This window comes from Argopecten irradians, chromosome 2 (genome assembly GCF_041381155.1).
Source record: "Argopecten irradians isolate NY chromosome 2, Ai_NY, whole genome shotgun sequence".
NCBI classification, from domain to species: Eukaryota; Metazoa; Mollusca; class Bivalvia; order Pectinida; family Pectinidae; genus Argopecten; species Argopecten irradians.
Window position 1 is genome coordinate 46107666 of NC_091135.1, and position 274048 is coordinate 46381713.

A 274048-nucleotide genomic window follows, 5' to 3' on the forward strand; every position below is an offset into this window, starting at 1 on the left:
GTACATCTGTCTTTGATTTGAGTTCTAAACAAAAAAGTGGTACCTATTGGGAAGTTGTGACTTGGGCGGAGGGTGAAATACGGAAGAAATAGCTACACATGGAAAAAAGAAAGATATACAGTACCATATGGATTCAAAGTTGCTCCAAAATCAATGAGACTAAATAACCAAAAAGAAGCCATGTAAACCCCAAATATGCAATGACCAGATCAATGATAAAGCACCCTTCCACTTCCAGTTATCTGTAGCTATTTCTTCTATATTTCAACCCCCCACTCAAGTTACAACTTCCCAACCTCATGATTCTTCTGTCTTTAGGCCCCCCCACCCCCCCCCCCCAACAACACACACATACCTGATTGATTGTCTTGTTATTTCAGGTTCCTATTCAGGTATTATTCCTAAAAACCAAAAAGGGTATATACACACTGTGTACTCTCAAAGGAGGGGAACCACTTCATTCAAAAATGGAATTTACAATTTCATCTTAATTTTGAAATTTTCAATTTAATTATTAATTACTGGACTATTAAAACAGTATAGAACCCCTCGGCTACAGACAAAGTACTGTGGTACACATTTCTCTTAATTAATTACTTTTCTTCAACTCAATCATCTTTTTCTCCAGAGCACAAAAAAGAACAGGAAACAACAGAAAAGGAAAGTAACATACATGTAGGCCTATATGTTTTCTGGAAATATATATGATGTGTTAATTCTCACAGCATAGGCCTACATGAATGTGAAGAATTAAATATTATCAATGTTTGAGAGAATTTCCTAGTTGTAATTCTATAGCAGCTACATGGAATGTACGTTCACATATATACATTGTACGATACATATACATCATAAAAGTTTCTTTCCTTCCAGCTGGACATTCATGTCATCTCTCTCCAGAACTCAAATATTGTTTACAAAAAAAAAACCAACCAGAGACATAGATAATTTAATTAAATCTCTGCAAAAAACTACACGAATAATTGAACACATATATTGTACTTGTAAAATATCTATGTATGAGCTAATTTATTTTCACATCTTTGACAGCTACATGCATGGACGTTCTATGGAACGTTTTCGTGTGGTTTTAAATGGGAAATTATGTTACGATTATTTGTATTTAACCTTCATGATTCGGTTGATGTAAAATACGACGAATGCTATGCTGCAATAATTGCCCCTTGCCGGGGCCCCATCTCTGCATCGGCCGAATATTTGTGTCGATTTCCATGTACAAGATGCTTTTATCGAAAAATGATTACAAAGCATTGTCATTAATGTAAGAATACTTCATTTGCATCAAATGTATCATCTCAAAACAACAATTTGCATACCGCATTAGTGGTTTATCACACGAAACGAAACCGACACGACTGAGAAACACATGTCCATGTTGACATTTCCACGCAGCCTCGTTTTCAAAGAGTTTGGAGAATTTATATTTAGAACTGTGCTAAATTTACACGGGGCTTCCCCAAAATTTCAATGGTCAAAACTGGACACCGTAAGCAGAACTTGACCATCATTATGGTATACAATGACTTTTGGAAGGCCAAAGAACGCATTTAGACTGGTTTCCTTTGCCCGACTATTCACTTTAATAAAGCAGGTATCTTCGTGTAATTATGAAAGAAAATCCACACAGAAATAAAAGTTTCGGATTTTTTGTCGAGGAGTTTCAGCAACGAATACATGTAAGCTTTAATCAGATAATATTTTCCTGTAGTATGTATCTTTGATACATTGTGAATTGCAAAGTTTGTGACCGTAGAAATTTTACGTAACAATTTAAGAAATCCTTTCATTCATTCATGTCATGTCTTATTCCTCCAAAATTTGAAGAGTTACCATGATAGTTTTAAAGAGTATGATTTGAAACAGGGAAAACAACACGATACTTTAGGTATATTAGGTAGAACATTGGTACAGTGCAGATCAATTCTAACATAATAAGTGATAAACTATAAATTATGACAATTAAAAACACCCACACAAAAAGGAAAAAATTCAGAGTGGGTAGGAAGCATTGAGTTCATACTCTTACAAGTTTATCGTTAGTTCGTTAAGCTTTTTTCTTTTTCAGAATAAAATGCCGCATTCTTTTGCAAATGACGCAAAGCATCCGGTCATCGTCAATAAAAATATCTTTCAAATGTGGCAGGTGGACTGCCGGAGGAGCATTGAGTGAGATCTGAACTTTTCCCATGAGGATATTAGGATAAAATAGAGGGGTTATCTAGTTACTGGGTATTTCATTGACTATCTTCGTTGAAAATATAAAAAATAAACGTACACGGTGAGATTGCAATGGCGCGACTTACGACAGTCTAGCAAAAGACATGTGCCACTGCTTCGTATAACATTAAAGCATATGCACTTGGTCACACGTGTGTTTCGCATTTTGGTGAAATGCTCCATTAGTCTTAGGCAAACTTTTTTAAATACAAACGTTCTAAACTTTCATGATATGGGTTACATTTTTGATAATAAATTCCATATCGGATCGGGGGGCGAAGGGACGCATATCTCACTGGTGGTTTTTTTAAAAACCTCTCAAACTCTTCAACAGACAGTGAGGCGTTCACGTCTTTCACATCCACCACTGGTAGGTGTACTTCGCCAAAGTAGGAAATCACTTAATGTGATGTATCCCTATAAATTGCATCCTCACTGGATAAAAATCCCATCTAGCTCAAGAATTGGTGACATGAACGGACTTGCAAATACCTATTTTGTGTATTTTGTACCAAACGTCAGACTAAAAGCAAAAAAACCATTTTCGCTTATTAAAACAGATAGGTACCAAATATACATGGATAAGAAGACGTAGTATGAAAGAGCCTCTATCGCTATAATGCGCTATATCTGCTCTGCAATAATGCAGGAAAAGAACCGAAGGTTTACGAAAGTTCAAGCAATTAACCGTATGGATGTTAACCCAAGCCAATGTACTTAAGATACAAATATCTGATTCTGGTGCGCCTTGGAAAATCATGAAAAAGCTTAAGCAACACAAATGGTGAACTGTTTCAAGAGGCGGTTCCATTCAGTTTCAGATAGTCGGAGAACCAGAGTTCACCATCCTTAAAAAAGGCTATACCCTGGCATAACTACTGTCTTGTACAAGCGCTTATGCAAAGCGCGGTCAATGATGGATTAATTCCAATACCCACATAAATTAACAGTTTAACAAAGCCAAAACCATTGACTAACGAAGCTTGTTAACTGTCTCATTGCACGTCTGGACAACCTGGTTTGAATTTTATTTTAGAAATATGACCGACATGCTTGGTATTTATAGATTCTGAGGACTGTTATCATTTGTGCCGAGTTTTTCCAGCCTGGGTTTTGCTTTCGAAAGTATGAACTTTTGCCGTTAAAGAAAATTTTGTTTTTATTTTCTTTTTTTTTTTTTTTTGCTTTCGAAATATTTGAACTATTTTTTTGACTTTCGTTTAAATGTTCTCGCAACTTTTTTTAGAAAACAATCCAGTAATGACTTAGAATGCATTGTAACTAAATCTCCATTTACCCAACTGTACATTTGTAACAGAGTATCCATAAGACAGTCCAAAACCACGTTTACATAAAAGACAGATGTGGGTATATCATCAGCTTGCGCTTGGACAAGGGGGGAACCATGTTACATTTATATCTTGTATGATAAGAGAGTACTGAGATGGAACATAAATCTTTAAGTAGGTCATCTAATGATAATTTGTGTACAGCCACGGAGAAGATAATACATAGCTTTCCCTGGCGTTTATTTGTACCTTGGTGTAAATCTTGAACCAATTTGATATCACCAAACCTCTGGTTGGTGCATATACAAGCACTATAAATAACATGTTCGATATATAGAGAAAAACACCATAATATTGATATTACTTTGATTTTTAAAACCTAAGTTTTTGAAGTTTGTAATATAAAAAAGACCAATTGTGCCTAAAACACAATCAAACGCTTTTAGAAAAAAAATTAAAATAGAAGCAGCACACAGCATCGATGAAAACCAATGTAAAAAAAAAAAAAAAGTTTCGCTGCTCGTTATTTTCTTTTGCAAATGTAATAGATATTCATTAAAACCAGAAAAATGACCGTATATTGTACTACTGACTACCTACTGTTGCTTTAGTGATAACCAGCCATTATCTGTTTGAGGATTAGGAATAAAAAAAAACACATATGTATTCATATAACACTTTTCAATTTGTGATTTACAAAAGTATCTTTATGTGTACAAAAATTCAGAACCAAGGGCAAAAATTTAAAATAGACTTATGAATTTTTTTTTATTATTTTGTATAATTATTTTATTTTTTTTATTTTTCAAAAAAAAAAAAAACTTATCAAAATAATGGTAAAAACGTAGAAAAGGTAGGAAGCAGAGAAATGGCAAAAAGGACGAAACCTGTTAGGCGTTAGTGGTGCACGATTTTTTAATTTTTTAATTGGGCGAAGAAAGAGCCCTAACTTAAACATTTCAAGAAACACCTAACAGGTCGAAATCTGCCCCGTTGGTAAGTATCAGGAGGGTACAAATTCTACTTACTCTAACGGATAATGCTTGTGGTGTTATTTATTATTTATGAAGCTTGGCAGCATGGTATTGGACTGGTTGGGTGTACTTGTTATCGTTGGGCTTTAATCAAAATGGGGGTAATCATAAAGGTATCTGATCCAGCCTAGTTTTGTCACACGTGGGGTCGGAGGGGGGGGTAAAACATCTACATAAACCGCTTTATAAAAAAAAATTCCACCTGCATGTGAATTTTACAACTCAATAAATCTTGGAGAGACTATACTCGAATGACTGGCTCCTAAGTATAGGTTAACTTCCATATCATGCTGATTTCGTTTTAGCATTCGGCCTGATCGCAATTTAAATCAAAAATGAACACGGACTGGTGGATCCAGAGAGTAAAAATGTTTATTCTCTAAAATACTGACCCGATCCCCGAGCATGTGGTTAAATGAGCAGGGGTCTACTTAAAAAAAATACGCCTCGGTATAACGACTCGACGCTCCGTTAAAGTTCATTTCATTTGCTTTCTCATGTTACTTTTTCTTTCATCATTTCTATTACTACCTAGCAACGAACAGCGAAACAAACCCCCGAATGATGATTTACAACAACAAGAAAAGAAGCGACCGTTTAAAAAAAAAAAAAAACCAAAGACCCAAAAGAACATATGACAAAACGAACCCGCCGACTAGGGGCAAAAGAAGGGAGACATTTTTTTTCTATTTCGTTTAGTTCAAAGGTCCTATAATCTTGATCATCGTTCCTACTGAAATATGGGATGGGCGAGGTCTTTTTCTATATAAAGACACTATGCATATTTTGAAGATTCTAAATTTAGCAGAGGAAGGATCGTCGGTCGCGGGGGGGGGGGGTCCCCCCGACCTACAGTCTATCCATGTCCTTACGCCGCACGCCACAAATACAGATTGGAGGTCCTTTAAGGTGCTCGATTCCAATAACGGATTTAAGGTACCTTTTGCAGAAATTTTTTCCGTTTCAACATTCAAACCCAGAGGAATCTAACCAGGCTGAACGTAACCTCTGAATACATGTTAAAGAGTTTCGTCCAGAGTAAACTTAAGCAATTGTCATCCTCTACACGTATGTTGTCTCGGTGGTTGCTATGTATTGATTGCCGCGATGGCATTTCTTCTATAGCTGTCCCGAAATTGCGGATACGTTCTCAGAAGTTCCAGTAGTAATCCACTTGTAAGAAAATCGCATCATCTTACTACAATGATGATCCATACGTTCCGGAAGAGGAATGCGTAGCTCACATAACAAAGGTCTGTGGTTTGAGACATCGAGGAATCCGTGTTCTAGTACAGCGCAATCACAAACAAGATCAACCTTAGACGAGTTGATGATGAGATGATCTATAAGGGACGACGATCCATCATCCGACTGGACATACGAGAATAATGGGCCTCTACATACATCAGAGAGGTTGACAAAGCGCAAAGCTGATGCCGGTCCATGAGTCTCTGGAGCAACTGGCCACGATGATTTACATAATTAGGTACGCGTGGGCCACTCAACCGAGCATTAAAATCTCCCATAAGGATTACGGATCCATTAAGAGAAAAGTTTGTACATATATCATCGAGTTTCGCAATGTAATCCGTGAAGATATCTGCACCGTACCGAGATGTAGGAAGGTAAACTTGGATAAAATACCAAATATCAGTCCCTGTAACAAGTTTAACAATGGCGATCCTGTCATCGTCTGAATCAACAACGGATATCATATCACTGAATTTTCTGTGCCACATTATAGCAACACCACCTTTACGACAGCGTTGATCCGCAAGCGTATGGAGAGAAAAGTCTGAAATGACGACTGCCTCGTAATCTTTGTGAATGCTATAGAACAGATGCCTGTTCTCCTCATAGAGCCAGTGCTCAGATATTCCACAGATATCGATGTGCTCCCTGTTCAAAGCCTCGTGTAGATGAGATGCAGCCGACATAATACCGGTTACATTCCATGACATAAACCGGATGTTCATCGACATGGCTAAAATGAGGCACAACAGGTAAACTATGTAAATAACCTTATACATTATCATTATTGTCAGATCGCGAGTTGTCATTGTAACCATAGAACTGATTATTTGAAATCCACTTGCGACACCGAATGCCTTTTGGCCAGAACCCAGACTCCTTTATCTTTGACATGTCGGCCGATATTACGTTGACACGAGCAGACACGGTAAATTTTCGTTTGCTTTTGAGCAGCCGAAAAAAAATACTAAGGTGTTATAAAATCATTTTTACATATATCATCATAGGAAATATTAGAATGGGCTTTCAAGATTTTAGTATGCGTCTCTTATTTTACACCTTGGTGTCCAAGGAATCCTCAAAAGCCCAAACTGGAAGGAACACCAGCCAAATTTATTTCTTATTGTACAAAACTACAGTATATTGACCTTAGATATATATTCCCACTCTATCCTCGAGACCGAGCCATTTAGTACTTTCAGTACTTTGCTTTAAGATTATATATATGCATCTTCTGGTCCACCATTGTTACATAGAATTTAATTTTTAAGTTGCTTCTGCAGTATTGATTTTTATTATTGAAGCCTTTGGGAATCTTTTAAACTAGTTAATATTTAGACATAACGGAAGGAGTATTAGTTATTTATGGGTATATGTCTAATTATCATAGCTAGTTCACTATAAATAGGAAGATGTCTCTCAAATTGTTGTTTTGATAATCGTCCCTTTACACATAGTCAATGTAAATTGAGAGTCAGAGACTCCCGTAATTGCTGGTTGTGTGTGAGAGATGTGCGAGAGTGTTGGGTGTATACGTTGTTATTTCTTAGTTACTGTCAACATGTTTTTTATCTTGACATTATTTAGCAAATATAGCGTAATTTTGACTTAGGATGGTATTTTATGTATGGTGTCCTCGCACTTTATTGCTATGCGGATTACGTCCTATATTTTGGAAGGCCTCATGCAGTATGTTCGTAGTGTGTCTCTTATTAATAATAAAAGTGTACTTGCCCTAGTGCTATTTCACTAAATCATTTCGCTGAGGAAAAACAAACAATCGACTCTGTTTTATATGGATTAGAATATATATAAAATATACCAATAATCAATGATGAACCATCATAAAGAATACTACTAATTCATTAAAAGAAATATTATTAATCAGCAATCATTTCGACAAAATTGTTTTAAAATGTCATTTTGTTTAATTGCTTCACTATGTATTCACTGTGGTTTTATCGCTTAAAGTCCATTAATATGACGCATCACCCTGAGCGTCAAACAGGTAAAAGCGCTATGTACATGTTAACTACGATTTCAAAATGAGTTATTGTGCTTCCTGAATTAAAGGTTTTATCAAAAAGCATGTTTGTACGAGGATAATAGCATAAACACAATTGATAGCCTACATCATCGCTCGGGTTCTACTTCTATTGTTTCCTTCAGAAGAGAATTTGTCATTATAAATCACTATATTCCTTTATAGCCGTATAAGGTCTTTGAAAATGTCTGTGATTTCAATGGCATTGTCGTGACATTTCATAAATGATACCTTTCTAATATCTCAAAAGTGATCATACGGTACACAAAACTGGAATCCGAGTCTCCTCGAAACCCGAGCTTTAAAAATATATTATGTGCCTGCCGCCGTAATATATTCTTGTCACATACTTCCTTTGTTAATCTTTGTTTTTTTTCAATTCCCACTGCTTAGGGATGTATTTCATGTATTTAGGGTACAATATGATATTTATCGAGGCAATGAAAGTGCAAAATAACCATAGGGTCATCACACGAGGGCTATTTTTGGATACGTGTATTCGTGGGAGGTCAGTCGAATCATGTAGGCGAATATTACGTATATAGAACGACCAAATTATCATTTACTACACTAATGTAATTTATATTCTATTTACGAATACATCACAATAGAATTTCTATTTGAGAATATAAATGTAGTCGAAAGAAAAATGTTCACAATTACAGAAAAAAAACCTGGCTATTTCAAAGCCATACACCAGCAAAGCCCTTGATAGATTACACTCTTTATTATTCAAATTTTTATAACGAACGTGTTTTTTCCCTCCAACATTGCCGTAAGGATATTTCATGTCAGCTCCAGAGATAAATTATAATCATTATCAGGAATAGTTATCACTTCTTAGAATATAACGACACATAAGGTTGTTTATTATGCTAAGCGTTCTATTAATATCTCGGGTCATTTATAAGGATGTCTTACTTTTCATGTAGAGCGTTATTATTAGAATTGCACCTGCAACCCTCATTACATGATAGTAAAAGGCGACTTAATTTAGATCTTATGTTATCTTGCCCTTCAACAAAGTTTCTTCTTTCCAAGGTCTCGCTTGACACCGTCTTGTTTTAGACATTATAGAAGGAAGTCTCTGGAATTCGTCCTCATGCTCAGACTAACCATACTCTGTAAAACCGATAGATGTTGCTCCTGCATAGCAATCAACATTAAAGGCATGGGACGATTGGTTTGCCTGTTATTAGTATATGACCGGGTGGTGTGTGCATGTTCTTTGTCAACACGCTTCACGCACGCACTTCACAATGTATATACTTTGGAAGACATCTGTATACAAACAACTATATGTGCTTAATGATAAATGTGTTTTTAGAGGCTGTAGTATGCTCGTTTAGTAACTCTTGCTCATTTTATATCATATTACTTACTTAAGTGATGCGCTTAAACAACAATTAATATTGTATCACACCTGGCCAGATTATACTGACTAACGGGCAAACTAGTCGTCCCTCTGCTTTAACTATAAATTCAGTAGAAAATTTAAAATTAAGAAGAGGCCCATGGGCCTAAACGGGTCAACTGGTATTTGATACCAATTAGTTATGTAATTTACTAGACAATTGATGTCTTTTGTTCACGAAATATGAACAAACACCTAATTGGTCTACATACAAAGTCTCATTAAGCTTGGTGCATATTTACTCACATTACCGTGTTCACATGGTTCAATAACTTTATTGCAAATGGCATAATAACTCCGTAAATATATATAAAAAAAAAGAAGTCTGATCAAGATTATTTTCAAATTTGTTCGAGATATTTCCAAATGTAAGTCTATATGCAAAGTTTCATTAAGCTCTGATCATAATTACTCATGTTCACAAAAATTCAATAATTGTAATCGAAAAGGGCAATAACTCCGTAAGTTACAATTGAATCAAAACTGATTTTCAAACTCGTCAGAGATCATTCATAAAACTACGTATAAAACTACTACACGAAGCTGAGTGCATATTTATTCAAGTTATCATGCTCACAAGATTCAATAATTACGATTGCAATGGGTTACAACTTCGTAAGTTACGATCTAATCACGTCGCTTATTTTCTCAAGTTATCAAGCTCACAAGGTCGATAATAATTATTACTGCCAAGGGCAATAACGCCGTAACTTTTACTTTCATGCCGATTTTCGAACCTATCCAAGATCTTTCCATGTGTTAGTTCTAAATACAAAGTTTTGTTAACCTCGGGCCATTTTTACTAAAGTTTATCACGTTCACAAGATCCCATAGTAAATTATTAGTGCAAAGAGCAAATACTCAGTATATTACCGTCGAATTAAGCTGATTTTCAGACTCGTCCGAGATCTTTTGAATGTTGTATGGCTCAGCTCATTTTTACGAAAGTTATCGCGTTCACAAGGTCCAATAGTAATAATTAGTGCAAAGGGCAATAAAACTTTAAATTACCATTGAATCATGCTGATTTTCGAACATGTACGAGATCTTTCAATATTAGTCTACTACCAAAGTTTCAGTGAGTTCCGTTCATATTTACTAAAGTTATCGCGTTCACACGGTCCAATTGTTATTGTTAGTGCAAAGGGCAATAACTCCGTTATTTACCTTTGAATCAAGCCGATTTTCGTCCTCTTTCGAGATCTTTAGAATTTTAGTCTACATATAAATTTTCAATAAAGCTCGGTTAATCCAGTTATCGTATTTACAAGGAAATGTTAACAGACGATGCACGACGCCGGACAAAAAAACTATCGCAATAGATCACCATGGCCTATGGTCAGGTGACCTAATAAAAACTATGATATTATCTACCCAGCGTCTTAAAGTGTCTAAAAAGGAGTTATTGTCAATGAAAACGTTGGAGTGAAGAAAGTCGTTTCAACAGAATAAAAAAATATTATAATTAAGTCTAAAATAGAATCCTCATGTCCTACATTTATAATTACTACCTCCAATATGCCAGAAGCGTTTTATGTTTAAGTGTCCTTTTCATTTACTACAGAATAAATCTGTTGACCTTAAAAAGATATATTACTATGCATGGAATCCTGAATAAAAAAAATCAGAACCTGTGGTTGAGTTTTTGAACGTCCTATTTATAGCTAGGTTCATTTAAGGACGGCCCCTCGTGTATGTGATGTGTTATGTGGGAATGTAGGTATGTATTAGGAGGCTGCTTTTCGTCTCTGCTACAGTGAAATGTTGTCCTTATAGTGTTACTCAGTAAAGCAATTGAGTTTTCATAGCATACATTGATTGTATTTATGAAAAAAAAACCTTTTGAATAATAAGTACATGTACATTGTAGTGAAAATAAAAGACGACTAGTTTCAATAAAGAGCTGAACATCGCATGGGCGTTATTTAAAATGATAAAAAAATCATGATGATTGATGACAAACAGGAGGCAATAGAAATCTGTCCTTTTAGAGAGCATAGAAGCACACAGACTAAAATTCTGAGAAATGAACAAAACAAAAAACAGGTTACACTATTCTACATAACCCAATTGCAGATGAAAATGCAAAATGCTGGCGTACTGCCAAGAAACGAATCCGATAAAAAGGATTACGAATGATTACAACAAAAGACACGAATTTCTAAGAGTAGGATATCATATACAAAAGCATTAGTCCGTGCATAATTAGAATTACACAATAAAGATCCATGGATAAGCGTGAAAATATCTGCCGCTGTTAGGATTGCTCGACTTCTTAAGTGCTTTATTGAGATCGTTTATTGAATGTAAATAATATTTCTTTTATGTCCTTTTATATTTTTTGCAGGAATCAGTTTGTTTGGTTTGATTAATTAACGTCCTTTTAATAGCCAATGTCATGTATTATAGGACGGCCTCTCAGGTATGCGGAGTTTGGCGTGTGTAGTGCGAGGTGAGAGTTTTGGGAAACTGGTATGTTCGTGTTGTGTCTTCTTGTATAGTGAAACTATAGTGAAACGTATATGGTACTATATCATATAAATTTCGTATTGTGTTCTCTTATGATAGCGAGTATATTTAAAGTGTTATCTCATAGAACCGTGCCAAAGACACTGAACAGCACACACCGCTTGGTGACAATGTACTGATTAAAACGTATTTCTAAATGAATAATAGAAACTCCTTTTTAGAAATACAGATAGATCGTGTGAACAGGATACGAAAAGGTATCCTTTGGATGGAGATACTTAAAATTGCACCATGAATTTCATTATGATCATCTTTTTAGCGCCAGAATCTAAAACGAATGAATTTAAAACATTTTGCCGATATCTAAAAGTGTGAAGAAAGTTAAAAAAAAATAAAGCATATGATTCTTAAAAATTACAAGTAAAAATAACATAATGATAAAAAAGAAATATATTTAAGATAAGTGTGTATCGTTTGTTAGATTGTCTTTTAACGGTTTTGAAAAACAACTTTTTTATACACAATTGGTGATTTAGACTACAGTGTACACGGGCAAATCATTAAATTTAAATGCCCCTTTTATAACGTTTCGTATCAAACATCTCCAAACACAGAGAAGAATATCGGAATAATATTTTATATTAATAATAATTTATGTAAAAAAATCTGTAAAAAATATCACTAGTTAATAGCCTATTTTTGAACTCTTTAATTTTTAAAGTACAGTCACAGTGACGTATTCTGAACAAACATCGTTTTGGCAATATGCATAATAGTGTCATAATACTAGCTTATTATCAAATTTAATTTGTTTATTTTTTTAACAAATTGTTATTCGTAAAAAATGCGGATTTTTCATGGCTATTATTTCCTTTTCCAAACTTGCTCAGTCATTTTTCAATAATATTTGTTAGGTTCAAAAATCCATTGATTATAAATACAATCACACTCCTTCAGAATTTCTGCTTTTGGGGCTCTTTGAATACTCCCACAGTAGCACAAGCGTCAAAATAACACTTAAGAATTTTCATCTCTTTCATTAAGGATTCCATCTCTTTTATTAAATTTTTTCTTCTTCTCGATATTGAAAAGCGTATATTTACAAGGCAGGGTGACAATTACAACTCATTGTTATACAGTGTCCGGAACATATCTAACTGTCTAGTGTATTTGACATTTTTAGATTACTATTGTTCATATAACATAAGTGAAGGACTATTAACTGTCAGTAATTATATGTATGTATTATACTCCGGGATTTAACCATTTCATCGGTAGAAAGACTTTCATTTACACGTCTACGGGTATGAAAGAAATATAGAAAGACCATTATATTCAACAGCTCCACATTTCAAATTACAACACAACACAATCATACGTCAAGCTGGATAGTCTCTGTTGATCAATGTGATTTTCAATGGGGTTGGTTTAGTCAACTGAACACAGGAACTTTAACATTTATATATTATTGTGCTTTATGATATCGATTTATTTGAATCATATTTGTTCCAGAAACAAAAGAGACATCTTGCCTTGGTATTCCGTATGTTCTATTACCAAGTTTACTTATCAAAGTAAGCTATATTTAATGAGCATTGTGTGATTCTAACTCATATATCTAATTACAGCCTACCGTAATCTTCAGTGACCTGGTAATCCATTGGAGTAACAAAAACCATTGTAAAATATTTATACTAATCGAATTCTATCAGTGAGAGTAGGTTAAAAAAACAATCGGCTAAATAACACATAACTTCACGTATACTTGATATTGTTGTAAAACCCTCGGCAAGCCTCTACTGGAACAGGTCCCAAATTTAGTCGCCTGTTTGAATATATTACAGTTACAATAACTCACTTATCCTCTGACTAGTCTTTCAGAGGAGCGAGCGCAAAACTCGATTCCAAACGTTTTAAAAAACCAGTATTCATATCGTACATGATACCATGTATTGACATAGTTAATTGAAAATCTGGAAAAGTACACGAACTTAACACAGGGTCTGATACAATATAGCCAATTGTTAGGTATATCCGTAGGTTTATAGAGTAATCTCAGATGTTAGGAATGCGTGTCTCTGTCATAAGATATATGTAAATCCTTGCGCGAATAAATTCACATTATCATTATTTACAATACGATCTTCTTACACCATTATAAAATTATTATTGTAGGTCTAAATGGTCATTCATTGAATAGAATTTTGTTTGCATGAACTTTCGGGATAATCATTATCATTAATTACCTGTTGGTGCAATCGTCGGTGACTAATAATATCTGCCTGTCTGTTGGTTTTCAGACGATAACTTGGGAATGGATTGATGGATTTTCATGAAACTTTATACAATGGTAGGACGTTTGTGTCGAAATGTCAACTACAAACTATTACTAAATTATTTTATGATCATCGTTCGTTTTGTAATAGACATGTGCATCAGATAATATGTTCATTTTGTAAAGAAACTGCATATCTTATATGAAACTGAAGTGTCTTTGATTCGTTCCTTATGGTGTTATAATGCCATGATAGAAGATAAAAATGATGATCGAGGTCAGTTTTCTATTTTACCGGGGCAAAGACAAAAACAGATCAAGACAACAGGAAATGGTCTGAAAACCAGTCAACAAAGCACGCAGAGATCGCCTCTAAGGTCCTCGACAAAGTTTAGGTAACCTGCGAGGGGCGCCTGGGGATCAACACATTTTAAGGGATAGGAAGGATAAGAAAGGAAAGAGAAATTGTGCAAGGAGAAATCCGACGAGAAAATGAGAAACTGGGTCACATGACCAGACATGACCAGGTTTTTCTGAAATATGTAGATATTCTTAAATTTGAAAGAATGGAAAGGTCACCAGGAAATGACAAACGATCACCAAGCACGTTTGTGGAAAAAGAAAGCGGAAAAGGTTTAACCATATAGGTATGAGGAGTGCAATGTATAGCGCATATATGTTTGTACTTAATGCAAAATAAATCAATGAAAATGTGTTATACAAGTATATGTATATATATGTATAAAAATACAAAACATAACTACTAATTCATATCTTATTTTACTGCTAAAACTAACATGTAAATTTGGCACATGATATATCAGATCAGCAAATATGCCGTTACAGATCAATATCATTTGACGCATATATCACGGCTTAATATGGAGCTAATATTATTGACAGCATGATGAGTGGAACCTTTACAAAGCCATTGTTATTTTCCCCACCTGTCTTGATTAATCAAGCATGTTGTACGTAAGCAGATTGTTGGTTTAGGATATACGTCAGTTGGAGGTGACAGCATGCTGGTGTAGGTCTGTCTGCCTGTCTGACACATTTAATTATTTACGTAAATCACAAAATGAAGCTCATCTACGCGTTATTCACAAACACGTGAAGTGGCAATGACGTCAAGTAACAATGCGTTTCTCTAGCAGGAACGTGGTCTTGTTCAGAGGTGTGGCAAAGGTACAATATCTATAGGGAATATCCTCTACACCGGGAGGCAACGATAATCGATACGTCGTTATCATCTGTCAAATAATCAACAATATCATCTATTATGAAATGGTACAAAGTCATTTTATCTGCATATATATAAAGGTTACACAACGAATGGTTGTCGGATATGCACACACTGCCTTCCAAAAGCTGTGACACACATGCATTTACAAATATACAGAAATATGTAATCTTTTTGTAATACAGGCATCATTATAAATTTTTTAAACTTATTTATCCTCAATTACTAACTAATTGTTTTTCGAGAGTTTCCTCGGAGATAAATTGTAAGCAAATTTTAACATATGTAACAGAACTTTCGGATCTCAGTGTATCTAAGTTATTTATTCTAGTCATTGTGTAAGTTACAAAAGATACAGGCTTTTATAAAATAGCTAACGAGATTGAAGTAAATTCTAAATCCAATAACCTAGTAAAAATCAGTATCCAAAGTCTACACTAAGAAAAGTGTGATACAACCTAAACTTACAACTAAACACCACACAATGAACATACATTTGCGACTAGTTCATCATTGACGAAAAATTTAGCAAATCTTTTGCCGGTAATAACGACAAACCTAAATCATTTATTCACAAGCTCACCTTCGTTGTACATATATAGATTTCTTGTTCCGCAAATCTCTGACCAATACATTTACGTGGGCCGAATCCGAACGGCAGGTGAGCAAATGGGTTCATGTCTGTCCTGGTATCTCCGCGAATCCAACGTTCGGGGATAAACTGGTCCTGTTGATAGAAGTAATCCTCATCGCGACATACGACGCCGTTACAAAGGACAAGCAAAGTCTGTAAACGTGAATAAGGCGTGTTATCTACCCTAATTTTATATACATTTAAATGAACTATTGTCTTCAGTAGATAATACGCTTGGTCCTTCGTATCAAATGATTTTCCGTTCTTAGTAAGGAAACCAGTAGTTTGGTGCGGTTAAATATTCGATGACATTCCTACACTCAGTGTTGCATAACCTACAGGCCCGGTCCCACTAAATAGCGGATTGATTACGGATCAATTTAGTTTACAAATTTTGGCCGTTCGTTGTCATCCGCAACAAAATTGGCTAAAAATAACAAATTTTCAAGTATAAATTACGGAAATGTAAATATCATTCTGTGAATTTATTACGAACAAATGCGGATATTTCACGAATAAAAACGAATACGATAACTTGTTTGTTTGTTCGATTAATTAACGTCCTATTAACAACTATGGTCATGCAAGGACGGCCTCTAATGCATGCAGTGCAATGCGTGTATGCTGTGAGAGGTGCGTGTCCTGGGCGACTGCGGTATACTCATGCTGTGTCTTCTGGTATAGTGGAACTGTTGCCCTTTTTATAGTGCTATATCACTGAAGCATGCCGCCGAAGACACCAAGCAACACACCACACACGGTCACATTACACGAATACGATAACGGATGCTCTCCCGTGAAGGGTACAATCGGTAAGATTATCCAACAATTTGTTTGTTTGATTAATTAACGTCCTATTAACAGCTATGGTCAAGTAAGGACGGCCTCCCATGCATGCGGTGGGTTGCTTGTATGTTGTGCGAGGTGCTTGTTTTAGGAGACTGGTATATTCGTGTTGTGTCTTCTTGTATTTCATTTCAACAAATTTTATTGCAAAAAAATATGCAAATGGATTTGGCAACAGGCAAAGCCTATATTAGCCATATCCAATATATCCATCTCTTCTTGTATAGTGGAACTGTTGCCCTTTTTATAGCGCTATATCAGTGAAGCATGCCGCTGAAGACATCTAGCAGCACACCCCACCCGGTCACATTATTCTGACAACGGGCGAACAAGCAAGTCGTCCAACTCCCTGTATGCTGAGCGCCAAGTAGGAGCAGAAACTACCACTTTATAGACTTTTTTGTGTCTCGGCCAGGGGACAGAAGCCAGAGCCTTCCTCACAGGGGCAAACGCTCAACTCAAGGCCAAAAGTGAGGCGGTGCCAAGGGAAGCATTAGGAAGGATAAAGTCAGTTAGGAAGGAGAGAAAAGATAAGATCCTAAATTTTGTCGCCTTTTACGATCATGCAATATGGGCAGCAGGTACAATTCTAACGCCCTACCTGCAGGGCATGCGGATACGTAACAAACAATTACGAATATATAATGCATATATTGAGGAAACAGATCGGATGTATTGCGAGTGTTACGGAAATATTACGAATCTATTAATAATGCATTGCGCAGATGTAGCGGAAAGAACGGTTGTATTGCGCATGTTCGGCATCTGAATTACGGTAGAAAAAGAAGCGCGCACGGGTCTTTCGATATCGCTTTTCACAACAACACGACTGCAACAAAGATAAACAAGCTGCAACTTTCATCCTACATCCTCCAGATACAAAAAGGTCCAGTTTGCTTCAAATTCATATCAAAGCAAAAAACTTTTTCTTTTCTGTCTTTGAATTAATTTCATGACTTGAACAATTTGATTGATATGTTGTTGAATACCATTGTTATGCTGCATTGGTATTATTGCCGAGGACCCTTTATTACACCTGTACTTCTCGACGGACGGGAAATAATAGATAAATATGTCGATTTTTGCCATTTTATACAGTAGTTTTGGTTTACGCAACACGTTTATTATACACTCGCAAATTATTCTCAAATCAAATGCAAAACAGACGCAAATACAATTAAACGCTGCAGATTACTTTTGTTCTCAATATATTACGAATAAAAGCGGATTTTCTCAACGTAGCGATAGATACGCTATAGTTATTCGTTTGGAACGGAAACACACGCCCATCAAATAAATCAACAGCAACTGTGCTTAAAAAATCATATATATTCATTGGTATTCTATTTGATGTCTAGCATTTTATTGCAGTCCAATTGCATATACACTATAACGAATCTTCATTCAGCTAACTAAGGTAATCTGTTTGGTTTCTTAATAAGCATATTTCCAGGATGGCAGACAAAATGGCCAACAGAATGGCACTTGTTTCATTGATATCGAATAAAACTTTTGCATTTACCAATTGATAATTCTAAAATATGATACGTACTTCCCGTGGCAAATGTATTTGACAAATTGGTTCTTTTCTTTTCTGACTACCTTTTCCAAATTGAGCGACTGATTGTCTACCTTGTGATATACTGCCAGAAATGATGAACATTGCAAGGAAAGTGTGGCAGTTTCGTTTCACATAATTAGGATACTTGTAGTGTTATTTTCTTTTGACATGAAGTGTTCTTTGACGCTTAAGGGCGATGAACAAACCATTGGCTAGCTGATTGTTTTAGATGAATATTTATTCTTCACTTCGGGTTTCACGATGGCTGAAAAAATGGTTATTTTTCAGGTGAATGATTTTCCGCAATCAAAATTTTGTGCAGTTCAAAAATCCTTGGAACGGAAAAACACGCCAATGCGGATAATTACGGACGTATAGTATGCGGATGTTAGTGGACAGATACAAGTACGATTTACGAATATTGCGTATGTTCAGCGAATATCAGCCAATTTTTTGCGCGCAATGCATTCGCATATCTTCCTAAACGCCAGTGAGACCGGGCCTTAAAATCACGGCTTTACCTTTAGTGTCTTTTTCTCGTGTTTTAAGAGAAAGGAAAAAATGAAGAAAAAAAGTGAAAAATTATGTTATTTAAGTTGTTAGAATTTAAGATTTGCTGCACGTTTTAGAAATTATTGAGAATATATTTTTATATATAATCATTCATACATGTACATTGTGCACATATAATTAACATGCCGTCCTAAAATGACACTGGCCGTTACATGAATTCTGTCATCACTTGCTCCAAGACTTTGTATTTATCCATATTTGACAAAGACGTGTTTGATTTATATCTTCTATAAGTATAGATCGCACAGCCTCATGAGCATTTGTTCGGTTTCTTGGCAAACACGTTTGCTCATTCAACGACGTATTATAGATTTGTGTTGAAACTTAGACTTGTAATTTATCTTTAATTTATCATGAATTCTTTAAGACTAAATTATGTAACCCAGGAAACGTCATTAACATTTAATATGCATATTTTTTATAATAACCTACTGATTTCGGCACCGTGTAACCCTTCAGAATAATGTCTCGATCCAGTATTCGTGCTGTCCCGCCACAGATAGGAAACACCAACCTTAAAAATACAATAGCATATGAGTCACAACCATATTTTAACACACTACACCTATTTGAACTTGTCATAAATCTTAGTCATGTCGCAAAACAAAAAGGAGGAGTGTCATAATGGGCTCTCTGGTGGCAATGACCGATAAGCATTATTTTTTGTTCCCAGATACGTGAGGGTTAGTGCATCATTAAGGTCAAGTCGCAGTTATCCATTAGAGGGGGGGGGGGGTATCATGAATTGAATTATTATACATTGATATGTTGAAAATTGGAAAATATTACTTATTGTCAAAATATAGGTCACAGTGACTTATTTTTTAAAATGCCAATTATACAATGATAAAGTTCATCTTGTGCCATAACATACCAGAGAAAAATGTCATATAATATATTATATTGCATTGAGCAATACATTTGCATAATATAAACTTAGACATATTATGGATTGGATGGAATTGGGGAGAAGGAGCAGGGTTGAGGGTTGTTTTGTTTTTTAATCTTTTAAACGCCAATAAAATAAATGTTATGCTATGATCTGATATAAGATAAACTGGCTCAAAAAAACCAAATGTTACTATTTTATGGATCATATTTGAGAGAATGTAATTATGTATAATAAAATTCAGATTTGAAACATTTATAAAATTATTATTGCATTTCAAAAATTTATAGCAAAGGTTTCGAGCTAGTTTATGACACTCTGAACACAATCAAAAACATTTATTGGTGAAGTTTACCCCCCCTCCCAAATCCCATCCCATTTTTGCCTATGTTTATAATATGCAAAAATATTGCTCAGTGTATATATAATATGATATATGACATTTTTCTCCGGGTAGATGTAAACAAAAAATAATACTAAGGCCACTATAGCGCCAACATTGACACTCCAAATGAGCCACAAAGATCACAGAATACAGGTTTTAAACAGCTCGGTTATGTCCCAGAGCAAACTTTGTAAACTTTTACCTCACAAAGTTCACAGAATATGGGTTAAACAGCTTTTTATCTTACGTATTGCGTTGAAAGCTAGGTCAGGGCAGAGATTATAAAAGATTTGCACAGTCATGATGCATGTATAATTTATCATCCAAATACGATCTAGACATTAAAGCTGAGGTTACTATACACTCAAACGGGTTAATTACAAAGACTTTTGATAAATTTATCAAAATCATCAAGCTTTCATGAATTACGCTGTGAAATAAAATCAAATGGACAGACAAACCTATATGACGCCTTTTAAACGTTATCTTGAAGACAACCATTAGCACTGTAAAATAGTTTTTTCTTTCTCTCCTTCTGTATGTTTAAATAGAAACAAATCCGCAGGAATCATTAACACTTACTTATAAGACTGTAAAAATGCTATATGAAATTGTAGACCACTATTTGGCTTCAAGATCTGAACGTATGTACTCATTTAACTGCACTGTAGATGTTAACATAATGATTTTAGGCAGTACTGCCAAAAGTCATTTCCAGCTCTTATTTGTATTGATTGGAAGTAGTGTAGATCTAATTTTCAGAATGTTGGTAACCTTTCTTGGTGAATAACATATCAAAAGCTCTTTTTGACTTGTGATCATGAAAAACACGGTATTTTAACATTACTAGTCTTAAAAGTTATATTTGTGTTAAAATTGCAATTAGGTATCGCTATATCGACGTCGTTCCAATAGTATACTGTAACTCAATATACCTTTGGGTGATCAAACTACACACTTTATAAATATCTACGTAAAGTAAAGTGTTTTGCTTGGAATTCTTTACGGGACTGAATACCAGAGTTCAAGGCTGTGGTTTGTGAGATTACAAAATTGCATTTCTTTGCGATAACATTAATTTCCCTTGGCAAATTAAACTGGAATATCTTTATTATGTTAAGTATATTTCAACCTGCAATGAATTCGATACATCCACTTCTGCGATATTCACATTAATATTTAAAGGAACGAATAGAAACACTAACCTTAAAGACTCTTTGAGGCAGGCTTTAAGGTACGATAACATTTCGATTATTTCCTCGCTTATTTCTCCGTTCTCTGGTATTATGTCCACCAATTCCTCGTAAAGTTTTTGTTGTTTGTCCTGGTGCTTGGCCAGGAAGTAAAAAAGGAAGGTCATTGCATTCGCTGTCTGTATAAAGTAAAATTAACATTTAATTTCTTTCTTTCTAATTTTGATTTTATCTTGGTAGCTTCCTATCAAGATGATTTTACCTGACATTGAATTGATATGATGGTTTAATCAATACATTTACTTTCTATCCATCCTCTGAAAACATAAAATATCATTCGACAATTAAATAAGTAATTATATTTTCAATGAATAAAATGTATCAACAATGTATGGGAAATAAACATCCCTTTTAAAATATTTCTATTTAAAGAGAGACTAGATCCGAACAAAACATATGATTGTCTCTAGGTGCATTCCCATGTATGTTTTCATTTGGTCCAAATATTTTTCGTTTGATTTTCAATTATGTTTGTCGAACAAAATGAAACCTTTTCAGGTCTAAGTCAAAGCCGTTCAAGCTTGTCGTATTACTTTCTGTAAATCATTAGGGCGATTTTATTTCGTATTAGTCATTGTATGTATGTACATGTGTAGTTTCCTCCGTATATTTTTTGGAGAAATCGTACAATTATGTCACATACATTTCCGTTCGGATGTTTTAACATTCTTATCAATTCGATTTTAAAGGTGATCGGGTTTACGTGTTTTTCTCAAACGTGCGCCCGGGGAACGAACTCAAATGAGTAAAGGAGACAAATGCTTGTGTTGATTGTTTTGGGAAACTGGTGCATTCGCATGCTTTGTTATATAACATAAAAAAAACATTTCTAAATAAAACGTACGGAATCTATACCGGCGACGAACACGTCAACCAATATCCTCTTGACCATGTCGGGAGTAACACCAGGTGTGGATAATAAATCAAACAACAAACTATCCTCCATATCTTTCGTTAACTTAAGCTTCTGTTCATCATCATTGGGTTGACCACAGTCGTTTCGTTCCATATCAGCACAAGAGTTGTGTGTGGTTTGTAGCAAGGCATTAGAAGAATGCCTAATGTCTTGTTCATTACTTCGTACTTTGGTAAGAGCATCCTCAATGTAGGCTTCACAAACGCTGTGAAATATATTCATATATCAGTCGCTTTCCAAACAGAAGGGTCGACTTTTATAATGCAAACTGGCTAACATTAGTACCAGTATACATAATATACATAATAACACATGTAGTCAGCTAGTATACAAGTGTCACCTTGAAATTATTTACATGGTATTGTTAGTAATATCAATAATGCGGTAGAAACATTTACGTTCAAAATTGAATATAGCCGATACTGCTGGTGTTCTCCATCTTCGGGATAGCATGATTACTTATTTACAGCCTTATGTATTCCATATCTACATCCAATTAAGCAACCGAAAAGCTGAAGTTATCAACGCAAAGTACATTAAACGTTGAAACCTACATTGTGTCTTTTGAGTTATGATTGGTCAGCATGCAAGGCCATCATTGCCTTTGATTGTGATGTCAAAATAGAAGAGTCATCTCACTAAAAGAAACAATGCACATAAACTACATAAATAAGAAAACTATCAGGGAACTGTAACACATGACATGGCGGTCATGGACAACACCATTTACTCCCCCCGATGGCGGAAGATATTCGACAATATTCCGTCTTTGTTTATTACAGGGTAAGCTCCCTTGCTGGTAGGTATCTATTGTGACGTTACGCTCGAAAACACATGACGTCACAATCAATACCAACCCGCAGGTGGAGATAACTCTGTAATATGCAAATGCAGAATTGAAAAATGACTGGAATAAAATTTATATAGCCCCCGTCTCTTAACTAATATTCGTTAGTTACGTAGTGTTCCGGCATCTAATTTGAAATAAATATTTGCGCTTACGAGTTCAAAATAAAATTTGTGCCAAAATATGTACTTTCACAGTTCATTCTCTCCAAATATTCACTCAGTCTTTTTACTGACTAACCGGTTTTTTGTAGAGTACTTTTCACTTCCAATTCGTTTAACAATAGTGTTTTAAAAATATGGTTGAGCCACATAATATTTATTCTAACGAGATTGTGGGAAACGGTAACATAGTAAACACTGCTTAACAGGGACAATATAAAGACAATTGTATCATTATACATATACTGGAACACCTCTCTACATCGAGAGATAAAAAATAAGATTATTATCTTTTTTGATATTTGGAAAAAAATTATCATAATAAATATCACATACTGCGATATATAATCGGCAGCCCGCTCAAACCTTCGGTACATTGGAGTCCGGAATACTGTAAAAAGAGGAAGACGATAGGTAGATTCTCCAAACAATTCCAGGTAGGTTTTGGTATGTATCATCAGGTCTGTAGTCTGGTCAGTTTCCGATATACAACCCAGGCGAGTGTTGAAACACAGCATCCCGACTCCTTCAAAAATGATAATACGTCAGTATCGGGTATAGCCTTTAAGATATTTTAACCAAAAACAACATTATCGCTAGCCTAAAGAAAGCAGAAAGTTTTCATGTGGTATTTGGTTATGAAGCCTCGCAACTAAGGCATTATAATAATATACGAGCTCCTCCAATAGCATTATAGCCCATATACAGTTCTGTCATCTGGACTCTCCTGAGCGTTTAGCATAAAAGAAATAGGCAACTGGTTTTCCCTTGTCAGTATTATGTAACAGCGTAGGTTGTACTCTTCGAGACCATCCTTAAATCATCAATTATGAATTACCTATCACATCCTCAGCCTTAGACTATTGACTACTGTAGTGTGTGGAATATTGGTTGGTTTATTTTGCCCAATGCCCGGTCAATATCAAAGTTATTAAAGACGGCCTTCCGTGTATGAGATGCATGCGTGGGCCTTTTTGGAGACTGGTGTTGCCGCAGTTGTTTCTTTGTTAAAGTTGTACACTTTTCTATTTTCTGGTGTAAGATCACTGCTAAAAGCACTAAGTATACCTTATCCTGCCACATACTTCAAACGGATAAATCAGATCTTTATTGTTGGTGTTAACAGGAGCAGAATCTTTATCTTTATAGACTGCCATGTCCTATATCCTTTCACATAGGAGCACAAGCTCAGAGTTCTTGACAAGTTATGTCGATCTAATAATATAATATGACCAATAATATAAAACCGTCAAAACTTAGTATAGCTGAGGTCTACTTAAGATCTAATTTCTTAAACACTCGTGGCATTGCTCAGTTTACAAACGATAGCTGGGTTTTAAATGGTATATATCAACCAAGACATGGGCCTTAATGGTCATCTGAGTTCAGATACAGAATGAAACAAAGACATTTAAACACTATATATTAGCCCATCATTCCCTTGAAGTCAGTCAGTGATTTTATAAATTCGACTTTATAATCTATGAAGAGTATTTGGTTCCATCAGACCTGCAAATTCCAAGAGTTTTTGAAATTTTAGTCATTTTGACCCTGTTTAGCCCCGCCCCTCTTGTTCCTGGGGGTCAGCGCGAACTGATATGAATATGTAAAAATGCGGTATCTCAGATTAATAATTTTAACCGAGTTTGACTCATTTCCTATGAACATTGAGCAAATAATGCCCATTTATGAATATAAATGTGTTTTTCCTATGTAAACTTGACCCCCTCCCAAGGGGGAAACTTGAGACCCCAGGGTCATATAATTGACATTTTATAAAGGACATTATGACCTTTCACTCTATGAATATATATTTGACCTTTTTGGCCCCGTCCCTATGGCACCTGGGGGTCAGTCATCTAAATTTGTTAATAATTAGATTCAATGGTCATCTCATATGGATAATTCTGACAACATTTGACTCATTTCCTATTACAAATGACAAAATAAAGCTCAAAAATGTGTTTTTTGCTATAGAAACTATAATAAAGGGGTAAACGCGAAACCTCAGGGTCATGAAACTCACAGTATTTGTAAAGGACCTTATTATACATCAGAAGGTTTACGCCAAATATCATGGAAATTGCTTAAGCGGTTTTGGAAAAGAAGTCGAAATTGTTTACGGACATATGACGGACGACGGACAAAAGGCGAGTAGAATAGGTAACTGGAGACTTCGTCTCAGGTAACCTGAAAATGCACAGTAATTCCAGATAATTTTTAAACCATTAAAATACTTCTAAATACTCCTGAATTCATTTTCAGGAAAGTAAAAGATTGATTCAATATAGGATCTGGCTATGAAATTTAATAAATCTATCGGATTAACTTCGTCTTAACCATTTCTTAAATATGAGCAAAGATAAAAAAATAGACTCGGTGTGAGCCCTGCAGGTAGGGCGTTAGAATTGTACCTGCTGCCCCTATTGCATGATCGTAAAAGGCGACTAAATTTAGGATCCTATCTTTTCTTTTCTTCCTAACTGACTTTATCTTTCCTAATGCCTTCCTTGGCACCGCCTCACTTTTGAGGCGGTTCTGGCGGTTCTGTCCCCTAGCCGAGACACACCAAAGTCTATAAAAGTGGTAGTTTCTGCTCCTGCTTAGCGCTCAGCAAACGGGGAGTGGGACGACTGGTTCGCCCGTTGTCAGTATAATGTGACCGGGTGGGGTGTGTTGCTTGGTGTCTTCGGCGGCATGCTTCAGTGACATAGCACTATAAAAAGGGCAATAGTTCCACTATACAAGAAGACATAACATGAATTTACCGCAGTCTCCCAAAACACGCACCTCGCACAACATACACGCAACACACCGCATATATGGGAGGCCGTCCTTACATGACCATAGCTGTTAATAGGACGTTAATTAATCAAACAAACAAACCAATTTTACGAACAGATAGTAGTCCTGGTAGGGTCAGGGCATACGGATACGTGAAAAAGGTGGAGGTTGGTTAGTGGGGTTTCATCGAATTAGTAGTTATAACGTCTGTGTTCCTGTATAACGAACTATGTTTAAAGTAAGTGATTTTGTTGCTCCTCCCCAGAAATTCGTTATAACCATGTTAACTATAGTAACCTATGCCTTTATATGTCATATTCTCAAAAGAAACCCTTGACGATTTTAAAATTGACCACAGTTTTCTGAATGCATAAAGATTTTATGCAAATACGTTCTTCTGAATTTATTTTCAGACAATTAAAACACCTATGTTATGTCGAGTCAGGAAAAGAAAACATCATAAATTAGTCCGAAAAAATCAATGTGACATATTAATGCACGCACATGCATTAAACACGTGCTACTTTTTAGACAGGTCATCAGAATTTACTTATCGACACGTTTTTTGTTTTAAATATTCCCAAAATTTATGCTGCTAATATGTCAAAAGCACGCAAAAACGTATTAAGGGCGGTACCAGCAATTCGATAAATATTTAATTTTATTACGAAAGAAAACATCGTGCAAGTGTACTGGCTAATATTACATTTGTAACATATTTACAGATATTGCACAAATTATACAAATTATAAAAATAGATTAAGCCATATGTGTTTAAGTTCATTTTTCATTTGATATCGGGCATTTATAATACTGTTGGACCCATGTAAAGTCATAGTGAAATTGTATTATCTAATTTCTAACACAAAAAAAAAAAAAATGCTTTCGTGTATCATAGTCTGAATTATGGATTTCACTAGACGAAGGATTGACAAGCTGGCCCTGCAGGTAGGGCGTTAGAATTGTACCTGCTGCCCCTATTGCATGATCGTAAAAGGCGACTAAATTTAGGATCTTATCTTTTCTCTTCTTCCTAACCGACTTTATCTTTCCTAATGCCTCCCTTGGCACCGCCTCACTTTTGGCCTTGAGTTGAGCGTTCGCCCCTGTGAGGAAGGTTCTGGGTTCTGTCCCCTGGCCGAGACACACCAAAGTCTATAAAAGTGGTAGTTTCTGCTCCTGCTTAGCGCTCAGCATACAGGGAGTGGGACGACTGGTTCGCCCGTTGTCAGTATAATGTGACCGGGTGGGGTGTGTTGCTTGGTGTCTTCGGCGGCATGCTTCAGTGATATAGCACTATAAAAAGGGCAACAGTTCCACTATACAAGAAGACACAACACGAACATACCGCAGTCTCCCAGTACACTCACCTCGCACAACATACACGCAACACACCGCATACATGGGAGGCCGTCCTTGCATGACCATAGCTGTTAATAGGACGTTAATAAATCAAACAAACAAACAAACAAAAGATTGACAAGCCGGTTTAGCAAAACTTCGGAATTCTTCAGATGGTTTTTCTTGGTTGATCAAATTAACATTCTAAGTCTAGGAGCATTACTATGTAGAAATCAAGGGTAAAATGTAAGTCAATGGTCTGATTCTAGCCTGTGACGCCTACATATGCCTAGTACGAAGTTTATGTATCTCATGTGGGAGATATAGTCAAAACAAGCTGTTTTTAATTGAGTTAAAATGTCAAAATATAGATCACCGTGACCTGGTTTTGATACGTTACACACCATTACATTTAGATATACATTTAAATGTTTATGTTTTGAATTTCGTAATCAATTATAAAACGAAATGGTAAAGGAGCAATATATAATCTGCGGAAGGGTGACATGAAGAAAACCTATAAAATAAACCCCAAATAACCTCATCCCGTAAAAATGGGGGGCTCAAATTATCAAGCACATTTCACACATCATTGAAGGGAATGATAAATGACTGTGAGAGGCGTATCACTCGAACAAAGAAAACCTAACAATATCTGGGACTTATTGTGGAATAACACGTCTTAAGATATTGGGATGTTTTGAATATAGATACGACACATACTACAAATCAAAGCAATACAATTTTAACAAGAGATCCCAGAGGAATCTTGGCGCCCACTAAAGAATGATTTATTTCTGACAATTGAAAGAGGGATATTTTCTTTGTTTTTCATACGTCGATTAAAGATTGTGGACTGTCGGCCATCTTGTTGACCGATCGGCCCTGAAAATACATTTAGCAACTCTATGATCTATATGGAGCCTATACATATCACATTTGAGAATGAGCCCTTCTGTACTTTCTGAGATATAGACGTAACAACCTTCAACTATCAAAATCCAAGATGGCAGCCGGTCTGTGCTGCTGAAAATGCAATATGCACAACAACGGCCATAGGGACACCCACATACGAAATATGAGACAATTCTTTCAATACTTTCTGATTAATAGCGGTAGCAAACTTAATTTATCAAAATCCAAGATGATGGCCGGTCGGCCATCTTGTTGACCAATTGGTCCAAAAATGCAATAAGCATCACTTAAGACCCTATGGTAACCTACATATGAAATTTGAGACAAATCTTTTCATTTCTTACTAAAAATGGCGGTTCCGAACTTCAAGTATCAAAATCTAAGATGGTGGCCGGTCGGCCATCTTGTTGACCGCTTGATCCCGAAAAGTGATATGCACTAGGAAAACCTACATATGGATTCGAGACAGATCCTTTCAGTACTTTCTGAGAAATAGCGGTAACAAACTTCAACTATCAAAATTCAAGATGGTGGCCGGTCGGCCATATTGTCGACTGATCGGTTCCAAAATGCAATATGCACAACTACGGCCCTAGGGAAAGCTACATATGAATTTTGAGAAATATCCTTTCAGCACCTTCTGAGAATTAAAATTAACAAGAATTGTGAACGGAGCATCACGGATGAAAGGGGTAAAATAGCCCAACATCTTATGTAGCCGGCTAAAACTAAAATACATATCCCTTACCTTCAGCTGTATATTCCATTAACTGATCAGGTAAATTGTCTAGTCGATCCCTGTGTTCAAATTTTGCGACAAAATCATCGGCGATGTGGCTTATACGATTGGCATATTTAGTCATTGCTTTTGGTCTCATCATGGCCTTCTGAGTAGGGCTCCGCAGCGCATACCATTCCTCGCCCTTCCTTAGGGTAGCAAACGAAAATAGGGACTCATAATTAACTTAAATAATCACATTAATCTACGAAAATTCTCATTTCAATCTAAGGATATTTTCCGAGTCTGTCAAAATCAATTTTGATTATAATATATTAGTTATAATTAAAAAAAAATCTGGGTTTTAGGTAATAGTTTTGTTTGTTTGTTTGATTAATTAACGTCCTATTAACAGCTATGGTCATGATAGACAATGAAAGTTAAATACTATCAATATAACGATTCAAAATGAAGTAAACATATTATTAAACTCTAATTATTTTACTTTAATCAACTAAAATAAGAGAAGAATTCAGAATATAATACCTCTTTAATGTTATTTAAAGAGTAGTTATGTGCTTTTCATGGAATTAGTAGTGATATCGACAGTACAAGAGACATGTGCTGTGGATGACATGTTTTACATCATAAAACGGAAAGTTAAGAAAAAGTGTTCTAATTCCATTGATATTTCATTTTAACACAATGATACATACGGAAAAAAGACTTTTGCTGAGACAAAAAGGCAGAAAGTCAATTCATAAAGTTCAATTTATAATTAATCAGAGATTCCGGTTTCAATATTAAAAGAAGGCTCTTCCTCTTTATCTTTTAATCACTGCTATAAACGCGACATTTGCAAGATGTAATGTGTATCTCCTAATTATAATTATCAATTGATCAGGTGGATAGCATGCCTAATCCACATACAATGTAACAAGGCCCGCTTTTGCTCTTTTTCGCCGATCATAGGTCTCTGCGATAAGAGTGGCACCTCGATATGGAAATCTGGATTCCGCTCGGAACACAGAGGCAATGTCGTTAGGATCATATACACAGACAAGCCAATCCTTCCCTGCTCTGACTCTCACCAGAGGACCGTACTTCTTATGGTAACTTTCAAAGAGTTCCGAGAGTTTCCTAATGTCGTAATTTGCTGCAAACAATAATGCGTTGAGTCAATGTACATGATATAAACATCGCCTTTGTTTTCCTTGATTTTCTAAAGATAACAACAGTGATAGTAATTAAAGGGACATGAACCTAAATAAACCTTGTAAATTTGAGTAAAAAACATATTTAAGACGTGTCAGATACCTTACTAAGTAATATATATCAGTTATTGTGCGAATGTGTCAAATAAAATAATGATAATGGAAATTCCATCTTTCTGTATTTTGAATTGGCCCGGTCGAATTTTGTAACGATTGTATAGTAGTGTTGAACTTTAGAGACCTCCCACAATGCACTGTACAATTTAAATATTGTGGGTCAAAAGCGTGGGTGAAGCGAACACAAACGAATTCCGAAAGAAAACAGTTTACGTCAAGAGTCAGTCACATGCGCGATTGGGAAAGTAGGTAAATATAAATGGATCACTGAAATACAAGAGACGGGAGCAACTCCCCACTTTATACTTGCGTGATTTTCATATGTGTAATAAGTCAGGAACCTCCCTTCGCGGTGGCCTGTCGAATGAAAAGTCTCGTTTGACTTTTGACTTATCATTCTTACTCTAAATACAAATTGTTTTATAACAAATATGGCTTAACTTCTTTTGTCAACCATCGTAAATTAGAAAATAATCTTATAATGGGGAAAACTAATATTCCTTGTCATGTCAGCAAGTTTGTTGTTTATTATAAACTCGCTTTCGGCCAGCTTTCGTTTTGTGTTCCAAAAATAGAATATGAAGTCTATTTTTATCATTTTTGAGGTAGGTATTCCCCACGTTTTCCTGTCGTTTTAGATAACCAATCATTGTAATAAAATATTCAATAAACATCTGAAAACCATATCTAGGCATACAGAACAAATTATTTAAGGTTCATGTCCCTTTAATATTATCATATTAGGTGATGCGTGCAAGAGTGTTCTGGTAAGAATCCTGATTGTAAGTGTATTTATATACTAAACGCTAAAATAATTTTTACAACACAATTATCATTTAGTAACGATATTGGCCCGTAATTAGATACAATGTGCTTATCACCACCGTTGAATATAGGCATAACATTTGCAAGTTTAAACTTTACGGAAAGGAACGAGTTTGAAGGGACATGTTAAATATAATAGAAAAAGGTAGGGTAATCTCGTTTATTAATATCATTATACTACGAATCATACCGCAGTCTCCTAAGTCACACCTTTTGATACCATTTGTAATATTTACTATGGTCGATACAATACTTACTGAACGGCTTTAACTCAAAGATAAGTCCAATGAATGGCAGGGCCGATATTCCAGATGGACCAGGGATACTTTGAAATGGCTTTACAGTAGCTCTATCATTGACGTCACAAAGAGTTCGTACTGAGCCCGATGATCGTAGTATGAGCTTGCGGAACAGTCTAAAATTCAAGAAACTATAATGTACACATTTTATGATAAAGTTTATTTCCTTATTATTAATACTTTAATTCTGCAAAACTAACAAAAAACGCAATAATGCACTACAATTAGCGAAAATGAGTCGAGATCACTAAGTATATAAGTACTAATGAACACAGTAAGCACAGAGCATAAAACTAAGAGCGCTATTATATCTATTAACATTTTACAAAAAGAATTCCATAGAAGTGTCGCCTATACAGCAGTTTGAAAATAACAAAAATAGTTATTTACAGTTGAAAATATTGTTAATAACTAAGTGAAGATATCAAGCCCCGTAACCCTTGCAAATAATTATAGAATTTGACCAGTATCAACCCCATCTGAGATATTATTGATATAAAACAATACACACAATTTGGTTGAAATCGCATAATAAATACAAAAGTTATTGAGCAATAAGCAGAAAATTGTTTATTTTGATAATTTTAAAGTCCCGTAACTCTTGCAAATATTGACAAATTTGTCCAGTATCAAACCCGTCCTAGATCTCTTTATTCTCAAGCAATAAATCAAATTTGGTTGAAATCGAACAATAAATACTAATGTTACCGAGCGGAAACCATGGATACATCTGTTTTGAAGATTTTTTTTAGTCCCGTAACACTCGCAAATATTAACGGATTGTGACCAGTATTGAACCTATCCGAGATTTCTTCAATATTAAGCAATACAACCAATTTAGTTGAAATCAGACAATAAATACAGTGTACTAAATTTATCAAGCGAAAATCATGGATTTCTCTGTTTTGACGAATTAAAAGTCCCGTAACTCTTGTAAATATTGACGGATTTTAACTCGTGTCGAACTCAACTGAAATCTTATTGATATAAAACAATATACCAAGTTTGGTTGAAATCGGACAAAAGTTATCCAACGGAAACTATTTTCCGGACGCCGATGACGCCGACGTAGTGATACCTATGCGTTGCAGGCGACAAAACGGACCTCAATTCATAGTCATTAAATAAACTACAAAACCGATATGTCATTATGCCATAGGAAGAACAATTAATTGTTTACCGTAGTTGGTTCTGCATCGTGCAATATGATTGCAAATCATTTATGCTTGGTAAAAAGGATATTCATACTTGAATCTTCCAGCACATTCCGTCAGTGTTTAAAACAGTCAGATGTTACTAAATATTGAAATCCATATCTGAAATGGAAGACATCCAAAATTAAACCATACATATAAGATACGCCATCGTGGATCACAATATATTAACTACAGTGAGATAGCACTATAGAAACGGGTTCCTCTATTTCGTACAACACAAACATATATCTCCCAAATTACGCCCCACACTTCACATCCAACACACCGCATACACAGGTGGCCGTACTAACATGTCACTCACCGACTGTTATTAGGACATTAGTGGTAGAGTAACAAAAGGAACAAGGGCCTTAACGTTCATCTGACTAACTTGCAACATACGAAGCATGATGGTACTGAAAATAACAGATTCTTATGGAGAAATTATGAGCAATTAGCCCGAATCATTTTAAAGTCACACAATACGTAACTAGCAATAAAAATTCAAGTTAGATTAGATAACCATAGTGTTATTATTTGTAGATGTAGTTGAAATTGAGTTACATCAAAGAATATCTATAATGATTTTTAAATAACTGTTACAGCAGTTGTTGACACTTGTATAACATGCCTTCATTTTAGACTTGTCGCCATAGAAGTCACAATTATTGCAGAACGGAAGTCTGAAAGTTCATAACCCGTTCTCGGAAGAGCTCGGCAACGACGTTACAATGTCGGCTAACCTTGGTTTGCCTAAAAAATGGGACCCACTTAGCGATGTTCAATGTTTATTTGATTTCTTATCAGAATCATTATCACTCATCTCGACTTGGATTTAGTCCTGTCTCTGCATGATTTACAACAGAACTTGTTTTCAACATTCTTCTAAATCATGAAAACAAATCAGACAGATACGCATATTGAGACTGAGAGTTAATCTGAAGAAAGACATCAGCTTGTATTTAAGAGCTATCGGTAAAACAACACTAGCTCAGAACAATCCAAGTTTGTTCTATAAACACGAGTTCAGATTTGTGATGGTATTGCAATGCACATACATATTTTCAAATCTTGTAAAAGAATCGACATAGTTATAACTAGCATGGCCTATTGTGATTTTCTTGTTTAGTTTATCGTCTCCTTTAGCAAACACTTTACATTTAAAAATTCCCGATAACTGATATATTTCATAGAGCTATATGTGACGAAAAAGTAATAGTTTTATTAAATTAACGTCAAATTCACAGCCAGGGTCATATAAGGAGAGCTCCGATGCACGCGGTCTGATGCGTGTATGAGGTGCAGATGTGTGTTTTGGGAGACGGTATATTCGTGTTGTTTCTTCTTGTATAGTGGGACTCTTGCCCTTTTAATATTGCTTTATAGATAATGTGACCGGGTGGGGTGTGTTGCTTTGTGTCTTCGGCGGCATGCTTCAGTGATATAGCACTATAAAAAAGGCAACAGTTCCACTATACAGGAAGACACTACATGAATATACCGCAGTCTCCCAAAACACGCACCTCTCACAACATACACGCAACACACAGCATACATGGGAGGCCGTCGTTACATGACCATAGCTGTTAATAGGAAGTTAATTAATCAATCAAACAAACCAACAAATTTTGGCTTGGTTTTTGAGGTACCCATTAGAGGCGATACGGCATTTCGACCAGACAGGGAAATGTCTACCTAGCATATTTTTCGTAAATTTCCCAATTCATCAAGCCATAACTTCGACAATACTTGGCCAATTTTGTTCATTAAGCACGCACTGGAAAGATAAATTATTTCTCTTTAGGGTAAGATATGCGTCAATGGTGTATAGAACCAATTTATTAAAATAATCACGGTTTTAAAAATAGGTCCTTTTTTCTCGACCGCCGAGTTCATACCCTTGATACTATAATAAATATATATGTATACTGTTGGTTAAAAATTTTCGTGCCAGGTCCCTGTGGGTAATGACACCGGAACTAGGTGTCCCCTGAAACGAGAGTGAGGAAATCAGGATTAGAACAGAGGTAAAATTGTCGCTTTTATCTGAATTTTGAAATGTTTTTAGATATTGACGTTTAGTACGCGTGTTTCCTGATATATCAGCCACACAATGATATATAAATGCATTTCGAGAAGTGTCGCCAAAAAAAAACAAAAATTGAGAGAAGTTAACATGCCATCACACCATGGGAGGTACCGACGTAAATCGTTTGTGTTAGAACAGATGCTGAAAAATATCTTTCCGTCGCCCATAAATACATAATTTAGTACTTTATTACTCTATTATGATATATAAGGGTATATTCTAAAGAACAATAATTCTCAACTACATCTATTTAAATTATGAGAGCAACGTAAAATATTTGTGGTGTACGGTTCGTAGCTGATATTTTGATTGACGGGTGTATGGCTCACAAACGAGGTGTTCGGTTTATAGTGACGTCGATATCGGTAATTATCAAAAAGATGCTAAATGAGGTGGAAAATTGTAAAAATAATGTTTGTTTGATAATTATACATATATTTTTCAGCAGATCATATATCACGAGCGAATTTGGAACAAATTTCCCAACAATATGTACATTTATATATAGATACCTCGCCATTTGGATAGCAAAAAATAGGAACTTGACAATTTTTAGTTTAAACTAATTTTATTGTCAATTCAAAAGACAAAGGGATTAGGCAGGAGTTATTACAACTTTAAAAAGCCTTCTCGTAACATACAATGGCGAAACAGGAGACAATAGACATAGAAAATATTAATAACATTAAATACATAATTGCTGGACGTGTTTGAAAATACTCTGGTTTATATGATCAGCAAATAGCTCCCTACACGTAGTTTAACACTTTCAAATTTATATCAACATTCAAGTTACTTAAAGATGCTGCACCGCCGACAGAGCGTAAAAGTCCTTATCATTTGAACACTAATTGGTGTTTAATCATGTATATATATATCTAATTAAAACAACAACAAAAAATGATATAAAAACTATTTGTTTTACTTTTTGGGCATGCGCAATGCAATTAATTATTTTTGATAGTTTTATCTTGAAATAAAATTAGATGCCCAAACTTTTCAATGGTGGTATTTGTGTAAAGTAAGTAACTTTTGTAAATGAAGAAAAAGACTAATTCGTCTGCTCTTGGTATTTATTGTCAGAGGTGGAGCATCTTTAAGTTTTAAAATAAAATAATTCTGACATTCACATACTTATAAAATTGGAAGAAACACGAGGAAGGCTCCAGGGTCTGTCCCCTGGCCGAGACGCCCCGGTCTATAAAAGTGGTATTTGCTGCTTAGCGCTCAGCATAAATGAGTGTTTGACGATTGTCAATATATTGTGACCGTTTGGGTTGTACTTTGTTCGTTTTCGTTTTCCGCGGTATGTCTCAGTGAAATAGCACTTTAAAATGGTAAGAGTTCCACTAATACGTGAAAATATAACATAGATATACCGCAGCCTCCCAACGTCTGCGAGACGATATAACAGATATACCACAGTCTCCAAACGTCACATAAAGCAACATGTTGCACACATTGGAGGCTGTCATTTAAGGACCCTGACTGGGTATAGGATATTAATCTAATAAAAAATAAATACCCTTTACTATGAAATACACGAGTTGTCTTGTTTGTACATAACGATGTAAAGAGTGTAAGAAATGTGGTGTCCGAAGTGCTCTCCCTGTCTGAATTCCCTTCAGTGGATGTGTCGCCTGCATGGCATCACAAACAAGGTCATTTGTTGAACAAACTTGGTTGCCCTTCATCCATATATGGTTTTAACCCATTCAAGATTGAAGGAGGAGTTAGATTTTAAAGCCAAATTTCAGCAAAGCTCCCATTTTGGACCCCTGACGTTTTATCCCCATGGGTCTTACCTCGTCCTTTATAAAATATGTTCCCCCTTCTGAGCCCCGCCCCTCTGTCCCCTAGGGTCTGGCCTAACTCGTTTATATTGAAATATGATTGTCCTTCCCCTGTGATGTTTCACATAAAATATGGATGCATTAATCCACTCAAGGGTTAAGGAGGAGTAGGATTTTAAAGCTAAAACAAGTACATATACTCATTGTAATGGACACTAATACATCATCCCCAAATGACACTCTTCCTCCCCCTCCCTATCTCCACCTGCAACAAATTAAGAATGCAATTGCACAGTGGATGAACATTTTGAAAGAAATTTTGAGGTACTTTTACATTCAATGAATTGCAGAAGTAAATTTGAAAACCCAGCAAAAATCTTTCAAAATTTCTATCATACTGATAAGCATCCCTTTATAACACTTTATACTAAATTTCAATGAAATCAGAGACCGAAATATAAAAAGAGGAAGTTGGCCAGCGGCCATCTTGGAATACCAAAATCTTTACCAAAATGTTTGCATGTTGTTTGCTATCCCTTTAAACCACTACAGACTAATTTTTGTTGAGATCAGAGACCGAAAACTGAAAACAGGACGTAGGCTCGCGGCGATCTTGAAATACTGAAATCTTTATAAAAATATTTGCATGTTGATCACAATCCCTTAAAACCTCTATAGACCAATTTTCATTTGAGATCGGGGACCGAAACCTGAAAACAGGAAGTGGGCCAGCGGCCATCTTGGAATACCAAAATCATTATGAAAATGTTTGCATGTTATTCGCCATCCCTTAAAACCCCTATAGAATAATTTTCAAACGGCCATCTTGGAATACTAAAATCTAAAGTAGGATTTTAAAGCTTAAACTAATAAAATTTACACTTTTGGGGCCCTGCCCCTCTGACCCTAGGGGTGGTACCTATATCATTTATATCAAATATTATTGTACTTCTCAAATGATGTTTCAAACCAAATATGGATGAAATCCATCCAAGGATGAAGGAGGAGTAGGATTTTAAAGCTTGAATTAAGAAAATATGCCCTTTTTGGACTCTGCCCCTAGGGGTCGGACCTATCTCATTTATATAAAAAATAATTGTCCTTCCCTGATGATGTTGAACACTAAATATGGATGAAATCCATCCAAGGATGAAGGAGGAGTAGGATTTTAAAGCTAAAATTAAGAAAATTTGCCCTTTTGGGACCTCGCCCCTCTCACCCTAGGGGTCGTAGGAGGTTCATTTAAAAAAATGATTGTTTTTCGCCAATGATGTTTCATACCAGATATGGATGAAATCTATCCAAGGATAAAAGAGGAATAGGATTTTAAAGCTAAAATTAAGAAAATTTACCCTTTTGGGGCCTCAGCCCCTAGGGGTCAGACCAGGCTCATTTATATAAAATGTGATTGTCCTTACGTAATAATGTTTCACACCAAAAATGGATGAAATCCATCCAAGGATGAAGGAGAAGTAGGATTTTAAAGCCAAAATTAAGAAAATTTGCCCTTTTGGGGCCCCAACACTCAGTCCCCTAGACAGACCAGGCTCATTTATATAAAATATGATTGTCTTTACCCAAATAATTTCACAACAAAAATGGATGAAATCCATCCAAGGATGAAGGAGTATGATTTTGAAGCCAAAATTAAGAAAATTTGCCCTTTTGGGGCCCCACCCCTTAGTCCCTAGGGGTTGGACCAGGATTATTTTTGTAAAATATGATTTTCCTTCCCTAATGATGTTTCACACCAAATATGGATGAAATCAACCCAATGATGAAGGAGTAGGATTTTAAAGCTTAAAATAAGAAAATATGCCCTTTTGGGTCCCCGCCCCTCTGCCACTATGGGTCGGACCAAGCTAATTTATATAAAATATGATTGTCCTTCCACAATGATATTTCACACCAAATATGGATGAAATCAATCCAAGGATGAAGGAGAAGTAGGATTTTAAAGCTTAAATTAAGAAAATTTGCCCTTTTGGGGCCTCACCCCTCAGCCCCTAGGGGTCGCACCAGGCTCATTTATATAAAATATGATTGTCCTTCCCTAATGATGTTTCACACCAAATATGGATGAAATCAACCAAAGGATGAAGGAGGAGTAGGATTTTAAAGCTTAAAATAAGAAAATTTGCCCTTTTGGGGCCCCACCCCTCAGCTGTTTTGACGATTTTAACGATTTTTTTTTGTTTGTTTGATTTATTTACGTCCTATTAACAGCTATGGTCATGTAAGGACGGCCTCCCATGTATGCGTTGTGTTGCGTGTATGTTATGCGAGGTGAGTGTACTGGGAGACTGCGGTATGTTCGTGTTGTGTCTTCTTGTATAGTGGAACTGTTGCCCTTTTTACAGTGCTATATCACTGAAGTTTAAAGTCTCGTAACTCTTGCAAATATTGACGGATTTTGACTATTATTGAACTCATCCGAGATTTCATTGATATAAAGCATTATTATATGACTGATTCTTTTGCTGTCTTTTGATTGGCCGATACGCTTCTCAGAAGTATTCATCAACTGAGATATCAACCCCGAAATCGGCGGCGAAAATCACGCGAGGTTACTGGATTCAGTTCAGATACCTTTCGCGAGTCCAGTAACCTGTGTCAAAAATAGATCGAGGAAAACTCCCTTGAGATGTGACGTCATAATCACTTTTGACGTCGAGTCGTACCCAAACATATGTTGCGGAAAGCAGCAAGTTTACTGCGATCAACGGTGATCAACAGAAATGAACTGCAAACTTCAATTTATGGAAAACGTTCAAGAATGCCAGACGGGCTGCAGTTGATACAATATTCCGGGAATCCGGTTCTACCAGTCTACCAGTCTACATCGTTAGCAAGAAGCAAGAAACGCTAGCAAGAAACATTTGGATATTTACCATTGATACTACATGTTACTTCTTTTGTAAACAGAAAGTTTGCAAATACCATCCTGTTTTTGTAGTTAATTCTTTTTGAAGAGCCGGGTAAATATATGTAAGTGTAATATGATAGAACAGTTATCGACCTATTTTCAGGTAGATACGGTGAGTTATCAACCCGAGTAAGTGATATATCCCGAGGCCCGGTCCGGCCGGCCTCGGGATATATCACTTACTCGGGTTGATAACTCACCGTATCCACCTGAAAATAGGTCGATAATTGTACAACATGCCATATTTGGTTGAAATCGGACAATAAATAATTAAATTATCGAGCGGAAACCATGGACTTATCTGTTTTGACGATTTTAAAGTACCGTAACTATTGCAAATATTGACGGATTTTAACCATTATCGAACTCATCCGAGATCTCATTGATATAAAGCAATAAACCAAATTTGGTTGAAATCGGACAATAAATAATTAAGTTATCGTACGGAAACCGTTTCCCAGGCGCCGACACCGACGCCGACATAGTGATACCTAAGCGTCACCCTTGCGTTGCAGGCGACACAAAAATGTGTTTCAAGATGACGTCTATGGTAATAATATTGAATTTACAACCGATCCTAAAACATCTACGCAAAGTGATATCTGATCATTATAGGCAATTCAATGCCATTGTTTGAACTTTATAGAAGTGTATGAAATGTGAAAACGTTTACAGACAGCGAACGGTTAAAAGAAACATACGTTCCATAAGTGTTTCATATACATGTGTACCTTCATGTATAGCGAGCTTTAGTTAATTCAGCCTACAGCTACAAGCGGTACGGAACATTTAGAGATCGATAACCTTATCAAATCCTTGACCACATTTACCCTCCAGGATAAAGTTTTTAACGTCTTGTTCGAGCTGATATAAAACAGGCACTCAAAGAACTATTTCAAAATGTACATGCATTTGTAAAGTTTCAGTATAGCGAAATTTATTGTTTTCAGTCTGTGAAAGCATATTGTATCCAACTTCTAATAATACTTATCTTTCTATGTGTTTTCGATTAAGACCCCATCCTGATTCCAATCCGACCGAACAGTCGGGGCTAAAAATAGGACGCATTTCCATACAATGCAATGTTAAAGTATAAAAGATGAATGTTCCAAAAGTTTTGTTTGGTTTACTTTGTTTACGTCATATTAACAGTTCCACAAGAGTTTAAGATCTTTTCATGTAATGCAAAAGGTGTTTAGTATAAGAAATGCACATATTTTCCTTACATGTATCAAACCTCTATAAAGGTCAGATAATTCTATATCAACACGTGCAAAAGAGCACGTAAAACCCCTCAGTGTAGCGAACCTATTGAACTGGCCACCAGACCTAAATATTCCACAGACTGGTGGCCAGTCTACTTCCCTGTAGTAAGTACACTTTACGTACGATGTTATGACTCACTGACTCGAGAGTATAGTATACACGTGCTCTTCAGACACACGTTTTCATTTTCTCTTACATAAATGGATTAGAAATCGGTCATGCATATGGTGCGTAACAGTCTATTTCTTACCTTTTGATCGGGAATCAGTAGAAGATTCTACTGTAGGCGGTAATGGCTGGTTAAGACTGGCTAGGAATTTGGTGGCGTGTTCGCATAGATCTGTATCCCCATATGCTATCTCACGTGACCAAGCCTAGCCGGAGCCTATATTTATGTCTAGTATTTCTACTTCTCGGCCGCTGTTGGGCTTGATATTGGTTTATTTCATATGAAATTGTTGAAATTAGCATTAAATCTAACCATTTTGCATTAAAGATGCTCCACCGCCGACAGAGCATAAATAATATTCATCATTTGAACAATAATTGGTGTTTAATAACGTATATATATATGTCTAATTAACACCAAAAAATAACAGAATAATTTATTTGATGCATGCGAAATCAGTAAGTAAGTAACTTTTGTAACTGACAAAAGTACTAATTCGTCTGCTCGTTATGTCAGCGGTAGAGCATCTTTAATGTATCACTTTAAATTCCATTAACCTTTTACAGTTATTTAAGATGTTCGTCACACTTCATACACTTTCACATATAAACAAATTCCAAACACCTACGCAATTGATGATCCGATCACTGATAGACATGGTTTAAAAAAGGCGTTTATTTACGCTGACACGCTTTATTTAATTTACATTAGTTCCGTGTTCGTATGAATGTTATTTAGAATAAACTAGACATGATAATATCACATCTACGTCAATACAACATTACTTCTAGCCATACATTGATTTTCAATCAGCATTTATGGAATATTTCGTTTTTACAATCTCCGGCTATCTAAATCTTCGTTTTATCCATATTACTGGCATTTACAGACGTTTGAGATTATGTTTCAAACCTGCAAGGAATTAGCTTTGTTTAGTGAAATATTGTAATTCTTCCATGTATCTTATTCTATAAATGCGGTTTTAGTTAAAAGTGATGTTAAAACAAAGAATTTACTTTTTATTAGACAATACTCAACTTATATATGAGTAAATAAATCTGATGACTTGAATAAGCAAATGGTTTCTACAAAGTTCTTCAGAACATATTTAAAACACTGTATCAGTCTTTATAACATACCATGTTTATGAAAGAGTGTTAAGAACACTTGCCAAATTTTATGTATTGTCACATTAATTGGATAGTTTTCTTGGACACTTTACTATTTGGATTTTTCATAAATTAGAGAAAAGTGTCTACATACAAAACCTACCCAGAATTATAATTGAAATTATTCTTTACGATGAATGTGCTTATTAAATGTACATTAAGTTTATATACTATCTTATCTTTTCTCTTCTTCCTAATTGACTTTATCTTTCCTAATGCCTACCTTGGCACCGCCTCACTTTTGGCCTTGAGTTGAGTGTTCGCCCCTGTGAGGAAGGCTCTGGGTTCTGTCCCCTGGCCGAGACACACCAAAGTCTATAAAAGTGGTAGTTTCTGCTCCTGCTTAGCGTTCAGCACACAGGGAGTGGGACGACTGGTTCGCCCGTTGTCAGTATAATGTGACCGGGTGGGGTGTGTTGCTTTGTGTCTTCGGCGGCATGCTTCAGTGATATAGCACTATAAAAAGGGCAACAGTTCCACTATACACGAAGACACAACAGGAACATACCGCAGTCTCCCAGTACACTCACCTCGCACAACATACACGCAACACTTTGCATACATGGGAGGCCGTCCTTACATGACCATAGCTGTTAATAGGACGTTTATAAATCAAACAAACAAACAAACTATAGTAACAAACAGCGTATATGCAAGAGATGACATGCTGAAGACATTGTAACTGCTGCCCCTGTTGCACGCAAAGGCGACAAAATTTATGATCATGTTTTTTCTTCTCTTTCTTACCTCCTTTATTTTTTCTAACGTCTACCTTGACACCGCTTCACATTTGGCCATCTGTTGAGCGGTCAACCCTGTCAGGTAGGCTCTAGGTTTATATTATATTTGCGCAAAACTCAAAAACTTCAACTAATGAAATATTGAGCATATCCAGTTCTATACCTTATATACAATATATACATTATATGTCCCTTGTTTTAACCTGCTTATAGTAATGTCTTCAATAACAGCTAGGGTAACACTTAATGTCACAGTTCTTCCAATACGTGTTTATGAGGGTCTTGAATCTGTTCACCGACTCGGCATTTACAATTTCCGAAGGTAGGGAGTTCCATTTCTGTGACCAGTCGTCCAATTTATTGATGTCTCTTTGTATTGTTTCCGAATCGTCGATGTTGTAAATAAAAACAGGTCCGAGCACACTACCTTGGGGTACTCCGCTTATAACCGGGATCCCAGATGATGTTGTTCCGTTTAAAACAACCCGTCGTTTTCTATCTGATAGAAACGCCTTTATCCACGTGGCCATTTTACCATTAATTCCCAGAGCTTTAATTTTTGACAGCAGACGTATGTGTGGAACGGTGTCAAATGCTTTTTGAAAGTCTAAATATACAATGTCCACATTGTTGCCTTCATCTAGTTCCCTTGTGATGTCATCTAGAACTTCAAGTAGTTGCAATGATGTAGATTTTTTTTGATCGAAAACCAAAATGTTCCTCACATAGAAGTTTATTATTTTCCAAAAAGTCCATAATATGATTTCGGCAAATTGATTCCAAAGTTTTTACAACAATACTGGTTAAACTCACGGGTCTGTAATTTTGGGCTTACTGTTTGTTTCCTTTTTTGTCTAAGATTGGTGTTACGTTTGCTTCTTTCCATACCTTTGGTAATACGCTTTCTCTGAGAGATTTATTAAACATAATTGCCAGTGGTTCACTGATTACGGATCGTAGCTCATAAAGTATCTTAGGATGAAGCTTGTCAGGTCCAGGGGATTTAGCGACATTTAATTCTCCGAGTTTCTTTTCGCCCTGGTCTATTGTTATCTCCAGGTTACCGAGTTCAATGTTTGTTCTTGCTTCGAGCTCTGGCATATTGTTGTTGCCCTCTATTGTAAATACACTGCTAAAGAACTGATTAAGTAATGTTGTTTTCTCTTCGTCTGTTGTCACAATATCGTCGTTTTCATCTTCTAGATTTGGAATTACTGATTTGTTTTTTGTTTTACTTTGGATGCATTTCCAAAAACTTTTAGGATTGTCCTTAAATTCGGTTACTATTTTATTTTCATATTCCTCGACTGAGCTTCTTTGCTGTTTTGATGCTTCGTTTCTGGCAAGTCTATATGTTTCGTAGTTTTCTGGTGTTTTATTGTGTTTATATTGATACCAAGTTTTTTCGTTTGATTTTTAAAGCATTGGTGGTTGTCTTTTTCATCCAAGGTTTCCTCACCCTCCGATCCGACGGTCGTACTTTGCACACTGGTATATGTTGATCAATTATCTTGAAGAGTTAATCGACAAAGTAATCCCAAGCATCGCATGTGTTCAAACCTTAAAGTTCATGCTTCCATCGAATTGAGCTTAGTTCTTCGTTCATGGTATCGTAATTTCCTCTATAGTAGCAATATCTTATTAAATCGGTTTTCAGTGTTGATGTTACTGTAAAAACATTAAGTCTAAATACTATCACTGCGTGATCACTTTTACCTGGAGGAGTTCCAAAATTGAGATCTTGTTCTTCATTTGTAAATAACAAATCTACAGTAGATGGATTCTGTCCATGTCTGTGTCGAGTAGCCTCAAGAATATGTTGAAATAAAAAGTTTTCTTTAATGCACTCTAAAAAATCGTAAGCTAAAGAACCAATTGTTTCGGTTGTACTTTCCAGTTCCCAGTTGATATTGAAATATCCAAGATTAAGTAAATGACTGGAATAGTCCATAAGAGAATTGATAAAAAGGATTAGTTTTCCCTGAGGCTATTTGGACTCCTATAAATACAACCGACAACTAGGGTGTCATTGCCTTCAATTTAATATTGCACCAGATCATTTCCGAAAAATCCAATTCCATAATTTCTTCATTCACTTCGGCTTTAGGTTGTTAATCGATGTACAAGACCACACCTCGTCCTTGCTCCAAATCGTTAGTAAACAAATCATATCCAGGAATTTCAACCTCAATTTTATCAATATCTCCAGCGTTGTTTTTTGGCAAAATTTCGGTTAGGGCTATGATTGACAGTGCTTCCTGTTGAATTATCAGTTGAAGCTCGTTCCTTTTATTCATGAGGCTATAAACATTACTATATATTACTTTAATGTCACTGTTCGTGTCCGACCTAACTGTCGTATAGACACCGTGCTCGTTAAAACTGGATTCCTACTTGGACAGTTCTTCGTCACTAGAATCATCAACCACAATGTCGTCTGTTAATGGTTGAATAACAGAAAAATTGATGCTTTCCACTAATGTCGACTCATCGTAGTAGTTGTAACGTCCGTGTGACAGCGACGTTATGTTCAAAATAGGCTGCGAACCTAGGCGGTGAATGGTGCTTATGTTGTTTTGTGTGTTTGTGGCAGGAGCAAGATTTCCCACTGCAGCAGGCCCAAGTGCTAAGCTTGAGCAATCTCCTCGCTTCGCAAAAGGGTCAGGGGTAAGTAGTGGTGTCACTTTCCCCTCGCTCACTGTGCGTATTTGACGACCGAGTTGAGATGTTTTATCAGCCTGTTTCACCTTTACCCATTTCCTGTCGTGACCCATGACTTTCACAATCTGACCAGCGCGAATCTTCCCATTCTCTCCCGCATCAATACGTTGTTTCCGTTCATCACGTAATTTCCTGTTGTTATTCCGTTGCTCAGGTGTTAGGTCTCGAGTGATAACAACCCTACGTAGACATTCGTTACGGATGGTTTTTATATCCATGATTTTGTCAAGTAGAACTTTCCTGATTCTGTTTTCAAACACAAGTTTAACTGGTCTTGCTTTTTCCTTGGTGTACGTTCCTATCCTAGTAATTTGTTAAACATTAAATTCCGTTATCTCTAGTTCTCTATCTATACAACAAAGAAGATGTAAGTCCTCTTTCCTTCTTGCTTCCCCGGTTGAAGCCTTTGATTCCGGCAAATAAAACACCATTAAATTGAGCTCTCTTCGCCTTTGATCATTTGCTTCTTTTAACCGTTCATTGACTATTGCTCCAATATCTATCCTTAGGTTGTCAATCACTTCTCCTTTAAATCCCTCTACAGTTGTTTTTACTTTTTTCTTGAATATCAATTTCTAGTTGTTCGAGTTTGTTTTCCACCTTCGACAATCATGGCGCTAAGCAGGAACAGAAACTATTACAAAACACAGTGTAGAATGACTGGTTCGACCGTTTACAGTTGGTAGGCCTTCCTTACATGACCATGGCGCTAAACAGGAACAGAAAGTATTACAATTCATTATCTAATTTGATTTGTTTTGCATGTACTTCTCTGTCACTATATCTTCAGATAACTAAATCATTAGCAATAATATGTTTATTATATCATTAATAAACAAATTGGTTATGCGCAATCCATGCATGTGCCATTAAATCTTAACCGAATCAATCATTTTCTACATGCACACTTTCATATGATTTGTTTGTCTGTTTAATTACGTCCCATTAACAGCAAGGGTCATGTAAGGATGGCCATCTGTGCAGTTAGTAGCGTGTATGAAGAGCGCGGTGTGTGTTTTGGGAGAAGGCGGTATATTCGTGTTGTTCAGTTTCTTCTTGCATAGTATCACTGAAGCATGTTGCCAAAGACACCAAGCATTACATTATACTGACAACGGACGTTTGTTTGTTTGTTTAATTAACGTCCTATTAACTGTCAGGGTCATTCATGTAAGGATTGCTCTCATGTATGCGGTATAGCGTGTATGTTGTGCGAGGTGCGTGGGAGACAGTGATACATTCATGTTGTCTTTTGGTATAGTGGAACTGTTGTCCTTTTTATAGTGCTATATCACTGAAGCATGCCGCCGAAGACACCAAGAGTCATACCCACCCGTTTAGATTACACTGACAACGGGCAAACCAGTCGTTCTAATTCCTGTATGCTGAGCGTTAAGCAGAAACTACCACTTTAATAGACTTTGGTGCGCCTCGGCCACGGTTCAGAGCCTACCTCACAGTGGCGAGTGCTCAACAGAAGGCCAAGAGTGAGGCGGTGTCGGCCCTGCAGGTAGGGCGTTAGAATTGTACCTGCTGCCCCTATTGCATGATCGTAAAAGGCGACTAAATTTAGGATCTTATCTTTTCTCTTCTTCCTAACTGACTTTATCTTTCCTAATGCCTCCCTTGGCACCGCCTCACTTTTGGCCTTGAGTTGAGCGTTCGCCCTAGTGAGGAAGGCTCTGGGTTCTGTCCCCTGGCCGAGACACACCAAAGTCTGTAAAAGTGGTAGTTTCTGCTCCTGCTTAGCGTTCAGCATACAGGGAGTGGGACGACTGGTTCGCCCGTTGTCAGTATAATGTGACCGGGTGGGGTGTGTTGCTTGGTGTCTTCGGCGGCATGCTTCAGTGATATAGCACTATAAAAAGGGCAACAGTTCCACTATACAAGAAGACACAACACGAACATACCGCAGTCTCCCAGTACACTCACCTCGCACAACATACACGCAACACACCGCATACATGGGAGGCCGTCCTTACATGACCTTAGCTGTTAATAGGACGTTAATAAATCAAACAAACAAACAAACAAAAGAGGCGGTGTCAAGGGAGACGTTAGGAAGAAAAATGAGAAATATCATATCCTGAATTTAGTAGCTTTTTACGAACATGTTATAGGGGCAGCAGGTAAAATTACCTACCTGCTGGATCATATGAGGTATACATGTATAGAACCGATAAGTTGATTTTCGAGTGTTTGCAAAGTTAAACATAGAATCTTAATGAATGTTTCCCGTATATTTTATATTCGTGAAATTTAGCAAGTGAAGCGAAAAAAGGTTTCCGATATGAGTAACATCAATTGTAAAAACAAATGTAATATTGCATTTCAGTTATCTATGTATGTTTTCATATGACGTCACGATGGATTTCCTGCCTGGCACAGCCAATGGAATTAGTTAAAGATCAACACTAGTGACGGATGCAAATTGAGATAAAAATTGCCACAAACATTTAAGATGAAAATAACACATGCTTCAGATATTTATAAAAGGCTCACGCCAATGTACAATAGTTTGTGAAACAGGATGTTTAATGGCTGTTTTCCCTATAAAATAAATTGAACAACATGCAAAATAGCTTTTATACGATATCCTGTCTAGCATGCACTTTCAGATTTAGGTACATTACACACAAGGATGGCTATCTTTATATGGAATCGTAAATAAAAAAAACACCCTTACATGAGTGACATGACCCACTTAGGATGTCATAGTAAATGACCCTACTAGGACGTTAGCCCATTAAACCAAATCAAACCACCTCACTGTGAGGAATGTCCTATGTATCCGGGGATTAGCAACAACATGTAATACTATCAATGACATTTTCCTGCTCCTGCTTAGCTTTTAGCATAAAGCGAATAAGCTAATTAAATTGCTTTTTGTCATATCGTGGCACAGTGGGATGACTTTGGTGGTATGGATCACCGATAGAGCCCTTGAAGGTATATGACCTTAGCTGGTGTTAGAACGTCAAGTGCAAACAACTATTGAAAATGGCAGGATTATAAGGCATGAAACAAAGAAATGAATAGAATGTTATCTCCGCTCCGCATACATTACAAAAACGAATGGTCAAAAGATGAATTAGGAAATCCACAGAAATGTCAACATGAAGGTAAAAACAACTTTGAAAAAGGACAGGTAATCTTTAAACACAGAAGTCAATGCTTGCATTGCAATCTACAAATAAAACTGACTTCCATAATTTCTGTAATTTGCATTTTAAACTCGTAATCCAAAAACGATAGGCGCGGACAACCATTAGGCACTATAAGCTCATCTCATATTATCATGATGTGCTAAGCCTGCGATAACAAAACTTTAATCGGTAATATACATGTATTAGTACTATAACCTATCAATCGGATCATTTGACTATGTTATCTTGTTACATTCACCACCAGCTTAGCGCATTACATGGGTGATAACTGTGTATCAATTGTTAAAGGAAACAAGAAACCTGCTATACACATTACATATCGTATAAGGCGACTAAATTTGTGATCGCATCTTTCTTCTTCCTAACTTGCTTTTCTCGTCTTCCTAATGTCTCTCTTGGCACCGCCTCATTTTTGGCCTTCAGTTGAACACTCGCCAGTGTGAGGTAGGCTCTCTGTCCCCTGGCCGAAAGAGATAGTTTGTGCTGCTGCTTAGCGCTCAGCATACAGGAAGCAATACGACTGGTTTGCCCGTTTTCCGTATGATGTGACCGGTTGGGGTGTGTTGCTTGGTGTCTTCTATAACACTATAACAAGAGACTCAAGGACCTTAAAGATGCTCCACCGCCGATAGAGCATAAATGATATTCATCATTTGAACAATACTTGATGTTTATTTGTGTATATATATGCCTAATTAACACAAAAAATAACATAAAATAATTGATTTCGCCTTTAGTGCATGCGCAATCATTACTTCATTCTATATAGGATATAGTGCTACGGAATTTTTTCGGGATGCAATTAATTATTTTTCATATTTTTAACTTGAAGTAAAATTAGAAGCTTAAACTTTTCAATGGTGTATAGTAAGTAACTTTTGTAACTGAAGAAAAATACTAAATCGTCTGTTCCTGTTTTTGATAGTAAACAAATACCATTTGTCAGCGGTGGAGCATCTTTAACAGTTATCTGATTTCCTTGGCAATAGCCATATTGGAAATTAATTAGATATGGTGCCATGGTAGCCATCTTCGATTTGGGATCAACCAGAGATGTAACAACAAATTGCCAAAATCACATCAGGATCATTCCAGCTAAATCACACCAGTAGAACATGAGAAGTTCAAAATTTGTTTTCAAGAGGGCAGTTGTGGCGGCCATCTTGAATTTCTTATCAACCCTTAAAAAACTTTGTCAAAACAATGCCAGGATAATTTCATGCAAGTTGCAGCCAAATGGCACCGGTAGAATATGAGAAGAAGTTCAAAAAAATTTCAAGATGGAGACCGTGGCGGTCATCTTGGAATTTGGATCGACCCGAAAAATAGCAGCACTTGGTTTAGACCAAGTCAGGATCATGTCATGCAAGTTTCAGCAAAATCGCCCCTATGAGGAAGGCTCTGGGTTCTGTCCCCTGGCCGAGACACACCAAAGTCTGTAAAAGTGGTAGTTTCTGCTCCTGCTTAGCGCTCAGCAAAAAGGGAGTAAGACGACTGATTCTCCTGTTGTCAGTATAATGTGACCAGGTGGGGTGTGTTGCTTGGTGTCTTCGGCGGCATGCTTCAGTGATATAGCACTATAAAAAGGGCAAATGTTCCACTATACAAGAAGACACAACATGAATATACCGCAGTCTCCCAAAACACGCACCTCGCACAACATACAGGCCGTCCTTACATGACCATAGCTGTTAATAGGACGTTAATTAATCAAACAAACAAAGCCCTGGTAGAACTGTTCAAAATGTGAAAAGTTAACTCACGGCGGACGACGACGGAAGAAATCTGACCCCCAGGGTCAAACGACCTAAAAGAAATTTGCTTGTTTGTTTGTTTTTACGGCCCATCGACAACCAATGTCATTTATGGCCAAACAACAAATAAAGCAGCAGTTTCAAGGACAGAAGACAAGTAATGATTGTATCTAAATATTAGGATAAGACAGGCAAGTAAGAACTAAAAAACACATTATGAATTATGATTTTATTAAAAGATTGCATTGGATGACATAGTTTTGTCTAAAACACATGAGAAAACATGCGTAATGTTGATGAAACGATAAAATGTGAAGATGATAAGATGGCAATACGTTCATATTTTGTTAAAAATGTGAGATAAATGAAAATACGATTATTTCTCACGACATGGAATAAAATGTACATGCTGGAGACATCGTAATACTTTCTCATATGAGTTTAAATTCAATACAGTGCACTGAAATATGCTCCTCTGTGAAATAAGAATCTAATGCATAGCATGTAGATGTTATGCATGTAGGAGGATTCTCCCCTCTCAACAGATAAGAATGTATAAAATGTGTGTGTCAAGTTCGGTGCCGAGAGAGAACAACTTCCTCTTTGCGGTCATCCCGACTTGACAGTTTAGGGTTAAGTGTAAGCCAAAGGGAATGGAGTTCCACTATACAAGAAGACAAAACACGGACATACTGCAGTCTGCCGAATCAGTGCACTACATACATACTACACACCACATACATGAGAGGCTGTCCTTACATGACTCTGGCTTTTAATAGTTCGTTAATTAATCAATCAAACAAACAAACTAACGTCCGATTAAGGACGGCTCACCTTGTATGTGTATGAAGTATGGGTGTATTTTGCAGAGACTGTGGTATATTCGTGTAGTGTTTTCTTGTATAGTGGAACATTTTTATAGTGCAATATAGTATAAATGAAGCATACCGCCGAACCTACCAAACAACACATCCAACTTGGTCACATTATGATGCAGATTATACTGAAAATGGGCAAACCAGTCGTACCTCTTCCTTAACTCTGAGCGCGTAGCAGGAGCAGAATGGTTCGGTCCAGAAACATAACCAACAGCCTTCCTCACAAGGACGACATCCCGTAATAAAATGCAGAGGTCACTTTTGGCCAAAAAGTATCTAAATAGAGATCCTCTTTACCGGACTCAAAAACAATAAAAAAGATATGTTAAATAGAATAATGTACATGAAAGTGACGTTACTTATACCTTTAAATTATTTCAGATCTATAATTATAAAGGAGTGCCGGAGCCTCACAATGCTTATCTAATATGTTTTTAAAAAGTATTCATGCCTAAACGTTTTCGGGAAGCATAATTTTACAATTCTTAAGGCAAAAAAAGTTCTTACGAATGTCCAATCTGGAATGCTGTTGAAATACTTTCAATTGAAGTCTCCTAAACCCCTGTCTGTGTGATTGATTTTCCGTATTTAAATAGTCCGTTGCACAGTAATCATATACTAGTATATTATTATTTTAAACATCTCGACCATATCTCCTTTTTGTGTCGCCTGCAGATAGGGCGTTAGAATTGTACCTGCTGCCCCAATTGCATGATCGTAAAAAGCGACTAAATTTAGTATCTTATATTTTCTCTTCTTCCTAACCACAGGTTTACGACGCGCAAAAAATACTCAAAATACTGAAAGGTTATTTACTTACCCCTGTATCCCATTTCCAGAAAATGGGGTAATTAATTTTAGATTGCTCTGAACACCACAAAAATCATCCGATCTGGATATGTTTTAGTTTACTTTGAAGACAATTCCATACTGGTCACTATGGTATATGCTATAATGGGATTATGGGCGAAGTTCATATCAAAAGTTGAATTACGAGGATTCGTTTAAAAATCGTTAGTCGAAAAAGTACACGTTACATCCCAAGGTCACTATTCCCTAATGAGCACAGACCGAATAAAATCGCCATCTATTAAACGAATGCATCCCTGAAGTGCAGATGCTCAATATAAACTAACTTACTTATAAATTTTGCACATTGGTATCCCTTAGCGATCCCCACGCTCCGTTTATTGTCATGCAAAACAGATTTTCACCGTTCGATCTCGGCCATTTTTTGTCTGTCGTCTCCGATTTAGTACAAGCTCTCTGATTGACTCCGAGGAGCGAGTGGACTAATCAGCGAGCTTGGATCTGAAGAAAATGTCTCCTTAATATCCGTAGTATACTCAAACAAACCAACGAGGTTTTAGTATGTAGTTAGTGTAATTGTACCTGCTACCCCTATTGCATGATCGTAAAAGGCGACTAAATTTAGGATCTTATCTTTTCTCTTCCTAACTGCCTTTATCCTTCCTAATGCCTCCGTTGGCACCGCCTCACTTTTGGCCTTGAGTTGAGCGTTCGCCCCTGTGAGAAAGGCTCTGGGTTCTGTCCCCTGGCCGAGACACACCATAGTCTATAAAAGTGGTAGTTTCTGCTCCTGCTTGGCGCTCAGCATACAGGGAATGGGGCGACTGGTTCGCCCGTTGTCAGTATAATGTGACCGGGTGGGGTGTGTTGCTTGCTGTCTTCGGCGGCATGCATCAGTGATATAGCATTATAAAAAGGGCATCGGTTCCACTATACAAGAAGACACAACACGAACATACCACAGTCTCCCAAAACACGCACCTCGCAATTCACACACGCTACACTTTGCATACATAGGAGGCCGTTCGCACATGACCCTGGCTTTTAATAGGACGTTAAAATAATAAAACAAACATGAACTACTTTAATCAGGTTTAACAGACTGAGTGATAGGTTATAGCACAATGTAATACAATGAAATACACCAATGACCGTCTGACTGAGAGGCATATAATGCTCCCCATACTTTATAATTTTATTCGCTTCCTGAGGTGTAGCTAGTTTGTAAGAACATATTGTAGATCTGTCCTAGAATTGGTCTATTAACATAAAGCCTTGAAACAGTGACAAGGTATTAAAGTACTCTTTCGAGTTCGAAAAGTGGGACATTTTCCTGATAGTTCAATTCGAACTTAGAATGTGAATGTGTGTTATTTTCAGGGTACTTGGGTTTTTTTCCACCTGTTACCTTGCACGCCCTTGTACGAACGTGGATGTTAATAGGATATTTAATTGAATCAAATCAAACTTCTGGCCCCTTAAACGTTATATCAATACAACATTATACCCCGGTATACTGAACAATGATTTACAGCTCATGTGATTATGAGAAACCTGCTTTAACATAGTAGCCAAACTAATGCCATTAACAACAGACAGTAATACATAAACCATGACTATATTGTTCGTAATAGAAATTGGTTTTTTCAGTGGTTTTCATTACACCATACAGAATTAATGTTGTATTTGTGATAATTGCTAAAGACACTAAAGAACATACCCCATCCAGGTATATACCGACAGTTAAGGAATGGTTGGATTGTTAGTTAAATATATCAACGTCCAATTAAAAGGATCATTTATAAAAACGCCTCCCATTCATGCGTTTCTGCCCTGTTTGTAGGGTAGGGTGGTCAAGAGCTCAACAGAAGGCAAAAGTTAGGCGGTGTCAAGGGAGACGTTAGGAAGAACAGAGTTACCGTTGATTAGTCTCACCATTCGGTGATTGTGACGATCAACGAAAAAATTGACTACTCGACGTTAAATCGTAATTAATCCACGTCACGTCGTCTTGATATCTCGTAACCTCCATATTCTAACGCCCTCTCTCTGCATGGTAGGACAATGAACAAACCATTCGCCCCACTGCATTTGAATAGAAAGTTCAGCAGGAGTTGAAACAACCATATATATGGACAATTGTACATCTTGGTCAGTGCACGAACAAAATCTATCCTCCTCGCAATACACGGGCTCAATTCTACGTCAAATGTGTGTCAATGTTAATTAAGAGAGACTTCAGGAAAAAGTCAATTAAAATATCCCTGATTAAGTCGCTTTTTCCGATCACGCAATGCTGCATGGGAACCATTTTTAACCAACCTTCATGAAAGCGGTCGTTATACAAACAAAGAAACCTTTCCTATGTTTGCCAAAATTGCAATTTTCTTTTTTTTCTCTGATATTAAATAATCTTAGATTCATGAAAATGTCTTTAATACACAAGTTGATTCTCAGTTGAATGTTACGTAAAATTGGCTTTTAATGATTATTAGAATGTACATGACACGAATTTTTATTACAGTCAACGTAATCTCTTTGTTTTCTCCGTTTGAATAATACTAATAAATCTGCCTTCAATTAAAAATTGATGAGATTGCGCTACATTGTTGATAGACGTCTGGATTAGCTTTTTCACAATAATACTATTAATTTCATGTATGCCTGCGTATCAAATGACATTCTTCTCTGAAATGCATCAATTTCACATTTTCAAAAAAATAATAATAATCTAAGACCATACCTTGATTTCTCGAAACAAAAAACACCGACTTCAGTCCATACTTGTAAAATTTTAACAAAGAAAACGACTTAGGTTTTTTTTCGAGAAATCGGAACCAAGCACACGCTAGTGTTTCAGCCTCGTTTTGTCCTCCTAGCATCAATCATCGGCAAGAATGCTCTAGAACTTAGCGGGGAAGTCTGTCACTTTGGTAACACTATATACATGCATCTTTTATGAGAAAAAGAAATCCGAAAAAAAATCTCTTCTACCTATGGTGCCTTTACCAACGGATCAGAATGTCCTGCTCTCGAAGACTCAGAAGTATAACTTCCCTACTGTTTAGATTGGTAAACCATTATTTGGCCTTATTAAAAAAACACTATCTACATGTAAATGTTGCCTTTAAGTAGAACTGCTATATCCTTATACTGGTTTGTTCATATATTGTCACAACCCTCATACATCCTACGAGGGAAGATCCTTCTATATGCCATGCATGTGACTCTTCTCTCACAGAGCACATTCTATTAAACTGCAGATTTCAAATTCATCATATATAAATGCTTCTACATCTCTGACATGTTTACTAATGTTTCATGTCGTGAAACTGTTATTTTTAGGTATCTAAAATAGATTTATAATCTTAGTTTCATGTGATGTAATTAGTTTTAATCGCTATTTGAAATGTCTCCCATTTTACCATTTTATCCACTTTTTCATTATTGTTGTGTTTTAACTTGGGAACACTTTATTATTCAGAACTTTTTAAACGAATTACTTTTTAACGTGGTGCATGTTTTAAAATGTGTACAAATGCCCATGTTCGTTTGGCCCTAAATGACCCTGGCTGTCGATTGGCCGTTAAATAAAGACAAACAAACAACAACCCCACTTTTATTATAGTTCCGATTATCCATTTTATAAATGCATGCTATTCACATCTTATGTGCAGTCATATGCCTGAACTATAAGACTATGTTTAAATATATATATATATATATAAATAAACTACCTTTTAACCCAGGAAGTTTGTCCAATAAATAAGCACGTACTTACTAAAATAAACTCACATGTGACGCACTGATGATGTGAATAAAACCGAGTAATAATAAAACTAAAATGACAAAGTGAACCAATTAGAATACTCCATATTAAGACAATGTAAAGCCTGAAACGGACGAGAAAAACCCAAATTATGACATTATCGTGGGTATACATTCATACGAGCAGTTTGACATGTAACGAAACAATGAATAACAGTGCAGTTAAACTTAATGTGATAAAACACAACATTGATTTATTACAAAATTTATTAAAATTATGTACACTTTGTTTTAAAACTAGTTAATATAATACTTTGTTTTCGAGACTATCAATATTGTACCGTATAATCAAATGATACTGTTAAACACAAATTAGCGTGGGCTTTATGTATTAATCATACACCTTTACTAACTTCAGTCTCTATATTTCATATGCCCACTGAGGATAGGATTGGAGAGTGTAAGTAAAATAGGTTATTAGAAGGTTGATACGGGCTATACTTGTTATCGTGTTTTCATGCAGTTTTATCATTTAAAATAGATTTGTTAAAATAATAAGAAATTTTACACGGCGATATTCCACGGAAAGATATGTTGACACTTTCTTATTCGAAAGTTATTAATTATTCATTGTCCAAAGTTATGGCGACAACTTCAAAAAGCTGATGTTTGCTCCTTAAAAATAGGATGATGAACTTTATATGCAAATTTTTGTGAAGCATATTTTCTTGACCAAGCAAAAGGGATATGACCCCTTTCGGGACAACCTTGAGATTAGTACATGGTGACATCATCGCTGCATGTATAATCCTATCGCCGAAATTTCTTACGACTCGCTTTATACCTTGTACCTACTTTGGATTTGATACGAACGTCATTGCCTATCAAAAGGATTTCCTTGGTCGGCAAGAGGTCAAGTTCACGCACCTGATTCCAATGATCTGTTCGTACCTTAGCTTTATTTGTTTATTTAATTATTTTTTGTTATTTACAGATCACTTCAATAAGTGTTCAGACTAATCATCAATGAGATAACAGTAGTGTTAGTAACCGGTGGTGTAAGTAACATATTGATAATAATACAAAAAAATACAAAACACTGTTGACTGATTTCTCAATATGTAAAATGGGGAAAACTTTATTTTCCAAACTAAAAGTATTTCGATCAGCTTAGTTTTGACCTGGAGATCTGGCCGATATATTTACCAGGGATTACGAAATAGCGTTAACATACATAACACTCGATATTCTCGATAATGGTCAACGGCTGGGCAATATCTGGGACATTTTCATAACCACGTAAACAATGAAAGTGATCGACATTTACAGGTAATATTTGAAATGTGTTTCTCCAACACGTGTCTGACCTAGCTGATATTTGGTGGCCGCATAGGTAGGGTTATAGTCATCAATATATTAATAATCAAAATATTGTCGAGATATTTTATCAAATCATTTTTTATTTACTGCCATTTAATGTAGCGTAAAATATTCTATACCACTTTACACTGATTATAATATACACATGTTATACACTTCTTTACTCTATACTAATAAATCAAGTTTACTTTAACATTGGATAGGAAGCTATTTAGATTCCAAATGGATAATTCAAATGCACATGTAGTATGGTAAATCTAAAAAAATATAACCATTCAAGTATCCAGATTTTCATCTAATAAAAACAGTAAATACTGTAAAATGTATTACAGATTTTTGTAGATTGCATCATCGATTTGTCGGGCACCTTTTAATAGAGATGCAACAGAAGCGGAAGTCATATTAACATGACCATTATTGATAATCCCACATTTATAGATAGTGAATACTAATTTCACAATACATATTTAATCGCACAATCACGATTAGTCTATCATCTCGCCCCGGACATCCTTCTAGTCATCGTAGTATCGTGGTTATAACATATTCAGTCATTTCATTCATGCTAGTAAGTTGTTCATATATGGGCGTGATTCACATATATGTATACCAAACGAAACACCCACTGGCAACTATAGGCTACGTGTAGTTATATGCATAGACATAAAGTGACACTGCACGAGCTGTGTTTAACTGGCTATTAAAACGAGAAACCTTAGATATGTGAAATATATATATACTTGCTACTTAATAATGATACATAATAATGTAGTTATAAACATTTTCAGCGACTTTAAGCTTCTAAAATTACTGAAAATATTAAAGAATATTATGAGATGTGATAAATTATAAACGCTTTTAAAACATATTCATTTGTTTTAAATTAATTTTATCACAAAGAATATACATAATTAGAATACCAAAAGTCAAGACATACATAAACTCCTATAATAACCTCCGTATTCTATTCGTTACGCTTTGTGTGGTTGGTCTAGCGTAACTTCTTTAGTTCGTGTCACAGTTTATACGCTGTGCGCTTATTTCTACCGTCGAATCACAATTCGAGTTCCCACACGTCAGAACACCATCATATATATACCATGATTGAGAATTTATATGACCATTCTCTACACTACCTGTGCACTGCCACAGATTATCGTCATGTACCGGTGTCGATCGTCAAGGTAGGTACCTCGCACAGTAATTAAAGGCGTCAAATACAAAAAAACGACAAGAAGTTAAACATTTTTATACCATTCTGTGCTTTCTGCATTGCCGCTGCAACCAAACAATTAACGTTTGGTATTATTTAGTTTGTTTTAAATTATTTAGTTTGTTTTAAATAAGGAAACTTAACCAAAGGTTTTAAACATTCATATTTTTTCTTATTAATCTTAACTTTAACAACTTACATAGTAAATATAATAAATATTAGGACTGTTTATCTATCAAATAATTCTGCACCGTTTTAACATTTTTATTTTATGTATTTACGCAAAATGATAGTGACGTTTAAATATATTAAAACGCGTGTGCAATGAGTTATATAATCAGATACCAACAATAGTTACATGAGTGTCAGAGACGATGTAGACCATTTTATCGACTCCTTTTAACCTATTGGTGTTGCACAGTTCTAAACAATACGTATTTAACAAAGTGTGATTTTTCAATAAAACTACTGTTATTTATCGTCTTATTACATGCAAAACTGTTCTCGTGTATGACTATCAATTAGGTTCCGCTGAAGTAGATAATAGTGCCATAATACGGGTTTTTTTTCGTCCGATTATGTCTGTTCAGTGCCTTAATATGAGCATTCCATTACAACCTGGTTTGGTTCACATTATAAATACATCACATGTGAGAGGATTTTTTTTTTTTTTTTGGTTACGTGCTTATTTACTGGGCATACTCTTCCGGGGCTAAAAGTCTATTTATCCAAAAGAACGCATTCAGCTTAGTTTAGGAATATGATTGGACATAATAGTGTGAATTGAATATATTTACACAATTGAATAACCTGAATTAAAATGGTTCAATAAAGAGAATACAATGCATGAAAAGACCAATATAATGATACAGTTTTAAGCAATATTTAATAAATACTTTGTAATAAAAAAATCGACAACTTTACATTCACCTTGGAAAGTCTGAGCCATTTTGCAAAGTACTTCATCGTAGGCTTTTAATACATTTTTGGGTGTTTTTTTTACCTACCAACGATGTTACCAAATATGTAACTGGTATTTGGATTTTTACCACACCAACAAAACATTCTGTAACATTCTTCTCAATGGTACTGATGCTGGAATCACATTCTTGATCCATTCGAGGACAGGATTTTTTACCAAATCTTGGCTGAAGAAATTATCTGACTTGAACTGGACGGATTTGGTACCGTAAATATGAAATTATTTCGTTTCTCCTTCTGTCTTTACAGTGAAATATTCTATATTCAGCAAACATTGACAACCTTCTCACGGTACCGAACAACGTCTGCTGTACATCCTAATATAAGTAAATGTCCATTTCGTTACCCTGCTGCTGCAATGCAGGGTGAACAAGCTACTTCGTCGTTTGAGAAAGGGACTCTGAAGTCGTTTGAAGAGATGCCTGGTCCACATGGAATATATAATGTCCCATATTTAGGAACTGCGTTACAAATGTATCCATTCAGTAAGTATTGAGAGTCAACCATTTGATAACAAATTGAGAGTCAACCATTTGATAACATTGAGAGTCAACCATTTGATATCATATTGAGAGTCAACCATTTGATAACATATTGGATTAGACAGATCGGAAAATTAATCTTTTACCAATGACCTGCATTTATGTTTGAAATGATATATAAGAGTACCAAATCGTCTTTGTGTAGTAAGTGAAGTTTTAATAATTATTATTTGGAAGCTCAATGTTTGATGACTTAAAATATATTGCTAACAATATATCATGCCAATATTTGGTATAAACTAAAAAGGTAATATTTATTTGCAGCCCAGTACCACCCAACACGCTTCGACGAATTAGTCAGAGAATGGCGTAAACAACTTGGCTCAATTTACAGAGTTCGTCTGCCACGGGATTGGAATGTGTTTGTGAATGATCCAAAGGACGTTGAGAAAACGTTCAGGTCGGACAATAGGTATCCATTCCGTCGGACATTACCATTGTTCGACACCTATAACAGCATCAGGAATCGAGAACCTACAATAGGGGAACGGTAAGTCGTATGTTAATTTGTAAATTAGGCTCATATTCCGATACACAGCTAGGGTCGTTTCAGCACGCCCTCTCTTGCGTTCGATTTTCTCATGTGCAGTTTCTTTAAGAGTTTGTGGTTTATTTAGGCTCTGCAAATAAGGTGTACAAGCTGCCCTTCTTGCATAAAAAGCGTCTTTACTATTAAGGATATGATCGTTGTCTTCTTCCTAACGTCTGCCTTGACACCGCCTCATTTGGCCTGTGAGGTAGGCTCTGAGCTTCTCCCCTGGACAAAACACCACAGTTTATAAGAGTGGTACTTTCTGCTTCTGCTTAGCGTTCAACATTACGGGTGTATGGCGACTGGTTCGCCCCAGTTGTCAGTATAATGTAACCGGGTCGTGGCTTGTTGATTGGTGCCTCCGGCGGCATGCTTCAGTGATATAGCACTATAAAAAGGCAAGTGATACACTATGCAAGAAGACACAACACCAATATACCACAGTCACCCAAAACACCCACCTCGCACTTCACACACGCAAGGCACCACATACACTAGAATCGTCTTTAAATGACCATGGCTGTAAAAAGGGCGTTAATATATATAATGAAATTGTGGTATATTTGTGTTTTGTTTCTTATAACTTCTCTATGAATTAGCTCACTGAAGCTTAGACACACATCAAAACACACAACACCCGTGTACATTATACTGACAACGAATAAACTAGTCGTCCCACTATTTGTATTACTTAAATTATATGTCTAGGTTTAAACATGATACCACATCTATCTAATGTAGCAGCGCTGAGAAGCGTGTCTTGTATTGATGTAATAAGTCAGTTTAATAAAGACACAATATACGGTTTATTTTGTTGCAATGAAACATTAGTTTGATATGTATAATAAAACAATCGCTTCCAAAAAAAATAAAAAAAAATTTCGACTTTTAACTTATATCCAATTTGAGATCAGGTGCCCTTATTTATAACATATTAATTTCATTTGAATAGTAAGAATATTATATTTGATGCAAAGTGGATCTTTTTAAAGTGCTATATCACTGAAGCAGGCCGCCGAACAAGCAGTAAACCCCAACCGGTCACAATTGATATTAAATAGTACAGTTGATATTAACCGGTACGGACTTGATTTTCAGTAATGGCGAAAATTGGTGGGAAATGAGGAGTCCAGCACAAAAGGGTATCTGTCAGCATCAAACACTGTCTAAGCTGATACCAAAGTTAAGTGGAGTAGCGGATGATTTAGTGAGCAACTGTAGGGTATCGGGCCAACTTAAAAATCTACCATATCCTTTCTTCGAATACGCATCCGAAGGTAAGATTAATCAGTAGGAATTTTAGATGTCTCCTAACTACATTTAAAATGGTCTTGTTCTTGTTTTTCTTTATAATTATCTTCATTTCAATGATAATCCTAATTTATTTCTTGATTCTTAACAAAATTTAACCCATGGTTTTCAGCCGATTAAATTATTTATCTTTTAGGAGCAGGACTCTTGTGCTTCAACACAAGACTTGGTATTATAGCAGCTTCCGGGTCACCGTCTAGTCGAGAGTTCATGGAATTCGTTGATAATTACTTCGATTACTTTGGAAAGCAACTTTTGGCCCCAATTCATTGGTTCAAGTGGTTCAGAACTCCGGGTTATCTCAAATTCGAAAAGGCGTCTGATTTTCTAGTCAGGTGAGTATACTATAATTGCTGTGTTTTCGTTATGAAACATTTATCACATTCCTTTATAGGCTTTTTCATAAAACATTGTAATCGTTATTAACAATGTGGTTTGTTATCAAAGTATTACAGATAAGCATACGAAAATGGCAGAGAAAACTCTAAAGACTACATATGATCCTGATGAGTTCAATCTTCTTCACTTTCTGTTAACATCTCCGAATATGACTCCAGAAAAAATATCATCACTACTCGTCGACTTTTTCCGGGGAGGGATTGATTCCGTAAGTATGTTTTTACTCGTCGACTTTTTCCGGGGAGGGATTGATTCCGTAAGTATGTTTTTACTCGTCGACTTTTTCCGGAGAGGGATTGATTCCGTAAGTATGTTTTTACTCGTCGACTTTTTCCGGGGAGGGATTGATTCCGTAAGTATGTTTTTACTCGTCGACTTTTTCCGGGGAGGGATTGATTCCGTAAGTATGTTTTTTAACTCTAACTCTTCACTCTTCATAAAGTAAAATCAAAATAAAAGGCTGCTTACTTACATTCGCTTTATTTGTTATTTCAATGGTATTTATGTTTCGTGGCAGACCGTTTTTGATGATAGCGGTAATAAATCCAATTACTTGGAGGTCAGTAATTTTATAGTGTTCAGCGTCTTCTGTGTCGCCCTCACATATAATGTCTGAAATTACTTCAAAGATGTTAAACCTCATTGGTGATACCAGAAAAATTAATCAAACATTTGCCGATATACCATGGCCATAATTCATGATACTATAATTTCATTTACTTTTAAGACGGCGAATGCAATAACGTTCCTGCTCTATCACCTGGCTAAATATCCGGATATACAAGAAAAACTTTATCATGAGTTAGCTCCCCGAATTCCGGCAGAGGGTCCTATAAGTCCAAATGGTTTCAAGGATACGCCTTATCTTAAAGCTTGCCTAAAAGAATCCTTCCGGTAATATGTCCTCTTTCATAAAAAACATCTCTATCTTGAATATAATGACAATTAAAACTTAAAACTTGTTTTGTTTCCTTTGGGTTAAATGATATCGTGAGTCATATATCTTCGTCAATTATCACACATTCTTTTCACGAAATGAAGTTATAAATGGTGAAGTCGTCATAATAAGTGAAAAATAAATTTATATATTTATTTATACCTAAAATTATATTGTTGGTTTGTATTTCTGTTTGTTTAACAGATTTGTTTATCCTGTTATCTTGGGTACTCAACGAGTATTGGATGATGATGTAGTTCTCTCTAACTACGAGGTTCCTGCCGGGGTACGTATAACACGAACTATATAGAACTATAAATCTTTCACTTAGGCTGTGAAATAGGTAGCGATATAGAAACCGGATTGTAAATAAATGTTTGTACGGCAGGTAGGGCATTAGAATTACACCTGTTGCTCATATTGCATACGATTCAATTGAAAATTTGAAAATCTTGTCTTTTCTCTTCTGCAATACTTACTTTCTTCTTCATACCGTCTCACTTTTGGTCTTCAGTTGAGCGTTCTCTGAATACATGTGGCGTTATGTAAAATGTTTCATTTGTGACAGGTCTAAAAAAGTAATGTATTTGTAAAAACAGAAATAAAATTCTAAAACTAATCTGTCAAGCGGGTTTGCAGTCGATACATTTTAAGAGCATACGGATTGTTTTTAAAGTCTCTCTTGACTTCAATGTACCATCGTTTTACAGTTCACGTATGTAGCGTTATGTAAATGTTTATAGAAGTGATGTGTATGCAGAATCACTGGTATTAAAGATATGAGCTTGCTTATTGTGAAAAAACTGACAGGATTGTTTTCTATTGCTTTCAGACTACAATAAATTTGTGCATTTCTACTATTTGCAAAGACGAACAATATTTTCCAAGTCCCGAAAAATTCTTGCCTGAGCGATGGCTCCGAGGTAATTCCGAAAGAGAGAAAAGACATCCCTTTGGATTCTTGCCTTTTGGATATGGAACCAGAAATTGTGTAGGCCAGCGATTCGCTGAGCAGGAGATATACATCAGTGTATCTAAAGTAAGTAAATATATTCACAAGCTTTCATACTATAAATTATTTTCTGTTCTACAGATACTGTGTTGGAAATTGATTTAATTATACCTCAAGGTCACAATCCTTGATTCTCCAGGGTTTACTAGCACTGTCTTTATATTCACCTATGGACTATGCCATAGTGCAATTGGGGCATTTCAGAACATACTGAACGATTACAGACCTCAAATACTTCCGTTGAAGATCACATAAAGCGCCGTCCAAGTTCGAATCCATGTATGGTACCGTTATTCGATTCATTTGATGTAAATAAAAGTACTCGAATTACATGGTCTAGGTGTGGGTGGATAGTAGCCCTTGGGACAGTGATAGTAACCACTGTATTATCGACGATAGACCACCTTACTTACTATTGCCAACAAAAGAATGATTCTAAAATCGTTTTGTGTCGTGTCATTCATAAATGTACAGCGTAGGCAAAGGTGAGATGACTCGTTAGTACGTCGTATAATAAAAGTACGTAGACAGGATGGAAACTTTTCACTATTCTCGCGATAGAAAGATAGTTAGTGAGTCCTATTCAGGCAGATATCGACCTTTACATGATCTTGAGGTATACTAACTATAATAACAATAGCCGCTTCGACAGTGTTCTAACAAAAGCTAGCTACATAATATATAGGTGTCTTATTATAGAATTTGTCGTGCGTAGGGGAACAACCGCTGTATATATATATAAATACAGGTATACCTCATTCTTGCATTTTCTCCAGTGATATTAATATATTGAGTGACATATTCTAGTATAGTTAATATATAACTGTAGTCATTGATGAAACAGTCGTTTCTTCAGAACTTCGATTGGAACATTTTTTTAGACATTTGTGTTCAATTTTCAATTAAAAAATAATTAATTTCACGAAAACAAAACATTGGTGCTCCCTTTTCAATTGGACCAGTATACTCTTACTTTTATCGATAAAAGGGTGATTCTTGAAGTCATTCATTAATTAATTAACATCAATTACTATTCGAATATTAGAGATATCTCAAGAAATATGAGTCGTTGCTAATGGTTAATTCAAGTTTTGTTAGAACTCTTTTATTTCTTGAATCTATATTGTAAATCCTAGGTCATTTAAGAACGGCTTATTCTGAAAGAACATTTTACAGTGTGAATATCGGTTTTTAAGATAACTGTTTTCTTCAATCCTCTTTTCGTACCCCCTGCAATAAGGATAGAGATGTTGGATTCAGGTTGTCCGTCTGTCTGTAGATACAAAATTGTCCGGTGAACAGATTTTGATAAAATTTATTACACAGAACTCTGACATAAAGGGGAGTTGATTAAATTATATACGGTTCTTCAATGTCCTCTATTTATGGAGTTATTGTTAAATTTGCGCAGCAGGGGGTAAAAGTAAAATCCAATATCTTGCAACATGATCCTGTAATCTACACTTTCTTTGAATGTTGATTGTGTCATTGTACACTTTTGTCAAATATTAAATAAAAAAGAGGATTGAAGAAAATAGGTATAGATCATTAATTCCCTAAAAAATGTAAAAACACATTAAAAAATGAACTTTTGTTTAGTAAAAATTACTTACATCACCTTTACTTTGTAATATACCGAATAAAATATAATGTCTGGTATAAATGATATTTTAAAATCGATACATTGTTTTTTTTCAGATTGTGACTAATTTTAGGATTACTCTGCCAAAGGGCCTTAATGATGTTCCGTTTGTCTACTCAACGTTCGCAACACCTAAGGAGAGATTCACATTGAATTTGAACCCGAGATGAACGATAGATCTAACAAATATGCTTTATGTAAATCTTCTCAAAGGAGAGATCCTACTCGGCGACTTCAGGTAGTACATAAAACATACATACAACTGCGTGTTCTGCGAGAAGGCCACTCCGAGGTGTTCTATGGTTTCGGTGTCCAAATGTATACGTAACGGTAGTGGTCTCTTCTTCAGTTCTTTGGTTTATAACGCTATGTTCGTTCCAATGCGCAAAGGGTATTTTGTGTAACTTAAGTATGTAACTATAGTATTAACTTAAGTATGTAACTAGTATGTAACTATAGGTACTATAGTGTTTCGTATCTCAACCACGCACACCGTGGTAAGTAGGTCACAGCTGTAGAATTCTCAGTCATGGTATTAAATGTTCCGGGATGTGAAAATGTGACACTTTATTCCAGATAAAACACTTTTGTTTATATACCAACCATCGTGTAATGAGATGCGAGATTGTTTCACGTATATTTGTACATCACATGCGTAGTTATATTTACGTGTAGGGGTATAACTGTAGTGTCCACAAGAATATCCAGCATCACGTCCATAGAGACGGGTCAAAGCAACATGATATCAAGTAGCAAAGTAGCAGTAGTGAGATTTCAACAATATACATTGGGTAAATTAACTTCCATCTTGTGTTAGGTTTCATATGGCAAGAGTTGACGTTGACAAACATCCAACGGTGAAGGTATCTAAATGAACTTGATGATTTAGATGATCGAATTTTTGCAAGAGAAAAAAAATAAAATGAAATCTTCTTTAAAAAGAAGACAACTCTGGGATTTTTTCAATTTTTAATTCGCCACATATTTTCTATTTCACAGTTTTAACGCTTTTCTTTTTCAATTTCATTTCAATCGATCAAAATACAAAAGTAATGTAGACTAGACGATGGGCTACGTTTATCTGTATAGTTTTTGCGTTATGATAACACGAATGCGTCGTTCAAAATTTATTTTAGTTTAGATTAAGTTTTAATATCTATTTATTTGTGATATTATTGTAACATTTCAGTAATATTATTGTGTATGGCCAGAACTATGTTTACATTTACATTGTATATTTATATTATATATAGCTGTTTTGAGTAGTGTTTACAGCATCTCGCGGGCGAGACACATGTGAAATGTTAAAGTATAAAGATGTATTACCAGAGAGAATATATATATATATTAATGTATTGTTGACCATTAACATTGTTGCACATCAAACATTTCTTGTATTTTTTTTGCTATGAAATAAATGTGCATTTCTCGCAAGTACTTGTTGATTTAATTTCTTAAGAACTGAAATCGTAACCGAAATCACATCCCGTGATGTAACTAGAATAAAGAAAGTAACAATGCTGTTGTTATTTATGTTGGAACCCATGTCTAAATTTCGCTTACAAGTAGAACGTACGGCACATTTCAGAAGCAATCATAAAGCTGTTTCCGATTTGTGATCCCAACATTTAAGGATACATGGATCTAAAATATCCTTTCGGACAATACTTCTTCAATCGCCACTCAGGGGTTATGCTAATTTTCAAGGTCGTTCAAATATAGTACTGGAAGTTTCATTGTGGTATTTCACGTGGCTAATTTTACCTGCGGATATTTTCACTACGTCGGTTTACAACCTTTTCGCGGTGTCAAGATTTTCGCGCTGTATGTCTGTAGATTAATTATACGTATGTCAAAATTTAGAACTTGTTGATAAATTCGCGCGTTGATATATTGGCGAAGAATGAATGATATTCCACGCCGCGAATAATCCCACTTTTATAGTATGCTCTATCTGGCCATGCAAACGGCATACAGTTGAGGCAGTTTTGATTTAATCAGTCGATTATAATGGAACACCTTTGCAACCAAAATCATGGATACATAGAATACCTTCGAAATATGATTTTTCTGTAAATACGACTGGTTCGCCCATTGTCAGTATATTGTGACCGGATGAAGTGTGTTGCTTGGTGTCTCTTTGGTAGCATGCTTTAGTAATATAGCACTCTAAAAGAGTAACAGTTCCATTATACAAGAAGACACATGTCGTTGGCCCCTGTAGTTTTGTAAATGAACTTAAATCATAGCGCATTCTTGAGAAATTTGCCTAAATTTGATTGCGCCAAAATAAGCCCATTTCACGACATTGGAATTGTGAAGGATCACCACAAACAATGACGAGAAGTGTTGTTCTGCTTGACATGTTTCTTGGAAAAGTGTTTGAAAAACGAGAATGCCACAGCCATTCGTCTCATTCAGGTGGCTTGATGTTCCGTTTTCAAATCGTTTTGTTCATAGTTATGTATCATATAATAGCAACTGTAAATCGAGTTTTAAGAATTCATCCCAATGTTTGGCAGAAGCATGTTAATAAATAGAACATGAGAAATACCCCACGGAGGAACCCCCATGATCGAGCAGTTTGCCCCCACTACTCCTCATTTCTAAAACTAATTAGAAACATTTTGCCTGGGCGATTGCATTTCTGAAAATTCATAGTATTTAAAGTATCTCCTGAAAATTAATAGTATTTAAAAATATCTCCATTAAATGCAAGGTTCGTAGGATTTCTGACGTTTTTGTTTTCATAATTAGAGCGTATTCTATACCAAAATCCACATACTGATTTGAGCTTAATACTCGTACTAGAAAATATCAACAACAAAAAAAGAAGTAAAAACAACAACACACCTATTTATTGTATGTTTTATTTATTGTTCCAGTATCTTAAAAACATGTGGATCGATCTCAGTTGCAATAACTAAAACATTTTATGAGAAACATAATGATTTTGTATATACCGTATATAAAAGCATTATCCTTCATCAGTATTTGATGACAAAGCCAATACGATATACCAAACTGTAAAACATTAAATGACTTTCAGGCGTTCACATTTATCACATCATTTACTACAATACACTGCTCTAAGTGTCTAGTTCTGGTGTCATAAAACCCTATAAGCACATTTTTAAATGACTAGTACAATTGTAACTTTAGCATTAAATATCATAACCACCACTTTGGAATTACTTATTCTATAGTTAATGACATATGATTACTTTAAAGACACTAGTTCTAATGTTGCTGTAGACATTATACACACCACTTTGAAGTGATTTTGCCAAGAAGCACCAGTTTTGAAATGATTAGTCCTATTTTTGCTGTAGAATTAAACATCATATGCACCACTTATAAATGACTAGTTCAAACTTAACATTATATATACCAATCTTAAGACACTAAGTCACTGTAAAATTAAGCATCATATAAAGCACTTTTAAGAGACAACTATATGTACTATTTGTATTTGCACTGTTGAAATAATGAAAACTCACAGACACCAAATCAGGTCTTATTGCGACATTCGAGATCAAGGGTGAGTTTACCTGATGGTGTGGCGAAAACCCGATACTCCCATGTTAACTTTGTAACATCTCTTGGCAGGGATACAGCGAAATTCTGGATCAACTGTAATTAAAGTTAAGTGTGAGTTTTATACAAGAATACCATTTTTATGTTGCTAAGGTTTGCAGTTAATCAAGGAAAAAACATACCTTACGAAATGTAATCGTAAACGTGATTTAACGCGAGTTAAAAATGACTTCATAATCAAATACATCTTCACAGTTTAATACAATTTTAACATACAAATGTATAAGAATTCATTCCATAGACTTAAATCATTTCTTGTCTTTAGCGGGCTCGATTTTGTAATATTGCCTAGTAAGTCACTATACTTAAAGGCACTCGAAAAAGGAATATTGATTGGTCACGCTATAAATGTATTATAATGAGGTAAAAACGGTATAAAGCTGAAATTGTATTAGCTTCTGATATTTACAGCTAACGTGGTCCGAAGAACCAAGGTGAGCTTATGCGATACCGTGGCGTCCAGCGTCCGTTGTCTGTCGTCCTTCGTCCGTCAACAGTCGACTTCCTCTCCATAACCGTTAGTCGAATTCAACAAAATTTGACTTGTAGTGTCCTTACGAGTTACTGACTGACGATTGTACAAATGATGGGGCTGACACCCCCCCCCTCCAAGGGCCGCAGGGGCGGGGTCAAAAGGGGTCAATTTGGCTATTTCCATATAAACGACTTCTCTGAAAATATGCGTTGGAGAACACTCATAATGCAATGGTAGCATTCTTATAGAGTGGGGATTCAAAATTGTACAAATGATGGGGCTGACTTATAATGCAATGGTAGCATCCTAATAGGATGGGGATTCAAAATTGTACAAATGATAGGGCTGACCTCCGTGGGCCTTAGGGACGGGATCAAAAGTGTTATTTGGCTATTTTAACAAAATTTGGTTATTTCAATATACATGTCAACGACATTTTCTCTGCAACTAAGCATGGGATAACACTATAGGGTAGTGATTCAAAATTGTACAAATGATGGGCTGACCCCCGGGGACCTGAAGGGCAGGGTCGAATGTGGTCAATTTGGCTCTTTCCTTATTAACGTCTTCTTCTCTGCAACTAAGCATGGGAGAGCACTCATAATGCAATTGTAGCATCCTATAGAGTTAGGATTCAAAATTGTACAAATGATGGGGATGACCCCCGGGGGCCTTAGGGACGGGGTAAAAAAGCGCTATTTTGGCTATTTTAGCAAAATCTGCTTGTTACCATATTAACGACTTCTTCTCTGCAACTAAGCATGGGATAAAACTCATAATGCAATGGTAGCATCCTTAAAGTGATGGGGCTGACCCCCAGGGCCTTAGGGATGGGGTCAAAAGGGCTATTATGGCTATTGTAGTAAAATATGGCTGTTACGATATAAAAGACTTCTTCTCTGCAACTAAGCATGGGATACATGTAAAACTCATAATGCAATCATAGCATCCTTATAAGGTGGGGATTCAAAATTGTACAAACGATGGTGCTGACCCACCGAGGTATGAGGTGCCATGCCAAAAGGGGTCAATTAGGCTACTATTTTCATATAAATTACCTCCTCTCTGAAACTATGTATTGGATAGCATATTCGTATGGTATCTATAGCATCATTTTATTTTTGGAATTCAAAATTAAACAAATCGTGGTGTCAATTTTGCTACTTTTCTAATTATAAGAGTCTTTGTGATAATTACTAAAAAAACAGGTGAGCGATACAGGCCCTCTGGGCCTCTTGTTTTCAACGGTATATATATAAAGCACGATCGAATTACGTCAAGCTAACAACACCAACCTTTGTAATACCGATTTGTAATTCTCTCTCAGCAAATCTTTGGCCAAGACAACTTCGTCTGCCGAATCCAAAAGGGAGAAAAGCAAACGAGTTGAGTGACTTATATGTGTCAGACATGAAGTCGTTTGCCCGCAGCCATCTTTCCGGTATGTACTTGTCATTGTCAACGAAAAAACGCTGGTCCTGGATCATTGTCGGACAGGCTACCATAACCAGAGTCTGTTATTAATTAAGAAAGCAAATTATCAATCAGTTTCTAAAACGGATCACCACTTCAATACTTATAAAATAAGCGATCATCGTTTTTCTCTTTGATTTGTTATCTAAAATATTCATGGTTATGTTCAAAAGTATGAATTCAGGTAGAGCGTTAGAATTGTACCTGCTGCCCTATTTCATGATCGTAAAAGGCGACTAAATTTAGGATCTTATCATTTTTCTTCTTCCAAACTGACTTTATCTTTCCTAATGCCTCCCTTGGCACCGTCTCACGTTTGGCCTTGAGTTGAGCATTCGTCCTTTGAGGAAGGCTCTGGGTTCTGTCCCCTGGCCGAGACACACCAAAGTCTATAAAAGTGGTAGTTTCTGCTACTGTTTAGCGCTAAGCATACAGGGAGTGGGACGACTGGTTCGCCCGTTGTCAGTATAATGTGACCGGGTGGGGTGTGTTGCTTGGTGTCTTTGGCGGCATGCTTCATTGATATAGCAAAAACAAAGGGCAACAATTCCATTATACAAGAAGACACAACATGAATAAAACGCAGTCTCCCAAAACACGCACCTCGCACAACATACACGCAACACACTGCATACACAGAAGGCCGTCCTTACATGACCATAGCTGTTAAAGATGCTCCACCGCCGATAGAGCATACATGATATTAATCACTTAAACAATAATTGGTGTTTAATCGTGTATATATATGTCTAATTAACACAAAAAAAAATTATAAAATAATTTATTTTGCCTTTGGTGCATGCGCAATCAGTACTTAATTCCATATAGGGTATAGTGCCACGGAATTTTTTCGGGATGCAATTAATTATTTTTTTGTAACTTTAACTTGAAGTGAAATTAGAAGCTCAAACTGTTCAATGGTGTAAAGTAAGTAACTTTTGTAACTTTGTTTGTTTGTTTGTTTGTTTGATTTTTAACGTCCTATTAACAGCTATGGTCATGTAAGGACGGCTCCCATGTATGCGGTGTGTTGCGTGTATGTTGTGCGAGGTGAGTGTACTGGGAGACTGCGGTATGTTCGTGTTGTGTCTTCTTGTATAGTGGAACTGTTGCCCTTTTTATAGTGCTATATCACTGAAGCATGCGCCGAAGACACCAAGCAACACACCCCACCGGTCACATTATACTGACAACGGGCGAACCAGTCGTCCCACTCCCTGTGTGCTGAACGCTAAGCAGGAGCAGAAACTACCACTTTTATAGACTTTGGTGTGTCTCGGCCAGGGGACAGAACCCAGAGCCTTCCTCACAGGGCGAACGCTCAACTCAAGGCCAAAAGTGAGGCGGTGCCAAGGTAGGCATTAGGAAAGATAAAGTCAATTAGGAAGAAGAGAAAAGATAAGATCCTAAATTTAGTCGCCTTTTACGATCATGCAATAGGGGCAGCAGGCACAATTCTAACGCCCTTTAAGTGAAGAGAAATACTTAATCGTCTGCTCGTGTTTTTGATAGTGAAAAAAAATGTCATTTGTCAGCGGTGGAGCATCTTTAATAGGATGTTAATTAATCAAACAAACAATGAATGACATACAGAAAATTTAATGTAAAGACAAATTTACAGGACTTAAAAAACAATTAATGTTAAACTAATATATTAATAGAATATTGCATGTGTCTGTCAAGTGGACAAGGATATCCAAACCCGAATGAAAGATTTTGGCTACTCAACCCGAGGGTTGACGGTCAAAATCTTTCACGAGATATCCCTGTCCTCCTGACTGGCCCATGCAAGATTCTTTTTCTCCCGCATACTTTAACGAGAAATGGTGAAAATTCAGTCGACATGAACGTCGCTGTCGCCGCATGTACTAATGACATCACTGTCTAGCGCGTGTGGGCTGTCTTTCCCCTACCCTGGTAAAAGAGTTATCTTTTCTCTATCAACAGTGGGATAACCCTGTCAAGTATGGAAGAAAAGTTTGGTATGGGGAAAATGTCCATAATCTTATGATGTGTATGTGCAAAACCGGATAATAATCAAGAAGGCGATTATCAACTCTATCGTTAGATAGGTGTTTAATTGACGTATAGGTAAAATAAGTCATTTCGGTCATGAAGAGCAAGTGAAATGTCAATCCCGCGGTCCGGTTGCCACTTATACATGCGATATTGGTCACGCAAAACCAGTACATATGAATTAGACACACGGATTAGGTAATAGTGACAATGAGGCACATATGTAGGTCATCCAGGTAATTTGTATTACGATAATTAGATACAATAATTGAAGGTATGCCGTTTTGTTTACCGGTGTTGTATTGTTTGAGGTAGGTAAGCATTGGGATTCTTTCAACCATTTGATAGCATTCCAGTATAAAAATAACACGAATATACCGCAGTCTCCCAAAATAAGCATCACTCACTTTCATGACCCTGACCCTGGCTGTTAATATGACGATAATTTAATCAAACAAATAAACTTCCAGTTAAGCACGTGCATAGATTTAATTTCCCTCAGAGGTCATTACGGTCCCTCACATTCACCTCTATCTACGGATCAGACTGCAGTCGGTTGAGCTCGGGCTACTTTTATATTATGTCACGACGATTGTTCAGTACATTGCCTTCACTCTGCGAACATTACTTAATAATGATTGTTTATGAAACGACTGACGTTGTACGGAAATCATGACAATTAGCATGCGAGCAAATCTAAATATTACATCTGCGAAATAATCCATATTGGTTCTATATTGAACGATCGAATTGTTTTATGTCTTTTAATGACAAAGGACACAAAATCAGACTTGCAATACATACAGGGGAGTTTATTATGTATCCGGAATTCGTTTTCCATAGATCTTTAAGTTGCCTTGGACAGGTTACAAAGGTAGAAGCAGGATATATGGACACAAATTATGGAAAAGCACCGGCAGTCAAAACTGATTTCTACTCAAATGAAACATGAATCCCTCGTCTCACCTGGTTTATTGTGTCGGATAGATCACATAGAATAATAATATATAGAATATTAATATTTCTTTTGATGCTTACCTATGTTGGTTTTTTTTGTATTTCTGTCGCCCGTTATACCATTGGCGGAGGATAATAATTGAAGATCTCAAAACATAATTAGAGTCGTTTAGGAATAATGAGATTGATGGAGATCGTTATCTTTCTAGTTATTAAGGGAAATCGATGTATATTCATTTAAATGATATTCTATTTAAATATAATGACATTGGCCATGTCTTAAGCCATAACACTTCTTTTCAAAACAAAACGTAACATAATATTTTCATCCTAACTCATGTTTAGTAAATTCCTTATCACCCCAAAAGGATAATTGATATACATGTATATGATCCTACTAACCTTCTCTGGTATTTTGTAGTGGCCAACGACAATATCCGACTGAGTTGCCGTAATGTAGCCACCGGAAATCGGGAACTGGATCCTACAATATCAAAAACAGACAATGGCGGTAAGGGATAATGTCAAATTACACAAGCTTAAAAGACACCTAAATCAGGAATTAAACCCTTCTCCTCCCAATACCTGGGGACAGTAAATGACCTTAGTTGTTCATATTGCATAATACAAAATCAACCATCTTATACAAATATCAACCTGTATTTAGGTAGGTTATATCACTTTCGAGGGTTGATAATTCACAGTATCCACCTGAAGACAGGTTGATATTAGCTTTTTTACTTTGTATTTACAAGATGTAAACCATTTGACTACACAAATGTACACAAAACACACAGCCATATAATAAAGCAAGTAATCAAAATGACATTGTGTCTGCATTTCTATTACATTGCGACACACAACGAAGATACCCCAACATATATAAACAATCATTACCCATGCACCACATATCGAATTTATCGGAAGCCGCCATATAACAACATCAAAAGAAACTAAACCAGTGATGGGTCTTTGACAGAAAAACATATCATTACATGATACACCTTTACATATATGCGTGTGATATATTATGATGCCACAATACAGATCAATTATATGTTATGGTATTGAATGTGAAAACAGAATTTTCCATATTATCTGGCAATAAAGAAAATAATGATTGTTGCATGCAACACTGTCAAGTTTAAGTTTGCCTAGTCATAGTATACCCGATACCTCAAATAGGGGTAATTTCAAAACATTAATAAAGCACATAGCAAGATGTTAATAATTGTATTCTATAGATGAGTGTCCTCCTTAAATGAACTTTATTGGAAGACTTTTAAAAGCATTTAATGGATTAACCGATTAATATTCAATGGCATCCATGGGGATAAACCCATTGATATTTTAATGTAAAGAACGCTCTCAACCCAGTGTATTTGTGATATTTCTATAGGTTCTATTGTTGTGTAACTCAACTTTCGTCAATAACTAAACACAATTAAAGGCATGGATTTACTAGGTACATATGGTACAGGAAAGCCCGTGTAAACTGGTGGTCAATGGAATTTCTTGTCGAATTTTTTAAATTCAAAAATAGGGCTTAAATGGGCAGTTCCAGAAGAAAAATGGTTCAAGAATTTGATAACAAAGTAAAGATTGCTGTGAATGTAAATTATTTTAAACATATTTATATTGCCACAATTTTATTTTAGTGTAAAATTTATTTGAACTTAGTATCGCAATAATGAATAATGAATTCGTGTAATGACAATACTAAACATGCACAAATGCGGTAAATGCAATTTCTATGTATTTCAGCGCAAACTTTCAGGACTACAAGTAACTTATAAAATAACAGTTTGCTAAAATATTTACGTTTATAGTACAACCTTAAATTGAAAAATATTAATCACCTCAATGACTCTCTTATGCACGCCTTAAGGTAGCGCATTGAGTGGAGAATTTCATTGGTAATGGGCTGCCCGTCCGCCAATCCATGTGCCTTTATCTCTTCGTACAGTTTCTCCTGTTTATCTTGGTGCAGAGCCAATCTATACAGAATCAGGCTCATGGTTTTAGCTGTCTGGAATTTAAGCGTATACTAGTGTTTAATCTTAAATTTTAAGATAAATATATATAGTAGATATAACTTAGTCCCATTATAACCATAACTTATCTAATGCAGGATCCCAAATGAATCATCTTCTGACGTTTGGCGCCATTTTAACCACGCTTCTTCATTTAATGTTAAAAGCATTGTGAAAAAGCAAAGCCCACCATTTGCTTTTTCACATAAAATGGTGAAAAAATAAGAATTCTCGTCTGGAAATGCAAGTTTTTTAAAAGTAAAAGTTACACACCATTTTGACAGCGATTGATTTGGTTTGGCACCATACTGCATACTACCTCCTAGTGTTACAGTAAGTGGGTATTTATATAAATGAAGACATAATATATTGATTTCAAAACCAAATCAATCGCTGTCAAAATGGTGTGTAACTTTTACTTTAAAAACACCAGCATTTCCAGACGAGAATTCTTACTTTTTTACCATTTTATGTATCATCCTATATAGCAATTTTCAGCTCAATCGGACAATATTTACATTTTGACCAATTAGAAGATTGTGGTATAATCCCATGGTTACTGTTATTGAATTGTCAATGAGTGAAATCAATAACATCAACTTAATACGTGATTTGACAACGATTAAAAAATGATCCAAACACTAATGAGTTATAGCAATTTTACAAAACCTGTGTATATTGACATGAACACCACATTAACAAAATATATTGGAAAATAAACTTTTTGTACATCTTCATATCCTCCCTTACATTGCTGTCAAATTTTATTGAAATTGATATAACGTTTAAGAAGGAGGTGACAGACATGTTAATTCTGTATAACCATACACAAACTTCGTTTCATGAGGTATAACAAATTGCTTACCTACCGAGTCTATTCCACTAAGGAAGAGGTCGATGATAAAGGAATTTAGCTGAGCATCTGTCAACTTCCCTCCCGACAAGAGATTGTCCACAAGACATGGGATATAGTGACCAGGAACTTGCTTCCCCTGCGTTTGGTCATGCTGATATCTTAGAATGCACTGGTCTACTTCCGGTTGTAACATTCTGTCAATCGTAGTTAAAATAAAAAGTGTAGGCATAGTATCAAAAACTAAAACAAAACTGAATTGCATAACAACTTTAAGTTAAATATTTGCTATGTGTGTGCATGCTGAGGTCTTTGTACAAAATACTATGATCCTTTTAATACATTTTCCTTTTCCTTACTTCATTTCGAACAGGCTTACACAATTGCACAATACCAGTCACATAACAGTATGCCTGTTCATATTTCAAAGAGTGATGAACGGATCAAAACAGTTTTAATAGCTACCATCGTCTTCTACTTCTCAAGGAAATGAATGCCACCCTTAGATATCAGCTCTTAGAATTACCTTTTAAGGATACTATATGACTTTTCAAATTTCTTGTAATAAGGCGTCCTAAAATATTTGTACCAGTGAAAGGAAGAACGTAGATCGACCTCCAGGGCGTGAAAAATAAACGCCACATGTTCGATGATGTCGTCTGCTTTTTCCCCGCCTTCGAGACATCCTAGGCGAGTGTTAAAGCACAGCATTCCAATGTCTGGAACAGATAATCTTTAGAATAGTACTGATGGTACCAATCTTGTATGGAAAAGCTACTAATTATGATCAACTCTTCTACGTTTCTTTATGTAACTAAATATCCTCTGTGTATTAAGAGCCGCGGTGCTCTCACAAACCAATGGACGATACATCAACGGAATTCGAAATATGATTGATAATTACTAAGAAAATATATGACATATTTTTATAGATTTTTCAGTTAAATATCAACTTGTGTTGTGATGAAAGATAACAATAAATATGATTTGTAGCTTTATACATAGGGTTATCATGTAGCTTCAGAAACGTGTAAACAATTTAGAGCAAAGTGAACCATACTTTCTATAGCGTAGTTGTATAGGGTATGGAGTGTATCATCAATTCTACTCTGCTCCTTTAGTCTGGCCACCATGTCATCTGATACTTGGTTGATACTGGAATCAAACGTCGCCATACTGCTAGGTTTTAGAATCTCGTTTTGGGTTGGTTTTCGGACTGCTTCCCAACTTTTTCCATTGCTGTTTGAAAATATGTTGTATTTTTAAATAAACATGCACACCAACATGGTTGATATTAGGCAAAATAATTTGAAAGCGTGAACTACTATGAATAATACAGCATTGATGATGTAATATTATGTCCTTGTGCATTTTAGTCTAAAGATTTATTTCTAATAAGAATTTTACGACTCGCATTCTTATAAGACTCGCCATGTCTATCTCTGTTCGATTCCTATCGTTTCAAAAGCCATTCTACCCAAAATGATTCATATCATTATAGAGATAATGTTTTTGAGAAATATGTGTCGACAAGCGCAGCTTCACTGTTTCAAGGTCTTTGGATTTAACCGTCCCGCTTATGGTAACATTTTTTATCGGAATAAATCATTAACACATTTGGTTCACACATGTTATACCGCAAAGTCATTAATGTCGGAAGACACATGTGACATAAGGTTCTCAATCTCCCATACTTACACAGTACCAATGCCTTCCTCTATCCCATTCCTCTCGGCATACTTCCGGAGAATCCATACAGGAAACCGGAGTGGATAGCGTGGCTGAGTCTGTTGCAGTGCTTCGCGACAAAGATCGGGATGGAATAAACCAACAATCCAACCACTTCCAACACGGAACTTCAAAATATCCCCATACTGTTCGTGTAGCCTCTTCTGCAACTCATTGATTTCTAAGGCTGGTATGTCAGCTTTGGATGAAAGAGACAAGAAATCAACATCACCTCATTTGCGTTAGATAAATTACATAACAATGGAATAACATGTCTGTTCTCAGAGCTGTGATATTGCAGTCATTCAGAAATAGTTTAGCTGCGCACGTGAATAGATAATTATTTTTATATTAAATACGTATATATACAGGCCTTAATATAGTGTAGTAGGGACGAAGTACACCATTGAGACTTAAGTAATTTATCATTGACACTCGATTGAACTGCCACTGGGCACGGTAGGCTGCTGGAAAACAAATCTTCATTCGTTCTTTAATTATGCAAAAGATTATCATACGGACCCACAAAAAACACTCCACGTGAAATATTTTGGATTACCAGCACAAAATGAAGCCTACCAAACAAAATTAAAAAAAAGATGCCTACCAGATATTGCTGTTACACTTTTGTGTTGTCTTGAAAATATCTTTTGCTATACAATTCAATAATTAACAAAATCCTCTCATACTTACTGAATGGCTTGTAATGAAGAATGGAACCAATGTACGGCAGGGAGTATAAACCGTTTGGGCCTGGAATACTCTCAAAAGGTCTAATGTTCTTTAAAGTTCCAACAGTGTCCGATAAACATCGGATAATACTGAAACTGTCGGTCGCGAGGTTTGGTTTTCGTAAGGTGGTAAGTCTGCAACTAAATTGATTAGTTACATCAGCTCCTAATGAAATTATAAAACGCATTCGAAACAAATCAATGGTCCCGAAGTGAGCGTTTAAAGGCCCCGAAATGATCGTTTAACGATCACGAAGTGAGCGTTTAATGGTCCCAAAGTGAGCGTTCGCCACAGTAATGAACGCTCCTCTTGCCTGTATGCGGAGACAAGTCTATATAATTAGTGATTCTACTCATGTTTAGTGTATAGAATATATGGAGCGTAATGATCAAAGATTTTCCTATTGTAAATAATGCCATCAGATGCTGTGTGCTGTTTACTGTCTTTGGGATCAATTTGCTTTGTATAAGAGCAAGATGATTAGACTAGTACGCGGTGCGTCATTTTTAAATTAACCAATCTGTTAATGAGATATGTAAAACAATCAGCCAATCACTGTTTCAATAAATATATTATTAACATGGAGTTGTAAATGACGCTAGTAGCAAAAGTAATAACTTTGCTTATTCATAGTCTTTCAACATTGTCTTAAATGGCTTAGTTATGTGGTTGGTGCAGATGCGAACATATTTAACTCATCCAGAAAATCTTACTTTCGAGGTGAGAAACTTGGGCATCATCGGTTGCACATTAGGTTATTACTGTAAACGTTTTAGCTGAGCACAATGTTTGAAACTAACTAAAGTATCCAAAACGGTATATAGTTTCCTAAAATGTTTTACTTGACTACATGTTTTTGTTTGACAAAGGAAATGAGTCGTAAAAAGATCTATGTTTTGAAGGTAGGGGTAACATATTAGTCGATCAATAACGGGTAAGGAAAGCGGACTGGAATTCAGGAATCAAAACAAAAATGACAATAAAAAGGTGTCAATGTTAAAAAAAATACTAAAATAACAGTTATCCTTTATTTTAATAGAGGAATGATTTTTCAAGTAAAGATTGAAATCAAGCGTGAACATGTCTTTGTTTGATATTGTCTTCAAATGGTACATGAACTAATCATTGAATGTTTTATTTCTCTATTTTTGTAAGTTTTTCATCGCAAACATGAACTTGTATTATACTCGAAACTAAAAACCAATACATATCATAGAGACAATATAATTATTACTTATAGTTTCTTGTTCTTTGGTATTGTTATAAATTACATCATGCATAAAATACAATGATATGCATGTACCTAACCAATCACTAGTGGTTCTTGGGAAAATATATAAAATCGAGTTTATGAAAAGTGTTTAGCTATATATATGCTATCCTATTTTTTTGAACCCTACGCAAATACTGCTATGGCGTAAGAATAATGTTATTACTTTTTTTTAAACATTGCTGTGATGTCATCTATTGTTATAGCTTGAGGTATAGTCGGAGCAAAGTCTACTATTATCATCTGCTACTGATGAATAGATACCTTTTCCGGTGGAATAGTCCACGATAAAAGGTAACTATTCCACAGTGAAGGTAAATGTAAAGACTGGTGAACATAGCTTAACATGTAGTAAAAAATACATCCTCATTCATTCAATCCACGGAGAGATCGATTGAAGATTAAACACAGTACTTGTCAAACTTGTCGTGATATATTTGTAATCATATTTTCATAATACCGATACACAATTTTTATCACTTCATTCCAAAATAAATTTCAGAATTTCTTTCACATCTACTGTATCCATACTCCAAAAAAAGAATTAATTTTAAAAATAAATCAGGGAGAGAGAAGATTAATATTAAATTCCATCTGACAAATGCTGAATTTTCTGCCAAAATTAAATTACAGATGCTTAGAGATGCTCCACCGCCGACAGAGCATAAATGATTTTCATTATTTGAATAATAAGTGGTGTTTTATCGTGTATATCTATTTCTAATTAAAGTGAATAGTCGGGCAAAGGAAACCAGTCTAAATGCGTTCTTTGGCCTTCCAAAAGTCATTGTATACCATAATGATGGGCAAGTTCTGCTTACGGTGTCCAGTTTTGACCATTGAAATTTTGGGGAAGCCGCGTGTAAATTTAGCACAGTTCTAAATATAAATTCGCCAAACTCTTTGAAAACGAGGCTGCGTGGAAATGTCAACATGGACATGTGTTTCTCAGTCGTGTCGGTTTCGTTTCGTGTGATAAACCACTAATGCGGTATGCAAATTGTTGTTTTGAGATGATACATTTTATGCAAATGAAGTATTCTTAAATTAATGACAATGCTTTGTAATAATTTTTCGATAAAAGCATCTTGTACATGGAAATCGACACAAATATTCGGCCGATGCAGAAATGGGGCCCCGGCAAGGGGCAATTATTGCAGCATCGCATTCGTCGTATTTTACATCAACCGAATCATGAAGGTTAAGTACAAATAATCGTAACATAATTTCCCATTTAAAACCACACGAAAACGTTCCATAGAACGTCCATGCATGTAGCTGTCAAAGATGTGAAAATAAATTAGCTCATACATAGATATTTTACAAGTACAATATATGCGTTCAATTATTCGTGTAGTTTTTTGCAGAGATTTAATTAAATTATCTATGTCTCTGTTTGTTTTTTTTTGTAAACAATATTTGAGTTCTGGAGAGAGATGACATGAATGTCCAGCTGGAAGGAAAGAAACTTTTATGATGTATATGTATCGTACAATGTATATATGTAAACGTGCATTCCATGTAGCTGCTATAGAATTACAACTAGGAAATTCTCTCAAACATTGATAATATTTAATTCTTCACATTCATGTAGGCCTATGCTGTGAGAATTAACACATCATATATATTTCCAGAAAAAACATATAGGCCTACATGTATGTTACTTTCCTTTTCTGTTGTTTCCTGTTCTTTTTTGTGCTCTGGAGAAAAAGATGATTGAGTTGAAGAAAAGTAATTAATTAAGAGAAATGTGTACCACAGTACTTTGTCTGTAGCCGAGGGGTTCTATACTGTTTTAATAGTCCAGTAATTAATAATTAAATTGAAAATTTCAAAATTAAGATGAAATTGTAAATTCCATTTTTGAATGAAGTGGTTCCCCTCCTTTGAGAGTACACAGTGTGTATACCCTTTTTGGTTTTTAGGAATAATACCTGAATAGGAAACCTGAAATAACATGACAATCAATCAGGTATGTGTGTGTTGGGGGTAGGGGTGGGGGTGGGGGTGGGGGCTAAAAGACAGAAGAATCATGAGGTTGGGAAGTTGTAACTTGAGTGGGGGGTTGAAATATAGAAGAAATAGCTACAGATAACTGGAAGTGGAAGGGTGCATGCTTTATCATTGATCTGGTCATTGCATATTTTACCTTCTCTGTGCACTAACTGTAACCTCAATTACAGTAGTGAATCTGACAAAGTGTGTGTATTATGTGAACAAAACCAACACCATATGGATAGTTATGTCAGTGAAAGCAATCAACCCGGCATCGTAAACAGTGCATCTTTCAATGATGACGATTGCAATATTGTTCACAATGATTTTAGCATAACATGTAATTCTAGTCAAGCGTCTTTAAACTATGATGATATTGTTCAAACCGATGATAACATGTTTTGTATAACTAGTGACGTGCCTTTGAATACGGATGCTCTTGTTGATAATATGTCTGACAATGCTAATATGTCAATGCCACTTGGTAATGAATCTGTACATTCTGTTGAAATCCATAATTTTAGTAAGAAATTTGGATTGAAACATCGAGGTTTACATATGTGTAGCTGGAACATTAGACATTTAATTCCCAAATTAGATGAATTAGAATCTTTGTTCGGTGACAAAAGTGACCCAATACATATAATTGGTCTTTGTGAAACATTTTTAAATCCTGAAATCTCTAACGATATTATCAGTATTGATGGTTACACCATTCAGCGAAAAGACCGAACAGATCAAATAGGTGGTGGTATAGTTGTGTACTTATATGATGACTTAAATTATACTAGGAGAATGGACATCGAAGATCCATCTTTAGAAACCATTTGGTTACAAATCAACATCCCTAACTACAAAAATGTTTTATTATGTTATGTATATAGACCACCCAGATCACTTGTATCTTGGATTGAAGCATTTGATAGTCAAATCGAAAAAGCCGCTAACGAAAACCTAGATATAATCTTAATGGGGGACTTCAATATTGATATAACCAATGGCTGTACTAATAACAGATGGAATACCATCACTACATGTTATGGTCTGTCTCAATTAGTTAATAAACCTACAAGAGTAGATCATTCATCCAGTACAATAATAGATCATGTTTATTCTACAAATGAAGACTTAATCAGTGAAGTACAAATACCTTGCATTGCTTTAAGTGACCATTATCCCGTATTTATCACCAAAGCATGTAAAAAACCCATTTTTCAGAGTAAAAACAACTGTCATAAAACAATAACTTACAGATGTTTCAACAGTTTTGACAGAGAAAAATTCTTGCAAGAACTTCATGAAACAACTATCGATGACCTCTTTCTTACTGATGATGTTAATGAAGCTTTACAGATATTTTTTACTGCCTTAATTGGAGTATTAAATAGACATGCCCCAATAAAAACGAAAAGAATAAAAAGGTATAAGCAACCCGAATGGTATAATGAGGATATTAAACAAGCCAGAATAAAACGAGATTACCATCATAAGAAGGGTCATTGGAACTTATTTAAATACTGGAGAAATAAAGCTAAGAATTTGTTAGTAACTTCAAAAAGAAACTTTTTCATCAATGCAGTAGAAAACAATAAGAATACAAGTGTTTTATGGAATCACTTAAAATCATTTCGCTCCAAATCTTCAAATTCGACAATACCGTCAACCCTAAAAGACGGGGATGTTACACTTAACCAAAAACAGGATATAATAGAACATCTCAATAACCACTTTGTCAATATATCCCATGGTGTGGCAAAAACTCTTGGCTTTTAATAAAGAAAAAACGACATGTATGCTCCTTGGCAAACCCAGAGCATTACATACTGCTGGAGTTTTAGAGCTAGAATTAGACAATTACATATTAAACTCAGTCACTACACAAAAAGTGCTAGGGATACACATCGATCACACCCTTGGATGGAATGAACAAGTTCATAAGGTTTACTCTAAATTGGCAACTAGATTAGCCCTCCTCAGAAAATTAAATACCTAATTTGTCAAAAGACGCGAAACTGTTGTATTATCATGCTTATATCTCACCAATTCTTGACTATGCGTCTATTGTCTGGGGAAATTGTACTAAAGAACAGATAAAACAATTAACAAAAATTCAAAAGCAGGCATTGAGAATAATTCTTAATAAACCACCTCTCACACACCTTCTAAGGAAATGTTTAATGAACTCAAAATACTACCCTTTGAGTATAGAATCAAATACCACATGTGTGTGTTAATATACAAATCAATTCACGGAGTGGCCCCTGAATACATATCAACATTATTTACACCAGTCTCATCCAGCTGTTCGTATGGTCTAAGGTCAGCCTCAAAAGATGCTTTTGTGCTCCCAAAACCTCGTACAGAATTAATGAAAAAGTCATTTAGCTACTCTGGAGTGATTAACTGGAATTTATTACCCAGGCAAATTAAAGAATGTGCACCACTTGCAAATTTTAAATACCGATTAAAAAATGCATTTATTGCAAATGTATATTGAAATTGTTTAATTGTTGTAAACAACACAATCGAGATCCTGTCCATGAATAGTATGTGGTGATGAATCTATTTTTACTTTGATTAATTTAACTTGATTTGTAGTCGTAGTTGATATACATATAAATGTAAATGTTTTCGTATGTTATTTTTTTTTTATTAATTACCTTAGTTTAGTTGATTTACTTCTATATATACAAGTATAATTTGTCATACTATTGTCTGTTGTATTGCATGCTTTTGTGTCGACCCCATGGGAGATGAGCCATTGGCTCAATGGGTCATCGACGTTTAAATAAAGTTATTATTATTATTATTATTATTATTTGGGGTTTACATGGCTTTTTTTTTTTTTTTTTGGTTATTTAGTCTCATTGATTTTGGAGCAACTTTGAATCCATATGGTACTGTATATCTTTCTTTTTAGGTCACCTGAGACGAAGTCTCAAGTGACCTATTCTAATCGCCTTTTGTCCGTCGTCGTCCGTCGTCCGTCGTGCGTCGTGCGTCGTCCGTCGTCCGTCGTCCGTCGTATGTCCGTAAACAATTTACATTTTCAACTTCTTCTCCAAAACTGCTGAAGCAATTTTCAATGAAATTTTGCACAAACCTTCTAAGGCATAAGGCCAATCAAAATTGTGAATTATATGGTCCCCTACCCCCCCAAAAAAAAAAGGGGGGGAGCTATGGGAGGGGCTAAAAGGGTAAAATTGACTAAAATTTCAAAAAACTTCTTCTCCACTCACAGAGAGAGATGGAGATTTACACACAAGCGTCTCATAGATAAGAAAAGGTCCTAAGGGGTGGGGCGGCGAGAGAGGAGAGGCGAGGAGGAAAATTGTGTTATTATCTAGAGCGCCCGCGAGGGGTCACATCTCATTCCCCTATATAGATGGGGTTAAGGTTACAAAAGTTTTAAATAGGGAAAACACATTTTTGAGTATTATTTTATCATTTGTAATAGGACACAATGAAGTCAAATATTGTCAGAATTATCCCGTATGAGATGGCCTTTTGAATCCTCCTTAACCAATTTACAGATATAACTGCGCGCCCCAGTGGCCTTAGGGGCGTAGGTCAAAAGTGGTCAAATAGTGGTATAACTTCACAAAATCCTTCTTTCTGCGCGCTCCGGAAAATGGTAGAACACACACACACACACATCTTCCGTAGATGAAAGGTCGTGAGGTCCTTTAACAAAAATCTGTGAAATATAAGACACCTGGGGCCTGTGGTCCGCAGGTTACCGCCCCCTGGGGAGGGGGAAGCAGTTTTACTATAGAATGATATAGGGACACACACACACATTTTTGAAGATATTATTTGATCATTTTGTAACTAGGAAAATGAGACAAATTTTGTCATAATAATCCTTAAGATATGGCCATTGAATCCTATTAAACCAATTTTTCATAACAGACCCCCAGGTGGCCGAGTAGGTGCGGGGTCAGGAAAGTGGTGGGTCACACAGACACACACTCTTAACTAACAAAAATCTTCTTCTGAAATCCTGGAAATGGTAGAATCACATACTCTTCGTAGATGGAAAGGTCTTGAGGTCCTTTACAAAAATTGTGAATTATATGACCCTGGGGTCTCAGGTTTCCCCCTGGGGAGGGGGTTAAGTTTACTATAGTTTATATAGGGAAAACACATTTTTGAGTATTATTTGATCATTTGTAATAGGAAATGAGTCAAATATTGTCAGAATTATCCGTATGAGATGGCCATTGAATCCTATTAACCAATTTTCCATAACTGACCCCCAGTGGCCTTAGGGGCGGGGTCAAAAGGGGTCAAATAGGCTATAACTTCAAAAATCTTCTTCTGAAATCCTGGAAATGGTAGAATCACATACTCTTCGTAGATGGAAAGGTCTTGAGGTCCTTTATAAAAATTGTGAATTATATGACCCTGGGGTCTCAGGTTTCCCCCTGGGGAGGGGGTTAAGTTTACTATAGTTTTATATAGGGAAAACACATTTTTGAGTATTATTTGATCATTTGTAATAGGAAATGAGTCAAATATTGTCAGAATTATCCGTATGAGATGGCCATTGAATCCTATTAACCAATTTTCCATAACTGACCCCCAGGGGCCTTAGGGGTGGGGTCAAAAGGGGTCAAATAGGCTATAACTACAAAAATCTTCTTCTGAAATCCTGGAAATGGTAGAATCACATACTCATAGATGGAAAGGTCTTGAGGTCCTTTACAAAAATTGTGAATTATATGACCCTGGGGTCTCACGTTTCCCCCTGGGGAGGGGTCAAGTTTACTAGGGAAAACACATTTATGAGCATTTTTTTGCTCAATTTTCATAGGAAATGAGTCGAACTTGTTTAGAATTATTAGCCTGAGATAACATTTTAATATCATATCTATATTGGTCCTGGTCAACCCCCTCGGGCAGAGGGGCGGGGCCAAAAGGGGCAAATAGGCTAAAACTTTAAAAATTTTCTTCTTAAATACTGGAAATGGTAGAACCAAATACTCTTCTTAGATGGACAGGTCTTAAGGTGTTTTATGAAAATTGTGAATTATATGACCCATCACGTTTTTCCCCCTGGGGAGGGGGTCAAGTTTACTATAGTTTATATAGGGAAAACACATTTATGAGCATTTTTTGCTCAATTTTCATAGGAAATGAGATCAAACTTGTTTAGAATTATTAGCCTGAGATAACATTTTAAATATTATATCTATATTGGTCCTGGTCAACCCCCTCAGGGCACAGGGGCGGGGCCAAAAGGGGCAAATAGGCTAAAACTTTAAAAATCTTCTTCTTAAATACTGAAATGGTAGAATCAAATACTCGTCATAAAAAAGGCAGGTCTTAAGGTGTTTTATGAAAATTGTGAATTATATGACCCTTGGGTCTCAGTGTTTCCCCCTTGGGAGGGGGGTAAGTTTACTGTAGTTTATAAAGGGAAAAGACATTTTTGAGCATTATTTAGTCATTATAATAGGAAATTAGTCAATTGTAGTCAGAATTATCCCTATGTGATGACCATTGAATCTTATTACCAAATTTTCTATGACTGATCCCAAGGGGCCTTAGGGGCGGGGCCAAAACGGGTCAAATAGGCTAAAACTTCAAAAATCTTCTTCTGAAATTCTGGAACTGGTAGAATCAAATACTCTGCATAGATTGAAAGGTCTTAAAGTCCTTTACAAAAATTGTGAATTTCATGGCCCTGGGGTCCCATGTTTCCCTCTGGGGGGAGGGGGTCAAGTTTACTTTAGTTTATATAGGAAAAACACATTTATGAACATTATTTGCCTATTTTTCATAGGAAATTAGTCAAACTGGGTTAGAATTATTAGTCTGAGATAGCATTTTAACATCATATCCATATTGGTCCTGGCCGACCCCAGGGGCCAGAGGGGTGGGGCCAAAAGGGGTCAAAATGGATAACATTTCAAAAATCTTTCTTCTGATTTCACAGATTTGATGGAACCAAATAATCTTCATAGATTAAAAAGTCAAATTTATAAAATCACTGACTGACTTCAAGGGCCTGATGGGCAAATATATAGTGTTTATATGCATGTCTTTGTTTCATTCTGTATCTGAACACAGGTGACCGTTAAGGCCCATGGGCCTCTTGTTTCCATGTGTAGCTATTTCTTCTGTATTTCACCCTCCGCCCAAGTCACAACTTCCCAATAGGTACCACTTTTTTGTTTAGAACTCAAATCAAAGACAGATGTACATAGTACTTCATACTACATTTTAGTCTATGTGTTTGTAATCACTGTTACTACTACAGTATTAATACATAAATGGTCTATGTACAAGTTACACATAGACAATAAATGTGAAATTTGGTTCAGACAAAAAGATATTTTAACATTTCAGATAACTTGCTAGTTTTATGGTTTTATTTATATGTTGAGTCTACTCTCTTGTAAAGTAGAATTTAGAAATGCTAAGACAATGGTATCTATATTGCTATATGTAAAAAAAAATCATTATATTTTAAAAGTAATTGAAAAGCTATCTCACAAGCCCTGACAAACAAATGGGCCGGCATATGGATGCAAGAATTATAATCACTGGATCTAGAGGACTAATATAAACAAATATTTCTACAAAGTTAAACAATGAAAAAGTATTGCATCATAATTTTATTTAATGATTACAGTTGAAAGGAACATTTAATAAATTAATACTGTATAAATGTTCTGTTCATGATCTTCTAGGTCCATATTGGAAAAGTTTACTTTCAAGAGCACTCATATCAACATTCTTCAGTCTTCATATGATGCTAATTGTATGTATATGTATACATACACTTGTATACAGGTCCAAGGGATGAACTTTCTGTATTCATGTCACTATGCATGCATAGTGCCTGAAAAAAAGAACCAACAATTTTTTATATCTGTTGAATATGACAAAAATTGAAATGATCAATTTCAAATATATATAAATGAATAAATGTAGGTTCATTCTACAGTTTTTTTTTATTTTAGAGAAAACATTTTATAAGTTGTGAATGTGTCACTGATGCATTTGATAGAATCAAAAAAAGATACAAAATTCATTATCTATAGTTCCAACAAAAATTCAAAATAATTATTAATGATACATGGCTGCAGTACATTTCAACTCTGTAAAGTTTGTCATATACACATGAACCAGGTACAGTTGTAATAAATATACAAACACTATTTATTATTATGACCAGAAATAATACTGTATGTGTCCTCCAAATATATCTAAAGAACAAGCTAAAACCTACATGTACATATGTATATGTGTATATCAGAACATATACAATACAATTTTACCAATTAACCTACAATGTAAATCCTATATACAATGTATGTGTATAACACTACCAGAACATGTACAGAACAAAAATTTACAAATTAAAAATCTATAAAAATATATACATCAGAACTGTATGAATTGACCGGTAGCATAATATTATAGATTAATTGAAACAAATCTTAGCTTGATAATGCACTAGCGGTTACATTCTAACTGTACATGCATTACAACGGTACATTTTATAAATATACAGGGCATTCATTACCCCTAAAGAGACCCCACGAAAGAACCGATATTTACCCCAGGGTTACGTTTTACGCGATTGGGGAGCAGGTATGAAACATGTGACCATATGTGACCACTCATTTATGAAAAAATACTGCTAGGGACTATTTACATAATGATCAAAATACGAAGACTCACTCACTATCAGCTGAGCAGGGAGTACCGGGTAGTAGCCTAGGTACGTACAGTAGCGGTCCGGAGCCGCGTGCTCGTTTGAACTGTTCTCTTCACTATAACAAGTTGTATTAACACTCTCCATGCGTCCGTAATGTTTACCGAGTCAGTTGTTGGGATTGTCGCTGCTCCATTGCCTTTCCTTTCGCATTTTAGGTGAGTCAGTAGGTTGTTTTGGCGGAAACCTTTTGGTTCAAAACTACGGTAGCCATGTTTTGTTTACTACGGAGACTGGTGGATGTTGCGCATGCGTTCAGATTGACCTGCACTCATAGCCGGTCGGGAGGACTTTTAGGATTCCCATAGATAATATTATTTTCTTCGCATGTACAGCGATTTTGACGGAAAGTTTTATTTTTCTAATTTCATAAGAAATTATACCGGATATATTAATACCATTTTTACCGATTTTACAGTCACTTGCCCGACTATTCGCTTTAACACAAAAAAATAATATAGAATATTATATTTCGTCTTTAGTGCATGCGCAATAATTACTTCATTCTATTTAAGAACACAGAATTTTTTCGGGATGCAATTAATTATTTTTCATATTTTTAACTTGAAATAAAATTAGAAGCTTAAACTTTTCAATGGTGGTAATGGTGTAAAGTAAGTAACTTTTGTAAGTGAAGAAAAATACTAAATCGTCTTATCCTATTTTTGATAATGAAAAAGTACCATTTGTCAGCGGTGGAGCATCTTTAAGACATGATTTTACCATATTTCGTTATCCAAACACATCCCAACACTTTTCATGAAGGTAATAATTCCCAAGGAATACTTTCATAAACACACTCTTTTGTCACATGATTTCACTTTTTTGTGTATCTACTGGTAGTATTATGATCCAAAATAATCCGGGAATATTTAGTTTTTCTTCTTCTAAATTTGGATTAGCTCTCTCTAAGGCCTTTGTTGCATGGGAAAAGATTTTTGCCTAATTCACTTCAAATTTGTATCTAAAAAATCATCACTACTGTGTTAAAATCTGCATAAAGAGCTACATATTTGTGGTCCTACATGTTGAACAGTGATAACAAAACTGAGTAAATGTTTTAGTGCGAGTACCATATAGTACCTATGCATGGATCTTTCAGAAAACACGTGCAAATCATGATTTTTTGTTCTGGAGTGACCTAATGCAATGAATCATAGGTCTTAAGGTTTAAATAGGTCGTACGGGTTTACCTGGAGCTGCTGAATAGTTAAACTATACCCAGTGTTATAGTATTGACTTTTTCACAGTTTTCGGTGTTACTTCTATACTTATAATTTGTTATCAAACGGTTGTTTTTTAGTATCATGTATTGCATAATTGACTTGTATTTCGAAATATCTTTCATTTTTATATGCAAACGTGAAAAAGAAAATCGTGTATGGGTCTGTTGAAAGGACAATGATACTTCCACTTTCTAGCAAGTACTTTAGTGGGAAACAAAACAAACGAACCATATGACATTCTGACATCCACATTATATATCATATCCCTATGATATCACATTTACAACACCATTAGCGTGAACATATTGTTGTTCTAACATGCATTCAATAACTAATCTCACCTGATAGTTGAAAGCATGACAGCATATACGTTGAAGGTTGACTTCTGTGGAGAGAAAACACGTATTATATAGACAAGACCAGCGTCAGCAAAATCCTATAAAACTAATATCACCCCATAGACTTCAATTAATATCCGTGATATCCACATAATATCTTTAGCGTATCCCTCTATACATGGTATTATTTGAGTACAAATGTACCCTCGAACAGTAAGCATATTATGCCAACCAACTCGGCATTATTAACGTCCTTAATTATATCGAATTTCATATGTACAAATACCACCAAAGGTGAGGTAGGTTCTGGGTTCTGTCCTCAGGCCGAGACACACCACAGTCTATAAAGGTGGTAGTTTCTGCTTCTGCTTAGCGCTCAGCATAACGGGATTGGGACGACTGGTTGGCCGTATAATGTGACAGGCTGAGGTACATGTATGTTGATTGGTGTCTTCGCCGGCATGCTTTAGTGATATAGCGCTATAAAAAGGATAAGAATTCCAGTGTACCAGTATTGAAGAAAGGTAGTAGGTTTTTAACAGTTAGGGCCATATTCATGCGTGGTAAAATGGTATTTAATAGAATATTATTAAAAAGAACCATATATGGATAAGAAGAACTGTGATATTCTACTTAAGTGCCATAAAATGTAGAATATCCTCATCATATCTACCAATATTTGAAATGAGATTTTGTTATCACAGATATTCCGATTTTTATTTTTTTTTCGCAAGTAAGAAGTCTGCGACTACAAATCAATTACGCAAACATAAAAACTGTGTGATAATGCTACTGTTGGATTCCTATACAATAATACAACTTTTTACAACTCGTAGACCACAACATTGTTCTTGCACCACTTTTAACTAGACCATGCTTATTATAAGCTTAAAGATGCCTACCGCTGACAAAAGGTAAACAAGTGCAGACAAATAAGTATTTTCCTTCAGTTACAAAAGTTACTGATACTTTTCACCATTTCCATCATTGAAAAATTTGAGCTTCTAATTCTACTTCGAGATAAGAATATAAAATAATCTATTCCGTCCCAAAAAAAATCAGTGCCACTATGTCATTTATTCAATGAAGTACTGATTGCGCATGCACCAAAAGCAAATCAAATTATTTAATATTATTTTTGTGTTGATTAGACATATATACATGATTTAACACCAATTATTGTTTGAATGATGAGTGTCGTTTATTCTATGTTGGCGGTGGAGCATCTTTAAGCCGTATTTGTTGTATTTTTCATTATTTCTTATTTGTTATTTCTTGAAGAAAATATCAATTTCTACACAAGTTTTCGTTTGAGATTCTATCGTAGGCCGAATCGCCATGAGTAATATATATATCAAATATATGAAAATTTAGCTCCATACAGCTTGCTGTTGTTGAAATGAAACCGAAGTGTTAATATAATAGAATTGATAAAACATCCCATTGATGCTGCACTGATCACATTTTTACGATGTTTCGTCTTTAATAGGGAAAGTTGCTACAGACAAAATTTATAAATCTTGTCTATAAATCATCTTCATCTGCTATAGTAGAAGGATTAAAATTATCAGTAACTTAATTAGTAATAATAAGAATGTTTTTTCCTGAAACAAATATGTGTGAAAATACTTCATTGGTATATGATGTTATAAAATAAGAGGAAAATAAAATAGTAGGACTTTAATTTTAATACATTTTTTGATTGTGGGATATTCTCCAGGAACATTATTTTTAAAGCTTGAATATACTTTTGGTTTGGTCCTAGATAAGTATATTATAAAAATAAGCCCCATGCAAAAAACGTCCGTTATAAACACATTGGAAACTCTCTTTAAATATAAGTGATAATTACAATTTTTGATATAACAACTTATTTAATTTTACTGCTGCTATAACCCAGCTATATAAAAACAACTTCTTCCCGTCTATTATGATAGTGCGGAACGAACCGTCCTTTCCATTTCCTACAATATCATCTGTTTAATCCATCAAAATTTTTACAGTAAATACATATACCATTGATAATAGTGCTCAATGCTCCGATATTTTCAAATATAATTGTGACCGAATGTCAAATATTCTATTATGTCAGTTGAGAAATTTTGCTAGTAATCTTAATACAGATCTCTTTAATTCTCATCTCAGTGACAGTCCAGCCTGCCTGTGTTAATTTCGAAACCAAGATTGTGAACACTTTTTTCTATACTGTCCTTTATACGTCAACCCAAGACAGCTTTTTTTTAATTCTAACTAGGAAATTGACAATGATATCCCACTGACCACACAAAAATTTATACATGGCTCTGAAAGACCCGATATAATTATACTGGATACAGTTCAGTGCTTTTTCAGGGATACCAATAGATTTCGTTGAATTTTGTTGAATAGATTTCGTTGAATATCTTGTAAAATCATATTTTTTTTTCTATTTGTAATGATATAAACTAGGAGACTTTTTGTATATGATGTTTATCAATATCTAGCTTAATGTTTCAGGATATCGTCATCATCAGATAAAATAGCAATTCAGATTATTAAATATGTATATATATATATGTATTTACACTTGCTAGGCTTGTTCATTATGCGCAAGTACTAGCCGATTTTGTTTACCATAACTGCATGGTAACATTGAACTTTGAACTTGCGTATGAAAATGTTCTATGCAACGTAAAGGGGCTACTTTTTTTAAAGAAACACATGGCTTTGTTTTCATTTTGACACAACATTACGTGTATATTATCGTTTTTCATAGAATTTTGGGAAAATGTGAACATTACATGTATGTTTTATATTTATATATGATATCAACATTTTGTTGAATTAACAATTGTATAATTTGTACAATTATATCCTAGCCTACGATCGCGTCTTTGGGGTTGACGGGCGCGCGTGAGACCCTATGACAGAGGTCATTTATAAACATATCCCTTTGTGTTTGTTATTCGAGAATTTAATCATGTGTATTATAAAACATGCACCGCTAGTAATCCATGTATTGACAGTTACGCGTCACCACAAATACATTGTACCCATCGAACACAAGTGAAAATGTTCCGTCTGTAGATGGATGTTTTGACAACTTCGACAAACTCCAGAGTGTAAGCACATGGCCATGTATAGTTTTTTATGAAAAAATAGTTAGAAATATAGTGTTATTTTATATGTTTCTGGCTATTTTTTCATATAGAAATTATACATGGCCCTGTGGTGTAAGCGTGCGTCAGCTTCGCCTCGCTGCACAAAAACGGTCACCGAGTTCACACATGTGGTCGAGTACAAATTCTTTATGTTATTACGCTATATATTAACTTTTAGCAAAATTTGATATATATTTTAAGTTTTAATCTGATGAAATAAAATTTTCTCTGAAATTTACTTTGTTTTTCATGTTTATTTTACAATGAAATATTGAACTTTATTGTCGTCGCGGATGAATAATTCTACCTTACGTGAAGAGTCATCTTTCACTGTTCAATTGAGTAAGCTCCTCCCACTTTTGACCGACTTTTATTGAATAATTACGTCAAATTCAAAAGACGATTTTATAGCATAAAATATAAATAAAAAAGTCGTATGAGTGTAAATATAGGGATTGGATTTCGCTTTTATGTTAACCATGCTTGTATGGAGCAATTCCTCTAAGAATATATTCAATATGGGACGCTAACGTGCTCTATAGAATATAGTCTTAGATGAATTGCTCCATACAAGCATGGTTAACATAAAAGCGCAATCCAATCCCTATATATATATTGATTTGTATGTACAGTTAATATGTAAGAATAGGGCGTGTATAGGCATGTTGCTTGTTGCTATCTGACAATAAAACATTCTGAAATGAAAAAATCTGTCCTTTTCTATTTCTAATTTTCTTTAATAATATAAATGAATGTATAACTAATGTAAAAGGTTATAAGCAGATAAAACATTTTTCTTTAAAGTGATAAACAACACTCCATTAGATACTGCTAACAGTTTGTTCAGTGACATAGCAAACAGGTTAAGTGGTCCAAAAATGAGACATTCATTTTTATCCAAACAAAACTTATATTTCAATTTTAATCGTAAGAGGGATATAACTTGTCCAGATATTTTATTTCAAAATGAAATTGTAACATTACATAAGGTATGGTTTTATGCATATGGTAGATGGGATCAACACATTAATTATATGTGTTATATTGATTATATTTATGATGACACGTCTCAATTTACTAAAATGAATAAAATATATAATAAGCCTAAAATGATAATTATTCCGTATATTTCTTATATTCGATTACTTTTAGACTATGTGATATCATTTTGATAACTGTACAATAGAGGAAGCAACTCTTGAATCATTGATGTCCTATTAACAGGGTAATTCAAGGACAGACTTATGTGTATGCGGTGTGCAGCGTATGTGAAGTGCGATGTGTGTGTGTTTTAGGAGGCTGTGACATATTCGTGCTGTTTTTCTTGTGTAGTGGAACTCAGAATCAGTACGCATAAAAACTGTCTGTATTATACAATACTGCGTAAGAGAACCTTACAGTATGAACTCTACTGTGAACTTGGTTAATAAACCCCTACTGCAGACAAAATAACTAACATAAATTACTTTTTATGATCTTATTTTTGGAACTTATCTGAATGAACTGATTGTACCACACTTTAATAATGCAAATCCATACCTTTTATGTAATGATATAATATTTACTATTCCATGGTGCAAAACCAGTATTTATGCAAAAAGTTTTAATGCAGTCACATTAAAAGAAGAGCTTGCAGAAAAGTTTGACCTCGCCAATGTTAATAAGAATTAACATTAATATATATTTCATGACAATGAAATATGACTCTTAAGTGTACTATACATATTACACGAGTGCTCTCAGTTATTTTTGTTATATCGTAAAAAATACATTTCAGGTTAATCCATATAATTTTTAATCTTCTAATATTTATATATTTCTTGTATTTGATTTGGATTCTTTACTTATAGAAAAATTGTGATGCATCATCAACCCTATGGAAATGCTTGTTACAGATAAGATCAATTATAACAAAGACAATTTATCAGTACTTGTGGTAAATATGTTGAAACAGTGTTATGAACAAATCAACTTTAAATATATTTGATTGTGCTGTAGAGTGCATTAAATATATAGTATTGTTAAGGGACTCGCATATCACTATTTCATATGTGGTCACCTCGTCCCTCCCTCGCATCCCTTCCATTTTTAATTGATTGCACACTCTATCAATATATAACATATGCAAAAAATTTTCCACTTAGAGTTTATTAGTTTTAGATAATTAAATATTTATATTTACAGTTTGCACTGACATGGACTCAATAACTATGCTTTTTAGTATTATCATTGGCAGTGTATAATAGCTAAATACGTTCGGTTATCCTATTGTTACGGGAATAGTGGATGGTGTAGCAACGTGGGGTCATGACCCCACTTTTGATGGGAACATATGAATGACTCGATTCCAATCAGGCTGTTCAATCGAATTCGTTGACGATGACGGGAGAGAAAAAAATATAGGTATTTTAATAAAAAATATATGCAGCTGCCGCGATAATAAATAATATTCATTTACGTGAAAAACTGTAAATATAAGGAATATTATTTTTTTTATTTTGTTGAGGTTATGAGGGTATAATGATAATGAACCCCCGTGTAAATTTTACGTAACCCGGCAAAATAATAATCTATTCCTTAAATAAACTAAATAAGAACAGTATAGTGGTGGATCCGTTCAAAATTCAAATTCAGATTGATATACATCTTCTTACATTTGAACAATTGGATCAACAATAAGTAACTGTTAAAGATGCTCCACCGCTGAAAAATAGAATTGTTTTCCCTATCAAAAACAGGAGCAGACGGGTTAGTATTTTTCTTCAGTTGCAAAAATTACTTACTTTACACCATTAACACCATTGAAATGTTTCAGATTCTAAAGATAAAATATTTAAGATAATTAATTGCATCCCGAAATAAATCCGTGGCACTATGGAATGAAGTATTGATTGAGCATGCACTAAAAACAAAATGAATTATTTTATATTACTTTTATGTTAATTAGACATATATATGCACTATTAAATACCAATTAATTTCAAAATGTTGAGTATCGTTTATGCTCTGTCGGCGATGGAGCATCTATAACTTTAATTATACATAAATTAAGAATAATGCATTGATATTAGTGATATATATCCTTCAAGGGTGGGATAATTTTAATTATTTTTAACTAATTACAGAACCTTCATGACATTATATGAAATTTGTATTTGATGGAAAAAATAACATACCATTGTAATTTAATTGATTACTTTCTAAAATCCATGTAGATGTAATAGAAAAAAAATCAATTACTTTTACAACTGTAATTATCTATAGGTATCATTTCAGATTCCTTGTAGTATTTCATTCTTTTGCATCATACCATTGGGGGCTAATACCAAATTATTTTGGACTTTGAAATGAAAATGACAAATACAGTCAAAACTGCGCCAGCTAATATGATTTTTGTAAAAATGTACTATCTTTCTTAAACGCAGTATATTTCTGAAAACAAAGGTCTTTATATATCATATGTGTATATAGTCTTCTTATAATATTAACGTTAAGTGTGAGAGCGGAAAATAAGAAAATTAGGAATGACATAAAACTAGAAAAAAGAAGCTATCCTCAAATAAAATGCTGGAAAGAAAATGATTTTTGGACAAAACGTTAAACGAAAAACATTGATCGTAAGGGTACTATCAAATTGTGTTTTATCCACATGCTCGAAGCTTGATATACATGCAAGTAAAATAAAACATTACAAATAAGTGGATAAGAAAATATTTTTGAAATATTTCGCAACATTCGCGTCAGTGGTAAGCATTTTGATATACTGCCTAAAACTAGGGTGTATGTATTCAACATGTATTGATATACATGTATCACGTATACATACATTGTATGTCAGATTTTATTTCCAAAATTTATGACTGAATCAATCTATAGTACTTCTGTTATTACTATGTGATATCTGGTTTTAAAAAATGAGCTCAAAAATATGTTTGCAAAGAAGACATCAAATTAGACTGCAATTCATTTTTAGTGTCCAAGAAATTGATAATACAAATACGAAACTTAAAAATGAATTAATTTATTTCATAAATGTATAAATTACAAATAGTGGTCTAAAACATAGCATCTGATGCACAAGTATTAATGTAGCACAAATATAAACAAAGATATAAAAAAAAATTGAAAACCGAGGTAAAGAAATGGTAAAGGAGTCCTTCAATATAATCGGAAACACTATGCTACATATATGTAGATTGACGTGGGCCAGTGCACCCTCTGCTTTGGCATTGAACAGACAGGATTGCTCACAATGCATGTTTTATTAGACATGGTTTTTTTTTCATAAAGCAGCTCTATTTTATGATACATGTATAGACATATCACTGACAAATGATAATGAATTGAGCTATACTAGGACTTATACATTATCTAACTCAGAAAAGTTCAAATGATCAGAATCATATGTAATTGTAATGCTTATTTCATTTTGAAAAATATGAAAGTGATTGTAATATCACTAATTACAATGCCGTGTACATGAAATGTTGCCATCCCTATTTAGTGAGAACTAACACGGAAATGGTCTGTTGTTCATTTCAGAAATAAATTTTATAACGGACTATGTATTGTTTGTGCCCTTGCTGACCCAAAGTTCCGTCAATATTTACAATCCTGTTATTTAGTGTTTAAATTGCTGAATTTCAAATATTGTTTACTTCCTTGTTATAATAGGTATGATTTGTTTGTATTACATTGCAGCTGCAGTTGTTATGGTAACCTTCCTAAACTTATATCAATTATAAAAATGTGGATAATGTGTTCATCTACAAACGCATTCTTGAGAAAAACTTGAATATGCATCTGAGATGCCTACATCTCCTGAATAAGTATTACGTTTTTTCCCAGATTTCACTTTATTGTTTCTCCGGCATAAGCTATTTAAGGATTAACTTGAACATATTTTTTTATGTTATGGAGATATAACACAAAAATATGAGTGTACTCTAAATATCTATTCAAATTAATCCTTATAATTCAATTTACTAAAGATAATCTCTCCAGTATTCAAAATTTATTTTTGAACTCTTTTGTTTAAAAAATCATTACGCCGTCATCTAAGCAAATCAGAAGCAACATTACAAACGGCGGCGCCATTTATTGGCTGGTAAAGTACATTTTTAAGCCAATAGAAATGCTCGTAACAAGCAAAATTGAATCATTAACAAAGCGACAAAACTGGCGATATTGTCTCATGCTTAGTTGGTTGGTTTGTGCTTAACATTCTATAACCAGTGTCTGTATATCTTTGTAATAGTGGTACAAACAGGTCTTTACACTTTCTTTATGCTGCGAACTGCATGTAGGGCATAATAATTGTACCAGCAGTCCCGTCGTATTAACGTTAAAAGCGAGGACTATATTTTGAAAATTATGTTTTCTTTTAATAACTGACTGTCATCTCCTTAACGTCTCCCTGACACCTCAGCTTTGGCCCTCCGTTGAGCGCTCGACCCTGTGAGGAATGCTCTGGTTTCTGTCCCCTAGCCAAGACGCACCAGTCCTATGCAAGTTGTAGTTTTTTGCTTCTGATTAAAGTTCTCTTATAGGGAGTGGGACGAGTGGTCTTGTCCGTTATTAGTATATTGTAACCAGATTGGGTGTGCTCTTCAGTGTTTTTGGCGGTATACTTCAGCACTAAGAAATGGGCCAGAGTTTCCACTATTGCACAAAGACACAACACGAACATACCACAGCCTCCCCAAATATACAAACATTCACACAAACACATTGCATACAAGGGAGGTTGTCCCTTCAAATAATCCTATCAGTTAAAAGGACGTAAATAAAAACTATCAAACGGGGACAGACCAAAGTCAACTCATGGCCAAAAGTCAGTTATGTCAGACATTCCGAACTATTTGCGTATAAAGTCCAAAGCCCTGTATAGACGGTGACCTTAACTACCTGATATTTATATTTTTCTAATACTGACTCTGAATCTGCCATGTCTGCAGAATCAGCTCGTACACGCCACTATGACAGCCATTGGTTTCGCCTATACGATAGCATCTTGTCAAGCCCTTAGGCCCTCTATTAATCAGTTGATCATGCTGGTCTACCATGACTCGATTCATATACATGTATCGAGTTTAACCAAGGATATGGCTGCTCGCCTTGGGGACAACCTATAGTGTAAGGAAGAGTAGTTTGTTTGTTTGTTTGATTAATTAACGTCCTATTAACAGCTATGGTCATGTAAGGACGGCCTCCCATGTATGCGGTGTGTTGCGTGTATGTTGTGCGAGGTGCGTGTTTTGGGAGACTGTGGTGTATTCGTGTTGTGTCTTCTTGTATAGTGGAACTGTTGCCCTTTTTATAGTGCTATATCACTGAAGCATGCTGCCGAAGACACCAAGCAACACACCCCACCCGGTCACATTATACTGACAACGGGCGAACCAGTCGTCCCACTCCCTGTATACTGAGCGCTAAGCGGGAGCAGAAACTACCACTTTTATAGACTTTGGTGTGTCTCGGCCAGGGGACAGAACCCAGAGCCTTCCTCACAGGGGCGAACGCTCAACTCAATGCCAAAAGCGAGGCGGTGCCAAGGGAGGCATTAGGAAAGATAAAGTCAGTTATGAAGAAGAGAAAATATAAGATCCTAAATTTTGTCGCCTTTTACGATCATGCAATAGGGGCAGCAGGTACAATTCTAGGAAGAGTAGAGAAGATTGAATCCAAGATCGAGATTTTCGATTTTCCATTCTGATCTTGTAAAAACGTCAAAGCGGGTATATTCTTACTGGGAAAATGACTTTCTACAAAATCGCACAGTTGTAAAATATAAATATCTTGTCAAATCGTATGGTAACATTGTGAATATTAATCCCCCCCAATACGCAGTTAAACTACGAATCTTTAAAAATTCTATGCAAATTTTCAAATGTACTTTTTGTTATCGAACATCTTTTTCTTGATTTAATTGAAGTTAGCAGTGATTATTTTTCAATGTGCAAAGAAATTAAGTTTGGAGAATCTTTGATCATTTGAAATCGGGATATATTCTTTTATATATACATATGGTTTTTTATACTTTTCCAGAAAATTGGAATAAAAGGCATTGTTTTATCCCTACTCAAAAAGAGAGACAAACATTCGGTATCAAATTATAGACTTATTACACTACTGTCTTGTAAAGGTAACGTTTTTGAAAGAGCCTAATTTTAGTATTCTATTATTTCTTTCTTGGAAATATCTCGTTTTATAAAACAACAATCTGGTTTTATGATGAATCACTATTAATTGAAATATGTTTACATATGTTGTTCCCTTGAACAAAAGAAACACACCTTTCTATTTGTTTGTGATGTGAAAAGGTGTTTGACATAAAAGTCAGTGATACTGAATGCATATGGCATAATTATAACACTCAATTGGATGAAACGTTATATTACAGGTAGACAAACAACAGGTTAATGAAAAATCGGGTATTCCGAAACAGTTTAAGTTTACACTAATGCTGGCGTCCCTCAGGGAATTGTGTAAGGACCACATTTGTTTATAACATATATTATTGTTATCGTTAATCACTTCATTCAGAGTGTGTATCTCGTTTCTTTGCTGACGTTACCTATGTTCGTTCGTTTTATTAACGTCCTATTAACAGCTATGGTCATGTAAGGACGGTCTCCCATGTATGTGGTGTGTTGCGTGTATGTTGTGCGAGGTGCGTGTTTTGGGAGACTGTGGTATATTCTTGTTGTGTCTTCTTGTATAGTGGAACTGTTACCCTTTTTATAGTGCTATATCACTGCAGCATGCCGCCGAAGACACCAAGCAACACACTCCACCCGGTCACATTATACTGACAACGGGCGGGCCAGTCGTCCTACTCCCTGTTGATGTGCCTCGGCCAGGGGACAGAACCCAGAGCCTTCCTCACAGGGGCAACCGCTCAAATCGAGCGGTGCCAAGGGAGGCATTAGGAAAGATAAAGTCAGTTAGGAAAAAGGGAAAAAATAATATCCTAAATTTAGTCGCCTTTTACGATCATGCCATAGGGGCAGCAGGTACAATTCTGACGCTCAACCTGTAGGGCTCCTATGTATTCTTGCATCTCAATACAGAGTTCGATATACTTAACAGGTGGTGTTGATAATCACAGGCACAGTTCTAGGTCTGACATTTAGCGCAGATGTAAAGTTTTGTTTGTTTGATTAATTAACGTCCTATTAACAGTCAATGACTTATATATTAGTGTTCGGGCAGGTAGGGCGTTACAATTGTACCTGCTGCCCCATTGCATGATCGTAACAGACGACTAAATTTAAGATCTCGTCTTTTCTTTTCTTCCTAACTGACTTTTATTCGTCCTACCGTCTCCCTTGACACCGCTTCACTTATGGAATTCTGTTGAGCTTTCGCCCCTGTGAGGTATAAAAGTGGTAGTTTCTGATCCTGATAAACGTTTATGGGCCACGGAGGCGGAATGGTGAAGATGTCTCGACATATCATGACAAGCCCCCACCCCTTACATGACCCTGGCTGTTAAAAGGACGTTAAACTAATTAAGGTTTGCCGGTTGTCAATATAATGTGACCGGGCGGGTTATGTTGCTTAGTGTATTGGTGACATATGCGTCAGTGATATAGCACTCTATATCGAATATACGAATATAGAGCAGTCTCCCAAAACACAAACCACATACATGGGAGGCCGTCCTTACATGACTTTGGCTGTTAAAAGGACGTAAATTTAATCAAACGAACAATATAGTATTGCGTAAGTTTAATTACTTGCGAAAAAAAAACTTGTTATAGATATATTATACATCATTTGTGTATTTGTTGTGCTTGCATTAGAATAATCATGCGAAATATGACACAGTTCTTTGAGAGATGTTAATGGTATTTTTCCCTATCAAAAATATCAGATGAATTAGCATTATTCTTCAGTTACAAAAGTGTCGTACTTTACACCATTAACACCATTGAAAAGTTGGAGCTTCTTATTTCAATTCAAGATAAAATAAAAAATGATTGCATCCCGAAAAAAATCCATGGCACAATGATATTTGAATTAAGCATTGATAGTGTACGCACCAAAAGCAAAATAAATGATTTCATATGTATTTTTGTATCAATTAGACATATATACACGATTAAACACCAATTCTTGTTCAAATAATGGATATCGTTTAATGAACTTGGATATTAAAAACAAATTGTTCGTTCAGTTTTCCATTTTCAATGATTTTTCCCTCTATCTCAACATATTGTATACATAATTGTTCTTGTTGCCATAGATATGGTAGAATGATGTCTTGCCGAGGACGCACCAATAGGTGCGATAATTTTTTTTTCTGATCCTATTGTACATAATAAGACAATCAAACGTGTTTGATGCAGTATTAAAGTGGTGAAAGAATATTTAAAAACACGAGCAGGATAGATAGCTAGGCTAATGACTGATATATAATATATATTATTTGCACAAATGACATTTGTTATTCCAAGACTAATTTTTGTTACATTTTTTAAACTAACGTAAAAGTAATGTTTTTATAGTTTCTAACAAAGTTTTGTAGATCTGTGGTCTATCTATTTAGATGAAATAGCTTAATATTCGTATCAAATAAGTAATATTTTAGCTAATAAACACTATTTTCAACCATTCATCTGCTTATATATCTAAACAGGATTTTACTAGAACCAGTTATTTTAAAAGAAATACACTCTCATTTATGAACTTATTAATGCATATTCAACACGAGGCCTTTCAGGTAACACGTTAGATTAGAATATTGTAGCTGAAGCTGCTGTCCCTATTTAATGATCGTAAATGGCCACTAACTTTGGATCTTATCTTTTCTTTCTAACATTTCCCTTGACACCGCCTCATTTTTGGCCTTGAGTTGAGCTGTGAGGTAGTCTCTCAGTTGTTACCTGGCCGAGACATATCAAAGTCTATATAAGTGGTAGTTTCTGCCCCTTTCATTCCTAATATCCAGTCTGAATGACACAAGGGCGAAATCCAGGTCGGTCGTTACAATTGATGCTGCTAATTATAGTCGCAAACAATACGCTAACCTGAAACATTTTCTATTTTTAGACTAAATGTCGTAACATAAATCTGTTTCTATGTTATATCTTTTGATACAACAATGTTAAACTTAATTCAATACCTAATCTTATGAATATAAATTAAGCATCTCCATTTCTGTCGGTTATCATTCTTTCTATAAAACAGTTTTAAGTGAGTTTAGGGTCAACGAGACCGATACTCCGGTAACAAACAGGACACCACACACACAATGAGATCACTATCAATGTCAATCAACCATACATATTTTGTGGATTTTATTAACAGAGTTCTGTTACCTAAAGACGTCTTCTCGTTTCGGCGCATGCATCATACCCTGTATTAATATCTGTCCCACCCAGTTAGCCAATGAGGTTGCGGCACCGCTGATTGGCGGTCTAGCTTTTGCTTAATATGACTTATGTACATTTTTAACTTTCTGATACCATGGGATTTGTCTATTTTTGATACAACAAGTGTATTTTTGGTCTTGGTTCTGATGTTAACACTTTGTATAAAGTAGAAAGAAAATTGATCAAGGTTTAAAATGCTAATACTTTTACACTCAATCGAACTGTATTTTCCTCCCCATATATGGTGTCGATATTTCGTTTGTTATCAAAAGTAACCCACCACATAGCTATTAAGTCACAGGAAAGGCACTTATACTTAATTTTACATCTGTTTTGGTGTTTAATTCTTTTTTAGATTATAAGAAAATTATGTAGTTAATAGTTAACAAATAATTTAACACAAACCGTCATAAGCTCTTCAAGCAAGGAAGGACGTCAGCTCTATGTATTACCAACACTAACCCAAGTGACTATAACCAAAATTGTTAGAATGACATTAGTAAAACAGGACAGAGATGCATTAATAATATGAAGAAATAAGATATAAATGATTTTCTCCTATTCTTTACTGTATTTATTCCTAACGTTAATTTTGTGGTCGCAAAAATAATGAGGAAAAAACAAAAAGGAATACATATACATGAATATGCAAAGATAGAGTTAAATACGTCATTAATGTTAATCAGGAAAGTGCTAAATTGCATGTCAAGATTAAAAAACTAGAGGATGATTACGGTGTGAATGACAAAAAAAAATCATACTGTTAAAAAAAATTTACTACAGCACGACAATGCATATAATTCCGCAGCATATATATAAGTTATGGTTGAAATAAAGATTCGATTCTTTTGCAGATCAGATGGACGGAACTCGACGGATGTAACAAGTACCTTCACCTATCGGTATGTACGTTATACAAATATGTATTTTACTGCAACAAACACATGTATATACGACTGTATATAGGGGTCAAAGAAGTAATATCAACAGGATTTTCCAGATGACACGGAATCCAAACAAACGTAAGTCTGTTGGATACGAATTACTTCAAATGGTAAATATGGGACAAGGAAGTAAATCCAACCGTGTGAACAAAACAATTGTCCAATTTTCGAGGCGATCTGCCCCTTTTTCAAAACATACAAAACGAACACGATTACATAAAAGGACACGAACAGTAATGCGGGACAAAGTAGACAAATAACTATACAGCACAATGGAGCGCAATTTACCCTTCTGCAAATGACTGCCACTTGCCGAAGGGTAAATTGCGCTCCTTTGAAAACAAATAACGGAGAAATCATAATATCACACATAGAAATATCCTTGAAAGAAAACGTAAATTGAAATTTATTTTATTTAAAAATAGTTTGTTATTAAACCTTTATTTACCATTTTGCGAATGTGATTTATCCATATACCAGGCATGTTATTATTAACAGTATTTTAGGCCACACCAATTTGAAAAATAGTTCTTCGGGAATTTGAAATAAAAAATTGGAGCGAGAGGGTGGAATTTATTTTTAATTTTAATTTCTTATTTTAGGGGAAATCGGAGCGAACGGATTGTAAAATGCTATATTTTAATATATGTATGGTTCAACATGTCCCAATTCATTATATTTGAGTGATATTTGTTTGGTTTATGTTCTTGAAATGTTTTGCTAGCTTTTAATAGCAGTATAAATGAATACTAAAGGCAATTGATAATCTTCTTGCCAATTTTGTATGTTCACATCATATGACATTTACATTGTCAATATTACCAGTTTTGATATAGCATCTAAATAGTATGAATTTGGAAAAATATTTAGGATATGGTGGTAGTTTATGTTTTATTGGTATTAACACCATTAAATAAATCTGATGTAAGTCATAGGAAATTGATGTTGTTAGAGAAAAATAGCAGCAAGCAATTTAAGCTTCATTATTCTAGTAGTCCATGCATGGACTCAAAATGATTCTGATATTTTTTCCAACATATGATTCAATGATAATTGATGTTTCTCATATAGATTTTGTTTTACTGAGACAATATTACAACAATATCAAAAATCATAAAAAACACCCTTCACTGGTCTACAATTTTGATATTATATTTTAATGACAAACAATAATGTAAAATTAAAATTAACGAAGGAAGTAGAATTGTTTTTCACTAACGACTCCGACTCTAACGGCAACTCTTGCAAAACATTGTAAGACCAATGTTCACAACATTCTGTTGCAGTGCAAGGGACGTCCCCTGTTCGTGATTTAACATTCACAACAGACGGCTATAAAGTTACAGTTGTAGAAAATGACCAAAGAAAGCATGTTTACATTCCCCGCCATTTTTGTTTTTCTTTCGTTTTTTTTTTCGATCGATTCAAGCGTTTGTGCTACCAAAATGCGAGAAAATAATATAAAGAACCGGAATTCGTTCGTAAATTTTTTCTGAAATTTAAATTTTAGGAACGGGAATTCCCGACGAACTATTTTTTTAATTTGTGTGGCCTTACCAGCAGGATTAGAGTAATGTGACATGTTTCTGAGGGAATTATATGTACTTCAGAGAAAAGAGAATTAGTAAACACTACGACACGTTAGAATAAAGTATTTATCTAAATATAAAAACATTAAATGTGTAGTAAACACGACGTCTCGTTAAAACAAAGTATTTATCTGAATATAAAAACATTAAATGTGCTTTACATCACAATTATACGATTATTTTCTAATGTAGCAATGTAAAAATAACTTCATAATTATTTTTTTTTGTAAAATCATGTATCAAGTATTTCATTCTTTACCTATTTGTCAATTTCACAGGTAACATTATCACAAGTTTAGAAAATAAAATAATACACTAATCATGTAATAAATCAAATAACCTGTTGAACAACAGGGCAAATGTTTATGCAAATGATAAAAATAAAAAGATGAAATACTACTCTTAAATTCTACCTATTTATAATTGTTATTAATTCTAAAATGATTAAAAATTAATTCTAAAATATTTTTATTAATTAATTGCGAACTATTAAAGATGCTCCACCGCTGACAAATGTTATTTTTACACTATCAAAAACAGGAGCAGACGATTTTGTATTTTTCTTCAGTTAAAAAAGTTACTTACTTTACACCATTACCACCATTGAAAAGTTTGAGCTTCTAATTTTACTTCAAGTTAAAAATATGAAAAATAATTAATTGCATCCCGAAAAAATTCCGTGGCACTATATCTTTTATAGAATGAAGTAATGATTGCGCATGCACCAAAGGCAAAACAAATTATTTTATGTTAGTTTTTGTGTTAATTAGGCATATATATACACGATTAAACACCAATTATTGTTCAAATGATGAATATCATTTATGCTCTGTCGGCGGTGGAGCATCTTTAATTTAAATACATGCATTTGAGTTTCACGTTGTTGAGGGGCTCTTCACTTATAATATAAATTTTAAAACTGATATCAACTGATATATTGTACAGTACATGCTATCATTCACTGGACACTAAGTGCAGTTTCAATTCTGGATTTTTATTTATTTATTTATTTATTATTTTGTTTTATTTTGCTTTTTATCAATGTTATTATTTTGACTATCAAATCCCAGTTATCTATTTTACCAAAACATATCATGTCTGTATAATACCGGCATTATAAAAATATTTATCAAAATCTATCGAAAACAACTCCTGTAAATAATTTTTAATGGACCTGCATACCGTCTGAATAATGTTTTTATTTTAATTATTTTGAGTGATATTTGTTTGGTTTATGTTCTTGAAATGTTTTGCTAGCTTTTAATAGCAGTATAAATGAATACTAAAGGCAATTGATAATCTTCTTGCCAATTTTGTATGTTCACATCATATCATGTCTGTATAATACCGGCATTATAAAAATATTTATCAAAATCTATCGAAAACAACTCCTGTAAATAATTTTTAATGGACCTGCATACCGTCTGAATAATGTTTTTATTTTAATTAAATGTGTATTTTGTCCTCTTCCTCCCTTCTCCCCAGCCTCTGTCCTTATAGATCTATTTTCACAAACCCCTTCCCAACCTTTTCTTTCCTTTGCTATAAAATTGCTATGAAATGTCTTTTCAAATAAAACAATAATATTTTTTTTATTTCATACACTCCGCCAGACTTCGGCGATCCATATAGTAGCTACTGACCGAGTTGGATCATTCAGACAATACGCAGCAATATTGTCCATATACATGTATGTGTTTGTCAATGAGGCTATCTTTGATATGTTATTTTGTTTGTCCTGTTTTGTGTTTTGATAGAGGTAGATCACCCTGAAAATTTTACAATATTTTGCCCATACGTGTACTCTAAGAATTAAATCTTCCTCTCATGAAAAACATTTGAAATGTTTGGTACTAGTAATAAAATGAAAGGGAAATAATTCAAAAGATTTTTTATGAACTATTACTAATTTTAAAAATATGAAATTAAATACACTTAACCCATTGGTACTGAAATAAATTAAAATTGAGTCATGAAAAAAAAATTCAATCAACTCAATTTTTCAATTTGACCCACTGCTGTACTTCCCTTTGTCGGGTTGAAAAATTATTAATTTTCATTTTCAAAAACTGCTCTAAAGACTTTGTCCTTATAAAAAGTAATTTTATGTTTAAGATTGTCACAATTTGGAAACGAATAAACGCATTACACCAGATAACATCAATGCCTATGAATATAGATTGTTGTATATAAATGGTACATCATTTGTTTTGCTTAATCTAGAATTGCTAAAAATAGTAACATATTTACATATGACGTACACTGACACAAAGCTTTAACTTTGCTGTTGATTTAAATACGCATTTACACATTGTATTAAATTTGTTTCACTTATTAACTATGATAGAAAATATTGTTAGTTATTTAATTTCCTAATTTGAAACAATATTGTGGTCTTATATTTCAAGTGTTATCAAATGTTAATTACAAACTAAATGAAGTTAGTTTATTTATCCAACATTATTCAGATCTGACGGATATTACCTTGACAGAAGTACTGAACTATTAAAGTTTATAACAATTGAATGTAGTCTTTCCCGCTATTAATAATTATTAAGATATGCAACATGTGTAAATCACGTTCAATATATCAAAATGACCCAAATATGCTGAAACTGAAATTGTCTGGCTCAAAATTAACATGCATACATCGATGCATTATACAATACAACAGCCTTACAAAATCCAATAGCGATTCATTCTTAAAAGCCTTAATGAAAAGCTGTACAGCTTGTAAATAAACAGACTTACCTTGTGACGTGGCGATTGGTCTTTAGATTAAGAAGACTGAATTATGTCTCTGTCCTTTCTTACATCCATGAACTTTTTCAATAAACACAATAAATTACAATATACACTTTTTCAGCCTCAACATGCGATTCGGAGTAGATGCTGACCTAGATATCACAGGGCTCGTTCAATGAATATAGCCAAGTTTCTCTCCGTACGCCTGCACTAAGATTTCTCAAGGTCGTTTGTGAGTGGTTTCTAAGGCTCTTTTGAAAATTTAGTGTTTATGGAAAAAGTCAAGGTATACAGAGCCCAGGTCATCCACATTCAAATTTTATGTAAACAACTTTATAAAAGAAACAAGTTCAGGCCACTACGCTCCAGTGATTGACTATAATATATAAAACTACATACTTCATAATATTAACCTCAAAATATAACGAGTCTTTAACCTCCCTGCTCTAGATTTTGATAGCATGTCATTAATAAAATAAGAGTTAAATGTAAAACCTTTTATAAGTGATTTACTTGTGATATACATAAATATTCGATGTTTTGAGGATATTTGTATATTGCCTAGAAGCAATATTGATTTTATGCCAAGCATATGTGAATGTTTGTGATATTATTTAATCCATGCGTTCTTATATGGTGGTCAATGTCTGTGGTACAATGTGTCATGAGAAATGCACGTGTGTGTGTTTTTGGAGTATATTATGATGTATCTGTGACTTTTTACATACATAATATTGTGTGTTATATATATATATGACGTCTGTCTCTCAGTATGTAATAAAATATTCATTTTTATAATTGTTTTAATTAAGGTCAATGTGTTGTCAGACTGGTGTATTAATAACACTAGATTTTATCCTAAAAAGAAAGACAAATGTATGTTCCATCAGTCTTTGAGTATATAGAGTTAAAGATCAACAACCTATGAATATCAGACATCAAAATCAACGCCATTTTTAACTTACTTTTTGATCAATGCGCTGACCTATGACCGACTTATGACCACAACCCACATTGTGCCACTATACGTTGAATAGAATCCCTAAATTCCAAATCGCTGACCATTGACCGAATGACTGACTATTGCCCGCAACCTTTATTGAACCATTGAGCGTGTAATAGAATCCCAGAATTCAAAACTAGTATTGACTACATATGTTTACTGAACGTATATATATGAAGCGTCCGATAAAAAGAGAAAACCCGCAAAGGCATCCGTAACTTAAAATGCCTATGCTTAATACATTACTACCATTTAGTCTAAATGACCTTCCCATACAATAACATAACGATTCTCTTGCTGAGAACCTACTAAGCTTCGTCAGCCACCTTTAATCTCCACGTATCTGTTTAACTGACCAGGTGATATCTAAATCTGTGTCAACACAACTAGCGTCAGCTTTTAACGCGTACTGGTTGGAGCGACCCGATAACTTCATGGATGTTAATGTTTATATATTAAATACATGAAACATATATATTTAGTGGTAAAGTTATCATAAAGGTATTAATATATTATAGGAATAAGCACATTAACATAAATACATGATATTAATTTAAAATCCGTTTTTTTTATATATATATATATTTTTTTGTAAGGAAGAGCTTGAAAATAGTAACTGCTGCCACTATTGCATATATCGTAAAAGGCGACTATATTTAGGATATTATCTTTTCTTTTCTTCCTAACTGACTTTAATCCTTCCTAACGTCTCCCTTGACACCTCCTCACTTTTGGCCTTTTGTGGAGCTCTCGCCCCTGTAAGGTAGGCTCTGGGTTCTGTCCCCTGGCCGAGATCCACAAAGGTCTATAAAAGTGGTAGTTTCAGCTCCTGCTTAGCGTTCTGCATACAGGGAGTAGGACGACTGGTTCGCCCGTTGTCAGTATAATGCGACCGGGTGGGATGTGTTGCTTGGTATCTTCGGTTGTATGCTTCAGTGATATAGCACTATGAAAAGGGCAACAGTTCCACTATAGAAAAAGACAGAACACGAACATACCGCAATCTCCAAAACACGCACCTCGCAATTCACACACGCTACGTACTGCATACGCGAGAGGCCGTCCTTACATGACCATGGCTGTTAATATGACGTTAAAATAATCAAACAAATAAATTGTTTGTAAGATAAAATTATCGTCCTATTAACAGCCAGGGTCATGTAAGGACATACTCCCATGAATGCGGTGTGTTGCGTGTGTGAAGCATATGTACATTTTTGTAATTGGTGCGTGTTTTGAGAGACTGCGATATAATCATGTTGTGTCTTCTAGTATAGTGGACCTCTTGATCCTTTTAAAGTGCTATTTCACTGAGGCATGCCGTCAAGGACACCAAGCAACACATCCCACCCGGTCACAAACTGACAATGTGCGTACCAGTCGTCCCACTCCAATAATGCTGAGCGCTATGCGGGAGCAGAAACTAACTTGTTATAGACTATGGTGTGACTCGGCCAGGACACATAACCTCGAGTCTACCTCACAGGGGCGAGCAAATTGTACATTAGACATTGAATGATTTTCAAACAAAAGATGTTTTTGAAAAATCATTTAACAGATTTGTGCAAATACGACATACATGTATCTGGTATGAAAAAAGCAGTTGTAATGTGAAATACAAAGTATCTTATTTGTCTTTAACATAACCTTTGCATTTTGTCATGTTTTCCTCGCCACTCAACCTATTCAAGGCCATCAGTTAATGTGTGTACGTATGGTATATTAATAATATAAAGTATACCAAATTGTAATGTTTAAATTCCATAGACGTTGGTACATCTTAAGAAACATGTTTATGATCATGCAACACGAAATAGCTTTAAATCTGACAAGCTACAAGCCAGTAAATTACAGCTCCTTACAGAATGCATACAATTAACATACATTAAAAGTTATTACATTCGCTGTTAGATAAGTGTTTAGTTCGTATAAGATTTTATAAAAACAATTTTTTAGAAAAAAAAACATGGTAACCTTGACATGGAAAACCTTTAAACTTTAAGAGTGTCATTCAAAATTATTATATTAAAATAACGGGACATTTGTTATTTTAATGTATAACTATCAGGGGCGTAGCTAGAGGTTTTCACATATGCAAGCCAATGTGAGGTGTCTTGTGGCCGCCTAGGGCCAAAGCGGGTCAAGGGCAGCGCCCTGGTTCGGAATAAGATTACGAAATAGTTTAGATTATGTTTTGGTAATGCTTGATATTTCTAAACTTGAGTTATTAAAATCAAATTAATAGGTCCGTTTTCTACCTATATGTGAACTTGATAATTATGCGTTAATGTTTACTCGCTTCTAATTCATTTCCAAGTATCAAAATCTCATGCTAAGGCCTACATGTATCTTGAGTGACTCTTAAAGGATTTCAGGATATAGATAAGACGGAAGAATTTACACATGTAAAAAATATATTTATGTATATGTAACAAGAGATCCCAGAGGAATCCTTGCGCCCACCAAAGAATGATCTGTCTGACAATGGAAAGAGGAATCTTTTTCCTGCTTTTCAAATTTTTTCAAACATACTATATCTAAAATTTGGGACAAGATCGCTTCAGTACTTTCTGAGAAATAGCGGTAACAAGCTTTCACAAGCAAAATCGAAGATGGCGGCCGGTTGATCGTCTTGTTGACCGATCAGTCCAAAAATACATATGAACAACTAGGGCCCTAGGGAAACCTACATATAAATTTAGAGACAGATCCGTTCAGTACTTTCCGAAAAATAACGGTAACAAGAATCGTTAAAGGACGGACGGAAGGACTGAGTAGAATCTATTAAACCCAAAACCCCTCGGTTGATAGTAATAAATTGATACGACTTCAGGTTTCGAAAACCTGCACGGGAAACCGAATTATAGTATCACAAATTATAATTTGTCTACGTTGAGATTATGTTTATTGTGATTCTACAACCATAAATTATGAATAACTCATACTCGGATTTTTTTCTGTGCAATACCGGGCTTTTTTATATAGCAAGCTACGCCCCTGACTATTACTTAAATTTGCGATGGACATATTGCTGTTTTAAGCTTCGTCCGTCATTGTTGTACAATCGGAAGGGGAGATGACTGTGGAAATGAACGACATTTATCATGGGAAGAGGCAGATCCAGCCATATAATGTATTCAAGCTAATCACAGACACTTTTATAAGCAGGATGAATAATTAGATATTTCTTTACAAAACTGGTCCTTTCCACCCTGCCATGACGTATGGTATCGTAAGACACGCGTGCAATAACACTATTGTGATGTCACAGGTATTAATGACATCATTAGTGTTTAGTTGTTCTTGATTTGTTAACATTATTTAGCGAAGTCTCCATTTAAAAAAGGTTATATGTTTCGTTCTTATTGCTTACGTCAACCATCCATTCTCACGTTGGAACTCGATAATGAATACTCATAAATAGAAATAAAACTGATGAATGACAGTATATTGTTAACATGTTTTGAAATGAAATATAATAGAATGTGTATTGAGAAATATTACAGTATTATTGCTGAGAAAAATATAATGTGCGCATGCAAGATAGAAACACATGTCAGGTTTATTGTTACATCAGTTCAGTTGTCTTTGCAAATATTTGCATACATATTACTATAGAAGTATTAATGTTTTCTCACGATTGAGGTTTAAATAGCACATGACTTTTAAGGTATCTGGTTAGCTGCATTCGTAAGTTTAGGGAGAAGATTTATTAAAGTAATGCCTGCTATCGATCCTATCGACCTCTCTTTTGTCAATAAAATTGTTTGAAATGAGAAAGGTACAAGGAACAGTTTTATCCACTTTTCCATAAATGATTTTGTAATATCATTGCTATTATAAACTCAACTTCATACACATTTTCAAAATATTGAAAAGCTGAACTTATTAGCACATTAATGTTTGTCTTTGTTCGTCAAATTGTCCATATGGTATGTTCTCCCTTCTTAAAGTCATGTTTTATATAATATTTAAATGGAAAGGAAATTCTATAGAGTGAAATTTCCATCTTTTACGAATAAAAATCTATACAATGTTAATAACACACTTTCAAACTCAATTTCGTGGTCTGAGTTCGTTTTACTATGTGACCGAGATGACTACATATATTTTATATGCTTTATGTTCTTCATAAAGGAATAAGACGACTGTTGTGGCCATTATTAACTATATGTAATAGAGTGGGTATTCCGTCGGAGGTTTTGAAAGTGTGATTCAGTGTGATAATACTATAAAGTGATCTATTTCAGAACACACCACGGACATACGTACTAAAATGACCTTAGCTGTTACGCTTTATCAACCAACCAACATGTTATGGTGTCGTATATACAGCTGGCAATATGAAATATTTCACGCTGGTCGTTGTTCAAAATTCAATGACAGAGGTCATGTGGGTACATTAGAGATTACAACCTATCCACCTCCTCTTAATTACCTAAAGAGTATCGTTAACTGTTACTCGTTTCACTGCAGGCAGAAGTCCCTTTTTTATAGTCAGACAAAATTACTAGGTGTTGTGAAGGTAACGAATACCGAGAACAGTACGGTAATAGTGATATGATGACTTACAGTGCCTGTACACATAAAATTAATTAAGTCCGTTCCATTGACAACTTTACAATAAACGAGAAATTTGGAGATTTTTTTAAAAATATAATTCTTATTTTTAATTGTCACTAAATATGTACGTAGAGAATGTCTATTTTAATCTATGGAAAAATATCCATGATTTTTTTTAAATGTGGTTAAAATTGCATCATAACAACTGAAACGTAATACAATTTCCCTCTTTTACTTTGATTTTGGCAGTAGTAAGGCAGTGTAACTGAAAAGTAAATTTAAATCAATCTGTTGAAATTAAAATCTTATTACTAACGTTAACAAGTACGTTTTTCAATGCTAGCAGTCTTTCCTTATAAAACATGGCACGCTTATGTACAGTGCTAACTTTAGATATTGTACAACTAATCTTCAGCTTCAGGTAAGGCCTCTAATCACTTTTGACACTTAACCTATCAACACAATTGTAATATATGTCTACTCTGGTCACCAATACAATTGTTCTTACCAGAGTACCATTTGTGAGTTTGAATTCACTTCATTATGAGTGGTGCAGTACAAGAGGCATCATGGCAGACAGTGCTGATCAGATGCAGTCGAACTGTCTAAAATGATTATCAAATTTCCATTAAGAGAGTTTATTTTGTGATACTTTGATTTAGCTGCTGTTGATGTCAGAAGCAGACCATATGTATTTGATAGAGACCGCTATGAAATGCTACAATAACAACAATTCAAGAATATGATTGGTTCTTTTAAAAACCATAATATCAAGATTTATTGAATTCTACAAGAAACTAAATTGAAATTCAACGAGAAAGACAAAGTAATGAAAGAAAGCTTTCATATTGTGGGTTTATCCTCTTCATTTTTCAGATTTATTCATTAGATTTGTGTGATTCATAGATAAGGAATTATACCGAAAGTATTCAATCCAGGAAGCTTGGATTGATATGTTCCGTGTATGTTTTCGAGAAATTAAGCAATTAATGGTCAAACTATTGGGAAATATACCGAAAGCTTTCAATCAATTTTCAAAGAAAGAAAATACGTATTTCTATTTAAAATCAAAACATCCTTGCAGGAATGCCTGTGCTGTCGAATTACTAAAGAGTTTGGATTTTTAACATGAGGAGTAACTTTATGTATTGTGGTTGATGTGATTGGATTGATGCTGATGTCAATGAATGCCTATAAAACAGAAAATATGTAATACACGTAATATGTATTATTGAAGTTTTGTATCACATTTATGTTCAATTTATTTGATTTGTCTGTCTAATTTTCACAATGCTGTATGTAGTGTTGCTATCTAACTTCAATAGTACATTTATTTACCTGAACCTGTAAATTAGTTTAAACTAATCTACAGCTACAGGTAAACTAATGTACAGTGAAAGGTGTACTAATCTACAGACAGAACAAGCACTTGAATAATAGTCTAAATAAAGTTCTAGTGACAACAAAAGATGGCATTATAGCCATGTTTTAAAAGTAAGAGAAACACTCAAACTGTAGATTAGTCAAAATAATGAAAAATTCCCGGCCCTCCGGGTCTCGAACTGTCCATTCATTATCTTGACTTCAGTTTTCAGTGTTTCTCCTATACATAATACAACGGATTTCATAGTAAGTATTGCACTACAATATTATTCATTTAATACGCCGTTTCCGGAATACAACATGCAGTCGGTTTAGTCATGCGACTTTCATCACCACGTGGCTTTATTTAGGACACATTTGAAACAAAAACGGCATATGTACTGATTGTACACGGGTGGAAAATTACATATTATGACAGACCACTTAAAATCAATTATCAAAACATATTGTATCAAATATAAAATAAATATGCACGAAAATTGAATTTAGACACTTCACAAGGACGTGACATGTAAATTACGGCAACAAATGGAGCTGTCGCCTAGCAGTTGGAAATCAACGGTATCGGACGTAACACTTACACATACATGTATTTCATAACTTACTTCGATATTTTTTCCAAAAATCAGTAACAAATAAGAAACATAAAACATAACAGTTACGTTTTTGTTCCGTTATCGAGCAAGTATTACCGACAATGACCTTTACTCGGACATTGATATTCTCTGCCTATAAGCCCACCACTATGACGGAAAATGTGCCCTAAATTTTTCGCGGTCACATGACCAAATCAACATTTTATACCTCCTACCCAGAAGAGTTCCTTGTATCCCGGAATTGGCGTATTCTCTTCGTTTATCATCCATCAAACAAGTAAATTTATTATTCCATTTGACTTTATACAATTTTGTGTTACAACATTTGTAGATATATCTTATCACCAAGGTTCCCTTCAATTACATTATGCTATCCATAAAACATGAAAAATTGCAGAAGAGTGTCCTTCGAAGCACATTATTTTAAGTTTGTGTTTTTTAATATCTTTTATCCGCTTTCGGTCATTGGTTTTATTTAATTTGTCTTCTAAAGTATATCACTGATGGACATTGAAACATAAAATCATTTTTCTATTTTGAGTGACACGAAATTGAACGAAATAAATTTTCCTTTAAGTCTTACCTTATCAAACCTAACAGACCGAACGCTTTATCCTAGTGCAACTTGAACACTTTGTGGAAGGGGGAAGCAGCACTGGCCGTGAGGGGTGATTTGAATGCGAACTCGAAGGAATATTGCACTATCATATAGATGTTTTGGTAAGGATATGTAGTTAAACAGAAACAGATGTTTTTGTTGTAGAAAACATGCTAACTGTGGGTTGAGTTTCAAGGTTATCAGGACGAAGATCAACAGTGAACATTTACAGCTGGTGTCAAAGCAGGCGAGAGCACTCAAGGGCATTCGTCACATTACAAGAATGATGCCAAGGACATTTGTTATAAAGAAAGCAACAAGGGCAATGTGATATCAGTTGGATGAATAAGGTAAATATAATATCGAAGGAGTGGCAAGGGACAACTTCATACCAGAAGAGTGTAAGAAGGATAAAGGAGGAGTGTTGATTGGTTGGGTTAGGTTATACGTCCCACTATAACAATGGTCATTTTAGGATGACCTCTCACGTATGCCAGTGAGTTGCGTGTATGCAGTACGTGCGTGATTTGGGAGACTGTGATAGTGTTGTGAATCTCTCTAAGAGTGTGGCTCTTGTCCTTTTTATAGTGTCATCTCACCCAACCAGATTACTCTGCTGATAACGGGCCAACAAGCTCACTGTAAGCTGGTAGATAAGCCAGGGGGTAGAACCCAGAGCCTTCCTCAACCGAAGGTTAAAAGTGAGGTGGTGTCAAGGGAGGCGTTTGGAGGATCGCGTTTTACATGCAATGGGGGCAGCAAGTACAATCATAACGCGGTGCAGGCAGGGCAGGGAATATCAACACATTAATTAATCAAATAATTAATGAACAGCACGGAAAAAGTTTCACTGCAACTGAGGTTGACATTAGATACCAATCAGTCACATTTATCACAACCAACACGTTGCCGTATCAACATATATCCGATATCTAATCTATATAGTATTGCCATCTAACATATACACACTACTTGTATGTGAGGAATTTTAATGATAACAAATAAAGGTAAAATGGGGGAACATCTTTGTCGTGGTTAATTATTATTAACAACTTTTTAATATGAAAATATGGTAACGTGTGATATATTAGCTGTGCCTGAAAGCTGACTTTGTATATTTATTCTGCAACTGTCCCACATATACTGACTGATATATCTACTGCCGGATAAACTTGTGCTTTATCCGGCCGTCAATATAAAATGCTTAATTCGTCAATTATATGATCACGTGAATTTGTTCCACGTCTGAAGGGACTTGTTCTAACTTGACCCAGAACTTTAATCCTCCGGTGAATGAAACGTCATTCAGGCCCGCTAAAAAGTGACGTCATTTTCACAATATCGAAAATCTCGTATGGCTTCATCGTCTTTTTCTTGGCTCATGGCGAAGGTATATACTGTAGAGTGATTCTTTGATGGGTAACTTCTGTGTTTTGAGTATTTCCATATTGTTTCAGTGATCTTACAAACGGAATAGAATAGACTGGATTATCTGCCTTAGTACCAATTCTCTCCGCTTTGCTGCGCACATAAATACTATTTTTGTACTTTTGGAGCGAACCCTAGCGGAGAGTAGAAAAACTACGGCAAGTAATCCAGTCTAGGAATAGAATTACTGCTACTGTTTGCGAATGCGATTATATATTTACCACGGTAGTAAAAATGACTACACTCTCATTCGATTTAGCGAATTAATCGTTTCCTCCGCATGAAAGAAGCTTCGAGCGTCGAGCTCAACCAAGTAAATAACTGGCATTTTGCTTTCGTTTTGAATGGCATAATGGTGTCAGAATAAACAGAACACACGGTTAGTATTTTGCAATACAAGGTTTATTTTGGCACTCGACACGGAAATCCGAGATGACTCGGCAAAGCCTCGTCATCTCGGCTTTCGTTTTTCTCGCACCAGGATATACCTTCTATTGAAAGAACTAATAATGTATCATCTATCAATGTACTTTTGAAATTATTCCTTAGTTACATTTATGTAACCTGATAAATCGGTTGATAATCTCCTGCCAGATTGGATAAACGTGTTATGTGTATACTATATATGAAACAGGAAGTCAACATGCGAGATATAATTACCTGTACATGACGATGGTCAGCTGCATTTACATCAGTCTAATTGAGACCCTAACTATATTTCTGTTTCAACACTGGACACACATGTCCATTCTATGGTGGCTGATATGTGCCATTTCGTTATTTCGTTATTTCGCCTTACAAAGGCGATAATCATCGTCTTTTCGCCCCGCTAATCATCGTCTTTTCGCAGCGCCAGAACGAAATAACGAAATTATTTCAGTCGCTAATTAGCGACGAGAAATATTTCGCCCCGCTGTTTATCGTTTTTCAATCCGATAATCTTCGTCTTTTCGCCTTCGCCACGCGCGCGAAAAGACGATAATCTTCGTCTTTTCGCCTTCGCCCCGAGCGCGAAAAGACGATAATCATCGTTATTTCGCCTTCGCCCCGCGCGCGAAAAGACGATTATCTTCGTCTTTTTGCCCGGGCACTATTGCAAATAGTAGCCATGTGTGTAGCCAATCAGAAATTCAGTATTTTGTCACGTGATGTACTTAGGGTATTTAGTTAACGATATATGCCTATATTTGTGATATTTTTAGGTCGGTTTTGCAATACGTATTGTTTGAACTAGTATACTTACTCCACTGATTAAAATCATCATTCTTTAAAGACGGCATAAGAATGACATAGGTATGTTTTTGTGTCAATGAAAACAATGCATTTAACTTCATACAAAATGCAAATGATCATCATGATATATCATGCTACTGCATGGATTTACAGCGTTACAGTTATTTATACTTTTTTAGATTGAAGAAGTAGCTCTGAAAACGTAAATGTCTCAAAGGTACACATCCTTGCAGACTTGTGGAGAAGAGGAAGGAGATGACCAAAGGCGTATCCTTTACATTTTGCACTATTATCTGCGCATGTAAATGCGGAAGCGAAAAAACGAAGATTATCGTCTTTTCGCGCGCGGGGCGAAGGCGAAAAGACGAAGATTATCGGATTGAAAAACGATAAACAGCGGGGCGAAATATTTCGCGTCGCTAATAAGCGACTGAAATAATTTCGTTTTTTCGTTCTGGCGCTGCGAAAAGACGATGATTAGCGGGGCGAAAAGACGATGATTAGCGGGGCGAAAAGACGATGATTATCGCCTTTGTAATATCAGCCATCACACCATTCAGATATACTAATTCATATATATGGACAAAATGGAAATTACAAACGACAGTTTGATAATGTTCAAAGTATCAAATACGTTTACCGTGTGTTCAGTACGGATTCAACCATGAAGTGACCGGTGACCTCGCAGTCTACTCCCGCTGTTCGGCCAGTTTACACTGACTAGCCAGCATTAATGAAGGAGCCAGCCAAATATAGCGTATCAGACTACTAAACTCCGTCCGGATTGGACCAGTCGCTACCAATTTGATCTAGTTTTCAAAACTTAACAACGATTTTGGTATTCTGGGGGCAATTCTGATATAATCGAAGTTTATGGATGTTACTGCATCGTTGTCTTCTTTCAATACAAGATTTCTCGATTTTGTTTGTTTGATTAATTAACGTCCCATCAACAGCCATGGTCATGTAAGGACGGCCTCCAATGTATGCAGTGCTTGTGTGTATGTTGTGCAAGGTGCGTGTTTTGGGAGACTGCGGTATATTCGTGTTATGTCTTCTTCTATAGTGGAACTGTTGCCCTTTTTATAGTGCTATATCACTGAAGCATGCCGCCGAAGTTACCAAGCAACACACCCCACCCGGTCACATTATACTGACAACGGGCGAACCAGTCGTCCCACTCCCGTTATGCTGAGCGCTAAGCAGTAGCAGAAACTACCACTTTTATAGACTTTGGTGTGTCTCGGCCAGGGGACAGAACCCAGAGCCTTCCTCACAGGGGCGAGCGCTCAACTAAAGGCCAAAAGTGAGGTGGTGTCAAGGGAGACGTTAGGAAGAATAAAGTAATTTAGGAAGAAAGAAAAGATAAGATCCTAAATTTAGTCGCCTCTTACGACCATGCAATAGGGGCAGCAGGTACAATTCTAACGCCCTACCATTTCTCGATAATTGGGTGGACATGTTGTTCAATTGTTAATGGATCCGTTTTTTCAATGTAAGGGGAATAACCCCTTCTACATGTAAATTGGTGTTGAAAGTCGATGTTGAATTAATGCTCGGCTAACGGGCTTGTTTTCATGAGCAATGAACCCTGTAGCACACATCCAAGACACCTGTATTTCTTTTAAAAATATTTTTGGGACAAATGTATAATCCAGGTCCAGGTGAACGTAGTCGTGAGAGAAACGTGATGTACGGGGATTGTCATCAAAGTAACGGCTTAGAAACGATTTGTGTCAATATACATGCTAAATTTCATTCCGTAAGTATCCGCGGATACAATTTTACATGCAGTTATCATAAATATCTTCTGTAAATAAAGCAGCCCGTGTCATTATCAGATGGTGATCACTGTTAACATAATCTACAATGGTCATGAGCTATTCCACAGATAGAGTTATGCACCATGACGTAAAGGACGACTTTGGGATAATAACTTTCCTTTTCTTCCTAATTTCTCTCTTAATTGACACTAGTCCGCTAAACATTCCTATATTATCAGGTCTTTTCCTAATATATAGCTAGCTTGCGTTTCCCATCAAAAACATGGCATCGGCATATGTCTAATGCATCATATATTTACACATACCTATTTATCGGAATCTTGTGCACTACATTGTGGCCCTGGCGTTAGTAAGTTAGAATTAGCCGACTAAATTTAGGATCTTATCTTTTCTCTTCTTCCTTACTTCCATGACACCACCCCAGTTTTGGACTTCAGTAGAGCGCTCGTCCCTGTGAGGTACGTTATGAGTTCTGTCCCCTGGCCAAGACACAGCATAATCTAACAAAGAGGTAGTTTCCATTCCTGCTAAGCGCTCATCATTGATGTATGCACTGCCGGTAGGGCGTTAGAATTGTACCTGCTGTTCCTATTGCATGATCGTAAAAGGCGACTACATTTAATATATGATCTTCTCTCTTCTTCCTAACTTACTTGGTGCTACTTAATGTCTCCTTTGACACCACCTCACTTTTGGCCTTCTGTTTTGCGTTCGCCACTTTGAGGAAGGCTCTAGGATCTGTCCAATGACCGAGACACACCAAAGTCTATAAAAGTGGTAGTTTCTGCACTTGCTTAGCGCTCAGCATTAAGGGAATGGGATGACTGGTTCGCCCGTTGTCAAGTCTTTCAGAGAACAACCAACTAAATAATTTTACATAGACCATGAATGACCAGAATGTCTATTACCTAAAGAGTCAAGCCAATCAATTTTCGTTAAACAGAGGTTGTATAGCCATGATGCTCGCCGCAAACAAACGTGTGTTTGGGTGTTTGGGTTTTGTAAACGGTCTCACCCACGCACACAACACACTGCTTGAACTGTCTGTCCTTAAAAGGACCCGAACTGATGTTTGTTTGATTGATTAATTAACGTTCTATCAACAGCCAGGTCATGTAAGGACTGTCTCCCATGTATGCGGCGTTTTACGTATGTGTAGTGCGTGGTGTGTATTTTTGGAGACTGGTATATTCGTGTTTCTTGTATAGTGAAACACAAGCCCTTTTTATAGAACGATGTCACTGAAACTTGCTGTCGAAGACATCAAGCAACACACCCCACCTGGTCACATTATACTGACAACGGGGGAACCAATCGTCCCATACCCTGTATAGTTTATTTGTGAATTCATTCTTTGCCATAGATGCAATACATTTTATCATGTCTGTCCTGCAGGAAGGACATTCGGATTGTACCTACTACCCCTATTGCGTGAACGTAAAAGGCGACGGAATTTAGAATTTTACTTTATACTTTTCCCTAACTAACGTTTTCCTTCCTAACGCCTTTACTCACTATGATACCGCATTACTTTTGGTCTTTTGTTGAGTACTCGCAAATGTAAGGTAGTCTCAGGGTTCTGTCCCTTGGCCAAAATACACATAAGTCAATAAAAGTGGTAGTTTCTATTCCTGCTTAGCGCTCAGCATACCAGGAGTAGGGCGACTGGTTCGGCCGTTGTCAATATAATGTGACCGATGGGGATGTTGCATGGTGCTTTCGACAGCATGTTTTAGTGATATATCACTATAAAAGTGGCAAGGAGTTCCACTATACAAGAACAAACAACACGAATATAACGTAATCTCCCAAAAAGCTTATCGCTCACTTCATACACGCAACACACCGCATACATGGGGAGGCCGTCCTTACATGACCCTGGCAATTAATCAGACGTACATTAATCAACAAACAAACTAAAGCTGAGATAACCATCTCTGTCGAGTGGCGAAGTCCAGAATACCGTATGTTAACACACTCTTGCTGGTTTTTAGAAGATGAATTGCGATATGAGATCATGGCAGAAGCACTGGTCGATGACATTAGATGTTTGACACGACAATCTTCCCTAAACACATTATTCTCGATAAATTTGCTTTATTTGATCATACACTATCCACTTTTCCCACCATAATGAAGTGCCATCTCACTGAAACAAAACAGGCACCTATCATCTGGTCAAATCAACTTATAACGGCAAAACCAGCCCCCTTTCTGCCGAGCGCTAAGCAGGCACAGAAACTACCACTTTTATTTGTGTTTCGGCCAAGGGAGAGGACCCAGGTCCTACCTCACGGTGGTATTTTGTGCGCCTGCTTAGAGCTCAGCATAAAGGGAGTGGGACGACTGGTTCGCCCCGTTGTCAGTATTATGTGACCGGGTGGGATGTGTTGCTTGGTGTCTTCGGCGGCATGCTTCGGTGATACAAAGTCTCACTGAATTAATAGGTTTGATTTTAAGTTTAGTATTTAACAAGCAAACATCAGTTGCGAACATTAGATTTTAAAAGTAACGCTTCTGAAACTGGTACTTTTATAAATATTCTAAAACGGCGCTTATCATTTATTTCTCTTAAAAAAATTAAATTCATTTTACAACATTAACTCTGTCATATTACTGTAAAGAATATAAAAAAAACTATTATCATCCTTTTGATTAATGTTTTTGGTTCCCGTATCGAATCATAAAACGTCTCATCTGCTTTCTAAAGTATACTTACGTTTCTAATACATTGTATATTGTGTGAAGTGAAGTACTAACACCAATACCACGAGTTGTCCGCCTTTACACACACCGACAAGGTGGAAGCTACAATGAAGCGCTAGGTCTATGATCGTCGTAAACGTTATCGTTAAATTGTAATATTAGAAGTTGATTATAGTTTACATTTGAATGATCAAGACTTTTAAATTGTTAGTAACGTGATATTTGATGAGAGATAATAGCGGTGCACATTCACGTGATGCATGATGTAGGTACATTGTGAGCATATCATCTGATCCTATTACATACCTCCCCATCCTCGATACTCCAGGAGTTCCGATCACATTTGATCTCTACACCCCTGGACTATCTCGTAGTAAAATTAGAGGCAACAGAACAGACCAGGTAATTTAGTCCTTTGATGTACATCAAAAGAGCTGTATAACGGAACACTATGGTCGGCCGTTTGGCTTTAAAGTGGGACGTCGCTCTCTCTGTAGTTTTCAAAGGAAATCTTTGCTGGCCTGTGATTAGTAAAATATTTTCCACTGAACTGCCTCCAATTTTACTATGAAATACTCCAGGGGTGTAGAGATCGTAAGTGAACGGAACCCCTGGAGTATCGAGGATGATTTTTTATCTCATGTAAGTAAGTAAATTAATATGGAATGGAAATCGAGATGAATGTATGCATCTTTTACTTACAATTGAATTGTTCTAACTTCTCCGTTGAATATCGTTACCTTTTACATGCGAAGTCGATTGTAATGTGTAACATGTTTGGTTATCCATTTAACCATTTAAAACAAATACCAAAATAGTTGATTCCTTAAATAGTTAATTTATTTTAATTGCAACAATTAATAAAACTCCTTTACAAGTGAAGATTAATATATGAGTATTTACATATATATGTCGTATATACAATGAAAAAATAAATTTTGAAGAGACTGTTGCCTTTTTCGGGACGTAAGTTATAAATACAAATGTATATCAATGATACAACGAAAAACAGGATTATCGAACATTAATAAAATATCATTTCGTATGTCAATAACGGTGGGTATGATATATATTAATTTCTTGTGCGAAAGTGATGTGATCAAGAATAAGAAGACTTAATATATATAAAAAAAACTTTTGGAAAATAATGCAATTACAAATGTATATATACAGTGAATATCATTTCGATTGACATTAAGCAGCAGATCAAAAATCAGAAAAAACAATAGCGCGATAAACAACTAGTGACAATAAGAATTGTAGTAGCTGGTGGCTAGTTTACAGTATCAACTCGAAGCATTATCGCTTCAAATTCAATCTGAGGACTTAAAGTATTGTCTCTGGTTTAGAATTGTCCGGCTGTTCTTGATTTTCTAATCCAAGTTATGAGCTATGTCCAACATTCACGGTTGTAATATATTACCCTTTAAATGTAGTCTTGTATGCCTTTGTATCCATATAAGGTGCACAATCACGCATAAAGCTAGTCCTGTCGTTTTTCCAGGAGAAAGCTTGCTGGCTCTTTAGGCGTGGCAAATATGCAGTAGTAATAAGGAATATCTGTCACACCAGGGGGCAGCACCACGCGGTAGTTCCGGAGAAGCTAAAGAACACAATGGTAATAAAATCCAAATTTCAGCAGCATTCTTTAACAAGATCACGATTATTTCTATGATATTCAACAATAAAAGTAAAAAACAATACAACTGAAGAGGATCATGATTATTTCTATAATTTTATTCCAAATTATAGGATAAAATAATACAATCGAGCAGGATCGTGCTTACCTTTATATCATTACAAGGATTAAATGTGTTTCTGCTGGTATGGTGCGAGAATCGTAACATTATATCAATAATTGTTCTTTTAATAGAACGTTAATCTAACAAACCATACTAAATCAATCACAAAAGGCATAACTCACCTTCGCAGCACAGATGTAAACTTCCTGTTCAGCGAATCTTTGGCCGATACACTTTCGGGGTCCAAACCCAAATGGAAGGTGCGCGAAGGGGTTCACATCCGTCCTGGCTTCACCACGCATCCATCGTTCAGGAATAAACTTGTCATTCTGGGGAAAATACTGTTCATCTCGGCAGATCGTGCCGCTACACAACTGCATCGGGGTCTGCAAAAACAATCCGGAGCACTTCACAGTGTAATTATGTCTATTGATTGTAGTGTCTACCTTTGAGATGAAAATTGATGACTTCAATAGGAAACCTTTACGTCTGAATCTTTTGTTAAATGATCCATGATTTCGTTGTTTCTTTCGTGTTTATATGGATTTGGATCGCGAATGTCGCTGACGATTGAAGCAGGAAATGCTTCTAATTTTGCTTCTAATTTTACCTTCATTCCTGAACATAGAAAATTCCTATAATGCTTCAAATGAAAGAATAGCAGGTTTCAGTTCCTGCACTTCATTTCCGTGAAATACACATTTGTTTATACAAGTTATTTTTAACCTATATTAAAAGTTGACTACTATGATAATGCTATGTAAATAAAGGTACTTCCGGGAGTAAATGTTCTAATGATTTGGCTGGATGAAATACTATGGTTTTTGTCGTTTATGCTAATTATAAGTAAAATGAAAGTACAAACCCCCTTTGGAATATTGTAGCCCTTCAGCGTGATGTCTTTGTCAAGGATTCGTAACGTACCTCCGGCAATTGGAAACAACGTTCTGACGACACAATATGATAACAACGTAACATCATTCATAACGATGTTAATAAAACGCACTTGGCAAGGCTAACTAATTGCTGGGCACAACACATTATCATAGAATAATGTATCAAGAATTACACGTGTGTCGCCTGATCTGCTTGGCCAATAAATTCGGTATCAAACAAAATCTACAAGATACATGTATCCATTTAAATGTGCATTTCGCACAACATTGACTCGATTTCGCTTTCTGTAGCATTCATTATTTTATCGAAGATGACCTGAATGCAAAACCTTAATTATTGTGAGGTGTTATATATACTAGTTTTAAACATCGTGATTGTCACGTATGGAATTCTGCAAAATATCGAACATCATTCGTATCTTTTCGGATTCAGTTTATAAAAAACATCATATATTGAAGTTTTATTGAAATGCCTTGACTCTTACTACTTACCGAAATGACTCTTTGAGACAGGCCTTGAGGTAGGGCATCTTGTTGATAGTATCTTCCTGGATTTCGCCTTTCTTTGGTACATGTTCCTTTATATCTTGGAACAGACGTTCCTGTTTGTCTGGATTGTTGGCAAGGTTGAAGAGCAAGAACGTCAAGGTGTTGGCTGTCTATATAACAGTAGGGATAAATTAAAGGTTAGTGACTCAAACACGCAAATGAATGTGCTTGGATATAATAGAATAATCCATTTAAGAGGGGGTTATGTTTGTTTTATTTATGATGTTACAAACATGCCTCGACCAATGGAAGCTAGCTATGTATGAAAGTATGAAAGATATAAGCATGTGAATGACAGAAATATATATAGATTGTTTATCACATAATCCGCCTGATATTACGTGATTTTGCCCGTGTAATATTATAAGACTCTTTCATATGTGGATATGAAGGATAGGGATATTCTACTCGAGGGTCACAAAATGTAGTAAAACCCGAGGCTTGCCGAGGGTTTTGCAACATTTTGTGATCCCGAGGGTAGAATATCCCTATCCTTCATATCCACTTATGAAAGAGTATTTTTCTTTCATACCTCGACGTTTTATTGCAATTTTACAACTATAATATCCCGCCATTTTGAAATAAATTCGAAGAAATCCACGGCTGAAAGTCAATTTTTCATACAAAAATTACGTGATATTTTCAACAAAAATTCCGTTGTTTGCATCTTTTATAGTAAAACCAGTCAAATTTGTGAAAAAAATGTTAAAATTTTACCGAGGAAATAGAAATTTTGTTGACGTCGTGACGTCACGAGGCTTTATTGCATGGGTAGCCATGCAATACAGCCTCAGGCGGCATGAGTGTATTGCCCTAGACCAGCCAGTATAACACACGTAGGTATGAAAGAATTTTGCATATGCCACTAGTGTAATATGACCTGGAGCGATTTTATTGGATGGAAATCCATTGTGACGTCATTCAGAAACAACAAAATGACGCCAGAGAAAATGACGTTACGAAAGGTTTACGTGGCCGATGGAAAAAAATGGCGGCCTCCGCTGGATTTTTGGAATACATTTTGACGTTTGTTACGTAGATTTTTGTAGTAATGTGATAAAGAGTAGATCCGTCTTATATTTGTGTTCATTTCATATGAAATTTTATGAAACTCGTCCGGAAGTCTTCTTAGACTCGTTTCATAAAAGCTCATATGAAATGAACACTCATGTAAGATCCTATATGATTGGACATAAGATTAAATACAATTGATTTGCCTGTTGTCAGCATAATGTGACCGGGTCGTGTCTTCGGCAGGATGTTTCATTGATATAGCACTCTAGCAGTATCCCAAAACACGTACTACGCATTTCATATTCTCAACAATCCGCATACATTGGATGCCGTCCTTACAAGACCTTGGATGTTAATTGGACGTAAATATAATAAACAAAGCAAAACCAATCGCATATAATTCCTTACTTACAGAATCTATCCCACCGATGAAAACATCAGTAATTGTACGCTGAACCTGTGCTGGGGTCAGCCCCGGAGTGGACAGAAGGTCTAAGAGTAGGTTGCTCTCGTGTTCTAAACCATTTTCAGATGCTTGTTTGAGGTCAGCCAATGCTTTGTTGATGTGCTTATCTGCCTCGCTGGTAAATGAAATGATTGGGACATTCATGAAAATTCCATGAACATTGAATCATCTAATGACGCTATCATATATGAAAAGGCAAAATAATCAATGTTACAGCGAGCAAACAAAATAAAATAACTTACATAAATTACAACATTCACCAATTAAGGTTATCACTTTTTCGATTACTCATTAAAGAATTCCACTTTTTCAATTATTCATTTAATAAGTTATCTTATCTTTTTATCTTTATTAAGTAAAAGCTTCGGTAATCAGTAACCGGTCTTTATGGCACAACTACCAGCGAGCAGATATCAAGAACAAAATAAGGTGATTAGACAACTTGTTCAGGAAACAGTAACCAGTAAACAGATAACTTGTTCAGAAAACAGTAACCAGTAAACAGATAACTTGTTCAGAAAACAGTTAACAGTAAACAGACAACGTGTTCAGGAAACAGTTACCAGTAAACAGATAACTGGTTCAGGAAACAGTTACCAGTAAACAGATAACTTGTTCAGAAAACAGTTAACAGTAAACAGACAACGTGTTCAGGAAACAGTTACCAGTAAACAGATAACTTGTTCAGAAAACAGTTATCAGTAAACAGATAACGTGTTCAGGAAACAGTTACCAGTAAACAGATAACGTGTTCAGGAAACAGTTACCAGTAAACAGATAACTTGTTCAGTAAACAGTTACTAGTAAACAGAAAACTTGTTCAGGAAACAGTAACCAGTAAACAGATAACGTGTTCAGGAAACAGTTAACAGTAATCAGATAACTTGTTCAGAAAACAGTTAACAGTAAACAGATAACTTGTTCAGGAAGCAGTTATCAGTAAACAGATAAAGTATTCAGGAAACAGTTTAGCGGTAAATAGATAACTTGTACAGGAAACAGTAATCAGTAAACAGATAACTTGTTCGGGAAATAGTTACCAGTAAACAGATAACGTGTACAGGAAACAGTTAGCGGTAAATAGATAACTTGTACAGGAAACAGTTATCAGTAAACAGATAACTTGTTCGGGAAATAGTTACCAGTAAACAGATAACGTGTTCAGGAAACAGTTACCAGTAAACAGATAACGTGTACAGGAAACAGTTACCAGTAAACAGATAACTTGTTCGAGAAACAGTTACCAGAAAACAGATAACTTGTTCGAGAAACAGTTACCAGTAAAAAAAGATAACTGGTTCAGAAAACAGTTACCAGTAAACAGATAACTTGTTAGAGAAACAGTTACCAGTAAAAAAGATAACTGGTTCAGAAAACAGTTACCAGTAAAAACATAACGTGTTCAGGAAACAGTAAACAGATACCTTGTTCGGGAAACAGTTACCAGTAAAAAAGATAACTGGTTCAGAAAACAGTTACCAGTAAAAACATAACGTGTTCAGGAAACAGTTACCAGTAAAAAAGATAACTTGTTCGGGAAACAGTTACTAGCAAAAAGATGGGCTGAAGAAGACAATAAGCATTACCTGTAAAGGAAGTTTGCAGCCGTTTCGAACTCCTTGTAAAATTTGCTCTTGTACAACATGTATGTGGGAATCATGCTGTACAAATGATTGCCGAGATGATCGAGATATTCCTTGGTGTAATCCATAAGTGGAGTTACAGTGTTGTCTGATGTGATACATCCAAGACGCGTATTAAAACACAACATTCCAACACCTGCCACAAAAGTTCAAATGGTTAAAATAGGTTCAGTTATTTTAGATAAGTAGTAATATGAATTAAGATTGGCCGGTCTTATAATTATGGACACTAAGAAAAAAAACGTCTTCTTGACTTCATCAAATGAATATTTCCAAATGTAAGATAACGAGTACTTGTGTACGCACCAGGTCTAAAATCAAGCTAACACAAAGTTACGAGATTAAACTATCATATAATTTTCCGTTGATCTCGAACTAATTGATGGCGTGCAAATATCTACGCACAATGTAGTTTCTCATATAACATTTCAGTGCCGTATATATTGAACACATAATCAACACTCTGTAGATCAAATATAAATTTGATATTGTTTCTCTTGGTTGGCTGACATATTGATACTATAATTAGTTTGGTTTTTTACAATCATAATGTATGACGTTCATATATCATATTTCACACACAAAACTATCTTTAAACTTAGTTCCTTCATAATTGACACAACAAATTCATATTTTCGCTCCGATTTTATAATTTTGTAGCCGACATGAAAGTGTCGTAGCATCCACCTTTTCTTGGTCACTTTCATGATATTATGTTTTGACACAAGCCTTAAAACTTATATATTGACATATACTTGTAAGACTTCAAAAGCAAATTCAGCAGTATTTGCCGTTATAAATATGGTAATTATAACAGCTTTGAAAATTAACAGCTTTAAACAATCTAACAAACCTTCAGCTGAATATTCCATCAATTTGAACGGAAGGTTTTCAAGGCGATCACTGTTTTTCAGAGAGTCTACGAAATCGTCTGCTATTGCGCTTATTTTAGGTGCGTATTTTGTGACTGCTTTGGGACGAAGCATGATCTTCTGTGTCGGACCCCTCATTGCATACCAATCTTCTCCATTTCTTATAAAAATAACAAAACCATTCATTATGTTTTACCCATGGCGTATTACATTATCTATTTCTATAATGACGATGATGTTAACTATGATGATGTTGATGATGATGATCGTGTAATACTAGAAATGAATCATTATATTTTGAAAAAGAATTAGAACCTCTTTCGGACAGAAGAGCGAAAAGACAACTACAATTACATTATAAGATAAACAATAATATGACTGCAAGTTATCTATCAAACTTATTATCTTCTTCAGTAAGCTATAATAATATTATACTTTTAAGAAATAATGAAAGATTCCAAATTCCAAATTATCGACTTTCTACTACAACGATATCATTCTTTCCCACTACTTTAAGAAACTGGAACAACTTAGATGTCAATGTTAAATCTCTACCTTTTCCTTCTTTTCAACTAGCTCTTTCCCAACCAACCTATTTCTACTAGTCTACCATGTTACTTCAATTATGGAGAAAGAAAAATTAATATTAAACATACTAAATTAAGACAATTCAGTTTAGTTCTTTCAAAGATGACCTTTTCCGTGTAAATTTGACACCAAATTATATTTGTATAAATTGAAGCAACGTTTGTGAAAATGCTAACCATTTCTTTTTTGAATGTTAAAACTATGCTACCGCTCGTACAGATATGCTCCAATTGTTAAATTATCTTAATATACAAGTAAATTCAAATTTAAAAACTTTACGGAAATGAAAACTTGGCTTCGGAAGTAAATTGTCATGTATTTGAACTTGTGCAATCATTTACAAAGATCAGCAGAAGAACATAACATAATAATATAAGACTCTTTCATATGTGGATATGAAGGATAGGGATATTCTACCCGAGGGTCACAAAATGTAGTAAAACCCGAGGCTTGCCGAGGGTTTTGCTACATTTTGTGACCCTCGGGTAGAATATCCCTTTCCTTCATATCCACATATGAAAGAGTCTTATAATATAGTATATCTTGTTATTATGTATTATGTTAAATTCAGTTATTATTTATACCTATGTCATCACCTGTAAATATTTCATGTTGACTGGAGATGGCTTCATAAGTTGAAATACCTCGTGCCTAATCCATTTGTAATTACTTAGACAATAAAATATGTAAAGTAAGTAAAGTCGGTGGAGGTGGTTGTGATGATGATGATGGGGAAACATAAAAAGCTGTGTTGGTGGAGGGATGTGTGGTAATAGAATTATGGTTAATTGGTATCATACTTACGCGTTAGCAAGACTTGGTGGTATTTTTTGTCGTTTTTCATACACTGACAGTAGAGGAAGTGTAAGACGCTCAGGGTGTTTGTTGTCGGATCGGAACACCTTCTCAATGTCGTCCGGATCAAACAGATACAGCCCCCAAGGCTTTCCCAATCTTACCCGCACGATCGGACCGTACTTATTTTTCCATGCCTCATACTTCTCACTGATCAGGCGCATGTCATATTTACCTGGTGAAATGGGAAGTAGACAATCACTGGCACAGTTTATGCTTGGAAGTTGAAAAAAAAATATATATTGGTATGAATTACTTATATTTGAAAACGTGACGGAATAATTATTCTTATGGGCATTGGTAAAGCATTTAGTTTCAACCATATACGCAAAAAGACGGATCTAGATGGAATTCAGATGTAAATAATTTAGAACTGTGTGACATGAAATAAAAGTAAGGTTTAATATATGAGTAGTTTAAGATATATGTGTATTGTTTTTAATATTTTATAAAGTAGCTAAATGAAAGTATCCATAGACAAATCGTCTAGTCCTTTTTTGACACCTAGACGATTACATGATTTCGCTTTTGGCTACTTTTTATAGACTGAGCATAAGTGAATTTAGTACGATTTTATAAGTCTCATTAAAATAAACTGTCAATATGTGGCTATATGTTTCGGCAGTGGTTGTTTGATGGAGTTGAACGTCCTATTAATATGCTAGATCCCAGATATCCTCGTTACCCCAGGGGTTACTGTCACTGACGTTTTATCTATCCCTGGACTACAGTGAAACTAAAGACACCAGAAGACACGGGTAATTCGATCCTTTGATGTACATTATTTGAAGCCGGGCGTCGCTCTCTATGTAATCTTCGAAGGAAGGCTGCAGGCCTGTGATTGGTCAGTTTTTTTTCTCCTGAACTGCCTCCAGTTTTACTATGAGGTAGTCCAGGGATGGATATAACTTCAGAGATAGTAACCCCTGGAGTATTGAGAACGGGTTCCAGGTAGGCCAAAGGAAAATATTGGTACAATTCTTTGTTACTAACTAAAAGGTTTGAAGTGTAGTCGAAATCCGAAATAGGGTAGATTGTAGATGCCGCCTGGTCCAGGAATGTCCATAAGATTATTGCCGCCTGTCGACTGTATCGCTTCAACCGGCTGTGTTGTTGTGGTAACAGAACATCTGCAAGGGGCCGTCAAGGCTTTCACATCTGCCAACAGGCGGACTCTGTCAACAAAAATAATCATACACTCCATACGAAACTCAAAACCAGTATAGTTTCATATCAAGCGTTCAAATTTAAAGGGACTAAATCGCTAAAAAAATCATGTAATAAAAGATAAAAAGAGTTATAGGACTAAAATTAATTGTAAAAGTTGTGTACTTTGTGTTAATAACAATATTTAAAAGTTTGTATAACAATTTTGTTCAAAATGGAGAAAAACTGAAAATAAATAGGACCGACCTAGTCACTATTTCATATTATTATCTTTCGGCGAGTGTAAACAACCCCTATGTGCATGCGCGACGCGTGAACATTCCAAACATCCGATCGAAGGAAATTTCATCTGTCTAATGGACATATCTACTATCGACTGAAAACACAAATTTATCGACTACAGGTTCCTGATTACTGTGTTAATCTAATAAACGTTGAAACGTATGCAAAAGTTTTGTGAAGAGTTTCTAAGTGTAAATAATCCTATACTGTACAGGTTTTTGTAGCCATAAAGAAGGGTTTTCATTATATTATATGGTTTTTATACTTGCTTCTACCATTATTTTATTTTCATTTGTCATGATATTATGTACTATTCCGCTAAACCTGCCAATATTATTAGGCTTTTAAAAAATGGCCTAATATATAGACTTTATAATAAGGAAAAAATGACGAAAAACTAATATTATAGGCATGTTTAGCGGACTAAGTAAGTACGTGTATTTCTTTTATCATTATATCAATATTTGACATTCCATATACATTGTATATCCTTAGTTATAATGTCTATCCGTCTAATGGGCATTCCCTATATATCTCTAGTTATAGTCTTTGTCCGTCTAATGGACTTTCCTTATATAGCCCTAGCTATAATATATATCCGTCTAATGGAAATTCCCTATATATCCTTAGTTATAGTGTCTATCCGTCTAATGGGCATTCCCTATATATACCTAGTTATAGTCTCTATCCGTCTAATGGACATTCCCCTATATGTCACTAGTTATATAACTTTTTTACACCCGATTTACTTTAAAAAAATCAGCCTAACTATATATATAAATTTTATGTGTACTTTTATGTATTCAAAGCAAACATATACCTTACATATACATTGTAGACCTATGTACATATATGTTTGCTTAATAATGTACATGTACACCTGTATTCATGTATAATATATACATAATTAACGGGTGAAAATACCTCTCACTTCTTGTCATATTTCCATCAAATACTCTAAAGCTTCATAGAACTATGCTGTTTTATTTGGCAATGTAGATACAGGGGCGTAGGAAGCGGGTGTGGGAGGTGGGGCGGGGGTTGGAGGGGGTCAGGGGGGGGGGCAAGGACGAGGGCATACATTTCTTGTTTTCGCCGACTGAAATGTTCTAAAATTGCACATTTGAAAGAAAAAAGGGTCCTCCTGCACATTTTCGTGAACTAGGCTTAAAATGTCAATCAGGGGGTTCTACGTACTATTTAAAAAAAATGTCTCTTAAAAGATTCATCTGTTTATATGACTTAGCAAAACAATTAATTCATTATTATTTTGTGTGTTAAACAACAATGTACCGATGGTGTGAAGCCAGTATGTTCAGATCGAGTTGCATAGATATGACGGCATTCACAATTACCAATTCTTAATGCAGGTAAATTTAAATAAAAAAAAGTATTATGTTAAGAACACTTTAAAAGTGATAATTTTGGTAAAATTAAATTTTGTAAGACTGTAAATATATGCAGGCCTCTGGGGCCTTTTCCGGACATGGCGGTTAGAGTTACTCCCCTTGTCATGCTCTCTAAGTAGTAGAACAGTTTCACAGCCATGTGCACGCTGTTACAACGCATAGCTCCATGCAGTATGGGAGTACGCTTGGTGGGCCATTAAATATCTTTTTAAAGATGTTTACCAAAGAAGTATCACCAACATGAACTTTTTGACATGGAATTGAGACCACGGGAAAAAATACGTGTATCCAGAGTTTTAGGAAGCCCAAAGTCAGCGTTTGATTCTGACAAAACCGGAACAAATTTTTTTGAAATGGCGGCGGCCGTGGTACACGAGGCCCTTCAGGACTCAGATACATCCGAAGAGGAACACCTCGATTTGACATGGTGCAACGCGGAAAAGGGGTCCGAGCAAGATGTAACCCCCAAAATACGAACTTTGCCTCGGCCAGTTTCCAAATCCCTCGGACGAGGAAAACACGTGGTGCATAACTCTCAACCGGCTAGGCCTAGCGCAATTACGCGGGAAACCGACATATTGGAAAGACAACTGGCAGATCTGCAAGCAGAGGAGAAAAAATTAAAACTAATGTCGGACATTGAACAAACAAAACAAAGGATTGCCGATATGCAGACCAAATTGGTTACAAAAGACCAGACGTCGGACAGAGTCTCCCAACAACTTGAACAAGGTAGGCCAAGTGTTGATACCCTGGACCAGATAAACGTTGACAAAAATGGTCACTTCACTAACGCTGAATCTTTTAAAACACTATGTGATAGGTTAGGTGTGTCAGGTATCAACGAAACGCCCCAAAACTGTCAGTCAATAAAAGCATACAAAGTCAAAGATTTTGTTTGGGAAGAACCCTCGATTCGCGAGGAGGGCATTACCATCACGGACAACGGCATAAAATTCAATCGGAAATCACGTCCCGAAGTCCACCAATTGTCCGTAGAACAGTGGGGATATGGTAGCCTGGGAATTTTATTACACATGATCAACAAGGGTGAAATAAAGACCCCAGAGGTTGTACAATACATCAAACACACCCAAAATACATTGCGTCTATTCAATCGTTATGCCAGGGGTAGTGTCACCTTGTATGACAAGGAATATCGCGAGGCACAGTACAAGGATGGCTTCTCTTGGGGTTCTCCACGTCGTGACATTCAGGACTTCCAGTTAATCCTAAAACCTAATGCAGGTACATTACATCTATACCAAGACAGTCCAAATGGACGTTCTCCAGCTTCAAAACGCCAGAAAGGTCCATTCTTACCCAACGGCAAAGAAATTTGTCGACGATTCAACATTGAGAATTGTGATCGTGTTTCAACGAACTGCAAATTAGCTCATAATTGTTCTCTGTGCTTTTCGCGAGACCATCCGGCCACTAAACACCCAGTCAACGCGGAGTCAAAAAAGTAAATATTCAGAGTCCAGCGCCTAGATTACATGACAATTTAGGTCCTCTGAATTATAGTAGCTGGAATGACTTACTCGATCAGCATGATTTTGATAGGGACTACATATTAAGTGGTGTAAAAAATGGATTCGATTCGACATGATAGACATGAACAATATTATTGATGTTGAAAATGACAATTATTCATCATGTGTTAAATACCATGACTTGGTTGAAAAACAAGTTCACACTGAGATTATCCATGGTAACTATGTTGTTTGTAGTGAAAAACCGCGAATTATCAGTGCTTTGGGCGCGATTCCAAAATCGGATAACAAAATACGTCTGATTCATGATGCGAGCAGGCCATCAGGTCTTTCTCTAAATGATCATATCACGACAGACTGTTCCTGTTCATATATGGACCTCCGTGAAGTAGATAAACACATAACTCGGGGTTGCTACCTAGCCAAAGTTGACCTTAGTGCTGCGTACAGGTCTGTACCTATTCATCCGTCAAACTATTCAGCCACAGGATTAAAATGGACATTTACAGGTGACTCATCTCCGACCTACCTTTACGATTCTCGGCTCCCTTTTGGGGTTGCTAAGAGCCCGCAGATTTTTCAACGACTCAGTAGTGCGGTATGTCGGATTTTAAAGGCTAAATATGGTATTACTGTTATTGCGTACATGGACGATTTCCTAATCTTTGGGAAGACTTTCTCGGCGTGTTCAAAAGCCCTCTATAGACTGATCACCAATTTACGCAGATTAGGTTTTTCCATAAACTACTCCAAAGTAGCGGGTCCAAATACTAGGATTTTTTTTCTTGGTATCATCATCGACAGCATCCAAATGACATTTGAATTACCGCCAAACAAACTTGCAGAGTTCTCAACTTTTTTATTGGCGTATCAAAGAAAGCGCCGTGCTAGTAAAGCCCAACTCGAAACACTGTGTGGGAAGCTTAATTGGGCTGCTCAAGTAATCTGTGGTGGTCGCACATTTTTAAGACGTATCATCAACATGAAAGATTCCATCAAACACCGTCACCACAAAGTGCTGCTATCCTCCGAGTTTTATCAGGACATATTCTGGTGGTCTACCTTCATTAGCCAGTTCAATGGTACATGCAAAATTCTAGACACAAAACCTGTAACTTCATTACAAACTGATGCCTGTGATCATGGTGCGGGAGGTTATTTTTGTGGAGACTATTACTATACTAATTGGAATCTTGATTTACCACCACTTAAATCAGAACACATTAATGTGAAGGAGCTAGTCGCTATTTACCTAGCAATTTGTCGCTGGTGTTCTCAATTAAAAGACAAAAAAGTACTTATCTACACAGACAATAGGTCCGCAGCAGCATGGATTAATAAAGGATCTTGTCGAAGCCACACAGGCATGTTTCTACTGCGAATTCTCTTCTGGTTTTGTGCCTTTTACAATTTCACTTTGAAGTGTGTGTACTTCCCCGGTGTATATAATGTGATTGCAGACACATGTTCTAGGTTACATGAGCCACAAAAACTGACACACCTGTACAATTTAATACCATCTCTCCAATTTGAACCATTCACAGTAGAGGAACTCACTCACCATATGTCTTTGTCGTTTGTGAATTACAGGTGGTTCAACAGCAGAGTCCCTCCAGGGAGTGGCCGAAGACCTGAAAAGAAGGGCGTGGGCTAATTCTACGGCGGCGACTTATACTACACATCTGAGGTGCTATGTGGAATTCTGTGCGCAGTTTCGTCTAACACCTGTTCCAGCTGTGTCTACAACCTTACAGATGTATATCGCCTATCTGGTATCGGTAAAGCACTTTCGATTTAGTACAGTTAGACAATACCTCAACATAATCACTCACCTTCACAAGTGTTCAAATTTACCTGATCCCCTAAAGGGAGACTACCACCTGCAGACGGAGTTATCCGGAGTTAAACGTGTGTTGGGTGTCGCGCAAAAGCCTGTTGATGTTATTACACCTCAAATTCTACAAGCAATACATTCAACTCTAACTATGGACAACCTACAAGACATATCCTTTTGGTGTGCATGCTTAGTAGCCTTTTTTGGCCTACTACGGCCAGGTAATGTGGTAGTTCGCCAAGCCTTCAACAAGGATAGAGATCTACGGAGAGTGGATGTTTTAGCCTGTGAATGGGGGTTCATCATTTTTCTCCGTTGGACAAAGACAATTCAATATAGGGAGAAGGTAGTGGAAGTGTACCTCCCCAAATTAGAAAAATCTAGTGTATTGTGTCCAGCAAGTGCTATTTTAGTATTATTACAGCTATCCAAGTCTGCAGACCCTTTGGGCCCTTTGTTTCTTCAGAACGATGGGTCGGCCCTGTGTTATAGAACTTTTCTCAGTTTGCTTCATGGCTGCTTGACAAAGGCCGGCATTCCATCCTCGAATATCAAAGGACATTCTTTCCGTAGAGGTGGAGCCACGTGGCTCAACAAACTAGGTGTTCCTGTGGACGTTATCAAGCATATTGGTCTTTGGTCCAGTGAAGCTGTCTATAGATATATAGAACATGACAATGATGTAAAATTGCGTACTATGCAAGAATTTACAAAATCAGTTGCGTTGAATTGATGTTTTGTGCACAAGCTAACCACGCCTGGCTGTCTCCATATTTTTCCATTTGTACATATACCATAACTATTATTTTTTTCCCATAACCAATTACTTCACTAATCAACCAATTTTCACTGGGCTTGGGGTTAAAGTTTTTTAGACATTTCAACTTTTCAATTTTTCTCTATATGTACAATTAATTTATTTTATTTTTACTGTCAATGGATATTGACTTGTAATAATTTTATGTGTAAATGTTTATTAAATTTGCCCAGTCTTTATGTTGGTTGGTTGCTGTTGTCATTTAGATAGCTTTACACTTAACATTTATATCGTACAAAGTGATAATTTTGGTAAAATTAAATTTTGTAAGACTGTAAATATATGCAGGCCTCTGGGGCCTTTTCCGGACATGGCGGTTAGAGTTACTCCCCTTGTCATGCTCTCTAAGTAGTAGAACAGTTTTACAGCCATGTGCACGCTGTTACAACGCATAGCTCCATGCAGTATGGGAGTACGCTTGGTGGGCCATTTAAATATCTTTTTAACCCACCCTCCCATCCCCTTTTGCTTTGCCCACTAGGGTAATATTATTCGCATTGCTTCCTATCTCCATAGTAGTATTACTATAGATAGTTCTCTCCATATAATGTAGGGGGTTAAAGTTTTTTTAGACATTTCAACTTTTCAATTTTTCTCTATATGTACAATTAATTTATTTTATTTTTACTGTCAATGGATATTGACTTGTAATAATTTTATGTGTAAATGTTTATTAAATTTGCCCAGTCTTTATGTTGGTTGGTTGCTGTTGTCATTTAGATAGCTTTACACTTAACATTTATATCGTACAAATCATTAAAATATATCGTAAAACTCATCACAGCCATTCTAAATCTAATATTTTACCCGGGGGAGACCCTCGGACCTCCTCAAACACCCAAATCTCGCACCATCAGGCGCTTCCACATTCATCAAAATGCATCGTAAAATTCTAAATCGTAATATTTTTTTCTCGTAGGAGATTGTCGCCCCCCCCCCCCCCCCCAACACCAAAATATCGCACCTTTGGCGCTAGCATGGCAATTTGCGTATTCATTAGTTTCCGTTTATCGACGCCACTGTCTATAAATGTGTACAAGGATTCTACTCAACGATATATGAAAAAAGTTTATAAAGTATATATGGTTGTGTGTTGAATTAAAGAATCAATCTCCTCCTGCGGGTGCGGGGCGAGGAGGGGGGTCCAAATATTGAGGACCTTTGCACCCCTCCCCCCCCCCCCCCCCCCCCCCCCCTCCCCCCACATTACGTTTCTTTCTACGCCACTGAGATACGCTGTAAATGTATCGGCTATTACGCTTAATCAGGCCAATGTAACCGATAAAATATAAGTTGCCTCTTAGTGGTGTTATTACATCTATATCCATTAGCCGGATGAGATTTTCAGCGACCTCGATTCCGAACTCAAAGATGCACTCGGTTCTTTCCGTTGTAAACATTCAATGCCGACAGATACAATTTCTTGTTGTGTTTGGCGATATTTTAACGTTGATAAACATTGCCAATAGTTCAAATTAAATGTTGTAATTTTGAAAACTTTCTAATTTCAGGTATAAGAACGTTTGAAGGAAGTCAAAACCCTAAGAAATCTATGTAAATCTAATGATTTAGTAACTTTAAAGCTCAGTTTTCAAACTAAATGTTAATATGAAATGCCAAAGGTAACTGTTATGATAAATTGTAATGAGTGTCTCCAGTTAACAACTTGTACATAATCAATGCCTTCATGCTGTGACTGTATTTGCATAACTCTGTAGGACAATATATTACCAAGGGATAAATAACTCTGTACGACAATATTACCAAGGGATAGATAACTCTGTAGGAAAATATTATACTGTACAAAGGGATATATAACTGTAGGACAATATTGCCAAGGGATAAATAACTCTGTAGGAAAATATTACCAAGGGATAGATAACTCTGTAGGAAAATATTACATTGTACAAAGGGATATATAACTGTAGGACAATATTACCAAGGGATAATTACTCTGTAGGATAATATTGCATTGTACAAAGGGATAACTAACTATGTAGGACAATATTACCAAGGGATAGATAACTCTGTAGGACAATATTACCAAGGGATAATTACTCTATAGGAAAATATTACCAAGGGATAAATAACTCTGTATGACAATATTACCAAAAGGATAAATAACTCTGTAGGAAAATATTACCAAAGGATAAATAACTCTGCAGGACATTATTACCAGGGGATAAATAACTCTGTAAGAAAATATTACATTGTATAAAGGGATAAATAACTGTAGGACAATATTACCAAGGGATAATTAAGCAATAAACTGTTACCAGATTGGACATACAGTTGATATGAAGCCCATCCGGAAGGAAGATAAATAGAATGGCGCCCGTTAGGGCGCCATGAATATTTATCTTTCGGACGGATGGGCTTCATATCAACTGTATGTTCAATCTGGTAACAGTTTATTACTTATATTTCCATTACGATTATTAAAATTCAACACTATACATGTATATCCTTTGAATTTTCCCGCTTGCGCTTGTGTTGACGTCACCAAGTTTAATAAACGGAACAGCCATATCATCAGCTTCTGAATATAGTTCAACACAAAACGGTTTGAAACAAGCGAACAAATGAAAATTATGCGATGATATTTTTAAATACATGCTACTTTGTAAACATGATAATACTATTAGATTTCATAGACCACACAACTTTAAAACCACATTTTAAATTATTTGACCGTTATGTATAGGCGTAAGTATATATTGTATACACTGTCCGTGACGCGGCGGAAACGTTAACTATTCATACGCTTGACCAGATTGGAGTTTATAGCGTGATATTGCCCATCTGGTTTAACATAGATCAAACGGGAAACTGAAAGTAGAATGGAAATATATAGCTATGTAGGACAATCTTACCAAGGGAAAAATACCTCTGTAGGACAATATTACTCTCAGGATAGATAATATTACAATTGTACCAAGGGAGAAATAACTCTGTAGGACAATATTACCAAGGGATAGATACCTCTGTAGGACAATATTACCAAGGAATAGATAACTCTGTAGGACAATATTACATTGTACCAAGGGAGAAATAACTCTGTAGGACAATATTACCAAGGGATATATAACTATGTAGGACAATATTACCAAGGGATAAATAACTCTGTAGGACAATATTACCAAGGGATAGATAACTATGTAGAACAATATAACCAAGGGATAAATACCTCTGTAGGACAATATTACCAAGGGATAAATACCTCTGTAGGAAAATATTATCAAAGGATAAATAACTCTGTAGGACAATATTACCAAGGGATAGATAACTCTGTAGGACAATATTACCAAGGGATAGATAACTCTGTAGGACAATATTACATTGTACCAAGGGATAAATAACTCTGTAGAACAATATTACCAAAGGATAGATAACTATGTAGGAAAATAGTACCAAGGGATAGATAACTCTGTCGGACAATATTACATTGTACCATGGGATAAATAACTCTGTAGGACAATATTACCAAGGGATAGATAACTCTGTAGGACAATATTACCAAAGGATAAGTAACTGTGTAGGACAATATTACCAAGGGATAAATAACTCTGTAGGACAATATTAACCAAGGGATAGATAACTCTGTAGGACAATATTACCAAAGGATAAATAACTTTGTAGGACAATATTACCAAGGGATAAATAACTCTGTAGGACAATATTACAAATGGATAAATAACTCTGTAGGAAAATATTACCAAAGGATAAATAACTCTGTAGGACAATATTACCATGGGATAAATAACTGTGTAGGACAATATTACCAAGGGATAGATTACTCTGTTGGACAATATAACCAAGGGATAAATAAGTCTTTTTATAGGCAACAACTTAATGCATGTTCATGCATTGCTTTTCTCGCGGATTTCAGATAGAGGTTTACAATACTGTGAATATATTTTACCTGTACTTGGAGTATTTTACCTGTATTTGGAGTATTTTATCTAAACTTGGAGTATTTGACCTGTCTTTTGAGGGTTCCACCTGTATTTGGAGTATTTTACCTGTACTTGAAGTATTTTTCTGTACTTGGAGTATTTTACCTGTACTTGAAGTATTGTACCTGTACTTGGAGTATTTTATCTATATTTGGAGTATTTTACCTGTACTTGAAGTATTTTACCTGTACATGGAGTATTTGACCTGTCTTTTGAGTATTTTACCTGTATTTTGAGTATTTTACCTGTACATGGAGTATTTTACCTGTACATGGAGTATTTTGCCTGTACTTGGAGTATTTTACCTGTATTTGGCGTATTTTACCTGTATTTGGAGTATTTTACCTATACTTGGAGTATTTACGCGACGATTAATATTCGTGGTTTCTAATTTCAATCGCGCACAGTTACCGATCCAGAGAACTGTCTAGAGTTCCAGATTCCCATCAATGTCGAAATAGTGAAAAATGGTGAAAATTCCTTACTTAAAAGAAATTTCCCAGGGTTGTGGGGTTCCCTGAAAATGCAATAACGAACTTGACGGTATATCTCGACAAGTTAAACGAAAAACTTGGTTACATGATTTTAGGACCAAGTTAATGGCTATATTTTACAGGTGTATTTCTATAACTACCTAATATACGTATTACATGACATATTGATTTAGGATTTATTAACAGGAGAAGTTTGTCACACCTAACATATATGTACGATGTAAAACAAAATAATTGCATAAGCCAGTATTCTATTAGTAGAGTAAATTTTCAATAAATTAATAATATGCTGTTACACATCAGAATATTAGAAAAGGTGGTTCATCAATACATTTGCCATGATCATAGTTCACAACGTATGCTAGAGCACATGTTTGGCGGACCTGTCGCGATTAAGACGCAAGCTATCCTGGCACGCTTTTTACGCATGTGTTCGTTATAGGCAAGGCCACTCGCTAATGACTTTCCGTTTAAGTCTGTAACGCCTGGAAACTCTAGGCAACTCATACCGACACACATAAAATATAAAAACAACTGCCTAGCTCGACGATACATAATATTTCTCAGTTTGATATAAACACATGCATTGGCTGAGATTCGCCAGGATGTGGTAGATCTACATCCCTGTACTATCTCATAGTTAAACTGGAGGCAACAGAACTGGTCATTCAGTCCTTTGATGTACATCGAAACGTGTGATGGCCTGTGATTGGTTCGGAGTTTTTCCTCTGAACTGGCTTCAGTTTTACCATGAGATCTAGTCCAGTGTAGAGATCGTAAGTGATCGGAACCACTGGATGATCGAGAATGTAAGGACATACGTAAAAGTGGTTTCGTGTATGATATAGACTGAGGTAGACTATGAAAATGTTCTCTTCTCCATAACGAATCATACATTCGCATACATCCAGAAGAATGCTCCGTTTTATAGTTCATACCGTATTTACTGAAGCGTGTATTCACGCCAAAATGTTTAGATTTTGTTCTCTCAATGGATTCGCTCATTCCTTTGTGATTCAACATTTCTTTCAAAAACCAAACATAACATAATTATGCCAGTATCAATTATTTGAACATTAAAATGACAAATTTTCGAGAAACATGTTTTTGAAATCCTAATAATGCAACGAGTCTAACAGAAAAAGTCAATCACAACTTCTTAACGTCCTAGACATACGTGTGTATTGAGAATACAGATATTTTCTGACAATGGCACAAAAAATCAATGCCAGACTCCTACCTCGTCTTCAGATAACATACATGTAATAATCAACAGCACAACCTCAGAACTACATGTACGTAGCTGTGTCGGCAATAGGATATCATTTATCAATATTCCATGTGTACATTACAAAGCAATGACCCTGCATCACCAACCTTCGATGCTTTCATGTGTTCGTTAATTTGATTTCCACAATTATGTTTCTCAGGAATAGTCATGGCTGTTATCACAGTTGACTCGATCCTGTTGATGAAACAAGATTAAAACATAGGTTGGAAAATATATTATAATGTCATTTTCAAATTGTGTATCACTTCAATGACGACCAGACTATTTATGAGATAAAGTTGGTTGGCTGGTTGGTTGAGCTAGTGATATTTTGTATGCCTATAAACATAACTATTTTGTTGATGTAAGGTGTGTATGCATAATGCATCACGCCTAACCTTACGTATTACTGTTGAATCGCAGATTGTTGTGTTGCTTGTAAATTTTGGGAAAATCTGCAAAAAATGTACATTTCAGTTTAGTATGTCCACGGGGTTCGGTACATATTCCAGTCACTACATAACCACGCCACTATCAGTGTCTATATAGTACGATTCGGCTTTACAAAGTGTACGTATATATACATATCGGGTCCTTTTTTACATTGTCATGCAATGGTGATTGTAGATTTCATAATGTAAATATGACATATATGGAGACGTTCCAATTGATGCGATGCACCAATGAATCATTAGCAATAATGCAACAGTCAACCAATTTTATATGAAATATGGAAATCAAAATAATTATAGCCCATTCTTATGGTATATAAAGCGCCAATATTACTAAATACATGTATATAATATATTCATATACCGGTATGTACATTTGGGTGACCAGCCGTTCTTGACCGAGGTCATCTTATTTACAGGATTCACTCATGCATATCACATATTTTCATGAATACATTTAAGAACAAGTACATGTGTACCGAACCAGACACAAGTCAGCAAACCTAAAATATCTAGACTAAGAAAATAATGATAAATATACAAAACAAAATAAATATTGTAATTGCACAAAATGAATTGTTATTACAGTAAGTCAGACACAATCTATGCGAGTATACAATCAAGGATTTATATGTATACGTCCTTGGTATAATACCAATTAATTTATGATATCATATCATGGCATCCGACATGCGTTATCATTACTCGTTCAAAGTTATGAACAGTTAAACTATGGGCTACAAGTGGTGGAGTTTCATAATCTGTTAAATTTCCTTTCAGTTATAGCTTCTATACTATTTGTGCCGATGTCCGAACTATACACACAAACAGTACACACTAAGATTCACGAACAAGGGAAACTCACTATATATATATATGCTACCAGCTTTGTGTCTAGTATGACGTCCTACCTTGCATATCTCATTGTGTTATGCGTTTCCGGGAGATTTACCAGAATCTGTCACAATGAAATCTTCTGGATATTTTAAGTGCCACACAAGTACAGGAATTCCTCCGTCGTTGTAATCCTTATCGATCGGGAGTAAACACGGAGGGTTAGAATCTAGGTCACTCTGACTGCCTTGAACTTTACATAATTATCTTACTGTGACGTGTTTACAATGTGCCACCGGCCAAAATGTCGACTTATGTCTGTGTAATTGAGAAGGCATATGCACAACTGAATGCTTTTTACATCTTCCATTCGTATGCGTACATATCATTATATTGTCAAGTGCAAAAAAGTCGAGTTCTTTCATCGAGTTCTTCCATGTGCGTTGTTGTTCACACAATTATATTTTACGTCATAAATGTCAAGTTACGGCTATTATATGTAAACATAAAGGCAACGCACAATATACGAAGGATATACGATGTATACATGTCGTTTCCGACATAATTTCGCCAATTTATTCGAGTAAAATATGTGGCGTAGTAATATAAAACTTAATTGTCTATAGGTAAGCATCTTCGACTAGATTAGAAATATAAGTCCGAATGGCACACTTTGTCTATACCATATGATGTCACATCAGCCATACTGTTACAAATTCTACATTTAAAAGGAAAGTTGAATCAAAGAGTAATTTTCTTTATATATAAACAGTAACAATAGTGCAGAAAATGTGTTCTAAGCATTTGTGAAAATTATGTTATTTAATCCTTCTACAATTCGAGTATGGAGAGGATTTTTCACTAATTATCCTGTCGGAAGATCAAAATTTCAACATTTCAACAAGTGTTTTTCGGCCCCAAAGATTTAGAGAATAAAACCTTCTACATGTATAGCTCAACAATATTGGACACAATAGAGATGGGATCTTGACGCCCACCCTAGAATGATACACATGTTAGGTCACAGCCATTGGAAACAATACTTTCACTGGTTTTCCTTTATTTCCATCTTCCTTTGAAATATAAGAGACATAAGGGAAATTACATATAACTGAGTCTGCATAGCAACAACACATTTCAATGGACACATTCAATATGGCTACTCTTCGCCATATTGTGTTTGGATTTGTGTTCCAAAATGGATACGTAAACTCAAGAATAAAGCAAACCCAACAAAGATTATAGAAAGACCTCTCAGTACTTGCTAAGAAGTGTCAACATCCAAGGTAGTTGCTTGTCATTCCGGTTGCCTACTGATCAGAACCTACATACATGTACGACATTTGGCGGCGGTTAGGGTGTGCTTGTTTGGTGTCTTTGTAGCATATACATGTACATAAGTATAACAGAGCACAAGGTTCCACTATTACAACGATACAAAAAAACACGAATATACCACAGCCTCCCAATATATATCTATATTATCAGACACACACAACACACCACATACACGGAAGGCCGTTCATAAAATAAATTAGCCGTTACTTTGTCGTTAATTACGAATTGATGGTGTCCTTTTAACATTGGAAAAGTAAGATATTATTTAAGAGAACTATCTCACTGAACGTGACAACGGGCGACCCAGTTGTCTCACTGCAGAAACTACCACTCTTTTACAAACAGACTCTGCCAGAGAAAAGAACCCTTCGACTTTCTCACAGTGGTGAACGCTTACTTCAAGAACAAGCGTAAAAAGGTGTCAAAGAACGAAAGTTTATATTATAGTTTTGACGAGAAAAGATACAATCCCACATTCAGGTAGCTGTTGATATGACGTTAAACCTTTTAAAACACATTTTTGGATGTTTGTTTTAAGTTTCACTTATCACCAGAACATTGAAATATGTACCAAGTGTTAAGGATAATATAATACCATATAATTACCCAAAGACAAATCACAAGGCATACACAAAAAATAGTCAATACGGATTATACAGGTACTGCCATTGTGTTACTGGACAGGATCTAGAGCATGATAGGTGTGTCTGCCCTTGTGTCCAGTCCTGTCTGGGAACTCACAAAACATCAATCAATAGCCAATGAGTTTGGAACAAAACTTAAAGTCGTGATGAGTCCACTACCACGCGCCATCAAATACTGATGAGGCCAATCAGACCATGGAATGAAAACACCATGTTTGAGTTGTAAACTTATACAAATCTTTTATTATTTCGTAGTGTATTGTTTGAAAAATGCATTGCTGCTTGTTTCTTGTGCTCTTTATGCAAAGTAGAGATTCGTTTTTATTTATTTACTTATTTTTTATTTTTGTTATTTTTTCTATAATGAATGGAATACTTTTGATTTATATCTAATTGTCCATATTTGGAAATGTGATATTTTAAAGAAATAACTAGCTACAAAGGTATGTTTTTTACTCGTTGAATGTTTTAAAACATGCTCTTAATATGTTTCAAACTATGCCCCAGGTGAAAATCGTCTGTGGAGTATTAGTCTCTGGATATACCGCAGATATAGGCCATATTCATAAACACGTACTCCAATCAAAAGCGCACACACGTATGATATTGAACCACATTAAAGCACGGTGTTGGTGTTTGAACAACTGACTATAGTGTGTGTCATCAAAATCTAACATCAGATTAAATATCGGGTAACAGGTGTGTTTACATTACATAGACAGTAAGGGTTAACCATCATGTGTCATATGAAATGTACCAAAAGATGTACATATGTAGATGTCATATTGTTAGCTTGAGAACACCGAAAACGTGTGAAATAGAAAGGAGAAAGAACAGTTCTCGGCAGTTACACACTGTAAGGACTCGAAATCCATTATATTGACTTTTCCACGGTTTTGGTGTACCTAATACATTGTATACATAAATATGTATCTTCGACGTGTAAGTTTTGAGACGATCTTAAAGTTACATGTGCCGTATTTTTCATACTCATAAACCAAGATAAGCTTTTAATAAGTTATTCATTACCAAAAGTTACCAACATTTTGAGAATTATAGTAATTTTAATGCATAGGTTTTCATTTTACAAATACAACAAGCGGCCCATGGGCCTTAACGGTCACCTGATATTTGATACAAATTAGTTATGTCATTTACTAGCCAACTGATGTATTTTATTTATGAAATAGGGACATAGATCTAATAGAGCTACATGCAAAGTTTCATTAAGCTTGATGCATATTAACTCACATTGTTATGTTCACAAGGTTCAATAATAATTATTGCAAAGGGTAATAATTCCGTAATGAAGTTCGAGTCGAATCAAGCTGAGGACAATAAAAAGGGCAATAACTCCGTAAATTACTGTCAGATCAAACTGATTTTCAAACTCGTCCGAGATTTTTCCAATGTTAGTCTACATACAAATTTCCATTAAGCTCGGTCATATATTTCCTCAAGTTATCGCGTTCACATGGAAATATTAACGGACGTCGCACGACGAACGACGCACGACGACGGACAAAAGACTATCGCAATAGGTCACCATGACCTATGGTCAGGTAACTTAAAAAAACCCTGATTTTTTGGCAGTACTGCCAATAATCATCAGATTAACATCAATAATGAAATCAAATGTTACAATGTTAATTGTAATTGTAAAGTGACATCTGCATTTAGGTTTCCCCCTAAACATACATAAGGCATAAAAACAACATTTTTATAGGACAACATTTCTGTGTTTTATCTTAATTTCATAAGAAAAAACAATGTGTCAAAATGTTTGCCCAGTTACGGCACATATCACTTTAACATGCTGACGGATGAAAGAAGGCATTTCAAACATAATAAAAATGCCCCTACTATATACTTCTAGGAGCATTGAACATGAAACGAAGACTGGTTATGAAATATTATTCAGCCGCTGTAAACATGTACAAATATGTGGTAAATATTATACAATATAGGATACGATAGGATTATATGCGAACAACAATTGTTCTATCTCTATATCCATGGCAATTATATCAAATATAAAATGATAAAATTAAGTGTGACTGACAGTGCGGAAGCCTGATAAAGATACTATGTCGTTATTACGACATAACTGAGTCGTTATTACGCTATACAAAGTCGTTATAACGACATAAAAAATTTAATGTGACCCTAACAGGCTTCCGTAATACGGACAGTAACAAAAACGCATAGCTAGAACATTGCTTAAATTTGATATCTAAACTTTTACAGTAATTGTCCAAATTAAGTTTTTGACATTACCTGACTGAATAACTGACTCCAGACGGCTGTTCCAAATATCAACGTTTCTATGTCCAAAGGAGTATTTACGAATATCCAATTCACAATGTTTTTTCTCAAGTTTTTAGGAATTTACTCTCGTTCTCGCTTGTATATTGCGGTTACAAATTTCAGTGGCATCTCACTGACAATTTTTCATAACTTTGTAAACTTTTATCATGTATCTTGTCAGTCTCCAGTATACGAGTGTTGGAATCACAGGTACTATATGGTAGATAACTCAATATGTTTCACCTTGTATGGACGCTGGCGGCGTATTCCAAATGCGGACAGGCTTGCTGTTCTGTCCAACAATACGAAATATCTTCGAATTACACCAAATAATAAAGATAAAGATGAGTTCTCGGCACTTACAGGCCTCGAACTATTCCACATTTTTCGCTGTACCACCTATACGTAAATGTGTACATTCGACGTACTTTCAGGCGACCTTAACATGCTCATCAAAATACAGTGTATTCCTATTATATACTTTTAGTAGCATTCAACATGAAATGAAGACTTTTTCATCATGGTGGAACACAAAATGCCTCTTAGATATGATGGCTTTGAATGAATTAGGATACTTCCTGGTCTTAGGGCTTCTTGAACTACGTATGTATGCTAAAGCCATTTGATTTTACATTTATTTGTGTCATTTCAAAACATGATGCAGGGGATCAAGTGGATGCATTTGTACTTGATTTTTCCGTTTCTTTTAAAAGACCTGCGACAATGCGAGAAAGTCACAGAACTATATGATTAAAAGGAATATTTAGTGATAAATGAAGGACTCTCCAACGAAAACGACTCAGTCCGACAATTTGAAATGTCACCCAAGGTGGGTTATAGGCCCACACTACAAGATTACATGATCGTGTGGTATCATCACAAAATGATCTTGATGATGGGCGCGACAATTGCAAATAGGATTCCATCCCACGAATTGTGGTCACAATCAGAGGACACTACTGCGTCATACCTACCGAGTACACAAACATGTGTTGGAAGCGGTTGAGTGTCGTGTACCTTGGTTTGACTAAACACAACGAAATTAAATACATCTCTGACATAGAAGCGAATGCCCATGGAACCAATAGTCTTTTTAATAATGTAAGCCATCAGCATATCAGATTATAGTGCGTTCCACATTCAAATTACTCATTTATTAGGCCAACCAGACAAATATTGAAGAACATTCAATACTGAGCTGGTAGATAGTACAGTTCTCCAACCGTGAGACAACATTAAATCGTATCTAACATCAGCATGTAGCATAATTGAGAAGCTGATAGATGTATACAGAGATTCCCTTGATCCTGTGGTTGCAACATACATACTATCATTCGTGATGGTTTTTTCTCTCTCTCAGGAATTCTCTCTCAAGAATCATAAACACACAACAAGGATGTAAAAGTGTTAAGTATTTTATTTCTCTGTAAAAAAGTTGATGTGTTTGAGTTCTGGTGGGAGATAATCTTGGTCCACAGGATCGTCATAATCAGGATTGTACTTGTAACCTTTACCATAACCTGTAACAAAAAAAGATCGACAACTGGGACTATTGCTGAAAATCACAACATTTGGGTAACTGTGAAAGGGGTGCGACTTAATTGATTAATTTAGACCTTTCCGTAACAGAAAAGGGGGCAACCTGCATTTCTTTGTTTGTTTAACAGAATAATGGAGGAAACGAATTCTTCCTCAAATCACAAGTTCGAGAAAAAACAATTATATCTCAATTATGGTGCTTTGATATTTGCATTAATACTTGCATCCCTCGAAGGTACAAAGTTCATTAACATCGCTAAACGAACTCCGCTGGCATCCTATCAAAGATATAAAATCATATGACGTCCCCACAAAGTACAAACGGTCCACCAACATCCCCACAAAGGTAAATAGACCACTGACATCCACTCAAAGGTAGAAAGACTACAGACATACCCATAAAGATGCAAAGAACACTTACAATCATACAAAGATGCAAAGACCACTGACATACCCATAAAGATGCAAAGAACACTTACAATCATACAAAGATGCAAAGACCACTGACATCCACACAAAGTTACAAAGAGCATTAACGTTCCCATAAAGGTACAAAGACGAGTGACATCCCCCACAAAGGTATAAAGACCAATAACATCACCACTAAGGCAAAATGACCAACGAAATCCCCACAAAAGTAAAAAACCACTGACATCCCCAACAAAGGTACAAAGACTACTGACATCCCAGCAAAGATGCAAAGAATAGCGACATCCCCAACTAAGGCAAAATGACCAACGAAATCCCCACAAAAGTAAAAAACCACTGACATCCCCAACAAAGGTACAAAGACTACTGACATCCCAGCAAAGATGCAAAGAATAGCGACATCCCCATAAAGATACAAAGACCAATGACTTCCTCACAAAGATACCAAGACTACTGACGTCCCCACAAAGATACAAATACCACTGATTTCCCCACAAAGATACCAAGACTACTGACATCCCCACAAAGGTCCCTATAAAGGCATAAAGACAGAAAGACAAATGACATCCTTACAAAGGTACAAAGACCACTGACTTCCAAACAAAGATACAAAGACCATTGACATTCCCAGAAAGATACAACGACTACTGATATCCTAGAAAGGTATAAAGACTTATGACATCCCCATACCTTACAAAGGTACAAAGACCACTGATATCCCCTCAAAGTTACAAAGACCAATGACATACCCACAAAGATACAACGACTGCTTACGTCCCCACAAAGATAGGAAGACTACTGACATACCCACAAAGATACAAAGACCGCTGACATCTCCACAAAGATACAAAGACCGCTGACATCTCCACAAAGATACAAAGACCACTGATATCCCCACAAAGATACAAAGACTACTGAATTCCCCACTAAGATACAAAGACCACTGACATCCCCACAAAGATACAAAGACTACTGACATCCCCACAAAGATACAAAGACCAGTGACTTCCACACCAAGATACAAAGACCGCTGATGTCCCCTCAAAGTCACAAAGACCAATGACATTCTCACAAAGATACAAAGACCAATGGCATACTCACAAAGATACAAAGACTATTGACATCCCCACAAAGATACAAAGACTACTGACTTCCTCACAAAGATACAAAGACCAATGGCATACTCACAAAGATACAAAGACTATTGACATCCCCACAAAGATACAAAGACTATTGACATCCACACCAAGATACAAAGACCGCTGATGTCCCCTCAAAGTTACAAAGACCAATGACATTCTCACAAAGATACAAAGACCAATGGCATACTCACAAAGATACAAAGACTATTGACATCCCCACAAAGATACAAAGACCACTGACATACTCACAAAGATACAAAGACTATTGACATCCCCACAAAGATACAAAGACTACTGACTTCCTCACAAAGATACAAAGACCAATGGCATACTCACAAAGATACAAAGACTATTGACATCCCCACAAAGATACAAAGACCACTGACTTCCACACCAAGATACAAAGACCGCTGATGTCCCCTCAAAGTTACAAAGACCAATGACATTCTCACAAAGATACAAAGACTATTGACATCCCCACAAAGATACAAAGACCACTGACATCCCCACAAAGATACAAAGACCACTGACTTCCACACCAAGATACAAAGACCGCTGATGTCCCCTCAAAGATACAAAGACCAATGACATTCTCACAAAGATACAAAGACCAATGACATACTCACAAAGATACAAAGACCAATGACATACTCACAAAGATACAAATACTGCTTACGTCCCCACAAAGATACAAGACTATTGACATCCCCACAAAGATACAATGACCACTGACTTCCACACCAAGATACAAATGCCACTGACTTTCCTACAAATATATAAAGGCCACTGACTTCCCCACAAAGATACAAAGATCAATAATATCCCAACAAAGGTACAAAGACCGCTGACGTTCCCACAAAGGTACAAAGACCGCTGATGTCCCCTCAAAGTTACAAAGACCAATGACATTCTCACAAAGATACAAAGACTATTGACATCCCCACAAAGATACAATGACCACTGACTTCCACACCAAGATACAAATGCCACTGACTTTCCTACAAATATATAAAGGCCACTGACTTCCCCACAAAGATACAAAGATCAATAATATCCCAACAAAGGTACAAAGACCGCTGACGTTCCCACAAAGGTACAAAGACCACTGACATCCCCACAAACACACAAGACCGTTGACGTCCCAACCAAGGTACATATAACCACTGACTTTACCACAAAGGCCAATGAAATCCTTACAAAAGTAAAAAGACCAATGACGTTCCCACAAAGGTACAAACCCACTGACGTTCCCTCAAAGGTACAAACCAACTGACGTTCCAACAAAGGTACAAACCCACTGACGTTCCCACAAAGTACAAACCCACTGTCGTTTCCACCAAGGTACAAACCCACTGACGTTTCCACAAAGGTGGAAAGGCTAATGATATCTCCACAAAGGTCACTACAAAGGCACAGAAAGACTAATGACATCATTACAAATGTACAAAGACCGCTGACGTCCCCACAAGGATACAAAGACCAATGACTTCCCTACAAAGATACAAAGACTACTGACATCCCCACATAGGTCCCCATCAAGACAGAAAGACTAATGACATCCTTACAAAGGTACAAAAACCACTGACATCCTTACAAAGATACAAAGACTACTGACATTCTAGAAAGGCACAAAGACTACTGACATCCCCACAAAGATACAAAGACTACTGACTTCCACACCAAGATACACATGCCACTGACTTCCCTACAAAGACATAAAGGCCACTGACTTCCCCAAAACGATACATAGATCAATAATATCCCAACAAAGGAACAAAGACCGCTGACGTTTCCACAAAGGTACAAAGACCACTGACATCCCCACAAAGTCACAAAGACTGCTGACGTCCCAACCTGGGTACTTAAACCACTGATTTTACCATATGAAATCCTAACAAAGGTAATAAGACCAATGACGTTCCCACAAAGGTACAAACCCACTGACGTTCCAAAAAAGGTGCAAACCCACTGACGTTCCCACAAAGGTACAAACTCACTGACGTTCCCACAAAGGTACATTCCCACTGACGTTCCCACAAAGGTACAAACCCACTGACGTTCCCACAAAGATACAAACCCACTGACGTTCCCACAAAGGTACAAATCCACTGACGTTCCCACAAAGGTACAAACCCACTGACGTTCCCATAAAGATACAAACCCACTGAAATTCCAACAAAGGTACAAAGACCACTGACGTTCCCACAAAGGTACACTCCCACTGACGTTCCCACAAAGGTACAAACCCACTGACGTTCCCACAAAGGTGCAAACCCACTGACGTTCCCACAAAGATACAAACCCACTGACGTTCCCACAAAGGTACAAACCCACTGACGTTCCCACAAAGGTACAAACCCACTGACGTTCCCACATAGGTACAAACACATTGCCGTTCCCACAAAGGTACAAACCCACTGACGTTCCCACATAGGTACAAACCCACTGCCGTTCCCACAAAGGTACAAACCCACTGACGTTCCCACAAAGGTACAAACCCACTGACGTTCCCACAAAGGTACAAACCCACTGACGTTCCCACAAAGGTACAAACCCACTGACGTTCCCACAAAGGTACAAATCCACTGACGTTCCCAAAAAGACTAAGATATCTCCACAAGTCACCACAAAGGCACAAAGACAGAAAGACTAATGGCATCATTACAAAGGTACAAAGACCGCTGACGTCCCCACAAGGATACAAAGACTACTGACATCCCCACAAAGGTCCCCATAAAGACAGAAAGACTAATGACATCCTTACAAAGGTCCAAAAACAACTGATGTCCCCACAAAGGTACAAAGACCAATGACTTCCCCACAAAGATACAAAGACTACTGACATCCCCACAAAGGTCCCCATCAAGACAGAAAGACTAATGACATCCTTACAAAGGTACAAAGACCACTGACTTCCCCACAAAGATACAAAGACTACTGACATCCCCACAAAGGTCCCCATCAAGACAGAAAGACTAATGACATCCTTACAAAGGTACAAAGACCACTGACGTCCCCACAAAGGTACAAAGACTACTGACATCCCCACAAAGGTCCCCATAAAGACAGAAAGACTAATGACATCCCCACAAAGGTACAAAGACCAGTGATATCCCCACAAAGGTACAAAGACCACAGAGTTCCCCACAAAGATACAAAGACCGCTTACATTCCCAAAAAGATACTAAGACCACAGACGGCCCAACACAGAAAAAAATAATACTGACATCCCACAAAGGTACAAATTCTACTGGTATACTCACAAATGTACAAAGACATCGTTTAAAGCAGAATGTAATTCGGCAAGAACTGCAATAGGTGTAGCCTTGTCCACAGTTCAAGACTTTTGATATATAATGAAGTCTTGTTGAAAATTAAATTGAAGCCATAGATATCTCCACAAAGGTGCCAAATCCAGTGATTATGGCAAGAGACAATAATATCCCGAAAAGATACAAACCACAAAATAAAACCATATTCTCTCATTGTATGACCTAAACAGACACAATTAATTCTACATTGATTTACAAATAATACAGACAAGAATTCCACGGAAGTGGATGAGTCGCCTGCACAGCATCACAAAAAATTGTTATTTACAGTTGAAAATATTGTTAATAATTAGGTGAAGTTATCAAGTCCCGTAACTCTTGCAAATATTGATGAAAAGCGATATACCAAATTTGGTTGAAATCGGACAATAAATAATTCAGTTATCGCACGAAAACACTTTCCTGGAAGCCGACGCCGACGACACTGACGTCAACAAAGTTTTACCTAAGTATCTCCCTTGCATTGCATGCAATACAAAAATGAATGTTACCTAAAGACTTCATCAGTTTGGTGGAGGCGTTCCTCAGATGAAGTGGAACCGATGGCTGTGTGCCCTGATGACCTTTGACTTGAGTTTTAGCCTGACTGTATGCTTTGTATATTTCTACAGACTTGGGTGCCCGGCAAAGATATACTGTACACTGGGCTAGGATCACCTGTAAATTATTAAATAGGTATAAAACCCTCTATAACCAGATTTTGTTTATATTCATATTTCAACAAGAGGCCCAAAGGGCCTTAACAGTCATCTGACAACCTTGGCAATAATAAAATTAATTACATATGGTGTCACTTTGTCAGGACCATGTCAGGATCATTTTCAATTTCTTTCAACAAGTTTTATTTCAAACAAGAGGCCCAAGAGCCTTAACATATAGGAAATTAATTAGATATAGTGTCATGGTAGCCATCTTCGATTTTTTTGGGATCAACTAGAGATGTAACAATACTTTGTTGGGACCATGTCAGGATCATTTCATGCAAGTTTCAGCCAAATCGCACCGGTACAACTTGAGAAGAAGATCAAAATGTGTTTTAAAGATGGCAGCCACAGCCGCCATCTTCGATTTCGGATCGACCTGAAAAATAACAACACTTTGTCGGCTTCATGTCAGGATCATTTTATGCAAGTTTCAGCCAAATTGCAACGGTAGAACTTGAGAAGAAGTTCTAAATGTGTTTTAAAGATGGCAGCCACAGCCGCCATCTTGGATTTCGGATCGACCCAAAAAATAACAACACTTTGTCGGGACCATGTCAGGATCATATCATGTAAGTTTCAGCTAAATCGCACCGGTAGAACTTGAGAAGAAGTTCAAAATGTGAAAAGATAATGCACAGCGGACATCGCACAGTGGACGGCGCACGGCGGACGACGATGGACGAAACATGACGACTATATACTAAAAATGTTTCAGAGGAACTTGATAAATCATGTACATGTAGGCATTATCAAAGGAAAGCTGGAAATACAGTTTGAAACTTCCTTGGAAACAGCAATTAGGAACCCGTAATATTAAATTATAAGTTATACAAAGTACAACATATTAACACAACAAGGGACCAAGAGACAACTACCAAATTAAATGAAATTTGAGAAATATCTAATGAGTACTTTCTGAGTAATAAGAATTAAGTGAAATGTTTTATGGATAAATATTTAAGAAAATTGAAAAAAAAAGATAAAAAGCCATTTGAATAGCATGACAGAAATAAAGTATACTTCTAACTTACATCACATTCCGGCATCCCTATCAAATGACAAGCCTGATATGCAGACACAGCCTGAGTCAAGGCTGAAGGATCAGCAAGACCTACAAACAGTATTATACTGGGTACATTGTATCACATTCACTGGCACACAGACACAGCCTGAGTTAAGGCTGAAGGATCAGCAAGACCTACAAACAGTATTATACAGGGTACATTGTATCACATTCACTGGCACACAGACACAGCCTGAGTTAAGGCTGAAGGATCAGCAAGACCTACAAACAGTATTATACAGGGGTACATTGTATCACATTCACTGGTACACAGACACAGCCTGAGTCAAGGCTGAAGGATCAGCAAGACCTACAAACAGTATTATACAGGGGTACCTTGTATCACATTCACTGGTACACAGACACAGCCTGGGTCAAAGCTGAAGGGTCAGCAAGACCTGCAAACAGTATTATACAGGGGTACATTGTATCACATTCACTGGTACACAGACACAGCCTGAGTCAAGGCTGAAGGATCAGCAAGACCTACAAACAGTATTATACAGGGTACATTGTATCACATTCACTGGCACACAGACACAGCCTGAGTTAAGGCTGAAGGATCAGCAAGACCTACAAACAGTATTATACAGGGTACATTGTATCACATTTCACTGGTACACAGACACAGCCTGTGTCAAGGCTGAAGGGTCAGCAAGACCTACAACCAGTATTATACAGGGGTACATTGTATCACATTCACTGGCACACAGACACAGCCTGAGTCAAGGCTGAAGGATCAGCAAGACCTACAAACAGTATTATACAGGGTACATTGTATCACATTCACTGGCACACAGACACAGCCTGAGTTAAGGCTGAAGGATCAGCAAGACCTACAACCAGTATTATACAGAAGTACATTGTATCACATTCACCGGCACACAGACACAGTTTGGGTCAAGGCTGAAGGGTCAGCAAAACCTACAAACAGTATTATACAGGGGTACATGATATCACATTTCACTGGTACTCAGACACAACCTGGATCAAGGCTGAGGATCAGCAAGACCTACAAACAGTATTATACAGGAGTACATCATATCACATTGCACTGGTACACAGACACAACCTGGATCAAGGCTGAGGATCAGCAAGACCTACAAACAGTATTATACAGAAGTACATTGTATCACATTTCACTGGTACACAGACACAACCTGGGTCAAGGCTGCAGGATCAGCAAGACCTACAAACAGTATTATACAGGGGTACATCATATCACATTTCACTGGTACACAGACACAGCCTTAGTCAAGGCTGAATGGTCAGCAAGACCTACAAACAGTATTATACAGGGGTACATTGTATCACATTACACTGGTACACAGACACAGCCTGTGTCAAGGCAGAAGGATCAGCAAGACCTACAAACATCATTATACAGGGGTGCATTGTAGCAAGTTTCACTGGTACACAGACACAACCTGGTTCAAGGCTGCAGGATCAGCAAGACCTACAAACATTATGATACAGGGGTACATTGAATCACATTTCACTGATAAGCAGACACAACCTGGGTCAAGGCTGAAGGATCAGCAAGACCTGCATTATACAAACAGTATTATACATAGGTACATTGTATCACATTTCACTTGTACCGAAACACAACCTGGGTCAAGGCTGAAGGATCAGCAAGACCTACAAACATTATTATACAGTGGTACATCATATCACATTTCCCTGGTACACAGACACAACCTGGGTCAAGGCTGAAGGGTCAGCAAGACCTACAAACAGTATTATACAGGGGTACATTGTATCACATTCACTGGTACACAGACACAGCCTGTGTTAAGGCTGAAGGATCAGCAAGACCTACAAACAGTATTATACAGGGGTACATTGTATCACATTCACTGGTACACAGACACAGCCTGTGTTAAGGCTGAAGGATCAGCAAGACCTACAAACAGTATTATACAGGGGTACATCATAACACATTCACTGGTACACAGACACAACCTGGGTCAAGGCTGAAGGGTCAGCAAAACCTACAAACAGCATTATACAGTGGTACATTGTATCACATTTCACTGGTACACAGACACACAAAAACCTACAAAAAAAGACCTACAATCAGTATTATACAGGGGTACATTGTATCCGTTTCACTGCACAGATGCTGTAGTCTAAATGGAGTGATACTATGTACAAAATAATGGTAGATATAGCATACAATTGTAGCCTTCAGGCAGTTGAAGCTAACTTTTAATTAAGTTCCTGTATTACAAATGTTTCAATCCTCAGCAAATTCATCCCAGATCCATATATCCACTCTGTTTCATAGAGGATCTGACAACATCCCATAAAGGGTCATATTTTGGTAACGTTTCAGATTGACCAGTCAAATTTTAATTTCCAAAATACTTGATGGGGACAAAATAGTTTACAAGGGCTGTCAGAAAAGCGTTTGTTTATGAAATCTCTTCAACCATTGAAGGAAACATAGCTACTTGTATATGATTGGATGAAATATTGTTTTCAGTTGATGTGGATAGGTGGAGAAAATGTGTTTGAACTGAAGTATGGTGAGTATAAAGGTCTTCAGAACATGACTTGTAATACGGATATATGATGTGGTCAAATCCTCTATTGATATCATGGTCTGTATTTTAATATGATGTTGTCAAATCCTCTATTGATATAATGGTCTGTACTTTAATATGATGTGGTCAAATCCTCTATTGATATCATGGTCTGTATTTTAATATGATGTTGTCAAATCCTCTATTGATATCATGGTCTGTATTTTAATCAATTTGCAGCATATTGAATTGAATACTAATGAGATGTACCACTAGTGTATTTACTTACCAACATCTTCACTGGCTACTCTGATCAGTCTACGGGCAACATACAATGGATTCTCTCCCCCTTCTAACATCCTGGCCAGCCAGTAGAGGGCAGCAGTGGCATCAGAACCACGGATAGACTTGTGTAAGGCAGATACACAGTTGTAATGTTCCTCTCCAGCCCGATCATACAGGACATGTGACCGCTGAAGCCCCTCCTTTACATCGGCTGTCGTCACAACAGGTTGCCGCCTAGATTGACAGAAGTCTCGGGATTGTCGGCCCTGCTGACACAGACGGGACTGTAGGGCCATATGGAGACTGTTGAGGGCTGCCCTGGCATCACCGTCACATAGATTAGATAGGGTCGTCAAGGCCTGCTGCTCTATATAGACACATCTCCTGAAAGTCAAACATTAAGTATGATACGGTACCTCACATCTTCATGTTATTAATGTGAAGATTATGGCATCATTCTATACATGCTATTGTTTCTCTGTAAGTGTGACCATGACTGTACCTGTAATCTTGTAACTGGCCTGTTAACCCATATCATTTGACCATGTCATGATATTGTAAAACACATGTAATAACGCTTTAATCACAGGTAATAATGACATCATAATCAAATCAAATATATGCTGCAGGACACATCCCAGTCTGATTTTGCCACTCTTACATACAAACAAAATTGAATTTTTGTCTGAATTTCCATAAATATCCAGTAATAGTAATATAATCTTATACTTGTGGCTAAGTAATATGTTTATTGGAGTCATTAAATATTTTGATATACCACTCACATCAAATAATTGAACTTGTTCAATAAATTTCATAGATAGCTACTTTTGTATGACTCTCATATAAACTTCCAAATGATTTATCTTATGAATGCCATCTAATTAAGAAGCATAAATACATATGTAAACAAGAAAAAGAATATAAGTGTCAGACTTCTCGAAACCAATTATATAATTGTAAGTCTCTCAATCACCATAAACCATTTCCTAACCAATACCTGTACACATACATCAAATTTCTAGTTGTTTCACTTCCTCATAGACTACCCAGCTGATAATCTACTTACCCTTCAGATTCCTCTCCTTCGTGTGTACCACCACTGCCATCTGTTAGGATATCCCCTCCTACAGCCAGTACTGCCTTGGTGAGAATGACCTGTAGATCCGAGGGTTCCAGTTTGTCAAGGGTTATGACACGACAACGACTCAGTAGGGCGCTGTTTACCTGGAAGGAAGGGTTCTCTGTGGTAGCCCCTATTAGGATGATGGTTCCATCCTCAACATGGGGCAGTAAGGAGTCCTATAATACAAAAAGGTATTCACTTTATGTGGCAAACCTACATCATACTTATAAGCTTTGTAAAAGAGCATGGAAAATACACATTCCTGTCCAGTACCATGACCAGGGCCGTTTTCGATTATACGGTTTGACTGGTTGGACCTAGTTGTTCGTTTATTAATTAAAGACAGACCTGGTGATTTTATATTGTTTTCAGATGAGCTTTGACAAAGCCCTCACAGGCCTGTATCAAAAACTGCAGGCCCGTCAGGATTTATACTTAAATATTGACTTTAACCAACGGTCGAACTGGTTGTTCCGAATAAACGAAAACGGCTCCGATTGAGCTGAAGAACACATGCTCCGCTAGCAGCTCGAGTGACAGAAACCGTATTAAACATTATGTACAAGCCACACCGACCTCCTCCTATTACAGCATACATAAGGCCAAAAAAGACATTTGGAATCATATGTCAACAGACTGTGAATCAGCAAAATTTCAATTGATTTGTCTGAATTAGATGTCTACGGTAGCAAGTCAAAGAGCATACACTAGCTAGTGCTAGGGTTGGATCGATTTACCGATATACAGGTTTGTACTGGTATTGAACAAAGTATCGGTTCCCGATACGGCAACATGCTGTATCGTTCAAATATTAAAAACTACCATTTTTCACTCCTTTTGACAGAAAATATCTATTAAAGCTCATTTAATATACCATCTGAGGAAAGGATTTCTGTAACATATTCTATTGATAGGAAGGGTCAAGCTTCCGAGTCACTTAGATGCACCAGAAATGTGTTTGTATAACCACAAATTCAACCTAGCAGTGCACATGACGGCTTGAAGTTGGCATGATGTGCAAATATCTAATTTGTTCAAATATGTCTAGTTTTCACAACATCAGTAACAATCTTAAAATGAAAAATATTTCCATTGTATTGTCAGTACGTATTGAGTATCGTTTCAGTGTAATGTCAATACAAAATGTATTGGTTCGTCTGTTCCGATACCCAATCCTACACTAGCATGTATATGGGTATTAGAGTTGAGAAAATTACTTTATAGATATTTGTTTGTATAAGTAATTATAAACCTGTTGGGTTTTGTTGAAGCGATGAATCTCATCCAAAAACAGAACTGTTTTTTTCTTCAGCATCCTCTGATCATTCTTAGCCACCTTGACGACCTCCTTGACGTCGTTCACTCCTGAGGTTGTTGCCGAAAGCTGGACAAACTTGAGGGTACTTCCTGATTTACACTGCTGTGCTATTATCTTAGCAAGTGTTGTCTACAAAACAGTGATGATTCATTATTAAATACAGCATCACAATGTACATTTCCCATGAGTTTTATAATACAACTACTAAAGTTGTGAAATCTAATCTGCAAATTTTGGCTTCAACCCCTAACACGTATCTTTACGTTTAGGGAGTCAGCAATAACAATGGTGTAGTCAACTAATAATTAAATTAATTAACTAAGGAAATGCTGAATAGTCTCTCCTTTTACCAGTGATATGATGTACATATCATAATTGTAATACATTATTTTCTTCTTCGTTCATAGAAATATGAAAAAAACCAACAACATTTACTTAACTTTATATATGTATCCCCCTTTGCTGACATCTATGCATGACCATGAGTCTGGAAGTATTCCAGTGTTGTATCATATAAAGCAGGACTAAAGGCACCATTGATACTCCAGGGGTTACTTTCACTGACAGTATATACACCTCTGGACTAACTCATAACAAAACAAGACTTTCTGTGCGACAACAGATGAGAAAGGCAATTTGGTCATTTGATGCACATCAAAAATTCGGGGAAAAAAATGTACAATATGACTATAAATGGCTTTGGGTATTGGCGTTGCTCTCTGTTAAACGGCAAAACTTCAAAGGAAGTCTCCATAGGCCTGTGATTGGTCAAGTTTTTATTCTTCTGAAATGCGTTGACTTAGTCCAGGGGTGGATATAACGACAATGATAGTAACTCGATCATGGAATATTGAAAATGAACTATAGAGAACTTAAATGGGACTCATTCATGTACAACGTGATACCTGATAACATTTGTGTGGGCTTATTGTTTTATATTGGTGATGGAATAAAATCAATAGATGATATCCCATGCTAAAATTATTTCAGTGGGAAGATTACAAAAAGCAAAATTCCAATCCCACTGAAGATACTATATATGTACCATGTGATATCTGATAAGGTTTGTTCACATGGTACATGATTGAGTCCCATTACATTGGGGATGCTAGAATGTGATGTAAGTTGGATATATAATCATGAATTTATATCAATTCTACTGTATGATACAGTAGTATTGATATACAGTGTACACGTATACGAGTAATATAAAACATCATTGGTAATGTTTTGATGTCGACATAATAAAGATGTTTATCAAACATAACAGCTAGAGTCGTTGTTCACCTTTCCACAGCCGGGAGGTCCCCACAGTATCAGGGATGGAATCTGATCTGTCTGAAGTAGTGACCGTAACAGACTCTTTTTCCCCACAGCCTTATCCTGGCCTATATAGTCCTCCAAAGATTTTGGTCGCATCTGTTCAGCCAATGGTTTACTGTTGGCAGACAAATGAATACTGGCTGTAGATCTATCATTTTTATCGTTGGATGAAGCACATCCCAGAGTAACAGAATTACCAAGGGTATGAGATTTTTTTGTCTCTTGTCCAGGATGATAGGCAGAGCAGGTATTACTCTTCATACTAAAAGAACTGTCAGCTTTATCTGATATATCAATATGGTTATTTTTACTGTCAATGCAGTCACTGTTATGATTCTTATTGCTGAAGAATGGAGATTTTTTCATGGATGCATCTTTATCCTTATGACCTTGACAAGAGCTTATTGTGTCCAGCTTCTGTTTCTTCTGCGAAGGACTGGTGTCGGTCTTCCCAGGCTTCAGACAGCCCCATGCATTGGTGTCGTTTGATTTGCGTTTTTTTGATAATTTGGGACTGTCACTCATATTTTCCTGTGCAGTTGTATTGTTTAGACACTCATTGACGTGCACGTCTATCTGTGATTGCTTGAAAGTCTTTTGACAAACGGGGCATTCCACATTCTCATCCATGTTGCAATGATGGAAAGCACTGCCCCACTACTTCAGGGGAGATAACTCTCAATCCCTCCAACTACACTATATGGTATACTCTAATGTTAGGCTTTCAAATATTTAGCCATATAATTAGTTGATAAACTTCATAGATATATATGGTTAAGAGCAAAATATGGCCGTTAACTTATTGTAGCATTTATCATGACGATATGCTATTTTAAACTTAAAATGATCTAACAAAATACTGACATATTATATTTCCCGCAAAAACAGAGTTACCTCCCTTCATTTTCCAAGATGGCGACTACCGGTAAAGACGGAGTAGACAAAAACAACAAATATGATCGGCAGCTCAGGTAACCTTTAAAATATGTCATTGTGAGGGCCCAGATTACTTTAACATTGCATTGTTTGCTTAAGCATACTTTCCAATATTCTTCAATTTAGATACAAAATCAGAATTGGAACTATCTTGACTAGTGACTGGAATCCTGGATGGACTCATTCGGTCCCGCTCCCTATCTTACACCAGAGATTGAAATGGTGTAAATCTCTGCTTGCACATAACTATAGTCTAGTGACATTAGTATTCCTCAATGTCACTTTTCCCCTATATGTCTTAAACATTGTTTTCGACCCCATACGTAAAGTTAGTCGGATCGAGTCCTACACATGTACATTTTTGCCTTCCTCAGGTCCTTTTTATCGTTCCTTATTCTTTGGTAAATTCCTCTTGTGTAGAAGTCGACATCAGATAAGAGTTGATATTTTCTAGTCAGCTTCTTTTATACTAAGTATACAATGAAATTTTGCAACCATGAAGAATTATTTACTATACATATTTTTGACAAAATTTGCAACAAGGTTGATCTGTTAGTAGATCTACTTTGTTTCCAAAAAACAACAGCAATTACAAAATATAAGTATATGTATATGATGTTTAAATTGTAGATTGTGGGGTGACCATGGCCAGGTTGCTCTAGAGTCGGCCAGAGTTTGTCTTGTTAATGCTACAGCCACAGGAACTGAGATACTGAAGAACCTCATCCTACCTGGTTTGTATCATACATGCTCATTGTATGAACTTTGACATACAATGTATACTTTGGTTTTGTTAGTTTAACACCGTATTGGCAGCGAGTGTCATTTAAGGATGTGCCAGGTTTATTGGTGGAGGAAAACCTGAGTATCTGGAGAAAAACCACTGACCAGCAATCAGTACCTGGCAATGAACGGCTCACATGGGATTCGAACTTGGAACCCGGAGGAGGAGGGCTTGTGGTAATTTGTCTGAACATCTTAATCTGTAGACCACTCCAAGCGAAAGCTAATATGAGATTGAGAAGCTTGGTTGGAGATAGAACCTGGGTTGGTCTGTGTTCGGGGGTGAACAAGTTTTAAAGGGGGGAGTAGTGTAGCAGGTTTTAATTGTACAAAGTGATACAGCCGCCTTCTAGCTGGCGGCACACTACTTTTGTCCTGTTACATCAGCATTAAAAACAAATATGATGACCAGAGTGTTTTTTTAATTTTATTCAGGGATTGGTGCCTTTACAATTGTTGATGGCAACAAAGTCCAAGGAGAGGATATAGGCAATAAGTAAGTATTAACAATTAATTTAAGTACATAATGAAAAACTCTGTGATCAATGTAAATAATCTATACCTTGAAAGATGTGATGATATTACAGTAATTAAATAATGTGCATACATAATAAGTAATTTGTACCACTGTAACATTGACTTAACATTATAGGAACCCTGCTCACCAATATAATTCTGTTATTTCTAAGACTTTTTTTTCCATTTACAGCTTTTTCCTTACCAAAGATTCCCTGGGCGAGGTAACTTGAAGTTTCATGAAATCATATAATTGACATGAACTGCAGCTTTGCACAAGCTGCACTATAAATATGAGACTATGTAGATTATATAGAAATTCATCTGCTTTTTCATCTCCGTGAATACTTCATTAAACTGTAATGAAGTGGTTAAAAAGTCAGTAATTTCAGATGCATATTCAAATATCAAAAATAAAAAATAAAGGAAGTGAAATATCAAATGGAAAAATTTAACAGTATATTTTTGTTAGTGTATACAGTATATGATGCAAACATTTCCAGTCGAGAGCAAAGGTAGCCACAGAGTTGCTAGGTGAGCTGAATCCTGATGTTACTGGAGACTATGTGGAAGATGTAAGTTATTGATTTCATTAATGCTTTATCTATGGTTTAAAAATACATAACATACTTAACAGTACTGTATAAAATGAAAGATGTATATACAGAATTAAATTCAAGTTAACAATAAATCTTGATTGTTTTTTTAATATTTTAAGTTAAAGGTACATTGATCTTTTAGTATCATGTGGTGGATAAACAAAATGTTTAGATCTCTATTGTTGATAATTTGCTTGCCTTATCTATTTTAAGCATCCAGAAAAGTTACTACAATCTAATCCCAGCTTCTTCAACACATGTACAATGGTGATTGCTACAAACCTTTGTGAAAGGTAAGGAACTTTTAAATAAGAAAATTAATATGAAATAAAAAGACGTAATGGGCGATAACTCTAGTTACCGTTCTTCAGGAACAAAATGGACCATAACACATAACGACTTTATAACACATAACGACTTTAGTAAATAAAAAAAACCAACAGTTGATTTTGTTAAAATTTTGAATGTAAATAAATCTCAATTTGATCTATGTGATTGAAATAATTGTCTAAACTACAAAAAATCATAAATGGGAAATAATTTGATGCAAAACCTCAAAAATTGGCATTTTGACCACTGGTTTCTGTTCAGTCCATCTTAGTAAATTAACTTATTAAGTTGACAGGCTGAGGCAATCCAAGCTAATAAGAACAAAATGGTATTTCTAATTTTGTATGTAGTAGGGGTAAGGGTATTGATGAATCTGTCCTTTATCAGACAAGTGTACTAAATATAGAGATGTTCTTTGTAGCAGGTTTGACTATAGCCGAGCTATTTGAAAAAAGACATTTTTGTTTATGATATTGAAGGACTCTACTACAACTGAGTAAACAGTTATGGAGCTACAATATTCCTCTGCTGGTGTGTCGTTGCTATGGATTCATTGGCTACATGAGATTAGCACTAAGGGAACACACAGGTATTTGTGTAGACTCTATGCTGTAAATAGAGGATCTTACATGGATGACTGTGTAATATGAAAGTTATTAAACAAGTTCAATAATTCGATTTCATATGCCAAAAAAAATTCATATTAGACAGCTTCAAGTGTAAGATTTTATTTATCACATAACTAATATTTATGGAAATATAGACAGAACTTTTAATTTTGTTTCCATATAAGAGTGGCGAAAATAGACTCTGATTTGATGTTTCTGTCTACATGTGACATCACAGTATGTTTAAGGACATGGCCATATGACATGCCTTAAAGGGCCAATTATGTTACTCTGACCTTGTGTAAAGCTTAGCACTGATTTCTTGAAACAAACCCTAAGTAAAAAACATACTAAAATCAATTTCTTTAACTTTCGACCTAGTGTAATTACCTTAATATGTAGATATTGTTCATTCTGACCCTGAGTAAAGACCTCGCTCTGATTTCTCGAAACAAAAGTACAGACTTTTAAGTCAGTTTTGTACCTAAGTTTGTTTCGAGAAATCAGCACCTGGTGACCTTCTCTTTAACTCTATCTTTATGTTGTAGTGATAGAATCCCACCCAGACAGTAGCCATGAAGACCTGAGGTTAGACAGAGAGTTTGCTGGACTAGCTTCATATTGTGACTCTCTAGATCTTGATGCAATGAATAAAAAGGTGAGATATCAACTGCTTATGTAAATTCTGATGTATTATGTGTAATTTCTTATCACACGAATACAGTGTAACTCCTCTAAAAAAAACCTTGCATTCCTTTAATACACCCCATTCATCAAACTGTAAACAATACTGGTAGTGTTTAGATGTAGATGGCAAACCCCTGATGACTTGAATAATCAGATTTTGACATATTTAATTTAATATCAATGTAGATATTGACCTAAATATTAATATGTTTGTGTTGGTACAGGATCACTCTCATACACCATGGCTAGTCATTCTGTACAAATACCTACAGGTGTGGAAACAACAGGTAAGTCAACTAATACACAAAACAATCAATAGTGTATCTCTTTGGAAACTACAGGTCTTATCTCCATAGACAGGCTTAATCTCAAGGTACAATAATAGGTCTGATGGGTTAAGTGACTGAAAAGAAGATATTGAATTTAATACATTTTCATGTTCAATGCATCTTTTTCATTATTAATGATTTGTTGCAGCATAATGGTGAAGCACCTAAAAACTACAAAGAAAAGGCACAATTTAAAGAACTTATCAAACAAGGTAGGTATGACCAGTTATCTCCCCTTACCTATTTCATGTCCCTCATATTCAATATTAAGGTGTTCGGACAGCAAGATGATGCTTCTAAATTGATGATCCATATTGTTGATATCTGATCTATTGTACAGGTACACTTATGTTGTAATTTAAGATACAGGTTAATGATGCATTAATATGTTTAATCAGTTAAGGTGATGTTGTTTCCAACTGTCAGATTGATGTTTGGTTGAGAAGAAGCAAATCATGTGTTTGTTGAAGTCTAAGTGAAAGTGTATTTACCAGGTATACGTAAGAATGAAGAAGGTGTACCAGAAGATGAAGAGAATTTTGACGAAGCTGTGAAGAGTGTGAACACATCTCTAGTCCCTACAAGGATACCAAGCAATGTCCAAAACCTGTTTGAAGATTCCTGTTGTAATGAGCTTACTGTAGATGTAAGTATCCTGTGGTCTTAGATCTTACTTAGTGTTAACTACCAAAAGACTTATCTATCAGTGGTGTTGACAAAAAAACCATTCCTGATGGTTTGTTGTTTGGCTTTGGCTTAACATTCTATATAAGGTAATGTAAGGACAGCCTCCATGTATGCAAAGTGTTGTGTCTATGAATGTCTCTATGTTTTGGGAGGCTCTAGTATATTTGTGTCTCTTCAGAATAGTAGAACTCTTGTCCTTATAATAGTGCTATCTCCACATCATTGTGCCTAATTGTAATGATTGTAATGTGGGGTCAGTTTACGAGATGGCAGGAGTTAGATTCATCAAACAAAAATGAAAAGTAAAGGGTTTTCAGCAATGTCCATGTGATTTTTCACCTCGTACTCGGGTTTCTTTCCATCATATGTACTAGCTTATTATATATTTTTCCATTATGTATTTTTCAGAGCAAACCATTTTGGATCCTTGTGCGAGCAGTCAAAGAGTTTGTGGAAGGTGAAGGTAAAGGTAGGCTTCTGTACTGATATATATGGCTTCTATATTGTTCTTTTAAAAATGTATGTGATTGGAGTAAATTGTTGTACCTGTAATGTATATGTCATTGCCATTAATTAAACATTTTAGTTGTGTTTCACATTTTATTCAGGCAATAAAGGTTTATTTTGTTTCATATTGCAGGATGATTAAGCTCCAAATTATCATTCATTATTTATTATTAAATACCATACAAAGTTAGTAGTAACATTTAGGGCCGGGACGATACACCGATGCATCGGTGAATCGCGGTACACTTCAAAACGATACAAGTATCGGTCCACAGATGCAAATACGATACGGTATCGATCCGCTATATTGTTGTGAAAAACAAAGAGCAATCCTATATTGTAACTTCAAATTCCATTAAACAAATTTTTTTAGAATAAAATGACTGAAAACAAACACCAAAAGATCGAAATTCTGAAAGTGAAAGTAGTTGTGAGTCTCGTTTCCGGGAATACATGCACTGTGTTAGATAGCGTTTGATTGGTCGTTTCGTGATGAATGTAAGCCAATCAAATATAAGATTACATAATCAGAGCGAAAGTGTTTAAAAGCATGGCCGACACACAGGAATGGGACGATGTGATTTCGCCGCAAGGCACCAAATCATCTGTTTGGAAAACATTTGGACAGCCAGTTTATAAAAATAATGGCGTTAAAAAGATCGATAAAACAAAGACAGTATGTAAAGCATGTAAAGCAGTTCTTAAGTACACTGGAAACACAACCAATATGTCAAAACATATTGCGAGGCATCATCCGAACTTGCTGTCAAATACGTTGTCAAATACGCCGTCAAATAAAAGTACTACCACTACGAGTATAAAAAACGGAGCCAGGTACCTCAGGTTGTGGGCAGCTTAAGCTTACCGACGTAAATAAAGCAAAATATGCATTTAATTCGCCAAGAGCCAAGGCAATTACAAGGAAAGTTGGGTTATTTTTAGCCAAAGATTTAAGGCCCCTGTCCATTGTTGATAATAAGTTTTTCGGAGAAATGCTCCACGAATGCGATAGTAGGTACGAATTACCGTCAAGAAAACATTTCTCAGAAAAAGTAATACCTGAACTTTACCTAGAAGCTAAAGATAATGTGTTAAAAGAGATGAAACAGTCAATATCTGTTGCATTGACAACAGATTCTTGGACGTCTAGAGCATGTCAGAGTTATGTTACCATAACAGCACACTTTGTCACAGATAACTGGGAAATTAAAAATTTTGTTCTTCAAACCAGATTACTGGATGTGTCGCATACCGGTGTAAACATTGGAGAAGTTCTGAAAGAAGCTGTCAGTGAATGGGGATTAGACAGGCATAACACCGGGAAAATTTCTTTAACCACTGATAATGCCTCCAACATGGATATAGCAGCCCACACTGCTGACCTGTCACCGCACATTGGATGTTTCGCCCACACGATAAATTTAGCTTGTCAGCGAGGTTTGAAAGTAAATTCAATGAGTAGACTGATGGGTAGGATTAGAAAAATAGTAAGCTTTTTCCACAGATCTACTACTGCCACAGCTGCCTTAAAAAGAAATCAAAAGCTTCTAGCTATATCAGAACACAAACTGATCCAGGATGTACAGACTAGGTGGAACAGCAGCTTTGAAATGATTGAGAGATTTCTTGAGCAACAAGCCCCCATCATGGCAACACTGACCGCTCCTGAAATTAGAAAAAAATGTGAAGGATGTTGTTACTCTATCAAATGAGGACATTACACAAGCAGAAAATGTCATGAAAGTGCTTGAGCCTCTGAAAATGGTGACTACTGTCATGTGCTCAGAGAAAGCCCCTACAGTGTCTTTGATCTATCCTATGAGAGCTATTCTTCTAGACAGCATGAATGAAAATGCTCAGGACTCTGGTCTTATCAAGGAAGTGAAGTCAGCCATAGGGGATGATTTAAAGAAGAGATATAGCAGTGATGAAATGAAGGAATTCTTGTTGATTGCTGCAGCAATAGATCCACGGTTTAAATCCCTCCCTCGCCTAAACACAGAAGAACGAGAGGCTGTATATTACAATCTGGAGTTAAAAGCCATCTCGACTAACCTGGACACAGTGCAGGTACTTTACATATTTATAAAAACATTCAATATTGATAATCTAATTTCGTGTTTTTATCAGAAGTGTAAATATAATTGGGTCTGTAAAAAGATTAAAGATGAACATAAATTGAACATCTTATATTTGTATTTTATGATAGTAAACATAATTATATCTTGCAGATGTCATTTCCTAAAAGATTGAAATAAATTCAATTGATCAGCATATGGTATATTTATATTTTACAAATAAAGACTGAACCAGATATAGAGCAGCCAAACTTACCACAGCTATCTGTCCCTGATCAAATTGAAGAAAATGGTATGTTATTGCTAGATAATCTTTCCTTATTCAGATTTTTGTGAAACATTATCAATATTCTGTAATTTCAAATTGTCAATTTTAACTTTAAATATTTAAACAAAACAAAACAAATATGATGTGTTAGGCCTATTTATTCAAAATTTAACATATTTCTTCCAGAAGAAGATGATGATTTACCAAGTCAACCAAAGATGTTGAAGAAATCAGCTTTAGAAGAGTTACTTGGAGATGTCTATGTGGTTTCATCAACTCCTGGAAAATCATTGGAAGAACGTATAAAACAGGAAATTGAACTGTACAAAAAGGAAAATTCTCCTCAGTTGTCAGAATGCCCTCTCTCCTGGTGGAAAGAACATTGTTTTAACTTCCCTCTACTTGCTAAAGTAGCTAAACAAATGCTTGGCATTCCAGCTACTTCTGTCCCTAGTGAGCGTGTATTTAGCACTGCCGGTGACATAGTAACTGCTACTAGAAGTGCTCTTTGTCCCGAAACGGTGGATAGACTGATTTTCCTGAAGAAGAACCTTTAGAATATAGAACTCTTTCTGTTCAAAATAGTTGGTGTTAAAAAATTCAATAAAAATTGATTCTAGAAGTGGTTTTCACTGGTTTATTGCTTTGACAATACCATAAATAAAGTATCGTGATACGTATCGGATCGTAGGTGAGGTATCGTGATACGTATCGGATCGTGCAATCACTGTATCGTCCCAGCCCTAGTAACATTGCATGTCGTTAACTTATTTAACCCTTTGATATGTATATGAAGACACAATGCATCAAGGTATATCTGATCCCGCTTTATGATCATGTTATAGGAGCTCTGCCCCTCCGTGGCACCATCCCTGACATGACAGCAGACTCAGAACGATACATCCAGCTACAACAGGTCTACAGAGACCAGGCCGTCCAGGATGTCGCCATAGTAACCAACAAAGTACAGGACCTGGTTCAGACTTTAGGAAGGGTAGGTTTATATAGATCAGTCTGACTATCCCATCATCACCAACAGGTATAGATCTGTCCCATGTTGTCTGTTGGACCAAAAAACTGCCCTCTCTCACTGCTTGCCTCGCTTTGTATTCTTAAGTGCCTGTATTCTACACATAAATTTTAGTTGATTAAAACATGAGCTACCTAACTGTTAAAATGGGACAGCTAAGGTCAATTTTCAGTCAAAATCATTTAAAGTTTGTTTGTCGTCCACAAATCTTGTCCAGCAACTCCTTCTAAACTACTGGGTCAAATTCAATGCAACTTCCCCATAATTTTTAGGACCATGTGTAAAAGATTGAGAAGACTTCATTTTCTAAAAGTTGCTATGATAACCAGGTTACTATAAACAGGTTTTGTAAAATGGTCAATAACTCCATCATTATTCACTGAATCACGTTTGTTCAAACTTGGTCAAGAGATGTATTATATGGATGTCTTATATTTCACATATTCCATGATTTGATAATGGCTACCATGGAAATATAACAGGTGCTTCTGATTGGTCAAGATTGATATTGTCTGATTAAGCTAAAAATTGCAAAAAAGGGGTTTTCATTTTTTGAATGATGACAAATACATTTGGTTGGTAATAGTTTTGATGACATCATATGTCAGTTGGTTACCATGGTGACCAAATAAAACATCAAAATGGACATAAACAGAATTTTGACATCATTTTGATTCCATGGTCTGAAATAGAGGTAGTGGGGGTATTGGTTAGACATTGTATTACAGCTCTATTTATTTAGATAAATTACCTTAATTGCAATACATACAAGGGAAAAAAAGATATGAAAGGATACAGGCACTTCATCATCTCTCCAAATAGTGTGTGCTTTCTATAATTGTCTGCATCATTTTCTTCCTTCCTGTTTCAGTTTATAGTTATTAAATTATTTTAAGTATATCTTCAAATCTGTTCGGATAACATCTATCACCTTTTTCTGTACTCTTTGTGACATATTTATGATGGTTTATGTATGCTCTTGACATAAATAAAAATGGGGGGGGGAGCATTCTGTGTTCTTTGTGACATATTGATGATGGTTTATGTATGCTCTTGACATAAAAAATGGGGGGGGAGCATTCTGTACTCTTTGTGACATATTTATGATGGTTTATGTATGCTCTTGACATAAAAATGGGGGGGGAGCATTCTGTACTCTTTGTGACATATTGATGATGGTTTATGTATGTTCTTGACATAAAAATGGGGGGGAGCATTCTGTACTGTTTGTGACATATTTATGATGGTTTATGTATGCTGTTGACATAAAAATGGGGGGGGGAGCATTCTGTACTCTTTGTGACATATTTATGATGGTTTATGTATGCTCTTGACATAAAAATGGGAGGGGGAGCATTCTGTACTCTTTGTGACATATTTATGATGGTTTATGTATGTTCTTGACATAAAAATGGGGGGGAGCATTCTGTACTGTTTGTGACATATTTATGATGGTTTATGTATGCTGTTGACATAAAAATGGGGGGGGGGGGAGCATTCTGTACTCTTTGTGACATATTTATGATGGTTTATGTATGCTCTTGACATAAAAATGGGGGGGGGAGCATTCTGTACTCTTTGTGACATATTTATGATGGTTTATGTATGCTCTTGACATAAAAATGGGAGGGGGAGCATTCTGTACTCTTTATGACATATTTATGATGGTTTATGTATGCTCTTGACATAAAAATGGGGGGGGGAGCATTCTGTACTCTTTATGACATATTTATGATGGTTTATGTATGCTCTTGACATAAAAATGGGGGGGGGAGCATTCTGTACTCTTTGTGACATATTTATGATGGTTTATGTATGCTCTTGACATAAAATGGAGGGGGGGAGCACGTAGTGTTACCCTTGTCAATTCCCTCAGCCGTACCGTTCTGTCCTGTCTATCATAACCTGTCACTTCATATCTAACTCTCACCATATCATAAGGAGGTGATGTCATTTATCGCTTAAATACCATTGAAGTTGTATTGATTGTTTCCATATAAACCATCTTCATTAAAAAATTCCTGAATTTTGGTCTGTTCTTACAGGAATAGCAACTACAAAAGATAGTACCTGACATGATTTATAAGTTAATAACGAAAATAAAGAAATATCCAAAGGCAAACTTTGCTTTCAGATAAAAAGAAAAAAAAAAAAGAAAAAAAAAATCAAATATGTTCCTTCCATTTTGAAAGTTAATCACTGGTGTACAAGGGACAAGCTCACATTTGCCATGAACTACATTTTCCATTTTCCAACATTTTTGCTACATCTGCAGGGGGCGAAATGTATTTTTAGGTCATCTGCTACATTTCTGGTTTATCCCAAATTGAAGATGGCTTCCATGACACCATATCTAATTAATTACCTTTATGACTATTGCCAAGTCAGTCAGATGACCGTTAAGGCCCTTGGGCCTCTTTATAAAGAAAATAAAGACTTTTACTACATCTACATTGCTAGTGCAATTGTTTTACAAGCTCCTGTCTTTATATTATTACTCATTTCATCTTGTCAAGTTCATCTGGTAAACTTGATGCTTGTTAGAACTGAAATAGTGTCAAGGAAAAGGAGTAGTAATTAAGAACTTTTCAGATTTGGATCATGTATAGAAGATGGTATGTTGAATTAATTATGGAAATTTTGTGGTGAGGGAATCTGTTATTCAAGGACGGTGAAAATCTGGTGGTAGTAGGTCAGTGTATTTCAGAATTTCTCTGGTTGGTATCAGGGAAAAACTTGAATGTTTTGATTTGAATGGGCCCATATGTTGTCCATAATTCATGTAGAAAAGGTGAAATGGTGAAAATTGATATGAATACCACTCTGCAAAGTCACCACCAATTATTAATGAAAACATTCATAGGTTAGATATTGACAGGAGGTTATCATGGTTTATTAGTTAGATGTTGACAGGAGGTTATCATGGTTTTATTGGTTAGATATTGACAGGAGGTTATCATGGTTTTATTGGTTAGATATTGACAGGAGGTTATCATGGTTTTATTGGTTAGATATTGACAGGAGGTTATCATGGTTTTATTGGTTAGATATTGACAGGAGGTTATCATGGTTTTATTGGTTAGATATTGACAGGAGGTTATCATGGTTTTATTGGTTAGACATTGACAGGAGGTTATCATGGTTTTATTGGTTAGATATTGACAGGAGGTTATCATGGTTTTATTGGTTAGATATTGACAGGAGGTTATCATGGTTTTATTGGTTAGATATTGACAGGAGGTTATCATGGTTTTATTGGTTAGATATTGACAGGAGGTTATCATGGTTTTATTGGTTAGATATTGACAGGAGGTTATCATGGTTTTATTGGTTAGATATTGACAGGAGGTTATCATGGTTTTATTGGTTAGATATTGACAGGAGGTTATCATGGTTTTATTGGTTAGATATTGACAGGAGGTTATCATGGTTTTATTGGTTAGACATTGACAGGAGGTTATCGTGGTTTTATTGGTTAGATATTGACAGGAGGTTATCATGGTTTTATTGGTTAGATATTGACAGGAGGTTATCATGGTTTTATTGGTTAGATATTGACAGGAGGTTATCATGGTTTTATTGGTTAGATATTGACAGGAGGTTATCATGGTTTTATTGGTTAGATTGACATTGGACAGGAGGTTATTGGTTTTATGGGAATTTTATTGGTTTTATTGGTTAGACATTGACAGGAGGTTATTGTGGTTTTATTGGTTAAGACATTGACAGGAGGTTATTGTGGTTTTATTGGTTAGATATTGACAGGAGGTTATTGTGGTTTTATTGGTTAGATATTGACAGGAGGTTATCATGGTTTTATTGGTTAGATATTGACAGGAGGTTATCATGGTTTTATTGGTTAGATATTGACAGGAGGTTATCATGGTTTTATTGGTTAGATATTGACAGGAGGTTATCATGGTTTTATTGGTTAGATATTGACAGGAGGTTATCATGATGGTTTTTATTGGTTAGATATTGACAGGAGGTTATCATGGTTTTATTGGTTAGATATTGACAGGAGGTTATCATGGTTTTATTGGTTAGATATTGACAGGAGGTTATCATGGTTTTATTGGTTAGATATTGACAGGAGGTTATCATGGTTTTATTGGTTAGATATTGACAGGAGGTTACTGTGGTTTTATTGGTTAGATATTGACAGGAGGTTATCATGGTTTTATTGGTTAGATATTGACAGGAGGTTATCATGGTTTTATTGGTTAGATATTGACAGGGAGGTTATCATGGTTTTATTGGTAAGACATTGACAGAAGGTTATTGTGGTTTTATTGGTTAGATATTGACAGGAGGTTATCTGTGGTTTTATTGTTAGATATTGACAGGAGGTTATCATGGTTTTATTGGTTAGATATTGAGATATTGACAGGAGGTTATCATGGTTTTATTGGTTAGATATTGACAGGAGGTTATCATGGTTTTATTGGTTAGATATTGACAGGAGGTTATCATGGTTTTATTGGTTAGATTTGACAGGAGGTTATCATGGTTTTATTGGTTAGATATTGACAGGAGGTTATCATGGTTTTATTGGTTAGATATTGACAGGAGGTTATCATGGTTTTATTGGTTAGATATTGACAGGAGGTTATCATGGTTTTATTGGTTAGATATTGACAGGAGGTTGACAGGAGGTTGATTTGACAGGAGGTTATCATGGTTTTATTGGTTAGATATTGACAGGAGGTTATCATGGTTTTATTGGTTAGATATTGACAGGAGGTTATCATGGTTTTATTGGTTAGATATTGACAGGAGGTTATCATGGTTTTATTGGTTAGATATTGACAGGAGGTTATCATGGTTTTATTGGTTAGATATTGACAGGAGGTTATCATGGTTTTATTGGTTAGATATTGACAGGAGGTTATCATGGTTTTATTGGTTAGATATTGACAGGAGGTTATCATGGTTTTATTGGTTAGATATTGACAGGAGGTTATCATGGTTTTATTTTATTGGTTAGATATTGACAGGAGGTTATCATGGTTTTATTGGTTAGATATTGACAGGAGGTTATCATGGTTTTATTGGTTAGACATTGACAGGAGGTTATCATGGTTTTATTGGTTAGATATTGACAGGAGGGGTTATCATGGTGTTTTATTGGTTAGATATTGACAGGAGGTTATCATGGTTTTATTGGTTAGATATTGACAGGAGGTTATCATGGTTTTATTGGTTAGATATTGACAGGAGGTTATCATGGTTTTATTGGTTAGACATTGACAGGAGGTTATCATGGTTTTATTGGTTAGATATTGACAGGAGGTTATGTGGTTTTATTGGTTAGATATTGACAGGAGGTTATCATGGTTTTATTGGTTAGACATTGACAGGAGGTTATCATGGTTTTATTGGTTAGACATTGACAGGAGGTTATCATGGTTTTATTGGTTAGATATTGACAGGAGGTTATCATGGTTTTATTGGTTAGATATTGACAGGAGGTTATCATGGTTTTATTGGTTAGATATTGACAGGAGGTTATCATGGTTTTATTGGTTAGATATTGACAGGAGGTTATCATGGTTTTATTGGTTAGATATTGACAGGAGGTTATCATGGTTTTATTGGTTAGATATTGACAGGAGGTTATCATGGTTTTATTGGTTAGATATTGACAGGAGGTTATCATGGTTTTATTGGTTAGACATTGACAGGAGGTTATCATGGTTTTATTGGTTAGATATTGACAGGAGGTTATCATGGTTTTATTGGTTAGATATTGACAGGAGGTTATCATGGTTTTATTGGTTAGATATTGACAGGAGGTTATCATGGTTTTATTGGTTAGATATTGACAGGAGGTTATCATGGTTTTATTGGTTAGATATTGACAGGAGGTTATCATGGTTTTATTGGTTAGACATTGACAGGAGGTTATCATGGTTTTATTGGTTAGATATTGACAGGAGGTTATCATGGTTTTATTGGTTAGACATTGACAGGAGGTTATCATGGTTTTATTGGTTAGATATTGACAGGAGGTTATCATGGTTTTATTGGTTAGATATTGACAGGAGGTTATCATGGTTTTATTGGTTAGATATTGACAGGAGGTTATCATGGTTTTATTGGTTAGATATTGACAGGAGGTTATCATGGTTTTATTGGTTAGACATTGACAGGAGGTTATCGTGGTTTTATTGGTTAGATATTGACAGGAGGTTATCATGGTTTTATTGGTTAGATATTGACAGGAGGTTATGTGGTTTTATTGGTTAGATATTGACAGGAGGTTATCATGGTTTTATTGGTTAGATATTGACAGGAGGTTATCATGGGTTTTATTGGTTAGATATTGACAGGAGGTTATCATGGTTTTATTGGTTAGATATTGACAGGAGGTTATCATGGTTTTATTGGTTAGATATTGACAGGAGGTTATCATGGTTTTATTGGTTAGATATTGACAGGAGGTTTATCATGGTTTTATTGGTTAGATATTGACAGGAGGTTATCATGGTTTTATTGGTTAGATATTGACAGGAGGTTATCATGGTTTTATTGGTTAGATATTGACAGGAGGTTATCATGGTTTTATTGGTTAGATATTGACAGGAGGTTATCATGGTTTTATTGGTTAGATATTGACAGGAGGTTATCATGGTTTTATTGGTTAGATATTGACAGGAGGTTATCATGGTTTTATTGGTTAGATATTGACAGGAGGTTATCATGGTTTTATTGGTTAGATATTGACAGGAGGTTATCATGGTTTTATTGGTTAGATATTGACAGGAGGTTATCATGGTTTTATTGGTTATATTGACAGGAGGTTATCATGGTTTTATTGGTTAGATATTGACAGGAGGTTATCATGGTTTTATTGGTTAGATATTGACAGGAGGTTATCATGGTTTTATTGGTTAGATATTGACAGGAGGTTATCATGGTTTTATTGGTTAGATATTGACAGGAGGTTATCATGGTTTTATTGGTTAGATATTGACAGGAGGTTATCATGGTTTTATTGGTTAGATATTGACAGGAGGTTATCATGGTTTTATTGGTTAGATATTGACAGGAGGTTATCATGGTTTTATTGGTTAGATATTGACAGGAGGTTATCATGGTTTTATTGGTTAGATATTGACAGGAGGTTATCATGGTTTTATTGGTTAGATATTGACAGGAGGTTATCATGGTTTTATTGGTTAGATATTGACAGGAGGTTATCATGGTTTTATTGGTTAGATATTGACAGGAGGTTATCATGGTTTTATTGGTTAGATATTGACAGGAGGTTATCATGGTTTTATTGGTTAGATATTGACAGGAGGTTATCATGGTTTTATTGGTTAGATATTGACAGGAGGTTATCATGGTTTTATTGGTTAGATATTGACAGGAGGTTATCATGGTTTTATTGGTTAGAATGTTAGGAGGTATGTTGACAGGAGGTTATCATGGTTTTATTGGTTAGATATTGACAGGAGGTTATCATGGTTTTATTGGTTAGATATTGACAGGAGGTTATCATGGTTTTATTGGTTAGATATTGACAGGAGGTTATCATGGTTTTATTGGTTAGATATTGTTATCAGGTTTTTATTGGTTTATTGACAGGAGGTTACATGGTTTTATTGGTTAGATATTGACAGGAGGTTATCATGGTTTTATTGGTTAGATATTGACAGGAGGTTATTGTGGTTTTATTGGTTAGATATTGACAGGAGGTTATCATGGTTTTATTGGTTAGATATTGACAGGAGGTTATCATGGTTTTATTGGTTAGATATTGACAGGAGGTTATCATGGTTTTATTGGTTAGATATTGACAGGAGGTTATCATGGTTTTATTGGTTAGATATTGACAGGAGGTTATCATGGGTTTTTATTGGTTAGATATTGACAGGAGGTTATTGTGGTTTTATTGGTTAGATATTGACAGGAGGTTATCATGGTTTTATTGGTTAGATATTGACAGGAGGTTATCATGGTTTTATTGGTTAGATATTGACAGGAGGTTATCATGGTTTTATTGGTTAGACATTGACAGGAGGTTATCATGGTTTTATTGGTTAGACATTGACAGGAGGTTATCATGGTTTTATTGGTTAGATATTGACAGGAGGTTATTGTGGTTTTATTGGTTAGATATTGACAGGAGGTTATCATGGTTTTATTGGTTAGATATTGACAGGAGGTTATCATGGTTTTATTGGTTAGATATTGACAGGAGGTTATCATGGTTTTATTGGTTAGATATTGACAGGAGGTTATCATGGTTTTATTGGTTAGATATTGACAGGAGGTTATCATGGTTTTATTGGTTAGATATTGACAGGAGGTTATCATGGTTTTATTGGTTAGACATTGACAGGAGGTTATTGTGGTTTTATTGGTTAGACATTGACAGGAGGTTATCATGGTTTTATTGGTTAGATATTGACAGGAGGGTGGTTTTATTGGTTAGATATTGACAGGAGGTTATCATGGTTTTATTGGTTAGATATTGACAGGAGGTTATCATGGTTTTATTGGTTAGATATTGACAGGAGGTTATCATGGTTTTATTGGTTAGATATTGACAGGAGGTTATCATGGTTTTATTGGTTATATTGACAGGAGGTTATCATGGTTTTATTGGTTAGATATTGACAGGAGGTTATCATGGTTTTATTGGTTAGATATTGACAGGAGGTTATCATGGTTTTATTGGTTAGATATTGACAGGAGGTTATCATGGTTTTATTGGTTAGATATTGACAGGAGGTTATCATGGTTTTATTGGTTAGATATTGACAGGAGGTTATCATGGTTTTATTGGTTAGATATTGACAGGAGGTTATCATGGTTTTATTGGTTAGATATTGACAGGAGGTTATCATGGTTTTATTGGTTAGATATTGACAGGAGGTTATCATGGTTTTATTGGTTAGATATTGACAGGAGGTTATCATGGTTTTATTGGTTAGATATTGACAGGAGGTTATCATGGTTTTATTGGTTAGATATTGACAGGAGGTTATCATGGTTTTATTGGTTAGATATTGACAGGAGGTTATCATGGTTTTATTGGTTAGATATTGACAGGAGGTTATCATGGTTTTATTGGTTAGATATTGACAGGAGGTTATCATGGTTTTATTGGTTAGATATTGACAGGAGGTTATCATGGTTTTATTGGTTAGATATTGACAGGAGGTTATCATGGTTTTATTGGTTAGATATTGACAGGAGAGGAGGTTTATTCATGGTTTTATTGGTTAGATATTGACAGGAGGTTATCATGGTTTTATTGGTTAGATATTGACAGGAGGTTATCATGGTTTTATTGGTTAGACATTGACAGGAGGTTATTGTGGTTTTATTGGTTAGATATTGACAGGAGGTTATCATGGTTTTATTGGTTAGATATTGACAGGAGGTTATCATGGTTTTATTGGTAAGATATTGATAGGAGGTTATCATGGTTTTATTGGTTAGACATTGACAGGAGGTTATTGTGGTTTTATTGGTTAGACATTGTTGACAGGAGGTTATTGTGGTTTTATTGGTTAGATATTGACAGGAGGTTACTGTGGTTTTATTGGTTAGATATTGACAGGAGGTTATCATGGTTTTATTGGTAAGATATTGACAGGAGGTTATCATGGTTTTATTGGTTAGACATTGACAGGAGGTTATTGTGGTTTTATTGGTTAGACATTGACAGGAGGTTATTGTGGTTTTATTGGTTAGATATTGACAGGAGGTTACTGTGGTTTTATTGGTTAGACATTGACAGGAGGTAATCATGGTTTTAATGGTTAGATATTGACAGGAGGTTATTATGGTTTTATTGGTTAGATATTGACAGGAGGTTATCATGGTTTTATTGGTTAGATATTGACAGGAGGTTATCGTGGTTTTATTGGTTAGACATTGACAGGAGGTTATCATGGTTTTATTGGTTAGATATTGACAGGAGGTTATCATGGTTTTATTGGTTAGATATTGACAGGAGGTTATCATGGTTTTATTGGTTAGATATTGACAGGAGGTTATCATGGTTTTATTGGTTAGACATTGACAGGAGGTTATCATGGTTTTATTGGTTAGATATTGACAGGAGGTTATCATGGTTTTATTGGTTAGATATTGACAGGAGGTTATCATGGTTTTATTGGTTAGATATTGACAGGAGGTTATCATGGTTTTATCAGATATTGGAAAGGAAATGTACAGCAGAAATGGTCGTGATGTAACTGATCCTCATAAATCTCGCGCTATCAGCAGGATATTTCTAGATCTCATTTCATTAATCTTGAGCACAGGAAAAAAGCATAACTCCTGCTTTGTGCTGCTGTGGTAAGGTGAAATGTCTCCTTCATTCTACCATTTTTTCTCTTTTACTTTGAAGGACAGTTTTCATCATATGATTTTGAACTTGTCTTTTTGACAACACTTGAATCCTACCATTCCTTAACACCCACACTGTTGATGCTGTGTATAAAACACTCGAAGCTTACCTATCCAATCCTGCTTTAATTTTGCATGTGAAATTTTTCATGTGAGTACTTAAAAACCTGGCGAACAAACAATTATGATAGCCAACTTAGAACTACAGGGGAAAAGTTTTATCAAATTATCTCTCTTGTTTTTCTCTGTATAGTGTACATGAAGGCCCTCATCTTAGTTTTTATCATTAAATCTTTTTTTTATTAAAGTCTGGAAACTAAGGGTACAGATACTTTGATGTTTTCTGTTTTGTTCTTTCTAGGGTGGGCCTGCCAACATCGCTCCACCACCAGAGTCACCAAGTGTATGCTTACGTTAAAACCACACCCTTCTTCTTGCTTTCTTGCTTTTGTTCTGTATATTTTCAGACTGTCCCCAGTTTATTTCGGTTTATAACTTGTTGATATGTTTATTAACCATTTATAGTTTGTTTTTTAGGTCATCTGACCGGAAGGGTCAGGACCTATAGTCTTCATGTTTCGTCCGTCGTTGTCTGTCGTGCGTTAACTTTTCACATTTTGATCTTCTCAAGTTGTTATTTTTCGGGTTGATCCAAAATCCAAGATAGCCGCCACAGCCGTCATCTTGAAAACACATTTCAACTTCTTCTAAAGTTATACCGGTGCAATTTGGCTGAAACTTGCCTGAAATGATCCTGTTATGATCTTGACTAAGTGTTGTTACATCTCCGGTTGATCCAAATCGAAGATGGCTACCATAACACCATATCTAATTAATTTCCTATATCAATTTTGCCAAGGAAGTCAGATGACTATTACAGCCCTTGGGGCTCTTGTTTATCATAAACAGAAGTACTTGTTGGAAAAATGCATACATATTGTTTGCTGACTAAAGTTAGTCAATCCAGTGTTGAAACCAACTGGAAAATAAGAGCAAGAACATGCATATTGATCTGATTTTTTTTTTTTATTAATTTTGAAGAAAAGTTAAAAGCTGAATTGATACATCTGTAATTGAGATTATAAGCTTTTCCAAAAAGTGAGTTTATGATCAATTAAACTTATTATAAGGAGATTGGGTTCTAATAAATTAAAATACAAATTGGGTTTTGCACATATTCTTTTATACAACTAGTTTTCATACAGCTACTTGGTAGTTGGCTTGAGAAATGCACTGTTAGAGAAAGTAGGCTAAATTTAAGTAAACTACTAGCTTGTAATGTTTGCATTTCTGAACCTACAGTAACTATATACTGCATATATCATATCATATTTTGTTTGAAGGCATAAAATGCTATATATATTAGATATATCCCCATTATACCTAAGGTAACAAAATAGTTTGCACTCATTAAACCAGTCTACATGTATTTGTATAAATACTGTACTCATAAGGAAATTAATTGAAGTTCCTCATATATTTCCTTTGACCTAATACTGCTAAAGTTTGGCTTTGGTTGGGATATCTTGCACAAACAGAGCTGAATGCATGCAGTCCTAATACGGGTACAAACTTCACACATCTGAATTTGTCTTTTGTTTATAGTATAAATCAGAGTCCCACCTCCAAAATCTGGTGACCCTTAGTTGCTTTAACCATCAGTTTTTTGTGGGATTTACAATAACTGCTTGTCACAATCTCTATGGTGATTCTTATCTCAATTTATGGGTAACTCTAAAAATGAGATTTTAGGGGATTGAACTTAATAATCAGTATCCTGCACAATTAAAAATATCAAAATGAAGTTTCATATATCTCATACCCTGACATTTGATACCTAGAATTTTTATGAGCAACAGAAAAATATGTTTTGAATAACCAATTATGTACATATATGTATATTACGATTGTTTGCATATTTTGTTCTAGAAAACTGTGTATCGTCAGTAATTAAAAAGCTGTTGATTCTGATGTATTTTTCTGAGGCTTGGCTTATCAAGTTGTTAAGCTACCACTAGTCTTCACCTCTGTATTGATTGTTTGAAACCTTTAACTGGAAGTTACTAGGTACAGATGGTTGGTGGTTTATCTCTTGGTAATCTGGCTTTTGATAGGGCATAAAACAGTATAACAAAACTGTATTGTTGAAGTATTATGATGTAAAACTTTGTACTATGTACTACTAAATTCCTTTTATTGACATTCCTTCTGTTAGATGTTAAGTGTTATCCGAGACATTGCCCAAAAAGATCCAGTTGAGTGGACTTCTTATATCGCTTCAGATCAAATGAAAAGGTTAAGGGTCAAATTCTCCTAGTGTATTACTAACTGTCTATTGGATGATTGGATGATTGTTTTTTTTTTTTTTTGTGTTAACAAGTCCTTTGATTGAATTTTATTGACAAAGAAACATTTGGTAAACTCTTTCATCAATACATGTATATACAGTTAAACTTGTCTATAAAGACCACCGAAAGGACAAAGAAATAATGGTCTTCATAGCCAAGTGGTCTTCATACACTGGGCGAATTGTGTTGAAATTGACCATCTGGGTCTCTAAGCAAGTGGTCTTATCAAGCACATGGTCTTTATACATGTAGTGGTGGTTGATAAGGCAGACTAGAATAGGTTAGCTTGTAGGAAGTATTCATTAAAAATCTCCAAACATTGATGTTATCAATGCCAAAGTCAATAAACCTTACATACCAGTAAACTAATGTGGAGTTGATAATGAAGATGACCATAGAATTGACTGGTGTTCATCCCTACTCATTATAGTGTTATATATATACCATAGCTTTCTTGTTGTGTTACCATGACTATAGTCCTCACAAGCATTCTGTTATTCCAGGATTAGACTTAAATGTCTGCCTGTTTGCTAGTTTGACTTTTACCCAGGATACAGTATACTTTTTCCCTGCACCATGCATGTCTGCACTATCTTATTTATATCAAGGATTGAAATAGCATTATATCGTAGCTCTTGCTATCTGATTAAACTTTAACAAAGTTATTTAATAATTAATTAAATGTTATAATAATTGAGTTGTACAAGTATTAAGTGGGATAAGGTTTTAGTATGTCATAATTCAAGACCTATCTATAGTGTCAGTACTGGACTTAGAGAGAGATATGCTTGACATTAATCATTCAATATGCTGCATGTTTTGGACAATATTGTTCCATTTCCTGCATGAGTGGAGCTTTATAGGTCTACCGTACATGTCTATTGAGAAATCTGGAACACACCTGATGCTCTAGGCTATCTTAAGCTGGGCTCCCGTGTATTTGCACTCAATTTTGTTTTCCGCAAACATATTTCGATGGGTTTTTTTTTCCAGCAGTTGTATAACATATGAGTTTTGTGTTAATAACAACTTTGTAAAGAAACATGTAGCTATTAACAATGGAATAACTATTTTAATTTATTGTGTAATTGAAATACATGTAATTTTGATGAAAGAGATGTTGAAACTTCTACTGCAAGTTACATGATAACCTTGGTATTAACCCAGATGTTTACAACTAAGGAAAAAACAAATCAAAATGAAATATATTTGCAGAGAATCAAAATTGGGTTTAAGAAACCTTAAGTTTTGAAGCGAGAGCTTTGTCTGCACATTGTTGGATTTGCTAGATGGCCAAATGTACCTGAATTGCAGTTAGTTAGTTACCTTGCTAATAGATAATTATTCTGCATTAGTATAATACTGGTTGATATTGATAAAATCTTATTAGGTGTTTTATAGTTTTATACCTTAGGCTTGGAAACAAACTTTGTCTATACTTGCCAGATCTTAAGGAATGGATAAAAACAGTGTTGGAGGTGTTACTTAATTGGCATTTGTGTACATATAATTTTAATGGAAGACATTGCTTAAAGATGCTCCACCACCGATGGTACATAAATGATACCCAATCATGTATATGTGGGTCTAATCATCACAAAAGTATATACATAATCATTCATTTTGCTATTGGTGCATGCACAATCAGTACTTCATTTCATATAAGGCATAGTGCATTGACGTTTTTTCGGGACGCAATTTATTATTTTCAATATTTTTATCTTGAATTAAAATATGAAGCTCAAACATTTCAATGGTAGTAATGGTGTCAAGTAGGTAATTTTTGTAACTGAAGAAAACTTAATAATTTGTTTGCTACTGTTTTTGATAGAGAAAAAATACCATTTGTCAGCAGTGGAGTATCTTTAATCTTACAATTTTTCAGTCACCCCTTATCAGAAATTAAGACTCAGACTACTCTAGTATTTTCATGATGTATGTAATGGAAAAAGACCCATAGCAGTATTTGAGAATCAACATCAATTTAGCCTTTTCATCTGTGAACATTTAAGAATATGCAAACTTGTTAACTTGTCACTATGTTAATTCAATAGAGTAAGACATACAGTCTGCTCTTGGAAAAATGATAATCTTACAGGGTTACAGACAAAGCTTTGCCCGGTAGTCCTAACTTTAGGTGATAACACTGTTAGTTATTTACATGAATGTTTTAGTGGTATTGGTTGGATAGTTTTAAAGAATAACCAGATACTTTTGTAATCATTATATTAATACAAATCAACTCAAAAGTTCAAAGTTAAAGTAATACTCTTGAAGAGTAAATTAAAATTTCCGGTTTTTAAGTTCAATAAAATGTAAGTGCTTTATCTTAGAAATTTTCGATGATTTTTGATTAGTTTACAAATAACAAAGTTTAGAAATACTAGTTGAACAATTATGCATACCAGAGAAAAATATATCATTTTAAAATTAAAACTTTTCATTATAGAATTACTTTTTTCATTGCAGGATCCGGGCATATCAGAACAAGACATCAAGTTATTTTGTGAGTATTAATTGGTCTCAAAGTGAAATATATGGTTTTGGTGACTATTCACAGATTTGATGCAAACAGTTTAATTTCAGAAAAATATATCACCTCAGTTAAAAAGGTGTTAGTTTTCAATTTAAATTGCTGTGGAATGTAACAAGGCATGACAAAACATAAAAAGCAGATTGTATAACTTACTCCTAGATAGACTGGAATGGCTTAAAACAGATGGTTCATTGATTTTATTTAAAATCCATATTTAACGTTAATCTGATCATGATGTATAAGAACCCATGGATATGGGAAATCTGTGTTTTATAGACATCATTGTTGCTGTTTCAGTATCTCTGGAATTCATATCTTTGTGTACTGTTCAGTTATAAACCGCACAATTATTTGTGGTGTGGGGATTTTACTTGTTTAGATCTCTGCTAAAATGTCAAAAACAATTTCACAAGTGCAAATTGTTACATAATAATGAATATTTAACTAAACATGGAGGTACACATCACATTAGTTTAAAGGGTGAATAAGTGAAAATATCCACATGAAACACAAATCCACAAATTAACACTTTTACAGAATGATTTTGTTGATTGATGCTTCAAGGTAAGAATGCTGCATTCCTGAGAGTGGTACGATGTCGGAGTCTGGAGGAAGAATATAACAGCACTACAGCACATAGTCAGGAAATCGGTACGTTAGCCAAATATGGACTGATCAAATCTGAGACAATATCATTGGTTACCATAAACATCTTGTAGTGTTTATGGTCTGGTTGTCTCCCCTGATCTCACAGTTTGATAGAAATAAGCATAGCAAACTTTTAAGATTGAATAGAAGTTCTATGAGTGTTTACTGTCTGGTTGTCTCCCCTGATCTCACAGTTAGATAGAAATAAGCATAGAAAACTTTAAGATTGAAGATAAGTTCTATGAGTGTTTACTGTCTGGTTGTCTCCCCTGATCTCACAGTTAGATAGAAATAAGCATAGAAAACTTTTGATATTGAATATTAGTTCTATGAGTGTTTAATGTCTGGTTGTCTCCCCTGATCTCACAGATAGAAACAAGCATAGAAAACTTTTGATATTGAATATATGTTCTATGAGTGTTTACTGTCTGGTTATCTCCCCTGATCTCACAGTTAGATAGAGATAAGCATAGAAAACTTTTAAGATTGAAGATAAGTTCTATGAGTGTTTACTGTCTGGTTGTCTCCCCTGATCTCACAGTTAGATAGAAATAAGCATAGAAAACTTTTGATATTGAATATTAGTTCTATGAGTGTTTACTGTCTGGTTGTCTCCCCTGATTTCACAGTTAGATAGAAACAAGCATAGAAAACTTTTGATATTGAATATTAGTTCTAGTGTTTATTGTCCGGTTATCTCCCCTGATCTCACAGTTAGAAAGAGATAAGCATAGAAAACTTTTAAGATTGAAGATAAGTTCTATGAGTGTTTACTGTCTGGTTGTCTCCCCTGATCTCACAGTTAGATAGAAATAAGCATAGAAAACTTTTGATAATGAATATTAGTTCTATGAGTGTTTACTGTCTGGTTATCTCCCCTGATTTCACAGTTAGATAGAAATTAGCATAGAAAAAATTTGATATTTGAATATTAGTTCTATGAGTGTTTACTGTGCGGTTATCTCCCCTGATCTCACAGTTAGATAGAAATAAGCATAGAAAACTTTTGATATTGAATATTAGTTCTATGAGTGTTTACTGTCTGTCTGGTTATCTCCCCTGATCTCACAGTTAGATAGAAATAAGCATAGAAAAACTGATATTGAAATAGTTTTGATATCTGTTGAATATTAGTTCATACTTTTGAGTGTTTTAGTGTTTACTGTTGTCTGTTTATCTCCCCTGATCTCACAGTTAGATAGAAATAAGCATAGAAAACTTTTGATATTGAATATTAGTTTTATGAGTGTTTACTGTCTGTCTGGTTATCTCCCCTGATCTCACAGTTAGATAGAAATAAGCATAGAAAACTAAAGTTTGAATATTAGTTTTATGAGTGTTTACTGTCTGGTTGACAAGCTTAGCTGTAAAGGTTGGTTTACCAAGTTTATGTTAAAAAATATCAAAGCCTGGTTTTCGATTATGTTATTCTGAAAGTCTGATGAAACCTACCTAGAACATGTCCAAATATTTCCTGTTTTGAATTTTGTAATTATTACTAAGGAATTATAATATAATACTGATGCAATATTATTCTGAATCACTTGACTTATGTGACACAACAGAATACACACCTTATCTAATTATGTTTTTGTGACAGAATCTCATATAGCAGATGAGGACAGTGATGACGAGGTTGTGTTTTATGTCCTATTGCGAGCAGTGGACAAATTTTACGAGGAATTTAATCGCTACCCTGGCTGGTACAATGACCAGGTGGAGCCAGACATTCCTAGACTTAAGGTAATAAAAGTTATACCCTCTAATTAAAGGAAATAAAAGTTATACCATCCTCTAATTAAAGGAAATAAAAGTTATACCATCCTCTAATTAAAGGAAATAAAAGTTATACCATCCTCTAATTAAAGGAAATAAAAGTTATATCATTCTCTAATTAAAGGTAATAAGTTATACCATCCTCTAATTAAAGGAAATAAAAGTTATACCATCCTCTAATTAAAGAAAATAACAGTTATACCATCCTCTAATTAAAGGAAATAAAAGTTATACCATCCTCTAATTAAAGGGCAATAAAAGTTTATACCATCCTCTAATTAAAGGAAATAAAAGTTTATACCATCCTCTAGTTAAAGGCAATAACAGTTATACCATCTCTAATTAAAGGAAATAAAAGTTATACCATCCTCTAATTAAAGGAAATAACAGTTATACCATTCTCTAATTAAGGAAAATAACAGTTATACCATCCTCTAATTAAAGGAAATAAAAGTTATATCATCCTCTAATTAAAGAAAATAACAGTTATACCATCCTCTAATTAAAGGAAATAAAAGTTATACCATCCTCTAATTAAAGGAAATAAAAGTTATATCATCCTCTAATTAAAGGTAATAAAGTTATACCATCCTCTAATTAAAGGTAATAAAAGTTATACCATCCTCTAATTAAAGTAATAACAGTTATACCGTCCTCTAATTAAAGGTAATAAAAGTTATACCATCCTCTAATTAAAGGTAATAACAGTTATACCATCCTCTAATTAAAGGTAATAAAAGTTATACCATCCTCTAATTAAAGGCAATAACAGTTATACCATCCTCTAATTAAAGGTAATAAAAGTTATACCATCCTCTAATTAAAGGAAATAAAAGTTATACCATCCTCTAATTAAAGGTAATAAAAGTTATACCATCCTCTAATTAAAGGAAATAAAAGTTATACCATCCTCTAATTAAAGGTAAAATAGTTATACCCATCCTCTAATTAAAAAATAAAAGTTTACCATCCTCTAATTAAAGTATAAAAAATAAAAGTTAGTTTTACCATCCTCTAATTAAAGTAATAAAAGAAATATACCATCCTCTAGTTAAAGGCAATAGTTATACCATCCTCTAATTAAAGGAAAATAACAGTTATACCGTCCTCTAATTAAAGGTAATAAAAGTTATACCATCCTCTAATTAAAGGCAAATAACAGTTATACCAATCCTCTAATTAAAGGTAATAAACAGTTATACCATCCTCTAATTAAAGGAAATAAAAGTTATACCATCAGTTAAAGCAATCTATACCATCCTCTAATTAAAGTGGAAATAAACAGTTATACCATCCTCTAATGCATTTATAAAGGAAATAAAAAGTTATATCATCCTCTAATTAAAGAAAATAAAGTTATACCATCCTCTAATTAAAGGTTAATAAGTTATTACCATCCTCTAATTAAAGGAAATAAAAGTTATACCATCCCTAATTAAAGGAAATAAAAGTTATACCATCCTCTAATTAAAGGAAATAAAAGTTATATCATCCTCTAATTAAAGAAAAAAAGTTAAACCATCCTCTAATTAAAGGAAATAAAGTTTATATCATCCTCTAATTAAGGTAATAAGTTATACCATCCTCTAAAGGCAATAAAAGTTATACCATCCTCTAATTAAAAAATGAAAAGTTATACATCCTCTAATTAAAATAGAAAAGTTATATCATCCTCTAATTAAAGGTAATAACAGTTTATACCGTCCTCTAATTAAAGGTAATAAAAGTTATACCATCCTCTAATTAAAGGCAAATAGTTATACCATCCCTAATTAAAGGTAAATAACAGTTATACCATCCTCTAAAAGAAATAAAAGTTATACCATCCTCTAATTAAAGGAAAATAAAAGTTATACACCATCCTCTAATTAAAGAAATAACAGTTTATACCATCCTCTAATTAAAGGTAATAAAAGTTATACCATCCTCTATTAAAGGCAATAACAGTTATACCATCCTCTAATTAAAGGTAATAACAGTTATACCATCCTCTAATTAAAGGAAATAACAGTTATACCATCCTCTAATTAAAGGAAATAAAAGTTATACCATCTCTAATTAAAGGTAAATATCATCCCCTATTAAAGAATAACAGTTATACCATCCTCTAATTAAAGGTAATAAAGTTATACCATCCTCTAATTAAAGGTAATAAAAGTTATTACCATTCCTCTAATTAAAGGTAATAACAGTTATACCATCCTCTAATTAAAGGTAATAAAAGTTATACCATCCTCTAATTAAAGGCAATAACAGTTATACCATCCTCTAAGGTAATAAATTAAGGTAATTAAAAAAGTTATACTCATCCTCTAATTAAAGGCAATAACAGTTATACCATCCTCTAATTAAAGGTAATAAAAGTTATATTATACCATCCTCTAATTAAAGGTAATAAAAGTTATACCATCCTCTTATTAAAGGCAATAAAAGTTATACCATCCTCTAATTAAAGGCAATAAAAGTTATACCATCCTCTTATTAAAAAATAATGAAAATTATACCATCCTCTAATTAAAGGTAATAAAAGTTATACCATCCTCTAATTAAAGCAATAAAATTTATATACCATCCTCTAATTAAAGGTAATAAAAGTTATACCATCCTCTAATTAAAGGCAATAAAGTTATACCATCCTCTATATTAAAATGTAATAAAAGTTATATCATCCTCTAATTAAAGGTAATTAAAAGTTATACCATCCTCTAATTAAAGGTAATAAAAGTTATACCATCCTCTATAATTAAAGGTAATCAAAGTTATACCATCCTCTTTATTAAGGAAAAATTAACAGTTTATATCCATCCTCTTAATTAAAGATAAATAACAATTTGTATAACCATCCTCTAATTAAAGGAAATAAAAAAAGTTATACCATCCTCTAATTAAAGGTATATAAGTTATACCATCCTCTAATTTAAAATAAGAAAACTTATATCATCCTCTAATTAAAGTAATAAAAGTTATACCATCCTCTAATTAAAGGTAAATAAAAGTTATACCATCCTCTAAATTAAAGGTAATAAAAGTTATACCATCCTCTAATTAAAGGTAATAAAAGTTATACCATCCTCTAGATTAAAAGGTAATATTAAAGTTAGTTATACCATCCTCTTATTAAAGGCAATAACAGTTTATACCATCCTCTAATTAAAGGTAATAACAGTTATACCATCCTCTAATTAAAGGTAATCAAAGTTATACCATCCTCTAATTAAAGGCAATAACAGTTATACCATCCTCTAATTAAAGGAAATAAAAGTTATATCATTCTCTAATTAAAGAAAATAACAGTTATACCATCCTCTAATTAAAGGAAATAAAAGTTATACCATCCTCTAATTAAAGGAAATAAAAGTTATACCATCCTCTAATTAAAGGTAATAACAGTTATACCATCCTCTAATTAAAGGTAATAAAATTATACCATCCCCTAATTAAAGGTAATTAAAAGTTATACCATCCTCTAATTAAAGGTAATAACAGTTATACCATCCTCTAATTAAAGGTAATAAAAGTTATACCATCCTCTAATTAAAGGTAATAAAAGTTATACCATCCTCTAATTAAAGGTAATAACAGTTATACCATCCTCTAATTAAAGGTAATAAAAGTTATACCATCCTCTAATTAAAGGCAATAAAAGTTATACCATCCTCTAATTAAAGGTAATAACAGTTATACCATCCTCTAATTAAAGGCAATAAAAGTTATACCATCCTCTAATTAAAGGTAATAAAGTTATACCATCCTCTAATTAAAGGTAATCAAAGTTATACCATCCTCTAATTAAAATAAGAAAAGTTATATCATCCTCTAATTAAAGTAATAACAGTTATACCATCCTCTAATTAAAGGTAATAAAAGTTATACCATCCTCTAATTAAAGGTAATAAAAGTTATACCATCCTCTAGTTAAAGGCAATAACAGTTATACCATCCTCTAATTAAAGGCAATAACAGTTATACCATCCTCTAATTAAAGGTAATAAAAGTTATACCATCCTCTAATTAAAGGTATTCAAAGTTATACCATCCTCTAATTAAAATAAGAAAAGTTATATCATCCTCTAATTAAAGTAATAACAGTTATACCATCCTCTAATTAAAGGTAATAAAAGTTATACCATCCTCTAATTAAAGGCAATAAAAGTTATACCATCCTCTTGTTAAAATAATGAAAGTTATCATAATGAAAATTATCATCCTCTTATTAAAGAAACAACAATTATAACATCCTCTAATTAAAGGCAATAACAGTTATACAATCCTCTTATTAAAGGTATTCAAAGTTATACCATCCTCTAATTAAAATAAGAAAACTTATATCATCCTCTAATTAAAGTAATAACAGTTATACCATCCTCTAATTAAAGGTAATAAAAGTTATACCATCCTCAAATTAAAGGCAATAAAAGTTATACCATCCTCTAGTTAAAGGCAATCAAAGTTATACAATCCTCTGATTAAAGGCAATAATAGTTATACCATCCTATAATTAAAGGTAATAACAGTTATACCATCCTCTAGTTAAAGGTAATCAAAGTTATACAATTCTCTGATTAAAGGCAATAACAGTTATACCATCCTCTAATTAAAGGCAATAACAGATATACCATCCTCTAATTAAAGGTAATCAAAATTATACCATCCCCTAATTAAAGGTAATCAAAATTATAACATTCCCTAATTAAAGGTAATTACAGTTATACCATCCTCTAATCAAAGGTAATAAAAGTTATACCATCCTATAATTAAAGGTATTCAAAGTTATACCATCCTTTAATTAAAGGAAATAAAAGTTATACCATCCTCTAATGAAAGTAATCAATGTTATACAATTCTCTAATTAAAGGCAATAAAAGTTATACTATCCTCTAATTAAAGGTAATAAAACTCAAAAACGCCCTAAAGGGCCACAAATTGGTTGTATTATCACGTTCAGCATCCATACACATTAGGAAAATAAAATCATAAACATTTATGATGACTTAAGCTTAAACAATTGACGAAACAAAAACTTGCTCAAAAACTTTAACGTGAAATAGGATGCCGACGCCGACGCCATCGCCGGGGTGACAATATTAGCTCCCCTTATTCTTCGAATAGGTGAGCTAATTAAAGGCAATAAAAGTTATACCATCCTCTAGTTAAAAGTAATCAAAGTTATACCATCCCCTAATTAAAGTAATCAAAGTTATACAATCCTCTAATTAAAGGCAATAACAGTTATACCATCCTCTAGTTAAAGGTATTCAAAATTATACCATCCCCTAATTTATTTTTGATCCAAAATTAGAAAATTAGATTTTAGCAAACAAAATTGGCATGAAGTGTATACACAATTGAACCAGTCTTTGACGGATCAAAATTCATGACCAAGTTGATGGTGTGCAAAGTTGAGTTAATAGCTGGCTATATGGTGTACAATTGTCTTATTGTATGAGTTATTGTGACTATAAAATCAAATGATTTGAAAATATATATTTCTATAACACTACCATATGACTTTGAAGGCAATATAGTCTTATTTAATGCTGCTTTTTTAAGGCCTCACTCCTGAAAGTTCTACAAGAATGGGGTCTGTCTCCGAACATCAAAGATGACTTTATCCATGAAATGTAAGTGCAACAGAGATTGAGACAACAAAAAGTAATGTTTTTCAGTCGACAAATTTTATGCATAAGCTGAACATTAAATACAAAATTTTGATACATTAATTTTATCATAGATATGTATGCTTAATGATCACGTAGAGCCATGAAGTATGGTGAAAGGTATCCACAATATATATTGTATATAAAATGATATAACCTGTTAAACTGATTATACTCTATGTTTCTTCAGATGTCGCTATGGGTCAGCTGAACTGCACACAGTGGCTTCGTTCCTAGGGGGCGCCGCTGCACAAGAAGTGATCAAGATCATCACTGGTCAGTTTGTTCCTATAAACAATACATACATTTACAACGCAATGAAGCAGACATCGATCACAGTAGAGTTATGATTGATAGTGGAATGATTAGCTTTAAATTGTGGAATTGGATTTCATTGCCATGGTATGTTTCATGGAAGTGTAGAACATAGCTCAATTTTGTAACCATGGTAACTGTGACATGATTACCATCAAATGGTAATGTTTATTCAGTTTTCCAAAGTTACCAAAAAATAAAAGTCCAGCATATGTTATGCTACAACATGAATATCACAAGATAACAATGTTATGAATGGTTACCATGGAAACTACAACAAAGCGCTAATAATGTGTGGTTGACATTAGTGAGAGATCAACTGTTCGTGACAGTATTTTGATATGTGGATGCTATAACAGTACAATGTGTTTGTGATGAACAAAATCAAAAGTGACTTGGGATATCTACATGGACACATCACTGTTTATTACATCTCGCCTCACTACTCATCAGTAATCAGCAGGGCTTTTATCTGTATTAGAAATTCTAATGAGGATGTTTTGAATACAGTGAGGGCGCCTGTATATAAGGAACATTTTTGCTCAATACCTTTGTACATTCTTAAAAAGTTTTAACATTGGAATCAATTATAGGTTTCAAGGATGATATACTTGGTAACTGCACGGTGATGAGCTGGCTTTGAAAGCTACACGGAATCATTATTTATAAAATTTGTTATAAATGATATATGTATTGTGTCATAAGTGCTTGACATGATATTATTAAAGACATAATGTGCACATAAAGATTAATAATAAAAAAACAAATACTGAGTTATTGCTATGTTTTCTTCTATATCCATTACATCCTTAATAATTGTAAGCATTTCTGGTCATGGTGATAAAATATTAACACTAATCATATATATATATATGTAATTATTCAAATACAAATATTCAAATAAAAGCTCCTAGGGTACCAATAAAATCCAATTCTATTAGAAACCTATTAAGACTACAAAATGTATTGTCTGCTCGAAAATTGTCTTCCTAATTTGCAGCAACCATTTACTATAATGACAATTTGATATAGATATCAATGATAAATTAAGAAATGAAATAAACAACAAAGACACTTATTTTGAACTTTTATATAAAAAATAAAATCTTGGATGGTATGGAAACACAACCATGGTGGTCGGGTGGTGTAGTTGTTAAGCCGCTCACCTTTCACCTAGCCGGGCCGGGGTTCGATCCCCGGCATGGACCAGGAAAAGGTTAGGGGTCACCTGCACGATCACTTGGGTTTTCTCCAGGCACTCCGGTTTCCTCCCACACTAAGACCCCTTGCGCTTACATCCAGGCCATCCAGAGTGATTTACATAAGTTGTATTAACTTGTTTCTCAATCGATGTAAAATAAATGAAGTTTATATATATTTAAACACAACCATGATTTTGATTAGGTATGCTTAGTTATAGTGTGATAGGCCCAAGGGCATAGAGGAAGACTGAAGGCCTTTTGGGACCGATCACTTTACAAGTGTGTTGCCCCTATTTCTCAGAAAGAACACAAGGGATCTGTCTCAAATTCCATAAATAGGTTCTCCTTGGGCCCTAGTTGTGATATTGCATTTTGGGATCAATCCGTCAACAAGATCGCCAACAGGCTGTCATCTTGGATTTTGATAGTTGAAGTTTGAAAAGCAGAGAAAAGATCCCTCTTTCAATTATCAGAATTAGATCAATCTTTGGTGGATGCCAATATCCCTTTGAGGTTGTTCACTGAACTCTATCAAAGTGCCCATCCCATCATGAAATATAACTGTTGTTGATCAAAATTCAAGGAATATATACTCTTATCCTTGAATTTATTAGTCCCCTGCCAGTAAAACTGGAGGGGACTATAGTGGTTGTTCCCGTCTGTCTGTCGGTTGGTAGGGAAAATGGAGCTTGGGATTTAATTTTGGATCAAAAGGTCAACTACAACTACAAAGGTCACTGTTACTAAAAATAGATTCTTACACAAAATATTACTTTCCAGACTATAACTTGAGAACAAATCAACAGAATTTATTCAAACTTCAAACAATGATAGCATAACTAAGCAATAATACATACAGCTTGCCATAGATTATAAACTGTAATTAACGGCAGGGGACGTGTGTTGCTTGCAACACTTACTGTAAGCTTGTTTTAAGGAAAGTATTTAGGAGGTGGCGATAAATGTATTATTAATGGTAAGTTAATATATAACTTTTGCTACTCTTTAATATTATCAAACTTGTTACGCATTCTCATTTTAAAATTAGATGATGTATTAAAGCTGTTTCTGTCCAGATACATACATACCTGTGTGTGTACCTTTAACTCGTGTGTTTGTTCAATTGGAATTATGTCAAAGTTGCTCAACGCAATATGAAGCACAAATGGGATATCTTGGTGCTTTGATCTCAGATAAACTTATGAACCTGGTACTCTAGATTATTTCAAGGTCAAAACTGCATGTAACTGGAATAAATATGTCGTAAAATCATTAAAACATCAAAGTGGCCCTACCGGTGGGTTGGATTACTGTCAAAGTTGTTCAAATATAAACTTGTTAGTTTTTATAGCATACATTTAGGGCCATACAAAGAAATATGTGGGTCTTTATTCAAGTTTACTACTAGAAATGCAATAAAAATATCTTTTTAAGTAATGCAATAGATTTTAAAATATCTGACCAAATAAATGTAAAATGCTATCAAAAATTGTGATTACTGGTAAATATGTTATTTAATTTCAAGGTCATGCAGATAAAGTGATTTAATTTCAGGGTCAACATTTCAATTTCAAGGTCGTGCAGATATTTATATATATAAATTGTTTAATTTCATGGTTGACATTTCTATAAAATCATATTTGTTCTGAGAAAGGAAAGAAGTAAGTGATATTTTCCTATAGTGTCTAATATTACAGTGATACATAATAAAACTAGAAATTGTCATAGACAATTTGGCGGGCTTTTCACTATATTTAGTTTACAATACCGTCATTGCCAGGTAATTTAAGAACTAGGTAATGCATGGGTTTTGAAGTTGTAACCAATAAATGACCTTGACTTTTAGCCCCGAATAAAAATGTTTTAGTGAAGATCTGCATGAAGTTTGATCAGCCGAAGAGAACTCTCATCTTAATCCAATTCATATTTCCAAATTCGTTCAAGCAAATGATAACGTGATCGAATGTGCCTTAACGTCATCTGACTTGCGGTGTTGTTAAGTATATATACCCCGGTATGTATATTTAAACTCTGGACCCCTGTGACCTTGAACGTATGAAGACTCTTGTCATTTTGGTTATTGTTGAGTCATTTCGACTTGCTTACCAACATATGAACAAGCGTAATCACTTATAAAGAAATATACTGTTACATAGGTTTTTAGGGGGAGTTATCTTTCTTTGCGCAGATTAAGTTTGATCAGCCGAAGAGAACTCTCATCTTAATCCAATTCATATTTCCAAATTCGTTCGAGCAAATGATAACGAGATCGAATGCGCCTTAACGTCATCTGACTTGCGGTGTTGTTAAGTATATATACCCCGGTATGTATATTTAAACTCTGGACCCCTGTGACCTTGAACGTATGAAGACTCTTGTCATTTTGGTTATTGTTGAGTCATTTAAAGATTTGAACATATATGACTCATGTGACCTTGAATATGGGTCAAGGTCATTCCTAATATCTGACTTCATAGCCCATCCCCTGGACATCTTATATATGAAACATGAAGATCCTAGACCTTACCAGAACTTCAGGAGAAAAGTTTTCAAGTTTATTGTTAAAAACAGGAACTTTAACATTTGACCCTTACCGAAAACCGGAAGTTGCCATTTTTTGTAATAACATGTAGAGAGAAAAAGTTTACGCTTAAGATTATCTGCAAAAAATATTATTGGATGAACTCTGTGAAAAGAACTGTTAGTGAAGTTATGCTGGGTATATAAGGGCCTAGCCAAGTTTGTTCAAATAAATGAAAATAAAAGATCCATTACATACTTTTTGAATAACTAAGATAGAGACCTATGATAAGGCCTGTGTCATGCTGGGATGGAGGGCTACTAAGTTGGTGCAGAAATAAATGACCTTTAACCTTCATTCAAGAGTCTCTTCAAATATGCTAAACAAATTCTTGTAAACAACTTCTTATCAAGAAACCAGAATGCGCGCAGGGAATTGGCCTGTGACATGCATAGGATGACGCGCTACCAAGTTTGTTCAAATGAATGAACCTAGATCAATCATAGGTCAACAGGGGTCAAAACGGCAAAAAACTAAACAACAACTTTCTTCTCAAGAACCAGAGAAGGCTCTAGGGTACTGATATTTTCCCCCTGTAGGGGATGCTGGGATGAAGGGCTACCAAGAAGTTCAAATAAAATGACCTTGAGCTTCATTTGTTCAAAAAAGCTAAAATCCTTTATAACTTCTTGTGCATGAAGGGCTATTAACTGACCTTGACCATTCATGTCAAGGTCACGAGGGTCAAATAGTCTAAAATCTTTAAACAACCTTCTTCTCAAACCAGAAGGAAGGCCCAGGGTACTGATATGTGCCCTTAGATGCTGGGATGAAGGATACCAATTGTTTTGTTCAACATACATTACTCTTTATTATTTGCCCTGTAGGATGCTGGGATCTACCAAGTTTTGTTTAAATGACCTTGACCTTCATTCAAGGTCACGGAGTTAGGATGCGACAATATATATATGGGGGGGATGAAGGCTACCAAGTTTGTTCAAACATAATGACCTTTGACCTTCAAAACACTTTTTGGCGGGAATGCTTTCGCAAAGACCTTCATTTCAATCAAAGGAATGTTCGAATGGCCCAGGGTAAAATGGCATACAGCAAATTAACTTCAGGGTCACAAAGGAGAAACCAGAAAAAAAGATACTTTGGCCCTTTCAAGTTTTGACCTTCATTGGTTAGGCTAAAATCTATAAAAAAAGAACTTTAACATTCGAATTGACCCTACCGAAAACCCCGGAAGTTGTCCATGTCATTCAATTTGTAATAACATGTAGAGAGAAAAAGTTTACGCTTAAGAATTATGCAAAAAATTATTAATGAACAAATAAATTGATCTGACCTTCATTCAAGTGAAAAGAACTGTTAGTGAGAAATTACTTATAAGCAATGAATAACGTTCATGACCTTTTCACGAGGGTTCAAAAAGGCTAAAATCTTTAAACAACTTTCTTCTCAAGAACCAGAAGGCCCAGGGTTTTTTGATGAGTTTGAAGACCTTGATGACCTTCATATCAAGTAACACGAGGTCCAAATAGGCTAAAATTAAATATCTCAAGAACCAAAAAGGGTACTGTGGGTACTATGCTTGATTAAGGGCTATACCTAAGAATAAAACATTAGAGGGGAGCATTTAGACTATTTCATTGACCTTCAATCATCGATAATGTGACTTCTTCTCAAGAACCAGAAAGGCCCAGGGGGAATTGCCTGTTCGCAAAGAACTTGACCTTCATTCAAAACAGGGGTCAAATTAGGCTAAAAATCCTTTATACAAATGTTCAAAATATACTACCAAGTTTCCATACAGCATTAATTTCTTCCTTAAGCACCAGAAGGACCCAGGGTACTGATTATTGGGCATGAGCAGTGCTATACGAAATGAATTTACCTTGAAAAATAAAAGAAAAAATTTCGCAAAATCAAAAAAATAAAAATTCGTGAACTTTGACCTCATAGCGAGCTTTTTTGTTTGACCTTTGACCTAATTGCTGTAATTGAATAAAAGTTAGTCTATTATACGATCTACATAAAACATCAAAAATATTTGCTGTATCTTAAACGGTTTTTGAGTTATGGCTGTTTTAAACTTTTTAGGTATGACGTCATGGCGGCCATCTTGGATTTTTGACCTACTTAAAAATGTTGCGGTCACCTCTTCAACTCATGCCAAACAATATGACAATAAGGCCATTGGCATACCTCTTACCATTTTGAAGATCTTTTGGACACAAAAAAAAGTGTAGATGAATAATAATAATAATAATAAAAAACAGAACAAAAACAATAGGTCTTTTCACCACATGGTGAAAAGCCCTAATAACTAGAAATTGTCATAGACAATTTGGCGGGCTTTTCACAATATTTAGTTTACAATACCGTCATTGCCAGGTAAGTTAAGAATTAGGTAATGCATGGGTTTTGAAGTTGCCCTGTAGATTATCTTCAAATAACATAATTGCATGAAAGCTGTAAAACCAACGATAAGTTAGTTATGACCATTTAAACAATGTATTTATGATATGTGTATTTGACCCCTGTGAACTTGAATATGGGTCAAGGTCATTCCTAGTATCTGACTTTATAGCCCATCCCCTGGACATCTTATATATGAAATATGAAAATCCTAGACCTTACAGAACTTCAGGGGAACAGTTTTCAAGTTTATTGTTAAAAACAGGACCTTTAACATTTGACCCTTACCAAAAACCGGAAGTTGCCATTTTTTGTAATAACATGTAGAGAGAAAAAGTTTACGCTTAAAATTATCTGCAAAAAATATTATTGGATGAAATCTGTGAAAAGAACTGTTAGTGAGTTATAAGCATTTTTAAATTTTAAGATATGACGTCATAGCGGCCATTTTGTTTTTTTGATGAAGATGAAAATCATATCAAACGTTAGAGAACATTAGAGGGGTCTTTTCTATAGCAATTGCAGACTATATTAGTCATTCAGTTCGACAATATATAATGTAAACATTTTGGCGGGAATTTAGCAAAGATCAAAGGATTGTTCAAAATGGCATACAGCATTAACCGGAAGTGGTACCGAAAAATAAAAGACAGCAAATTCATCAGAATGACATTCTGCATCGATATATAAAAAGAAATTTCGCAAAATCAAAAAAATAAAAATTCGTGAACTTTGACCTCACAGCGAACTTTTTTGTTTGACCTTTGACCTAATTACTGTTCTCGAATAAAAGTTAGTCTTTTATACGATCTACTTAAAACATCAAAAATATTTGCTGTATCTTAAACGGTTTTTGAGTTATGGCTGTTTTAAACTTTTTAGGTATGACGTCATGGCGGCCATCTTGGATTTTTGACCTACTTAAAAATGTTGCGGTCACCCCTTCAACTCATGCCATACAATATAACAATAAGACCATTGACATACCTCTTACCATTTTGAAGATCTTTTGGACACAAAAAAGTGTAGAATAATAATAATAATAATAATAATAAAAAACAGAACAAAAACAATAGGTCTTTTCACCACATGGTGAAAAGCCCTAATAATAAAAAACAGAACAAAAACAATAGGTCTTTTCACCAAATTGGTGAAAAGCCCTAATAATGCATTGTTTTCAAAACTTCTTTGGGCCTTTTTAGCTCACCTCTGGAAGAAAGAGGGGCTTATGGAATCACTTTGGCGTCAGCATTGAAAATCACAGGTTAAGGTTTTGGTGCAAGTGTTGTAATACTGTTATCTGTCACAACTGACATTGATTTCAACAACAGTTTGGGATTGTAATTGTCTTGATGGGTGTGGACAATCACTTAAGGGTGGGGGGGGGGGTTATCTACAACAAATGACAATGATTTCAACAACATATTTGGATTGTAATTGTTGTGATGGGTGTGGGCAATCATTTGAAGGATGAAAATGCTGGATTTTGAGATTTTCAAAAGGCCCAAAGAGCTGAAATGGCCAGACTAAGGTTTTTGGTGCATGTGTAGTAATACTGATATCTGTAACGTGACGCTACCCAAATTGGAACACTTTTTGAAGATAATTGTAAAAATTTTCTTACTTGTGGTTGAATCCAGATTTTTTTCTTAACATTCCACAAATAGATGCTTTTATTATTAATTTCATGATTTGTTTACTTGTAAGCAGGGCATATATTTATAAATACAGAGCTTGGAAGCATGCCTGGTCCAGCCCTGTGTTTCAGCAGGTTTTAGTACCCAAAATGGAACACCTGCTAAATAAAGTTTGATTAATAAATGCCCAGGCATGATAAAATATGTTTGAATTCATTAAAAGAAAGTTCAAACATTTTTAGGTCATCTGACCGAAGGTCAGGATGACCTATTGTCATCGCGTTTCGTCCGTCGTCGTGCGCCGTGCGCCATGCGCCGTCCGCCGTGCGCCGTGCGCCGTGCGTAAGACTATTTATACAAAAGCCTACTCCTCCTTCATTCTTTGATGGATTTCATCCATATTTGGTTTGAAACATCATTGGGGAAGGACAATCATATTTTATATAAATGAGCCTGGTCCGACCCCTAGGGGCTGAGAGGTGGGGCACCAAAAGGGCAAATTTCCTTATTTTAAGCTTTAAAATCCTACTCCTCCTTCATCCTTGGATGGATTTCATCCATATTTGGTGTGAAACTTCATTAGGGAAGGACAATCATATTTTATATAAATGAGCCTGGTCCGACCCCTAGGGTCAGAGGGGTGGGGCCCTAAAAGGGCAAATTTTCTTAATTTTAGCTTTAAAATCCTACTCCTCCTTCATCCTTGGATGGATTTCATCCATATTTGGTTTGAAACATCATTGGGGAAGGACAATCATATTTTATATAAATGAGCCTGGTCCGACCCCTAGGGGCTGAGGGGTGGGGCCCCAAATGGGCAAATTTTCTTAATTTAAGCTTTAAAATCCTACTCCTCTTTCATCCTTGGATGGAATTCATCTATATTTGGTGTAAAATATCATTGGGGAAGGACAATCATATTTTATATAAATGAGCCTGGTCCGACCCCTAGGGGCTGAGGGGTGGGGCCCCAAATGGGGAAATTTTCTTAGTTTTAGCTTTAAAATCCTACTCCTCCTTCATCCTTGAATGGATTTCATCCATATTTGGTGTGAAACAATATTGGGGATGGCCAATCATATTTTATATAAATGAAGCTGGTCCGACCCGGGGGCTGAGGGGTGGGGCCCCAAAAGGCAAATTTTCTTAATTTTAGCTTTAAAATCATACTCCTTCATCCTTGGATGGATTTCATCCATATTTGGTGTGAAACATCATTGGGGAAGTACAATCTTATTTTTAGGTCATCTGACCGAAGGTCAGGATGACCTATTGTCATCGTGTTTCGTCCGTCGTCGTGCGCCGTGCGTAAGACTATTTATACAAAATCCTACTCCTCTAGGGGCTGAGAGGTGGGGCACCAAAAGGGCAAATTTCCTTATTTTAAGCTTTAAAATCCTACTCCTCCTTCATCCTTGGATGGATTTCATCCATATTTGGTGTGAAACTTCATTAGGGAAGGACAATCATATTTTTAGGTCATCTGACCCGAAGGGTCAGGATGACCTATTGTCATCATGCACCGTCCGTCGTCGTGCGCCGTCCGCCGTGCGCCGTGCGTAAACTTTTTATTCAAACGACTTCTTCTCAATAACCGGAAGGCCCAGGGTACTCATATTTGGCCTGTAGGTTGCTGGGATGGAGGGCTACCAAGTTTGTTCAAATGAATGACCTTGACCTTCATTCAAGGTCACAGGGGTCAAAAAGGCTAAAATCTTTAAACAACTTCTTCTCAAGAACCAGAAGGCCCAGGGTACTGATATTTGCCCTGTAGGATGCTGGGATGAAGGGCTACCAAGTTTGTTCAAATAAATGACCTTGACCTTCATTCAAGGTCACAGGGGTCAAATAGGCTAAAATCCTTTAAACAACTTCTTGTGAATAACTAAGAGGCCTAGAGACCTGATATTAGGCCTGTGGCATGCTGGGATGAAGGGCTACCAAGTTTGTTCAAATAAACGACCTTGACCTTCATTCAAGGTCACGAGGGTCAAAAAGGCTAAAATCTTTAAACAACTTCTTTTCAAGAACCAGAAGGCCCAGGGTACTGATATTTGGCCGGTAGGATGCTGGGCTACCAAGTTTGTTCAAATAAATGACCTTGACCTTCATTCAAGGTCACAGGGGTCAAATAGGCTAAAATCCTTTAAACAACTTCTTGTGAATAACTAAGAGGCCTAGAGACCTGATATTAGGCCTGTGGCATGCTGGGATGAAGGGCTACCAAGTTTGTTCAAATAAATGACCTTGACCTTCACTCAAGGTCACGAGGGTCAAATAGGCTAAAATCTTTAAACGACTTCTTCTCAAGAACCAGAAAGCCCAGGGTACTGATATTGGGCCTGTGACATGCTTGGATGAAGGGCTACCAAGTTTGTTCAAATGAATGACCTTAACCTTCATTCAAGGTCACGGGGGTCAAAAAGGCTAAAATCTTTAAACGACTTCTTCTCAAGAACCAGAAGGCCCAGGGTACTGATATTTGGCCGGTAGGATGCTGGGATGAAGGGCTACCAAGTTTGTTCAAATAAATGACCTTGACCTTCATTCAAGGTCACAGGGGTCAAATAGGCTAAAATCATTTAAACAAATTCTTGTGAATAACTAAGAGGCCTAGAGACCTGATATTAGGCCTGTGGCATGCTGGGATAAAGGGCTACCAAGTTTGTTCAAATAAATGACCTTGATCTTCATTCAAGGTCACAGGGGTCAAATAGGCTAAAATCTTTAAATGACTTCTTCTTAAGAACCAGAAGGCCCAGGGTACTGATATTGGGCATGTAGCATGCTGGGATGAAGGGCTACCAAGTTTGTTCAAATAAATGACCTTGACCTTCATTTAAGGTCACAGGGGTCAAATAGGCTAAAATCTTTAAATGACTTCTTCTCAAGAACTAGAAGGCCAAGGGTACTGATATTGGGCATGTAGCATGCTTGGATGAAGGGCTACCAAGTTTGTTCAAATGAATTACCTTGACCTTCAATCAAGGTCACAGAGGTCAAATAGGCTAAAATCTTTAAACTATGTTGTATTGTACTAATAGTCAGATGACCGTTAAGGCCCATGGGCCTCTTGTTTAGTTTATTCAAGTCACATGTCTTTAAAAATATTACATTCAGCATTTATTTTTCTTATTTAAGAATATATGGTGTTTTTAGGTTGTCGCACGACGTCGTTTTCCGGAGTTTTTCAAAATTTCATTATTTTCATTTTTAAATACAAATAACAAGCACCTGGAAAGAAAATGACATATTAAAATTGTCACAGTTATTAGTCAGCACCTTAATTTTTGTTCAGGACTATTATTGTTAGTATAGATTGTAAACTGAAAATTCTGTATCACATATTTTAAAAGTGTTTCATTTTAGGTAGCGTTCCAAATTGGGTAGCGTCACGTAAAAAAAACAACAGATAATTATTTCTACAATCATTTAATTATTTTGGACCATAATTGTTGTGATGGGTGTGGACAATCACTGAAGGGGGGGGGGGATGCTGGATTTAGAGAATTTCAAGTACAGGTCCAATGGGCCGAAACGTTATGTAATGATAATGATGTTGAAATTGCTATATTTTATAATACTTGTAAAATTTTTGAACCTGAATTAAATCAACAAAACCCCAGAGGCTAGCTTTAAGTGCTGTTCTCAAGCAGCTCTTGTTAGAATTTAAGTCACCGTTTTGATAAATATAGTGTACTGAAAGGTCATCTTTTAAAAAATGAAGGTCTTAATGTTTTGTGTCTAAGTATAGAAAAGTTCTTTGAAGCATGTTGAATTAATGGCAAGAAATGAATTAAAATCACAGACAGATCCATCACTTGAGGAAGTCGGGCAATTGGGTGTTCTAAACTTGAAACAGGTCCAATACCTAATATACATGTATTATACTTAGGAACAACTTGCTTAATTTTTATTACATGTATACTCTTATTTAAATACAGGCTAATAAGATGAAAGAATCTGTTACTAAATCATATTAGTTAACGTGATAAGTGATTGAGCTTAAGCCTTATATACCGTTGCATCAGGTGTCTTCCTGTCTGTTGACCCAGCTGTTCATCCGTCCTTCCATCCATTAACATTGACTTCCTCTTCATAACCACTTGTTAGAATTTAACGAAATTTGACTGGTACATTGTAGCATTCCTTTGGGGTGGGAACTCAAAATTGTACGAATAATTTGACTGACCCCCAGGCGACCTATCCCATTTTGACTATATATTCATGTAGATGACTTTATACATAATATTGGCTGGCCTTTTGATATGACATTGACATTCAAAATTGTTCAGGTTGTTTAAATTACCTCCCTCAAGGCCTGAGGGATGGTGCCAAAAGTGGTCACTGTGGTAAAATCTGCATTTAATAATGAAACTAAGTAATGGATATCACTTATATTTAATCGGTAGCATCCTAATGCTATGAGGTTGTAAGCTTGAGCCTTTATGATATTTACCGGTACTAAATAAATCAGATGAGTGATACAGGCCCTATAGGCATCTTATTTATGTTTGTGATATTGGATATTACATGATTTACCTTGATTTGGTTCCATTTATTTGTATTTATAAAGCCTTAGTTGAAACAGTCTCATGCTTGTTCAAAATAAAGATCAAAATGGTATCCTTGTAAAATTACAGTAATTAATTTTAATTATCTTGACCTTGACCACAACTTAAACTGAAAAACATTGCTTATAGGAGCATTTTCACACTTAACTAAATTCTAAAACTTTGTCGATATCTGGTATATTGTGACTTTAACTGAACTGCCTTAAGGATTTTGTAATTCATGTTCATGGCTAATCACGTAGTTCTCTCTAAATATCCTTTTGTGGGTGCATTCACAATGCATGGCTTTCGTAGTGTCTGATAAACAGGTGTGTAGAGGTCATAGGTCACCTCATGCTGAGATATAGTGCAATAAACAACCGGAATTCTTTTGTATTGACATACTGCAAAATAAGTTATATATGCATACATAAACAGCAAGGTTTGTCAAGGACATAAACAGGCTTATGCAAAGTTGTAATCTCTGCAAATTGTTGGCATGTGTATTATATTACCTTGCTGCCCTGCTGACAGAAAACAATCCAAAATTACAGGTGATAGCTGTGTATATTAGGTGCCGAGTGTTTGAGTGATGGCAATGGGCCTGCGGAATCTGCAATAAAATGTGTATGTTCAGCTTAAGATACTTAATTAGTAATGTATAAAACACAATCATTTCTGAATTTCATGAAAGCTATGAATTTGCCATTTTATCATTCTTTACATAAAAAATAATGCTAATTGTAACTTTTTTCATTGAGGAAATGGTTCATATTACAATAATATGGCAACTATTGACTTTAGATTTGTTTGCCAAACAGCAATGAGGACCGGACCTAGATACAAATATACTGCCCACGTATACTTATGGAGCTCAATTAAAGGCAGCTCTGTTTGCTTTCAATGATCAGGTTTCAGGCCAATCCCTTCTGGTATTCAGACCAGTCCCTTCTTTGAGTTGTAGTGCAAGATGTAATTGGCGAACATATATGCAGGGACATTATTCCATCATATTGACATTGGATTTTAATGTATTTGACTAAACCAAGACTTCCTATAGATATATACATTAATTTGCAAACACAAGATTTTGAAATGATAAAATGATTCTGTAGTTTTAGGAAGGGTCCAGTGGATTGTTGGCAATGGGGCTGCGGAATGGTTAAGTTATTCCGACATAGAACCACTAGCTCCTCATAATCAACTCTGGGTTTCGAAAGCAAAACCTCAGGTGGGGTAGTTTCCAGATACAGACCATAGGTCTGTGGCCTTTCTCCAGTTACTCTGGTTTTTCTCCACCTCTTAACAATGAGGTGAACATTACCATTCACCTCTGTCACTGACTATTTAATAGGACCTAAAAGAAAATAAACTTAACCCAAACCCAGAACTTGTTTCTAATATTGTGCCTTCTGGATTGTATATAGCTTGTACTTGTAGCTTTTAAGCTGGTATCAGGTGCATATTGACATTGAATTCAATGGTATGAAGTTTATCTCGCCCCTAAACCCTGCCAAGTTTATACTACCACTAAAAACAACCATAGTCAGAAGTTTATAATGTGGTCGGCCATAATTCATGGTCAAGGAGGATCAGGTGTTTATCTATGTACTATACATACAAAGGCCACATAATGGTCATCTTGTTGAAGTCAAAGGACTATGTATAGTTTGGCCCTTATTGGCCCCCAAATTCATCAAATTTTCAACTTCTGATATATGTAGTTCATCCCTGATTACTCTGAGATGGTAGTTAGGGTCTATAAGTTTCTTATTCTTATTCTAGCTTCTTATTGATTTTGTGAACGCTCTATCTGTCAAATGGTAGGACATAGGATAAAAATGATTTCAGTATATGTTAAAAGCATGTATCTGAAGGTGTTCCATGAACAAAATTAAGTGGGTAAAAAAATCCAATCCGCCATGAAGTAAAATCTGAAAACACAAAAACAGCTATAACTCGATCAAAACATATAAAAGTTATTTCAAATCTGAAGACGTTTTATTGTAGGGAATGAACATATCTAACTTTTTCCCATTACATGTTTTCACAAAATATATCTTGTTAAAAAGCTAGAGGTCAAAGTTTACCAAATGTGACAATCTTTTATTTATTTTTTTTCATTATGCAGTTTTTACCACATTTTTTGCATTACATTGATGCAGTATGTCATTCTGAAGATTTTGATGTCTTCAAATTTAAATTTGGTCCACTAATTAATTTTTTATGACAAAATTAATATTTAACTAAGAAATTTTGCTTATAATTTCAACAATTATACATGTATTTTAAATATCTCCTCTGACTCCACCAATCGGATCATACGCAAACTCACACAAGATCTTCCACTTATTACCGTTACCAATTCTTGTTAATATGGTGTTGATTTAAATTCAATGACGTCACTTCCAGTTAAAACTTGACAGCCATAACTCGTTAACCACATTTTGCTTACAGGACATCCGTTAAACCGAGACCTTGGGTCATTGACGCAGCAAAAATTATTACAATGCACTATCTTTGCATACCGTGCGTCAATCTGATGCTTCACATTTTTACCACCACTGCCCATCAAGCTTGTGTATGTGTGTATTATGTGATGCAGAGTCCTCGATAAAGTGTATATTAGCTAGGGTCATGCAGTGACACTAATTGGTAGAACACCCCACCCCAATTAAAAGATTCACTCAACTGTGACGTAGTCCGACGGTTACAGTTATATGTTATGTAGAATAGTATATGGAGAAACTTTGTAATTGTACGTTATTTTCTAAAATGTCAACTTCTGGTTGATCATTGACTCATAGTACAAATTTGACATTTCCGGTGAAAATCATGAAAAAATCTTCTTGTCAAATTCTACATGGTATAGAGGCTTGATATTGTGTATGAAGTATGCTTTGGTAGTTGCATGACTATCAGGTTTGAAAAAAAAATGACTTTGACCTTCATCCAAGTTCACAGAGTTCTTGTGATTGTAGAGCTATGAAAAGGATTCAGTGAAAATACAGCTCATTGAGACAGCTATGATATATAGTTCTTTAACCATAAAGCCAATTTCTTTTATTTTTGGATATGTTATGAAGAATAGAAATAGAAACAATTAACTTTTAACCATTTTTCTGTAAAACATCAACTTCTGGTCACAATTAAGGGTCAAATATTCTTTTCAAATTCTAGAAGGCCTGGAGACCTAATATTAGGCATGTTGCAGGCTGACATAAATGCCTACCAAGTTCACCGTGGAGAAGGTTAACGGAATCGGAGTGCGCAGGAGGTGTGTACCTCGGACTTAGGGGGCGCTTAGACGGCATTTGGGGGAGCTCGAAGGGAGAAAATGGCCGGCGGTAGTTGTTTACATTTTTTCAATGCGATCATAGACACATATATTGAGAGGAAAATTAAAAACCAATAATTTTTGCATGTAGAGTGATTTCCATTCTACCGATGAGATGGGAAAATAAAAGTAGTATTGTTTTTGGCTAAGATTACATTGATGTGATGCTTTTTTCATTTTCAAGATTTTAATATATGTGCCGTGCAATTTTTTTTACATTACTCTCCAAATTGTCTGAAGGAGTCAATTAGTCCCCTGGCATGCTTATATCTGGGCCATCAAAAGTGTTTTGTAGAAGTTATATAACTTGTTTTGCAATCAATGATGTAAAATGAATTAACTTTATATTCATATTAAAATTTAGAGAAGATGATACAATAACTCTTTGGTGCAAGAATTTTTAATTAGTTTTTAAAATTTAATAACATATCGGTTTTAATTAGTTTTTAAAATTTAATAACATATCGTACACAAGTTCTCAATAGTTATGAGATTCACTGGAGACACCCAAACCTATACAGACAAGAAGCTTGAACAAATATCTTGTTTTCTTGATGTGTCCTTTTAGGAAATCATGTTTTTGTTAGACTAGGTATGAAAGGAAATCCAAATGCGTAGGCACCCGACCATGACTGCCAGTCTAGTGGGTGTATTGTTACATGGAGTTCAATATTGTCTTACAAGTGGTGCATTGGGGTGCATTACAATTGGAAATTTTTAAATACTAGAATATGCACCGGTAATCATTTTTTCAGGTAACGTGTCACGTGTACATTTATATGTCTGTATATATATACAGACTTTACTCTGAAGGATCAACAAGTCTTCTCTGTACCACCGAGCTATCCAGTTCTATATAACTTATGTCAGCTATGGTATGTATAAATAATTTAATGGCAAACTTATGTCAGCTATGGTATATATAAATAATTTAATGGCAAACTTATGTCAGCTATGGTATGTAAAATGATTCAATGGCAACTTATGTCAGCTATGGTATGTATAAATAATTTAATGGCAAACTTATGTCAGCTATGGTATGTATATAAATAATTCAATGGCAAACTTATGTCAGCTATGGTATGTATAAATAATTTTAATGGCAAACTTATGTCAGCTATGGTATATATAAATAATTCAATGGCAAACTTATGTCAGCTATGGTATATATGAATAATTTAATGGCAAACTTATGTCAGCTATGGTATGTCCAGATAATTTTAATGGCAAACTTATGTCAGCTATGGTATGTCTAGATAATTTAATGGCAAACTTATGTCAGCTATGGTATGTAAAATAATTGAATGGCAAACTTATGTCAGCTATGGTATGTATAAATAATTTAATGGCAAACTTATGTCAGCTATGGTATGTATAAATAATTTAATGGCAAACTTATGTCAGCTATGGTATGTATAAATAATTTAATGGCAAACTTATGTCAGCTATGGTATATATAAATAATTTAATGGCAAACTTATGTCAGCTATGGTATGTATAAATAATTTAATGGCAAACTTATGTAAACTTATGTCAGCTTGGTATATATGAATAATTTAATGGCAAACTTATGTCAGCTATGGTATGTAGATAATTTAATGGCAAACTTATGTCAGCTATGGTATTATAAATAATTCAATGGCAAACTTATGTCAGCTATGGTATGTATAAATAATTTAATGGCAACTTATGTCAGCTATGATGTTAAATTCAAGCAACTTATGTCGCTATGTATAAAATTTCAATGGCAAACATGTCCTATTGGCTATGTATAAATATATCAATGGCAAACTTATGTCAGCTATGGTATCTATAAATAATTTAATGGCAAACTTATGTCAGCTATGGTATATATGAATAATTCAATGGCAAACTTATGTCAGCTATGGTATGTCTAAATAATTTAAATGGCAAACTTATGTCAGCTATGGTGTATATGATAATTAATGGCAAACTTTGCAGCTATGGTATATATAAATAATTTAATGGCAAACTTATGTCAGCTATGGTATATATAATAATTTAATGGCAAACTTATGTCAGCTATGGTATGTCTAATAATTTAATGGCAAACTTATGTCAGCTATGGTATGTATAAATAATTTAATGGCAAACTTATGTCAGCTATGGTATGTATAAATAATTTAATGGCAAACTTATGTCAGCTATGGTATGTATAAATAATTTAATGGCAAACTTATGTCAGCTATGGTATGTAAAATAATTAGACTTCATGGTATGTAAATAATAATTTAAATGGCAAAAACTTATGTCAGCTATGGTATATATATGTCTAATAATTTAATGGCAAAACTTATGTCAGCTATGGTATATATAAATAATTTAATGGCAAACCTATGTCAGCTATGGTATGTATAAATAATTTAATGGCAAACTTATGTCAGCTATGGTATGTCTAAATAATTTAATGGCAAACTTATGTCAGCTATGGTATATATGAATAATTCAATGGCAAACTTATGTCAGCTATGGTATGTATAAATAATTTAATGGCAAACTTATGTCAGCTATGGTATGTATAGATAATTTAATGGCAAACTTATGTCAGCTATGGTATGTCTAGATAATTTAATGGCAAACTTATGTCAGCTATGGTATGTATAAATAATTTAATGGCAAACTTATGTCAGCTATGGTATGTATAAATAATTTAATGGCAAACTTATGTCAGCTATGGTATATATGAATAATTTAATGGCAAACTTATGTCAGCTATGGTATGTATAGATAATTTAATGGTAAACTTATGTCAGCTATGGTACATATAAATAATTTAACACATGCTTATTCTTAGGTATTATTTATTATTTTCTTGATTTATATCTTCTTGACTGAAATGTTCTCACACTAAGTAAACTTCAATAAACTGTTTAATGAGCTCTTTAACAAATACTATAATGACCATACATTTCTTTTAACATCTCAGCTAGGTTATAATGATTGAATTTAGGATTATTCTTTCAGCATACGTTCCACTCTTAAAACTATGTTTCTTGTTACTACTTAAAATTGGTAATTAATTACTCAAAATGAGTATTTTTTATGTAGAAAAAGTTGTCAGAAATGCAAGTATTTAATTTTATCATTTACGTCATTAAACTTTTAATAAGTAAATACTTTCTTAGTAATGCTTATTTAGTAAGCGAAAAATAACATGTACTTGAAATTTTCAGTATTTAAATGTATCAAACTTAAGCACTAATTAAAAGTTTACTTTATTGTGAGAAATTTACTTGATGGAATATTTTTACTTATTTAAAGTAGAAAAATATAAGTAATAATTTTATAAATTCACAGTAAGAAATCCACTGCTGACAAATGGTATTTTGTTCTCTATCAAAAACAAGAGCAGAAAATAAGTATTTTTCTTAAGTTACAAAAGTTACCATTACCACCATTGAAAAGTTAGAGCTTCTAATTTTACTTCAAGATAAAAATATTAAAATTGATTAATTGCCTGTATGGAATGAAGTACTGATTGCGCATGCACCAGAGGCAAAATAAATTATTTGATGTTGTTTTTTTGTGTTAATTAGTCACATATACACAATTAAACACCAATTATTATTCTAATGATGAGCATCGTTTATGCTCTGTCGGCGGTGGAACATCTTTTAGTAATAATGGAACCAGTTCAGAGTAAGTAGTCTACTTAAATGTAAGTAAAAATTGTATGGTTTATACCAGTTCACAGTAAGAAATTTACAAAAGGTAAAAAAAATAAAACAGTGAAAGACATATAAAATAACATTTATACACATACTGTAATAATGTGATATGTGTACTGTTAACTACGTAAGTAAAAATCTTCCTGGTTTGTCGATGATTCGGCACTCGTAATCACATTGAAGTTTTATCCTATCATATCAGTAACTGATCCTTGTTTTCGTTGATGCTTTTGTTGAAGTGAACTATATTCACTTTACATTATCTGAAATGTAGAAAAAAAATCACTCAATTTATTTTTAAAAAATCAGCTGATCTCTTCATATTATAGACATCTAATTCTAATTTTTATTATGGTTCTTGTATAAATGTATAAATTGGTATCTTTGACCTAGTTTCCAAGCCCTTTTCTGCACTGTATTTGACTCATTGTAATACAAATGTAATTCATGTATAAGCTTCTAAATTATAGTATGCTCCAAATAATTATACATTGATGCTACTTAAATGTGAATTTTCTGTGGTTAACGGCTCAATGATCCAACAATATTGATGCTCAAGAAGAATTTTACTGGCAATAATATGACATTAATCTTCTCATCATTTAATGTCTTAGATGAAATATATGTCCAACAAATATACTGCCTAACTGAGCGAATATTTTGACATGTCATCTTTTCTTCAGTAATCTATTAAAAACCATCAGGTTTAATGAATTAAAATGTGAAATCATTCAAATGGTCAGACAAACATATGATGCCTTATAAACGTTAGTTACAACACAGACATTTAATACACTGTAAAATTCTTGTTTTGTCTAATGTATGTAAAGGACTGATAGAAATATACCTGTATAAATCACTTTACAATTACAAATAGCGGAAAACTGTGCACCACAATTCGGATTCATGGTCTGACCGTATGTACTCATTTCACTGCACTGTAGATGTAAATATCATGATTTTTGGCAGTACTCCCAAAATAATTTTCAGCTCTTCCTATTCATTTAAAGTATTTTAATTCTCAAAATGTTGGTATTACTTGTGTTGGTGAATAACATATTAATTAAAATTTCTTCTTTGCGGGTATGAAAATGACGGCACATATAGCTTTAACTTTTACGAGGTCTTCAAATTGAAGAATAATTGGGAATGCCAAAACAACCTATAATTCAATCATTTCGTACTGCATATAATATTGATTCCAATCTCAATGCCTATTGTTTCTCGTTGTAGATGCTGTCAAACAAACTGTCCTAGTACTACATTTTACTTAATAATTTTCCATAGTTTATGCTATATACATGTGGGCCTGCTATGTTATATGCAATCATATTGAATACTATCAATACTGACATACAATCGTTGCTGTAAATACTGACATACAATCATATTGAATATTTGGTGTTCTGCACACAGGCATAGCTGTAAATACTAACATGCAATCATAGTGAATGTATAGTTGTCCTTCACACAGGCGTGACTGTTAATACTGACATGCAATCATATTGAATGTTTAGGTGTCCTCCACACAGGCGTGACTGTAAATACTGACATGCAATCATATTGAATGTTTAGGTGTTCTCCACACAGGCGTGGCTGTTGATACTGACCTGCAATCATATTGAATGAGTAGTTGTCCTGCACACAGACGTGGCTGTAAAAACTGACATACAATCATATTGAATATGCACACAGGCGTGGCTGTAAATACTGTCATGCAATCATATTGAATGTGTATTTGTCCTGCACACAGGCGTGGCTGCAAATACTGACATGCAATCATATTGAATGTGTATTTGTCCTGCACACAGGCGTGGCTGCAAATACTGACATGCAATCATATTGAATGTGTAGTTGTCCTGCATACAGGATTGGCTGTAAATACTGACATGCAATCATATTGAATGTATAGTTGTTCTGCACACCGTCATGGCTGTAAATACTAACATGCAATCAAAGTGAATGTGTAGTTGTCCTGCATACAGGCATGGCTGTAAATACTGACATGCAATTATATTGAATATGTTGGTGTCCTGCACACAGGTGTGGCTGTAAATACTGACATGCAATCATATTGAATGTATAGTTGTTCTGCACACCGTCATGGCTGTAAATACTAACATGCAATCAAAGTGAATGTGTAGTTGTCCTGCATACAGGCATGGCTGTAAATACTGACATGCAATTATATTGAATATGTTGGTGTCCTGCACACAGGTGTGGCTGTTAATACTAACATACAATCATATTGAATTTTAGGTGTTCTCCACACAGGCATGGCTGTAAATACTGATGTGCAATGATATTGAATGTGTAGGTGTCCTGCACACAGGGGCACAACGTTAAATACTGACATGCAATCATATTGAATGTGTAGGTATCATGCACAGGGGCATGACGTTAAATACTGACATGCAATGATATTGAAGCTGTAGGTGTCCTGCACAAAGGGGCATGACGTTAAATACTGTCATGCAATCATATTGAATGTGTAGGTGTCCTGCACACAGGGGCATGACGTTAAATACTGTCATGCAATCATATTGAATGTGTAGGTGTTCTGCACACAGCCATGGCTGTTATTACTGACATGCAATCATATTGAATATGTTAGTGTCCTGCACACAGGTGTGGCTGTTAATACTGATATGCAATCATATTGAATGTTTAGGTGTTCTGCACACAGGCATGGCTGTAAATACTGATGTGCAATCATATTGAATGTGTAGGTGTCCTGCACAAAGGGGCATGACGTTAAATAATGTCAAGCAATCATATTGAATGTGTGGGTGTCCTGCACACAGGGGCATGAAGTTAAATACTGTCATGCAATCATATTGAATGTGTAGGTGTTCTGCACATAGGCATGGCTGTAAATACTGACATACAATCATATTGAATGTGTAGTTGTCCTGCATACAGGCATGGCTGTAAATACTGACATGCAATCATAGTGAATGTGTAGTTGTCCTGCATACAGGCATGGCTGTAAATACTGACATGCAATCATATTAAATATGTTGGTGTCCTGCACACAGGTGTGGCTGTTAATACTGACATGCAATCATATTGAATGTGTAGGTGTCCTGCACACAGGCGTGACTGTAAATAGTGACATGTAATCATATGGAATGTGTAGTTGTCCTGCACACAGGCATGGCTGTAAATACTGACATGCAATCATATTGAATGTGTAGTTGTCCTGCACACAGGCATGGCTGTAAATACTGACATGCAATCATATTGAATGTGTAGGTGTCCTGCACACAGGTGTGGCTGCTAATACTGATATGCAATCATATTGAATGTGTAGTTGTCCTGCACACAGGCATGGCTGTAAATACTGATGTGCAATTATATTGAATGTGTAGGTGTCCTGCACAAAGGGGCATGACGTTAAATACTGACATGCAATCATATTGAATGTGTAGGTGTCCTGCACACAGGGGCATGACATTAAATACTGACATGCAATCATATTGAATGTGTAGGTGTCCTGCACAAAGGGGCATGACGTTAAATACTGACATGCAATCATATTGAATGTGTCAGTGTCCTGCACACAAGGGCATGACGTTAAATACTGTCATGCAATCATATTGAATGTGTAGGTGTCCTGCACACAGAGGCATGACGTCAAATACTGACATGCAATCATATTGAATGTTTGGTGTTCTGCACACAGGCGTGACTGTAAATACTGACATGCAATTATATTGAATGTGTAGGTGTCCTGCACAAAGGGGAATGACGTTAGATACTGTCATGCAATCATATTGAATGTGTGGGTGTCCTGCACACAGGGGCATGACGTTATATACTGTCATGCAATCATATTGAATGTGTAGGTGTTCTGCACACAGGCATGGCTGTAAATACTGACATACAATCATATTGAATGTGTAGTTGTCCTGCATACAGGATTGGCTGTAAATACTGACATGCAATCATATTGAATGTATAGTTGTCCTGCAAACAGGCATGGCTGTAAATATTAACATACAATCATATTGAATGTGTAGGTGTTCTGCACACAGGCATGGCTTTAAATACTAACATGCAATCATAGTGAATGTGTAGTTGTCCTGCATACAGGCATGGCTGTAAATACTAACATGCAATCATAGTGAATGTGTAGTTGTCCTTCATACAGGCATGGCTGTTAATACTGACATGCAATTATGTTGAATGTGTAGGTGTCCTGCACACAGGCGTGACGTTAAATACTGACATGCAATCATATTGAATGTGTAGGTGTCCTGCACACAGGCGTGGCTGTAAATACTGACATGCAATCATATTGAATGTGTAGTTGTCCTGCACACAGGCATGGCTGTAAATACTGATGTGCAATTATATTGAATGTGTAGTTGTCCTGCACACAGGTGTGGCTGTTAATACTGATATGCAATCATATTGAATGTGTAGTTGTCCTGCACACAGGCATGGCTGTAAATACTGACATGCAATCATATTAAATATGTTGGTGTCCTGCACACAGGTGTGGCTACTAATACTGATATGCAATCATATTGAATGTGTAGTTGTCCTGCACACAGGCATGGCTGTAAATACTGATGTGCAATTATATTGAATGTGTAGGTGTCCTGCACAAAGGGGCATGACGTTAAATACTGACATGCAATCATATTGAATGTGTAGGTGTCCTGCACACAGGGGCATGACATTAAATACTGACATGCAATCATATTGAATGTGTAGGTGTCCTGCACAAAGGGGCATGACGTTAAATACTGACATGCAATCATATTGAATGTGTAGGTGTCCTGCACACAGAGGCATGACGTCAAATACTGACATGCAATCATATTGAATGTTTGGTGTTCTGCACACAGGCGTGACTGTAAATACTGACATGCAATTATATTGAATGTGTAGGTGTCCTGCACAAAGGGGAATGACGTTAAATACTGTCATGCAATCATATTGAATGTGTGGGTGTCCTGCACACAGGGGCATGACGTTAAATACTGTCATGCAATCATATTGAATGTGTAGGTGTTCTGCACATAGGCATGGCTGTAAATACTGACATACAATCATATTGAATGTGTAGTTGTCCTGCATACAGGCATGGCTGTAAATACTGACATGCAATCATATTAAATATGTTGGTGTCCTGCACACAGGCATGGCTGTAAATACTAACATGCAATCATATTGAATGTGTTGGTGTCCTGCACACAGGCATGGCTGTAAATACTGACATGCAATCATATTGAATGTGTAGGTGTCCTGCACACAGGCATGGCTGTAAATACTGACATGCAATCATATTGAATGTGTAGTTGTCCTGCACACAGGCATGTGGCTGTTAATACTGACATGCAATCATATTGAATGTGTAGTTGTCCTGCACACAGGCGTGGACTGTAAATACTGACATGCAATTATATTGAATGTGTAGTGTCCTGCACACAGGTGTGGCTGTTAATACTGATATGCAATCATATTGAATGTGTAGTTGTCCTGCACACAGGCATGGCTGTAAATACTGACATGTGCAATCATATTAAATGTGTTGGTGTCCTGCACACAGGTGTGGCTACTAATACTGATATGCAATCATATTGAATGTGTAGTTGTCCTGCACACAGGCATGGCTGTAAATACTGATGTGCAATTATATTGAATGTGTAGGTGTCCTGCACAAAGGGGCATGACGTTAAATACTGACATGCAATCATATTGAATGTGTAGGTGTCCTGCACACAGGGGCATGACATTAAATACTGACATGCAATCATATTGAATGTGTAGGTGTCCTGCACAAAGGGGCATGACGTTAAATACTGACATGCAATCATATTGAATGTGTCAGTGTCCTGCACACAAGGGCATGACGTTAAATACTGTCATGCAATCATATTGAATGTGTAGGTGTCCTGCACACAGAGGCATGACGTCAAATACTGACATGCAATCATATTGAATGTTTGGTGTTCTGCACACAGGCGTGACTGTAAATACTGACATGCAATTATATTGAATGTGTAGGTGTCCTGCACAAAGGGGAATGACGTTAGATACTGTCATGCAATCATATTGAATGTGTGGGTGTCCTGCACACAGGGGCATGACGTTATATACTGTCATGCAATCATATTGAATGTGTAGGTGTTCTGCACACAGGCATGGCTGTAAATACTGACATACAATCATATTGAATGTGTAGTTGTCCTGCATACAGGATTGGCTGTAAATACTGACATGCAATCATATTGAATGTATAGTTGTCCTGCAAACAGGCATGGCTGTAAATATTAACATACAATCATATTGAATGTGTAGGTGTTCTGCACACAGGCATGGCTTTAAATACTAACATGCAATCATAGTGAATGTGTAGTTGTCCTGCATACAGGCATGGCTGTAAATACTAACATGCAATCATAGTGAATGTGTAGTTGTCCTTCATACAGGCATGGCTGTTAATACTGACATGCAATTATGTTGAATGTGTAGGTGTCCTGCACACAGGCGTGACTGTAAATACTGACATGCAATTATATTGAATGTGTAGGTGTCCTGCACACAGGTGTGGCTGTTAATACTGATATGCAATCATATTGAATGTGTAGTTGTCCTGCACACAGGCATGGCTGTAAATACTGATGTGCAATTATATTGAATGTGTAGTTGTCCTGTACACAGGTGTGGCTGCTAATACTGATATGCAATCATATTGAATGTGTAGTTGTCCTGCACACAGGCATGGCTGTAAATACTGATATGCAATTATATTGAATGTGTAGGTGTCCTGCACAAAGGGGCATGACTTAAATACTGACATGCAATCATATTGAATGGTGTAGGTGTCCTGCACAAAGGGGCATGACGTTAAATACTGACATGCAATCATATTGAATGTGTAGGTGTCCTGCACACAGGAGGCATGGCTGTTAAATACTGACATGCAATCATATTGAATGTGTAGGTGTGTCCTGCACACAGGCATGACTGTAAATACTGACATGCAATCATATTGAATGTGTAGGTGTCCTGCACACAGGCGTGGCTGTAAATACTGACATGCAATCATATTGAATGTGTAGGTGTCCTGCACACAGGTGTGGCTGTTAATACTGACATGCAATCATATTGAATGTGTAGGTGTCCTGCACACAGGCGTGACTGTAAATACTGACATGCAATCATATTGAATGTGTAGTTGTCCTGCACACAGGCATGGCTGTAAATACTGACATGCAATCATATTGAATGTGTAGGTGTCCTGCACACAGGTGTGGCTGTTAAATACTGACATGCAATCATATTGAATGTGTAGGTGTCCTGCACACAGGGGCATGACGTTAAATACTGACATGCAATCATATGAATGTGTAGGTGTCCTGCACACAGGGCATGACGTTAAATACTGACATGCAATCATATTGAATGTGTAGGTGTCCTGCACACAGGGGCATGACGTTAAATACTGACATGCAATCATATTGAATGTGTAGGTGTCCTGCACACAGGGGCATGACATTAAATACTGACATGCAATCATATTGAATGTGGTAGGTGTCCTGCACACAAGGCAAACGTTAAATACTGACATGCAATCATATTGAAATGTGTCCTGCACTGCAACTTAAATACTGCATGCAATCATATTGAATGTGTAGGTGTCCTGCACACAGGCATGGCATGCTAAATACTGACATGCAATCATATTGAATGTTTGGTGTTCTGCACACAGGCATGGCTGTAAATACTGACATGCAATCATATTGAATGTGTAGGTGTCCTGCACAAAGGGGCATGACGTTAAATACTGTCATGCAATCATATTGAATGTGTGGGTGTCCTGCACACAGGGGCATGAAGTTAAATACTGTCATGCAATCATATTGAATGTGTAGGTGTTCTGCACACAGGCATGGCTGTAAATACTGACATGCAATCATATTGAATGTGTAGTTGTCCTGCAAACAGGTGTGGCTGTAAATACTAACATGCAATCATATTGAATGTGTAGGTGTCCTGCACACAGTGTGGCTGTTAATACTGACATGCAATCATATTGAATGTGTAGGTGTCCTGCACACAGGCACAACTGTTAAATACTGACATGTAATCATATGGAATGTGTAGGTGTCCTGCACACAGGCATGGCTGTAAATACTGATATGCAATTATATTGAATGTGTAGGTGTCCTGCACACAGGTGTGGCTGTTAATACTGATATGCAATCATATTGAATGTGTAGTTGTCCTGCACACAGGCATGGCTGTAAATACTGACATACAATCATATTGAATGTGTAGTTGTCCTGCATACAGGCATGGCTGTAAATACTGACATGCAATCATATTGAATATGTTGGTGTCCTGCACACAGGTGTGGCTGTTAATACTGACATGCAATCATATTGAATGTGTAGGTGTCCTGCACACAGGCGTGACTGTAAATAGTGACATGTAATCATATGGAATGTGTAGTTGTCCTGCACACAGGCATGGCTGTAAATACTGACATGCAATCATATTGAATGTGTAGGTGTCCTGCACACAGGTGTGGCTGTAAATACTGACATGCAATCATATTGAATGGGTATAGTTGTCCTGCACACAGGCGTGGCTGTAAATACTGACATGCAATCATATTGAATGTGTAGGTGTCCTGCACACAGGTGTGGCTGCTAATACTGATATGCAATCATATTGAATGTGTAGTTGTCCTGCACACAGGCATGGCTGTAAATACTGATGTGCAATTATATTGAATGTGTAGGTGTCCTGCACAAAGGGGCATGACGTTAAATACTGACATGCAATCATATTGAATGTGTAGGTGTCCTGCACACAGGGGCATGATGTTAAATACTGACATGCAATCATATTGAATGTGTAGGTGTCCTGCACAAAGGGGCATGATGTTAAATACTGACATGCAATCATATTGAATGTGTCAGTGTCCTGCACACAAGGGCATGACGTAAAATACTGGCTTGCAATCATATTGAATGTGTAGGTGTCCTGCACACAGAGGCATGACGTCAAATACTGACATGCAATCATATTGAATGTTTAGGTGTCCTGCACACAGGCGTGACTGTAAATACTGACATGCAATTATATTGAATGTGTAGGTGTCCTGCACAAAGGGGCATGACGTTAAATACTGTCATGCAATCATATTGAATGTGTGGGTGTCCTGCACACAGGGGCATGACGTTATATACTGTCATGCAATCATATTGAATGTGTAGGTGTTCTGCACACAGGCATGGCTGTAAATACTGACATACAATCATATTGAATGTGTAGTTGTCCTGCATACAGGATTGGCTGTAAATACTGACATGCAATCATATTGAATGTATGGTTGTCCTGCAAACAGGCATGGCTGTAAATACTAACATACAATCATATTGAATGTGTAGGTGTTCTGCACACAGGCATGGCTTTAAATACTAACATGCAATCATAGTGAATGTGTAGTTGTCCTGCATACAGGCATGGCTGTAAATACTAACATGCAATCATAGTGAATGTGTAGTTGTCCTTCATACAGGCATGGCTGTTAATACTGACATGCAATTATGTTGAATGTGTAGGTGTCCTGCACACAGGGGCATGACGTTAAATACTGACATGCAATGATATTGAATGTGTAGGTGTCCTGCACACAGGGGCATGACGTTAAATACTGTCATGCAATCATATTGAATGTGTAGGTGTCCTGCACACAGGGGCATGACGTTAAATACTGACATGCAATCATATTGAATGTATAGTGTCCTGCAACAGGCATGACTGTAAATACTGACATGCAATCATATTGAATGTGTAGGTGTTCCTGCACACAGGGCATGACGTTAAATACTGTACATGCAATCATATTGAATGTGTAGTTGTCCTGCACACAGGCATTGACTGTAAATACTGACATGCAATCATATTGAATGTTAGGTGTCCTGCACACAGGCATGGCTGTAAATACTAACATACAATCATATTGAATGTGTAGGTGTTCTGCACACACAGGCATGGCTTTAAATACTAACATGCAATCATAGTGAATGTGTAGGTGTCCTGCACACAGGGGCATGGCTTAAATACTGTCATGCAATCATATTGAATGTGTAGGTGTCCTGCACACAGGGCATGGCTGTTAATACTGACATGCAATATATTGAATGTGTAGGTGTCCTGCACACAGGTGTGGCTGTAAATACTGACATGCAATCATATTGAATGTGTAGGTGTCCTGCACACAGGCATGGCTGTAAATACTGACATGCAATCATATTGAATGTGTAGGTGTCCTGCACACAGGCGTGGCTGTAAATACTGACATGCAATCATATTGAATGTGTAGTTGTCCTGCACACAGGCATGGCTGTAAATACTAACATGCAATCATAGTGAATGTGTAGTTGTCCTGCATACAGGCATGGCTGTTAATACTGACATGCAATCATATTGAATGTGTAGGTGTCCTGCACACAGGCGTGACTGTAAATACTGACATGCAATCATATGGAATGTGTAGGTGTTCTGCACACAGGCATGGCTGTAAATACTGACATGCAATCATATTGAATATGTTGGTGTCCTGCACACAGGCGTGACTGTAAATACTGACATGCAATTATATTGAATGTGTAGGTGTCCTGCACACAAAGGCATGACGTTAAATACTGACATGCAATAATATTGAATGTGTAGGTGTCCTGCACACAGAGGCATGACGTTAAATACTGTCATGCAATCATATTGAATGTGTGGGTGTCCTGCCGCACGCGTGGCTGTAAATACTGACATGTAATCATATTGAATGTGTAGTTGTCCTGCGCACAGGCGTGGCTGTAAATACTGACATACAATCATATTGAATGTGTAGGTGTTCTGCACACAGGCATGGCTGTAAATACTAACATGCAATCATAGTGAATGTGTAGTTGTCCTGCAAACAGGCGTGGCTGTAAATACTGACATACAATCATATTGAATGTGTAGGTGTCCTGCACACAGGCGTGACTGTAAATACCGACATGTAATCATATCGAATGTGTAGTTGTCCTGCACACAGGCGTGGCTGTAAATACTGACATGCAATCATATTGAATATGTTGGTGTCCTGCACACAGGTGTGGCTGTTAATACTGATATACAATCATATTGAATTTTAGGTGTTCTGCACACAGGCATGGCTGTAAATACTGATGTGCAATTATATTGAATGTGTAGGTGTCGAGCACACACAGGCACATCGTTAAATACTGACATGCAATCATATTGAATGTGTAGGTGTCCTGCACACAGGGGTGTGACGTTAAATACTGACATGCAATCATATTGAATGTGTAGGTGTCCTGCACAAAGGGGCATGACATTAAATACTGACATGCAATCATATTGAATGTGTAGGTGTCCTGCACACAGGGACATGACGTTAAATACTGACATGCAATCATATTGAATGTGTAGGTGTCCTGCACAAAGGGGCATGACATTAAATACTGACATGCAATTATATTGAATATGGCGGTGTCCTGCACACAAGGGCACAACGTTAAATACTGACCTGCAATCATATTGAATGTGGCTGTGTCCTGCACACAAGAGCACAACGTTAAATACTGTCATGCAATCATATTGAATGTGTAGGTGTCCTGCACACAGAGGCATGACGTTAAATACTGTCATGCAATCATATTGAATGTTTGGTGTTCTGCACACAGGCATGGCTGTAAATACTGATGTGCAATCATATTGAATGTGTAGGTGTCCTGCACAAAGGGGCATGACGTTAAATACTGTCATGCAATCATATTGAATATGTGGGTGTCCTGCACACAGGGGCATGAAGTTAGATACTGTCATGCAATCATATTGAATGTGTAGGTGTTCTGCACACAGGCGTGGATGTAAATACTGACATGCAATCATATTGAATGTATAGTTGTCCTGCAAACAGGTGTGGCTGTAAATACTGACATGCAATCATATTGAATGTGTAGGTGTTCTGCACACAGGCATGGCTGTAAATACTAACATGCAATCATAGTGAATGTGTAGTTGTCCTGCATACAGGCATGGCTGTTAATACTGACATGCAATCATATTGAATGTGTAGGTGTCCTACACACAAGTGTGGCTGTTAATACTGATATGCAATCATATTGAATGTGTAGGTGTCCTGCACACAGGGGCACAACGTTAAATACTGACATGCAATCATATTGAATGTGTAGGTGTCCTGCACACAGGGGCACAACGTTAAATACTGACATGCAATCATATTGAATGTGTAGGTGTCCTGCAGACAGGGGCACAACTTTAAATACTGATATGCAATCATATTGAATGTGTAGGTGTCCTGCACACAGGGGCATGACGTTAAATACTGTCATGCAATCATATTGAATGTGTAGGTGTCCTGCACACAGAGGCATGACGTTAAATACTGTCATGCAGTCATATTGAATGTGTGGGTGTCCTGCACACATGTACAGGGGCATGACGTTAAATAGCTGTCATGCAATCATATTGAATGTGTAGGTGTTCTGCACACAGGCATGGCTGTAAATACTGACATACAATCATATTGAATGTGTAGTTTTCCTGCATACAGGATTGGCTGTAAATACTGACATGCAATCATATTGAATGTATAGTTGTCCTGCAAACAGGCGTGGCTGTAAATACTAACATAAAATCATATTGAATGTGTAGGTGTTCTGCACACAGGCATGGCTGTAAATACTAACATGCAATCATATTGAATGTTTAGGTGTCCTGCACACAGGGGCATGACGTTAAATACTGTCATGCAATCATATTGAATGTGTGGGTGTCCTGCACACGGGGCCACAACGTTAAATACTGACATGCAATCATATTGAATGTGTAGGTGTCCTACACACAGGGGCATGACATTAAATACTGACATGCTATCATTTTGAATGTGTAGATGTCCTGCAGACAAGGGCATGACGTTAAATACTGTCATGCAATCATATTTAATGTGTAGGTGTTCTGCACACAGGCATGGCTGTAAATACTGATGTGCAATCATATAAATGAGTAGATATCCTGCACACAGGGGCATGACTTTAAATACTGATGTGCAATCATATTGAATCAGAGCAGTTGACCATCCTCGATACTCCAGGGCTTCTGATCACTTACGATCTCTACACCCCTGGACTATCTCATAGTGAAATTGTAGGCAGCTCAGCGGAAAACATTTGACCGATCACAGGCTAGCAAAGATTTTCTTTGAAGACAACAGAGAGAGAGAGACGCCTAACATCAAAGCCACACAGTCAACCACAGTGTACTGTTATACAACTCTTTTGGATGTGCATCAAATGACTAAATTACCTGTTCTATTCTGTTGCCTCCAGTTTTACTATGAGATAGTCCAGGGGTGTAGAGATCGTAAGTGATCGGAAGCCCTGGAGTATCGAGGATGAGCAGTTGACAAGACCCCATGTTTCTATGTTTATTACTTAGTCAGTATAGAGAAAGAAATCATCACGATGCTTCCAATTGGTTTAAGATTTTCTGTTTCAAACAATGTGCACAGTAGTTAATCAACTTGGAATATAAATAACTGTACCATTAGTATCTATAACTCATTAACCCTGAAGACACATTTATAACTACTAAGGCTCTTCTGAAACACAGAATAGACCAGTGCCATATACGGTTTCAGGGGGGAATGAGTTTAACCATGTGGAATAATGGAGTTTTGGACTTTATAAAAATTTTCAGTATAATTTGTATCTAGGTCAGTTTCTGGAAAGTGTGGAGGCTATAGCAAACAAATATAGCATTCATAGCTGACAGCATTTTCCTTCAAACTGTTTTCAGCATGCAAGTATCGAAGTGCAGAATATATATGTATATGCTTGCACTGTGCTGGATTTTAAAGCATGAATGCAGCATAGTGCCATATGCTTTATTCCAGAAATATAAATTTTCCGGTAAAGCACTGTATATTATAACTGAAATGTTTTAAGACAGCATTACTATCACAATATCTAAGCATTATTCTTAACATTGAATCGTCTATGAAGAAGTCTTTTGTTTATGATTTCATCAACCCAAAAGATATTGGGAATATTGCTTAACTTAATTTGAATAAATCAGTGAGGTACTAATTAAGCATAAATTTTCATGCCGAGGCTTTGAATTCTTGCGCATGCATGTCTTAGCCAATATTTTTGTTTGGCCAAATACTATGCCGCTCTAAGAATTTCCAGCGAAAATGGTCTTTGGGTATTATACCATAATAGTTGACATACAATGTACAATTCTTTCAGACTATGCAAAAATAACTTCAAATTTCACAGGCATAGAATATAAGACTCTTTTATATGTGGATATGAAGGATAGGGATATTCTACCCGAGGGTCACAAAATGTTGTAAAACCCGAGGCTTGCCGAGGGTTTTGCAACATTTTGTGATCCCAAGGGTAGAATAACCCTATCCTTCATATCTACTTATGAAAGAGTATTTTTCTTTCATACCTCAACATTTTGTTGCAATTTTACAACTATAATATCCAGCCATTGTGAAATAAATTTGAAGAAATCCACAAGTGAGAGTCAATTTTCCATACATGAAAAATTACCTGATATTTTCAACAAAAATTCCATTGTTTGCATCTTTTATAGTAAAACCAGTCAAGTTTGTTTAAAAAAATGTTAAAATTTTATCGAGGAAATAGAAATTTTGTTGACGCCGTGACGTCACGAGGCTTTATTGTATGGGTAGCCATGCAATACAGCCTCAGGCGACATGAGTGTATTGCCCTAAACCAGCCAGTATTACACCCGTAGGTATGAAAGAAATATGACTGTAACATATATGAAACCATATTCCTGAATGACTGGATCTAGCTGCTATTGCACATTAAATAATCTTGAAAAGATTATATCCATACAATTGTAGAATATCATTTGCTGAATAAATATTAGTATGACAATACCGATTGGTGTATGGTAGTATGTTCATTGGTTAAAAAGGCATAAGAAAACTTTGGTCAAATCATGAACACACATTAAACAGATATGTGCTAGATATTAAAAGGACTCCTGATATAACAAGCATATTGTAGATCATGTTACAGTTTAGATACGGTCACTAGATTGTATGTTGACAGTGTATATATTGTCAGTAATATTGCTTGAAGTGCCAAATATTTTATACAGAATGTATTTTATTTTGTGTGTTATTCCTTGAGCTGCGTGGTGATGAGATAACTTACTAATTGCATTGTAAAACAATAAATGTTTTATGTGGTATTACTCTCGATTACATAAATAAATGTATGAGCACTTCCGCCCTTGTGTGGAGGTATGCCCTACACTTGAGATTAGAGTATAAATAGTGTGCACTAAATCCCAGGCAGGTGGATACTGTAGTATCACACACATAAGGCATCATATCGTCCTCTGCTGCTTCAAGCACTACCATGTCCTACGCCAGCAGTTATACTTTCCATGTGGGAACCTTTAGTGGTGGACGGGTAAGTCGGGTAATATAGGTCTGCATCGGATATTGCTGTACAAATTTAGGGGTAGAGTTTAATTTATATATGGATCTATTTACACATTCTTAAGGGTGAAAGTTTATTATATATGGAAAGCTTTTGACATTGCTGTAGATAATCAAATTTAACTTTGCTTTCTATGGTTATATTTGAGAGCAGATTTTCCAGAAATATGGATAAGATTTATGTCTTGTTTAGAGGGAGAATGTTGTAATTGATAAAATGATATCACTATAGATGCAATCATGTTAGTGTGATATGAAATTCATGTTTGCATGAGTACAATGCTTCATTATTATTTCTTTACTTTTTTTAATCAATTCATTTTTGCCTGCATGGTTGATAATTGAATATTACTATACTCAACAAATAATTACCTACATGGCACATAAAAATTGAAATAATATGAGCAGATCTTTAAAGGACCAAAGTTTGGATTTGACCTGTCAAAATTATAGCATATATAAAGTAACTCATTTATCAATTTGTCTAAATAATAATATAGATATCAAAACCTAGATATTTTTAGCCCACCATCATCAGATGCTGGGCTATTCAAATCGATTTTTGTCCGTGGTCAGTTGTCCGTCCTTCCGTCCGTCCTTCTGTCCGTCCGTCTGTTAACAATTCTTGTTATCGCTATTTCTCAGAAAGTACAGAAGGGCTCTGTCTCAAAATTCATATGAAGGTTCCCCTAGGGCCCTAGTTGTGCATATTGCATTTTGGGACGGATCAGTCGACAAGATGGCCAACAGGCAGCCATCTTGGATTTTGATATCTAAAGTTTGTTATTGCTATTTCTCAGAAAGTACCAAAGGGATCTGTCTCAAATTTCATATGTAGGCTCCCCTACGGACCTAGTTGTGCATATTGGGTTTTGGGACCGATCGGTGAACAAGATGGCCGCCAGGCAGCCATCTTGGATTTTGATAGCTAAAGTTTGTTATCGCTATTTCTCAGAAAATGCTGAAGGGATCTTTCTCAAATCTCATATGTATGTTCCCCTAGGGCCCTTGTTATGCATATTGAATTTTCGGACCGATCGGTGAACAATATGGCCGCCAGGAAGCCATCTTGGATTTTGATATCTAAAGTTGGTTATGGCTATTTCTCAGAAAGTACTGAAGGGATCTTTCTCAAATTTCATATGTAGGTTTCCCCCACGGACCTAGTTGAGCATATTGGGTTTTGGGACTGATCGGTGAACGAGATGGCCGCCAGGCAGCCATCTTGGATTTTGATATTTAAAGATTGTTATCACTATTTCTCAGAAAATACTGAAATGATCTGTATGTAGGTTCCCCTAGAGACCTAGTTGTGCATATTGCCTTTTGGGACCGACCGGTCAACAAAATGGCCGCCAGGCAGTCATCTTTGATTTTGATATTTAAAGTTTGTTATAGTTATTTCTCAGAAAGTATTGAATGGATCATTCTCAAATTTCACATGTAGGTTCCCCTAGGGCTCTAGATGTGCATATTGCGATTTGGGACCGATCATCAACAAGATGACCGCCAAGGAACCATCTTGGATTTTGATAGTTGAAGTTTGTTACTGCTATTTCTCAGAAAGAACTGAAGCGATCTGTCTCAAATTTGATGTGTAGTATATGTTTGAAAAAGTTTAAAAAGTAGAGAAAAGATCCATCTTTCCATTGTCAGACATAGATCATTCTTTGGTGGGTGCCAAGATCCCTCTGGGATCTCTTGTTTGTAGTTTCAATCTTTATTTAATTGGAGGTATATATTAAGTCAAATTTTTGCCTCAAAAAAGGAGAGGAGGCACTTATTGGGAAGAATACGGAATAAATTGTATCTTTATGTGAAAATACCAATATTGATATGTTTTCATCACATGCATTGCAATCAAAGCTTATACATAATTCATGTGATTTTTAACATGTTTAATTATTGTATCATGCATTAATTAGATAGCCCTGCATAATGATAATATGTCTCTGTCATCTGATTCCAACATCTGTTCTACTGGAATCAGCATTATATATATACCTTGTTCACGAAACATTTACCTGATCTTATACATGTAGTTGTCACATTGAAGACAGCTATCACTTTTCAACTGACTTTTAAAGCTTACAAGTTGGATTTGTAGATGAAATATTTATGTACAATAACAACTAGTTGCTGCATGGACATCAAGTATCTTCTTTTTTCTAATTCTATGCATATCTTATAGAGACGTTGAAGTGTTTACCAAATACAAATGTAACATTGTCAAAGAAAAGGCATTATTTGCATGCATGTACACAAGGGTGTATTATATGCGTTGCTGAACTTGTCATATCTTTTATCTGAAAGTTTGATCGAGTTTCAAGGTTACATTATTTTTTTTATACAATGGTTTCCAGTATGATAGTAATGCTATATGTTTTGATTTGATATAATAGCAGGGATTTAAATTCTAACTTTAAATTCATAACTGAAATAGGTATAAATGCATTAAAATGACAGATAAACACAAAACACACCACAGTGAAACGGGTTTAAAATATCACTTTTTGGGAGTCCCAAATGGCCAATTTAAAAACAATTTGACCTGTGTATAAAGTACACTTCACAACTGTGAAGACAAATAATAAATTAAATGTTTAAAATTATTACTATAGCATTTATTGCAGAAAATTTCGTTCAAAACTGAAGCAGCATAAAATTTTGGTTACAATGTAATATCAAAATATCTTCTCACACCAGTCAGAGATCAGCCAAGCATCTTAATTAAGGAATAAGGCGATCAAGATTTACAAGTTTCATGGAGACAGAGTTTAATGAAAATACAGATATTGCATCTTGAAGTAAACCACATATACTAGGGCCACCAATATACATGAATTGTTTCAGCAATAGTCAGTATGCTAACGATATCAGTCATTGATATACATTACATGTATATAGGAAATGCATATGTATCTATTAACTAAATTTGTCTGTGGCATTTTGAATCTGGTCAGATTCTATGAATCAAGGCAGCTGACTCTGTACAGCCAGGGTCATCAGAGGTCTGTGGCATTCTGCATGTGAAAAGAAATGTCAAGAAATCCCATTTTGTTGCTGTTATTTAGAAATCTTCATTATATAGCTATTAGTGTTATCATACACATGCAGTACTTGTCAGTGTGATCTTCTACAGATTTAGCTTAATGTATACATTTACTGCAGTTGTTCAGCTTTGTGATCATGCATAACCTCAGGTCAATGTTATTTTGCTGAATACTGGAAATCAGGCTGGGTTGGTTATGGATGGCAGTGCATGCGCACTAGCTGTTCTGTGTGGATGCTGGACAATGTCTAGAGTAGAGTGAGGTGGAGGAGGTGGGGGATCTGCTAATTGCTAACAAAACATTTGCATTCACATAGAGTGGCTGAATTATTTTTCATAATTGAGTCCTATTTTAATTTGTAAATCGACATTTTAGTATTTTGATTGGTTATTTTTTCCATCGATATGTAATAAGTATATTTTTTTGCTAAATGTTACAATTATAGTTACTAGCATTTTGATTTGTTTACTAAATCAAAGCACTTTGATTTGAATTGCACAAATTTGAATTTGGATTCAATTGATCTTTATTGAAGCAATGATGTCACTTATTTTGAATTTCATGAGGGTATAAAAACTTGTTTTGCAAATTGTGTGAATCCTGATAGCATATTAGTTTAACCTGATACAATTTAAAAAAATAAAAAGATAGTGGCATCAATCTTTATAAATAGTTTATGAGACTACTTCATAAAAAAAAGATACATGTTCATGTACAATTCCATTGATTCATAATACACAACATCAATGTCTCTATTGTAAACTCACAACAATCAATGACAGATTTCTGCGCCATTGTCAGAATTATTTCTTCATAGTGGTAAAAACAAATTGGCAAATCAGAAAGTCAGATTTAGTACGAAAACAAAGAAATGTTTATTGTTGTATATCCTTTTAAAGTGAATGAATTTGAATATTCAATAATTAAAGTGATATTGACTATGACTGTGGTGTATCTTCTACAGGAAAGAACCCTGTCGATAAATGTTGATGGCAGGTTGGTATACATATATGCTACACTTCCTGTTACCCAGGAAGTTGACCAGAACATACTGGATATAGGCTTCATGGCAGTATCCATACAAACATACTAACCGCCTTTGTTTTCCTGTTTATAGCATGTTTTGTGTACACTAAAATTACATGTATGAAATGTACAAATATATTAAAAATGCTTGAGAGATGAAACATATTACATTAGAATTTATATATACGAATAGCTGCAATATCGTAGCACTGTTAGACAGGAATATTTAGTAACAATACAAAGACCCCATGTGAAAACTGTTTTTAAGCTAACTAAAATGTACCTTAAAAAGTTTTTTTCTGTAGATATTTTCCCTTGCATTATTGCAACCCTAGGCCTGCACTACACCTATCTGTATCTACACTTACCTTATTCAACCAAATCAGACCTCAGGGCACTGAAATAATTGAAAAATAAGATGGTCTACCATTTTACAAAATTAGTGCACAAAGTAAGCCATCAATTAATTCGCAATAGAATTAAATCAAAAAATGAAACCAAAGTGGTTTTCAGGTGAATGACCTTGACTTTCATTTAAGGTGACAGGGGTCAAATAAGTTAAAATTGATAAACAACTTCTTGTGAATAACTAAGAGGCCTAGAGACTTACATTGGGCATGTGACATGCTACCAAGTTTGGTCAAGGTCACGGGGGTCAAACAGACAAAAACCTTTAAACGACTTCTTGTGAATAACTAAGAGGCCTAGAGACCTAGCTGATATCAGACCTGAGATATGCTTTGATGAAGGGCTACCAAGTTGTTCAAATGAAAGACCTTGACTTTCATTCAAGGTCACAGGGATTAATATAAATAGGCTAAAATCACAACTTCTTATGAATAACCTAAGAGACTTAGAGACATGATATTGTACTTTTAGCATGTTGGCATAAAAGGTTAACATGTATATTAAAATTAATGACCTTGATTTTCATTCAAGGTTGTACCCTTTTCATCAAATATATCATGATCAGAAACCAAACTTCTTCTATTAAAAGTGTTGTTTGTATTGCCTTAATTGTTTTCCACTACTATATTCTTTGAGATGTTGTATTATGCCAATATAGTAAGATGACTGTTTAGGCCCATGGGCCTCTTGTGATCATGCAGTTTACATCTAATTCCAGGTAACTCAAATTAAGGCTTCCAAAATGGGGAGGAGAGTTATACTTATAGGGATTGAAGCACTTATTGGCTCCCAGTTCCAGCCTGGTATAATATGAATAAAACATGCACTAGCTAATCACAGATGGGACAAAGTTGTATGACCAAGGTAGAAAACAACTCGACATAAATAAATGAAAGAATTGAAATCGCCATACTACTTCCTTAATGACAATTCACTTCAAGTTCACTTTGAGATTTGACTTACAAATGTGTGTAATGTTGAATTGTTCATTTTACTATCAGCAAATAAGTTAATGTACATACATGTATATAAACCTCAAAACCAAATTACTTCCGTCAGTAGCAATAGGGATTGTGATGTACATTAGATTGCTGTCATTTCCTATCAATGATCACCTCAGAGATTACAGATAATTGGTCTCCAGAACTTATAACGGGCATTATTTTATCAAAATCTGTGGAGATTATCTGCTTACTTCCATATTGCAGCTTTTATTTTTTTCTTAAGTTGTGATATATATACTTAGCCAATGATGCAGAAATTTCCCTCGCCGGAGTTGAGGATTAAAGGAGAGAGATATAGCTACTAGTGCAGAGATTTCCCTCACTGTGGTTGAGGATCAAAAGAGAGATATATAGCTACCAGTGCAGAGATTTCCCTCACTAGGGTTGAGGATCAAAGGAGAGATATATAGCTACCAGTGCAGAGATTTCCCTCACTAGGGTTGAGGATCAAAGGAGAGATATATAGCTACCAGTGCAGAAATTTCCCTCACTAGGGTTGAGGATCAAAGGATATATATATATATATATATAGCTTCCAGTGCAGAGATTTCCCTCACTAGGGTTGAGGATCAAAAGAGAGATATATAGCTACCAGTGCAGAGATTTCCCTCACTAGGGTTGAGGATCAAAAGAGAGATATATAGCTACCAGTGCAGAGATTTCCCTCACTAGGGTTGAGGATCAAAAGAGAATTATATAATATATATATATAGCTTCCAGTGCAGAGATTTCCCTCACTGTGGTTGAGGATCAAAAGAGAGATATATAGCTACCAGTGCAGAGATTTCCCTCACTGGGTTGAGATCAAAAAGAGAGATATATAGCTACCAGTGCAGAGATTTCCCTCACTAGGGTTGAGGATCAAAAGAGAGATATATAGCTACCAGTGCAGAGATTTCCCTCACTAGGGTTGAGGATCAAAAGAGAGATATATAGCTACCAGTGCAGAGATTTCCCTCACTAGGGTTGAGGATCAAAAGAGAGATATATAGCTACCAGTGCAGAGATTTCCCTCACTAGGGTTGAGGATCAAAAGAGAGATTATAGCTACCAGTGCAGAGATTTCCCTCACTAGGGTTGAGGATCAAAAGAGAATATACTACAGTGCAGTATGCAGAGATTTCCCTCACTAGGGTTGAGGATCAAAAGAGAGATATATAGCTACCAGTGCAGAGATTTCCCTCACTAGGGTTGAGGATCAAAAGAGAGATATATAGCTACCAGTGCAGAGATTTCCCTCACTAGGGTTGAGGATCAAAAGAGAGATATATAGCTACCAGTGCAGAGATTTCCCTCACCAGTGTTGAGGAGTAAAGAACATTAAAGACAATGAGTCATTATGATCCGGCTACAGACACTTGGGGTAACGAGGCCCCGAAGAAGAAAGCCGCCCCTAAACAGGATATGAAAAAACCTCCTCCGCAGCCAGTTGTGGCTAAACCTAGGCGTGTGAGTGACACTTGTTGGACCATTTCAGCCACTCGGATATCACAAATGTTGTCTTGGTCTGATGTCCAGCTGATGCAATATTGACTGGCTGCATTCAACTTCTATTTTGTATTCCATTATCAAATCTCCTGACATGAGGATGGTTATACTGTACTCATAATCAATAGGAATTTTTTCATCAACATTTAGTTTAATGAATTCCTTAACTTAAAATTCTCCATGTGAAAAACATTACAGAAGTTAAAAAAAACCTTTAATTAAGAAAGTTTCTTTAACTTCTGTAATGGTTTTCTATGAAGGAATTCTTTAAATTTGGGGGTTGAAACTGAAAGGGCCCAGGGAAGTACTGTTTGACCTTACTTCAGGTGCTGTTGTCATGCAATGGACTATTATTTTATCATTTACCATATGCTGTTTTCAAAGTTTTTCTTTTATTGACATTATATATTAACCTACATGTATATTCATTGTGCTAATGTGCAAAACGTTGGTTCTCCATGAAAGTTCACAAGTGATAAAGTAGGTAAACAATATACAGTTGTTTCATGCTTAATGTGTAAACAGTCTCTTTTCTGCCAAGGTGTTGGAGCCAACCAGATAAACTTTCCAGCAGAGGGAAACAGTTTATAGGGTTGGTCCTCACACCGAATAGGAAAGAGTTTTGACTGTTGACTGATATGGCAAGAATCAACTGGGTTTTTTTTTACATTAATCACAATATTAAAGTTATCACAGCTTCTTGCAAGAAAGACCTTCGTCGAAAAATATTTGGTCCAGCGCACCAGTTTATGACATTAGCAATGAATTATATGACTTCAACAATTAAGCACATTATTTTCTGAGGATTTGTATTTCTGTAACAATGTTCAAGCAATATGATGGGAAAACAGTCAAATCACTTTATTTATAGAGAGAGTCTGCAGGTAATAATACTAAATAAATGAAAGCATTCACTAGTAATAGAGGCCAACATTGGTACATGTATATATGATATCCTTTCAGTGATTGGATAGGGCCATGGATGGTGACCAAAAATTTCAGATTATACCTATACTGCTCACACACACATATCTGTAGTAAAAGTCTATATACTATAGTTGAATTTTAACATCTTTTATTTCCAGCCGTATAGACGAAGGGGCCGTTTTTTTGTTGGCCCTAACAACCACAGGAGACGTGGCTTTCTCAGGCGACGAGGAATTCCAAATTACTTCGAAGACTCTTGCATGAATAGGTGGAATGTGCGTATTTACAGTGACAAAGACCCCAAGCCTGTAGATCCTGAGCGTGATGACGAGGATTCAGAGGATGATGGTAATCTATGTGTAAAAACTTGTCTTCAGTATTAATCATTTATAGATCATAGAAATATTCATTGTCAATATATATATGTGATGTGAAATGAGCTCTCCAAACTAATTTTCAGCAGTTATACTTAATTTTTAATTATAAAATTGAAATATAAAAAGCAGTTAGTTTTGGAATGTAAGCCATACTACAAATGAAGTAGCATCCTATTGATGACTTTTTGACTACCGTAGTTTTATTATTCCATCTATCTTGCAGCATGTTGACTACTTTCTTATTAATATATATGTAACAGGTTTTGTCCACCTGCTCTGTTACACTCTTTATGAACTTTGTGCTTTGTAAGACTAAAATGACAGCAAGTTTGGTAATACTTTTTCAGCTCAGTACAAATGTAGCTGGTTTATGGCATCCAGCGATAGCATAACCAGGCACTAGCTTCATCAGCCCAACTTTCATGTCACCTGACATCTTAAGACATGATTGGGAAGAAACACGAACACATTTCACAAAAACAATTTTATACACATGCCAAAACATGAATAACATTTAATATGGGATATCATGTCGATGTAAATAAATAACTTAAACTCCTACAGAAGAGAGGAAGGACGTGCCCTTTGGGAGGGGCACTAATTGTGGCGAGTACGATAGTAATTGTTATATAGTGTAAAGGAAGGTACATGTATAGGTTCCTATTAATCAGAATTATTTTTTTTTTGTACATCTATTTTTTTAATGTGGTATTGTCAGAAATATTCTGAACATTTGTTCTGTACATATATTTAAAACCATTCCGGGATTTAATGAAGATATGCTGACATCAGATGTTGTGATTTTGGGATTTCAAGCTAATGATAATCTATCAGTTCTTCTCAATACCGCATTACTGTCCTTCAAATAGTCCATTTGGAAATGTAGAAATAAAATTAAGTATAACAAAATAGAAAATGCTGTTGATCATATATATAGGAAAGTCCAATACCTATTACTAAGTAATTTAGAAATGTTTATAAAATCAAAGAAAAAGAAAATTGTATCAATAAATTATGTTCAGAATATTTTAGATAAATTTAAGAATTAAGGAATGAGCTACAGAATGCGAGGATGATTTAAGAATGAAAGAACTGTAATAAATGAGTATGAAAGATCCACAGAATGAATGTATTAATGAATGATATAAAGAAAGAGAATGGGTAAGTGAATGATTGGAAGGTTAGAGAGAATATAGGGAAATGAATGTTGAATGAAATCGCTCTTGCAAGAGGACAATTATGTATGGATGCTGAATCCAGGGTCCCAACCCTGGCAGTCATCTACCTTTATCATGTCTGGGGAATAAAGTAATTGGGGGTTTTTTTGCAAAAAAATAAAAAATAAAATAAGAATCCATTGACAACCAGTCCAAAAAAAAAAACAAACAAGTATTATTATTATTAATTTTTTTTATTATTTATTTTGTTTTTCCAAAGTTTTATCAAACAGAGTTATATAACATATGAATAACATACAACTGTCATTCCTAACACATATCATGCATGTATTTTTGTTTTACATTGAGACATATTAATTTGAAATTAATTATATTGCCAAAAAAGGGTTAGGCCGTTATAAAGCTTAATTTGTATGCATTATAATACATAAGTAATTCCCTCCATTAATTAATAGTATAACTCTCATGTACATTTATAGACTAACTTTTACGCACAGACTCATACCATGACTTATAGATTACATACATATATACCCATTTTCATACAACCATACAAACTTACACATAAGACACCTGCACGTGACAATAACAAACAAACAAAAAAGAAGAAAGAGTTAAAGAAATAGAGGGAAAAAAGGGGAGGAGCTGCAGTTTGGGAAACAAGGAATTCGGGAAAGTTGGGTACAAAAATTAATCAGTACCAGTATTAATGGATTGTGAAGTCAATTGTTACTGTTACAGAGGTGGAGATGGAGGTGAAGAAGATGATCACGGTAGAGGCCGTCAGATTTAATATCCAACAAAATGTCAAAGCTCACCACACAGACGAGTATGAGCTCACGGATAAGAAGGCTGACAACCCAAAGGGGCTGAGTCTAGTTGTCCGGCGCGGTCAGCCATTCACAATTGACATCGATTTTGATCGTGAATTTGATGAAGAGAAGGAGGACTTGAAACTGATCTTTGCTACAGGTATATGATTGAGGTGTTTAAAAGGCAATACATGTATATGCAGTTCAATTTGTCCTTTACCAAACATGTTATAGATAATATTCAGATATTTTATCCTGAACTGCTACAGGTTCAAACCCAAACCAAATTAATGGGTCCAAAGTACAGATCATTGTATCCAAGAAGGATGTGGCTGGTAAATGGGGAGCTGCCATCAAAGACAAAAACGGCAAAACAGTGACACTTGAAATATTCACTCCTGCAACCTGTTTAGTGGGCAAGTGGAAATTCCAGGTGCAATCCTTCAGCAAGGGTGATAAGGCTGATAAAGCAGGAGTGTGTAAAATATACAGTCATTCACAACTCATCTACATGCTGTTCAACCCCTGGTGTAAGGGTGAGTAGTTTGTTCAACCCCTGGTGTAAAGGTGAGTAGTCTGTTCAACCCCTTAGTGTTCAACCTCTGGTGTAAGGGTGAGTAGTTTGTTCAACCCCTGGTGTACGTTTTTGTAGTCTGTTCATTAGTGATCAACCTCTGGTGAGTAGTCTGTTACTAAGTAAACCCCTGGTGTAAGGGTGAGTAGTCTGTTCAACCCCTGGTGTAAAGGTGAATAGTCTGTTCAACCCATGGTGTACATTTTTGTATTCTGTTCATTAGTGTTCAACCCCTGGTGTAAGGTTGATTAGTCTGTTCAACCCCTGGTGTAAGGGTGAGTAATTAGTTTAACCTCAGGTGTAAGGGTGAGTAATTTGTTCAACCCCTGGTGTAAGGTTGAGTAGTCTGTTCAACCCCTGGTGTAAGGTTGAGTAGTCTGTTCAACTCCTGGTGTAAGGTTGAGTAGTATGTTCAACCCCTGGTGTAAGGTTGAGTAGTATGTTCAACCCCTGGTGTAAGGGTGAGTAGTCTGTTCAACCCCTGGTGTAAGGTTGAGTAGTCTGTTCAACCCCTGGTGTAAGGTTGAGTAGTCTGTTCAACCCCTGGTGTAAGGTTGAGTAGTTTGTTCAACCCCTGGTGTAAGGTTGGGTAGTCTGTTAAACTCCTGGTGTAAGGTTGAGTAGTTTGTTCAACCCCTGGTGTAAGGTTGAGTAGTTTGTTCAACCCCTGGTGTAAGGGTGAGTAGTCTGTTCAACCCCTGGTGTAAGGTTGAGTAGTCTGTTCAACCCCTGGTGTAAGGTTGAGTATTTTGTTCAACCCTGGATTCAACCCCTGGTGTAAGGTTGAGTAGTCTGTTCAACCCCTGGTGTAAGGTTGAGTAGTCTGTTCAACCCCTGGTGTAAGGTTGAGTAGTCTGTTCAACCCCTGGTGTAAGGGTGAGTAGTCTGTTCAACCCCTGGTGTAAGGGTGAGTAGTTGTTCAACCCCTGGTGTAATTGAGTTCATTAGTGTTAACCCCTGGTGTAAGGTTGAGTAGTCTGTTCAACCCCTGGTGTAAGATTGAGTAGTCTGTTCAACCCCTGGTGTAAGTTGAGTATTGTTAACCCCTGGTTTAAGGTTGAGTAATTTGTTTAACCCCTGGTGTAAGGTTGAGTAGTCTGTTCAACCCCTGGTGTAAGATTGAGTAGTCTGTTCACCCTGTGTAAGGTAGAGTAGTCTGTTCAACCCCTGGTGTAAGGTTGAGTAGTCTGTTCAACCCCTGGTGTAAGGTTGAGTAGTTTGTTCAACCCCTGGTGTAAGGTTGAGTAGTTTGTTCAACCCCTGGTGTAAGGGTGAGTAGTCTGTTCAACCCCTGGTGTAAGGTTGAGTAGTTTGTTCAACCCCTGGTGTAAGGTTGAGTAGTTTGTTCAACCCCTGGTGTGTTAAGTTGGTGAGTAGTCTGTTCAACCCCTGGTGTAAGATTGAGTAGTCTGTTCAACCCCTGGTGTAAGGTTGAGTAATTTGTTTAACCCCTGGTTTAAGGTTGAGTAGTCTGTTCAACCCCTGGTGTAAGGTTGAGTAGTCTGTTCAACCCCTGGTGTAAGATTGAGTAGTCTGTTCAACCCCTGGTGTAAGGGTGAGTAATTTGTTTAACCCCTGGTGTAAGGTTGAGTAGTCTGTTCAACCCCTGGTGTAAGATTGAGTAGTCTGTTCAACCCCTGGTGTAAGAATGAGTAATTTGTTTAACCCCTGGTGTAAGGTTGAGTAGTCTGTTCAACCCCTGGTGTAAGGGTGAGTAGTCTGTTCAACCCCTAGTGTAAGGTTGAGTAGTTTGTTCAACCCCTGGTGTAAGGTTGAGTAGTTTGTTCAACCCCTGGTGTAAGGTTGAGTAGTCTGTTCAACCCCTGGTGTAAGGTTGAGTAGTTTGTTCAACCCCTGGTGTAAGGTTGAGTAGTTTGTTCAACCCCTGGTGTAAGGGTGAGTAGTCTGTTCAACCCCTGGTGTAAGGTTGAGTAGTCTGTTCAACCCCTGGTGTAAGGTTGAGTAGTTTGTTCAACCCCTGGTGTAAGGTTGAGTAGTCTGTTCAACCCCTGGTGTAAGGTTGAGTAGTCTGTTCAACCCCTGGTGTAAGATTGAGTAGTCTGTTCAACCCCTGGTGTAAGGTTGAGTAATTTGTTTAACCCCTGGTGTAAGGTTGAGTAGTCTGTTCAACCCCTGGTGTAAGATTGAGTAGTCTGTTCAACCCCTGGTGTAAGAATGAGTAATTTGTTTAACCCCTGGTGTAAGGTTGAGTAGTCTGTTCAACCCCTGGTGTAAGGTTGAGTAGTCTGTTCAACCCCTGGTGTAAGGGTGAGTAGTCTGTTCAACCCCTGGTGTAAGGTTGAGTAGTCTGTTCAACCCCTGGTGTAAGATTGAGTAGTCTGTTCAACCCCTGGTGTAAGGTTGAGTAATTTGTTTAACCCCTGGTGTAAGGTTGAGTAGTTTGTTCAACCCCTGGTGTAAGATTGAGTAGTCTGTTCAACCCCTGGTGTAAGTGTGTAAGGTGTGTTTAACCCCTGGTGTAAGGTTGAGTAGTCTGTTCAACCCCTGGTGTAAGATTGAGTAGTCTGTTCAACCCCTGGTGTAAGAATGAGTAATTTGTTTAACCCCTGGTGTAAGGTTGAGTAGTCTGTTCAACCCCTGGTGTAAGGGTGAGTAGTCTGTTCAACCCCTAGTGTAAGGTTGAGTAGTCTGTTCAACCCCTGGTGTAAGATTGAGTAGTCTGTTCAACCCCTGGTGTAAGAATGAGTAATTTGTTTAACCCCTGGTGTAAGGTTGAGTAGTCTGTTCAACCCCTGTGTAGGTTGAGTAGTCTGTTCAACCCCTGGTGTAAGGTTGAGTAGTCTGTTCAACCCCTGGTGTAAGGGTGAGTAGTCTGTTCAACCCCTGGTGTAAGGTTGAGTAGTCTGTTCAACCCCTGGTGTAAGGTTGAGTAGTTTGTTCAACCCCTGGTGTAAGATTGAGTAGTCTGTTCAACCCCTGGTGTAAGGTTGAGTAGTCTGTTCAACCCCTGGTGTAAGGTTGAGTATGAGTAAGATTGAGTAGTCTGTTCAACCCCTGGTGAAAGAATGAGTAGTTACCCCTGTGTAAGTTGAGTAGCTGTTCAACCCCTGGTGTAAGGTGATAGTTGTTAACCCTGTGTAAGTTGAGTAGTCTGTTCAACCCCTGGTGTAAGGTGTGAGTAGTCTGTTCAACCCCTGGTGTAAGGTTGAGTAGTCTGTTCAACCCCTGGTGTAAGGGTGAGTAGTCTGTTCAACCCCTGGTGTAAGGTTGAGTAGTTTGTTCAACCCCTGGTGTAAGGTTGAGTAGTCTGTTCAACCCCTGGTGTAAGGGTGAGTAGTCTGTTCAACCCCTGGTGTAAGGTTGAGTAGTCTATTCAACCCCTGGTGTAAGATTGAGTAGTCTGTTCAACCCCTGGTGTATGTTTTTGTATTCTGTTCATAAGTTAGTAGTCTGTTAACCCCTGGTGTAAGGTTGAGTAGTTTGTTCAACCCCTGGTGTAAGGTTGAGTAGTCTGTTCAACCCCTGGTGTAAGGTTGATACTGTTGCACTAGTCTGTTCAACCCCTGGTGTAAAAGGTGAATAGTCTGTTCAACCCCTGGTGTAGGTCAGTTTTTGTAATCTGTTCATTAGTGTTCAACCCCTGGTGTAAGGTTGAGTAGTCTGTTCAAACCCTGGTGTACGTTTTCAGTAGTCTGTTCATTATGTTCAACCCCTGGTGTAAGGTTGAGTAGTCTGTTCAACCCCTGGTGTAAGGTTGAGTAGTCTGTTCAACCCCTGGTGTAAGGTTGAGTAGTTTGTTCAACCCCTGGTGTAAGGGTGAGTAGTCTGTTCAACCCCTGGTGTAAGAATGAGTAGTCTGTTAAACCCTGGTGTAAGTTGAGTAGTCTGTTCAACCCCTGTGTGTAAGTTGAGTTAATTTGTTTTGTTAAACCCCTGGTTTAAGGTTGAGTAGTCTGTTCAACCCCTGGTTTATGTTTTTGTATTCTGTTCATTAGTGTTCAACCCCTGGTGTAAGGGTGAGTAGTCTGTTCAACCCCTGGTGTAAAGATGAATAGTCTGTTCAACCCCTGTGTGTATGTTTTTGTATTCTGTTCATTAGTGTTCAACCCCTGGTGTAAGGTTGAGTAGTCTGTTCAACCCCTGGTGTAAGGTTGAGTAGTCTGTTCAACCCCTGGTGTAAGGTTGGGTAGTCTGTTCAACCCTGGTGTAAGGTTGGGTAGTCTGTTAAACCCCTGGTGTAAGGTTGAGTAGTTTGTTCAACCCCTGGTGTAAGGTTGAGTAGTCTGTTCAACCCCTGGTGTAAGGTTGAGTAGTCTGTTCAACCCCTGGTGTAAGGTTGAGTAGTCTGTTCAACCCCTGGTGTAAGGTTGAGTAGTTTGTTCAACCCCTGGTGTAAGGGTGAGTAGTCTGTTCAACCCCTGGTGTAAGATTGAGTAGTCTGTTCAACCCCTGGTTTATGTTTTTGTATTCTGTTCATTAGTGTTCAACCCCTGGTGTAAGGGTGAGTAGTCTGTTCAACCCCTGGTGTAAAGATGAATAGTCTGTTCAACCCCTGGTGTATGTTTTTGTATTCTGTTCATTAGTGTTCAACCCCTGGTGTAAGGTTAAGTAGTTTGTTCAACCCCTGGTGTACATTTTTGTATTCTGTTCAGTAGTGTTCAACTCCTGGTTTAAGGTTGAGTAGTCTGTTTAACCCCTAGTGTACGTTTCAGTAGTCTGTTCATTAGTGTTCAACCCCTGGTGTAAGGTTGAATAGTCTGTTCAACCTCTGGTGTATGTTTTAGTAGTCTGTTCAATAGTGTTCAACCCCTGTTGTAAGGTTGAATAGTATGTTCAACCTCTTGTGTACATTTTAGTAGTCTGTTCATTAGTGTTCAACCCCTGGTGTAAGGGTGAGTCTTCATTCAAGGTCACAGGTGTCAATAAAGCTAAAATCTTTAAAATAATGAGTGCCATAACTAGGCCAAAATTTTGGCATGTCATTATTTCTTCGGTAATATATTAAAAACCATAAAGGATTTGATGAATTAAAAAAACTTTGAACTCATTCAAATGGTCAGACAAAAATATGATGCCTTATAAATGTTAGATACAACACAGGCATTATGTACTATTAAATTCTTAGGTTTTTTATGCTTTGTGTATGTTTAAATGGAAACATACCTGCAGAAATTATTTTACAATAACAAAGAACACTGTAACAATAGGAAATGAATTTGTAGACCACAATTTGGCTGCAGAACAAATTGATGGATTGTTATCAAACTTCACATAATAGTAGCGTATGGGAAAATACAGCTTGGGATTGAATTTAGGGTCAAAAGGTCAACCACAAAGGTCAATGTTTCACAAAATATTAGTTTCCAGACAATAACATGAGAAAACATCAACAGATTTTGATCAAATTTAACACAATGGTAACATGTATATTTAATAAATACAGCTTGGGATTGAATTTGGGGTCAAAAGGTCAACTACAAAGGTTACTGTTACTGAAAATGAATTATGTCACAAATTTTAGTTTCCCGACAATTGAACTTGGAAAAAACACAACAGATTTTGACAGGTTTTTCGGGCCAATAGTCAGATGACTGTTAAGGCTGGCCATGGACCTCCTGTTATTCATTAATTCTTTCATTCATTAATTCATTATTTTATTATTCGTTCATTCATTTATTTGTTTATTTATATATTAATTTTGAGTAATTCATATACAAGGTAGCTGATTTATCGATTTATTATTTTGTGTATAGATGACGATGTATACCATCACGACAATGAAATGCGTGAAGAGTATGTACTTAATGATAATGGCAAGATTTTTATCGGGAGCGCTAAGAGAATCCGTGGCAGACCCTGGAACTTTGGTCAGGTAAGGAAGAAATTAGGTATGCATTCTTGGAATTTCAGCATGGTAAGATTAGAAATTATGTATGCATTCTTGGAATTTCAGCAAGGTAAGAATAGAAATTAGGTATACATTCCTGTATCATTTCAGCCAGGTAAGGATAGAAATTAGGTATGCATTCTTGGAATTTCAGCAAGGTAAGAACAGAAATTAGGTATGCATTCTTGGAATTTCAGCAAGTTAAGAATAGAAATTAGGTATGCATTCTTGGAATTTCAGCAAGGTAAGAATAGAAATTAGGTATGCATTCTTGGAATTTCAGCCAGGTAAGAATAGAAATTAGGTATGCATTCTTGGAATTTCAGCCAGGTAAGAATAGAAATTAGGTATGCATTCTTGGAATTTCAGCAAGGTAAGAATAGAAATTAGGTATGCATTCTTGGAATTTCAGCAAGGTAAAAATAGAAATTAGGTATGCGTTCTTAGAATTTTAGCAAGGTAAGAATAGAAATTAGGTATGCATTCTTAGAATTTTAGCAAGGTAAGAATAGAAATTAGGTATGCATTCTTAGAATTTTAGCAAGGTAAGAATAGAAATTAGGTTAAATTCTTGGAATTTTGGTTGGGATTGAAATTAGGTATGTATTCCTGTAATTTAGCTGGGTAAGGATTGAAATTAGGTGTGCATTCTTGTAATTTTATCCAGGTAGGTACGGAAATTAGGTATGTTTCCTGAAATTTTGGCAAGGTAAAGATTTAAATGACCAGTAGGTATAACTTCCTGATATTTCATCAATAAAGGTATGGATAAAATTGTAGACATGAAAAACTTTGGCTGGATAAAGAGGAAAATTAAATATGCATTAGGTACATAAGTTAATTCAAAAATTAAATAAAAAATAGAAGAAAAAGTTATAATATAACGAGCGTTATAGTTTTGACAAATTGTTTTAGGTTTTGTTTAGGAAATATTTTTCGGGCACTTAAAAGACAGGCTTAAAGAGTAAAATACAAAAATAAAAGTCAAACTCATCATTATACACATACATCAGTTATCCAATGCTGATCTGAACTCTCTCCTTGTCCTATTTATTTATTCCTAGCTAACAAAGAAAACTTCAAACATACCTTCTGGTTTGCCGATGACATTATTTTCTGCACACCTCACAAAACAATATTTATACGGTAAATCACAGATGAATTAGGCCACAATATATAATTTTATTTTGTCGGTATTATCCATGAAAAATATATGGATTCTGATCCAAATAAGAGAGGGAAAATGACCAGGGATACAGGGATTGTATTCATATAAGTTTTTTTACTGGTTTTGAACATTTTTTTTTATTAAATGGCAAATAGTTTAAAAGAAATATAGTTTGTAGGATATGCTTTTATTTTGAATGCAAGATTTTAGATAGAAATTAAAAAATAATATAATATTGAAAAATATTAATTTTGAATTATTTTAATGAAATTTACAACTAACAAAAATAATTCTATTAAAAATAAGAAACATTGTACTTTGTAGTTTCCATAAATATTGCTATAATGGATCTAGTCGTCCACTTAATAGTTAATTGACCCAAAGCATTCCTGACGATGATACTTTAGCAGTTACACGTCTTGCAAATATTTTAGGGCTGAAAACCTCCACTAAAATATCATTACATAGTTTATCTCCAGATATAAACACTATATTTGTGGGCTAAATACTGGCTAGTAGATCATTTATCATCATCATTTTGCAATGAGAAGAAATAATAGCAACCACACAACCCAAAATTAGTCAAGTGACATCATGGCTTTCTGTCAGACTTAACTTAAATTACAATTGTGGTTTTCTTCTAACTTTTTTTAAAATGGCAGGATATCATAGTGATCAAATTTCAATAAATTGAAACAGAAAGAGCTCAAATTTGTTGACAGGTTAAATTTGATTGTTGTTTTCAGTTTGACAACCCAGTCCTGGATTGTGTCCTGGACTTGTTGGACCGTAAAAACTTTCCTGTGAAAGAACGCGGAAACCCTGTCCGTATTGTTCGAAAGTTGACAAGTCTGGTAAGTACCTTGTAAACCGTTAACCTTGTAGGTTTTAAGATCATCTGACATATAGTCATCGTGTTTGTTGTCGTCTGCCGTGCATTTACTTTTTACATTTTGAACTTCTCCAGTTTTACTAGTGCAATCGCGCTGAAAGTTGTCTGAAAATATCCTGACATGGCCCTGACAAAGTGTTGTTATTTTTTCGGGTTGATCCGAAATCCAAGGTGGCTGCCACAACTGCCATCTTTATAACATATTTTGAATTTCTTCAAGTTCTACCTGTGCGATTTGACTGAAACGATCCTCTCATGGTCCTGATGAAATGTCTTTTTTTTTTATGTTGCTTCGAAATCTAAGATGGCCACCATAGCTGTTATCTTGAAAACAGTGTGATTTGGCTGAAACTTGACTGAAATGATCCTGACATAGTCTTGACCAAGTGTTGGGGAAAGTAATTTGATAGTGTCCTTGTTTCACAATTGACAAACACCAAAATAACAAAACTATATACATTTTTTTACAAATGAAACGCAACAAAACTATCATGAAAAAAACTACTAGACAGTCTCACAGATTTCCCTTTCACACATCTAAAGATATCTAAATCCATGTTAAATCACAGGATTAGCCATATGTCCAATTACAAATAATCCCAACTTTAGCACACACAAATGTCTTTCATCGGTATAAAGTCATTTCTGGTCAACGTATCCTATGGAATGTAGACTCAAGGTAGAGTAGGCTCCTCAGGGTCATGATATAGGTGCATCTGAAGCACAGGTATCTTCACGTTATATACAAGTTCATGAAGGTCGTATATAGAGGTTACCTACAAGGTGTAATCAGTGACATAAATACCTAATCTGGACCTAACCCTTCTCTTTACATTTTGTTATTTTGTGTTATCATTCAATTAATTCAAACAATTCTTTTGACCGACTTGTCCGGGCCATTATGACAGCTACAATATACAAACATTTGCTATCCATTACCCATTCTTTCCAAACACATTATGTATTTATATTATATATACACACTGTCAATATCTGAATAAACAATTAATATAATATTAACATTCTCGTATAATATTTACATTCTCGCTAAATGTTACTGTCACTGAACCCAACAAATATGTAATACAAGCATCAACTCCCTATTTAATTAATCCGGTGAGCCCCGGACACAGGTTACCGTTTTACCACAGGCACACAGCAACACTTTTATGGACACACCTTCCTTGGACACATAGGGCCGACATGATTGGGATACAACTTTCACACTTTTGCAACACCTGATGTCATCACACTATAGCCTCCAAATCAAGAACCAAGATGACCACCAGTAAACAATATCTGATTAATTTGCTATTTGACTGTTAATAAGGTTTTTAAATGACCATTAATTAAGGCCCTTGTTCTCAATAGGGAAAATAGATAAATTCTTTAAAATCCTTCTATAGATGGTGTATAATGAAGGGTTTGATTCATATTTGGTCTGCAGCATCCTTGACTGAAAAGGAAACATTTTGTATAAACCAGGAACTATACTGGGTCTGGGTCCCCAGAAACATAACATGGCTTGCGTATATTGATCACTTAGGAACGAAATTCTTCATACTCCTGGTTTTACAACCACATTATTACTCCTTAAATCTTAATGACCTTAATGACCTTGATGACATTTTTGACCAATATAATGAGAGCCAGTGATGACTATTATTTTCAGGTGAATTCATGTGACAACGAGGGAATACTAGTTGGGAACTGGTCTGGCGACTATGAGGATGGTGCCTCTCCAACGTCTTGGTCAGGGAGCCCCTCTATTTTAGAACAGTACCACAAAACTAAAGAGCCAGTCTGTTACGGACAGTGTTGGGTATTCTCTGGAGTTCTTACAACATGTAAGTGTATTTCGGCCAGTGTTGGGTATTTTCTAGTCAAGTTCTTACAACATGTAAGTGTATTTCAGCCAGTGTTGGGTATTTTCTAGTCAAGTTCTTACAACATGTAAGTGTATTTCCGCCAGTGTTGGGTATTTTCTAGTCAAGTTCCTACAACATGTAAGTGTATTTCAGCCAATGTTGGGTATTTTCTAGTCAAGTTCTTACAACATGTAAGTGTATTTCAGCCAGTGTTGGGTATTTTCTAGTCAAGTTCTTACAACATGTAAGTGTATTTCAGCCAGTGTTGGTATTTTGTAGTCAAGTTCTTACAACATGTAAGTGTATTTCGGCCAGTGTTGGGTATTTTCTAGTCAATGTTTCTTACAACATGTAAGTGTGTATTTCAGCCAGTGTTGGGTATTTTCTAGTCAAGTTCTTACAACATGTAAGTGTATTACAGCCAGTGTTGGGTATTTTCTAGTCAAGTTCTTACAACATGTAAGTGTATTACGGCCAGTGTTGGGTATTTTCTAGTCAAGTTCTTACAACATGTAAGTGTATTTCGGCCAGTGTTGGGTATTTTCTAGTCAAGTTCTTACAACATGTAAGTGTATTTCAGCCAGTGTTGGGTATTTTCTAGTCAAGTTCTTACAACATGTAAGTGTATTTCGGCCAGTGTTGGGTATTTTCTAGTCAAGTTCTTACAACATGTAAGTGTATTTCGGCCAGTGTTGGGTATTTTCTAGTCAAGTTCTTACAACATGTAAGTGTATTTCAGCCAGTGTTGGGTATTTTCTAGTCAAGTTCTTACAACATGTAAGTGTATTTCGGCCAGTGTTGGGTATTTTCTAGTCAAGTTCTTACAACATGTAAGTGTATTACGGCCAGTGTTGGGTATTTTCTAGTCAAGTTTCTACAACATGTAAGTGTATTTCGGCCAGTGTTGGGTATTTTCTAGTCAAGTTCTTACAACATGTAAGTGTATTACGGCCAGTGTTGGGTATTTTCTAGTCAAGTTCTTACAACATGTAAGTGTATTTCGGCCAGTGTTGGGTATTTTCTAGTCAAGTTTCTTACAACATGTAAGTGTATTTCAGCCAGTGTTGGGTATTTTCTAGTCAAGTTCTTACAACATGTAAGTGTATTTCGGCCAGTGTTGGGTATTTTCTAGTCAAGTTCTTACAACATGTAAGTGTATTTCAGCCAGTGTTGGGTATTTTCTAGTCAAGTTCTTACAACATGTAAGTGTATTTCGGCCAGTGTTGGGTATTTTCTAGTCAAGTTCTTACAACATGTAAGTGTATTCAGCCAGTGTTGGGTATTTTCTAGTCAAGTTCTTACAACATGTAAGTGTATTTCGGCCAGTGTTGGGTATTTTCTAGTCAAGTTCTTACAACATGTAAGTGTATTTCAGCCAGTGTTGGGTATTTTCTAGTCAAGTTCTTACAACATGTAAGTGTATTTCGGCCAGTGTTGGGTATTTTCTAGTCAAGTTCTTACAACATGTAAGTGTATTTCAGCCAGTGTTGGGTATTTTCTAGTCAAGTTCTTACAACATGTAAGTGTATTACGGCCAGTGTTGGGTATTTTCTAGTCAAGTTCTTACAACATGTAAGTGTATTTCGGCCAGTGTTGGGTATTTTCTAGTCAAGTTTCTACATCATGTAAGTGTATTTCAGCCAGTGTTGGGTATTTTCTAGTCAAGTTTCTACAACATATAAGTGTATTACGGGCAATGTTGGGTATTTTCTAGTCAAGTTCTTACAACATGTAAGTGTATTTCGGCCAGTGTTGGGTATTTTCTAGTCAAGTTTCTACAACATGTAAGTGTATTTCAGCCAGTGTTGGGTATTTTCTAGTCAAGTTCTTACACTATTCAACATGTAAGTGTATTTCAGCCAGTGTTGGGTATTTTCTAGTCAAGTTCTTACAACATGTAAGTGTATTTCAGCCAGTGTTGGGTATTTTCTAGTCAAGTTCTTACAACATGTAAGTGTATTTCGGCCAGTGTTGGGTATTTTCTAGTCAAGTTCTTACAACATGTAAGTGTATTTCAGCCAGTGTTGGGTATTTTCTAGTCAAGTTCTTACAACATGTAAGTGTATTTCAGCCAGTGTTGGGTATTTTCTAGTCAAGTTCTTACAACATGTAAGTGTATTTCGGCCAGTGTTGGGTATTTTCTTAGTCAAGTTCTTACAACATGTAAGTGTATTTCAGCCAGTGTTGGGTATTTTCTAGTCAAGTTTCTTACAACATGTAAGTGTATTTCAGGCCAGTGTTGGGTATTTTCTAGTCAAGTTCTTACAACATGTAAGTGTATTTCGGCCAGTGTTGGGTATTTTCTAGTCAAGTTCTTACAACATGTAAGTGTATTTCGGCCAGTGTTGGGTATTTTCTAGTCAAGTCTCTACATCATATAAGTGTATTTCGGCCAGTGTTGGGTATTTTCTAGTCAAGTTCTTACAACATGTAAGTGTTATTTCGGCCAGTGTTGGGTATTTTTCTAGTCAAGTTCTTACAACATGTAAGTGTATTTCAGCCAGTGTTGGGTATTTTCTAGTCAAGTTCTTACAACATGTAAGTGTATTTCAGCCAGTGTTGGGTATTTTCTAGTCAAGTTCTTACAACATGTAAGTGTATTTCAGCCAGTGTTGGGTATTTTCTAGTCAAGTTTCTACAACATGTAAGTGTATTTCAGCCAGTGTTGGGTATTTTCTAGTCAAGTTCTTACAACATGTAAGTGTATTACGGCCAGTGTTGGGTATTTTCTAGTCAAGTTCTTACAACATGTAAGTGTATTTCGGCCAGTGTTGGGTATTTTCTAGTCAAGTTCTTACAACATGTAAGTGTATTTCGGCCAGTGTTGGGTATTTTCTAGTCAAGTTCTTACAACATGTAAGTGTATTTCGGCCAGTGTTGGGTATTTTCTAGTCAAGTTCTTACAACATGTAAGTGTATTTCAGCCAGTGTTGGGTATTTTCTAGTCAAGTTCTTACAACATGTAAGTGTATTTCGGCCAGTGTTGGGTATTTTCTAGTCAAGTTCTTACAACATGTAAGTGTATTTCAGCCAGTGTTGGGTATTTTCTAGTCAAGTTCTTACAACATGTAAGTGTATTTCAGCCAGTGTTGGGTATTTTCTAGTCAAGTTCTTACAACATGTAAGTGTATTACGGCCAGTGTTGGGTATTTTCTAGTCAAGTTCTTACAACATGTAAGTGTATTTCAGCCAGTGTTGGGTATTTTCTAGTCAAGTTCTTACAACATGTAAGTGTATTTCAGCCAGTGTTGGGTATTTTCTAGTCAAGTTCTTACAACATGTAAGTGTATTTCAGCCAGTGTTGGGTATTTTCTAGTCAAGTTCTTACAACTTGTAAGTATATTTCAGCCAGTGTTGGGTATTTTCTAGTCAAGTTCTTACAACATGTAAGTGTATTTTGGCCAGTGTTAGTCAAGTTCCTACAACATTTTATGTATTTCGGCCAGTATTATTCTTGTCAGGCCCCTGTATAAAGTATTTGGTTCATTTCGATATAAAGATTTGTTGTATTCTTTAATACATTGGTTATTTTCTGGTCAAGTTCTTACAATATGTAAATGTATTTCAGCCAGTGTTGGGTTTTCGACAGACTTCTGACTTTCTCTGATGTCCTCACAACAAAACATTCTCATAATGTATCTTAAACATTTTGTAAACATAGTTATTCAAATGTATCCACTATTTTTTTTGGTGGGAGTGTACTCTTGCACTATTTTTCATCCGGTGTGGAGCCTGTGTATTTTCGTGATGTACAAATTCCAACTCCTCATGCAGTACCAAAAACCCCCATGTTATTCTGTTTTAAAAGTAGATTTTACCAGGATTCATGTCAGTGATTTCCTACTCTGAATAAAGAACATTGACATTAGATAATGCTAAGCACACTCTTTTTGTGAGTATCATACAAATGTTTGTCTTGGTCTCAATTTTACAAGCATTTCATCGACTTTAGAAACTTACAAAACAATTACTACAATGCAGATCAGGTTTATCTAGTCAGTAGAACACTAAAAGGGGCATATGGATAACTGTACCTACGTACAGAGCAGAGACATTTGCAGCATCATTTAGCTGCTATTCAGATCATATTCAATTTATTTCATATAGACTTGTATATCTGCTTTTTACTGGTTATTATACAAATTAAGCTGTAAACTTACACATAATTGACATACACTATATATACCATCACACATTGATGGCTAAAGAGTTCTCATATCAGATTATTCACCAGCAGTTACGTTCCTTTGTATATCTATCTATTAGCAAGAGCCTTATAGATGCATGTACAGGAAATCGGGGTTTTAGGAATTTTTTCATGAGCACTAAATGTCGAACAGACATGGTCTTTTAAAAAACATTGTACAAAATAATCTGGTTGCTGTCATCAGACTTCATATTTTCATTCTTACTGATAGATCCAATTGTGATAATTAATTTGTTAACCTGTTATATTTCTATGTTATCCATAAAGATTTGTTTTGTAGGTCTTCGGACTCTTGGAATCCCTGCCAGAAGTATCACTACCTTTGACTCTGCTCATGACACTGATGGAAGTATGACCATTGACATAGTATTAGATCAGGATTTTAAATTGATCGATCATCTCAGTAATGATTCAGTATGGTAAGTAAAAACAAAACATTTGCAGCTAGCAAATTCAGACATAATTCATGATATGTATAGTGTAATTTTTATGTCACTGTGACCAGCATATATATATGGCTGGTATAACAGGGTTTCCGGATTATAGAGGTTTTAATCAATATAAATGAAAAAGGAAAATGCCATATAATATATGCTAGAATAGAGAGGGATTTGGATTAGACAAGAGCTGGTTTTGACAAGTAAATTGTACATCACAACTTCATGTTAAGGATTTGGTAAATGTAGAACCAACGCCAATTGTAAAATTAAAGATGGTGGCGTATGAAGTCTCTCTACTTCTCTGCTGAATGCCAAAGGACTAATAGCAGCTGACTTTGCAGCCAGAAAAATTGAGTAAAGAAAAAAAATTGAATAATCATAACAGCCTAGGCTTAGAGTCGGTAATTTAAAAAATTAACTTATTACAAGTGGCCACCATTTTCACCCACTCTGGGCTTCTTAAGGATTATTGTACCTGCTTCAAAGCTTTTGTAATGAATATTCCTTACTAGTCTCAAGTCTTCATAGTAAGTTAGTGCACCTCTTCATAGCGATTTAAGTCCTTTTATTTCTGAGAAAATTGATGCCTCTCTCTAGAATTTTAATGTGTTTGTTGTGAACAAACTATTCACGTGGTAGTATACTGCTATAATGAAGTTATCATGGTTTATTGCGGGATCTGTAAAGGAATTTTCATGTGTGGAATGATGCATGGATGGCCCGTAAAGACATAGAAGATAAGGATTATGGAGGCTGGCAAGCTTGTGACGCAACTCCTCAGGAGGCTAGTGACGGTTAGTAAACTTGTTGTTATACTGCCAAGTTTATCATTATATTATAAAGTTTTGTTATACTCCCAAGTTAATAAGTTAATTTAGTGATACTCCCACACTATCATTACAATGGGAAACCTCAGATGACTCGAATACTCGGTATTCCTCAAACTATTGACCTGATCCCCTGCAATGCGAATTAAAAGGTTTTTACAGTATTAGTTTTCCAACATAGACAACGTTGACAGATAGGTATCTTCTGTTGTAAAAACTTGCATAGCCCATAGACAATATACAGGAAATTACAGTAGACCCTGATCCAATGGATATGAATAACTATGTATTGAAGTAAGTACAGGGTAATTGAAATAAAAGTTTTGATTGTATGGGCAATACACAGTATAAATATATTCATGATAGTGTAATAATCGATCATTTTGAACTGCAAAATATAAAAAAAGTACATTATTATTTTTTTTTTTTTGCAATGAATATGTAACTCAAAGGATATAGACTAATGAAATGGAATTTATCTTCCATACAGGTACTTATTGCTGTGGCCCCTGCCCTATCCTAGCCATCAAGCGAGGGGAGGTAAAGCTGCCATATGATTCACCGTTTGTCTTTGCTGAGGTGAATGGAGATAAAGTTTATTGGTTTCAACAGAACGATGGAACAATGACAAAAACCATCCAAAAGAATGTGTAAGTTAGGATTTAAATAACTTGTCTCTTTTAAAACCAAACCCCAAGCAAGGAAATACTTAATGATAACAACCTGTTAAGGTCATACTGAGGTCATATCTGAAAAACTAACAGCTTATCAGAAAGTGAAAGGCTAATAAAAGTCAGGTGATTGTTGAATCAAATTGAAATCTCAAAAAAACTGTATGTTATGAGAATATCTTTGTACAATACAGGATCGGCCATTACATCAGTACCTACAGACCCAGATGTAAGCCAGTAGAGAAGATGAACAAAGTCTGTTATGATTCTGACTGGCAGAATATCACTTCTGAATACAAGTATTGTGAAGGTACATATAGGTCATCACATCTGAATACAAATATTGTGACGGTACATATAGGTCATTACATCCGAATACAGGTATTGTGACGGTACATATAGGTCATCAAATCTGAATACAGGTATTCTGACGGTACGTATAGGTCATCACATCTGAATACAGGTATTGTGAAGGTACATATAGGTCATCACATCTGAATACAGGTATGGTGAAGGTACATATAGGTCATCACATCTGAATACAGGTATTGTGAAGGTACATATAGGTCATCAAATCTGAATACAGTATTCTGACGGTACGTATATGTCATCACATCTGAATACAGGTATTGTGAAGGTACATATAGGTCATCAAATCTGAATACAGGTATTCTGACGGTACGTATATAGTCATCACATCTGAATACAGGTATTGTGACGGTACGTATATGTCATCACATCTGAATACAGGTATCTGACGGTACGTACATATAGGTCATCACATCTGAATACAAGTATTATGACGGTACTTATATGTCATCCGTCACAATACCTGTATTCAGATGTGCGGTACTTATACGTAACACATCTGAATACAGTATTGTGGACGGTACGTATAGTCATCACATCTGAATACAGGTATTCTGACGGTACGTATAGTCATCACATCTGAATACAGGTATTCTGACGGTACGTATAGGTCATCACATCTGAATACAGGTATTCTGACGGTACGTATATGTCATCACATCTGAATACAGGTATTCTGACGGTACTTATAGGTCATCACATCTGAATACAGGTATGTACCTGACTGGTACGTATAGTATGTCATCACATCTGAATACAGGTATTCTGACGGTACGTATATGTCATCACATCTGAATACAGTACGGTTTATGTCATCACATCTGAATACAGGTATTTGACGGTGTATAGGTCATCACATCTGAATACAGGTATTCTGACGGTCTGTATATGTCATCACATCTGAATACAGGTATTCTGACGGTACGTATAGGTCATCACATCTGAATACAGGTATTGTGACGGTACGTATATGTCATCACATCTGAATACAGGTATTGTGACGGTACGTATAGGTCATCACATCTGAATACAGGTATTCTGACGGTACGTATAGGTCATCACATCTGAATACAGGTATTCTGACGGTACGTATAGGTCATCACATCTGAAATTACAGTATTCTACTGATACGTATTAGTCTATAGGTCATCACATCTGAAAGGTACATAGTATTCTGACGGTACGTAGTAGGTCATCACATCTGAATACAGGTATTCTGAATACAGAATACAGGTATTCTAGGTTAGGACTGAATACAGTATTCTGACGGTACGTATAGGTCATCACATCTGAATACAGGTATTGTCTTACTGATATAGGTTCTCGGTGTATAGGTCATCACATCTGAATACAGGTATTCTGACGGTACGTATAGGTCATCACATCTGAATACAGGTATTCTGACGGTACTATAGGTCATCACATCTGAATACAGGTATTCTGACGGTACGTATGTTATGTATCACATCTGAATACAGGTATTCTGACGGTACGTATAGGTCATCACATCTGAATACAGGTATTCTGAGGTACGTATAGGTCATCACATCTGAATACAGGTATTGTGACGGTACGTATAGGTCATCACATCTGAATACAGGTATTCTGACGGTACGTATATGTCATCACATCTGAATACAGGTATTCTGACGGTACGTATAGGTCATCACATCTGAATACAGGTATTCTGACGGTACGTATAGGTCATCACATCTGAATACAGGTATTCTGACGGTACATATAGGTCATCACATCTGAATACAGGTATTCTGACGGTACGTATAGGTCATCACATCTGAATACAGGTATTCTGACGGTACGTATAGGTCATCACATCTGAATACAGGTATTGTGATCTGAATACAGGTATTCTGACGGTACGTATAGGTCATCACATCTGAATACAGGTATTCTGACGGTACGTATATGTCATCACATCTGAATACAGGTATTCTGACGGTACGTATAGGTCATCACATCTGAATACAGGTATTCTGACGGTACGTATAGGTCATCACATCTGAATACAGGTATTCTGACGGTACGTATAGGTCATCACATCTGAATACAGGTATTCTGACGGTACGTATAGGTCATCACATCTGAATACAGGTAATCACATCTGAATACAGGTATTCTGACGGTACGTATAGGTCATCACATCTGAATACAGGTATTCTGACGGTACGTATATGTCATCACATCTGAATACAGGTATTGTGACGGTACGTATAGGTCATCACATCTGAATACAGGTATTGTGAAGGTATATGTATATGTGATCACTTACAATAATGAACACCTTCCCGTTCTCAACAGTACATTTGTACAGATATAACTTTTTATAACATCACTGACTGATTCATGTTGAAAGGCATCAGATTAACCTTTATATTCTTCATAGAAACAAAACATTTACACAAACAGATCCAGTGATTTCTCTATTTTCTATTCTCTTTTTTGTCATGTTTATGCTAGTGTAATGTCATACGTTTATGAGAAATCAACTTGAATTGTGCTCACAAAATAATGACGTAATAATTGATACCTACCCACAAGGGAGCTAACTCTGTAATAATGAAAGACAAAATATATAGTCTTGAGGTCCATAATTCCATAAAAATATAATTCTAAGTCCTACTGATTACAAATCTTTCATTTCCACTATTTCACACTATAATTTATATTTTGATGGTAACTTTGAACCGAATGAAAACTGAAGGAATGTCAGAATAAGAGAAAATATCATGGATGACCCAGCTTTATATATACATGAAGACTTTTGCTAATTAAGATAAATACAATTACTTGTATGACATAAAATTTGGACAATCCTTGATCTTGTATCTGACTATATGGAAAACATTTGTACATTTGTACTCTGGCTGGTTAAGATGACAAGTTCTTGGTGTGTTGTAGATACGGATGCAGAGAGGGCAGCTATTTTGAGGGCAAACCAGGCGAGCAGCAGACGAGATGTCTATGATAGACCAGAGGAGGGTTGTCAGGTAATGCTGTTTCCATGGAATTCCTTTTTTCAAGGACATCTGGGTCATGTTTTGCCTGCCATGCATAATTTTTTCACATTTGTAACCTTCTTCTCAAAATCCATCAGTGGGATTAGGCTGACTATTGCCTGAAATAATCTTGACATGGTCCCGGCCAAGTGTTGTTAATCCAAGATAGCCATTACATCTGCCATTTTGAATTTCTTCTGAAGTTCTACCAGTACGATTTAGCTGAAACTTAATTTGCTGAAATGATCCTGAGATTATTCAAACCAAGTCTTGTTATTTTTTTGTTCAGTCCGAAATTCAGGGTTGCTACCACAAACTAGCTGCAAGTCATTTTAAAAAACATATTTTAACTTCATTTCAACTGGTGCTGGAAAATTGTATAAATGTAAAGGAAGGGAAGTTCAAGAAGTGTAATGTTTTAAGACACCTCGAAATTGTCAGTTTATTAGCTATCTCCATTTAAACAACTTCTTCTCCGAAACTAAGCATGGGATAGCTAGCACTCATAATGCAATGGTAGCATCTTTATTGGGTGGGAATTCCAAATTGTACAAATGATGGGGCTGACCCCCTCAGGGGCCTGAGGGGCGCAAGGGCAAAAGGGATCAATATGGCGACATTCATATCAACAACTTCTTCTCTGATATTTAGCTTTGAATTACACTCATAGTCTTATGGTATTGATAGCATCATTTTATGGTTTGGCTTCAAATTAAACAAATTGTGGGGTCAATTTTGCTATTTCTATTTGTAAGAGTTTTTGTGATAATAACATAAAAAAATCAGGTGAGTGATACAGGTCATCAGGGCCTCTTGTTTTGGTTATTTTTTTTCTGTTTTTGCTTCTGTCTGATGTTAGTGACATGTTATATCAGGGTTATATCACAGAGTTGGAACTGTCTTTCAGGATGTTTTGTTCAAGACGGTCCAGAAGGAGGAGAACTGTTATGGAGATTCCATTGAATGGGAATACAAGATAGAGAACAAATCAGCGGAGACCCGCACTGTGGGTGGGGAGATAACTCTGAGGAGTGTCTACTATACAGGTGTCTGTTGTCCTCCCATCAGTGTGGTACCAGTCAATGAAGTCATCGCTCCAGGCAAAGGTCAGACATCATAGCAGTCAAACATCATGAATCTTCTAAAACAATCTAGAACAAATTCACTTTAATGACTATATGCCATGTGGGTTATAGAAAGGGCCCGATTTTGGTTTCTGTGGGCTATACCACCGGTCGGCTAATACACAGTAAATCACAGTAAACCACTCAAAATGATAAAAGTTAAATGGAGTCTAGATATTAACCTCTGACTGTATAACCTTCGGGTGAAGGTCAAGTTCACATTCCTTGTTACTGCGATTTCTCATAAAGTGTTTAAGGGATCGTTCTCAAATTTCACATGTATTTAGGTTCCCCTAGGGTCCTAGTTGTGCATATTGCATTTTAGGACCAATCGACCAACAAGATGGCCGCCAAACAGACATCTCAGATTTTGAAAGTTAAAGTTTGTTACTGCTATTTCTCATAAAGCAACAAAGGGATCTTTCTCAAATTTTATATGTTGGTTCCCCTTGAACCCTAGTTGTGCATATAACATTTTGGGACAGATCGGTCAACAAGATGGCTGACTGTCTGCCATCTTTAATTATGATAGTTAAAGTTAATTGTTACCGCTATTTCTCAGAAGTACTGAAGGGATCTGTCTTAATTAAGACCGATGGGGACAGAATGGCGGGGCTCAAATATTGGAGCTTTTCTGAAATTTGGCTTTAAAATCTGACTCCTCCTTAATCCTTGAATGGGTTAAACAACCATATTTGTCATGAAACATCTATTCAAATGAATGACCTTGACAGCCATTCAAGGTCACAGGGGTCAAATAGGCTAAAATCTTTAAACAACTTCTTGTGAATATCTAAGAGGTCTAGAGACCTGATGAGCCAACATGATTGGGATACACCTTTTACACTTTTGCACCACCTGACGTCATCAAAATATAACTTCTGAATCAAGTACTACTGTGTAAAAAATTAACTGACGATGGATCAGCATCGCTTTGTTATAGCTTGTTCTGTACTCCCAACATGTCATATTTGCCGCTCATGAGGCTATTAGACATCAACATGCTTGTCACATGATTAATTTTCATTCATGCAGAGTTTGTCGTATAAATAATGCTGAAACAATATGCCTACAGTACATGATCAGTTCTGTACTTTCACTTATATATACTGTACAATGTATAGTATAACAGCATTCAATTTGTAGATATTTTGGTATCACGGAACAACAAAAAAGTAAATACAATTTTTCATTTCATTTTGCATGATCGTATATAAGTGTTGACATATAAATGTAGCATGAAAATATAATTCTTCGCTAACGTACACTCTATCATTCAAGCTGCCATATGTTGCAAATGTCTAAATGGTACAAGTAATCATCGAAAGGGCAAAGTTTGGTAAAAAAAATCAAAAAAATATATCAAATCATTAAAAATATTGTTTTGATTTGTAATACAGTGATCAGCATGAAGTTGAAGGTACCATTTGAAGAATATTTTGGCCATGTGAAGGAGGGCTGCCATTTCAACACCTACTTGATAGCCAATGTAAAGGAAACCAATCAAGCCTCTACTGAAAAGGAAGTTGTTGTGCTGGATAAACCAGGACTGACACTTAAGGTATAGATGGTTCAAGTATAGTCACTAGCTCCCACAGCTTCTTGTCTACAGTACAACATTACATTTGTAAGAAATTTTCTGTCCACTAGCTGCCTCAATCTGATAAATAAGAGATATTCCAAGATGGCCACCATGTCTGATAGAGAGGTCAAAATTTAAAAAGAAATGTTCAATTTCAACGAAAATCATTATATATTCTTGGGAAACTTCATATCATGGTGAATATTTTGAAGTGGAAAAAATCCCTGGCTTTGTCATTGAAAATTGGTATATAGGGGTTTTTAGAAATGTTTTGAAGAAATGAAAATCACTTCTGCATAGTATATCAGTTCAGCTGGGCCATTTTGGACAGAGTCATTTTAGCTACATCTAATGTTTTATTTAATTACAGGTTTTGTTTCCACTGTGTTAATGACCTTGACCTATTTTCCTGTTTCTCAGGCTCCTGCCACTGTGACTGTTGATAAGAAATTCCAGGTTGACGTATCCTTCACCAATCCTTTACCCATCAGTCTGACTGGGATAGAGCTGTCCGTCAGTGGGGCAGCCCTGAAGGAGACCAAGTACAAGCCACTTCAGTAAGTTTACATCTCATAGTACTGTCTGTTCTACAACAGGTACTACATATTATACTTTTAGTCAGATGTATACTAGCTGAAGGCAGGCAGGCAAATTAAATAAGTCTTTAAATTATTTAAACTTTCCTTAAAAGTACAACGTAGGCATATAAATAACATGAAAATCAGTGTTGTACCTATTTCCATGTTATTTGACTATAGATATTAGTTATTCAGTTTGTTTTGTGTTAAGGTCTGTTCCTGTGTTTTGTGTTTAGGTCTGTTCCAGTTTCTCTTACATTATCTGCTGTCACATTCTGGATTTATATGGAGAAGAGGAATTATGTCTAACAGATGTTTCTAGATTCTTTGATGCATGCATGTAATTGTTTTATATGACTTAAATCAGATGCTATCACAATCATCCCCCCAAATAAGCTACAATATTTTTTGGCATATAGATTGGTGGAGAAGAAAAGCACATTTATGTTCCAAGTGGATATAACTCCCAAAAAACTTGGAAAGAGGAAGTACACACTCGTGTTCAACTCGAAGGAGCTTGTTGACGTATCGGGCGTGGTTGAAGTGGAGGTCAAGGACCACTAGATACTAACCAATGAATGATCTCATCAGTGTCTCTGTATACAGGTGACAGAGTTATCTACTCCTGTACGAACTCTTCTGTTTTATTAAAGATGCTTTAGCTTACTATATTTACTTAAAGGAAATTAGAGGTTTTGTTTATCTAGCTAGTGTTTATGGGATTGTTGTTGACTTATTATTACATGGTTTGTACAGAAGATGAACTTTTACAGTTGATCGCTTGAAAAGTACTTGATTTGTGCCCATGACCTTGAAACTGAAAAAGATCTAAAGCCCTAGCCCAAGAAACTATAACATTTTATGCTGGTCTAGCTTAAATTGATTAAATGGATTAAAATGTGAAAGATAAAAGTTCATTAAAAGGGCCTTGCACCTTAAAATGGAGGAAAAGTGCTTGAATTATTCTGTACAAACTTATACATTGTAGGCCTACTAACAAATTGTTTGGATGTTTTTGTGGATGATTGATTAATCACTTTTTGTTAATTCCTGCGATTGTTTCCTGTTCAATTCATGATTAAGACAACATATACTTGTACCAAACATGTTTAATAGATTCAGTGTTGATTGGTTAATTATAGAATAGTATCATGCTTGGGAGGGAGTAGTGCACAGAATCAACTAGAACAAGACGACAGATACATGTACCAGTAATATAGATGTATGGCTGACCCTCCCCACCTTGATTGTAGGAGGGAATACAGTGTGCAGAAAGATGGTAGTACGTCATTCAACTTCTACTCAGATGCACACATAGACAGCAAACAATGCAAATTGTGTATTGGGAATTACCAAATATTCTGTATTTAAATATTAAAGAGTTATATACCCTTTTAGTTAGGTATTGATTAAGAATGACATGTGTAATGTCATACTACCATGCAAGGACTGAATATCAGCTGTACAACGTGGTTTACATTTATTTACCATACCTAGTTTAAAGCCACACTATACGTAACTATCAATGAAAAGTCAAGTTAGATTTGACCCTGATAATTTTAGTATTGTATATTTAGTTGAAATTGAGTTATAATAAAGAATATTTATAATGATTTCTTAATATCTTTGGTACGGCAGTTGTTCAAAGGCGATACTTGCAGCTTTCATTTTACACTGGTCACCATAAAAGTTACGATTATTGCCTAACAGAAGTTGGAAAGTTAAAGACCTGTTCTTGGAAGAGTACAGGCATACGTTACATAGTTGCGGTAGTCACATGACGTTGTTAGCAACTACGTTACCATGTCAGCTAACTTCAACTTGTTTGACTAAATGGCATCCACCTAGCGATGCTCAATATTTATTTATCAAAAGCTTCCAAATCATTATCGGTCATCTTGACTTCCATTTAATCCTGTCTCAATCTTCTAAATCATGAAAAAAAATAAGACAGACAAGGATATTGGGACTTTAAAATAGGTACATCATCTTTTGTAATCTGGTAATTATTTTTCCTATTACCAAACCTGACATATCTTTTAAAGGTTAATAACCAATCAAGGACTGAATCTTGAGCTTTATTGTGCTTTGTATGCAATTTGATGGTATTTCATTTCAGAACTTTTTTAAACTGAAAGCAGGATAGTATTTTTGCCACTTAATTTTTTATTTTATAACATATTTTCTAGTCTTTCTTTAATCTAAATGCTACACATATGCTATAAATAAAGCTTTGATTTTGATAACCTGTTGGTTCCTGTTATATGAAAATTGTGTAAAGCATACTAATAAAGGAACACAAAAATGTGTTCTTTATGAGAAATTATTATGCGACATATTGATTATTGTAAATATGAAAAGAGCTGTTTAATAATATGCTATAAGCATACTTATTTTAGCATTAGCTTTAATGTTAACATTTTTCACACTGTCTTTGCAGGGCTAATTTATACAGCGCTAAATTTTGTAAAAGGGTATTTGCGGTATCGAACCACAAGCTATTGAATCATTTGTGCTAAAATAAGTATGTTTACAGTAAACAGATGTCTTTTATTCCATCTTTGCCAAAGTGATTTTGATAATTATGTACGGTATCAAAAATTATTAGTCTTCTGTCAACGATACTGGATGGGACTATGATGTTTGTCCTCGTCTGTCTGTCCATCTGTCTGTCTGCATGTTTGTCTCTCCAGATTTGGTTTCCAAATGAGAACTTGAGAACGAATAGATGGATTTGATGATTTTATCAAACTTCACACAGTGGTAGCATATGAGGAAAAAACACCTTGGGATTGAATTTGGGGTCTAAAGGTTTCGCAAAATTAGTTTCCCGATGATAACTTGAGAACACATCTTGCATAAAATGATCCTGACATATGTTGTTATTTTTAGGATCGATCCGAAATCCAAGATTGCCGCCACAGCCGCCATCTTGGAAACACATTTTGAGGTTCTTTTCAAGTTCTACCAGTGCGATTTAGCTGAAACATGCATCAAATGATCCTAACATGGTCCGAACAGAGTGTTGTAATTTTCCGGGTCAATTCGAAATCCAAGATGGCTGCCACAGCCACTATCTTGAAAGCATATTTTGAACTTCTTCTAAAGTTCTACTGGTGGAGTTTGGCTAAAACTTGCCTGAAATGATCCTGTCATTGTCCTGACCTAGTGTTAATATTTTTTGGGTTGATACAAAATCCAAGATGGCTGCCACAACCGCTATCTTGAAAACATATTTTGAACTTCTTCTCAAGTTCTACTGGTGTGGTTTGGCTGAAACTTACCTGAACTTATCCTACCATTGAATGTTGGACACCTTAGCCACTTAGCTACTTTAACCAGCAGGCAGAGATCAATTGATAGAATGTTGGACACCTTAACTACTTAGCCACTTTAACCAGCTTGCGGAGAGCTATTGATTTAATATTGGACACTTTAACCACTTAGCCACTTTAACCAGCTGGCGGAGATCTATTGATAGAATGTTGGACACCTTAACCACATAGCCACTTTAACCAGCTGGCGGAGGGCTATTGATAGAATGTTGGACATCTTAACCACTTAGCTACTTTAACCAGCTGGCAGAGGGCTATTGATAGAATATTGGACACCTTAACCACTTAGCCTCTTTAACCAGCTGGCGGAGAGCTATTGATAGAATGTTGGACACCTTTACCACTTAGCTACTTTAACCAGCTGGCGGAGAGCTATTGATAGAATGTTGGACACCTTAACCACTTAGCAACTTTAACCAGCTGGCGGAGAGCTATTGATAGAATGTTGGACACCTTAACCACTTAGCCACGTTAACCAGCTGGCGAGAGCTATTGATAGAATGTTGGACACCTTAACCACTTAGCCACTTTAACCAGCTGGCGGAGAGCTATTGATAGAATGTTGGACACCTTAACCACTTAGCCACGTTAACCAGCTGGCGAGAGCTATTGATAGAATGTTGGACACCTTAACCACTTAACCCCTTTAACCAACTGGCAGAGAGAACGTTGGCCACCTTAACCACTTAACCCCTTTAACCAACAGGTGTAGAGCTATATTAATAGAATGTTGGCGATCTTAACCACTTGACCATTTGGATCAAAGTTTAAGAGCTAATTGTAGAGTATTACACATTATCCATTCAGCACCATTGTACCTCTAGTACAACTAGAAATGGAGGTCTTTGTTGTTTAAACACCTTTACCACTCAGCCACCTCACTGAGATCTAGATGTGAAGGTGTTTGTTGTATAAAGTTGGACACCTTTACCACTCAGCCACCTCACTGAGATCTAGATGTGAAGGTGTTTGTTGTATAAAGTTGGACACCTTTACCACTCAGCCACCTCACTGAGATCTAGATGTGAAGGTGTCTGTTGTATAAAGTTGGACACCTTTACCACTACAACCGGCCACCTCACTGAGATCTAGATGTGAAGGTGTCTGTTGTATAAAGTTGGACACCTTTACCACTCAGCCACCTCACTGAGATCTAGATGTGAAGGTGTCTGTTGTATAAAGTTGGACACCTTTACCACTCA

General features: G+C 35.7%; 8 protein-coding genes across 27 annotated transcripts; 4 read left to right on the top strand and 4 right to left on the bottom strand.

The window, feature by feature from the left end:
- Positions 1-14781: 14781 nt before the first annotated feature.
- Positions 14782-41158, bottom strand: LOC138315681 (probable cytochrome P450 49a1). Of its 4 annotated transcripts, none has more exons than XM_069256880.1 (11): positions 41056-41158; positions 32716-32851; positions 31494-31651; positions 30011-30236; positions 29111-29289; positions 23689-23848; positions 22243-22519; positions 21351-21517; positions 19304-19385; positions 15841-16044; positions 14782-15267 (listed from the first exon to the last, which is right to left on the bottom strand). In XM_069256880.1, the coding sequence occupies exons 2-11, from the start codon at positions 32730-32732 to the stop codon at positions 15145-15147; spliced, it is 1593 nt and encodes a 530-aa protein (XP_069112981.1). In that variant the 5' UTR covers positions 32733-32851; positions 41056-41158; the 3' UTR covers positions 14782-15144. The 4 variants fall into 4 exon arrangements, with proteins under 4 accessions (XP_069112981.1, XP_069112979.1, XP_069112980.1 ...); XM_069256878.1 differs by having other exon boundaries at positions 23659-23848; XM_069256879.1 differs by lacking the exon at positions 41056-41158 and adding an exon at positions 40766-40877 and having other exon boundaries at positions 23659-23848.
- Positions 41159-58417: 17259 nt separating this feature from the next.
- Positions 58418-67379, top strand: LOC138315680 (cytochrome P450 10-like). The gene is made up of 10 exons (XM_069256876.1): positions 58418-58545; positions 59805-60040; positions 60362-60587; positions 61728-61906; positions 62077-62275; positions 62388-62547; positions 63067-63233; positions 63481-63562; positions 64109-64315; positions 65987-67379. Exons 1-10 carry the CDS (start codon positions 58478-58480, stop codon positions 66098-66100), a joined length of 1638 nt encoding a protein of 545 aa, XP_069112977.1. The 5' UTR covers positions 58418-58477; the 3' UTR covers positions 66101-67379.
- Positions 67380-68783: 1404 nt separating this feature from the next.
- LOC138315682 (probable cytochrome P450 49a1) lies at positions 68784-111377 on the bottom strand. 4 transcript variants are annotated; one of them, XM_069256885.1, is made up of 11 exons: positions 111156-111377; positions 92356-92399; positions 79756-79928; positions 79033-79261; positions 78395-78573; positions 77861-78053; positions 77351-77531; positions 76308-76477; positions 74851-74932; positions 71298-71516; positions 68784-69563 (listed from the first exon to the last, which is right to left on the bottom strand). In XM_069256885.1, exons 2-11 carry the CDS (start codon positions 92370-92372, stop codon positions 69441-69443), a joined length of 1566 nt encoding a protein of 521 aa, XP_069112986.1. In that variant the 5' UTR covers positions 92373-92399; positions 111156-111377; the 3' UTR covers positions 68784-69440. The 4 variants fall into 4 exon arrangements, with proteins under 4 accessions (XP_069112986.1, XP_069112985.1, XP_069112983.1 ...); XM_069256884.1 differs by having other exon boundaries at positions 79756-79934; XM_069256882.1 differs by lacking the exon at positions 111156-111377 and adding an exon at positions 106277-106347 and having other exon boundaries at positions 79756-79934.
- A 15888-nt stretch (positions 111378-127265) lies between these two features.
- LOC138315683 (probable cytochrome P450 49a1) lies at positions 127266-153710 on the bottom strand. 5 transcript variants are annotated; one of them, XM_069256889.1, is made up of 11 exons: positions 149157-149421; positions 147901-147988; positions 136062-136243; positions 135018-135243; positions 133607-133785; positions 132697-132889; positions 131057-131225; positions 129574-129740; positions 129051-129132; positions 128368-128571; positions 127266-128046 (listed from the first exon to the last, which is right to left on the bottom strand). In XM_069256889.1, exons 3-11 carry the CDS (start codon positions 136132-136134, stop codon positions 127927-127929), a joined length of 1413 nt encoding a protein of 470 aa, XP_069112990.1. In that variant the 5' UTR covers positions 136135-136243; positions 147901-147988; positions 149157-149421; the 3' UTR covers positions 127266-127926. The 5 variants fall into 5 exon arrangements, 4 of the variants coding, with proteins under 4 accessions (XP_069112990.1, XP_069112991.1, XP_069112989.1 ...); XM_069256890.1 differs by lacking the exons at positions 147901-147988; positions 149157-149421 and adding an exon at positions 153339-153710; XM_069256888.1 differs by lacking the exon at positions 147901-147988.
- A 1059-nt stretch (positions 153711-154769) lies between these two features.
- Positions 154770-168843, bottom strand: LOC138315684 (ATPase WRNIP1-like). 4 transcript variants are annotated; one of them, XM_069256891.1, is made up of 7 exons: positions 168122-168842; positions 166769-166963; positions 165460-165692; positions 164395-164774; positions 161546-161625; positions 160302-160467; positions 154770-154888 (listed from the first exon to the last, which is right to left on the bottom strand). In XM_069256891.1, the coding sequence occupies exons 1-7, from the start codon at positions 168785-168787 to the stop codon at positions 154785-154787; spliced, it is 1824 nt and encodes a 607-aa protein (XP_069112992.1). In that variant the 5' UTR covers positions 168788-168842; the 3' UTR covers positions 154770-154784. The 4 variants fall into 4 exon arrangements, with proteins under 4 accessions (XP_069112992.1, XP_069112993.1, XP_069112995.1 ...); XM_069256892.1 differs by lacking the exons at positions 154770-154888; positions 160302-160467; positions 161546-161625 and adding an exon at positions 161979-162326 and having other exon boundaries at positions 168122-168843; XM_069256894.1 differs by lacking the exons at positions 154770-154888; positions 160302-160467; positions 161546-161625 and adding an exon at positions 162352-162413 and having other exon boundaries at positions 168122-168843.
- Positions 168844-169059: 216 nt separating this feature from the next.
- On the top strand, positions 169060-201939 carry LOC138315685 (NEDD8-activating enzyme E1 regulatory subunit-like). Of its 3 annotated transcripts, none has more exons than XM_069256895.1 (19): positions 169060-169128; positions 169724-169827; positions 170312-170372; positions 170586-170616; positions 170896-170967; positions 171205-171284; positions 171801-171910; positions 172478-172587; positions 172841-172903; positions 173094-173157; positions 173440-173591; positions 174041-174101; positions 177331-177479; positions 188248-188289; positions 192704-192740; positions 193335-193421; positions 195019-195161; positions 200745-200815; positions 201042-201939. In XM_069256895.1, exons 1-19 carry the CDS (start codon positions 169070-169072, stop codon positions 201199-201201), a joined length of 1656 nt encoding a protein of 551 aa, XP_069112996.1. In that variant the 5' UTR covers positions 169060-169069; the 3' UTR covers positions 201202-201939. The 3 variants fall into 3 exon arrangements, with proteins under 3 accessions (XP_069112996.1, XP_069112997.1, XP_069112998.1); XM_069256896.1 differs by having other exon boundaries at positions 174041-174095; XM_069256897.1 differs by lacking the exon at positions 188248-188289.
- Positions 175218-177107, top strand: LOC138315687 (E3 SUMO-protein ligase ZBED1-like). Of its 2 annotated transcripts, none has more exons than XM_069256898.1 (3): positions 175218-176209; positions 176443-176509; positions 176672-177107. In XM_069256898.1, exons 1-3 carry the CDS (start codon positions 175877-175879, stop codon positions 177040-177042), a joined length of 771 nt encoding a protein of 256 aa, XP_069112999.1. In that variant the 5' UTR covers positions 175218-175876; the 3' UTR covers positions 177043-177107. The 2 variants fall into 2 exon arrangements, with proteins under 2 accessions (XP_069112999.1, XP_069113000.1); XM_069256899.1 differs by having other exon boundaries at positions 176675-177107.
- A 15628-nt stretch (positions 201940-217567) lies between the features above and the next one.
- LOC138315688 (hemocyte protein-glutamine gamma-glutamyltransferase-like) lies at positions 217568-271757 on the top strand. Of its 4 annotated transcripts, none has more exons than XM_069256903.1 (16): positions 217568-217715; positions 244138-244327; positions 246276-246506; positions 246616-246882; positions 252635-252753; positions 254683-254790; positions 256501-256675; positions 261184-261322; positions 262031-262137; positions 262661-262820; positions 263036-263151; positions 266130-266218; positions 267135-267333; positions 268752-268912; positions 269354-269490; positions 269931-271757. In XM_069256903.1, exons 1-16 carry the CDS (start codon positions 217704-217706, stop codon positions 270073-270075), a joined length of 2355 nt encoding a protein of 784 aa, XP_069113004.1. In that variant the 5' UTR covers positions 217568-217703; the 3' UTR covers positions 270076-271757. The 4 variants fall into 4 exon arrangements, with proteins under 4 accessions (XP_069113004.1, XP_069113005.1, XP_069113001.1 ...); XM_069256904.1 differs by lacking the exon at positions 217568-217715 and adding an exon at positions 219609-219619; XM_069256900.1 differs by lacking the exon at positions 217568-217715 and adding an exon at positions 235888-236044.
- The last annotated feature ends 2291 nt before the right edge of the window (positions 271758-274048 follow it).

Excerpts from the sequence above, each read along its gene's own strand:
- LOC138315688 (XM_069256900.1), top strand. The coding sequence starts at position 235,991 with ATGTCCTACGCCAGCAGTTATACTTTCCATGTGGGAACCTTTAGTGGT. Across the intron at positions 252,754-254,682 it reads GACCCTGGAACTTTGGTCAG|TTTGACAACCCAGTCCTGGA; the intron begins GTAAGGAAGAAA and ends TGTTGTTTTCAG. Across the intron at positions 256,676-261,183 it reads CTCTGGAGTTCTTACAACAT|GTCTTCGGACTCTTGGAATC; the intron begins GTAAGTGTATTT and ends TTTGTTTTGTAG.
- LOC138315682 (XM_069256882.1), bottom strand. Across the intron at positions 79,262-79,755 it reads TCTTCATTACAAGCCATTCA|CTGACATACCAGCCTTAGAA; the intron begins GTAAGTATGAGA and ends TTTCATCCAAAG. Across the intron at positions 69,564-71,297 it reads TACAAATCGGTATTACAAAG|TTGATCCAGAATTTCGCTGT; the intron begins GTTGGTGTTGTT and ends CTTTAATTACAG.
- LOC138315681 (XM_069256878.1), bottom strand. Across the intron at positions 22,520-23,658 it reads GCTGCCGATTATATATCGCA|CGTTTGTGAAGCCTACATTG; the intron begins GTATGTGATATT and ends TATATTTCACAG. Across the intron at positions 21,518-22,242 it reads TCGTCGCCGGTATAGATTCC|ACAGCGAATGCAATGACCTT; the intron begins GTACGTTTTATT and ends TACTTTATACAG.
- LOC138315684 (XM_069256891.1), bottom strand. The coding sequence starts at position 168,787 with ATGGATGAGAATGTGGAATGCCCCGTTTGTCAAAAGACTTTCAAGCAA. Across the intron at positions 165,693-166,768 it reads GCTTCAACAAAACCCAACAG|GACTCCTTACTGCCCCATGT; the intron begins GTTTATAATTAC and ends TTTGTATTATAG. Across the intron at positions 161,626-164,394 it reads AGTAGCCAGTGAAGATGTTG|GTCTTGCTGATCCTTCAGCC; the intron begins GTAAGTAAATAC and ends TACTGTTTGTAG.
- LOC138315680 (XM_069256876.1), top strand. The coding sequence starts at position 58,478 with ATGACCATTCTCTACACTACCTGTGCACTGCCACAGATTATCGTCATG. Across the intron at positions 62,548-63,066 it reads TCCGGGGAGGGATTGATTCC|ACGGCGAATGCAATAACGTT; the intron begins GTAAGTATGTTT and ends TTTACTTTTAAG. Across the intron at positions 63,563-64,108 it reads ACTACGAGGTTCCTGCCGGG|ACTACAATAAATTTGTGCAT; the intron begins GTACGTATAACA and ends TATTGCTTTCAG.
- LOC138315685 (XM_069256895.1), top strand. The coding sequence starts at position 169,070 with ATGGCGACTACCGGTAAAGACGGAGTAGACAAAAACAACAAATATGAT. Across the intron at positions 169,828-170,311 it reads GAAGAACCTCATCCTACCTG|GGATTGGTGCCTTTACAATT; the intron begins GTTTGTATCATA and ends AATTTTATTCAG. Across the intron at positions 173,592-174,040 it reads GTAATGAGCTTACTGTAGAT|AGCAAACCATTTTGGATCCT; the intron begins GTAAGTATCCTG and ends TGTATTTTTCAG.
- LOC138315683 (XM_069256886.1), bottom strand. The coding sequence starts at position 144,601 with ATGGCTGTTCCGTTTATTAAACTTGGTGACGTCAACACAAGCGCAAGC. Across the intron at positions 136,244-144,530 it reads AAAATTCAAAGGATATACAT|AGTCCGCCTGTTGGCAGATG; the intron begins GTATAGTGTTGA and ends TTTTGTTGACAG. Across the intron at positions 135,244-136,061 it reads ACTACACTTCAAACCTTTTA|GTAAATATGACATGCGCCTG; the intron begins GTTAGTAACAAA and ends CCATTTCACCAG.
- LOC138315687 (XM_069256898.1), top strand. The coding sequence starts at position 175,877 with ATGAAAGTGCTTGAGCCTCTGAAAATGGTGACTACTGTCATGTGCTCA. Across the intron at positions 176,210-176,442 it reads CTAACCTGGACACAGTGCAG|ACTGAACCAGATATAGAGCA; the intron begins GTACTTTACATA and ends TTACAAATAAAG. Across the intron at positions 176,510-176,671 it reads TGATCAAATTGAAGAAAATG|AAGAAGATGATGATTTACCA; the intron begins GTATGTTATTGC and ends TATTTCTTCCAG.